Raw genomic sequence first — 288358 nt, 5'->3', positions numbered from 1 at the left:
TAGGTCTTACAACTCTGAATCAGAGAAAATGTATTCTATTCTATTCCCCAGGCCATCAGGATGCTCAATTACTATGCAACACTAACCCATCTACATTCATTGCACACAAATCCACATTGTCTATTTGCCAACACAATGAACCCGTACATTTGCATAATCACCTAAATGGACAAATCTCGGAAACTACTCGATCAATATCAACAATGTTGGAGTGGTTTTGGGGGTTATTCGGGATGCTGAATCCATTTATGATACTCAAGAGTTTCGGAATTGCAATATTTACTGGAATTTACCAAATTTCAACTCATTTTGGTGAAATTTTGGTGCATTTTCACTCAATTAGAAAGTTTTAGAGGACACTGAAATGATTACATTTGGACAGCACAGACATTATGTATTCACAATATCTCTACTGACCCCAAATAGTTCCTATGGTAATGTCATATTGTCATAGTACAGTAGATAGGCAGGTGTATAAAGATCTGCGTTGTCAAGACAAATACTCCGATGTGAAGGGCATCCGCTCCTTTATTTACTACCTGTAACGTCACAGCAAATTGGAAAAACACTAAAACTGTGTTCCTTAATACAATAACATAGCTTAATAAAACAGAAATAACTAAAGAAAGGTATTTATATTACTCAAGCATATAGGCCACAACATAATATGCGCTTCCTCCTACTGCATATAGTAGATAATTACTTGTTTTGGATTGTAAGTCTTCCTGAAACTTCTCACTCAGAAAGAGGCTACCGTGTTCAGAACTCTGAATCCACATCATCAAACTCCTCATCATCAAACTCCTCCCCACTGTCTTCATCTTCCTCTGAATTTACTTTAATGTCATCTTCTTTTTGCTGCGAGTGTGTCAGTGAGTTGCAACATGTGCTGTCATTGCCTTTGCAGAAGCAGTAGTTGGCGTCAAGCTTTGTCAGACGAGGTAGCTTTAGTGACATGACCCCACCACCAGGAGTGGCTCCTCCAGGGAACAGAATACCTGCAGGATTCTGCACAAACTGAGTGGCCATGGCATGAGTCGTGAGGCAACCGTTTGGTGTGAAGATCACAAGATCAAAATGGTCACCCCAACTGTGGATGGGGCCAATCTGCCTCTCCTAGCCAACTGTGCGCAGATACTTCTCTGGGTCCTCTGAAGCATATTTGGCAGCTGACTTCCAGACCCATATGACTTCATCGTAGGTGGTGACAATGCCATGCTCGTTAAGATTCTTGACCAGCTCTGCGCTACCATATTTATTGTGGAGTCTTACGGCAAGTCCTTTGCGACATACTAGCGTCATGTCCAAGGGGTGTACTTGTACATCAAGCTGCCTCACGCTACGGAAACAGGAGATAGGCTCCTGCCCCATGTGCCGTTACGGCTCGAGAACCATTGGTTCTCAAAGGCAACTTCTTACGGCAAGCCCCAGGGTTGTCTGATTCCAGCTCCCACTGATGTGCTGCTGGATGCACTGAGCGAGTGTAAGTGATGGTTTGGTCACTTTTCCTTCCTTTGATACCAGACAGGAGACAAACTTCAAAAGGGATGGACTTGTGGCTTGTATGATCTTGTCATGCTGGAAGCTGCCATGGTCATATTCACGGTGCAAGGGAATATTCTGCACCTCAGCTTGCACTCTCTTCACAAGTGTGACCGATCGTATGTTACTCCTTCTGCGTTGTGTTAAATGTCGATGCCCAGAGGGAGTTTCGAACCCAGGTCTCCCACGCCGTGGGTGACAACATAGACCGCTGCACTAAGAGGTGAATTCACTCCTGGGTACCGTATCTATGTGTCTATTAATCCTGTTATGGGGAAGTGAGTTTAACTCGCAGCCCGCTTACTGCCACAGTCACTTCACAACACACGTTCATCGTGACTGTGGATATTACACACAGACCTCCATTACACAAGCTTGGTGATAACTTCATCAGCGGCAGTGGTTTTATCTCGTTTTACCAGTTTGAGTGACTTACTCATGGAATGTCTAAATCCAACAATAGTCTGGCACCCTTCTACCCTCATGACAGCTACAGCATCACCATAAAAGCCACACAAGTATCTGCTTACTGCAGAGAGGTGCCCGGAGTTGGCTACATATATATCATGTAACGGCACGGTGGTGTAGTGGTTAACACTGTCGCCTCACAGCAAGAAGGTCCAGGGTTCGATTCCCGCTTGGGGACCAGGTTTCCATGATGCCAGTTACCCAGGTGGGGTATCTCCCAGGCCTTTCTGTGTGGAGTTTGCATGTTCTCCCCGTGCTCGCAAGGGTTCCCCCCCGATAAGATAAACCCAATGGAAAAACATGCACAACAACAAGATCGCTAACGCTGTGGCGTCCTTGACGAAGACGGACAGGAGCACTTGGATTGGTCCCCTGCGCCTGTCTCCCGGCTGCCCTTGGGGGGGAAGGATGACGGGATGGGTTAATCGCAGAGAAGAATCGCATACATGCATCGCATGCATGCCGATTAATGACCTCTGAGCAGGTCCTAAATTATTAATTATTATTATAACTCTGACAAATGTTTTTGAAGGATGGCATTCCTGGTATCTCTGCATTGTTTCACTGGCTTCCATCTATCAGGGTGTTTGATGTCTTTGGGTTCACAAATGATACCACAAAACAGACATTGTTTAGAACAGTGGTTCTCAAACTGTGGTACGCGTACCACTAGTGGTACTTGGTGGTACTGCTGGTGGTACTTGAAAACATTTACAAAAAAGCAAACATTTTTTTTTTTTTTTTTGCAGTCAGGCCACTGAACTTAGAAGCAGGCCAGGCCAGTGTTTCTGGTTGCGGCGGCGCGATAGTTAGATAACCTAAGTGGGGAACAACCAGGAGATCACTGTGACAGAGAGTAATGCAGTCTAAACAGTCATAAATCTTTAATTCAACTTCAGCCCTGATCATAACCATTTATCTTTTTTGATTTTTTGTAATGTCAGATAAAGAATGAAATACTCCCACTTTTCTGAAAAGAGTTGGTGTTAAATCTGACATTACAAAAAAATCCATCAAAATCTGTGTTGCTGCTAATCATTGACACATGCCTAGCCTGTAATAATCCCCCCCAGAAAAATGTACTTTGCATTTGATATATTGAAAATACTTTACTTTTTGTGTTTTTTTTAACAATAATTTGTGATGCCATCACACAAACTGGCATTTAAAGGGTAAACATTCAAAAATGTATTGAATATGTGTTTTCTTTTCTTTTTTACAATAATTTGTGATGCCCATCACAAACACTGGCATTTAAAGGGTAACAATTCAAGAATTCCTGCACCAGAATGCAGGAAATTAAGTTTTTGTTACAAAATAATTGTGTGTGTGTGTGTGTGTGTGTGTGTGTGTGTGTGTGTGTGTGTGTGTGTGTGTGTGTGTGTGTGTGTGTGTGTGTGTGTGTGTGTGTGTGTGTGTGTGTGTGTGTGTGTGTGTGTGTGTGTGTGTGTGTGTGTGTGTGTGTGTGTGTGTGTGTGTGTGTGTGTGTGTGTGTGTGTGTGTGTGTGTGTGTGTGTGTGTGTGTGTGTGTGTGTGTGTGTGTGTGTGTGTGTGTGTGTGTGTGTGTGTGTGTGTGTGTGTGTGTGTGTGTGTGTGTGTGTGTGTGTGTGTGTGTGAGTGAGTGAGTGAGTGAGTGAGTGAGTGAGTGAGTGAGTGAGTGAGTGAGTGAGTGAGTGAGTGAGTGAGTGAGTGAGTGAGTGAGTGAGTGAGTGAGTGAGTGAGTGAGTGAGTGAGTGAGTGAGTGAGTGAGTGAGTGAGTGAGTGAGTGAGTGAGTGAGTGAGTGAGTGAGTGAGTGAGAGAATGACGGACAATTGCTTGCTGTGTGAGAGAGAGAGAGAGAATTAAGTACATTTGCTGAAATACAGTTGTTCTTAATTTTCTCACTTGCTATGTGAGAATGTTAGTTATTATGTTCTCAATGCCCCTTGCATTGTATGAGTTGTGTGGAAGCGTTTGCTAGTTCTAGTGCTATCCCTTTGTACATTGTGGCTGTGTCTGACAAAAGTTAACAATAAATTAGGAATACATTTGCCTCCTGCGTGAACTGTGCATAGCTGAATAGACTGTATTTTAACGCCGGTCATATGGTGGTACTTGGAGAGCCAGCTACCCTCTCAGGTGGTACTTGGTGTAAAAAGTTTGAGAACCACTGGTTTAGAAAACTCAAAGGCATGAGAACGAGACATACGTTTCCCTAGCTGAGCTGAGCTTGCGTTTGGTTGCATTTCTAGACTTAGAGGTATATGAGCTATAACATGATTTGTGACAAACTACAGAGGCTGACACACCAAGGGTAGCAATGATGTTCGATAAAGTCTCAGTTGTAGCTGAATCGTCAAGCTCTTCACTCCTCTGAAGCAAAGCTCTAATGCCTTTTGGTCCAGATGTCTTGAAGTCATTGTCCTTGCCGTCACAGGGCTCGAATAGGCATTTCTTCCTTGACAATGTCAATCTGAAATTAACAAAAGAAGATGCACTATTTGTATCCTCCGTCTCTCCACTACCACACACTCTACATTACAGAGCAATATGGATAGTTTGGATACATTGCCAGGATGTACATTTCGGACGGGCTGTATACTATTCCAATGAAAACATGTATTTCCCATGTTATTGGTATCCTACATGAACTTGACTGGTATTTGCATTACCTTTTGGGTCTCTTTCTCTGCCTCAGTGCCTCAGATCTTCTATCACACAATTCTACATTAAGGAGAGCAAAAGTACCATATGAATACTCTATAAACATTTTCCGATATTGTTTGAAGAGGTGTGTTTTTAGTCGACTGTGGAAAATTGGCTGGGTTGCAGCAGGTTTGTAGCAGTGCATTGAGGTTTGTAGCAGTGCATTGCAGTAGTCGAGGCAAGACATGACTGTGGAGTTGGGTGGCTTCTTTTGTCAGGAAGGGGCAGATCCTTCTCATGTTGCTCAGGAAGAATCTGCAGGTTCTGGTTGTTGAGGCGGTGTGAGCAGTGAAGTTCAGCCAGTCATCAAGGACTACACCTAGGTTCTTGGTGGGAGGCTGACAGGGTGCCTCGTCATGATACTTTGTAGGACAGTGGTCATTGAAGTAGGATGACAGCCATGCCAGCTTAGAACCTACAACTCCCATTCCTGCAAGGGATGTGAGGAGGATTTGATGGTTGACTGTTAGAAGAAAACTAAGCTCACAGTTCACTGCGATATGTACAAAGACAACACTGTATAACAAAGCAATACGTTTGGTAAGAAATTATTACTTTCCCAAGATTATCAGAGAGAATGCTGGAAATTCGAGAATATTATTCTCTGCTATTTACCAGCTATACACAACACTGCCTATACCCCTGATGTGAACACAGATAATGTCTGAAAACCCTTTATAAAACATTCATGGAATGTAACTCCACCTCTTGTATTGCCCCTATATCTACAGCATTTGTAAGCAGATGTTTCACAAGTCATGTCCTACAGATTATAAATACATCTCTTCAAACAGGCATCTTCTCAGATGCATTTAAAACAAATAACTGTACATCTCTGATTAACCAAATTATGCTGCAGCTATTAACTCCATTAATGCCTGTCATAAAGCAACACATACATGAAAGTAAAGTTATTAAAGTTAAATGAGGACAAACCTGAAACACTATAGTCATCCCTATATGACAAAAAGAGAAATTCTGCTGAATAATATTATGGGGAAACTTACTCCTTGCTTACAAGTGTTGGTTATCATAGACTCAGGTCTACTGTAAGCTTTAAGTCCCACATTAACAAGGTGACAAAAACATAATTCTTCCACCTTAGAAACAAAGCTAAAGTACAACCATTTATAAATCAAAGGGATGCTGAAAAACTGATCCATGCCTTTATTCCAAGCCGACTGAAGAAAATACTTCAGCTTATTCAACTCTCAGCTAGGCTATTACTGTAACTAGAACCAAGAGGAGAGAGGACATTAGTCCAGTGTTAGCTACCAGTGTTAGCTACCCTGCACTGGCTTCCGGTAACATTTAGAATTTATTTGAAGGTCCTCCTCCTTATGTACAAAGCCCTAAATGGAACCAGACCAAGCTATATTGGCAATTTTCTTGTCAACTACATGCCCCCAAGAACACTACGATCATCTACTTCTATCATCTTGTATTTTTATTTTTACAATTTTTTATTATCATAATCAAAAGTGTTACCCAAACCAAATGTATGTTTCAGGTGCTTCATGTTACTTTATTGATTACCTAAATAACCATTTAAATAAAACATTACCCCTACTCCCCCCACCCACCCAATTATACATACATAATATATATTATGTTGTTCAAGTGGGGAGTGGGACCATGATAACTTTCCGTTTTTGGAAAGTAACGTGTCTGCTTGTGGTTGAGAGACAACAGGAGCATCTGCACTAAGGGTCTCATTCTCATCAGAGGAGGACGCCTCATAATCAGGGTCTCAGACACATTCTCTCCTATGTCACTTTCACCGTCAAATATCTGTGACAAAACTTCACTGGCAGAAAACCTTTTCTTCAAGGTAATTTTCAAATTAGAGTTTAGAAGGCTGCTATGCAAGCTATGTTCAAGTTCAAGTTCAAGTTTCTTTATTATTTGTCATACAGAAATACAGAATACTTTGCATGTAATGTTTCTTTCTGTTTCGCTCCTGAGAGTGCTAGATAATAATAAGATAGTATAAATAAGTATAATAAGTAAAAAATAGAAAGTCAAGAAGTCAAGTAAACGCAAGTGTAAACAATTTTTCAGTATACCTCTATATACAGTATGTACATCTGGTACAAAAATGGTGAGGTATAGCTTAGCTTGTGGTGCCACCGTTGTGGTGGTGAGGTGCAAGAGATGTGCAAGTCCCTTACCAATAATAAATATAAAGTGTAAAAGTGTAAAGTGTGATAAAGTGGGTGCTGCTACAGTGTGTTGTTTATTTAAAGTGAGTGTGGGTGTGTTGCTGGCCTGTTATTGTTCATTGTTCAAACATTGTTCATTGAGCATCCTGATGGCCTGGGGATAGAAGCTCCTTCTGAGTCTCTCTGTGCTTGCCATGAGACTCCAGTATCGCTTGCCTGACCGCAGCAGTTCAAAGAGGCAGTTGTTTGGGTGGCTGGAGTCTTTGATTATTCTCTTAGCCTTGCCCATGCACCGCTTGTTGTAAATGCCTTGGAGAGTGGGAAGCCCCCCTCCAATTGTGCGTTCGGCTGAACGGGCCACTCTCTGTAGTCTGCTGCGGTCTTGTGCAGTGCTATTCCCAAACCAGGAGGTGATATTGCCAGTCAGGATGCTCTCTATTGTGCATGAGTAGAAGTTCTTGAGGATCTTCTGACTCACGTTGAACTTCCTTAAGCGCCTAAGGAAGTAGAGGCGTTGTCGTGCCTTCTTGATAACACTGTCAATGTGTGTGGTCCATGTCAAGTCCTCGGATATGTGGACTCCGAGGTACTTAAAACTGTTCACTCTCTCAACCGGTGCTCCATCGATGCTGAGGGGGCTGTAGTCCCTGACCCCCAACCTCCTAAAGTCCACAATCATCTCCTTTGTTTTGCTGACGTTCAGGGAGAGGCTGTTCTCTTGACACCATCCCGCTAGAACCTTAACCTCCTCCACGTAGGCCCTCTCGTCGTTTGCTCCTCCCCCATGTTGCGTAAAGTTTAGGTAGTCAAAAATCACAAATAACAATAAAAATACAGTCCGGGATATACATTCTAAAATATATACATTCTAAAATATACAGCCAAAAAATATACAGTAAAATGTACAGTAATAAATGTAGACATTTATTTTTTTAATCTACTTTTTCTCCTTATTTTTCTATTTTTCTCCCATCCCAATTTCGCCTCGCCAATTCTCCCTTCAATTCTCCCCTCCCCTGTCTCGAATGTTGCTAGACTATGCCTCCCACTGGTCGGCTGCAGTGAGGACCAAGCCTTGCATCACGTGTCCCCTCCGGTACACGAGGAGGCAGCTGTTGCATCTTTTCACCTGAACAGTGCGATCTCTCAGTGGCGAGGAGTAATGCGTGGGAGGCTCACGCTGCCCCCGATACTTCCTGATTCTGCTGTACAGGCGCACCAACCGACCTGTAGGAGTCGCTGTCCACAATGTCCAATCCCCACCCACCGGCTTTCCCACCCTCTAACACTTGCCAATTGTGTTAGTGTGACGACTGGCCAAGCCGGTAGCAACGCCGAGAGCTGGGCTCGATACCAGCATATCCTGCGTTAGTGGCGAGCGCCTTGCCCACTGCGCCACTCAGCCGCCAATGTAGATTTTTTTTATAAAAATGTTTAAGTGTATATGTAAAAATAAGAAGTCAAAAGTCCAGGAAGATTACCAGAGTTTGTACTGTCACTCTGTGGTGGTGAGGCAGTGAGGCACAGTGATGCGTTGTATACTCTGATGGCTATTGGAATTAAGGACTTCATGTGCCGTTCAGTGTTGCATCTAGGGAGTCTTAGTCTAACACTGAACATGCTCCTTCTATCAGCCAAGTGTGTGTATAGCATGTGGGAGGGGTTGTCCATGATGGCGTGGAGCTTAGCAAGGCTCTTCCTCTCTGACAGAGGAAGAGTCTAGCTCCACTCACACCATGATACTGGCCTTCCTGACCAGCTTATTTGTATATAAGGTACATGTACATTACAGTGAACTGCTTGGTTCTGTATGAGCCCCCTGAGATTGTGCTTCAGACAGTAAAAAAGTAAAAAGAATAAAGACCAAACACCATACAACATATACAATATACAAACTAAAGTATAAAATGCAAATAATGAGGTACAAGATGCAAACTTTTTTTTTAAATGAGGTAGAGATGTAGTGCAAATCTTTTTAGTAATAAATAGATACACATAGTGTTAAAAAGAGTTTAAAGTGTCTAAAGTGAATGTTAAAGGTGAGTGTTTAAAGTGAGTGTGTGCATGTGGATTTGTGTGCAATGAATGTAGATGACTGGGTTAGTGTCGCATAGTAATTGAGCATCCTGATGGCCTGGGGAATAGAATAGAATACATTTTCTCTGATTCAGAGTTGTAAACCTACATATGAATGAAACTTTTCAGATACACAGATACACCAACACAACACTAACTCAACACTCCCCCCCCCCCCACTCCCCCCTAAGCTGTAGCCCTATTTTCAGAAATTTCGCCTACAGGTACATGCCTAAGTAAATGGAAGATTGCGCCACTTCTACAAGGGCAATTAGCATGTTCTTGGTATCTAGGAACATCTAGGGACCTGGGGGTATGTATTCCCAGTGTCAGAAATATTGTGTCTGTTACTACTACTACTCCATGAGCTCATTCACCACCTTATTGAGATCAAGTGTACAAAAAAATCTAAGCAAATTAATAAAGGGAAGATGATTAAATGGAAGGATTTGTAGATACAGTAATAAATGATAATCGATTTTAATTATAAATTCATATTTGACCTTGAACTTGACCTTATTGTGGCCAAATCATACATCTATGGATAGGGAAAAGGTTCCTCTTTCCAATGGCAGGGTTAAATCTGGATTTAGTCATTTCCTCACGGTTTTACGATAAAAGAGATATAATTAGATAAAAAAATATACACTTTGACTGCTGTTTTGATAGGGTTATGGTCTTTACTCTTGGCAAAAATAAAAAATTAATAAAACATTAAAACCTCTTAACATCCAAGGGCCCACATGTGGGCCCTCATGAGGACGATTCGCGACGCGCCACTTTGCCGACCTCTAGCGGCTCGGGTGTGCATTTCTTTTAAAATAGTTGCCTGTCAATTGCCCTTTCAGGTGACAAAATCCGCTCAGCGGTTCTCAGCGGCACACTAACTAAAGATTGGCCTTGTTTCGACTGTCCTAACTAAAGATTGGCCTTGTTTCGACTGTCCTAACTAAGTTCACAATCACACATTTGAAACTAAGCTGTATGATATTTTTTAAATAACGATGTGAATTATATTATTTCCACGGCATGCAAACTGTGCCCATGTTTTTTTTTTAGACACCAAAATACTGTTGCAGTGTTCTATTATTACATTATAGAATAGAATAGAATAGAATAGAATAGAAATCCGTTAATAATCCAGAGGGAAATTGGGCACTACAGATCGCTCACATTGAACATCAATAAACATTTAGGTAGTCAATAGGACTAAAATAGGAATAAGAATATAATATTAAAAATAAGAATAAAATAGAATAAAGAATAAAGTACGGTCCAGGATATATATTCTGGTATGTATATACATTCTAAAATCTTAAATATACAACTACAACTATCCAGCCAAAAATATACATTAAAATGTACAGTAATAAGTGTGAAAATGTAAAGTGAAAAGTTTTATTATTGCACATTACATCTCATTACCTAAAGACAGATTACAGCTCAGTCTTTTGACATGGTGTGCTCTAAAAAGAGAAAGGTAATTTGACATGGTGTGCTCTAAAAAGAGAAAGGTAATTTGACATGGTGTGCTCTAAAAAGAGAAAGGTAATTTGACATGGTGTGCTCTAAAAAGAGAAAGGTAATTTGACATGGTGTGCTCTAAAAAGAGAAAGGTAATTTGACATGGTGTGCTCTAAAAAGAGAAAGGTAATTTGACATGGTGTGCTCTAAAACGAGAAAAGTAGTTTCACATGGCATGCTGTAAAAAGAAAAAAGTAGTTTCACATGGCGTGCTCTAACATGAGAAAAATAGACGGTGAAAACAGAGCCTTTCTGAATGGACAGACTCTTATGTTTATTCTTCCCATGGACAATTCAGTAGCAGAATGTCTCATGTTCTGGGACATTGGCGGTTATTAAAAGTTCAATATGAAGCTCCCCTAAGAGACAAAGCACTAATCTTTTGAGCAAACACACCCACTCAAATCGTGAAAAGAAACAAAGTATTCTGCCGTCCCGCCCCAAGCTTGGCAAATACAAGCTTACAAGAAAAGGTCCCTTCTTGAAGCACAACTTAAGTTGTTCATATTCATCCCGCTCAAGAAAATCAAGATAAATGGAGGACATTTTACTAAAAAGTACATCCGTCATTGTAGACAGGACGGTAAAACAACAAATTAACCTCATTCTCAATTCCACCTATAGCTTGCACACCAAACACAGCCTGTCCTCCTCTGGGGTGGCATTAAACCCACTATTTGGGGGTTTCCAAATTGTGACAAACTGTTTTGGATCACGTCGACCTCCTGAGAGTATAATGTGTGTAATTCAAACAGCAAGTATTCTCTCTCTCCCCAAACAGAAGAAATAAGACTCCTCTTGGTGGATTTCTTGACGGCTGAATGCGAGCCGTCCTTGGGTCTCAAACACTACACAGAGAGCAGTAGAAGCTAGAAAAGTGTGCGTTCCTCTGCATGCCTGCTGTTTACAATGCATAATGTGGGAGTGTTTCGTCGTTAAGAATCTCATTCTAGCCTCTATTGTGATGCACATCCACATTCATGCCTGGGGAGATGGGTGGGGGGCGATGGAGGGGTGGGGGAGGTGGGGCGTGGGGGAGGTGGCCTAGGGGCCTGATAAAGAGGCCCTGAAAGGCCAAGTCCAGGTTATTATCTCTTCCTCTGGCAGTCAGTCTGAGATACTGTAGAGTTTCTACTGAGCTGCTGTTTTTGGTTTGTGTATTTCCACGATGGCTGGTGTCCTGTGTTCACAGCCTCGGAAGGGGCCCTTCCACATCTACGGAGGGTTCGCATGCAACTCGCTCATGGCCGGTAAGGTTTTCTTTGAAGTTCTTGAGAAGTACAATTATTTGTTTGCATTTTGTACTTTTAGTTTTGCATTTGGTCTTTATTCTTTTAACTTTTTTTTACTGTATGAAGCACAATCTCAGGAGGCTCATACAGCATTTCACTGTAGGCCTAATGTACATGTTCCTTATAAGGAATATGTACATTAGGCCTACAGTGAAATGCTGTATGAGCCTCTTGAGATTGTGCACATATTATGTGAAAAAATAAAACAACTTGAAACTATTTACAAGCATACAGACACAAATACATCACAGATGATCTGATTTGAACAGAAATGTGGAAAATAAGTTGTGAGCACACACTACATGCAGGTAGAATATGTAATGCCGTCAAAAACACTTGGTCTGTGTGTGTATTGTGTGGCAGGGAATGGACCATGCTCTGCCAAAATAGATCATGGTGAAATTCATAGTATAGTAAGTTACTAAATTCCAACAAAGTGCACTAGATGATGCTGTTTGACTGTATTACAGATTCTACCTTTTAAGTTTGAGTTCTACATTTCCTTACAGCCTGAAACAACTGTCTTCTACTATCATCATGCACTCTTCCACTAATTAATCTTCCATGTCCATATTACTACCTGCTATACCAGGGGTCAGGAACCTTTTTGACTGGGAGAGCCATAAAAGCCAAATATTTCTAAATATATTTCATTGAGAGCCATATGGTATTTTTAACGTATAATAAATTAAATATGTCTTACTTTTAATGCGACTTCTGGTGCTGCATGGTTTTGCTGATGGCCTTGTAATCTGGTTCATACGTGGTGAGGTTGAGCTTCATGCAGGCGTTGAGGCTTCCATCAGTTAAACGTGAGCGTAGGTTGGTCTTAATGTTCCTCATATGCGAGAATGACTGCCCACATGCATATGTAGAGCCAAACATGGTCAATACGGCGATACTCACGCTGCATTGTGTGGTATGTCACAGGAAGCTCGTTCCAAGTTTTAAGAATCAGCTGGTCTTCAGGTTGAAGATCTTTTATTTCTGTCCACTTGTGTTCCCTCGCCAGCTCTGCTCGCTATATCTTCAGCTACAGATACTATTAGCTGTATCTTCAAAACTAATTTCTGTTTACTTTAAAATGACACAGTATTTTTAAGAAATGTCACAAGTATATATTTTTTTTTTTTTTTTTAAACATTTTTTTTTTTTTTTTTTTTACTCAAAAATTTTTGGGAGCCATATGCTCTCACCAGAAGAGCCATATATGGCTCGCGAGCCATAGGTTCCCGACCCCTGTGCTATACTGTCTCTACTACTATGCACTCAACACTGCAGCACCCAAGTTTCAACACTGTTTGATGAACATTGTGTTACTCGGCTGAAAGAGTTGTACCCTTCCTGCTGACTTGTCGTACAGAACCTGTAAATCAGCTTAGGATAAAAAGCGTTCAGCTAATGACTAAATATAAAAATGTAAACAAGCTCCATGGTTTCTAGTCTTGTCTTAAGCATTAGGGGGGGGGTGAAAGGATGGGACCCTCACACCAGATACACAGGTTTTTGTAAAACAGGAAGGGAGGGAAAGAGTATGTGTCTGTGTTTGCCCTGGAGGGGGGGAGGGGTTGGTCACCAGAATCCACAACACTCTCTTGTGTCCTTCAGATTCCTGCTCAGACAGAACTCCTCTCCACGACGCCGCCTACCAGGGGCGCCTCCTCAACCTGACGACCCTGGTCTCACAGGTACAGAGAGAAGGATCCCCTTTAACCCTTTCACTACCACACTACCAAAGGGTTAACCCTTTCACTGTGACAATACAGAAGGTTAACCCTTTCACTGCCACGCGACAAAGGGTTAACCCTTTCCACAACCACACTACAGACGGTTAACCATTTCACTACCACACTACAGGAGGTTAACCTTCTGTAGTGTGGTTGTGGAAAGGGTTAACTCTGAATATACGCATATGAGCAAGTAGGCGGTGTGATCAAAGGTGCAGAAGAGGGTTTGTATGCTCTATCAGTTATATTATAACATTACAACAAATGTGGTTACAATAAACACTAGAATCTAAATATAAGTATAAAGTATACAGTATATATACACAGGTGCAGTATACATAAGGTAATGGATGAAATGGCCGGTATGTCCGGATTCCTCAAGGTCTCTAGTTTCATATGATACCTATATCTTCACACACTCGTCTTCTGAGGGTTCAAATCTAATAAATGGTTTTGTAAATGTTAAATGATATGATCAATTATATGTTAATTGATATGATGAATAATGATACATCAGTTTTATTATATTATACATCAGGTCTGTTTTAATTATATAGTTTATACTGCCTATTTTTACTTTTCTACTGTACTATAATTTGTATTGCCTGTATTGTATTTACGTCTTTCAACTATTACCCTGCCCATACCCCCTCCCCCATGCTGCTATGATGCTTGAATTTCCCCAGAGGATCAATAAAGGAATATCTTATCTTATGTACAACAACACTTATATCTATATCTGTATATATCCCATACCTACTCTTTAATAGTTATACCACTGGCCATTATGGCTTACTACCATACTATATAATTTATACCTGTATCACTGTACATAATTATACTGTACATGCGTAATTTTAGCATATATTACTCGGTAGCTTGTTATATATATCACATTTAATCACTTGTATGTACATTGGATATTGTTAATGCACTTTACTGTTACATTTGCATTCTGGTTAGATGACAACTTATTTTCATTGTACTGTACTCGTGCTATGTGATGACAATACATTTGAATCTAATCTAATTTAATTTCAAACCTATTTAAACTCGAAAGGCAACTGAGGTTTCCCTCATTTACAGTCACGTCGAGTGTACATACAGCAAGCCAAAAAAATGCATATAAAATAACTAGGGCTGTCAGTTTATCGCGTTAATTAGATTAATTAATTATACAGCAAATTATCACGTTATGAAAATTAACTCAAAATTAATTACAAACAAATATATATTTTTTTATAATATATATTTTTTTAATCTCATTCATTACATAAGAACGTAGAATACACATTTACAGACTTTTTTTTTTAATATGGTCTATTTGCATGTTCTTGGTATCTGATTCTAGGGACATCTATGGATCTCAGGGAATGTATTCCCAGTGTCAGAAATACTGTGTCTGTTACTATAGGCTTGAGTAAATTGTAATGAACCAAATGAGAATATCAATAAATTTGTTTTATCTTTGACTGTGAATAACACCATGCTAAAATTGACCAGACCTGAAAAATCTAAGCAAATTAATAGATGGAAGATGATTAAACAGAAGGTTTTGTAGATACAGTACTGAATTCTGCCATCCGGACACATGCAATTTGAAATATGATTATAGAATATAGAATATCAGGCATAAAATGGTTATGCGATTAAAATGCGATTAATTAGATTAATTAATTACAAATCCTGTAATTAATTAGATTAATTTTTTTAATCGCCTGACAGCACTAAAAATAACAATAAGACAAGTAAGGATAACAATCCATTAAAACATGGACAACTTGATTGACAAAGGTTGGAGATCAGGGTTTTAAACTCTGCAACAGAGGGGAGAATCTCAAGCTTTTTTTTATCCACTTTTTCTCCCATTTTCTATTTTTCTCCCATCCCAATTTTCATATCGTCCAATTCAACCCTCCCCCGTCTCGAACGCTGTTTCTTGCCTCCCACAAGCCGGCTGCAATGTGGACTAAGTCATACATAGCACGAGTCCCCTCCGACACTCGAGGTAACAGCAGTCGCATCTTTTCACCTGCGCTGCGCGATCTTTCAGCGTCAGGGGTCTGCGCTTTGGAGGGGCGCCGCCCCCATCGCTTCCTGATTCTACTGCGCAGGCGCACCAACCGACCTGTAGGAGTCGCTGTCCACAACGCCCGATCCCCACCCATCAGTTTCCCACCCCCTAATACTGCCAATGTGTATTAGTGCGGACGACCAGCTAAACTGAAAGCAAGAGAATCTCAAGCTTTAAGTACTGTTGGAGTTCTTTCCATGAGCTAGACGGGCATCATAGTACTGTACATGAACCACTCAGGTGAACTCCCAAGACAATCCTGCGGTGAAATACAGATGATGGCCTGTTCTCGATAACATCCTCACACATCATGTCCTCCGTCTCCCCTCCTCCAGGGTTTCCAGGTGGACACGCTAACGCTAGACAGAGTCTCCCCGCTCCACGAGGCCTGCCTGGGGGGGCGCTCTGCGTGTGCCAGGTTTCTGCTGGCCAACGGTGCAAGTGTAAGGAGGAGCTCCCTTTTCACCTTCTATCATCTATTTCTTATGTGGAATCGGGTGGAGATCGATTTGAATGAAAATAATGCTGCTAAATAATATGATTTAGTCCAGGATTCCATAAACGGTCTATACTGAAGGTAGGGTGACCATATATGTATGGTCAATCTTTTGTGGAGAATCATACAGCTCAGCCAATAAACGGACCTTCCCACCACACGTTCTCCCTGCAGGTAGAGACGGTGACGACAGATGGCGCCACGCCGCTGTTCTACGCCTGCAGCAGTGGGAGCGCTGCGTGTGTCCGGCTGCTCCTTCAGCACAGCAGCAACATCCACACCACACACCACCTGGCGTCGCCCGTCCACGAGGCTGCGAAGAAAGGTGTGTGTCTGCCTGTCTGTCTGTCATGGGAAAATATCAAGATCGTCATCAACGTGTACAATTTTGCCCATGGCAATCCAATTAGTTACAAATATCGAGAGGGAGACAGACAGCTAATAACGGAAAGACAATTACGGTAGAATAAAATAAAAGCTAGAATGAGATAAAATGGAATATAAACTAAATTATAATCGTCACAACAAAGAATCACGATAGTTAAAGGGATAGTTAAAAATGTTTGAACCCTAGCCCTATTTTTCTTTTTTTACTTTGTAATGATGTTCTTCATACTAGCTCTGCTCTGGATATGTTAGCCGCAAACCAATGCAAAGTCAATGGGGCTGAGCTCCTGTCTGTACCACCTTTACATAACCCTTTCACTGCCACACTTCTTCTTCTTTCGTGTAACGTCAGAGGTCCAACTCTGTATCTTGTAGCCATGCCCTTAACTCTGGTCCCACATCAAAGAGGCTGGCTTCCGAGGGTGGTCTGTATAGGGGGCAGATGGTCAGGATGTGCTCAACAGTCTGCTTAGGGTCTCCACACTCACATGCAGCGCTGTCTGCCAGGCCCCACTTCTTTAATGATGCTTTGAAGCGACCAACCCCAGATCTTACACGGTTCAGCAGAACCCATTGCCGGCGTGGAAGATCGTGTCCTGTGGTACCATCTCCTGGATCCCACATGTAGTGGTGGATACGGGTTGGCCCAGCACTCTCCCACTCTCTCTTCCAGGCTGCCGCCAGCCATCCATTTCTGGATAGGTCCTCAGTGGTGGAACGGAGCATCTCTTTTGCCACCTTGTTGTAGGGGTGGCGGGACTTGAGTCTGCTCATAGGTGCTGTTGTTGTTGTGGTGTTACACGACAGAAGGTTAACCCTTTACTATCACACAACCGACGGTCGGTGAAAGGGTTAAGCTGACTGAAAGCTCACTGAAATCTACTCTGTGCACTGTGGAGTAAATGTCAGTTAGCTTCACTCAACTTGTACTACTACTAATAATAATAACTTTATTTATTATTTGTATAGCACCTTTCATACATACAAGAGTTGCAGCTCAAAGTGGTTCACAGCAGTAAAAAAAAAATACTCATAAAATGAGCACAAAATTGCTGGATCAAGAGCAATGCATAAGGGCGGCTAGGTGGTGCAGTGGGCAAGGCGCTCACCACCAATGCAGGAGACTCTGGGTTCGAGCCCAGCTCTCCGCATTGCTATCAGCTTGGCTGGTCGTTCATACTAATACAATTGGCAGTATTAGGGGGTGGGAAGCTGGTGGGTGGGGATCGGACGTTGTGGACAGCGACTCCTACAGGTCGGTTGGTGCACCTGCACAGCAGAATCAGGAAGCGACGGGGGCGGCATGCCCTCCAAACGCAGACCCCCGACGCTGAGAGATCGCGCTGTGCAGGTGAAAAGATGCGACTGCTGCTTCCTCGAGTACCGGAGGGAACACGTGATGTAAGGCTTAGTCCACATTGCAGCCGGCTTGTGGGAGGCATGGCCTAACAACGTTCGAGACAAGGGAGGGTAGAATTGGACGATATGAAATTGGGACGAAAAAAAAAAAATTAAAATGGGAGACAAAAGTAGATAAAAAAAAAGAGCAATGCATAAAGTGCAGACATATAAAACGAGCATAAAATAGATAGCAGCAAAATAGACAAGGACAAGTACTGACAGGGGCTTGACCCCATTGAGTTTGCATTAGTTTGTGACTGTAGTTGGAGCTAGTATGAGGGACATCTTGGATTGTGCAGAGAAAGGAGAAAGTAGTTTGCTTGGGGTGTTTCTGTTTCAGGGAATTTCACGGAACAGTATTTCAAAAGGAAATATCCTAATTCATTCATTAAATTCCACTGCATTCCACACATAGGCTCTATTTGTGCCGCCCAGGTAGATTAAGACCCGTCCAGGTGGAAAAGAAGACCTGCGATTGTCATTTCATAATAAAGCACACACAGACCAGCACAGACCTTCAATTTCAGAAGCTAGCTATTCAGCCCTGCATTGACATTGAGGAATGGGAGGGGCTGCGTTTCAGACCCTCTCTCTCTCTCTCTCTCTCTCTCTCTCTCTCTCTCTCTCTCTCTCTCTCTCTCTCTCTCTCTCTCTCTCTCTCTCTCTCTCTCTTTCCCTCTCTTTCCCTCTCTCTCTCTCTCTCTCTCTCTCACTCTGTACGTTCAATGATTTTAAGTAGCCAAATGTTACAGTATAAAAACACAAACTGGATAGTTGATGATAATAAATATTTCAAAGGTCTGCCTATGATTGAAATATCAGTGCAACGTGGTTACATGAGGCTCTGCTTCATGAGACATAAATATGTTGTTTTGATGTTGCCTTTCTTTGAAGCCCAGATCCAGAATTATATATATATTTTCATCATATACTGTAGGTTACCATAAAACATGCTTATATACTGGCATACATTCTTGAAAAGTTAGATGGAAAAGAAACAGCAAATACAATGCATACACATATATATACCTGTTATGTGTTAGTCCCTATCTAGAGCTCAAATCAACTAGAGCAGGGGTGGGCAACTTTGTATATGGTGAGGGCCACAAAATGTCCACAATCAATCTGGGGGGCCGCATTGTTTATCGGCAGTCCCGCCAGTAGTACCCCATCACTCAAATAGCCCTAATAGTCACAAGGTATATAAACAATTGTAATTTGTTGTAACTTTGTTTTTATTCCATTTCAAATGCATTTAGTAATGCAATTTCAACTTTATGAATTTATAAACAGCTGAATTTAAAAGTATTGCTGTGTAACCCCAAATATATACAAAAATGATCAATTATAATTAAGGCTTCTAATAAAATAAATGTATGAACTTAAAGCCCACTGCTCAACAAACACAAAGCAGCATTCCTGCTGCATTTCACTACAACAGTAAATCAAAAGTGCAATAATAAATGATTTTGTTAAATGTATAAACTTTTATCCTGCTACTAAACAAAACATTATAACACTGAAATGCATGTTATGGATATGAAGCACTCAGGAATGTTTTGTTTAGTAGCAGGATAAAAGTGTATACATTTAACAAAATCATTTATTATTGCACTTTTGATTTACTGTTGTAGTGAAATGCAGCAGGAATGCTGCTTTGTGTTTGTGTTATTAGTGTTATCTGAACACTACAAAAGTAAACAAGTAAAGTGCAAGTAAAGTAAAGTGCAATACTACATGCCTCCCATTGACCCTTTATCAAACTGGCATGACATTCACCCTCGCCCCACAGTGGGTCAATAATGGTTATAATAATAATAATAATAATAATAATAATGGTCCCCTCTCTACACCTCTCCATCATCTCCCCCCCCCCTCTCTACACCTCTTCATCATCTCTTCCCCCCTCTCTACACCTCTTCATCATCTCCTTCCCCCCCCCCTCTACACCTCTTCATCATCTCCTCCCCCCCTGTCTTTAATGAGACACTTGTGGTCTCTCTTGTTGGCGCACAATAGCAGGAATGTCAACTTCAATGTTTGTGCATGCAATCTGCATCAGATGAAATAATGTTTCATCCGACAGCCTGTTTCTCTCCTTTGACTTGATGTGCTTCATGTTTGAGAAATTGCTCTCAAAACATACTGGCCATAGAGAGGGCAAAGTCCCTGAGGAGTGGGAAGCGGGGCTCAGGTAGCAGTTTCCAAAACGAAATTCCCCTCTCATTTCTCTTTGCTTGAAAAAAAGGATCTGACTGTAGCTCGCACAGTTCAAGCTGCAACGGTGGGGGCTGCTCTGACACCGTAGCGGTGAGGGGGCCGGCAAACAGCGCTATCCGTGACTGCATGCCGTTGAAATCTTCAAACCGATCATTGAATTGCATTTGCAGTGTTTCAATGTCGTAATTTGACTACACTCGACTCGCATTGGTCATTATTAGTGACCCACAATAGATGGAAATTATGTTAGCGAACTTACCTGATGTATAATGCAGTGCAGCATTGGACACTCAACGCCACTCTGCCTTAGGCTATGGTTAGACTAGTGTATTCCTGGCGTTTTTTTATACGTTTTTGACTACGTTTGATGTCCTATCTACACAGAAATGCGTTTTTTGGCGTTTTTTTGTGGATACGGCTGAAACGCAAAATTGTGTTTGCGTTTGGAGATACGCAAAAAAAACGAATCGACAACAGCGTGTAGTCAGCACGCTAGCCGTTGTTGCGAAAACGCCCATGCGCAGTAGATACCATCGCGTGCCCTTCCGGTGACAACAGTGTGTGTGTTTGGGACATAGCTCATTAGCTCCGTGTCCCAAATAGCTTCAGCTACCATGTGTTGTCAAGTTATTGTTATAAGGACCCCAGTCCAAGCTACAACAGTCTGCATTCCCTTAACAATTGTTTGTATTGAGCCGTATTGTATTGTACCCATATGCAATATGTTAAATAAAGTTTACATCCATTCATTCTGCTAACATTACCGATTGCATGAGCAGCTGGCTAACGTGAGCTATCAGGATTCAGACCCTGTTAGCTCAGAGCTCCTCTTTCAACTTAACCATTAAACAAAATGGCCCAGTCATCTATTCACCTTTGTTTAATACACACAGCGTTGTCTCTAATGTTATCTAACTACTGATAGCTCGCGATATCATCAGTTTTGGTGCTGGCTAAGTAGCGTGAGCTAACGTTAGCTTCTAGCCACAATGCTATATTGTTATAATGGCATACTCCATTGACGTTAGCATGCAGCTAACAATGCTACCGATAGTTTTTTAGACTAAACTATCCGCTCTTGGTGGTCACTTGTGTTGATGTTAGTTTTGTTTCATCAACAAATGACAGGCAGAACACACAGTGAATGTATCTGTTTTGTTTATTGCACTTTTATTAGGCTTTGCTGAAAAAGAATTGCTGCATTGAGTAAATAGGCAAGATGGTGGCGCGGCATAGGCGCCAGTGGCGAATCCTTGTGGAAGCCAACGGAAGCCATGCCTCCCTATAAATTTCATATCAAATTATGAAATATGAAAAAAAAAAAAAAAAAAAATTAAAATATAATTTTTTTTTAATATAGTTTACATTCATTTTCATCTGTGCATCTGTGTTTTTTTTTTTTTTTTTTTTAATGTCTCCCTCTTCTCCTTCTCACTCCCTCTAACACACTGTCAGACTGTGCTCACTACTGCAGCTAGTATAGGAGAGAAGCAGTGGGTAGGTCTCTTTCTCCAGGCTTCCAGCATTATAGAGTGAGTCCAAACTCCAAATCCGATCCTAGCCAATCAGATTCGAGCTGACTGCCACTGGCCACACCCTAAAAGTTTAAAACGGAGCTGGGAGGAAGACGTTCAGCATAATATTCCACCTGGAGGCGGGGCAGGTGCCATATTTTCCCCTCTGCACTCTGAACATTGTATTAACCCGTAACTGTTCCCACGGGCCGAATATTGCCCCGATCCTCGCGAGATTAAATCCACGGGGACCTCTCGGCGTGCCGAAGCTTTTCCTAAATCACTTCCATCATCGAAAACGAGGGGAAAAGGTCGGCTCGCGACCCTGAAAATGTCGCGTGATTTTAAAAATGCTGTATTAAGTGAGCCTATTATGGGATCCACGCGAGCTTTCTATCGTGGAAACATCTGGGCGTCCCGCAACTTTTACTGATTCACATGTAGCCCCTAAAATGCTTAGAAAAGGAAAACAGAAAGCGTGGAATAAACTCGCTAAAACGGAAAAGTGTCCCACGGGCGCGCCGTGATTCCGATCCGCGTGAAACTATTCACGGCCATAGAGGAGACCGTGGGACACCTTTTTGCAACCGAATATGTGTCTCGAATTTGCTCCCACGCGGCGCGCAAAATCGCGCAAGGAAAAATCGGACCAAAAATTAACCAATGCTCCAGCAGTATTAATGACCCTGATGTAAACAAGACAAACGTCTTTCTCTGGTCTGCATCCCCTTATACAATTGTGTGTGAATGAATGAAAACTTTATTAACAGATTGCAGAATGGGTACAGTACAGTACAGCTCAATACATACAATTGTTAAGGGGATGCAGACCAGAGAAAGACTTTCGTCTTGTTTACATCAGGGTCCCCCATTTTCAATTCATCGTAAATGTGTATTGAGCCGTACTGTATTGTACCCATTCTGCAATCTGTTAAATAAATAAAAATAACGTTTACATGGTGACTGCTTGACTTAAAAAAAAAAAAAAAAAAAAAAATATTAATAAAAATATTGAATAATTTTTTTTTTAATAATTTTTTTTTGGCTTCCCCTGTTATTTTACCCACGCGACGCCACTGATAGGCGCCTGCCTTATTGACATTATTTTCTTTGCTGGAGCTTCCAGGAAGTGTATTGGCACATTCGTTCTGATTGGTTGAAATTGCCTTCATGTTTGCCACCTACTGCCACCTACTGCTTTGGCAGTGTACTACATCAGTGTGCTCGGGTGACAAAACGAAAAAAAAACGAAAGTGTGACTCGAGGCGCACGACGTCGCGGCGATACGCATATGAAAACAATACGAAGATGATAGAAGCCCGGCGAATCCTGTGCGTTTTCCTTTCATTGCCGGTGCTCCATCGGTAACAACAGCCGACAGTTTATCAAAACCCCCATATTGCTGCACGGCACTTTCAACAGCGTTTCATATGTCCACACTAGGGCTGACCCCTATTAGTCAAATAGTCGACTAATCGATCGAAAGGAGCCATAGTCGACTGCCAACTCTTCTTAGTCGAATACAATACAAAAAAATAAAAAAATACATTTTATTTTATTTTTTATTTTATTTTAAATATTGGCCTGGGGCCGCATGGAACGTCGGTGAGGGCCGCATGCGGCCCGCGGGCCGCCAGTTGCCCCTCCCTGAACTAGAGGATGAAAACAGTTTCCTTTGGCGGTGGGCCATCTTTCCTTTGGTTTCCTTTTTGGTGGTGTGGCCATTTGTGTTTATATTTGGATTATGGATTGGGCCTTTAAAGTAAGGGAATTGTGTACTTTGTGTGCCATCACTGGTAAACTGGCACAGAGACCCATTTCACTGACTGAAATACATGTATGTTTCCTCCTCAGGCCACAGAGAATGTCTGGAGCTGTTACTGACCCACGGAGCTCACATTGACCTGGAACTGCCGGTGGTGGGCACCCCTCTGTACTCCGCCTGCCTGGCCCAGGCCAAAGACTGTGTCCAGACGCTCCTGCTCTCAGGTTAGAATGAACAATGTTGCAGACTAATCTTAACCCTTTCACTACCACACTACAGAAGGTTAACCCTTTCACTACCACATTACAGACGGTTAACCGTCTGTAGTGTGGTAGTGAAAGGGTTAACCTTCTGTAGTGTGGTAGTGAAAGGGTTAACCGTCTGTAGTGTGGTAGTGAAAGGGTTAACCGTCTGCAGTGTGGTAGTGAAAGGGTTAACCGTCTGTAGTGGGGTAGTGAAAGGGTTAACCTTCTGCAGTGTGGTAGTGAAAGGGTTAACCCTTTGCCGTGTGGTAGTGAAAGGGTTAACCCTTTGCCGTGTGGCAGTGGAAGTGTTAACCTTCTGTATTGTCGCAGTGAACTTGCCAATGCGCGACCCCCACTGTCACCTACCCACGACCCCACTTTGGGTCACAACCTGTAGTTTGAGAAACGCTGATCTAGAGTGAATGTTACCAGTTTCTTTCCACCTCTGTATCGGAAGTCGTTGAAGTTGCGTTATAACCCAGATTGCAATGAGCAGCTCCCAATGACGTCCCGAAGCCAATGCAGTACCTCTCCCCTTGTTCCATATTGTTTCATCTCTTGATCAAAGTGTAACCCATGAATAGTGAATGAGTTCACCTGACTGAGTTTTGAGCAGCGATGACTGCTCAGTAGCTTAACCTGACCACCATGCACACAGTTTATTTTACTACCACTACTTACTGTTATTGAACAACACACACACACACACACACACACACACACACACACACACACACACGAACACACGCACTCTGCACTGCACCATAACCCTTTCACTACCACACTACAGAAGGTTAACCCTTTCACTACCACACTACAGACCGTCTGTAGTGTGGTAGTGAAAGGGTTAACCTTATGTAGTGTGGTAGTGAAAGGGTTAACCCTTTGTCATGTGGCAGTGAAAGGGTTAACATTCTGTATTGTCGCAGTGAAAGGGTTAACCTTTTGGTAGCGTGGCAGTGAAAGGGTTAACATGCACATACACTATAGGTTTACTTTCTGTAAATAATTGACTATTTTATTTTTTATCTTACCTCATTTTATATTTGATTTGATTTGATTTGATCTTACTTGATGCTCTCTTAATTGTGCACTGTTGAGCTCGAAAGACACAAAAACATCATTACCGGCAAATGCCCCTGTATTGTTGGTGTATTTGACTAATAAAGAACCTGAACTCGAACGTACAGGAGCAGACGTGCGTCTGGGACGCGGGCAGGACAGCCCTCTCCACGCGGCGGTGCGAGGGGGAGGAGTCGGCACGGCGGAGCTTCTGATGGACTACGGTGCTGATGGGAGTTGTAGGAACGCGGAGGGAAAGACGCCCCTGGACGTGGCGCCGCCCAACAGCAGGACGAGAACGGCTCTGCTGACGAGAGGTGTGTTTGTTCATATAGATATAATATAAAGGCTAGGTGACTCACCTGCGCTGCTGGCCAATGGATACTTGACGTTGCCACATGGTGGCCATCTTGCCACAGGCAGCACGCCCACTCATAACATGAATGTCTATGGTGCATGTACTATTGAAATAACCATAGCTTGCTCAATTTTCAATAGATCTTCGTTTGTTATAAACGTCAGAGATGTAGTTATCATACTGCATACTTATAATGGACTTTCATATGAAAATGATTTCAACATGTCCAAGCATCCTGAATCATAGCCACATTAATAATGTTTGTAAATCGGTTGAAAATTGAGCAAGCTATGGATATTTCAATCGTACATGCACCATAGTCATTCATGTTATGAGTGGGCGTGCTGCCTGTGACAAGATGGCCGCCGGTGAACTACGCTGAAGACTCCGCCTTGCACCATCTAGTTATATATATCTATGTGTTTGTTGGTATGAAGACGCGTGTGTGCCAAGGAACACGGCGACATTATGGGATGTGCGCTTACCATCTTCTCCAGAGTCGGACAAGAAGGATAGATACCAATTTCCTCTCTGTGCGTTCAGTAGAAAGTATACAGCCTGACTGATATCGGCCTATCACATCTGTATTGGCCAATATTATAATAATAATAATTATTATTTGTTTCGCACCTTTCATACCAGAATTGCAGCTGAAAGTGCTTCACAGCAGTAAGAAAGAGACAGGCGTCTGCTTGGGCGGCCTGCCCAGCTAGATTAAGACCCATTTACAAGCTGCCTCTCTGCCCCTCTCTCTCTCCAGGTCCCTGCTCTCTGTCTCAGCTGTGTCGTTTCTCTGTACGTCGCTGCCTGGGAAGGAGCCGCCTCCACGGAGTCTCTGGCCTGCCGCTGCCGCGCGCCCTCCAGAGCTTCCTCCTCTCCCAGTGACATCATGGTGACATCACGCTGCCGCGCGCCCTCCAGAGCTTCCTCCTCTCCCAGTGACATCATGGTGACATCACGCTGCCCCGCGCCCTCCAGAGCTTCCTCCTCTCCCAGTGACATCATGGTGACATCACGCTGCCGCGCGCCCTCCAGAGCTTCCTCCTCTCCCAGTGACATCATGGTGACATCACGCTGCCCCGCGCCCTCCAGAGCTTCCTCCTCTCCCAGTGACATCATGGTGACATCACGCTGCCCCGCGCCCTCCAGAGCGTCCTCCTCTCCCAGTGACATCATGGTGACATCACGCTGCCCCGCGCCCTCCAGAGCTTCCTCCTCTCCCAGTGACATCATGGTGACATCACGCTGCCCCGCGCCCTCCAGAGCTTCCTCCTCTCCCAGTGACATCATGGTGACATCACGCTGCCGCGCGCCCTCCAGAGCTTCCTCCTCTCCCAGTGACATCATGGTGACATCACGCTGCCCCGCGCCCTCCAGAGCTTCCTCCTCTCCCAGTGACATCATGGTGACATCACGCTGCCCCGCGCCCTCCAGAGCTTCCTCCTCTCCCAGTGACATCATGGTGACATCATGGTGACATCACGCTGCCTCGTGCCCTCAACAACTTCCTCTACCGATGACATCACTGTGACATCACAGTGCGCCGTGTCCAACATGGCCTCCTCTGTTTTTAACAGGAACAGAGTAGCTGCTTTCAGTGTTTTTAACTTTGTTTTTACGAGTTCCTATTGGAACTGGATTTGGTTTCCCGCCCCTACGTGCGGTCATAGAAAACCAAAGGGACATCTATCAGGATGACCGTGAGGAGAATTGTAGGGCAAAATAACTGAGAGGGCATACATACCCTCATCTTGCACCTTGTTGCCCATATGCACATGGCCAGAGTTAATTATATTGTATATTGTTTACACTGCCTTTTTATTCTATTTTTACTTCTCCACAATTTTTTTTTATTCGTTTTTTGACCAATAAAACATTTCGTTTTTCTTTTCACACAATTCCAAAATGTTTGATATTCTAGTCTTTGTGGAAACAGCAGAGAGAAAGAGCCTCAAGTCATAAAGAAAGATAAACCGTGTGAATCAACCCTGGGTCTGTTACATGTCCAGATAGTGAATGTCGTCTATTAAACCGTCCCGGCCGGCAGGAGATCCAGTTACACAAACACACTGTGATGTGTAGATAGCGGTGCTATTAAATAGGAGGTAAGTAATAGGAATATAGAAGGGGACATGACATGATATCTATCTCATTTGTCACAAGAGCCGGGAGCTCTTCCAGCCCGTTCAAAGAACGCTTGCACCAGTGTTTTGGTTCTTCAGTGATATTGGAGGCAGAACATTTTGGCATTTGTATACTAAGTAAGCATGCTAGTGGAGCGTGAATATATAAACCTGACAAGTGATTTCAGGGTGATTTGAAAGGACATATCAAAGCAGGTCGGCCTTTTAAAATGTGGACTGCTATCTTTTTTAAAGGCATCCTTTGACATTTTAAATCGTAGTCGATTATCGTTCATACCAGACACAGGGCGACAGTGGCTCAGGAGGTAGAGTGGTCGCCTGGCAATCGGAAGGTTCCTGGTTCAATTACTGCTCCTCCTGGGCAGCTTGTCGAAGTGTCCTTGAGCAAGACACTTAACCTAACTGCTCCCAATGAGCAGGTTGGCACCTTGCATGGTTGAATGTGAGGAGCGCTTTGGATAAAAGCTGCTATATAAATGCACCATTTACCATTTACACTTGTCACATTGGGGTTGGAGGTTCTACAGTTGGAAGAAAGTAGCGAGGGACAGGAGGTGCAAAGGGCTAACAGAAAGAGAGGTGTGGCTCTAGGGCAGGGGTTCTCAAACTTTTTAATACCATGACCCCATTTTATTTAGGATTTCTTTTGGCGACCCCACACTTAATGTATCGCGTAATTTCAATGTGGAATTAAGGAATATCAAATTAAAAGCACACGTTGTTGAACTTGAACATGCATATTTATTAGAACATTTAATTACAGCACTATGTTATCAATACACATTTATAAAACGAGGCATATTTCGCCAAAATATGTTGCCAGAACATAAAAAAAAATATTTGTGATTTTGCTTTTTATTTTTGACTTGCCACTCACTGTCACCTACCCACTACCCCACTTTGGGTCATGACCCGTAGTTTGAGAACCGCTGCTCTAGGGTGATGTCTTGCTTGTGCACAGGGTGTGGCTCTCTAGGGCAGGGGTGGGCAATTATTTTTCCCGGGGGGCCGAATGAGCAACTGAAAATATGTTGGGGGGCCGGGCCAAAATTCCAAACTCAATTATGCATAATATACATTTTATTTCTATATAAAAAGCAGTAAATGGCATTGGTTTGACCCCTGGTAAGAGTGTATGTTATTATTTGGCAATTAAAAGGTGAGGTTAGCTTTCAAAAATATAATTTATTCAAATAGAATTTATTTCCAAAATGATAAACAAAATGTGAAACATTAATAACAAAGGGCATTTTGAGTTTCATATACTATTGAAACAAGGATTTTCTTAGCTTTCTAAAGACATCACATCATCTTATAGCAAAAATAAACAAGACATGTCACTGAACTGTGTAAAGAAAAGTGTCCCAGTTTTGTAGCCTTTTTTACTTTACATGCCTATATTAAACATTTAATGTTTTCAGAACTGTGCAAAAAAAAGAAAAAAAAATATCAAGTGTCCCATTTCACTTGTTATATTTCCACATTTTAGTGTTCTTCAGTTCTTTTTTTTCATTCAGTGTGCGAAATCCAGTCTCTGTTGAGCTTTAACAAGTCCATCAAAGTCAGGTTGCATGTCTGAGGTGGAGATGCGAAGCACAGCTGCCAGATGTTCATCAGTGAGAGAGGATCTGTACCTGGACTTGGTAAACGTCATGACTGAGAATGTCTGTTCACATATGTAGGTGGATCCAAAGAGAACCAACATCTTCTGAGCATGTCTCCTAAGCGTATACTGTGCGTGTGAACGTTGACATGAAAAAAAACGTAAAAAAAAAAAAAAAAAAAAATATTAAAAAAATATAATTTTTTTAATTTTTTTTAATTTTTTTTTTGTTATCATGTAATCTTTCGCGGGCCGGTCAGAATCATCCCGCGGGCCGGATCCGGCCCGCGGGCCGTAAAATGCCCAGGTCTGCTCTAGGGTGATGTCTTGCTTGTGCACAAGGTGTGGCTCTAGGTCTAGGGTGGTGTCTTGCTTGTGTTCATATTCTATTCTAAATTGAATTAGAAAAGGTCACCACCAATGCCCGCTCTTAACTGGGAGATATTTTGCATCTTATAAGTTCCTTGCAAGCCACACTGTGCGACACAAATTGAATAATCTTGGGTACGACCATCAATCTGATGCATGTACACTGTGCGATGAGAGTCGTAGGCTACGACGCAGACTACGTAGCGTCATAATAAAGCGTAGCATCATCATAAAGCGTTATCCTGTGTGTCATCAGTGTGCGTCAACCTGACGAGTTGTAAACAAGACGGTCGTGATACGAAGAAGAAGCAGACTGTGAACATGCCAATGTCCAGGAAGCGAACACTTGCCATAGTGGCTTTTATGTGCCTAGAGAGGCCGGCTATATTTAAAAAAAAAAGAGAAAGAGAACAAAGTCGTGGCTAGGGAAAAGAGGCCAACTGGGAATGCCAGTCCTGCAAATGGAACTTGAGGTAAGTAACGTTATTAACGTCAGCATGCTAACGCTACATGTGTCGTAGCCTCCTAATGAATGTTGAGCTTGTTATCACTGCTAGCTTGTGTTGTTCCCAATGCACTCATTAATGTCTGCCTGTTGTACTTCTAGATACTAACGTCAGCATGCTAACGCTACATGTGTCGTACCCTCCTAATGAATGTTGAGCTTGTTTACCTCACTGCTAGCTTGTGTTGTTCTCAATGCACTCATTAAAGTCTGCCTGTTGTACTTCTAGACAGATGATCGAAGTGGATTCAGAAGTCTACTCCGCATGGATGTGGAACAGTTCGATCATCTGCTACAGCTGGTGGCTCCTTATATCTCCAAAGCAGACACCCAGATGAGGAGAGCGATCACTGCCAGAGAGAGACTGTCCATCACACTGCGATACTTAGCAACAGGTAATAATCAGGGGTTGTAGTGGAGGGTAAACCCAAGTGAACTCAGGCTACAGTGTATCCGCGGTGACCAGAATGTAACTATAGAATGTGTCAGTCTAATAGTTCTGATATGCTGCAGTTTGGCACATTTATTTGTTGACGCGCATACATAAATGATATTCTACAATCATTCTCCATGCTGACAGGAGAGTCGTTCACTTCCCTGAGCTTCCAGTACCGTATTGGACAGAGCACTGTTGGTGTGATTGTCAAGGAGACATGCAAGGTGTTGCACCAGGTCCTGAAGAAGGATCACCTGACGGTAAGATCCATTTAGAAGCAGCTAGAATGTAACATATGGGACAATCATACCTAGATCAGATAAATATTGATAGATTCATGTCACTGTTCTGATGCAGTCTGTCTGTCTGTTTGTGTAGACACCGACTACAGAGGCTGAGTGGAGAGCAGTGGCCAGTGGCTTCCAGGAGAATTGGCAATTCCCTCACTGTCTCGGAGCCATAGATGGAAAACACATCACCATCCGCCCACCAGGCAACAGTGGGAGCACCTTCAGGAACTACAAGTCTCGTTTCTCTGTGGTCCTGATGGCTGTTGTAGACGCCAATTATCGTTTCCTCTATGCGAATATTGGAACCCAGGGCAGAGTGTCTGATGGAGGTGTTTATGCCCACTGTGACCTGAAAAAGGCATTGGACAGCAACCAGTTAAATGTCCCGCCAGCCCAAAGTCTGCCAGGTACAGATGTAGTCACCCCTTTCATGTTCATTGCAGACGAGGCTTTTCCGCTCCACACACACCTGATGAAGCCATACCCCTTCAGACAGCTTGACCATGACCAGCGTGTCTACAACTACAGACTGTCAAGAGCGAGGCGTGTTGTAGAGAATGCGTTTGGCATACTTGCCAACAAATGGCGAGTCTTTCTCACCATCATTCCCCTAGAACCAGATACAGTGTCCCAGATAACCCTGGCTGCTCTCTCCCTGCACAACTACCTACGAGCCCAGGCCACAGACACCTACATCCCCCCTGCTCTGGTCGACACGGAGGATGAGGACCACCACATCATCCCTGGGAGCTGGCGCAGTGATGCCGCCCTGGCATCAGTGCCTGCTAGCAGGGATCGGAATGCCAACAGAACTGCAAAGGAGCAGCGCGACACACTGAAACAATACTTTGTCTCACCATCAGGTTCTGTGCATTGGCAGGAAGACATGTTGTAATGTCCTTTTGTACTTTTTTGGTTATAAAGATGGTGTTTGAACACTAGGCCTATAGCCTAACTGTTGGGCCTAAAATCATTATACATGTCCTAAAAGAAAATAACATATGCCTAGGCCTACTAGTCCTCTGTAGGGCCTATCGAGTTCAAATGTAGGCCTACATGTTAAGCTACGTAAATATCCACACGTTAAATACGATAACCATATAGGTAGGCCTACAGGCTAACCTTGTTATTCTGTTTTATTTAAAGGCACATAGGGACATGCATGACATACAGGTATATAGTACTGTTACATTTGTGACATATACGATATGCAAATATACACTGTTGATGATATGATATAATGTTAATAGACTAGTGTCTCATTCTCCATTGCTACTTTACTGTTTGTTGGATACCATTCCCCCACATAGAGACGAATGTTGGTTTTTGCCTCTACACTATATATAATATAATAATTATCTCCTATCAGGTTGGTTCTGTCCACCTGTCTATCTCTGTCGGCAGCTAACCTCACAAACTACAGGGCAGTTTTATGACAAGTATATAAGTTAAAGGGGAACTATCTTATAAATGGCCTTTTTGAGTGTTTAGCATTGTTTCCTAGCTATGTGAACTTATATTAATATGATCTATGTCTCAAAATTCTCATATTGGCGCATTCTTCCAATTCTCCTCTCACAATATTCACCCTCACTGAACTGAGTCGTTTGAAAATGTGCCTATATGTGATGTCATATAGTCACTGCTGCATGTTAATGTTCAGGCGAACATCACGCTGCGCCGTGGTTTAGGAGCCCAGGTCAAAACAGCTCGAGATCTTGAGGTAGAAAAATGCTGTTTTTGAGGACTTGATTAGAAATACAAAACAATGAATAAAAAAAATATATATATTACAGAGGTGTTCCATAGACTCACAGGAATTGTGTAAAAGTGCCCAAATAGTGAAAGAAATAGTAAAATAGTTCCCCTTTAATTAATTTCCATCATTGTCCATTGAAATGCATATTCAGTATGAAGTTACAGCTTTTGATTCAGGGCTGACCAGACGTGTGCACCAATCAAGGGGGGGGGGTCACCTCATCGCCCAGCCGAAGGGCATTGTCTCCGATTAGTACAACGTTGGGGAGAATTAAGAGGGGAGAATGCAAGGGAACAAACAACACACATAGAGTTAGAGTAAACAAAAACAACAGCTCACCAACAACATATTTCCATACATAAAATAAACTCCACATAAACTGATGAAAGTCACCACTGAGATACATAAATTAATGAGGACCCTGATTCCTGGGAGGAATGGACAACAGGGACAGTGGTCACTAGCTTACTTGTAGATGTTCTTGGATGGAAGTAAGACTGCTGGACCTTGACCCTGAAGTTCTACAAAATTGAAATATCAATCTAACACGGGTCATTGATAATCCCGATACAAGTGGTAATGGTGTCTCCCAATTAATCATTTTCTTTGTCTTTATTATAACTGCTTTATTATTCATTTCATTCTATTTCCTTGTTTGTCTGAGAAATGTAAATAAATGAAACTGGAATGGTTTATCAAAGTAATTATTTTTTTATTTGAATATCAAGTGCTTCAAGATATCAAAAAAATTAAGAAATTACAGTATTTCTATACAGTATATACAAATACAGTATACGCTCTGCTCCCCCTTTTGATCACAAAAAAAGAATGTAAAATAAGGTGTTTCAGAATGTAAGAAGGTGCTTCAAGATATCAAATTTTTTTAGAAATTACAGTATATGAACTTACTGTTCACTGCTCAACAGGGGCTAGAAAACTTCAAATAAAGTGCAAAGTATAAGGAAAATAAAACTGTTACTATAAAAAAAAGAGATTCCTGAGCCCGGCAGCCGCGAACCCCAACCACGGAGGACCCGGTGTCCGGCACCCCCGCGGGCCAAAGCATCACGCCTCTTTAATGCCTCGACCCGCAGAGACCCCGAACCACGCCCCCCCCCAGTCAGAGCCCACGGCCGCCAGACCCAGAAAATATACATCATTAAAATTACAAGAAAAAACAAGTGGACAATGGCACTACCACACTACCAGTTGTACTGATTATCAGAAATCATATTCAGCCTGCGTATCTGAATTTTCACTGAGCATCCCCATGTAGCTACTAGACGGTTGAGAACTGGGAGTGGGAGGAGGCTGGTGGTAGGGTTGAAAGGTTTGCGTTTGCCGCTGGTGTGGTGTGTTGTGTGGGAAGGTGTGATACATCGGCTGTGATGCAGGACCCTGCATCTGTTGACGTATTGACATGCTTCTGTCCTGAGCTTCATAAATCATCCTCATGATGGACCGCCTTGCTCGCATTTTTTCAACAGGATCTGTTACGTGATGCATCTCACTGCCCACCTGTTTACCAAAAATTACATCTTCATCATCATCTTTGTTGTCTGAAACTACTTGCTTGAGGAGGTCAAGTTTCTCTTTCTCAAGGTTCAGCCCTCTCTCCCATGGCTTGCTCCTTTGCCGGACCACTTTTGCCTGACCACCCGGTGTGGGTGTGGGTGAGGGTGTGGATGTACGGCTACGGTACACGTTGGACACTTGGGTTGGTGGGTCCTGTGCTGATGATTCTGACGCCGCTGATTCCCCAAGGTCATCACTCTCTGGATCTTGTTCAGCAGTGTCAGCACAGCTGTCCGTCACTGGCATTGAATCATCTAGCTGGATGAAGGACATAGGATCAGAATAATCTTTATTGACCAAGTATACACACAATGATTATGCAGGTGACACCATTTGTGAACTGTAGTACACAGTACAAGGTGATAATTAAGCAATAAACCACGAGAGGCAGTGGGTTACAGGGTATTTTACAAAGGCTAGGGGGGTACAGTATATAGTTTGTAGATATATGGAAAATATATAGTTTGGTATAAAATTCCAAATAGAATGGGTTACAGAGAAACGTTCATCCAGTTGATTTTAAACGTGTAATTAAAAGAGAAATTTAAGAAGTCAAGGCCACCAGACTATAGTATTCATTATTAAGAAATAAACGGTCTTTACAACTTTAGTGGTATGTACAGTAAGTACGTTATTATTGTCAATTTCCAAATATACACATACCTCCAGGGTGCTGTAGGACTGACGAGGCAATACATGATGCTTGAGGAAGTCCAGGTACTTCAGTATCCATGTCTGTCGCTGGGTTGGGTCTTTTGTCCCACTTCCACTCGGTTTGGGATGCAATAGCTTCCCGTATTGGGTGCGCAGGGACGCTGCATGAGTTACCACCTCTTCGGCTGTGAAGCGCAATAACAACAGTGTGTGTGTGTGCTAGCTAGCTAGCTAGCCAGCCGCTAGCTAGCTAGCTAGCCACTAACGTTAAACTCACCCGGGAGCTGCAATTCCTCCGCTATTTCCTTCCATTCTTTGTCCTTCTGTACGCGGTCATGGTAACAGCTGGAGGACACATCATACAGACATGGCTTCTGTTGCCACAACTCAACAAGCCTCTCCTCTTTGATACGACTCCACACAATTGGCGTCCGTTTGCGGGGCGGCATATTCGATTTGTACAGTCACTGTCTCACATAAACGCACATGTGCGGTCGCACTGATCACACGTCATGCAGTCGCACTGATCACACGTCATCATGCTGCATTTCTATTGGTTGGTAGCTGACGCTGATCGTAGAATATCAAGCACTGTCAGATATGTGTCGCAGGCATCTTTGATCGCAAGACTTGCACGTCGGTCATCTTTGAACCTCTCTCACTGTGCGACGTACGACCTGCGTCTTGGAGCCACGATTTCGCCCACGACCACAGATTATGCCACGATTGGTCATCTTTCGTCTGGGACGGCCGAAAATCGCCCAGTTAAGAGCGGGCTTAGACACTTGATGAAAGTAGTCTCAGGGAGTCAGGTGTAATGGAACGCTTCCCTTCACTCCTTAAGTCTACACTTTGTCCCCGTCATGAATGGAGCAAGGCGCTGCTCTGCCTGCGGTTACAAGCTGGCTCAAGCCTGTAACAAAAAGGGAGACACAGGCACAATTTGAGAAGTAACAAAAAGGAATTTATTTAAATAGGACTATAAAAAAGTACAAAACTTGTCAGCCAATATGGATGAGTATCAGTGTGTAAGCAGTGCATGGATGAGAGTGTATGTGCAGCATGAATGTTGTAAGTGTAAAAACAAAGGTAGACGTCCATGCAAACAAAAATAAGCAAACAGGTGGAGAGACAGGCAGGCGGCAGCCCAGTCTAAAGGAAGCCTGCATGTATAAAGGCCTGGGACACACCGGCCCAATGTGTGCCCCTATTGCTCTGATGACCCTCCCCAGCTCTGCTCTGCCAGCTCCACCCATAGATATATATAACTAGATGGTGCAAGGCAGAGTCTCCAGCGTAGTTCACCGGCGGCCATCTTGTCACAGGCAGCACGCCAACTCATAATATGAATGTCTATGGGTACTATTGAAAATAATACTATTGAAATAATCATAGCTTGCAAATTTAACCAATTTACAAACGGTTTAGTTTATTTAAAACGTTGTTAACGTGGCTATGATTCAGGATGCTTGGACATGTTGAAATTATTTTCATTTGAAAGTCCATTATAAGTATGCAGTATGACAGGGGTCGGCAATTAGGTTTGGCCACGGGCCAGATTTTCCCCAAGCCGTTGCTTGGCGGGCCAGGATAAAAAACAATGGCTAATTTAATATACTGATATTGAAAAAAGACAAACGTTTTTCTCTGGTCTGCATCCCCTTAACAATTGTGTGTATTGCGCCGTACTGTATTGTACCCATTCTGCAATCTGTTAAATAAAGTTTTCATTCATTCATTCATGAACAGCAGATCAGTTGTTGCAGATCACCGCGGCGGGTGATGGACAGCAGCTCAGAATGCATGAAAACACGACTCCATACCTTGTTTGTTGTTCAGTCCTCCAATCATGAAACATGTAAAATATCCACTCGCTGCCCTCCAATTCCAGATTGGTGTTGAATGCAGCTACTTTATCTGCCAACTTGAACACAGCTGTCATCATTGCCTCGCTATTGTTGTTGTCGCCACATATTATGCAGAGAGGACGTCGGCTCGGCACGCAAGAATCACCGACCTGTTGCGATAAACCCGTATTTTAAGTATGGCTCGCATCTCGAACGCGGAAGTGAAAGTGCGTTAGGGACATATACACGCGGCCCGGTGGGACTATTCCATTGGTTCTCCCAGTCCACGTGACCATTTCTAGCATTTCAATTGGCTATAGTGACAGGCATGCTTTTGATGACTACCGGTAGATAGATACAGCTTCACAATAAAAGACACCCTGGCGTCCCGAGTAAAATAACTATCATTCTCAAAATAATCTGACGGGCCAGAAATGATTGCTGGCGGGCCAATGTCGGCCCGCGGGCCGCCTATTGCCGATCCCTGCAGTATGATGACTACATCTCTCACGTTCATAACAAACCAAACCGTTTGAAAATCGGTTGGAAATTGAGCAAGCTATGGTTATTTCAATAGTACATGCACCATAGACATGAGTGAGTATGTGAGTATGCCTGTGGCAAGATGGTCGCCATGTGGCAACGTCGGTCTCCATTGGCCAGCAGCGCAGGTGAGTCATCTAGCCTTTATATATGTGTAACGGTTGTCACATTGTCACCTTAAACTTTGATGCCCCGAGGGAGTTTCGAACCTAGGTCTCCCACGCCGCGGGCAACAGCACAGACCGCTATACCAAGAAGTGAACTCACTGCTTTGTAACGTGTCTATGTGTCTTTTGAGGATGAGAGTTAGTTTAACCCATAGCACCGCTACTCACCCCAGCCCTTCGTGGCTGCGCTTCACAATACCATCCGTTACACTCACCCTCCTTAAACTCACTCCACTCCACCCAAGGCATCCGGGTCACGGCACCATTGTAACGGTTGGCACATCGTCACCTTAAACTTCGATGCCCGAGGTAGTTTCGAACCCGGGTCTCCCACGCCGCGGGCAACAGCACAGACCGCTATACCAAGAAGTGAACTCACTGCTTTGTAACGTGTCTATGTGTCTTTTGAGGATGAGAGTGAGTTTAACCCATAGCACCGCTACTCACCCCAGCCCTTCGTGGCTGCGCTTCACAATACCATCCGTTATATATTATGTCTATGGCTCCACCCACCAATCCTGTGAAACAAGCAAACAGTGTGGGGGACAGTCGTCCTTCAACTTTGGAATTTCTGTATGACAGCGGTGCACACTCAAGCCTTTAACCACCGGTTACTGGAACCGGGATGTTCTCAATTTGTAAACAATAACGGCATACCTGAGAATTCACCACGTCCAATCCTACTTCTGCAGCTGTGACTGGTCTCTTAAATCATTTGCAAGTATTTGTATTTCCCTTTTAAAAGCAAGTTCTGACGGCACAATATCTTTTTTCAAACCTTTATTTAAACTCGAAAGGCAACCGAGGTTTCCCTCATTTACAGCCACGTCAAGTGTACATACAGAAATAGGTATAAATAAAGCATATCAAATCACACAGCATATACAATCATAACAATAGGACAACAAGACAAGGGTAGACAAAAGCAAAGATAACAAATCAATTAAAACATGTACATTGTACAACTTGGAGGTCAAGGTCTTAAACAGAGGGAACAGAGAATCTCAAGCTTTAAGGACTGTTGGAGATAGGGTGACCAGGTGTCCCCCTTTTGGTTGTACTGTCCCACCATTTGACCAAATGTCCCGCGTCCCTCATATTGAGAGGATGTCCCTCTTTTCGAAGCCAAAAAAAACATGCGTCTAAAAGCCCCTCCCTACAGTAAACGTAGCAACCCGCCTCTTGTCCACACACATTGCTCTGATTGGTTATAGTACTTTAGCGTGCTGCTTGCCTGCTTGTGACGTGACTGAGACTGAGTCGTGACGCTACCTCATATCGCAAATCTGATTGGTCAAAAAAAACACAACAACATTACAAGCGAACTAGTTCAAGATGGAAAGCAGTAAAAAGAAACGGACCTGCAGTTACAACCAAGACTGGCAAACGACACATGACTGGGTGAGGCAGATGGCAATCCGCAGCAGGCTTTCTGTGTTTTGTGTCATAGTTCGTTTTCAATTGCGCATGGAGGAGAATACAACTTGAAGCGCCACAGTGGACGTGAGTCTCACTTGAAAGTGGCTCACCAAAAAGAAACATCCAGATCTATGGATATGTTTCTTCTTAAACCAAACAATGATAGCCAGACGGACAAGGTCACTGCAGCTGAGATAACAAGTGTCTATCACACAGTACAACACTCCCATTCATACAGGTCAGCCGACTGTGGTAACCTTTAACCTTTGATTTAAATCTATTCGGTGAAGACCATGGCAGTTATTCTAATATAGAAACACAATTTATTTGTATTATTATTTTTGTATTATACTACACTGTTTTCCCTAGTTCTGTGTTAACAGGGAATATCAAACACAAGACATTCCTGTCAAGTGATGACGTTTGAATATTTAAAACAGATGTTAGGTGGTATTTAATTTGTATTTATTTTGATTTAACCTTTAACCTTTGATTTAAATCTATTCAGTGAAGACCATGGCAGTTATTCTAATAAAAATTGTTACATTATCTATCTGTAAGTAAGTAAGTAAGTAAGTCCCACTTTGTCCCACCAAAATCGTACTGTTGTCCCACTTTGTCCCACCAAAATCTTACTGTTGTCCCACTTTTGGACTTTTTGCATCTGGTCACCCTAGTTGGAGATCATTCCACAAGTTAGGGGCTACCTTGTTCCGAGCAAACTCAGGGGACCTTAGAGACCAGCCAGTCACTAGAATGGGTTCCATTGGTTGCAAAAACCATTCCAATAATGTTGTAGTATAAGGAGGTAGCTTACCAATAAGGGCCATTAGGGTGGGAATCACCATGCAGTTTCATCACGATACGATATAGATTCTTTGGACAACGATAAGATATTTGCCGATATCACAAAGTCTGCCACGATACAATACGATTCAGGTGCCTGCGATCGATATGAGACGATATTATATGCCCCCCCCCCTTTCCCCACTAATGGACTCTGCTGTTTTCTCTATGCCTCTGATCAGGGTTAGCTTACCTTAGTTAGCGTAAGCAGCTAACGTAACGTTAGTTTAAGTCTTTAACACAACGTGGGCATAAAGGAATGGCGAGGATGCAAAGCATGTTAGATGCATTTGACCCGTTACGAAAAGAAAAAAAAGCAGGGACTTATTTCGGGTTGCAAAATAGGCGCACTCTGTAGACCATCTGCTGTAACGTCTACACACACGGGCGGATACGAGACTCGCCACAGGATTTTCAAAATTAGTGTATCGATATTAACCGACATTTTTTAAGTTGCATCGATCCTATTGGATCATTAATAATTAAATTGATAAATCTGAGGGCAGAGTGATGGACTCAGTCCGAGGATTTAAGGGTTGAGGCCACAGCATGCTTATAGATTACATCACCGTAGTCCAAGACTGATAAGAAAACTGCTTCGACAACTCTCTTCCCACTAATCAAAGGAATGCTGGTTCTGTTTCTCTATAGGAAGCCAATTTTCCGTTGCAACTTGGAGGCAAGGTTGTCCACTTGGAATATATAAATGTATCATCGAGCCACACACCAAGATATTTATATTCAGTGACTCTCGGCTGTCTGCTGTCATCTTGTAACTAAGAGATTCACTGGGAATTTGTTTCTCTTAATGTATAGGTATATCGACTACAATACAAGGTTTACTCAGGCATCTAGAATCGCCCTTGTGCATTCAAACGGTCTATTGTCTGCCCTCACAATTTATATGAATGGACAACAGTGGAAATGTATTGAAATAAAATACCATTTGAAAAACATTCAATAATTCAGGTCCTTGGTCATATAGGACCTGAATTCTTGAATGTTTTTCAAATGGTATTTTATTTCAATACATTTCCACATTGCACAAGCCTATGTGCAAAGTTTCATCCAAATCACTCTCACTCACTCACACACACACACACACACACACACACACACACACACACACACACACACACACACACACACACACACACACACACACACACACACACACACACACACACACACACACACACACACACACACACAGAGTGATGAAGAAACATGTTACACAAATATTGGATGGTGTTGACGTTGGGGACAGCATAGATAATGACAATCAATGGCACTTGAATTTCCGGAGAGAGAATTCATGGTTACAGGTTGCCAATTAAAGTGTTGTACTTGTTTGCCTAGTACACTGTTTTCCCAGCTTGTTGTTGTGGTGTGTGTATGTGTGTGTCTGTGTGTGTGCGCACACGTGCGTGTGTGCGTGTGTGTGTGTACAATATAAATGGAAAGGAAAATCAGACCATTAATTACACTTCATCCACAGAGAACACATTCTTGTATAGAACAGCCGCAGGCGACAAAGCAAGGACACTGAAGCAACGAAACCTAGCCAACATTATAATTACTTTTCAGCGTTGTACATTTACACCCAAGCACCCCCCCCCACCCCCTCTGTATTCTAGCAATGCATTATTGTAGTTCTCGTCAACACCACATAAAACCACATTGTCATCACAAATGCTGATTAATAGTGTCCATATATATATATTACATTATATATATAATACAAAAACTCCTCCCTGGTGAGATGTACAGATAAGGTGCTTACAGTGTTTTTTCCTCCTCGGTCCCCTCGCAGCAGATTAGGTAACAGAGTCTAACGGCTGTCATGGACGTCCGCCCGCCTGCCTCCTCATGATACAGTCATTACAACATATCTGGTTTGCAACCCAGGCTGCATGCATCACCTTCAGTAACTGTCTAATCATCATTTATGTACATGGAGAAAAAACAACAACATAACTGTCTCTCACTAGTCTTTTTGGGCAAAATGATGATGATGATGATGATGATATCCAAAAAAGCAAAGCAGATTCTCCAGACCTTCCACATCCTGGTGTCTAATTGGCCTGTGTTACTGACACATCTTGGCATGGCATGTTCTACTGGGCCAGAGAACCCACACAAGTAGAACCCACCTGTCATTCTTTTTATATATAGAATATACAAGGACAGTATTCTCACATTACCCTCCACAAGAAAATTTATTTATAATGACCACCCATTAACAATTACTTTATTCTGGAACATAAAACACAAATAGGAACATATATATTTTGTGTATATATATATATATACAAAATATATATGTCTTCAGCCATGTTGAATAACTTTTTTTTAGATTTACACATGTTTTATAGCAATAATAATAATAATAATAATAATAATAATAATAATAATAATAATAATAATAATAATAATAATAATAATAATAATCTTTATTTATATAGCACCTTTCATACATAGAATGCAGCTCAAAGTGCTTAACAGAGCAAAAAAATAATAATAGAAATATTGCGGTGGATTTCACACATGGGTTGGCTGTATTTCACACATCACCATAATGACGGATCACAAGTTGCTCAGGATTACGCTGCATGACGGCTAGGAGACACATCAAGAATGTAAGTATCCGAACGGGGCTTAAACAAGATTCCAAATGCACCCAATGTGCAAATGGGGACGAAGGGACATTTATGCACATGTATTGGGACTGCTCACCAGTTAAGGCATTCTGGAAAGATGTGACCCAACAAATATCAAAACTCGTATCTTGGAATATACCTGTACACCCCTCGGTATTATTATTGAATGATGTTTTTGAGTTTGCAGTGAATCCACAGCTAAAGAGATTGGTTTTATCGGGTATCACAGTAGCCAAAAAGCTGATCGCATCACGCTGGTTTCAACCGGAAAAAATGTGCCGTAAAGTTTGGTTTCTTACATATCTCGATGTAATTTACCATGAAATATCTACAGCAAGAATTCTGGGTCTCAATGAATCCAAAATGTCAATGTGGTTAGAAGTGGTGGAGAGAATAAAAGCTAGCTTATAATGGTAGTGTCTGGTTAGGTGCAAGGGATAGTGGAGGTACTTCTCAAGGTGGGGTCCGGGAGGGGGGGGTTCGAGCTGAGCATATGTGTGTAGGTTTTTTTAGATAACAGGTATTAGGGGTATATCTTATATAAGACAACTAACTAAAATGTGATCTCATTGGATGTGCCCTGACAATTAATGCTTGTATATCTTATCGTGTGTTGTCATGTTTGTTTATATGTTTGTTTAAAAAATTATAAAAAAATAAAATACAAGAATGTAAGTATCCTACTTTTCAGTTTTTAGCACGTTATTGTAAATCATTCCTCAGTGTAAAACTTGTAGATATTGAATAATGAATAAAGAGGTGCAGGATAGAGAGGTTGCTGTGTATGAATGTCCGTTCTATATATCGCAAACTTTCATTCATTTGATCTCGCTCCGAGAGACAGCCCCTTCTCAATCTAGCACCAATTCCTCCTCACGCACTGAGAGAGAGGTGTGTGTGTGTGTGTGTGTGTGTGTGTGTGTGTGTGTGTGTGTGTGTGTGTGTGTGTGTGTGGGGGGCTATGCTAAACTACAGGTAATCTCTCAGTGGTGTGCGTGCGTCCCTACTTTTCGTAGCTCTATTTCTGCAGACCCCTCTCTGATTGGCTGAGCCCATTTCTGCAGACCCTTCTCTGATTGGTTGAGCCCATTTCTGCAGACCCCTCTCTGATTGGCCGAGCGTGCACATGCGCATGAGCCGCGACAAGCTCCTCTAGCTTCGAAACTCCGTTAAGCTCCAGAGAGAGAGGCTGAAACACAGTTCTTGGCCGACGGATGGGAGCCAAATCCCGGATCCGAGTTTTCTGATGAATACCCTAACATGGAGGTCGCGAACGCAATTTATACGCATGGAAGTATTGATTACGCCATAACGAATCATTAAAAAAATATACCGTTAACTGGAATATGTTGTGTGTGCCTTTACACATATGTTGGATTATGTAATTGGTTTTGTTATGGTTTGTAACCGACCTCAAACGCAACGGCACAGACAGGAAGTTCAGAGTTAGCCAAATGCTAGGGCGTATTTATTTACAGAGTCAAAAGATGGAATAGGTACAGTAATCAAACAAACGGGGAGACTGCCTCCGGCAGAGTCATCAGCCGCTCTGCAGAATCCTCCTGGCGACAGTGGTGGGAATTTGGCATATGATGTTGTAGCGGCTCTGCAGATACTCCCAACTCTTCCTCGAGGTGGGAAACGGAGGAAGAGAGAGGTATCAGTGTTTTCCCCAACACACAATTAGCAGAGTCAGTGCAAACAAAAGATGTCTTCAGTGCTTCTTCTATAACACACAATCCGGCTGAGTCCAGTGCAAACAAAATTATATCTTCAGTGCTTCTTCAATAACACACAATCAGAATTATCCAGAGCAAACAAAATGATCTCTTCAGTGTTTCTTCAATAACACACAATCAGAACTATCCAGAGAAAACAAAATGATATCTTCTGTGTTTCTTCAATAACACACAATCCAAATGATCCAGAGGGGTTTTGTTCCACTCACCCAAGTGCAACGCGTAACGGGTAACAAGGCGCAGCTCCAAACAGTTCTCCACAGAAAGGTCCTGGAGAGAATATAGACCAGGAAACAGCAACGGGAAAAAAGCAGGCAAAGCAGTTGTATTCCAGAACGACCCGACAACGATAGCAAGAAGGTCTGTGTATATAAAGCCTTCAGGGGCGCTAATTACAAACTGTGACAGCTGCGTGATGAGATCGATACTTGCTCCAAAAGCGCGTGGCGGGGAATGCACCAATCAACACGGCACCTTAAAGGAACGGAGCGCGTGGCAGGGAATGCATCAATCAACATAGTACCTTAAAGGAACGGAGCGTGTGGCAGGGAACGGACCAAACCTCACAGTACCCCCCCCTCCACGGGAGCCACCCGGCGACCAGCTCGACCCGGCTCGCCCGGATGGGCACGATGGAAGTCGATGATCAGGCCGGGATCCACGATGAGCTGGCGGGAGACCCTGCTCCGTTCCTCCGGGCCGTACCCCTCCCAGTCCACCAGGTACTGGAACCCCCGACCCCGCCGTCGAACTCCCATCAACCGGCGGACCTGCCACTGGGGGTGACCGTCCACCATCTCGGGAGGAGGTGGTTCCGGAGCAGGAGGCATCAGGGGACTGAGAGAGACAGGCTTAACCCAGGACACATGGAAAACGAGGTGAATGTGCATGGACGCAGGAAGCTTAAGACTCACCGCCGCCGGACTGAGTACCTTCAGAACCTCAAAAGGACCGACGAACCAGGGGTTAAGCTTCTTGGCCGAGGACCGAAGTGGAAGGTCCCTTGCGGAAAGCCACACCCTCTGCCCAGGGTGGTACGTCAGCGCAGGGACCCGGCGCCGGTCAGCCCCACGACTGGCGCACTCCGATGACCGGAGCAGCGCAGTCCTGGTGATCTCCCAGACCCGACGGCACCGGTTGAGGTGGTCCTGTACGGAGGGAACTGCCACCTCCGACTCCTGTGCAGGGAAAAGAGGGGGTTGGTAGCCCAGGGATACCTCAAAGGGTGAGAGGCCGGTGGCGGAACTGACCATGGAGTTGATGGAGTACTCGACCCAGGGAAGGAAACGGCTCCAAGAAGCGGGTTTCTCAGCAGCCACACACCGAAGAGCAGACTCCACACTCTGGTTCATCCTCTCCGTTTGTCCGTTAGTCTGGGGATGATAACCAGAGGAAAGACTGACCGTTGCCCCCAATCCCTTGCAAAAAGCCCGCCATACCTGGGAAGTGAACTGGGGCCCCCGGTCCGAGACGACGTCCTGGGGAAAACCATGGAGGCGGAACACGTGGCGTGTCAGGAGGTCCGCCGTCTCGGCCGCCGAGGGAAGCTTGGGAAGGGCCACGAGGTGAACCCCCTTGTGTTCCCCTGGGAAGAAGGAAGACCCGTGACGAAGTCCAACGCCACATGGGACCAAGGACGGCTCGGAATGGGAAGCGGCTGCAATAGCCCGGAGGGTGCCTGGTGGGAGGCCTTGCGGCGGGCGCAGACTGCGCAGGCCAGTACGAACTCCTTGACGTCGTTCCTCATGGTGGGCCACCAGAATCGACGAGCCAGGAAGGAGAACGTGCGATGAACGCCCGGGTGGCAGGCGAACCGGCTGGTATGGCCCCACTGGAGGACCCGGGACCGGACCGAGTCGGGGACGAAGAGACGATGAACCGGTACATTGCCTGGAGCGCGATGGAAGCGTAGGGCACGCCTTACCACCCCCTCGATGCCCAAGGTGACTACTCCTACCACCCTGGCCTCTGGGAGGATGGGAGTCGGGTCCTCAGTGGTTGGAGCCCCTTTGGAGTGTAACCGGGACAGGGAGTCGGCCTTCGTGTTGCGGGAACCAGGGCGAAACGTCAGCGAGAAGTCGAACCGACTGAGGAAGCTGGCCCATCTTGCCTGCCGGCCATTGAGGCGCTTGGAAGCACGGATGTACGTCAGGTTCTTGTGGTCCGTCCAAATGGTAAATGGCTCCTCGGCCCCTTCTAGCCAATGACGCCACTCCTCCAAGGCAGCCACAACCGCCAGCAGCTCCCGATTGCCGATGTCATAGTTCCTCTCGGCAGGGAGGAAACGACGCAAGTAGAAGGCGCACGGATGTACCTTCTGGTCCGTTGCCGACCGCTGGGATAAGATAGCTCCTAGTCCAGTATCCGAGGCGTCCACCTCTACGATGAACTGTCTCTTGGGGTCTGGATGGAGCGAGATCGGGGCGGAAGTGAACCTCTTCTTGAGGGAGCGGAACGCAGCACACGCCGCTGGGGACCAGTCGAACGGCAGGGCGGGAGAGGTCAGCCTGGTAAGCGGTTCCGCCACTTGACGGTAGTTCCGGATGAATCTTCGGTAGAAGTTGGCGAACCCGAGGAAGCTCTGTAACTCCTTCCGAGAGGTAGGTTCCGGCCACTCCTCCACGGCCCGGATCTTGCGAGGGTCAGCTCGGGTCAAGCCTCTCTCCACGATGAAGCCCAGGTAATCGACGGAGTCGGAGTGGAATCGACACTTCTCTGCCTTGACGAAGAGCCGATTGTGGAGGAGGCGCTCCAGCACACGGCGGACATGCTGGATGTGTTACTCGAGGGTCTTGGAGAAAATGAGGATGTCGTCTAGGTATACTACCACAAACTCCTCCAGCATGTCACGAAGGACGTCGTTCATGAACGCCTGGAATACCGCCGGAGCGTTGGTGAGGCCGAACGGCATTACCAGGTACTCGTAGTGGCCCCTGGGAGTCTTTTTTTTTGTATTTTATTTTTTTATTATTTTTTAAACAAACACATAAACAAACATGACAACACACAATAGGATATACAAATACACATATGCTCCAGCTCGTACCCCCCTCTCCCGGACCCCCCATTGGATAATCCAACCATTATAATTTGTTCCTAACCAGACACTACCATTATATGCTGGCTTTTATTCTCTCCACCACTTCTAACCACATTGCCATTTTGGATTCATTGAGACCCAAAATTCTAGCTGTTGATATTTCTTGATAAATCACATCGAGATATGTAAGAATCCAGACCTTACGGCACATTTTTTCCGGTTGAAACCATCGTGATGCTATCAGCTTTTTAGCCACTGTGATACCGGATAAAACCAATCTCTTTAGTTGTGGAGGTACTGCATGCTCAAAGACATCATTCAGCAGTAATACAGCGGGGTGTACAGGTATATCCAGAGTTAAGAGATTTGACAATTGCTGGGTCACTTCTTTCCAAAATATCTTAACTGGTGGGCAGTCCCAGTACATGTGCATAAATGTCCCTTCGTCCCCATTTGTACATAAGGAGCATTTGGAGTCTTGTTTAAGACCCATTTTGTTCAGTCTTATAGGAGTTAAGTATGTCCTGTGAATATAGTTAAGATTGATTTGTTGATGGTCCGGGTTCCTTGATGCAAGGCGTACATTTGCCCAGGCTTCTTGCCAGTCAAAGTCTATCTCCAGGTCTGGTATATCCCTCCTCCAGACTGAGTCTAGATGTAGGGTTTCATACGAGGCCGTTAGTAATTGATGATAAAAATCTGAAACAAAACCTCTCGATGTCTCTCTTTCATAGAAGAATTTGTGGTATCTGTGGTGTACAATTGGTATCCTTAATGGAACACCGTGAGCCTTCAAACATGCCAATAACTGTGCGTAAAAATAATATGAGGACTTGGTGAGATACATTTTTTTGCATATCTCATCAAAACTACAAAAACCCTGTTTGTTGAAAACGTCTCCTAATGTGTGTATGCCTTGCTTTTCCCATCTAGGGAATCTTATAGGTTGTTTTCCAATCAAGAGTGCATTGTTATTGAATAAGGGAGTATGATTATGCCATTTATGTGAGATAGAGTCTTTTTTTTGTGTTTCACGGCATATCCGGATTGCATGAGTGATTATGGGGCCAAATTTCCGTTCGCATTGCTTAATTGATAATTTGGTGTACACTATGTCCTTCAGCCTATGTGGAGCTACTATATTTTCTTCTAAATTTCTCCAGGATACTGATGCTTGGGGATCAAACCATGTTGTCAGTGGTCTTAAAGTGTATGCCTTAAAATAGTGGTGGAAATCTGGAAATGCCATACCACCGTCTGCTTTGTTTCTCTGTGCGGTGGATCTTTTTATACGTGGTGGTTTGTTATTCCAAATACATTTGTATGTGGAGGAGTGTAATTCTTTCCAGTAACCCTTTGGAGGGGGTAACGGTAGCATTGAGCTGAAGAAGTTGATTCTAGGTAGGACGTCCATCTTAATTATTGATATCCGTGCTTGTACTGAGTTTTTAAGTTTTGACCACCTGACAAGGTCGTATTTGATTTTGTTTTGGATTTTTATGTAATTGTGCTTCACCGTTTGGCTTATGGTAGGGAATATTTCAACTCCCAAACATCTAAAGTGTTTTACCATCGGTATCTCTTCTAGGAGGGTTATATTTCTTTTTGCAGGGGCGTTAAGTGGGAGGAAGGCCGACTTCGGCCAATTTATCCTAAATCCCGATAAATCTCCAAAGTCCTCAATCAACTTGAGAAGATGAGGCAATGCGGTGTTGGGGTTTTGCATGAACAGTATTACGTCGTCCGCATATAAACTAATTTTGTGTTGTGTGCCCTTGATTACGATTGGTTCTATGGATTGGGATTGTCTTATATATTGTGCTAAAGGCTCTAATGATAGATCGAATAGTCCGGGACTAAGGGGGCAACCCTGTCTGGAAGACCGTGATACTGGAAAGATTTCGGAGGTGATTGTACCTGTTGTAATCATGGCCGATGGGTCTTTGTATAATACTTTAATCATATCAATGAATCCTTTTCCTAACCCCATCCTTTCTAACACTGCCCATAGATACGACCATTCCAACCTGTCAAAAGCTTTCATTGCATCCAGGGACAGCATCGCCTTAGGTGTGTTGTCTTCCTTGTTAGCATCTAGTATGTGTAGTAATCGTCTTATGTTATCAGTGATCAGGCGGCCTCTTATGAAGCCTGTTTGGTCCGGATGAATTAAAGACGTCATATGCTTTTGTAGTCTGATGGCTAATACCTTAGAGTACAGTTTGATATCGGTTCCGAGGAGGCTTAAAGGTCTGTAACTACCGCACTCGGTGGGGTCTTTGTCTTTTTTGAGGAGGACTGTTATGAGTGCAATATTGTCATTCTTATGGAAGTTCCCCTCCTTGACTGAGTATAAAATCATATTTAGTAATAAGGGTCCAATTATGTCCCAACAAGAGAGGTACATTTCTGGTGGGATACCGTCTCTTCCAGGGGCCCTTCCACTTTGCATTTCAGATATGGCCTCCCTAAGTTCATCTAGTGTGATCGGTGTTTCTAACTGTTTAGCGTCATCCTCTGAAAGTTTAGGGAGGTTAATTTGATTAAGATATGTGTCCATCTTGTTTTGATCGAAGGTCGTTTCTGATTTGTATAAGTTGGAGTAGAATTCTTTGAATGTCGTGTTTATTTCTTTGGGTTCTGTAACAAGTCCTTGTTGTGCTCTAATGGTAGTTATATCTGCAAATTTTGCGTTGACTCTTAGTCGCATAGCTAATAGGTGACTTGGTTTGGAACCTTGGGAGTACTGCTGTTGTCTTGTGCTACGTATTTGCAATTCAGATTGTTGTCTGTATATGGCGTTAATCTCTTTTTTTAGTATATTGACTTGATTTTCCAGTTGAACCGAGTTGTTGTATTGCAAAGAATTAAATAACGTTGAGTAAAGTGTTTCCAGTTCAGCCAGTTTTGAGCATCGATTCTTGCGTATTTGGGAGGAAAAGCTATCAGTGAAATCCTTGATCATTCCCTTTGTCGACATCCATAATATTCTGGGGTCCTGCACCGAATTCACATTTATCCGTAGGAATACCGTAAGAGCTTCTTTGATTTGTGTAATGAATTCCTTGTTATTAAGCAGCATCGTGTGAAATCGCCATCTTGGGGCTCGGGATGATAGTATACCAAATGTTCCTTTTAAGAGTAAATAACAGTGATCAGACAATGCATTGGGTATCATTTCCACATCGTAGTTATCAAATAGTCTCGGGGTTGTGAAAACGTAATCTATTCTGGATAATGTATTATGTCTCGCAGATCGACAAGAGTACTTCCGGGTCATGGGGTTGAGTGAACGTCATAAGTCATTTACACCTGTAATCTTCGACCAATCCTTTAATGCATTAGATGCATTTTTTTGTTCATTGGAAAAGGAGGGGTTTGATTTGTCCATCCTTGGGTTCCAAATGGCATTAAAATCTGCACCGATTATAAATGAGTATTCGGGAAGGTCTAACATTGCTCTGGTGAGTGTAGTGAAGAAACTAACTTCGTATAAATTTGGGGCGTATACCGCTACCAACGCTATTTTTCTGTTCTTATGTAAAATCTTAGCTATAGTTATCCGACCATCTGCATCAGACCATACTCCCTTCAATTCAATATTCAACTTCCGTCTAACGACTATGGCTACTCCCCGAGTTCTCGTTCCAAAGGAAGAGTGACTGATGTTATGATATGTGTTGTCCGCTAACATATCTATGTCTTTCTCTAAAATGTGCATTTCGCTTAGCAGAGCTATGTCCACCTGTTCTTTTTTCATCAGTGTGAGCACGCTTTTTCGTTTGTGTTGTTTATTTATTCCACCAGTGTTCCATATCATTATGTTCAAACTAGCCATAATCTATACATGTTGTTGTATGGTTGTTGGTAATGCAATATTTTTTTTGACGCTTCTATTGAGGCTAATGTGGGCAGGTCTCTAAATGGCTGGAATAAGGGGGGGGTGAACGGAGGGGGGAGGGGGTGAAGTACATAAAACAAAATAACCCTAACGTCTTGCACAGACGGGTTACACATAAAACACATATGGCCCATCCCTAATGGATGGGCTAAAATGATTAACAAAGCATACAAACAATAACCCAAGGCCACTCCATTCAAACCCATTAGCCCAAGGGTCTGGGTGAGTAGCCCAACGTTAACCGCATTTCCCTAGCCAAAGATGAGGGAAAATATAATATAATAATATGAGAGAGAGAGAGAGAGAGAGAGAGAGAGAGAGAGAGAGAGAGAGAGAGAGAGAGAGAGAGAGAGAGAATCAAACATTGACCTGGGAGTCTTGAAGGCGGTCTTCCACTCATCGCCCTCTCGGATACGGACTAGATGGTAGGCACTCCGGAGGTCCAGCTTGGTAAAGACGGTAGCCTGGGTGAGAGGCTCGAAGGTGGAGTTCATGAGAGGAAGAGGGTACTTGTTCTTAATGGTGATCTCGTTGAGCTGACGATAGTCGATGCAGGGTCGAAGGTCTCCGTCCTTCTTCCCAACAAAGAAGAAACCGGCCGCCACAGGAGAGGAGGAAGGCCGAATGAGTCCTGCTTCCACGGACTCAGAGATATATTGATCCATCGCTGCCTTCTCAGGGACGGTCAGACTGTAGAGGCGGCTGCCGGGAAGGGGAGCCCCTGAGCGGAGGTCGATGGCACAGTCGTAAGGCCAGTGAGGCGGAAGGGCCTGAGCCCTGGACTTACTGAAAACCTCCTTGAGGTCGTGGTACTCGGGGGGTATGGTCGAGAGGTCCGGAGGCGTCTCACAAACGGATCTCCTGGGCGAGGGACAGGACGCCGCCTGAAGACACTGGGCATGACAGGAGGAGCTCCACCCCATGATGGTACCGGAGGACCAGGCGATGTGGGGCTCGTGCAGTGCGAGCCAGGGCCGGCCCAGGACTACTGGGACAAGAGGGGATCTGGTGATAAAAAACTGGAGTCTCTCAACGTGGTTACCAGCAATGGTGAGCAGGACAGGACAGGTGCGTTGAGTGATGTCAGCCAGGCGGTGTTGGTCCAATGCGAACACCTCCAATGGCCTCACGAGGTCCTCTAGTGGAATGTTGGCCCGGGTAACAAACTCGAAGTCTAGGAAACTCTCGTCAGCACCCGAGTCAATGAGTGCCTCCACCGTGGCCCGTTGGTCCGCCCAGGCCAGGGTGACGCTCATCAGACGGCTAGGTGGTGCACGGCTCTGGGAACGAGAAAAACGGCTCACCAGGATCTCCCGGGGTCCCGGCGAGCCTGGTCTTTTGGCCGGGTGGGGCAGTTGGCGATACGGTGTCCATCCCGACCGCAGTAGAGGCAAAGGCCGGACCTGAACCTCGCCTCCCGTTCAGCTTGGCTAAGATGTGAACGTCCCAGCTGCATGGGTTCCTCCCCGGGCACCGAATGGGAGGGGAAGGAACCACCAGTCGTGTTGGGAGCAGGGCGGACCGCAGTACCGTCACGAGTACGGGGTCTCGTACGAGTCTCTGGAGGTCCCTGTCGGGTTCTCTCACGTCTTCTCTCCTGGAGGCGTCCGTCGATGCGAATGGCGAGGCTGAATAGGTCCTCGAGGGACTCAGGTTCCTCACGGTCGCGAGCTGGTCCCTGACAGCGTCGTTGAGCCCCCTCATGAAGGTGAGACAAAGCGCTTGATCGTTCCAACCGCTCTCCGTTGCCGCCAGTCTGAACTCCAGCACGTAGTCGGTGACCCCGCCACTGCCCTGCCGGAAGGTGCCCAACCGGGCTCCAGGGTCCTGGCCACGGGCTGGGTGGTGGAAAACCCTGCGGAGCTCAGCCACGAAGTCTGGGTAGGAAAAACAGAAATCAGCCCCCATTGCCCAGGAGGCAGTGACCCACTGGGCTGCCCGGCCTGAGAGCAAGTTAGTCATGTAAGCCACTCGGGCTCCCCTTGAAGTGAATCGGCTGGGTTGATGACGAAAAACCAACTCACATTGCATGATGAATGTGGCACAATCCTCGAAGTTACCATCGAACAACCGTGGTTCGGAGAGACGGGGCTCCCGAGGTGCGGGATCGGGAGGCGCGGGGCCTGCCAGGGCTGCGGGTGATGCTCCGGCCGAGGCTCCTGAAGTAGGTGGGGTTACAAGCAAGGTGTTAACGGCTTCACTCAGCGCTTGTAATTGGTGGAGAATATTAGTCTGCTGATTACCCTGGGCTGTCTGCTGGCTAGCCAGAGAGCCAAGGGACTCCTGAATAGGCAGGACCTGGTCTCGGAGCTCCTGTACAGCAGCCGCAGCCGCACCTAGCTGTAGGCTGTGGTCGTTGGTTAACTCAATCTGGACCGCCAACGCTGTTCTGACCCTGTCTGTGTCGGCTGAGGTCGTCATGGTCGGGTCGTAATGTTATGGTTTGTAACCGACCTCAAACGCAACGGCACAGACAGGAAGTTCAGAGTTAGCCAAATGCTAGGGCGTATTTATTTACAGAGTCAAAAGATGGAATAGGTACAGTAATCAAACAAACAGGGAGACTGCCTCCGGCAGAGTCATCAGCCGCTCTGCAGAATCCTCCTGGCGACAGTGGTGGGAATTTGGCATATGATGTTGTAGCGGCTCTGCAGATACTCCCAACTCTTCCTCGAGGTGGGAAACGAAGAAAGAGAGAGGTATCAGTGTTTTCCCCAACACACAATTAGCAGAGTCAGTGCAAACAAAAGATGTCTTCAGTGCTTCTTCTATAACACACAATCCGGCTGAGTCCAGTGCAAACAAAATTATATCTTCAGTGCTTCTTCAATAACACACAATCAGAATTATCCAGAGCAAACAAAATGATCTCTTCAGTGTTTCTTCAATAACACACAATCAGAACTATCCAGAGAAAACAAAATGATATCTTCTGTGTTTCTTCAATAACACACAATCCAAATGATCCAGAGGGGTTTTGTTCCACTCACCCAAGTGCAACGCGTAACGGGTAACAAGGCGCAGCTCCAAACAGTTCTCCACAGAAAGGTCCTGGAGAGAATATAGACCAGGAAACAGCAACGGGAAAAAAGCAGGCAAAGCAGTTGTATTCCAGAAAGACCCGACAACGATAGCAAGAAGGTCTGTGTATATAAAGCCTTTAGGGGCGCTAATTACAAACTGTGACAGCTGCGTGATGAGATCGATACTTGCTCCAAAAGCGTGTGGCGGGGAATGCACCAATCAACACGGCACCTTAAAGGAACGGAGCGTGTGGCAGGGAATGCATCAATCAACATAGTACCTTAAAGGAACGGAGCGTGTGGCAGGGAACGGACCAAACCTCACAGGTTTGTCATTAAAAACCAATAATAATTGCTCGCATCGCCGGCTTCGCTGACCAGAGCTCTCTCAGATTCAAAGTTTTAATTGCAGCCTGGAACATACATGTTTCGGAACCAATGTGTAACTAGACAGTTACAATATAACATTTATATTAATTAACCCAGTTAATGCCTTAAGAGTAAGAGTCTGGTGGTCAATGTCACCTCGGATTGCTACGGAAATGTTGTGTCTTACTAATAATAACTAATTCCTTGGTCAATAGAAGTCTCTGTGATACTTTCTGAATATGATTTGGGAACATCAAATGGGCAGGGTTATAATAGAAGAAAGACAGTGTAAACAATATAATTAACTCTGAATATAATAATGAGGAAAAATGAGGATACACAACAAGGTGCATGAGATGAGGTTATATGTAGAACATGGTACAGTTACAGTAAGTGGGGAGTGCGTCATGGTACATTTACAGTAAGTGGGGAGTGTAAACACTAAACAGTGATCTAAACAGTTCCTGACAGCTGGGCTGTGTTGAACTTGTCACGTGAAATAACGTTATGTGAATAAACCGCGAAATACCATAACGTGTTATAATAATATAATGTTATATAACGTTACAATGTACAGTTTCTGACAGCTGGCTGTGTTGTGAAATGTGCATAACGTTATGAATAAACCGCGAAGTCACGTGAAATAACGTTATACGCGAATCTGGTAGTACATTTCTTTTTATCTTCTTGATATGATAACATTACATCCGCCTTTTACCGCATGACAAGCTAAACCAATCAGAGAGGGGCTTCGCACAACCAATCAGAGAGGGGCTTCGCTCAAATGGGCTCAACCAATCAGAGAGGGGTCTGCAGAAATGGAGCTACGGAAAGTAGAGACGCGGTGTGCGTGGGCTGACATCCGGCCATTTGCGGAAATTATATTTTCGGAAGGGGGAGGGGGGGACTTCAATTCAATTCTCCACGCAAAAAAAGAGTTCTGCACGTGCGTTCCATTAGTGGTTAAAGTAAGGTAGCATGTGTTCGGTACACAGTGCGTACTGAACCGAAGGTCCCGTACTGAAACGGTTCGGTATGGACATGTGTAACGTTACACCCAGCTACTATTTGTATCTTTATTCTTAAAAAAATAATTACTGTATGAAGCACAATCTTAGGCGGTTCATACAGAACCAAGCATTTCACTGTAATGTACATATATACCTTTTATGTGACAAATAAAACAAAACTTGAAACTTGAGAAAAACCACAGATCGGAACCTTTTAGACGGAGGTTATCTTCGTGGTGGTGCTCTGTCGTCTCGCAGAGGGCTGGTAGTAGCACAGGAGCTGCTGGTTGAACTGCTTCCGGAAGCTGTTGCTCATCAGGTAGAGGGCGAAGGGGTTGACGCAGGAGTTGGCGAAGGCGAGGACGCGCGCGCAGATGCTGGCGATGAAGTGCGCGAGGGACGTGTCCACCTGCCCGTAGTGGTAGGAGCGGTAGAGGTAGATCACGTGACTGGGGAGCCAGCAGACGGCGAACAGCCCCACGAACACCAGCACCATCTTGGCCAGACGCTTCCTGGACTCCACCTGAGGAGAAGGAGGGGGAGTAGGGATAGTAAACCCACGAAGATCCCTTACAAAAAGGGATCAGGGTATTTGGTATCAAGGGTAGGGCTGTCGCGGTATGACATTTTCTCACTGCGGTTGTGTGTGTGGCTAATCACCCGGGATGCGGTGGTACCGCATTTCTATTAAATAATAATAATTGCGTGTTCGATCCCAGCTCTCCACATTGTTTTCAGTTTGGCTGGTCGTCCGTACTAATACAATTGGCAGTATTAGAGGGTGGGAAAGCTGATGGGTGGGTCCTGGGCGTTGTAAACAGAAAAATACCCCTACAGTTCAGTCGGGGCGCCTGCTCAGCGAAGGAAGGATCTGGAGGGAGGTAGTGTGACCTTCCACACGTTACACTCTCCCAGTGAGAATCTGAGCTGCCAGGCAGCGTGTATGTGTGATGGCCACTAAAGTGGTATCACGTTAGTGTAATTGATTAGTGATGTGTCACAATGTTTTGAGAGTGCTTATATTGTATTTTCCCTGTTAAACCCAGGTAGTGTCATTATATTGGTTGTCACCTAAAAACAACAATATAACTTTGGTCAATAGGTGGCAGTATAGGACTGGTGTTAAACTACTTCGCCTTTTGAAGCCGTAGCTTCGCTGTCTAGGGCGCACATGACGAGGGCACTCTCATAATTCAGAGATGCCTCGTTGAAAGAACATCACGTCTGACTTCTCTATTTCTTCTAACCAACATTAACCTGTTTTATAGGTGGGTAATACTTTACAAAGCACACAGAAATGTTGTTAATTGTAGACTAAATGTCTAGAGCCCACTGAGTTTATGTTTGGGTCGAGTTTAAGAGTTTAAGACATTGAGGAAAGAATTGTTTGAAGAAGTTGACCGTCATGAAATGGCGTCGATCCTCGTGTAACACATTGGTCGTTAAGTGTTGGGGTATTACATCTCCATTTGGTGAGGAGGTTTATGTTTTGAAATACATACTGTTTGGGTTGAATTGCTGTTTAGTAAATGTATATTGTGTACAAGTGTTAAAGACTGTTAGAGGGAAATTACATTAGCTCACACTAGCTGGACGTTAGCAAGACACTTGGTGGTTAGCTTGGTCCCTCGTGCGCTCTCTCTCTTTCTCTCTCTCTCTCTCTCTCTCTCTCTCTCTCTCTCTCTCTCTCTCTCTCTCTCCTTCATGTAGTTGTAGATATACTAATGGTTACGATGTATTGTCACGGTTACTGTTATACTGTATGCAAGTCCTAGTTATGCTTAGAGCATAGATACATAACAAATGCACTTTCGATGCAAGTTAATAAATGACCCAACCAAACTTGGGAGTTAAATACAAACGAGAGTGACACAGAGATACAAGGTGTTTCTTTGGAATGTATGTTGGATCAGACGGTGTGTAGATCTGATGTAGATTGAGATGAGACAGATGAGACTGCTCCATCCCAAATAGCAATGTTTAGACTGAGAGGAGACAGATGAGACTGCTCCCTCCCAATAGGTCTAGAATAATAGTGACACAGAAGTACAAGGTGTTTCTGTGTACTATATTGGGGATATGACTGATGATAGACTGATGATAGTGAATGCTTAATAGATATTGATTGGTGATTTAAGGAATTGTTTGACAGACAATGAGAATGACAGTGTTGTTAAAAGAAGACATACGATGGTCTCTTCCAACATGCCTAGACATGCCTAGATAGAGGTTAACAGGAGAATGTTTCCCTTCTCACGTGCTTATACTTAAGACGCCAAATATGTATAAAGACATAAGTAATTACAATGTACAGTATATAATACTGGATAACTACATTTAAAAGGACAATGCTGTTGAAATGTATAATGCCAAATGATGATGACAAATGTTGTTGAAATAAAGATTGTAGTAGTTTTTCCAAACAACTGTTTAAAATTGTACTGTACAACACGGACTCAGAATGGCGAATTTGACGGAGGTAAATTGCAACATTACATTCATAGTTAACTCAAAGAAACTGTCCTTATTTGATCTCCTGGAGAGGGGGCAAATGAGAATAGCAGCTGAGTGGATTACCACATACTGACATTCCTACCATAGGCGGCTGTTTAGAATCCCCAAGATCAAATAGACTTCTTGGAACCAAGATTTAGAGATACAAATAGATCAGAGGAAGCCTTGTGTTTAGGGGAGGGTGGAGACACATAGGTGTTTTGCACCAGACCCCTGAGAACAAAGCAAGACGGAACTAGCTCAGATTAGAGACTACCCTTTTAGAAAACGTTCTGCAGCTGTTGAACACCCCCTATTTTAGAAACTGCTAGAAAACAATCCTAATAAGGAATTCCGGCCTGTCGCTATTCAAGGGTGGGTAGCCTATGAACAGACAGGGCTACTGGTCTTCCAATAAGGGAGCTCGGTAACGCTCAGAACGACCCGCCCCCATGACGTAATGTTGGGGGCGGAGACCTAGACTTTAAGATGGTGTGCTCTGAGGGAGAGCGACACAACCCCCACGAACGACAGACAGCAAACAACAGCCAATCTACACTCTTCCTCCACTCGACAAAGAAGACAGCGGCGACGCCCCGGAGCAGACGAGAGATAACAACGGAAGAACGAGAACAGACGTCGAGCCCATAGATATTGAATATTTAGACTGAATCCTACGAATCCTCCGGCATAGTGGTTGCAGCTCGTAGTTTTCATTGCTTTTACTCTTCAAATCGTTGATTTGTATTGATTGAAATCCTTTTCATTAAACACGGATTCTTCAAAATATCAAACTGCTCAGACCTCCCTTTCTCAAGCCGTCGTAACCACCGGTGGCCGCCGCCGCAGCAAACCATTACCTGGTTTGCTTGTTTGTTTTTATAGTACTTCAGGGCTTTAAAGGTTTTGGAATCACAACGCAGAGCAGATTAGTATTAGGTTCTGATTTCTATCAGAACAATAAGCCAGAAAAGTACTACATTTGGTGTCGCGACCCCAGAACGAGAAGCGGCCGTGAAACGAGAATTTTTTTTCTTCATTCGTCAACCTCAACAAACAACAACGTCGACCGGAGCTGCACCAGTTTCGATCCTGGAAGTAGGTGAGTGATGACGAGAAATGTGGTCGTTCAGTTCGACCGTTCAAGAGTAGAACCTCATATAGATATATATATGAAGAAGCACTAGAAACCACTCGTATTGGGATATATGAGTAACGTTGAGAGCCTCGTATAGAATAAACTATACGAAGGAGGGGAGGCATACGACTGTTGTTACAGCATGATCAAAGCGTTGGACTGCAGTGGGTGCATTGTTTATTGAATCGTAAACATGATGTACCTGGAGTGGCAAAGTCCGATCGGGCGCATTTTGGGTAGTGAAAACACCTATTTCATAATGACCTAGAAGGTGGAGCGCAGATGAGGTAGCTATTTTTTTACATATCGAAGCAATGTGGGAATCGTGTCTATGCTGAGTTTGTGGGTCAGAGTCTGCGCTAGGTAACTGACTCAACGGCACCAGCGGGGATTCTGGCCCGTAGGCAAAGTATGGGGTCGTTAACACACGAGTTCGACATTTTTGGATCATGTAAATCAGAATGAATAGGAGCGAATTAGATCAGTGTAATAATAGGGGACATGTTATGCGATTACAGGAAGGAAACGACACGATTAATATGAGCGAGGGCTAGCTGGTGAAGACGAGGTTGTAACGTGGTTTTCTGGGATAAGCGTGGAGAACGTCAATTCGACGGGACGTGGTATCTGCAGTGACTATCGACCGAATTAAATGAAGAATTATGCCCGCTTTAGGACATATTCAAATGGATCAAGATGGCGAGGGGGTTGTCGGCAATTTGAGTTTGCGGATTAAAATAACCCGAAAGTCAAAGGCGATCCTATTTAATACGTACACACCAGACATATTATGAGACTTGTGCGCTGTAATAAAGGGCGAACAATGGTGCTTGATGACATTTCGGTTGAAAGACTGATTTAGTACTTGGTAGCGATTCGGTTGAAAGACTGTTGTAAACTTAAACATTCGGTATAGTTAATGTGTACGATTGCACTTGGTCTCGTTTTTATTAGTCGCGCGGAAGTTATTGAATAAAGTGAAACGGGATGTGAAAACTGCCGCGCGGACGTTCGGGGGACAATAATAGATAAATCTGAATGGATGTTTGTGTTTTTATTTGTGGTTAGGGGTGGCAGTGATATGTATGTTTGGATGATGGCTTAGTCTCGCTTTTTTATAAACACACAGAAGGTATTAAGAATTGTGAAGATACAATGTGACCTTGTAAAGGTGTATTATTAGATTGTGAATGTGAGGCTAGTTAAATTAGTGTGTGAGAATGCGTAAATAGAAGTGTGTTGCATAACAAAAGGACTTATGGTTGTGTTATACGTTGGTTAATAAAATATGGATTAAATCTGTACACTGGCGCTTATGTTGTGATTAAGAACTATTTTTAACGTTATGCCAGTGTGAGCGCCACGTCCATTGTGCCACCGGACCATGAAGCGGGGGCGCGTGCATACTCGTCGTGGCTCGTGCTACAAGTGGAAGCGCGTTCTCGACAGAGACTCGTGTGCGGCAGGGCGCGTGCGTGTCGTGGCACGCAAGGCGGTGTGTGACCAAGCGGCTGTGCTGGGTACATACTGTTTGGCTGAATGAATGAAATGATGTGGTTAACTCGTCGGGGCTCGTTAAGATATTGGAAAATACTGCATGGTGTGGAGACGATGGTTCAGTGCAACTGAAATTGTCTATAAATATTGAATGAAATGTATGAGATGCAGTGTTGGCCGGTGTTGATACGAGTGATGTGTGTATGAGACGTTCGCACATGCGCATTGATGAAATATTGGGATGTGTGTGGTGTGGATGGTGGACGGGAGGAAGAGAGTGTGATGTGGTTAAAAGTACACTAGTTGGCGCCAGAGTCTGGGCAAGGGGACCATTGTGGGGGAATTATATTGTCAGAGGCGATGTGGGTGGAACTGCACTAGGGGGCGATGGAGGCAAAGTTAAGACTCTCGTCCAAAGCTAATGTGGGTAGTTAAGCGGCTGCAGAGTGTGTCGCTCTTTTGGAAACCACGCCGTCTCTCTCTCCCCCCCTCCCTCTCTCCCTCTCTCTCCCTCTCCACACCTCCTTCCTTTCCCTCCCTCCCTCTCTCCCTTTCTCTCCCTCTTTCCCTCTCCCTCTCTCCTTCCCTCACTCCCTTCTCTCTCCTTCCCTCCCTCCTCTCTCTCTTCCTCTCTCTCCCTCTCTCCCTCCCTCTCTCTCTCCTTCTCTCTCTCCTTCCCTATCTTCCCTCCTCCCTCTCTCCTTCCCTCTCTCCCTTCCTCCCTCTCTCCCCCTCTTTCCCTCCCTTTCTCTCTCCCTCCTTCTTTCCTTCCCTCCCTCCCTCTCTCCCTCTCTCTCCCTCTTTCCCTCTCCCTCTCTCCTTCCCTCACTCCCTTCTCTTTCCTTCCCTCCCTCCTCTCTCTCTCCTTTCTCTCTCCTCTCACTCTCCTCTCTCTCTCTCTCTCTCTCTCTCTCTCTCTCTCTTCCTCTCCCCCTCTCTCTCTCTCCCCCTCCACGGGAGGCATTTGGGCGGTTGCAATGTATGACGTATTGTATGATGTATTTTACGGTTAGGAACGGGTCTGTTTGGGACCACATGCCCCCCCCCCCCTTCTCCATTGCTTTCTCTCTCTCTCCCTCTTTTCTCCCTCTTTCCCTTTGCTCTTTCCTTTCTGCTCTCTCTCCCTTCCCTCTCCCCCCCCTCCCCCCCTCCATTGCCTCTCTCTCTCCCTCTTTCCTCCCTCTTTCCTTTCTGATCTCTCCCTTTCCCTTCTACCCCCCCCCCCTTTTCCATTGCTTCCCTTACTCTCCCTCTTTCCCTTTCTCTTCTGCCCCCCCCCTTCTCTCTCCCTCTTTCCTCCCTTTTTACCTTTCCTTTCTGATCTCTCCCTTTCCCTTCTACCCCCCCCCCTTTTTCCATTGCTTCCCTTACTCTCCCTCTTTCCCTTTCTCTTCTGCCCCCCCCCTTCTCCATTGCTTTCCTTTCTGCTCTCTCTCCCTTCCCTCTCCCCCCCCCCTCCATTGCTTCCTCTCTCTCTCCCTTTTTCCTTCTACCCCCCCCTCCCTTTCCCTTCTGCTCCCTTCTACCCCCCCCCCTCCATTGCATCCTCTCTCTCTCCCTTTTCCCTTCTGCTCCCTTCTACCCCCCCCCCTCCTCGCTCTCTCCATTTTCCCTTCTGCTCCCTTCTACCCTCCCCCTCCATTGTTTCCTCTATTTCTCCCTCTTTCTCTTTCCCTTCTACCCCCCCCTTTACATTGCTTCCTCTTTCTCTCCCTCTTTCCCTTTCTCTTCTGCCCCGCCCCCCCCTCCATTGCTCTCCCTCTTTCCCTTTTTCCCTTCTGCTCCCTTCTACCCCCATCCATTGCTTTCTCTCTCTCTCCCTCTTTCCTCCCTCTTTCCCTTTCTTTTCTGCTCTCTCTCCCTTCTACCCCCCCCCCCTGCATTGCTTCCCTCTTTTCCCTTCTACCCCCCCTCTCCATCCTTTACCTCACTCCCTGAACCCTTCTCTCTCTCTCCCCCCTCTTCCTTCTTAAACCGGCCTAGAGTTACATGTTTTCCCACTGGCCCGGTCCTCTCTTGACCGGTCGGCGGTCTCGTCACGGCCTCTCTCTCCTGCCCACCAAGGGGTGCCGGTGTGTCCTGGTATTGTGTTTAAGTTGGGGCCTTCGTGTCAGTGGGCTGTGGAGTGTGTAGTTATAAAGCTATGTTGTTATTTGTGGGGATTGCAGGACATATTAGGACACGCGCCGGTGAAGGAGGAACGAGGAGGAGGACGGGACACTCGACATGGTTCCTGGTTTGAGTGAAAATAGTAGGCGGGTGCTTCTGGGGTGTGCTGTGGCGATGGTTTGGTTGTGTGTGTTGGCCAGCGTGATACTGTATGGTCCATTTCAGCGGCCTGAACTGCCAGAGGTGGTGGTAGTGGGTAAACGATCGCTGCCAGACCATCGCGGTAATCTGTTTTTAGGGATGGCGAGAACAGTGGCAAAGATGGCTAATAGATCAGATTGCTATGTGTGCGGCTTGTCCCCACAAGCGGCCGACGCGGGCCTTCCTCTGATTGCGCACCCCATAACGAAGTGTCATGCCAACGTGTTAAGGGATTCGCCTGCCCCTCACCTGTGCGACGGGGTGGGACATGATAGAATTGAGAAGTATTTGGGCCGGGGGTCAGGTGGAAATAAATTTGTAGGGTATGGAGCACTGAGAGACAGTAGCCCCATTCCGGTAGCGTATAGGGCGGCTGGGTTTGAGATGTGCGTGGAGGGGAAATCCGATGGTAAAAGCGTGGGGTATTTGGACGGCTGCTTGGGAGATAGTGGGGTCTGGGGTAAGGATTCAGAGGCGCCGGCCCCTAGTGGGGCGTTTTGGATTTGTGGTGAGTTTGCGTACGCCGCGTTACCAATTAACTGGAGGGGAAAGTGTGCGTTGGGGTATTTAGTACCAGCTATGAGGGTATCGGACGTTTTGCCAGCGCTTCCCAAGTCAAGGAGAAGGAGGGATGCGGACCACTTTTTCAGGGTGGCATTTCCCTGGTATGGGGCGTATGCAAACATGGAAGAACTGGACCATTTAGCTAGGGTATTTGAAGATATGGCAGTTACGACGGCGAGGGGCTTGAGCCTGGAGGCTCAGGAGCTACGGTCCTTACGACTGATGGAGCTACAAACAAGAACAGCTATGGACTTCCTGTTGGCGAGTTCAGGAGGCACGTGTGCATTAATTGGTCAGGAATGCTGCACATTTGTCCCAGCAAATGATGAAGGTGGCTTGCCAGCGGTTATAGAGCATTTAAGGAACATTACTAGAGATATGCAGGTCCCGCGGGAGGACTCGTGGGAGGACTGGGGTCATGATCAACTGGGCTATATAGGATGGTCTGTTGTTAAATATCTGCTGTGTGCTGTGGTAATGTTTGCGGTTGTAGTTGTTTGTGTGAATGTGATCAAAGTATGTGTAACGTATGTGTTCAGGACTCTCGGCGCGGCTGGTTCTGCGACTGAGAAGCCACACTGCTCGGCTGCACCTGCGTATACTATGTTGATAGTGAGGGATGGCACGGAGGGTGGCAGGGTGGGTGTGGGCGTTCCGTTAAAGCCGAGATGCCCGGCATACGCGCTGGCAACTATTCTCTGATCTGGGTGGTGGACATTCAGGGTTGGGGAGTGGGAGGGCCGGGGCGTGCGTAAGGGTGTGGGGCGGGGGACGTGCCTGGACGGACATACATTACCGTTGGCTGGATGAATGTGTATGCAATGTTGTTTTTTCCATAGTAGGTACGTGTGACGTGACTGTGTAATGTGGAGCTGTGTGCCCGGAGTTCGGTGTTGGGTCTGGTCGGCTGTGCATGGCCGTCCGGCAGGGCGCTGGACTCTGGGGATGTTAGCCTGAATGACATGATAAGTTGCTGGGATGCTGACTGCTTTGTACCTGTGGTGAGGTGTGTTCAAACCGCTGTGGAGGGTCTGTTATGGTCTCTTCAGAAAACAGGGTTGGCACCTCGCGGCGTGCGTGGCGCGGTGTCCGAAGCATTCTTTAGATTATCTCTGGGGGACATGAGTCTGGGTGACGAGTGTCCCCTGGGGGGAGTGGTACTGAATAATGGAAAAGAATGTGAATGAATGGATGTAACTATACTAATCAAGATGTTTTTGTTTTCCGAGGAATATCAGAATTGGAGTGGAATCAAGCGGAAATAAAGGAGAGCCGAAATTCGACAAAAAATAGGAACCCAGTGTGTTGACGGAGATCGAACGAGAAGAAAAACAGGGAGTAGAAACTGGCGGTATCACACACATGTATCAATTACAAATGTCTCGTGTTTAAGAGTGTATGAGGAAAGTAAAAAGATACTCATACAGTGAATGAAAATAACCTCTCAGGAATTTGATTATATAGACAGAGTAAAGTACAAGTCCAGTTGATAAATTAACAAGAACTGTTGTCATTGTGTGCTCTGATCTCCAGCAGTTCGATTGGACACGCGGAACACCACAAATCAGGTAAGAATAGGAATTTCAGGCGAAAAAGGGACAGAAGAGAATAGGAAGGGCCCACAGTGCCACTATTGGTTGTCCGAGTAGGAGTCAGTCACAAAGAGCATAGACACCTACATTTAGATAGGGATTACAGAAGATACTTTTCTGCCTGTGCCATTGTTACAAGATAAAAAAGATAAGGGAAACTTTAGGAAAATGGGGAGAAAGAGCGCATATAAGAAAATGAAAGCCGCAACCCAATCAGATAAGTCGACCCTAATTGGATGGATGGAAGAGAGTCCAGTACAGATTATTGCCGACGAACACGACCATACAAAAGGTAACGAATATTACTTGGAAAAAGCAATTTATGTATCAAAAAGATGGAATACTTGCAGGCGTTTCCATTTAGCAGTCCAGATCTGGAACTATGGACTGACGGCTCTTGCTATCGAGTTGGCGAGGGACTAAAAGCAGGCTACTCCGTGATAAGGTCACAGGGCGAAGGGTTTGTGGTGGAAAAGGCCGAAGCATTATCACAACCCTGTTCAGCCCAGTTAGCAGAATTGGTCGCACTGACGGAAGCATGTAACATGGCAGAGGGCAGAACTGTAAATATTCATACCGACTCGGCCTATGCACATGGAACAGCGTTCTTATTTGGCACAGTATGGAAAGGGCGAGGTTTTAAGAAAGCTGATGGAAGTGCCATAAAACATTGTAGTCAGATTAAACGTTTGTTAGAAGCAATTATGAAACCAAAGCAGATTGCGATAATCAAGTGTGCTGCTCACCAGTCAGACGAGTCCAAAATAACTCGAGGGAACAAAAGAGCAGATGAAGCTGCCAAGGAAGTGACAGGTGCCGACAGGGCAGGTAAGGTTTTGGTTATCACACACAGAGTTGAGTTAGAGGACAAGATAACCTACAAGGATGTTTTGACTTTCCAGGAGGAGGCTAGTCAGGTAGAACGGAACCTCTGGATAACCAGGGGAGCTTGTCAGGATGATTCAGGTTTGTGGCGCGACATCAGTGGATTTGTGGTGGCTCCTGCTGGCCTGGTCGGACAGCTGATCCACACGGCTCACGACTTTTGCCATGCGCATCGGGGAGAGGTAAGGAGAAAAATCAGAGAATATGGCTTTTGGGCGCCAGATTTAAACAGTCAAATAGATCATGTGATAAAGAGATGTGTAGTATGTTTGAAGAACAATATACGTAAGGGGATTAGTGTGTCACCAGGACATATCCCCACGCCCAATGGCCCAATGCGAGACCTTGTAATTGATTACATTGACATGATTAAACCAATTAATCAGAAGAGATATATTCTTGTCGTTGTCTGTCGTTTTTCAAGGTGGGTGGAGGCGTGCGCCACCCGGCACAAGGATGCAGCATCGGTGGCTAAGTTCTTATGCCAAGAGGTATGTCCCCGTTTTGGGCTAATGGACAGAATCTCCTCAGACAATGGAAAATAATTCGTTGACAAGACTGTACGTTTAATACTCCAACATTTAGGCATAAAACAGCGATTGGGGGCCGTTTATCATCCGCAGAGCCAGGGGTTGGTGGAACGCATGAACGGGACACTAAAAAACAAGTTGGTAAAGATCTGTCAACACACAGGATTGAATTGGCTAAACGCTCTCCTTTTAGCGTTAATGGCATGCCGGTCAAGCGAAATTCGCGGACTGCGTTTGACACCACACGAAATGATGTTAAGTCGCTGCATGGTAGTACCAGGTTTGCGCGCGACAGGCAAAGGTCCAAGTTTGGACATCCTGGACAACGATATGCGTGAGTACGTAAAATACATGTCAAAGATACACAAAAATATTCTGGATCATGTCTCCAGTAGACAGGAGCATGAAACCGGGGAAGAGGTGAATAGGCAGACTACACCTCAAATCATACAGGGCGACTACATTTATGTTAAAGTATTTAGACGTAAGTGTTTGGCGCGAGACGGGCAGGGCCATACAAAGTCGTCCGAGCCACCGAGAGGGCTTTACAGATTCAAGGATCACCGATGTGGTTCCACATTTCTCATTGTGTAAAATCAATAGATACGGGCCAAGAATGGGAACCTGAACCACGGGACATTGACAATGAAACCGGGGCGTCGCAACCGTTACACGAAGGCGAAGTGGAAGCGGCGGACGATGAAATTGGGGTGGCGCAAACCCCAAACGAAGGGGAAGATGCGAATGATTATGGCGAGCCAGACCGAGGGGACCATGATTGGCCACAAGTAGAGGATGAGGGGTTTTTACAGGAGCCAGACAGAGGAGAGGATTATGAATTGGAACATAATAATTTCTCCTCTGTGGATTTGGAGAGTGTACCAGAAGGACCGGAGGAACCAGTGCTTAGCACAAGCCCGGAACGAGATACTCGACCACAACGAGTCATTAAGAAACCTCAAAGGTACACATAGGCGAAAGAAGGGATAGTGTAACTGATAGGCTATGGAGAGAGCGTGTATATATTTTTTGATTTTTCATTATTGAGCTCTCTCCTTTTTAGAAATGTTTAGAAAATGAATGTAATGTAATAATCTTTTCTTTCAGAGTGGTTCGCACAAAATAGACATGTTTGGTTAAGAAACACATAAGTATAGTCTAAACCTGGTAATTGGTACGATGCCCTTTTTGTATAAAAGGACGGACCTAGACGGAAGTGAAATTGGAATAACTGATACATTGTGTATAATCTGCAAATAACTGGAAATTGTTAAACGGTGTGAGTGAATTGAGAACTGTGTAAACATCAACTGATTCATAGTTGTTCATTTGGTAAGGGAGCTAATGTGGGTGTTGAAAGCAATTGATACTAACAAATATGAAATATGAGCTAGAAGGATGCTGGAAATATTTGGTTCTTGGGTGATTTGGCTAAACAGTAAAAAGGTTAAGGTATTTGTAACAGTTTGGTTGAAAAAAGACTAACAAGTATATTGGGGATCATTAATCCCCAAACCGGGGAAACTGTAGTAGTTTTTCCAAACAACTGTTTAAAATTGTACTGTACAACACAGACTCAGAATGGTGAATTTGACGGAGGTAAATTGCAACATTACATTCATAGTTAACTCAAAGAAACTGTCCTTATTTGATCTCCTGGAGAGGGGGCAAATGAGAATAGCAGCTGAGTGGATTACCACATACTGACATTCCTACCATAGGCGGCTGTTTAGAATCCCCAAGATCAAATAGACTTCTTGGAACCAAGATTTAGAGATACAAATAGATCAGAGGAAGCCTTGTGTTTAGGGGAGGGTGGAGACACGTAGGTGTTTTGCACCAGACCCCTGAGAACAAAGCAAGACGGAACTAGCTCAGATTAGAAACTACCCTTTTAGAAACCGTTCTGCAGCTGTTGAACACCCCCTATTTTAGAAACTGCTAGAAAACAATCCTAATAAGGAATTCCGGCCTGTCGCTATTCAAGGGTGGGTAGCCTATGAACAGACAGGGCTACTGGTCTTCCAATAAGGGAGCTCGGTAACGCTCAGAACGACCCGCCCCCATGACGTAATGTTGGGGGCGGAGACCTAGACTTTAAGATGGTGTGCTCTGAGGGAGAGCGACACAACCCCCACGAACGACAGACAGCAAACAACAGCCAATCTACACTCTTCCTCCACTCGACAAAGAAGACAGCGGCGACGCCCGGAGCAGACGAGAGATAACAACGGAAGAACGAGAACAGACGTCGAGCCCATAGATATTGAATATTTAGACTGAATCCTACGAATCCTCCGGCATAGTGGTTGCAGCTCGTAGTTTTCATTGCTTTTACTCTTCAAATCGTTGATTTGTATTGATTGAAATCCTTTTCATTAAACACGGATTCTTCAAAATATCAAACTGCTCAGACCTCCCTTTCTCAAGCCATCGGAACCACCGGTGGCCGCCGCCGCAGCAAACCTGGTTTGCTTGTTTGTTTTTATAGTACTTCAGGGCTTTAAAGGTTTTGGAATCACAACGCAGAGCAGATTAGTATTAGGTTCTGATTTCTATCAGAACAATAAGCCAGAAAAGTACTACAAGATAATTCAGAGATGCCTCGTTGAAAGAACATCACGTCTGACTTCTCTATTTCTTCCAATCAACATTAACCTGTTTTATAGGTAAATATATCTCTGCTACCAGGTGCCATATTCTGATACCTGTAACATATGCCTTCTACAACGCTGTTCCGTTTTACGCGTTGCCGTTTTGCACTCTGATTGGCCGCTGCTAGCACGCCCCCCACGTTGCCCTACACTAGCACACGCCCCTCACTACGCCCGCTAAACGCTCGCTATGAGTGACGCGCGAACAGCTGTTTACGCCGTGCTACGACTTGACACTTTCGACCCACTTCAATGACAGAGCTCTCATATTTGCGAATGCATAAACTATATCTTAAATTATGGCTATGTGTCTAATATGGCCGTCGCTTATCAATGACTTGTTTTGTTCACATCAGGGTGAACGCTGTTGCGTGCCACCACCCACTTCAATGACAGAGCTGAGCTCTCATATTTGCGAATGCATAAACTATATCTTAAATTATGGCTATGTGTCTAATATGGCCGTCGCGCATCAATGACTTGTTTTGTTTACATCAGGGTGAACGCTGTTGCGTGCCACCACCCACTTCAATGACAGAGCTCTCATATTTCACCACCCACTTCAATGACAGAGCTCTCATATTTGCGAATGCATAAACTATATCTTAAATTATGGCTATGTGTCTAATATGGCCGTCGCGCATCAATGACTTGTTTTGTTTACATCAGGGTGAACGCTGTTGCGTGCCACTACCCACTTCAATGACAGAGCTCTCATATTTTTGCGAATGCATAACTCTTAAACAAGACGAAAGTGAAAGTCAAGTCGTAGCACGGCGCGCGTCACTCATAGGGTTTAGCGGGCATAGCGAGGGGGGCGTGCTAGCGCAGGGCAGCGAGGGGGCGTGCTAGCAGTGGCCAATCAGAGCGCAAAACGGCAACGCGGAAACGGAACAGCGTTGTAGAAGGCATACACGCTGCCAGGCTGGCTGCCGGCTGGCTGCGCATGTGTCGGAGGATAGCATGTGATAGTCTCCGGCCTCCCGGACCAACAGTGGGGTGCGCAACAACCAGGAAGGGAGTTGGGAATTGGCATAACGACTAACAGTGGGATGGGAGAAAAATCGGAAAAAAAGGAGGGAAAAAAAATAGTAAAAAAATAAAAATAATAATAATAATTTCTTTTTTTATATACCTGTATATATATTTTGTATTATTAAGACATGCAAGTTTACCCGCGATTGTGATTAGAAAACAATTCTAAGGTCGTAGGAGTCCCGAAACTATTTTAAACATGTTTGATAATCTATCTTTTTGTCCATCAACGTTCTGAAATGTGATAACAGTAGTAGGGTGTTGCCTGCTCCTTGTGGGATATATGCCCTTCTCCTTACTTAAAACTAACGTTATTATAACACTATTTTAACGTTAGTGAATTTGAATACACATACATAGCTAGTTAAATATCACAACTTGTGTCATCATTGTTCATCATTGGGGAAAACTAAGTGCTGCCTCTCTCCGCCACACTCGGGACCACATCAACGTTATAGAGGGCTAGCCTATAGCTAAGGACTGGGTGTTTATTTCCGTTTGCAGCTCTCTATTCTTCATGTTAGTGACTAACGTTAGTGATATCATTTGCCGTCATATTGGATGGCCACCATTTAGCATTTTGTGAAAAACACTTAAAATGCTACTCCTACAGATTATCCCCAATCTGCACGAAACGTGGTACGCATAATCTGTAGACAAATGTCTACACAGGTATGACTTTTGTTTTTGATTTTCCAATGCATTCGCTTTTGACAGCCAATTGAATTTGGTGACAAAGCCACCAAACAGGAAGTTGAGTCATGTCTCAGAAATGCTTTAACACATTGGGTGTGTTTGCACAATAAACTGTTCAAGATCCTCTTCTTATTTAAACACATATGATTATTCATATTTCACAGTTTTTGTTCTTCATGTTTCATTGACGACCAGGAGGCAGAAATGTAGTTCTCAATTCCATTTCATTTAATTTGTTTTTCCCTTTACAGGTTCTCTAGGCAGAGCAGCAGCGAGGCATGGCTTCTATTCTAACAAACAAAACTGTCACTACTCCCGAAGGATCAAACACACCCTTTTACAGGTGGCACGCGTCCCTAATTAGCGTTGGAGCGTGTGGCCTAGGCCTGCGCTCAACTGACTTCCCACTGGGGGCAAAAAATGGTGCGTTACAGAATATAGCCTATAATGCAATCTAATTCTAAACAATATGATAAACAATTTAACGTGAATCTCCATTTAGGCTATTATAAAACATATTTATGCCAATTCGATTACACACCTTTTGCTACAATAATAAATTATATTTCAAGCATTTCAAGCTGTTCAAATTATATTACTATCAAAAAGTCACAACAGGGTGCCATGCAGTATGCCCATCTTTACCACTCTCTGCCAGAGCTGTAAGCCTATGGAGTGGCTCACCTTCTTTGCAGGGCTATAACTTTTTAAATATTATAGCTATATCGACATTACTATGGCCCATTCAACATCGGCTATCTATCGTTCCGGATGTGGGAACGTTATATTTTTCCATTCATACATTGTCGTGTTAGTACCGTCGAGAATATAAGTATGTTTTTAGACTGTATAGCAGTCATTCCTAGAACGCGCGCTATAGGCCCCGACGCGTATTATACATTATCGATTGGCGTTTCGTCCCTATACACACTATATTAAAAATGTCAAATGCATATGATCGCTATACATTATGCTCCATCATGCGTGAAGGAAAGGGGGGGGGGGGGGTCATTTATGATTCCTTGATTGTCACTAACGGCTTTCTTTAGTAAGACACCATACGTTGATCGGACAGATTGCAATGAAATAAATGGACACTCGAGCTGGAAATAACGTTAGATTCCTCTTACCTCTGGCCGATCCAATTATTTGATGTCGATCTGCTAGATCCATTTTCCGTTTGTATGACGCAATAAACGCCGAAAGCATATTAATTCTTGCGTCTCAAAAGCGATCCAATGCACTCGAGGTGTGTATATTGATAGTGTATAGTGTATCTCTGGCAGAGCTTTTTCCCTGATGCACCGAGCGTCACTTCCGATTTAGAGTGTAACTCGCCCGAAATCCACCAGGCGGTGGTATTGAGGCGTTGCAATATCAGACAGGGTCCAGCTGGCTCCCGGAGGCTTCCTAGATGAATTATGAATGCCAATAGCGAATAAAATAAATAACGATCATAAAAACGAGTTTACTCGTTGTTGACACTCAACGCATGGCGGCCAATAACGAGTATACTAGTTATTGGCAATTAATGTGTTAATGTATCAAAACTACATCTGGCAGACTGTTTAGGGACCCTCACGTGATCTCTGTCACCAAGTGGCATGTTGACAACTCGTGCACTCTAGCGCCACCAATGTGTCAAAGTTGGAGTCGCGTTTATGCCTGTAACTTTTTAACAGTATGTCAGATTAAAAAATATATTGGATTCCCTGGCTCATGCAGAGTTCAAAACACTCCATGGTTTAATTATTATTCTTATTTTTGGATTGCAGCATGCAAGGTAAACTCTTGGTCTTGCACAATTGCACCGAATTTTGAGTGGGGAGAGCTGGATTTCTTTTTTAAATGTCACACATTTTCTAAACTGCCATCCCTCTTCAAATCTTCCCCACTCATATACATATTATATATAAAACGTTCACATGACTCTTTGGATAAAAAAATAAAAAAAAATAAACTAGGCTCTGATGTATATTTTTCACCCTGTGACACGTTGAACGACGACTGGGGGGAGTGGAACCACGCTCTAACTTGAAGCAGAAAATTACCGAATCAATGTTGTGTTTGTAATTCGTCACCGCATATTACACTTCAAAATGTCCGCGTGATTGTCTGTATTCTGAAGCTGCAAATAGTTAAGCCATGCTATGTATACTTTTCTCCCTATTCCAATGTAAATTACGACACCCCCCTCTCACTCAACCAAGAGGAAGCAAGCAACTGTGAACGTGCAAATGTGGGAAGGCTGAGATGCCACAGGGTCGAATCATTTCAACAGATGAGGCTTAGGCCTTGTCCAGACTAAAACGATTTTGATCGTTTTCGTTTTGTTTTCATTTAAAAAAAGGTTTCCGTAAAAACGAAACCGTCTCAAGATAATAAGTGCGTGCCACAATTGACAAAATAAATGTCTTTCCTGTTTTTAGACGTCGCTCTTTTATTTTGAAAACCCCCGACCGGAAGTGTTATAGTGTCTGTTGCTAGCAGCTTAACTTGTGTCTGCCGGTTCTGTGCTTTTTCGAGCTAATGTAACATTTTCCAAAGGAGAGGAGAGAAAGACCGCGGCTCACATGTAGCTCAAACTACCTGTTGGAATAAATTAATTGATTGATGTTTCTTGTCCCTGTGTGTGTCCAGTCATTTCGACTAGCAAACGTTGTCATAACGTTACCTCAGGATACCACTGTCTATTGTATTTAGTTGGTTAGCTATTTAGCTAATGTGGATAGCATTTTGAATAGCATCAATGCTAGCTGGCTGGCTACAGCTTTATTTACTAAATTATGGAGGCTTTTTAATCGTCAAGGTAAGAGAGGATTTGTCATGATCAACTGAAGGCGTATGTTATGGAACAATATGTGCTTGGGTTTTCAGAAAAAGGCCAGCTGTCTCTAATCCTTTCAATCTCACCATTGTTACACTCTACCGCCCTCCAGGTCCGCTCGATCACTTCACAGATGAGCTGGACATGCTTCTAAGTGCCTTACCGGAAGATGGTACCCCTCTCCTTCTATTGGGCGACTTCAACCTGCCTGACTCATCTCAGTCAGTCATAGTAGTCTCCCTCCTACAATCATTTGACCTGACTCCCACTGCCATGCCTACCACCCACAAAGCAGGCAACTCCTTGGATCTCATATTTTCCCGTAACTCCAGCATCATTAACACCACGGTAACTCCCCTACATGTATCTGACCATTCCTTCATATCCTTCTCACTAACTCTCATGCTTAACTGAAAGGTCTTCACCCCAACTCAAACTGTCTCACTCAGACGCAACCTGCCCTCCCTATCCCCCTCCACCCTCTCCTCTGACATACTATCCGCTCTACCTTTGAGTGACACCTTCTCTGCTCTCTCCACAGAGATGGCAACCTCCACCCTCCTCTCAGCCCTTGCAACCTCCTTCGACAAGCTCTGTCCCCTCGTTGAGAAACCTGCCCGCCATTCCCCACCCAGTCCATGGCTGACAGATCCAGTGAGAGAACAAAGACAGGTCCTGAGAGCAGCTGAAAGGAAGTATAGAAAGTCACGCCTCACTGCTGACATCGACACATATCACAACCTCTTGTTAAGATTCTCCAAAACCATTACTAATGCCAAAGCTTCTTTCTTTCACCATAGGATCGAGGCCTCTGCCAAGAATCTTCGCAAACTGCATGCTACCATGTCCTCCCTCCTCACTCCCCCCCCCACCCCCCCCCCTCCCTCATCTTTCTCTGCCGAAGACTTTGCGATCTTCTTTGAGGAAAAAGTGGATAACATCCGCAGCTCCTTCTCCCAACCCCCACCCATTCCAAATGCTGAATCGAGAACCTCATCCTTCACTCTGTCATCTTTCTCTCCCATTACAGAAGCCGAGACCCTGACACTGGTAACGTCGAACCGTCCGACTACATGCCAGCTGGACCGGCTACCCTCCCCACTCCTCCAGACCATAGCACCAGACATCCTCCCATTCCTAACTGCAACCATCAACTCCTCACTCAACTCGGGGGTGGTCCCCACCTCCCTAAAACAAGCCAGAGTCACGCCCCTCATAAAAAAAACATCCCTGAACCCTACCGTCATAGGCAACTACCGTCCTGTCTCTCTTCTCTCCTTCCTTTCTAAAACACTTGAACGTGCTGTATCCAACCAACTTACTGCCTATCTCTTACAGAATTACCTCCTAGACCCTAATCAGTCAGACTTCAGGACTGGTCACTCCACAGAGACAGCCCTCATTGCGGTCACAGAGGCACTTCACTTAGCAAAAGCGAAAGGCCTCTCCTCTGTCCTGATTCTCCTAGATCTATCTGCAGCCTTCGACACAGTCAACCACCAAATCCTCCTCGCGGCCCTCGCAGGAATGGGAGTGGCTGGCTCTGCGCTGACATGACTGTCATCATACCTCAATGACCGCTCCTACCAAGTGTCATGGAGAGGGACCCTGTCGGCCACCCGCCCCCAGCGACAACCAGAACCTGCCGATTCCTCCTGAGCAACGTCAGAAGGATCCGCCCCTTCCTGACAAAAGAAGCCACCCAACTCCTCGTCCAATCAACAGTCATCTCCCGCCTCGACTACTGCAACGCACTGCTCGCTGGCCTCCCGGCCACTGCCACTAAGCCTCTTCAACTCATTCAGAACACAGCGGCCCGCCTGATCTCAAACCTACCGAAGTCGGCCCATGTCACCCCACTTCTTAGGGACCTGCACTGGCTCCCCATTGCTGCACGAATCCGCTTCAAGGCCCTCGACCTAGCATACCGTGCAGCAAAGGGAACCGCTCCCGCCTACCTCCGGTCAATGGTCTCTAACTACACACCCTCAAGACCCCTACGCTCTGCATCTTCTGGCCGCCTCAGACCTACTCCTATCCAAGCTCCGGGAGGGTCATCAAAGAGAAGTCGCCTATTCTCAGTCCTTGCCCCACAATGGTGGAATGAACTACCCACCCCAGTTAGGACAGCCGAAACACGTCCAATCTTTCGCCGTCGACTAAAGAGGCACTTCTTCAACCATTATCAAAAAAAAAAAAAAAAAAAAACACTAACCCTAACTAACCATACTGTCATGCACTTGTCCTAATAAACTAACCTACACTGTAGCACTCAACACTTTGATGAACATTGTTACTCAGCTGATAGAGTTGTGCCCTTCCTGATGGCTTGTCATACAGAACTTGTAAGTCGCTTTGGATAAAAGCGTCAGCTAAATGACTAAATGTAAATGTATGTGACGCTAATCTCTAGTTAGTATCATGTATTGCATCACAGTAGCCTCCCAATCAAGCTCAATAGCTGTGTGTGCGCCTCGGTCGGGAGTGTGTGTACTGTAAGCACAGCAGAGCCCCGCTCCGCTTCAGACAGATAGAGAGAGCACAGCATATGTAAAGCTGTAAAAGCCTGATCAAGCTCAATAGCTTCTGTAACACGAATGCAACTACTCTGTACATGCCATTGTTGTTGTGATGTTTTCACACGCGGGGTAAGGGAGAGGTGGGCTATCGCGTCATCGGTTCAGGAGAAGACGTGTTTCGCTTGTAAAGATGGTGATGCAATAATATTGTGTGTTCTGACTAGGGCTGTCCCCGACTAAGGATTTGGGTAGTCGACTTTGATTGGCCGAAATTTGCCGATAGTAATTATTATTATTATTATTATTATTTTGGGCTGTGGCGGGGTGCTTACTGTCTGAAGGAGTCGACTGAAGGCTCCTTATCCTCTGTGAAAGCATGCAATTGATCCACTGATGGATACATATTTTTTTTTTTTTTTTTTTTTTGGTCTTTTTCCCCCTCCATTTTTCCGCCGATTTTCTCCCATCCCAATGTTAGTCGTATGCCAATTCCCAGTCCCTTCCTGGTCGCTGCGCATCTACCCCCCACAGTCAGATCATCTGGGAGAGTGGAGGCTACCACGTGCTTCCTCCGACACACGTCCAGCCAATCACCGCTTCTTTTCACCTGGCAGCGCGGATTCTCATTGAGAGGGCGTAGCGTGTGGGAGGACCACACTATCCCCCTCACGTCCAATCCGCGCTTAGCAGGCGCCCCGACCGAACTGTAGGAGTCGCTGTTTACAACGACCCGGACCCACCCCGCCAGCTTCTCCCACCCTCTGATACAGCCAATCGTATCAGTGCAGACGGCCAGCCAAGCTGGTGACAACCCCGGAGCTGTGAGCTGGATTCGAACAGGCAAATCCAACTCAGCTCCGGGGCTGGTGACGAACGCAATCTCCGCTCGACCACCTAACCGCCTCTGATGGATACATCTTGATATTTGTCTAGTCTAGTGTGTTCATTAGATGGGTGAAATCCTCTTTCAGTGCCTTCAGTGTTTTCTTAGGCAGTTAGCCTCGCTGGTATGCGCACCATTAGCGTTAGCCACGCTTCTAGGCCTCTTTGCTTTTGGAAAGAATGATTGCTCCCGATGAGCAGGTTGGCACCTTGCATTCTCCGTGTGTGAGTGAATGTGTGAGTGAATGGGTAAAATGTGAGTACCAAATTGTAAAGCGCTTTGGATAAAAGCACTATATATAAAAAAAAAAGCAGCCAATGATAAAAAAAATATGGTAGCACTTTATAATAACACCCTGTTATAATACATTTATAAGGTATTTGTAGATAATGAACTAATCATGAACAAACCATTTATATACATTCATAAATTATTATTAAATCATTTATAACTATATTTGTATACCATTTACAAAGTATTTATAACGCATTAGTGGATAATGAACTAATCATGAACAAACCATTTATATACATTCATAAATTATTATTAAATCATTTATAACTATATTTGTATAACATTTACAGATTAGTTCTACATTATTTATAACTCATTATCAACATTGTTTGTACTTGATTTGTTCATCATTAAATAATGTTGTTTAATGTGTAGTAACACATTTGTAGATGCTTTGAAAAATGGATATGAAAAAACGACTATAGTGTATCTCCATTTATTTTTCATGTTCAACAAATGATTTGTTAAGACATTCATAAAACATCTATAAATCATTTGCAGATGCTATCGTGGGGGCCAATCTAAAGTGAAGCCTATTCATCATTAACAAGTGTCTAATACAGTTAATTATTTGTTTACTTTTTCATCACATGTTACAAATGTTTTAGGCAGCTTTCGGATACACCCTTCTTTGTGACATCAAACAGTGACAGAATTAGGACTAAAGATAAATGCAATTTTATTAACATATTAAATATATGTGCATGCCATATAGTGTAACATCGGGGGGCACTAGGACCCAGGAGTACCCTGGCCAGGTATTGAAGAGTATCTAGAGAGGAAGTCTCACGCGAGCGAGACTTGACGTCACGTGTGTTGCCGTCTGTTTGAATGGAAGCACAAGTTATCCGTGCTGCGTCTATACTTTCGCTTTTAATAAGGTATGAGCAGGTTAAACACCTTTTTTTGTTGGTAAATCTATTCCATCATTTCCGACCTACAAACAACTCTTATATGTTGTGTGCAGGGGCGTAGCTGGGGGGGGGGGGGGGTAGCTTAGGATGATTCCAAGGGCCCAGCACTGGGGGGGGGGGGGGGGGCAATTTTTTTTTTTTTTTTTTTTTTTTTTTTTACTATACATCACTCAGGTGTATTATTGATGCTCTCATTGATACTATGTTTGTTTCTGAAGTGTGTGTGAGTGAGATATATAGAGAGAGAGGGGGGGCTTTGGTAGACTATTGCATTGGTCCATTCATTGAAGATGAACGCAATGCGACATCCTTTACTAGGCTCACCCACCAACAGTGCAGGTGCTGAACTGCTGATCCGTATGTATAGGTAAAAACCATAGTATGCGTTTTCATCAATAAAAAAATGGCAAAAAAAATCTACACCCCTGGTTGTGTGCTCAGTGCTCAGTATGTATGTGATGACACACAAGAGTAATAATTATTTGTGTCGTGTTATCATCACTGAGCACACTGAGCACACAAATATAACGTTAGCGGCCACCACATCTACACGAATGTCTACACAAAATATAAGAGTTGTTTGTAGGTCGGAAATGATGGAATAGATTTACCAACAAAAAAAGGTGTTTAACCTGCTCATACCGTATTAAAAGCGAAAGTATAGACGCAGCACGGATAACTTGTGCTTTCATTCAAACAGACGGCAACACACGTGACGTCAAGTCTCGCTCACGTGCTCTCTAGATACTCTTCAATACCTGGCCAGGGTACTCCTGGGTCCTAGTGCCCCCCGATGTTACACTATATGTCATGCACATGTATTTTATATGTTAATACAATTGCATTTATCTTTAGTCCTAATTCTGTCACTGTTTGATGTCACAAAGAAGGGTGTATCCGAAAGCTGCCTACAACATTTGTAACATGTGATGAAAAAGTAAACAAATAATTAACTGTATTAGACACTTGTTAATGATGAATAGGCTTCACTTTAGATTGGCCCCCACGATAGCATCTGCAAATGATTTATAGATGTTTTATGAATGTCTTAACAAATCATTTGTTGAACATGAAAAATAAATGGAGATACACCATAGTCGTTTTTTCATATCCATTTTTCAAAGCATCTACAAATGTGTTACTACACATTAAACAACATTATTTAATGATGAACAAATCAAGTACAAACAATGTTGATAATGAGTTATAAATAATGTAGAACTAATCTGTAAATGTTATATAAATATAGTTATAAATGATTTAATAATCATTTATGAATGTATATAAATGGTTTGTTCATGATTAGTTCATTATCTACAAATACCTTATACACACTAAAAACAGATTGGTCAGATTTTTGACCCAATTCACTGGTCAAAAAGGGCCCGACCAGTGTGTGGGTTAATTTGACCCAATATTATTGGTTATTTCATTTGACCCATAACTTGGGTCAAATAAACGAATACTAACGACCCATTTTAAGGGTCAAAATAACCCAACCGCCAAGTTGATTTGACCCCATATTGGGTTTTACCAACAACCCATTTTAAGGGTCAAAATAACCCAACCTCCAAGTTGATTTGACCCCATATTGGGTTATACCAACGACCCATTTTAAGGGTCAAAATAACCCAACTTCCAAGTTGATTCGACCCCATATTGGGTTATACCAACGACCCATTTTATGGGTCAAAATAACCCAACTTCCAAGTTGATTTGACCCCATATTGGGTTATACCAACGACCCATTTTAAGGGTCAAAATAACCCAATTTCCAAGTTGATTTGACCCCATATTGGGTTATACAAACGACCCATTTTAAGGGTCAAAATAACCCAACCTCCTAGTTGATTTGACCCCGTATTGGGTTATACAAACGACCCATTTTAAGGCTCAAAATAGTTGCTTTGACTGAATCTTGGGTTACATCAAAAGGGTCAAATAGACCCTATTCACAGCAGCCATCTTGTGAGCCAGCTTGACAACGATTGACCAACAGATGGACACAGCAACATGATTAGTTACACATGTGTCAGTCTGGTTCACAGGATGTAGGTTTACCCTGCTGTGTCAAGATGGCTGCTGTGAAAAGGGCCTATTAACACAACTGCTATAGTTAGTACACTACATTAGGTTGGCACAGATGCTTGATTGAAAGGTATAACAGTCTAAATGTGCTGAAATCAATGAAAAGAACAGACCAAGGCGTAGAATACATTTAACTTCAAAATTTATTACACTTGTTGCATATACATGTCATGGCGTGTGGACATCAAAAAGTGCTTTCATGTCAAACTGATTTCCTGTTTAAATAATAAATAATAAATAATACATATCGGTATCTGGTTTTGTACTGCTTTACTGCCCTGTTGGAACACTCCCCCAGATATTGATAGATCAAAACACATATATACTAAGGCTGTCAAAGTTAACGCGGTATTAACATGTTATCGCCCGATTCTATTAACGCCACTATTTTTTTTAACTCACGATTAACTTTTAAGATTTTTTTTTACTAGACTATCAGGTGTATTATTGATGCTCTCATTGATACTATGTTTGTTTCTGAAGTGTGTGTGTGTGTGTGTGTGTGTGTGTGTGTGTGTGTGTGTGTGTGTGTGTGTGTGTGTGTGTGTGTGTGTGTGTGTGTGTGTGTGTGTGTGTGTGTGTGTGTGCAGGGAGCGAAATTAACTTTTTGACTCACCGGCCAGTGGCGGGTAGATGGGAAGAGTCTACCCGCCAAGCATATTTCTTACCTGCCAAATTTTTTTTGATTAAAAAAAAAATATATATATATTTTATATAAAAATTTTTTTTTTAAATAAAATATATATTATATAATCATACTTGTAGTTGTATTATCTGCGAGACATCGCCACCACGCAATAAGTCAAAATGCTTGCTATCTGCAAACAGCTCCACTGTGTGTATACTTGAGTAGCCTCCAGCTCCAGCAAGGATTCTCCGGCCCTGCAGCTAGACCCTATATTCAGCTAGACCCTACATTCAGCATGCAAGGATTCTCCGGCGATGCAGCTGGACCTATTTATAACGTTACCGTTCTTTTGTCAAATCACATTCAACATGCCCTCAGCTAGAATACGCATTCAATCAATGTTATAAGACATTGATATCAGGAGCTATCTGTAGCTACTGCTAGCCCGGTAGATAACGTTAAGACAATTTAGTTTACTGGGACATATGGATCAACGTGAGCTAGCTAAGCTAGCTAACGAGGGACCGGAGGTATTATGCACTCGAGTAGACTATTGCTGGAGCATTTGTTGATATCAGCAGCTATCAGTAGCTAGCCAGCTAGATACCGTTAGACAATGCCTCGTCATGTATTAAACTAAAAGTGAATAGTTGACTGGGTCATTGTTTAAACAGTAACGTTAGCTCTTGGAGGTCCGATATAGACTAGAGCAGATGAAGTAAACAAGCCAAATGATAGCTTCCGATTGGTCATTTGATTTCTTGCTCATGAAACCAGTCACGTCACTCTACTGTGATTGGACCTAGTGCGATGTGGGACTTGTAGTTTTTTAACGATCTCGCGGCGGAGAAAAAAAAGACGAGCGGCTATAATCTGTACTCGCACAAGAGTATCGTTATGAAGTTATGAACTACACGTCTACACGCCACACGGCGGGCAGCCCTCTAAGTGTCATGCGCCAAAGGTAAAAACAGCCCGCCCCTGGCGGGCGGCGGGCTTTAGTTTCGGTCCCTGTGTGTGTGTGTGAAATATAGAGAGAGAGAGGGGGGTGAGAGAGAAGGGAAGGGGCAAGAGAGAAAGAGAGCTGGGAGAGTGTGTGTGAGAGAGAGAGGGGGGGTGTGTGCGATTACTCAGCCCTTGTGTGGGTGAATGTAACAAGTTCCTAACATTTTCTTTCCCCTATTATTTCATGTACACTTTATTCATTGTTTTAATGAATTTTCTTTCTTTTAAGTTATTTTGTGCATCACTCTGTTTTGAATTTGATGCAAATTTGCAATGCATGAGGGTCATCCTTTTGTGTTAAATGACTGCATAACGAAAGCATTTGTTGACTCGCATGTTGATAAGAGAGTATTAAAACTTGGAACTTGAAAAAGATCCGTTTAAGGTAGAAAAATTTGATTAATTTGTGATTAATCGCGAGTTAACTATGGACAATCATGCGATTAATCGTGTTAAATATTTTAATCGATTGACAGCACTAATATATACATATAGAAATACGGGACTTAGCGTCTACCCATCTCCCTCCTCCTCCATCTCTTCCCCCACCTTCCCTCCTGCTACTTCACCTATTCCACCTCCTCCTCATTTGTACGTTTTGCGTTACGTACGGCTGTCCTTAAGAATGCTACATGCTTGGACTCTGGTCCCTCAATATTATATATAACGTGCTGGAGAAACTCCCATGCATGAACACACTGCCTGGGGTACTTTATGTCAAATACATAAAATGCTTTAAAACACGTATCAACTGCCCCGAGCATTGTGCTTTCAGGGTGTGCCCGACCTGCATAGATCACGAATGCCTGAGCACAACATGTGTGTGCGATTACTCAGCCCTTGTGTGGGTGAATGTAACAAGTTCCTAATGTTTTCTTTCCCCTATTATTTCATGTACACTTTATTCATTGTTTTAATGAATTTTCTTTCTTTTAAGTTATTTTGTGCATCACTCTGTTTTGAATTTGATGCAAATTTGCAATGCATGAGGGTCATCCTTTTGTGTTAAATGACTGCATAACGAAAGCATTTGTTGACTCGCATGTTGATAAGAGAGTATTAAAACTTGGAACTTGAAAAAGATCCGTTTAAGGTAAACATTTTTTATTAATTTGTGATTAATCGCGAGTTAACTATGGACAATCATGCGATTAATCGTATTAAATATTTTAATCGATTGACAGCACTAATATATACATATAGAAATACGGGACTTAGCGTCTACCCATCTCCCTCCTCCTCCATCTCTTCCCCCACCTTCCCTCCTGCTACTTCACCTATTCCACCTCCTCCTCATTTGTACGTTTTGCGTTACATACGGCTGTCCTTAAGAATGCTACATGCTTGGACTCTGGTCCCTCAATATTATATATAACGTGCTGGAGAAACTCCCATGCATGAACACACTGCCTGGGGTACTTTATGTCAAATACATAAAATGCTTTAAAACACGTATCAACTGCCCCGAGCATTGTGCTTTCAGGGTGTGCCCGACCTGCATAGATCACGAATGCCTGAGCACAACATGTGTGTGGTTCTCCCAGCACCAAAACTGAGGGAGAGGGTCTTGCCTGCTGGAGGTACTCCACCATATTTGTCCCAACCTAAAATAAGCAAAGAAAGAATGTTAAATACAGGTGAATCTTGGGTTGACAGTAGCCCCTTTCGTGACTGCGGTTTGCAAGCCTGGGGCTTTTGTGACCGCAGTCACTTGCTGGTGTGCCGCGACGAGTTTAAAAAAGAACTACCAAGCGTGATCGGGGGGCTGGGGGTCGGTCAAAAATATATCAGATATGAATTTCAAAGATACCCAGCGTACAATATGGGTTTAACACAGCTTTACAGTGGGGTCTGGAAGCTCGGAGTTGCTAATAAACAGTTTAAAACATTGTTCGAAAGCGAGTGGTACTTACAGAGCGAGCCGTGTATTTCCGCCATTGGTGTCACCGCACATGCGCACCAGCATTTCACCAGGCATTTGGCTGCCTGGTGCGCATGCGCGGTGACACCAATGCGCGGTGACACCAATTTCCTAAGCAACTCCGAGCTTCCAGACCCCACTGTAAAGCTGTGTTAAACCCATATTGTACGCTGGGTATCTTTGAAATTCATATCTGATATATTTTTGACCGACCCCCAGCCCCCCGATCACGCTTGGTAGTTCTTTTTTAAACTCGTCGCGGCACACCAGCAAGTGACTGCGGTCACAAAAGCCCCAGGCTTGCAAACCGCAGTCACGAAAGGGGCTAGGTTGACAGAAAATCATAAGCAAGATAACAGGTTTATACCAACTACACTGAAAAAAAAAGTTTGTTGGATTTACTTGATTTGAATGTGTACATTGGTTCCACATGATCAGAATATGTCCAACTGACATACTTTTCCTCGTTCTCCTTACTTACTTATTGCTTGTGAACCCAACATATTGCATTCACATTAAGATTACTTAAAATAAACATGTTGATTCAACATATTTGTCGTTACAGTAAACACAATTTAATTGTGTAATGTTAACATATTTTAATGATGTTCAACACTAACTCCAACTTGATTTCTTAATGTAAATCTAACTTGATTTGTTCAAAACCCAACTTGATTTCTTAATGTAAATCTAACTTGATTTGTTCAAAACACAACTTGATTTCTTAATGTAAATCTAACTTGATTTGTTCAAAACACAACTTGATTTCTTAATGTAAATCTAACTTGATTTGTTCAAAACAGAACTTGATTTCTTAATGTAAATCTAACTTGATTTGTTCAAGTTAACACAACTTGATTTCTTAAAGTGAATCTAACTTGATTTGTTCAAGTTCATACAATCTTACATGTTTTCGCATTGACAAAGAGTCAGAGTTATGTACCAAAAATGTTTAACATTTTATTGACCATGAGGTAGGTGAACAACAGCAGTGGCTATAGTCAATATATAATAATAGATAGTCAATGTTTCTAAAACTGTTCGGGACAGTTGACTATCAAAGTTGAAATACAAAATACAACAAGTAAACCCTGCATCGACAGCATATAAATACTGCTGGGAATGTAACAGAAACTATCAAGTAGGTCCAAGCTTAAGAGTCAGAGTTATGTACCAAAAATGTTTAACATTTTATTGACCATGAGGTAGGTGAACAACAGCAGTGGCTATATATAGTCAATATATAATAATAGATAGTCAATGTTTCTAAAACTGTTCGGGACAGTTGACTATCAAAGTTGAAAAACAAAATACAACAAGTAAACCCTGCATCGACAGCATATAAATACTGCTGGGAATGTAACAGAAACTATCAAGTAGGTCCAAGCTTTTGCATCACTACGATTAAGGCATCACAACACATTAAAACACATTTTGCTGGTTAGTGTTTGTCCTTGTATTTAAAGATATATCCATTAATTATGAATTGATAGCACTAGTACATTTCCATAATGTTTTGAATTGTTAGTGTTTTAATTCTCTTTTAATTTAGTTGTTTAAGAACTCCTGGTAAGTTAGTGTGATAGAAATGTGTTTGTATTTTGCGTGTATGTGTCTTGGTGTGATAAAAATGTGTGTGTATGTTGCATGTATGTGTCTTGGTGTTATACAAATGTGTGTGTATGTTGTGTGTATGTGTCTTGGTGTGTTTGAAGCTCTGCAATGTAGTTTTGGGAACAAAAACATGATGTAACTGAGGGGTACAATTCCCTGACTGTATTGAGAGTATGGTATTATTAAACCACTACTTAGTTATGTACTTTAATTACTGGCCATACAGTACATGATATATCTGGTGAACACCCACACAAGAATACGGCTGTGAGGTTTTTGTCCATTGCTCACTTACTCGCTCTGTTCCTTTAAGCCTACTCGCTCTGTTTCCATTAGTTTTCTGTTAATCATTGCATTCCCCTATTCACACGCTTCTTCCCATAGACGTCGTTGATTGGTGCTCCCCCAACCACACGCTTGTCAATCACATCCCTCAGCTGTCACTGCTTGTCAATTAAGCTTTCCCTGATTATTTATACCCCGTTTCCCCATTCAAGTTTTGTTGGATCGTTTTGATATTTGAGTTGCATTCGCCGTTCCTGCCTTGCCTGCTGTTTTTTCCCTGTGCTTTGCCTCCAGGATATTCAAGAAGCATTCCTCTTGGACACCCTTTCCCCGTGGCGACGCGCTCGCTCCGTTCTGTTCCAACGCTCTTTACGCACAGCGCCTGGGTGAGTTTTTATGACTGTCTTTGATCTTATTCCGTTTTTCGTGTGTTTATATAACACTGAAGATTTCCTGCTTTTTATCAGACAGTCACTCACCCAGCGTTTAGCCCTTTTTTGGATTGTTTCATTGGGATAATATTTTGGCCTAACATCGCCCACTGTGTGTTTACACACCGAAGATATTATCACTTGGATTTGTATTTTGGGACTTCGCTCACAGTGTTTATTTTGCACCGAAGATTTCTATCACGTGGGATTGTGTTTGGAACGTTACTCACAGTGTGTATATACACCGAAGATTCAGTCACTTGGATAACTCTGTTTTTGGGTACAAGTCACCTCTCCTGTCACCTGCTCTGTTCCAACTGCACTCTGAGCTAACTCGCTCCCTCTCTCCCTCTCGGTCCCGCAACCACCTCGGAGATTCTGCCGAGAGAAGTCTGCAGAGCGGCTCTGACGTCATCGTCTGCTTCCCCAGACTACCATCCCGGGAGAAGCTGCAGAGCAGCAACATTCATCCTTGCTTGTATTCCAGTCTTTGTTTGAACTCTACCAAGTATATGCTGTTTATTTAGTGTAAATAAACAAGCCCTTGTTTTTGGCAACTCTGAATCCTACTCTCTTGTGTCGTTGCGTTTGGGGTCGGTGTCAAACCATAACATTACGATCCAACCAAAATGACGACCCCAGCCGACACAGAGAGGGTCAGAACCGCACTAGCTAATCAGATTGAGTTGACCAAGGATCACAGTCACCAACTAGAGAGGGCTGCGGCTGCGGTGCAGGATCTCAGGGAACAAGTCCAGCCTATTCAAGGGTCACTGGCCGCTCTGCAGGACAACAATCTGGTATTCTCGTTCAGCTTCACTCGCTGAGCGACACCGTTAACGCTTTACTCCCCTCACTTCCTTCAGGAGCATTCCCCGCAGCCCCAGCAGTTCCCACGTACCCCGATCCCGCACCTCGGGAACCCCGTCTCTCCGTCCCACGGCTGTTCGACGGCAATCCCGAGGAGTGTGCCACATTCATCATGCAATGTGAGTTGGTTTTCCGTCATCAACCAAGCCGATTTACTTCTAGAGGGTCCCAAGTGGCCTATATGACAAACTTGCTTTCAGGCCGGGCTGCCCAGTGGGTCACTTCCTCCTGGGCAATGGATGCAGATTTTGTTTTCTCCTATCCAGACTTCGTGGCGGAGCTCCGCAGAGTGTTCCACCATCCAGCCCGTGGTCTGGACCCTGGAGCCCGGTTGGGGACCTTCCGACAGGGGAGCGGCGGGGTGACTGACTACGTCCTGGAGTTTCGACTGGCAGCGGTGGAGAGTGGATGGAACGACCCTGCACTTTGCCTAACCTTCCTGAGGGGGCTCAGTGACGCGGTCAGGAACCAGCTCGCTACCCGGGAGGTGCCCGACTCCCTCGAGGACCTGTTTAGCCTCGTCATCCGCATCGACGGACACCTCCAGGAAAGAAGGCGCGAGAGGACCCGACTGTTACCTCCTGAGGTACCCCGGATTCCCCGGACGCATGACGTCACTCCTGGACGCCCTGCCCTCAACACGACTGGTGGTAGCGGATCCTCCCGTTCGGTTCGCGAGGAGGAACCCATGCAGCTGGGACGCTCTCATCTGAGCCAGGCTGAACGTGAGGCAAGGCTCAGGTCCGGTCTCTGCCTCTACTGCGGAAGGGAGGGACACCGAATCGCCAACTGCCCCACCCGGCCAAAAGATCAGGCTCGCCGAGACCCCGGGAAATCCTGGTGAGCCGTTTTTCCCATTCCCAGAGCCGCGCACCACCTGGCCATCTGATGAGCGTCACCCTGGCCTGGGGGGACCAACGAGCCACGGTGGAGGCCCTCATCGACTCTGGGGCAGACGAGAATTTCCTCGACTTCGAGTTTGCTACCCGAGCCAACATTCCACTTGAGGACCTTGTGAGGCCCTTGGAGATCTTTGTGTTGGACCAACACCGCCTGGCCGACATCTCTCAACGCACCGGCCCAGTCGTGCTGACCATCGCTGGGAACCACGTCGAGAGAATCCAGTTCCTCATCACCCGATCCCCCCTTGTCCCGGTGGTCCTGGGTAGGCCCTGGCTCGCGCTGCACGAGCCCCACATCGCCTGGTCCTCCGGTACCATCAAGGGTTGGAGCTCCTCCTGTCACGCCCTGTGTCTGCAGGCGGCGTCCTGTCCCCCGCCCCGGAGGTCCGCTGGTGAGTCGCCTCCGGACCTCTCTTCCATACCTCCCGAGTACCACGACCTCTTGGAGGTTTTTAGTAAATCCAGGGCTCAGGCCCTTCCACCTCACCGCCCCTACGACTGCGCCATCGACCTCCGCCAAGGGGCTCCCCTTCCCGGCAGCCGCCTTTACAGTCTGACCGTTCCGGAGAAGAAGGCGATGGATCTGTACATCTCTGAGTCATTGGAAGCAGGACTCATTCGGCCTTCCTCCTCCCCGGTGGCGGCCGGTTTCTTCTTTGTTGGGAAGAAGGATGGGGACCTGCGACCCTGCATCGACTATCGCCAGCTCAACGATATCACCATCAAGAACAAGTACCCTCTACCTCTCATGAACTCCACCTTCGAGCCACTGACCCAGGCTACCGTCTTCACCAAGCTGGACCTCCGGAGTGCCTACCATCTTGTCCGTATCCGTGAGGGCGATGAATGGAAGACCGCCTTCAAGACCCCCAGGGGCCACTACGAGTACCTAGTGATGCCGTTCGGCCTCACCAACGCCCCGGCGGTATTCCAGGCACTCATGAACGACGTCCTTCGTGACATGCTGGAGGTGTTCGTGGTGGTGTACCTGGACGACATCCTCATCTTCTCCAGGACCCTCGAGGAACACATCCAGCATGTCCGCCGTGTGCTGGAGCGCCTCCTCCACAATCGGCTCTTCGTCAAGGCGGAGAAGTGCCGTTTCCACTCCGACTCCGTCGACTACCTGGGCTTCATCGTTGAGAAGGGCTTGACCCGAGCGGATCCTCGCAAGATCCAAGCTGTGGAGGATTGGCCTGAACCCACCACTCGGAAGGAGTTACAGAGTTTCCTCGGGTTCGCCATCTTCTACCGAAGGTTCATCCGGAACTACAGTCAAGTGGCGGAGCCACTTACCAGACTGACCTCTCCCGCTCTGCCGTTCGACTGGTCCCCAGCGGCATGTGCTGCGTTCCGCTCCCTCAAGAAGAGGTTCACTTCCGCCCCTATCCTGCTCCACCCTGACCCCAAGAGACAGTTCATTGTAGAGGTGGACGCCTCGGATACTGGACTGGGCGCTGTCTTATCCCAACGTTCGCTTTCGGACCAGAAGGTACATCCTTGCGCCTTCTACTCGCGTCGGTTCCTCCCTGCCGAGAGGAACTACGACACCGGCAATCGGGAGCTGCTGGCGGTCGTGGCTGCGTTGGAGGAGTGGCGTCATTGGCTAGAGGGGGCCGAGGAGCCTTTTACCATCTGGACGGACCACAAGAACCTGACGTTCATCCGCGCTTCCAGGCGCCTCAACGGTCGGCAGGCGAGATGGGCCAGCTTCCTCAGTCGGTTCGACTTCTCGCTGACCTTCCGCCCCGGTTCCCGCAACACGAAGGCCGACTCCCTGTCCCGGTTACACTCCAAGGGGGCTCCACCCTCTGAGGACCCGACTCCCATCCTCCCGGAGGCCCGAGTGGTTGGAGCCATCACCTTGGGCATCGAGGGTGTGGTTAGACATGCCCTACGCTTCCAGCGTGCTCCAAGCAACGTTCCGATTCATCGTCTCTTCGTCCCCGACTCTGTCCGGTCCCGGGTGCTGCTTTGGGGCCATACCAGCCGGTTCGCCTGCCACCCGGGCGTCCATCGCACGTTCTCCTTCCTGGCTCGTTGTTTCTGGTGGCCCACCATGCGGAACGACGTCAAGGAGTTCGTATTGGCCTGCGCGGTCTGTGCCCGCAGCAAGGCCTCGCACCAGGCACCCTCCGGGCTCTTACAGCCACTTCCCGTTCCAAGCCGTCCTTGGTCACATGTGGCGCTAGACTTCGTCACCGGTCTTCCCTCCTCCCAGGGGAACACTTGCCTTCTGACCGTGGTGGATCGATTCAGCAAGGGGGTTCACCTCGTGGCCCTTTCCAAGCTTCCCTCGGCGGCCGAGACGGCGCACCTCCTGACTCACCACGTGTTCCGCCTTCATGGGTTTCCCCAGGACATCATCTCTGACCGGGGGCCCCAGTTCACCTCCCAGGTATGGCGGGCCTTTTGCAAGGGATTGGGGGCGACGGTCAGTCTTTCCTCTGGTTATCATCCCCAGACTAACGGACAGACGGAGAGGATGAACCAGAGCGTGGAGTCTGCTCTTCGGTGTGTGGCAGCCGAGAGACCGGCATCCTGGAGCCGTTTCCTTCCCTGGGTTGAGTACTCCATCAATTCAATGGTCAGTTCCGCCACCGGCCTCTCACCATTTGAGGTTTCCCTGGGCTACCAGCCCCCTCTTTTCCCCGCACAGGAGGCGGAAGTGGCAGTTCCCTCCGTGCAGGACCACCTCGACCGCTGCCGACGAGTTTGGGAGATCACCAGGACCGCGCTGCTCCGGACATCTGAGCGTGCCTGTCGTGGGGCCGACCGGCGTCGGGTTCCTGCGCCGACTTACCGCCCTGGGCAGAGGGTGTGGCTCTCCGCAAAAGACCTCCCGCTTCGATCCTCGGCCAAGAAGCTCAACCCCCGTTTCGTCGGACCTTTCGAGGTCCTGAAGGTACTCAGTCCGGCGGCCCTACGCCTGAAACTTCCTGCGTCCATGCACATTCACCCCGTGTTCCATGTCTCCCGGGTTAAGCCCGTCTCCCTCAGTCCCCTGATGCCTCCAGCTCCTGATCCTCCGCCTCCCGTGTTGGTGGATGGTCACCCCCAGTGGCAGGTCCGCCGGTTGATGGGCGTTCGTCGGCGGGGCCGGGGGTTCCAATACCTGGTGGACTGGGAGGGTTACGGCCCTGAGGAGCGTAGCTGGGTCTCCCGGCAGCTCATCGTGGATCCCGGCTTGATCACTGACTTCCATCGTGCCCATCCTGACGAGCCGGGTCGGCCTGGTCGCCGGGTGGCTCCCATGGAGGGGGGGGTACTGTGAGGTTGTTGTCCATTGCTCACTTACTCGCTCTGTTCCTTTAAGCCTACTCGCTCTGTTTCCATTCGTTTTCTGTTAATCATTGCATTCCCCTATTCACACGCTTCTTCCCATAGACGTCGTTGATTGGTGCTCCCCCAACCACACGCTTGTCAATCACATCCCTCAGCTGTCACTGCTTGTCAATTAAGCTTTCCCTGATTATTTATACCCCGTTTCCCCATTCAAGTTTTGTTGGATCGTTTTGATATTTGAGTTGCATTCGCCGTTCCTGCCTTGCCTGCTGTTTTTTCCCTGTGCTTTGCCTCCAGGATATTCAAGAAGCATTCCTCTTGGACACCCTTTCCCCGTGGCGACGCGCTCGCTCCGTTCTGTTCCAACGCTCTTTACGCACAGCGCCTGGGTGAGTTTTTATGACTGTCTTTGATCCTATTCCGTTTTTCGTGTGTTTATATAACACTGAAGATTTCCTGCTTTTTATCAGACAGTCACTCATCCAGCGTTTAGCCCTTTTTTGGATTGTTTCATTGGGATAATATTTTGGCCTAACATCGCCCACTGTGTGTTTACACACCGAAGATATTATCACTTGGATTTGTATTTTGGGACTTCGCTCACAGTGTTTATTTTGCACCGAAGATTTCTATCACGTGGGATTGTGTTTGGAACGTTACTCACAGTGTGTATATACACCGAAGATTCAGTCACTTGGATAACTCTGTTTTTGGGTACAAGTCACCTCTCCTGTCACCTGCTCTGTTCCAACTGCACTCTGAGCTAACTCGCTCCCTCTCTCCCTCTCGGTCCCGCAACCACCTCGGAGATTCTGCCGAGAGAAGTCTGCAGAGCGGCTCTGACGTCATCGTCTGCTTCCCCAGACTACCATCCCGGGAGAAGCTGCAGAGCAGCAACATTCATCCTTGCTTGTATTCCAGTCTTTGTTTGAACTCTACCAAGTCTATGCTGTTTATTTAGTGTAAATAAACAAGCCCTTGTTTTTGGCAACTCTGAATCCTACTCTCTTGTGTCGTTGCGTTTGGGGTCGGTGTCAAACCATAACAACGGCAATGACAAAGAAAGTTCTAGTTAGAGGTATTTATTATTATTAGAGCAGCAACGGTAGGTTACAGATTGAGAATTATAATTGCGCTTGTAAGGCGAAGAACACTTAAAGTAGGTCAAGAGCGTAAGTCCATGAGAATAGTAAGATGGGTATAACTGACGCCACCTGTAGCATAGCAATTACATAAGGCACACTCGTAGTCAGCTGGAGACACTGGGGGGTTCCCTCCGGTTGTAAGCCGGCAGGGGTAGAGGAATGTTCGGGTGCAAAGTCTGGGTCAACGAGGAATAAAGAAGCTCCAGCTACAGGAGTCGACACATGTACTCCCCTTGATCGGCAGACAAAGCAACAGCTATAATCCAAGTATGCTCGACAGCATGGATGAAAGCTAGCCAGCCTCTGGTCCTAGAGGCGGGCTCGAGGGTGCTCCTCACAGGGGTAGATCCCACACGATAGTGGGGTAGACGGTTCTCTGCTCCAGCAGTCCCGGTACCAAAGCAATATAATCCAACCAGAAAATGGTTCTGCATTCGCCGGTGTAGATTCTCCTGTGCACTATCCTTCACATTTAACTAGGTCGAACTTGACGTTATTTCACTAAACTCTGACACTTTTACTATCCTATTCGCACATGTTATAAGTGCTCTATTTAGACGCAAGGTTGCTCACTTCACTTGGTCGTTGACTCGTGGTGAAGGCTTTACTAGTAATGAACGAACTGATACATTGAACGAAGTGCTGCTGTTTCCACCTGCGCCGTATTTATACGTAAGGTGAATTATCTAGTGCCAACCTCAGTTCTGTCTCGTATTACTGCGCAAACCTGGACATGTTGAGACATGCCTTGGCGTTGCCTTTGAACTTGCCATTGGGGGTATGGTCGTTGGCGCCTAGGGGTCGCTGTCCAATAGGAGAACGAATATTATGGTCTGGTTTGTACCCAGGTAAAGGGATATTCCGTGTATATATACAAAGAATATACAAGGGATATCAAACGATATACAAATATTATACAAGGGATCTCAAGCAGTAAATATATATATTCGGTTTAATCTGACCCTTTGTAACAGCCGCCTCCTAATTAGTCCGCACCTAATTAGATAAAGCAAAGACAGATTAATAGTCCTGTCAACTACTCAATGTCTGTTGTGGGGATTAGGGCAATTCACAAAGTCAGTGGGTCATGATCGTCATCAAGGGAGTCAGGGAGCCTTGGCAACTCTATCAGCCTCGCCACGGGTCGGGTGTGGCGGTGAGGCAGGTCGGCCCTCCTGGGTATACTGGGCTGTGCTTGGCTGTGTCTCCACATCCTCCGTCTGTTCCTCTTGTTTGGTCTGTACCCCGTCTGAGGAGGGGCCGGTTCCGGCCGCCCCATCAAGAAGTCGGTTGGGGTGCTGGGTTCGAGGTCAGCTACGTCGCTTGGAGCGCAGCTGAGGGGGGTGGAGTTCGGAACTCCCTCTTCTTGGGCCCGCGGTTCTCTCACAGGCCTCTCGTCTAATGTCAATAGCCTCTCAACGGGCTGTACGAGAGAGTGGCCGGTGTCGCTCACCTTTGTGTGCAGGCAGCATGTAGACGTGGGTTGACTGTCAAGTCCGTAGAGGGGGCCCTGGAGCGTCCACCCCAGTCGGGTCTGAACCGCGACTGGGCATCCTTTGGGTCCGATGTGGGCCGCCTCAATTGGGAGAATGAGGTCCGCGTGGTCGGAGCCTATGAGCAGGGTCGGTGTGGCGCCGTCGATGAGCGGTATAGGTAGTCTGCGTAGGTGCTCGTACTTCGCCATCAGCTGTGGGATGGGGTAGGTGTACTGTGACAGGCCTATGTCGTGGCTGGTGAAGACGTTGGTGATGCTATACTGCTTCTCGGCTGGTCCACCGATGCTATCTTGAAGGAGACATTTTCACCCTTTATGGTCTTCTGGTCTCTTCTTATGGTACGGATTGTCATTGTTCCTTTGGCACCCCGCAGACCCAACTGGGCTGCGGCGGAAGCGAGGAGGAGAGTCTTTTCAGACCCATCGTCTAGGACGGCGTAAGTGTCCAGGACCTTGTCCTCGTAGCTCAGGAGCACTCTGACCACTTTGATGAGCACTCGGGGGGTCCCGCTATGCTGGTCTATGTGGAGCACTCCTGTTGGTGGGTTGCCTTGGATCTTCTGCTGGTGGGCCGACTCGCGGTCGTCCGAGTAGCACCGTGACTCCCAGTGTCTGCTGTAGCAGTCAGGACACCAGGGGACGGTCCTATGGATCTTCGGTAGTGGTGCCACCGCCTCGGCCTGATACATCACCGTGACGGGCCCACTTTGGTTTCCTGGCGGACGCTTGTTGATGTCGTGCAGGACCTCCAAGTGGGCGCCGTCACACTTGCTGCATTTCTTCTTTAAACGGCACTCAGCTGCCATATGGCTGCACGCGCAGCGGAAGCAGCGGCGGTTGGCTTTGATCCACTGACTCACCTCGTCCGTGGTCAGCTTCTTGAAAGTGTCACATTGATACAGCCGATGTTCCTGTTCACAGTACTGGCATTCAATCTTCCACTCCCCTTTGGTCGGGGGGTTGCTGTGGTTCTCGTGCTGCGGCACTGACTCGGCCTGGTGCATAACAGTCACTGACCGGTGGTTATCATTAGATCTCCGAGGTCCATCTCTTGGGCTTGGTCCACTCCACACGAACGTATCCAGTCGTAGGCTGCTGACTTCTCTCGCGAGGAAGTCGGCCAGGTCTAGGAGGGATGGCTCGGGACCGTCGGGATCACGGTGGTCTCTCTGCCGCCGAAAGCGCTCTTGGCGGGCTGGCGGGAGCTTCTCTAGTATTCGTTCCACATTAGAGTTAGCAAGGTTACGTAAGGTATCCCCTTTTCCTTTTGGGACCCCAGCATCCCTACCAGGGATTGTACCTTGATAGAGAGGTCATCCAATGCTCTATTGTCTTTGGCTGGGGGGAGACGATCAATATTCCTTATTTCTTGTATCACGTAGTCCCATATGCGTCCATAACGCTGGTCGAGGGCCACTAGAGCCGCGGAGTATGGGGTGCTTGAGTTGGAGTATGCCAGCGCTATATTATGCGCTCTGGGCACCTTGAGATGCTTGAGGAGGATGGCATATTTGTACGACTCATCAGGGACGTCGGACATCATAGTCTCTAAGCACATCCGTAATTCCGTGTACTGTGCTCTGTCCTCGTGCGTAAAGTCTGGGAACGTCGGTGTGCCAAGGTACGATGCCATGGATGGCTGGCACATCGGTGAGCGTTGGGGAAGAGGCCTCCTGGGCGAGTCTCCCCGTACGTGTTGTCGTGGGTTGGTACTTGGTGGGTACCAGGGGCCGGGTACCCAGGTGCTGTTCCTCGGTGCTGACTGTACGTCAAACTCACCCGTGAGTTGGGTCGGGGGTTTGTAGTGCAGTGACTCGGGGCTGACGTCGGGGCTGTACTGGGCCTCCTGGTCCAGAGTACGTTGCTGCTGGTCGGGGCTGTACTGGGCCTCCTGGTCCAGAGTACGTTGCTGCCGGTGGGCTTGACATTCCTCCTCTTCCTCTTCCTCTTCTAGGGCCTGGAGTCTTCTAGTCAGTCTCTCGGCGACGTAGGCCGGTTCTTCCCGGTGGCTGGGTCTCGTATGGACCGGTCGGGGAGGGGGGTCGGAGACGTAGACAGGATCCTCTTGTTGGCCGGGTCCCGGGTCGCTTCGTCGGGTAGGGGAAGGTGCCCTAGACCCTTGTCGTGATGATCTCCGGGAGCTCCGTGCGGAGCGAGGGGGTGTCGCCATGGCAATCAATTGTTCTATCATCTGCGCCTGCAGCCGGTCGCGCTCTGCTTTGCGCTGGGCATGGGCGGCGTCGCGCTCTGCATTGGCGGCGTCGCGCTGTGCTTCGCGCTGGGTATTGGCGGTGTCGCGCTGTGCATTGGCGGCGTCGCGCTGTGCATTGGCGCTGGCATGGGCGGCGTCGCGCTGTGCATTGGCGGCGGCGCGCTGTGCATCGGCGCTGGCATGGGCGGCGTCGCGCTGTGCATTGGCGGCGGCGCGCTGTGCATCGGCGCGGCCTCTTTCAATGTTCTCTTCCGTCTGAAGGCGTCTGGTCTCCAGTCTTATGCGGTCGTCTTCACTCCTTTGTTGCGCCTGGAAGCGATCTCGCTCGGTTGCAGCGTGTTCGCGCTCACTAAGGGCTTGCGCTTGGAGTTGCGCGTGAAGGCGCTCTCGTTGGTCTGCAGCTTGTTCGCGCTCGCTCGTCTGTTGAGCCTGAAGGCGTTCTCTTTCCATGGTAGAGTGTTCGCGCTCACTAAGCGTCTGTGCTTGAAGTCGATCGCGTTCAGTGGAGGCTGCCAGGGTGGCGATGAATGCCTGCGCCAGCATCTGGTCCGCTTCGCTGGGGGATGACACTGACGGAGGTGATTGGCTTCTGACAGGGCTTGTTGGAGATCTGTTTTCCTGGCGCGCTCCGAGGTCCATCTCCTGGGCGCGCTTCTCTTCTCTTGGTTGTGTGTCGGGTTCTGTCCCCGGAGCGCTTTCTTTATCCTGGAGCTCTCCGGGGACTCTCCCGGTGACGTTGTCTGGAGGTATAGTCTGGTCATGTCTCACCTGGTCCCCCCCGTGAGCTGAGTCAGTTTGGTCTGAATCCACTGGGGTCTCTACTGGTCGGGTCGCTTGGTCGATAGGATTTGACATGCTTTGACTATCCGCTTTATCCGCATTTAACGTCTGTTTAAAGCTAGGTATTAGACTGACAGCGTAGTCCTCCCGATAGGGAGGTGGCTGACGTTTGCGCTGCGGGCGTTCTCGCTTGGGAGAGCCGCTTGGGGAGTGTTCACCGCTGGCCATGGTTAATATCAATATTATATTAGATATTACACTGATACCCTCCGGCTCGAAGGACCAATTGTAACTGAGGGGTACAATTCCCTGACTGTATTGAGAGTATGGTATTATTAAACCACTACTTAGTTATGTACTTTAATTACTGGCCATACAGTACATGATATATCTGGTGAACACCCACACAAGAATACGGCAATGACAAAGAAAGTTCTAGTTAGAGGTATTTATTATTATTAGAGCAGCAACGGTAGGTTACAGATTGAGAATTATAATTGCGCTTGTAAGGCGAAGAACACTTAAAGTAGGTCAAGAGCGTAAGTCCATGAGAATAGTAAGATGGGTATAACTGACGCCACCTGTAGCATAGCAATTACATAAGGCACACTCGTAGTCAGCTGGAGACACTGGGGGGTTCCCTCCGGTTGTAAGCCGGCAGGGGTAGAGGAATGTTCGGGTGCAAAGTCTGGGTCAACGAGGAATAAAGAAGCTCCAGCTACGGGAGTCGACACATGTACTCCCCTTGATCGGCAGACAAAGCAACAGCTATAATCCAAGTATGCTCGACAGCATGGATGAAAGCTAGCCAGCCTCTGGTCCTAGAGGCGGGCTCGAGGGTGCTCCTCACAGGGGTAGATCCCACACGATAGTGGGGTAGACGGTTCTCTGCTCCAGCAGTCCCGGTACCAAAGCAATATAATCCAACCAGAAAATGGTTCTGCATTCGCCGGTGTAGATTCTCCTGTGCACTATCCTTCACATTTAACTAGGTCGAACTTGACGTTATTTCACTAAACTCTGACACTTTTACTATCCTATTCGCACATGTTATAAGTGCTCTATTTAGACGCAAGGTTGCTCACTTTACTTGGTCGTTGACTCGTGGTGAAGGCTTTACTAGTAATGAACGAACTGATACATTGAACGAAGTACTGCTGTTTCCACCTGCACCGTATTTATACGTAAGGTGAATTATCTAGTGCCAACCTCAGTTCTGTCTCGTATTACTGCGCAAACCTGGACATGTTGAGACATGCCTTGGCGTTGCCTTTGAACTTGCCATTGGGGGTATGGTCGTTGGCGCCTAGGGGTTGCTGTCCAATAGGAGAACGAATATTATGGTCTGGTTTGTACCCAGGTAAAGGGATATTCCGTGTATATATACAAAGAATATACAAGGGATATCAAACGATATACAAATATTATACAAGGGATCTCAAGCAGTAAATATATATATTCGGTTTAATCTGACCCTTTGTAACACATGACCTGTAGTATAATGTTTCAGTGGTTCTCTATAAAGTGCATATGCTCACTGTAAAAGGCAAATACAAAATACTGTGAACTGTTACCACAAACAAATAAAAATAAGGGAAAAAAAACTACTGTTGATATACATCTGGTGTAAGATTAAGTAATGGATGAAGAGAAATACAAAATACAACAAGTAAACCCTGCATCAACAGCATATAGTCAATGTTTCTAAAACTGTTCGGGACAGTTGACTATCAAAGTTGAAATACAAAATACAACAAGTAAACCCTGCATCGACAGCATATAAATACTGCTGGGAATGTAACAGAAACTATCAAGTAGGTCCAAGCTTTTGCATCATTACGATTAAGGCATCATACCACATTAAAACACATTTTGCTGGTTAGTGTTTGTCCTTGTATTTAAAGATATATCCATTAATTATGAATTGATAGCACTAGTACATTTCCATAATGTTTTGAATTGGTTAGTGCAGTAGATATTTCTATTATAATTATAGATCAGAGCTTTAATAATGTAACTAATGGACTTGATTTGTCACTCATGTGCTCAGTGATGCACAGTGATCAGACTATATATGCATCACTGTGCCTCACTGCATCACTGAGCACAGAGTGACGGTTACCATCTTCCTGGACTTTTACTTTTAAAACAACATTGTCAATATTACACTTATAAACTTAATGTAGATCTCTATTTTTTACTGTATTTATATTAGCATGTACATACATTACATAGGAAATGTGAATCCCGGACCGTATTTTATTTTATTCTTTATTCTTAGGCAATTTTTTGTTCTTATTTGTGATTTGTTTTGTCTACCTAAATGTTTACTGTGAACAATTTGTAGTGCCAAATTTCCCTCGGGATGATTAAAGTATTTCTATTCTATTCTATTTATGTTACAGGGTTAGGTGCTGGGAATGTAACAGAAACTATCAAGTAGGTCCAAGCTTTTGCATCACTACAGATTAAGGCATTCTTTAACAGCATAAACAGGATTTAAAAGGCAAATACAAAATACTGTGAACTGTTACCACAAACAAATGAAAATAAGGAAAAACAACTACTGTTGATACACATCTGGTGTAAGATTAAGTAATGGATGAAGAGAAATACAAAATACAACAAGTAACTTGAACTTACTTGAACAACAAGTAAACCCTGCATCGACAGCATAGGTAAATACTTCACCTACAAACATAATACTGTTCTGACAGCACAACAGTATTGGTGTAATGAAGAGATTTGCTGAAAAATAGAAAAACTTTAAGTGCGTATGTTTATAAAAAGCAATGAAATAAATTATGTAATAACAACAGACGGTGAGGTGGTGCAGGTTTGATTGAGACATTTTGATAGCAGGTGATCTTAAAGGAAAACTCAAACATTTTGGGAAATTAGCTTATTTAACATCTTCCCTCGAGTTAGACAAGAAGATATATACCTTTTTCGTCTCTCTGCATGCATTGGGCTTAGGGAACGCCTGGACCGTTAGCCTAGCTTAGCTTCATCACTGGAAGTGGGGCAGACATTTACATTTAGTCATTTAGCTGACGCTTTTATCCAAAGCGACTTACAAGTTCTGTACGACAAGCCATCAGGAAGGGCACAACTCTATCAGCTGAGCAACAATGTTCATCAAAGTGTTGAGTGCTACAGTGTAGGTTAGTTTATTAGGACAAGTGCATGACAGTACGGTTAGTTAGGGTTAGATTTTTTTTTTTATTGTTTAACTAGGCTAGACATCTATGTAGAATACACTCTCTTGTAAAATGCAGATTTGATCAATTTCACTAAATTCAGGCAATCCCCCTTCTGCTCTGTGGGCCACTATCATTCCCTTCCTATAGGTTATGCCATTGGTTGTCACACACTGTGCAAGTTGAACCTCAGTCGTGTCAGGGAACTTTTGCCTGATGACTTGTGCTATTTCCTCTTTGAGTAAGTCTACTGGTAGTGTTGTGAAGGATCAGATTAAACCGAATATATATATTTATTTATGGATATATATTTAATAGTATTTGTATATCGTTTGATATCCCCTGTATATTCCTTGTACAATATGCACTGAATATCCCTTTAGTCTACTAACAGCCCATAATAGTTTCATTCTACCATTGGACGAGAACCTGGCGCCAGCAGCCATACCCCTAGGTTCAAGTTCAATCGTGCCGACCAACATGTCGTGGCAAGCCCGGTTCCGCGTAGGAATACGTCTGGCGAAATACGAATGGTACTATTTGTTCACAGCGCATATATATATGGCGCAAGTAAAGTAGAACTTCCTTTTTAGTCCATTAGTTCTTTACCCTCCAACTAAGTAACAGACGCAAAGCCTCACCCACGACGCACGTGTGGTGCAGTAAGGCCTACTTGGCCTCAGAATAGGCATTGAGATATCGTGTGGATTAATAGTTGAATTGTCATAGTTTGGCACTATACCGTCGAGTTGGACGTATTTCTATTAAGCTAATAATAGTCTATTATGTATGGTGCATCGTTCGGTTAGAGTTATAAAGTGAGCAGTACCCCCATCGTTCCTGACGTTATCTGGAGTCTTAACCAGGCTGGGTAGACCACGTGTGGTGCTTGCATCCGAGGAGCTCCGGGCCAGGACGAGTGGACCTGTACATTGGATTACTTTACCCGGACGACGGCGAGCCTTCCACGGCTTGGATTATCTACATGCTTTGGGTGCTTTGATTATTCCATGGATAACGGCCAACACTGCTGAGTGTTGGAACTACCCCCCGGAGAGGAGTCCAGGTGAGACGGCGCTCTACCCCGAGTGAGGTCGCCTCACGTCTCTTCATCTGTGGACCGGCAGCTACCGTCCACCAGAGGGTCCAGCTGTATTCATCTGCGGACCGAGGTTCTGTGGGCATCGTGTTCAGGACTCTGAATTCTCCCAAGAAATCGTCGGCCAGATGGGATACCGCCAGCGGCTCTTCTAACCCCCCCCCCCTACTGTCTTACAACCAGCGGGACCCCCCCCCCCCCCTTAGTGTATCCAGCTATAATCATTTAAGTACCATCGCTATAGTTCCCTAAAGAACCAGGTTGTATATTTGCTCCCTGCGTAACCAGAGATTGGACATTCAATGTTGATTTACCTACGAATACTCATTTGCCATACAAGTGCATTTCAAATCATAAATGTCATTAAGTGAACGTTGTATATACCCTTTGCTATATAAAATATTCGATTTATACATTTGTGTGGACTTCGTTTCATCAGGTGGGAAAGTGTTCATCATATCTATATCATGTACTGGATGGCCAGAAGTACAAGAGGTAGTGGTTTAATGATACCATACTTATCAATACAGTCAGGGAATTGTACCCCTCAGTTACAATTGGTCCTTCGAGCCGGAGGGTAACTAGTGTAATATTAATATAGTGTTATTAATATTAAAATGGCCTATGATGAACACTCCACGAAACGGTCCTCCTAACGTAGAACGCCTGCAGCGCAGACGACAGCCACCTCAGTACTTAGAGGATTACGCTGTCAGTCAACTACCTAGCCTTCGACAAACGGTAAACGCGGTAAAAGTAGAAAGTAAAATTATGTCTGACCTTAACGACCAGGTTTCCCCGACCACAGAGGCCCTAGTGGGTTCTAATGTAACTGACCAAGCTCACGGTGGGGACCAGGAGGGAGCTGACATGCCTTTACCCCCCGCCAATACCGAAGAAGTAGTTCCCGACCAGCCCCGGGAGGAAGACAACCCTACAGAGAGAGAACTCTGCACGGAAGAAGAGGAGGAGAGCGCCGAGGAAATAGAGCTCCAGGACTCCCCAACGAGTACACCCAGGAGCGGCTCACCCAGGAGCGGCTCACCTCCACAACCGTCTTCCCCCAGCGAAGCGGAGAGGATGCTACAACAGGCGTTCCTCGTCAGCCTGACAGCCTCTACCGAACGCGATCGACTTCAGGGTGAACGCGATCGACTTCAGGGTGAACGCGATCGACTCCTGACACAGCAACGGAGCGAAGAAGAGCGCATACGCCTGGAGATGAGACGCCTTCAGACGGAAGAGAATATGGCAAGAGACCGGGCCGACGCCCAGCGCGCCGCTGCCGGTGCCCAAAGAGAAGCAGATCTCACCAAGCGCGAAGTCAAGCGCGACAAGTTACAAGCGCAGCTAATGGAGCAGCTGATCCTCAAGGCAACACCCTCTCCCTCCGCCAGGGGTTCAGGGAACTCGTCGAGACAACAGTCAAGGGCAGCGTCTCCTAACCGAGCAAGCGACCCTGAACTTGACCAACAGACCAAGCCTATACCCCCCGCAGACCCCCTTCCCAGACCGGTCCAAGCGAGACCCAGCTACAAGGAAGGAGCGGCATACACTGCGGAGAAGCTAAATAAACGATTACAGGATCTAGAGGACCTGATAGAAGAAGAAGAGGGAGAGGAGGAGAACCAAGCCCGACGACAGCACAGTACTCCACCGGACCAGGAGGTCCAGTACAGCCCAGGCTATACCCCCGCGGCGCTGCGCTACAGACCCCCGACTCTATTCACGGGTGAGCACGACGCACGACCAGCCCCGAGGAATAGCACCTGGACCAGCGGGCCATGGTACCCTGTCGGTACCAGCCCACAGAGAGGCGCAAGAGGAGACTCGCCTAGGAGGTCTCTCCCCCAACGCTCGCCGATGTATCAGCCATCCACGGCGTCATACATTGCCACGCTGTCGTTTCCAGACTTCACCTATGAGAATCGAGCACAGTACATGGAGCTCCGGATGTGCTTAGAGACAATGATGGTGGATGTCGCTGATGAACGCCACAAGTATGCAATATTACTGAAGCACCTGAAAGTACCGCGAGCGCACAATATAGCGCTAGCCTATGCCACCTCTACGACCCCATACACCGCGGCCCTAGCAGCGCTGGACCAGAGATATGGACGTATATGGGATTACGTAATCCAAGAGATAAGGCATATTGATCGCCTACCCCCAGCAACAGACAATCGCTCATTAGACGACCTGTCAATCAAAGTGCAGTCCCTGGTAGGGATGCTGGGAGCGCAACGGGAAAAGGGCATGCACGAGCTATACGCCAACTCTAACGTCGAGAGGATTCTAGAGAAGCTGCCACCCGCAAGACAAGAGCGTTTTAGGCGGCAGAGAGACTACCGGGATCCTAACGGCCCCGAACCATCCCTCCTTGATCTAGCCGACTTCCTGGCGAGAGAAGTCAGCAGTGTACGACTGGATACGTTCGGGCGGAGCACGCCAAGCTCCAGAGAGGGACCCAGGAGAATAAATGATGGAAGAAGATCGGTGACTGTCATGCACCAATCAGAGTCAGTACCGAGCAGTAAGAGCCACAGTACCCCCTCGAGAAAAGAGAAGTGGAAGATGGTGTGCCCCTACTGTGAGAAAGAACACTGGCTGTCACAATGTGACCTGTTCACAAAGATGAATGCAGAAGAAGTGAGTCAATGGATAAAGTCCAACAGGCGCTGTTACCGATGTGCGCGCAGTCACATGGCAGCCGAATGCCGCCTAAAGAAAAGGTGCAGTCGGTGCGACGGAGCCCATCTAGATATACTACACGACAGTAACAGAAGACGGCCTTCACCTGCACCATCGAGCGGCACCAAGGCAAGTGTCATGTACATTGACCCCGCCAGCAGCAGCGGCGCCCAAGTGCTCTTAAAGGTAGTCCGTGTGACATTGAGCTACCAAGATAAAGTCATGGACACTTACGCCGTCCTTGATGACGGGTCAGAGAAGACCCTTCTGCTCGCGTCCGCTGCGGCCCAGCTGGGACTGCCGGGGAGCGAGAACCAAATGACGATTCGGACAATAAGAAGAGATTTAAAGACGATAAAGGGCGAGAATGTCTCCTTCACTATCGCAGCAAGCGGGCAGCCAGAGCGACGGTATAAGATTACAAATGCTTTCACCAGCCAAGAAATAGGACTATCGCAGTACACCTACCCCATCGCCAAGCTGATGGATAAATATGTGCACCTGCGTCAACTACCTATCCCGCTCATAGACGGCGCCACCCCGATCCTGCTGATAGGCTCCGACCATGCAGAACTTATAGTCCCGATTGACCGGGTCCATACAGGACCCCGAGGCTGTCCTGCAGCAGTCGAGACCCGCCTAGGGTGGACACTACAAGGCCCCCTCGCTAAATCTCTCAACCGAACAGCAGCCACTAGCTGCCTCCACTCCAGAACAACAGAAGAAGACACCACTCTCCTGCAGCATGTCGAGAGGCTATGGACACTAGAGACAATGCCCTTTAAGAACGAAAAGAAAGATATTCGTTCTAAAGAAGACATTTACGCCATCAACCTACTCGAGCAAGGGACAAAGAGAGTCACAGCCGGCGGAGTAATGAGATACGCAACTCCACTCCTGAGGCGAGAGGGAATGCCCACCTTTCACGCAAAGAAAGACGCCACGGAGCGCTATCTATTGAACACAGAGCGGCGCCTAGCCAAAGACCCCGCTCAAGAGAGTGTGTACCGCGCTGAGATTGAGAAGCTAATCACAGCGGGACACGTGACAAAGATTGACATTAAAGAGGCCGATCAGACGACCGAATCATGGTACGTGCCGCATCACAAGGTCCACCACAACGGCAAGGATCGCATTGTGTTTAACTGCAGCTACCAGATCGGATCCCAAAATCTGAATAAAGAGCTCTTGCCCGGCCCCACACTCGGCCCCTCCCTACTGGGCGTGCTACTGCGCTTCCGCCAAGACAAGGTGGCTATCAGCGGGGATATCAAAGGGATGTTCCTGCAGGTGAGACTAGTGGAGGAGGACAAGCCCCTGCTGCGGTTCCTATGGAGAGAGAGGATCGGAGATGAGAACCCAGCCATCTACCAGTGGGAAGTACTCCCCTTCGGAACCACATGCAGCCCGTGCTGTGCTACATTTGCACTACAAAAACACGTCGCAGAGGACCCAGCAGCAGATGAAGAGGTCCGACACAGTGTGAAGAACAGTTTCTACGTGGACAACTGTTTACAAAGCGTTTCGACTCAAGAAGAAGCCGAGGCTCTCCTAATCAAGCTACGCACCTCCCTGATCAAAGGCGGCTTTGATCTCAGGCAGTGGGCCAGCAGTGACCCGCACGTATTGCGCAGCCTCTCCCCCGCGGACAAGGCTGCCAGCAGCGAGACCTGGATGGCGACCATCCCAGGAGAAGCCCAAGAAATGACACTAGGACTAGTCTGGCGCTTCAAAACAGACTCGCTCCACTATAGACACAAACCCCTGACTCCAGAGCAGGGAAGGTCGACGGCGACACCGACCACCAGACGGAGTGTGTACAGAACACTCGCCAGACAATATGACCCGTTGGGATGTATTCTACCTTACACCACCAGGGCAAAGATGATTGTACGAGCACTATGGGACAAGGACCAGGGCTGGGACGACCCAATACCCGCACACCTTGCCTCCACATGGAGAGAGTGGGAGACGGAACTCCGCTCACTCCCAGGCGTCAATATACGCCGCAGCTACTTCCCATCCACAGTGAGGCCAGAGACATGCAAGATTGATCTACACGTCTTCAGAGACGCCTCCGAAGTAGCCTATGGATCGGTGGCCTACTTGCGTGCCCAAGAGAAGGGAGGAAAGATACACACTGCTTTCATCCTGGCTCGCTCAAGAATAGCCCCACGAAAGCAACAATCTATCCCGCGTCTAGAGCTCTGCGCAGCCCTAGCAGGAGCGCATCTAGCCACGTTAATCCAACGTGAACTCACCATTCCGGTGCACAGAACAATCTTGTGGTCAGATTCCACGACAGTACTCACATGGATCAAGTCTGATTCATGCAGATACAAAGTCTTCGTGGGAGTCAGAGTCACCGAGATTCAAGAGTTAACAGAAGCAGCGAGCTGGCGGTATGTGGACACCAAACACAACCCAGCTGACGTCATCACCCGGGGAATGTCCCTGGATGACCTCACCCGTCGCAACATCTACAGTGACGGACCAGAATTCCTCAAGCTCCCGGAAGAAGAGTGGCCTACGCCCACCCCACGGGAAGCAAGTAAAGAGGAGGCTGAGAACAAGAAACCTATGTTCTGTGGACTGAGCACAGTCGCCTCCACAGACCCCAACATAGATGACTGCATTACCCTACAGAGTGCGCAACTAAAGACATTCCTGTGGCACCACCCAGATAGTCAGTCCACCACTGACATTTCAGCAGCTGACTACGAAGAAGCAGAACTTCTTCTACTACAACGAGCCCAGAGAGACTCGTTCCCCGATGAGCTAGACTGTCTACAGGGAGGAAAGCCCGTCCCATCAGACAGCAGACTGCTCCACCTGGCACCCGAGAGTGACGCCCATAATCTCATCAGAGTGGGTGGTCGCCTGCGGAGAGCCCCCGATCTACCGGATGACATTAAGTACCCGATAGTCTTGAACAGCCGACACAAGGTCACCGAGCTGATCATAAAGAAATACGACGAGGATGTGCACCACGCAGGAGCCGAGAGAGTCTTTGCGGAGATCAGACGTCGCTATTGGATACTTCAAGGAAGAGAAGCGGTGCGACGCTTCCAGCGAACCTGTCTAGACTGCCGAAAGTGGCGCGCGCAGCCCAGCATACCACGGATGGCTGACCTACCCCCCTGTCGCCTCCGACTCGGCGACAAGCCATTCCACTCCACAGGCATGGACTGTTTTGGCCCGTTGTATATAAAGAGAGGAAGAGGAACCGAGAAGCGGTGGGGTATTGTATTCAAATGCATGACCACCAGAGCGATCCATATCGAACTCCTTCCGACCATGAGCACAGACTCATTCCTTATGGCCTTCCGAAGATTCACATCACGGAAAGGAAAACCGTCTACATTGTTGTCTGACCACGGGACAAACTTCAAAGGCGGAGAAAGAGAGCTGAGAGAGAGCTTCCAAGCTATGGGCCCAGAACTTAAGACCCACCTCGCTCCATCCCAGATTGACTTCCAGTTTAATCCCCCGAACGCACCCCACTTCGGTGGAACCTGGGAACGAGAAGTACGTTCTATAAAGACAGCCCTGTACGCCGTGCTTGGGGCCCAGACTGTGGCGGAGGAAGTCTTAATGACAGTCCTCACGGAGATCGAGGGAGTATTGAACTCCAAGCCCCTCGGTTACGTCTCCAGTGATGTAGCAGATGTCGACCCAGTCACCCCCAACACACTCTTAATGGGGCGGCTGGACCCCGCGCTACCCCAGACAATGTACAGGCCTGAAGAAGCAAACGGCCGAAGAATGTGGAGGTACAGTCAAGTGCTAGCTGACAAGTTTTGGAGCAGCTTCCTACTCCACTACCTACCGTCTCTACAGACCCGCCAGAAGTGGGTAAAAGAGAGAGACAATTTGACAGAAGGAACAGTCGTCATGATTATCGACCAGTCACTACCCAGAGCTATGTGGCCGGCTGGCCGCGTAAGCAAAGTGATCACCGGTGCCGATGGCAAGGTCCGAGCAGCTGAAGTGCTCGTCCAAGGGCGAACTTACACACGACCCGTGGCGAGGCTAATAGAACTGCCCCGACTCCCAGACACTATCGATGATGACCATGACCCCATGACTTTGTGAGTTGACTGACCCTTACAGCGGACCTTGAGTGGTAGACAGTGCGGTTAATCTGTCTCTGCTTAGCTAATTAGGTGGGACTAATTAGGGGGCGGCTGTTGTGAAGGATCAGATTAAACCGAATATATATATTTATTTATGGATATATATTTAATAGTATTTGTATATCGTTTGATATCCCCTGTATATTCCTTGTACAATATGCACTGAATATCCCTTTAGTCTACTAACAGCCCATAATAGTTTCATTCTACCATTGGACGAGAACCTGGCGCCAGCAGCCATACCCCTAGGTTCAAGTTCAATCGTGCCGACCAACATGTCGTGGCAAGCCCGGTTCCGCGTAGGAATACGTCTGGCGAAATACGAATGGTACTATTTGTTCACAGCGCATATATATATGGCGCAAGTAAAGTAGAACTTCCTTTTTAGTCCATTAGTTCTTTACCCTCCAACTAAGTAACAGACGCAAAGCCTCACCCACGACGCACGTGTGGTGCAGTAAGGCCTACTTGGCCTCAGAATAGGCATTGAGATATCGTGTGGATTAATAGTTGAATTGTCATAGTTTGGCACTATACCGTCGAGTTGGACGTATTTCTATTAAGCTAATAATAGTAATAATTATGTATGGTGCATCGTTCGGTTAGAGTTATAAAGTGAGCAGTACCCCCATCGTTCCTGACGTTATCTGGAGTCTTAACCAGGCTGGGCAGACCACGTGTGGTGCTTGCATCCGAGGAGCTCCGGGCCAGGACGAGTGGACCTGTACATTGGATTACTTTACCCGGACGACGGCGAGCCTTCCACGGCTTGGATTATCTACATGCTTTGGGTGCTTTGATTATTCCATGGATAACGGCCAACACTGCTGAGTGTTGGAACTACCCCCCGGAGAGGAGTCCAGGTGAGACGGCGCTCTACCCCGAGTGAGGTCGCCTCACGTCTCTTCATCTGTGGACCGGCAGCTACCGTCCACCAGAGGGTCCAGCTGTATTCATCTGCGGACCGAGGTTCTGTGGGCATCGTGTTCAGGACTCTGAATTCTCCCAAGAAATCGTCGGCCAGATGGGATACCGCCAGCGGCTCTTCTAACCCCCCCCCCTACTGTCTTACAACCAGCGGGACCCCCCCCCCCCTTAGTGTATCCAGCTATAATCATTTAAGTACCATCGCTATAGTTCCCTAAAGAACCAGGTTGTATATTTGCTCCCTGCGTAACCAGAGATTGGACATTCAATGTTGATTTACCTACGAATACTCATTTGCCATACAAGTGCATTTCAAATCATAAATGTCATTAAGTGAACGTTGTATATACCCTTTGCTATATAAAATATTCGATTTATACATTTGTGTGGACTTCGTTTCATCAGGTGGGAAAGTGTTCATCATATCTATATCATGTACTGGATGGCCAGAAGTTAAAGTACAAGAGGTAGTGGTTTAATGATACCATACTTATCAATACAGTCAGGGAATTGTACCCCTCAGTTACAGGTAGAGTGGATACAGCTGAGACCTCTAGCTTAGGCTTGCTCAGACATGGAGAGCTCAGATGGTAAGCGATCATCATCTGATGCTTTGAGGCTAAAGAGAGGGGCACATTCTTGAAACAGCTTGTGTGTCTGATAACCTGTTTAAAAAAGCTATGCTTAGTGTAACTGAGGGGTACAATTCCCTGACTGTATGGTTAGATATGATACTTACTACCACTACCTCTTGTACTTTAGACTCTGGCCACCCAGTACTAGGTATGAATATGTTGAACACTCCCACCTGATAAACGGATCCAACACAAATGTACCAAATCGAAAGTTTGAGTTTTAATACATAGCAAAAGGTATGTACAACGATCACTTAATTACATTTATGATTTGAAATAGTATGCACTTTTATGGCAAATGAGTATTCGTAGGTAGATCAATATCGAATGTCCAATCTCTGATTGCGCAGGAAGCAAATATACAACCTGGAATATTTAGGGAACAATAGCGATGATACTTGAATGATTATATAGCTGGATACACTAGGGGAAGGTTCCGACTGCTTGTAGGACAGCTGGAGGGGGGGGGGGGGGTTAGAGAGTCACTGGCTGGATCCCGTCTGGCCGAGGGTATCTTGGGAGAGTCCACAGTTGTGCGACACGGTGCCCAACGATCCTCGATCCACAGATGAATGCAGTTGGACCCTCTGTGGCCGGCGTCCTCCGGTCCACGACGGAGAGACGTGAGGCGACCTCACTGTGCAGAGCGCCGTCTCACCTGTCGTCCTCTCCGGGGGGGGTATTTCCAACACACCGCAGTGTTGGCCTTTATCCATAGAATAATCAAAGTACTCAAAGCATAATCCAAGCCGGGGAAGGCTAGCCGTCGTCGGTAGAATAATCCAATATACAGGTCCACTCGCTCTTTGGCCTGGAGCTCCTCGGGTGCAGCTTCACGTGGGGTCAACCACCCTGGATAAGCGTCCAGCTGATGCCCGAAACGATGGGGGTGCTGATTACTATAGAACTCTTACTGCACGAGGCACTATATATGAATAGACTATTATTAGCTTAATAGAATACGTCCAACTCGACGATATAGTGCCAAATATGACTATTCAAATATTAATATACACGATGTCTCAATGCCGATACTGGGCCGAATTGGCCTTACTGCCCACACGTGGTTCGCGGGGAGGCTTTTGCGTCTGTCACTCTGTTGGAGGGTAAGGAACTGGACTAAAAGAAAGTTCTACTTTAATAGCGCAGTATATATACGCACTATGAACAAATAGTACCATTAGTGGTGCGGTAGACATATTCCTACGCGGAACTAGGACTTGTCCATACATGTTGAGCGGTACGATTGAACTTGGTCTGAGGGGTATGGCGACCTGGCACCAAGGTCTCGTCCAATGGTAGAATGGAGACTATTATGGGATGTTCAGTAGACTAGAAGGGATATTCAATGCATATTGTACAAGGAATATACAAGGGATATCAGGGGATATACAAATACAATTAAATATATATATATAAATAAATATATATATTCGGTTTAATCTGATCCTTCAGAACAGCCGCCCCCTAATTGGTCCCAACCTAATTAGTTAAGCAGAGACAGATTAACCGCACTGTCTACCACTCAAGGGTTCGCTGTAAGGGTCAGTCAACTCACAAAGTCATAGGGTCATGGTCATCATCGATTGTGTCTGGGAGTCGGGGCAGTTCTATGAGCCTCGCCACAGGACGGGTGTAAGTGCGCCCTTGGACGAGTACTTCAGCTGCTCGGACCTTGCCATCGGCACCGGTGATCACTTTGCTTACGCGGCCAGCCGGCCACATAGCTCTGGGTAGTGACTGGTCAATAATCATGACGACTGTTCCTTCCGTCAAATTGTCTCTCTCTTTTACCCACTTCAGGCGGGTCTGTACAGACGGTAGGTAGTGCATTAGGAAACTGCTCCAAAACTTGTCGGCTAATACTTGGCTGTACCTCCACATTCGTCGGCCGTTCGCTTCTTCAGGCCGGTACATTGTCTGGGGTAACGCGGGATCTAGCCGCCCCATCAGGAGGGTGTTGGGGGTGACTGGGTCGACATCTGCTACATCACTGGAGACGTAACCGAGGGGCTTTGAGTTCAATACTCCCTCAATCTCCGTGAGGACTGTCATTAGGACTTCTTCCGCCACAGTCTGGGCCCCAAGTACTGCGTACAGGGCTGTCTTTATAGAACGTACTTCTCGTTCCCAAGTTCCACCGAAGTGGGGTGCGTTTGGGGGGTTGAATTGGAAGTCAATCTGGGCTGGAGCGAGGTGGGTCTTAAGTTCTGGGCCCATAGCTTGGAAGCTCTCCCTCAGCTCTCTTTCTCCGCCTTTGAAGTTTGTCCCGTGATCGGACAATAATGTAGACGGTTTTCCTTTCCGTGATGTGAATCTTCGGAAGGCCATAAGGAATGAGTCTGTGCTCATGGTCGGAAGGAGCTCGATATGTATCGCTCTGGTGGTCATGCATTTGAATACAATACCCCACCGCTTCTCGGTGCCTCTTCCTTTCTTTATGTGCAGCGGGCCAAAACAGTCCATGCCTGTTGAGTGGAATGGCTTGTCGCCGAGTCGGAGGCGACATGGAGGTAGGTCAGCCATCCGTGGTATGCTGGGCTGCGCGCGCCACTTTCGGCAGTCTAGACAGGTTCGCTGGAAGCGTCGCACCGCCTCTCTTCCTTGAAGTATCCAGTAACGACGTCTGATCTCCGCGAAGACTCTCTCTGCTCCTGCGTGGTGTACATCCTCGTCGTATTTCTTTATAATCAGCTCTGTGACCTTGTGTCGGCTGTTCAATACGATCGGGTACTTAATGTCATCCGGTAAATTGGGGGCTCTCCGCAGGCGACCACCCACTCTGATGAGGGTATGTGTGTCACTCTCGGGGGCCAGATGAATCAATCTGCTGTCTGATGGGACGGGCTTTCCTCCCTGTAGACAGTCTAGTTCATCGGGGAACGAGTCTCTCTGGGCTCGTTGCAGTAGAAGCAGTTCTGCTTCCTCGTAGTCAGCTGCTGACATATCAGCGGGGGACTGAATCTCTGGGTGGTGCCGCAGGAATGTCCGTTGCTGCGCACTCTCTATGGTAATGCAATCGTCTATGTTGGGGTCTGCGGAGACAACAGTGCTCAATCCACAGAACATAGGTTTCTTATTCTCAGCCTCCTCGTCACTTGCTTCCCTCGGGGTGGGCGTGGGCCAATCTCCTTCCGGGAGCTTGAGGAATGCTGGTCCGTCACTGTAGATGTTACGACGGGTTAAGTCATCTAGGGACATTCCCCGGGTGATGACGTCAGCTGGGTTGTGTTTTGTATCAACATAGCGCCAGTTTGCTTCTCCGGTTAACTCTCCGGTTAACTCTTGAATCTCAGTGACTCTGACTCCCACGAAGACTTTGTATTTGCATGAATCCGATTTGATCCAGGCGAGTACTGTTGTGGAATCTGACCACAGGATTGTTCTATGCACCGGAATGGTGAGCTCACGTTGGATGAGTGTGGCTAGATGCGCTCCTGCGAGGGCTGCGCAGAGCTCTAGACGTGGGATAGACTGTTGCTTGCGTGGGGCTATTCTCGAGCGGGCGAGGATGAATGCTGTGTAGATCTCTCCCCCCTCTTCTTGGGCCCGCAAGTAGGCTACTGATCCGTAGGCGACCTCGGAGGCGTCACTGAAGACGTGTATATCCATTTTACATGTCGCTGGCCTCACCGTGGGTGGGAAGTAGCTTCGGCGTATATTAACGCCTGGGAGTGAGTGGAGTTCCATCTCCCACTCTCTCCAGGTGGATGCAAGGTGTGCGGGAATGGGGTCGTCCCAGCCCTGGTCCTTGTCCCACAATGCTCGTACAATCATCTTTGCCCTGGTGGTGTACGGTAGTATACATCCTAACGGGTCATATTGTCGGGCGAGTGTTCTGTACACACTCCGTCTGGTGGTCGGTATTGCCGTCGACCTTCCCTGCTCCGTGGTCAGGGGTTTGTGTCTATAGTGGAGCGAATCTGTTTTGAAGCGCCACACTAGTCCTAGTGTCATCTCTTGGGCTTCTCCTGGGATTGTGGCCATCCAGGTCTCGCTGCTCGCTGCCTTGTCCTCGGAGGAGAGGCTGCGCAGTACGTGCGGATCGCTGCTGGCCCACTGCCTGAGATCAAAGCCGCCTTTGATCAGAGAGGCGCGGAGTTTAAGTAGGAGAGCCTCGGCTTCTTCCTGGGTCGAAACGCTTTGTAGACAGTTATCTACGTAGAAGCTGTTCTTCACACTGTGTCGGACCTCTTCGTCCGCTGCTGGGTCCTCTGCGACATGTCTCTGTAGTGCAAATGTAGCACAGCATGGGCTGCATGTAGTTCCGAAAGGGAGGACTTCCCATTGGTAGATGGCTGGGTGCTCATCTCCTGGCCTCTCTCTCCATAGGAACCGCAACAGGGGCTTGTCCTCCTCTACTAATCTCACCTGCAGGAACATCCCTTTGATATCCCCGCTGATAGCCACCTTGTCCTGGCGGAAGCGGAGTAGTACGCCTAGTAGGGAGGGGCCGAGTGTAGGACCGGGCAATAGCTCTTTATTCAGATTTTGGGATCCGATCTGGTAGCTGCAGTTAAACACGATGCGGTCTTTGCCGTTGTGATGAACCTTGTGGTGGGGCACGTACCACGATTCAGTCGTCTGGTCGGCCTCTTTAATGTCAATCTTTGTGACGTGTCCCACTGTGATGAGCTTCTCAATCTCAGCGCGGTATACACTTTCTTGGCCGGGGTCCTTGGCTAAGCGCCGCTCTGTGTTTAGTAGGTACCGCTCTGTGGCGTCTTTCTTTGCGTGAAAGGTAGGCATCCCTTCCCGCCGCAGGAGTGGCGTAGCGTATCTCAACACGCCGCTGACTGGGACTCTCTTTGTTCCCGTCTCGAGGAGGTTAATGGCGTAGATGTCGTCTTTAGAGCGAATGTCTTTCTTTTCGTTCTTAAAGGGCATTTGTTCTAAGGTCCATAGCCTCTCTACATGCTGCAGGAGTGCGGTGTCTCCCTCTGTGACTCGGGAGTGGAGACAGCTAGTGGCTGTGGTTCGGTTGAGAGATTTGGCGAGTGGGCCTTGGAGAGTCCATCCTAGGCGGGTCTCGACTGCTGCAGGACAGCCTCTGGGTCCGGTATGAACCCGGTCTATCGGGACAATGAGGTCTGCATGGTCGGAGCCTATCAACAGTGTCGGGGTAGCACCGTCTATGAGTGGGATCGGTAGCTTGCGTAGATGTACATATTTCTCCATCAGCTTGGCTACGGGGTATGTGTACCGCGACAGTCCTATTTCTTGGCTGGTGAAAGCGTCTGTAATCCTGTACCGTCGCTCGGGCTGGCCGCTTGCTGCGATAGAGAATGAGACATTCTCGCCCTTTATCGTTTTCAAATCTCTTCTTATTGTCCGAATTGTCATTTGGTTTTCGCTCCCCCGCAGCCCTAGCTGGGCCGCAGCGGACGCGAGCAGAAGGGTCTTCTCTGACCCGTCATCAAGGACGGCGTAAGTGTCCATGACTTTATTCTGGTAGCTCAATGTCACACGGACTACCTTTAAGAGCACTCTGGCTCCGCTGCTGCTGGCGGGGTCGATGTACATGACGCTTGCTTTGCTGCTTGATGGTGCGGGTGGAGGCCGCCGTCTGTTACTGTCGTGGAGTATGTCCAGATGGGCTCCATCGCACCGACTGCACTTTTTCTTTAAGCGGCATTCGGCTGCCATGTGTGATCGCGCACAGCGAAAACAGCGTCTGTTGGACTTTATCCATTGACTCGCTTCCTCCGCATTCATCTTGGGGAATGAGTCACATTGTGACAGCCAGTGTTCTTTCTCACAGTAGGGGCACACTATCTTCCACTTCTCCTTTCTTGAGGGGGTACTGTGGCTCCTACTGCTTGGCACTGACTCCGATTGGTGCATGACAGTCACCGATCTTCTTCCATCATTTAGTCTCCTGGTTCCTTCTCTGGAGCCAGGGGTGCTCCGTCCGAATGTATCTAGCCGTAAGCTGCTGACTTCTCTCGCCAGGAAGTCGGCTAGATCGAGGAGGTTCGGTTCGGGGCCATTAGGGTCTCGGTGGTCTCTCTGCCGCCTAAAGCGCTCCTGTCGGGCGGGCGGTAGCTTCTCCAAGATCCTCTCTACATTTGAGTTGGCGTATAGTTCATGCCTACCCTTTTCCCTCTGCGCTCCCAGCATCCCTACCAGGGACTGCACTCTGATGGACAGGTCGTCCAGTGCTCGATTGTCTGTTGCTGGGGGTAGGCGGTCGATGTGCCTGATCTCCTGGATCACGTAATCCCATATACGTCCATATCTCTGGTCCAACTCTACCAGCGCTGCGGTGTATGGGGTCGTGGAAGTGGCGTAGGCGAGCGCCACTTCCGCCTTTGATCAGAGAGGCGCGGAGTTTAAGTAGGAGAGCCTCGGCTTCTTCCTGGGTCGAAACGCTTTGTAGACAGTTATCTACGTAGAAGCTGTTCTTCACACTGTGTCGGACCTCTTCGTCCGCTGCTGGGTCCTCTGCGACATGTCTCTGTAGTGCAAATGTAGCACAGCATGGGCTGCATGTAGTTCCGAAAGGGAGGACTTCCCATTGGTAGATGGCTGGGTGCTCATCTCCTGGCCTCTCTCTCCATAGGAACCGCAACAGGGGCTTGTCCTCCTCTACTAATCTCACCTGCAGGAACATCCCTTTGATATCCCCGCTGATAGCCACCTTGTCCTGGCGGAAGCGGAGTAGTACGCCTAGTAGGGAGGGGCCGAGTGTAGGACCGGGCAATAGCTCTTTATTCAGATTTTGGGATCCGATCTGGTAGCTGCAGTTAAACACGATGCGGTCTTTGCCGTTGTGATGAACCTTGTGGTGGGGCACGTACCACGATTCAGTCGTCTGGTCGGCCTCTTTAATGTCAATCTTTGTGACGTGTCCCACTGTGATGAGCTTCTCAATCTCAGCGCGGTATACACTTTCTTGGGCGGGGTCCTTGGCTAAGCGCCGCTCTGTGTTTAGTAGGTACCGCTCTGTGGCGTCTTTCTTTGCGTGAAAGGTAGGCATCCCTTCCCGCCGCAGGAGTGGCGTGGCGTATCTCAACACGCCGCTGACTGGGACTCTCTTTGTTCCCGTCTCGAGGAGGTTAATGGCGTAGATGTCGTCTTTAGAGCGAATGTCTTTCTTTTCGTTCTTAAAGGGCATTTGTTCTAAGGTCCATAGCCTCTCTACATGCTGCAGGAGTGCGGTGTCTCCCTCTGTGACTCGGGAGTGGAGACAGCTAGTGGCTGTGGTTCGGTTGAGAGATTTGGCGAGTGGGCCTTGGAGAGTCCATCCTAGGCGGGTCTCGACTGCTGCAGGACAGCCTCTGGGTCCGGTATGAACCCGGTCTATCGGGACAATGAGGTCTGCATGGTCGGAGCCTATCAACAGTGTCGGGGTAGCACCGTCTATGAGTGGGATCGGTAGCTTGCGTAGATGTACATATTTCTCCATCAGCTTGGCTACGGGGTATGTGTACCGCGACAGTCCTATTTCTTGGCTGGTGAAAGCGTCTGTAATCCTGTACCGTCGCTCGGGCTGGCCGCTTGCTGCGATAGAGAATGAGACATTCTCGCCCTTTATCGTTTTCAAATCTCTTCTTATTGTCCGAATTGTCATTTGGTTTTCGCTCCCCCGCAGCCCTAGCTGGGCCGCAGCGGACGCGAGCAGAAGGGTCTTCTCTGACCCGTCATCAAGGACGGCGTAAGTGTCCATGACTTTATTCTGGTAGCTCAATGTCACACGGACTACCTTTAAGAGCACTCTGGCTCCGCTGCTGCTGGCGGGGTCGATGTACATGACGCTTGCTTTGCTGCTTGATGGTGCGGGTGGAGGCCGCCGTCTGTTACTGTCGTGGAGTATGTCCAGATGGGCTCCATCGCACCGACTGCACTTTTTCTTTAAGCGGCATTCGGCTGCCATGTGTGATCGCGCACAGCGAAAACAGCGTCTGTTGGACTTTATCCATTGACTCGCTTCCTCCGCATTCATCTTGGGGAATGAGTCACATTGTGACAGCCAGTGTTCTTTCTCACAGTAGGGGCACACTATCTTCCACTTCTCCTTTCTTGAGGGGGTACTGTGGCTCCTACTGCTTGGCACTGACTCCGATTGGTGCATGACAGTCACCGATCTTCTTCCATCATTTAGTCTCCTGGTTCCTTCTCTGGAGCCAGGGGTGCTCCGTCCGAATGTATCTAGCCGTACGCTGCTGACTTCTCTCGCCAGGAAGTCGGCTAGATCGAGGAGGTTCGGTTCGGGGCCATTAGGGTCTCGGTGGTCTCTCTGCCGCCTAAAGCGCTCCTGTCGGGCGGGCGGTAGCTTCTCCAAGATCCTCTCTACATTTGAGTTGGCGTATAGTTCATGCCTACCCTTTTCCCTCTGCGCTCCCAGCATCCCTACCAGGGACTGCACTCTGATGGACAGGTCGTCCAGTGCTCGATTGTCTGTTGCTGGGGGTAGGCGGTCGATGTGCCTGATCTCCTGGATCACGTAATCCCATATACGTCCATATCTCTGGTCCAACTCTACCAGCGCTGCGGTGTATGGGGTCGTGGAAGTGGCGTAGGCGAGCGCTATGTTGTGCGCGCGGGGTACCTTTAAATGCTTCAGTAGTATCGCGTATTTATGGCGTTCATCAATGACATCCACCAACATTGTCTCCAGACACATGCGGAGCTCCGTATACTGGGCCCGGTTCTCCTGGGTGAAGTCTGGTACCATAGGTGTGCCAATGTATGACGCGGATTGTTGATACATTGGCGAGCATTGGGGGAGAGGCCTCCTAGGCGAGTCTCCTCCTGCTCCTTGGCGTGGGCTGGTACCGGCTGTGTACCATGGCCCGCTGGGCCAGGTGCTGTTCCTCGGTGCGGGTCGTGCGTCGTGCTCACCCGTGAATAGCGTCGGGGGTCTGTAGCGCAGCTCCGCGGGGGTATAGCCTGGGCTGTACTGGACCTCCTGGTCCGGTAGAGTACTGTGCTGTCGTCGGGCGTGGTTCTCCTCCTCTTCCTCTTCGTCTTCCGTTAGGTCATCCAGGGCTTGTAGTCTCTGATTTAGCCTCTCCGCAGTGTATGCTGCTCCTTCCCGGTGGCTGGGTCTCGCTTGGACCGGTTGGGGAAGGGGGTCTGCGGGGGGTATAAACCTCGTCTGTTCAGGGTCGCTTACTCGGCTAGGGGATGCCGCCCTGGAGTGATGTCTAGACGAGTTCCTGGAGCCTCTGGTGGAGGGAGGGGGTGTTGTCCTTCTGATCAGCTGTTCTATTAGTTGCGCTTGTGCTCTGTCGCGCTCGGCTTCGCGCTTGGTGAGATCCGATTCTCTCTGGGCACCGGTGGCGGCGCGCTGGGCGTCGGCCCGGTCTCTTGCCATATTCTCTTCCATCTGAATGCGTCTTATTTCCAGGCGTATGTGCTCTTCTTCGCTCCGTTGCTGTATCTGCAATCGATCGCGTTCACCCTGGAGTCTATCGCGTTCAGTAGAGGCTTTCAGGCTGACGAGGAATGCCTGCTGTAGTGTCCTCTCTGCCTCGCTGGGAGAAGACGGTTGTATAGGGGAGCCGTCCCTTGGGGTACTCCGTGCGGAGTCTTGGAGCTCTATCTCCACGGTGCTCTCCTCATCTTCTTCCGTGCCGAGTTCTCTCTCGGTAGTGTTGTCTTCCTCCCGGGACTCGTCGGGGACTACTTCTTCGGTATTGGCGGGGTGTAAAGTCATGTCTGGTTCCCCCTGGTCCCCACCGTGAGCTTGGTCAGTTACATTAGAACCCATAGGGGCCTCTATGGTCGGGGTAGCCTGGTCGTTAGGGTTAGACATAATTTTACTTTCTAGTTTTACCGCGTTTACTGTTGGTAGAAGACTAGGTTGTTGACTGACAGCGTAAGCCTCTAGGTACTGAGGGAGCTGTCGTTTGCGCCGCGGGCGTTGTTGGTTAGGAGGATCGTTTCGTGGAGTGTTCATCATAGGCCATTTTAATATTAATAACACTATATTAATATTACACTGATTACCATCCGGCTCGAAGGACCAATTGTAACTGAGGGGTACAATTCCCTGACTGTATGGTTAGATATGATACTTACTACCACTACCTCTTGTACTTTAGACTCTGGCCACCCAGTACTAGGTATGAATATGTTGAACACTCCCACCTGATAAACGGATCCAACACAAATGTACCAAATCGAAAGTTTGAGTTTTAATACATAGCAAAAGGTATGTACAACGATCACTTAATTATATTTATGATTTGAAATAGTATGCACTTTTATGGCAAATGAGTATTCGTAGGTAGATCAATATCGAATGTCCAATCTCTGATTGCGCAGGAAGCAAATATACAACCTGGAATATTTAGGGAACAATAGCGATGATACTTGAATGATTATATAGCTGGATACACTAGGGGAAGGTTCCGACTGCTTGTAGGACAGCTGGAGGGGGGGGGGGGGGTTAGAGAGTCACTGGCTGGATCCCGTCTGGCCGAGGGTATCTTGGGAGAGTCCACAGTTGTGCGACACGGTGCCCAACGATCCTCGATCCACAGATGAATGCAGTTGGACCCTCTGTGGCCGGCGTCCTCCGGTCCACGACGGAGAGACGTGAGGCGACCTCACTGTGCAGAGCGCCGTCTCACCTGTCGTCCTCTCCGGGGGGGGGTATTTCCAACACACCGCAGTGTTGGCCTTTATCCATAGAATAATCAAAGTACTCAAAGCATAATCCAAGCCGGGGAAGGCTAGCCGTCGTCGGTAGAATAATCCAATATACAGGTCCACTCGCTCTTTGGCCTGGAGCTCCTCGGGTGCAGCTTCACGTGGGGTCAACCACCCTGGATAAGCGTCCAGCTGATGCCCGAAACGATGGGGGTGCTGATTACTATAGAACTCTTACCACACGAGGCACTATATATGAATAGACTATTATTAGCTTAATAGAATACGTCCAACTCGACGATATAGTGCCAAATATGACTATTCAAATATTAATATACACGATGTCTCAATGCCGATACTGGGCCGAATTGGCCTTACTGCCCACACGTGGTTCGCGGGGAGGCTTTTGCGTCTGTCACTCTGTTGGAGGGTAAGGAACTGGACTAAAAGAAAGTTCTACTTTAATAGCGCAGTATATATACGCACTATGAACAAATAGTACCATTAGTGGTGCGGTAGACATATTCCTACGCGGAACTAGGACTTGTCCATACATGTTGAGCGGTACGATTGAACTTGGTCTGAGGGGTATGGCGACCTGGCACCAAGGTCTCGTCCAATGGTAGAATGGAGACTATTATGGGATGTTCAGTAGACTAGAAGGGATATTCAATGCATATTGTACAAGGAATATACAAGGGATATCAGGGGATATACAAATACAATTAAATATATATATATAAATAAATATATATATTCGGTTTAATCTGATCCTTCAGAACACTTAGCCTCAAATCGCATTGTCCACTGTCCGACAAGTGGACCAAACAGCCTAAACATCTGGGGGTAGTGCTCCAGATAATGGTGTTTTGGTAGCAGCCTGATGGCAGGGAACAACTCCTGGTATCTCTGCCTGTGCTCTAGGATTTTTCTTTCTAAAAAAGCCAGCGAGTCATCACTATGTACAGGGGCAACTACAAGCTCAGTGATGTCCTTCAGATCCATAAGAACAAGCCATGCAGGCTCATCTTCAGGTACAAGTGAACCAACCAAAAAAGGTAAGAACCGGAGCAAACTCCAATTTTCATAAGCGTTTCCTCCCACTGTTTTTCTGCTGGAGAAACTTTGTGACACTACATGAGGTTTGTTTGTCCTGTCGGCCCATTTGTAGGGAAACTTCAGAATGGCGCTGTTCAGATCAGCCAATGTGAAAAGCTTTCTGGATATAAGCACTCTTAAGCAATGAGCTAGCTCTGCAGGGATTATACCCTCCAAAAGGTCATGGGCAAGATCAGGTGGATAGCCAAAGATGACGTGACGCCAAATCCTCCCCCCTGACCGACCTTTCCATCACAGTCGAGAATGCAGCTGTGACCGCGTCCCCGACCGCCAAGAACCTTGGTGTTGTCCTCGACGACCAGTTGAACTTCTCTGCTCACATCGCAGCGACAACCAGAACCTGCCGATTCCTCCTGAGCAACGTCAGAAGGATACGCCCCTTCCTGACAAAAGAAGCCACCCAACTCCTCGTCCAATCAACAGTCATCTCCCGCCTCGACTACTGCAACGCACTGCTCGCTGGCCTCCCGGCCACTGCCACTAAGCCTCTTCAACTCATTCAGAACGCAGCGGCCCGCCTGATCTCAAACCTACCGAAGTCGGCCCATGTCACCCCACTTCTTAGGGACCTGCACTGGCTCCCCATTGCTGCACGAATCCGCTTCAAGGCCCTCGACCTAGCATACCGTGCGGCAAAGGGAACTGCTCCCGCCTACCTCTGGTCAATGGTCTCTAACTACACACCCTCAAGACCCCTACGCTCTGCATCTTCTGGCCGCCTCAGACCTACTCCTATCCAAGCTCCGGGAGGGTCATCAAAGAGAAGTCGCCTATTCTCAGTCCTTGCCCCACAATGGTGGAATGAACTACCCACCCCAGTTAGGACAGCCGAAACACGTCCAATCTTTCGCCGTCGACTAAAGACGCACTTCTTCAACCATTATCTGAATTAAAAAAAAAAAAAAAAAAAATCTAACCCTAACTAACCATACTGTCATGCACTTGTCCTAATAAACTAACCTACACTGTAGCACTCAACACTTTGATGAACATTGTTACTCAGCTGATAGAGTTGTGGTCTTCCTGATGGCTTGTCGTACAGAACTTGTAAGTCGCTTTGGATAAAAGCGTCAGCTAAATGACTAAATGTAAATGTAAATGTAAATGTAGTATTCCCCTGAAAAACTCTCCAAAAATCCAGCGACACTGTGTGCTCCTAGGTTGTCAGCCACTACACTGAATATTGTACCTTTAACTGACTCACCCAACAGTGGGACATAAACACCCAGCTCCTCCAAAGTTTTCAGATCTTGTAGAAGCGGTTCAAAGATTTTTGCATAACCATAGATTTTAACATCATCGGTTTTGCACAAAACTGACAAGTAGATCGATGTTAACGAGGAATGAGAACCCGGAGGCAAGTTAGCCAACACCCAATAAACACCACAAAGCTTCTTTCGCGAGGTGCCAAGGGGGTTACAGGTTTCAAAGTCATCCACATACAAATTTAGGATGATAGTTGGCTTTTCTCCAGCAAGGAAACTATTACCCTTAAATAGGGAACCATCTCTTGAGGACTTGTACTGATATGTGCCTTCCTGTCTTTGATGGCACTCAACAACGTTATCAATGATATCCCTTCGACCCAACAGTTGCTGCAGGGACTTCAATAATGGGACATATTGGAAACTGCGCTTGTTTTTACGATCTAGAATGTATTCCACTGGCTCTACAACACTGAAGTTCTCCTTGTAATACTGCTTACGCAGATGTGCTGTACTTAGGGGGCCACCTTTTTGTATGGACCTTTGCACAGGATTACCAGAATAAATTGCATTAACAGTTTCTCTAATTGTACATTCATCAACAGTGAGGTTTTTCTGATGAAAGATGTCACTCACAATGTCACAAGATAATGGAACAGGTGCAGAAGAAATCAAATGATGGAGTTCCCCTAAAAACACATCAAGAGCAGTGCTTGGTACATGGACCAAATGCTCCAACTTCAGCAAAGCAGCTGCAAATCCTTGCTCTATGACCTCCTGCAAGTCCTCAGTATGAGAATGACTACTTGAAGGAATGGCAGTATCTGACTGCTCTACACACTCCTGACTATTTGCCTCCAATTCATTCAGAGATGCTATCGTAGTTACAATCACTCCAGGTTTAAAATCAACCAATGTGTGATGGCAGTGTTTTCTGTTTTTGTGTGACTTAAATGTGCCAGAAATGTTTGTTTTAAAGTCACAGCCTAAAAACATACAATCAACCGTCTCACTTCTTTTGAGATGTGCATTTATATGACAAAAATAATCCTTCTCTGATGCTAAATCCCTGCAAGCACAAAGGCTGCAACTGAATATTGCCTTCTCTTTCCGAGTAACCCCAGTGGAATGGGTTTTATTGTGGTGGACAATAAGGGCATTCCACGTCTTAAATGTACATGGGCAGTGCAGGTACGTACATGGAAAGGGATAACTACTTCCAAATCGTGGATGCCTTAACCTGTAGTGATGCAAAAGCTTGAACCTACTTGATACAGTTTCTGTGCACCCCTTACATCTCCACATTCCCAGCACCTAACCCTGTGACATAAATCAAGACCATCATTAGTTACATCATTAAAGCTCTGATCACTAGGCCTAATTATAATAAAAAGGTCTACTGCACTAACAATTCAAAACATTATGGAAATGTACTATCAATTCATAAATAATGGATATATCTTTAAATACAAGGACAAACACTAACCAGCTAAATGTGTTTTAATGTGTTATGATGCTGTTAAAGAATGCCTTAATAGTGATGCAAAAGCTTGGGACTTACTTGATAATTTTTGTTACGTTCCCAGCACCTGTAACATAAATCAAGACCATCATTAGTTACATTATTAAAGCTCTGATCTCTAGGCCTAATTATAATAAAAATGTCTACTGCACTAACAATTCAAAACATTATGGAAATGTACTAGTGCTATCAATTCATAAATAATGGATATATCTTTAAATACAAGGACAAACACTAACCAGCTAAATGTGTTTTAATGTGTTATGATGCTGTTAAAGAATGCCTTAATAGTGATGCAAAAGCTTGGGACTTACTTGATAATTTCTGTTACATTCCCAGCACCTGTAACATAAATCAAGACCATCATTAGTTACATTATTAAAGCTCTGATCTCTAGGCCTAATTATAATAAAAAGGTCTACTGCACTAACAATTCAAAACATTATGGAAATGTACTAGTGCTATCAATTCATAAATAATGGATATATCTTTAAATACAAGGACAAACACTAACCAGCTAAATGTGTTTTAATGTGTTATGATGCTGTTAAAGAATGCCTTAATAGTGATGCAAAAGCTTGGGACTTACTTGATAATTTCTGTTACGTTCCCAGCACCTGTAACATAAATCAAGACCATCATTAGTTACATTATTAAAGCTCTGGTCTCTAGGCCTAATTATAATAAAAAGGTCTACTGCACTAACAATTCAAAACATTATGGAAATGTACTAGTGCTATCAATTCATAAATAATGGATATATCTTTAAATACAAGGACAAACACTAACCAGCTAAATGTGTTTTAATGTGTTATGATGCTGTTAAAGAATGCCTTAATAGTGATGCAAAAGCTTGGGACCTACTTGATAATTTCTGTTACATTCCCAGCACCTGTAACATAAATCAAGACCATCATTAGTTACATTATTAAAGCTCTGATCTCTAGGCCTAATTATAATAAAAAGGTCTACTGCACTAACAATTCAAAACATTATGGAAATGTACTAGTGCTATCAATTCATAAATAATGGATATATCTTTAAATACAAGGACAAACACTAACCAGCTAAATGTGTTTTAATGTGTTATGATGCTGTTAAAGAATGCCTTAATAGTGATGCAAAAGCTTGGGACCTACTTGATAATTTCTGTTACATTCCCAGCACCTGTAACATAAATCAAGACCATCATTAGTTACATTATTAAAGCTCTGATCTCTAGGCCTAATTATAATAAAAAGGTCTACTGCACTAACAATTCAAAACATTATGGAAATGTACTAGTGCTATCAATTCATAAATAATGGATATAACTTTAAATACAAGGAGACAATTTGACCATAGACACCATGAACCTGAAACAAACAATAATTTCACTGATCACTGCAGTGTTGAGCTTATTTCTATTCATCAATGGGACTTCATTTAGCTAGCTAGTAGTTAGACAATATAACACAGCTAAGTAACGTTAGGGCCCAGTCACACATTCACAAAATTATTGTGACCGGGCCCCTAATTAACCATAGCTAACGTTAGCTAGCTTAGAGCACTAACTAACGTTAGCTAGCTTGTCTATAGCTAACGTTAGCTAGCTTGTCTATAGCTAACGTTAGCTAGCTACCCAGCTATAAGCATACCTTAGGCTTAGAGGGACTAACTAACATTAGCTAGCTTGTCTATAGCTAACGTTAGCTAGCTACCCAGCTATAAGCATACCTTAGGCTTAGAGGACTAACTAACGTTAGCTAGCTTGTCTATAGCTAACGTTAGCTAGCTTGTCTATTCTAGCTAACACAAGCTGTACGTTAGACAATATAACACAGTGAGCAAGTAACGTTAGGACCCCAGGCAGTCACACATTCACAAAATTATTGCGGGAAGAAATGCGCCTCCCATTCTATTTTTCGCACATGTGTGACCAGGCCCTAATTAACCATAGCTAACGTTAGCTAGCTTAGAGCACTAACTAACGTTAGCTAGCTTGTCTATAGCTAACGTTAGCTAGCTACCCAGCTATAAGCATATAGAGGCACTAACTAACGTTAGCTAGCTTGTCTATAGCTAACGTTAGCTAGCTACCCAGCTCATACCTTAGAGGTAGCTAACGTTAGCTAGCTTGTCTATAGCTAACGCGAGCTGTCCAAACATTTTATGCTGTGTAGCTAGCCAGTGGCTAACCCAACGCTTGTCTGATAGACAGACTAATAGAGGAAATGTCGCCCAGTGCCCACTTGAACACCAACATAAATCAATTTGATGAACTTACTTTCAATTCGGGAGTTCTTTCTCAAAAGACGAATTTTCAGTTCTTCTCTCAGAGTCCATCAGACTTTCTGGCGGTCGAATACTATTTCCGGTATACTATTTCCGGTTGGTGACTCTACTCAATTTAACTGAGTTGTCAGTTTTCAATCAACGCGAGAGAAACCAGTAAATTCAACATTCTCCATAAACAACGGAAGTTTTACTTGATTAAAACATGATCACAAAAGGATTATAAATTAATTAGTTGAATGCACTAACTGTATTCGTGTAAATTCAAAGACCTGCTCTTTCCCGTTTTTTCAGTGTATACAAGGGAGCCAAATTAAATCAAGTTCGTTTTTTTCTCATGCCAATGGAACGTGCAATGACATTTTGGAGGGCTCAAAACAGTGGTTTTAACTCGTCTTTGTAAATGAGGGAAACCTCAATGCCTTTCGAGTTTAAATAGAGGTTATGGGGGCCATAGCCTGATCAGGCTACAGATGTCTTCGTCAACCTTATAGCCTGACAACTTTGGTGCACCAACATCCTTCTTAGGCTACATAGCAACATTTCCCCAATTCATAACATGAAATTGTACTTACAGGCTTGAGGTCAACGAAGGCTGACCTGGCCTCTTCGCTGGAGTGCCGACTACATTTTTTGTTGAGCCTATATACCGTCTGTGGGAACATGTCGGGTAGCAGCCTGAGGGCCAGTTCCCCTTTGGCATCTGTAGGTGAACAACAGAAAGTGTCAGAATGTTGTGGCCGGCACTCAATTGGTAATAATTTAAGACCTTTTCAAACAAACAAACAAACAAACAAACAAATAAAACGACTGGAAAAAAAGATAACCAGAGTATTATTATCACAATTCATCAACTGAAATTGGCAAAAGCTACAACAAATGCAGATCTACAACCTGGAAGAAAAGCCATTTCCTATTTCGCAACTCAAGAGAAGGAATCGCTAACTTACCCAGTGTCATGTCATCGACAGGAAGGGGGAGTTTCCCATCTTGTCTCGCCAGCTGCAGGACTTTCTCTGCATATTCCGTCACCCATGTCTCAAACAACTTTGGTGCAGCCTCGCCATGCAGCACCAAGAAGTCCTGCGATATCTAAAAAAGATTTAGTTTGAAAGAAATTAGTGCTGTCAGGCGATTAAAAAAAATCTAATTAATTACAGGATTTGTAATTAATTAATCTAATTAACGTGATAAACTGACAGCCCTAAAATAAATGTTATGTGACAGCTGATATTTTAAAGGCTAGTTCAACTCATTTAGATAAGTAGATGGGGAAATTAGGGTCAGGTTAAAAACTACCATTATGAATTATCATTGTAGATGCAATATGTTACAGTAGATCCATACCATGCCTGGGCTGGTGAGGCGAGGGTACTCCGTAATGACCTCTTCTATGTCCTTGGAGTGATTTCCCCGAATCCACTTGGCTCTGTAGAGGACGGTGTCCTTCATGTACTCCTGAACTTGAGTGAAGGGCTCCAGGTTATGCTTCAGCCACTCCCTTTGCTGCTGGGCCCTTTCTTCTGGCAGGGTCGATTCTATAGAAACATATATACAACACATTGTAAATTAACTATCTAAAAATGATCTCCGATTTCGTAACCCATTTTCACCAGTAGGACTTAGCACATTATTACAATCAGATCCTTTCCCTCCAGTCAGGCGCCCCGGCTGACCAGAGGGAGGTGCTATTGCCCAGCATTGTTGCATGTTTTGGTGAGGGGTTCAACAAGGTATATTAAACGAGGTAAAGTCAGAAATCAGCCATTTTTGCTCCATGGAGCCCCCCTTGAGGATTCATGTGCAGTAAGCTCCCCCTGGTGAAGAATATAGTTACCCCCTGGGGACACAGGAAAACATGGCCCTTTTTGCCGACCCCAGGTATTACCTGGTATGTATGCCCTGGGTGGCTCGTTGGCTTCAGGCATTCGCTGTCTGGACCCAGAACCCCGCCTCTTTCGGACATTCCGAAGCCTTTCTTCAATGAATCCAGTAGCTGGATAGTAGAAAGGTTTGCCATTCTTCATTCCCTTCCGGCCTTTGATGCACCATATGTCCTGGAAACGATAAGACAAGATAGAACTCTGTCACCCTTTGCAATGTTATGCTTAAATTATGGAAAAAGTCCTGTACCTGAAACAAAGAGCAGGGAGGGGGGGGGGGGGGATAAAATGCATCAACCTTGTACCTGGAGTACAATCAAATTGGATCTGATTGATTTTCGTGCAGGAATGGAAAGTTTTGTATTGTAAAATGCCATACATTTTTTACAGCTATTTACAAACACAACACAAAATACTATACTTTATACTTATAGCACATGCATCATCCTGGTCTCTTTTGAAAGATTACATTCTGAAGTTTCTGATACAATAAAGAAAACTCACTTTTAGTGCTACTGAAATAGAGCAACATAGGTCTGAACTTGAGTTGTAGAAAAACGTGTTACTCAACGGGTTAACATTGGGTGTCCCTGTATGTGATGCGAGAGAAAAATGACTCCTTATTTTCTACTAATATTACTACTCATCAAATGTTCCATTTCTCTATGAACTAGGCTGGAGGAAGAAAACTTACATAGCCACGGTCTGATCCATCGTTTAATGATGGGAATGTCCGCACCAAGGATTCTGCCAGGGCCTCTTTTATGTCCATGGTTGGCCTGTAAACATAGATCGAAACATTTCACCAGTTCTGGTATAACATAAAGCACAAATATAATGACTTGCTATAGATCAGAATGATAGGATACAAAAATAAATAAAAAAACAAAAAATATATATAATAATAATAATAATAATAATAATAATAATAATAATAATAATAATAATAATAATAATAATAATAATAATAATAATAATAATAATAAATAAAATCAATATTAATTAATAAAACAATTTAATAATAATAATAATTATTAATTAAATAATTAAATACATATGATTTATTATTTATTATTATATTATAAATAATTAAATAAATATTATTTATTATTTATTATTATATTATAAATAAATAAAAAAAATAAAAATAAAAAAAGCTATAGGCCTACAAGCCAAATTACATTATGAAACTCTCATTTGGGGGTCATTTTTAGTAGACGCTTTAGCTCTAAATGAGTCAAGTTATGCCTCCTAATCAACTCTAGACTTGACGTACCTCTCTCCAAACTTTTGGATCAGCAAATCCACCAGTATTTTGACCATGGCAATTCTTTTCTTTCCGAAGATGGAATCACCTTTATCCAGGCTCTCCAGAATTTGCCCGCCATTGGGAGCGGCAGAAAGAGCCGCTACGATATCCTGCAGAGACATGACAGAAACATGACAGCTGTTAAGGATGTGCTGTAGTACCATCAACCAATTTAACTCTGGCAGCATACAGATTTCTTCCTTGTGATGTACTAGCGGCATGTCTATGCGGTGTAGCCTACACATCTGAAGTTGTTGCCTCATGCCAAAAACACAGGGGATAGGCGGGAGCCTAGGCTGAGAACCCGTTCAAGGACTTCAGATTTCGGACGTGTCACAAATCAAGGGTCAACATTTGATATTTAAAAACATTACCCTAGTCAAATATTAGCTAAATAAAATACTGACAAGAGTATAGATGAGTTAGTTTAAGTATTGAAGTTCTGAGATATGTACTAGCTCCAAGTGCTTCCAGATCCATCCATGCTTCTTGAACAACTTACAAATAGTGGAACCGGTCGTAGAATCACAATCTGGTCTGCTGCCCTCGATTCCTCTACGGTGGAGACCTCCTGGCTTGATCCAGAAGCTGCAGATTCCTCCATGGGGGATATGGTAGCAACAAGGCTTGTTGCAGGTGGCTCAGCATTCGAAGCCTTTTGCAGCAAAGAAAGGTTATCAGCTTAGAGGCATTTTAGGTTAAAGTGAGTTGTTGTGTACAGATACAAAGTCAGCAGTGTCGTTTTCCATTTAACCGATTGACACCCAAGATGGCCAATAGCCTACACACATGGAAACATTTAAATACTGGTGAAGATTTATTTTGTCATAGGGTTTAAAGTGGTTAGTGTTTAGTTGTAGAACCATTTTAATTAAACACATTCTTACTTACAACAATTAATGTCATCTCAGTAGTCCAAGGAGTTTCCCCATCCCAGCAGTCCAACAATGTATCTCAGTCATCGAAGAGTTGTAGCAGAGTATGGCAGTCCACAGCATGAAACTAAAGACTAACTATTCAAAATATGTTCGGAATATATACTGTTCACTGTGTTTCTAGTAACTCAAGGCAGTGTTTCTTTCCTGATTTTTTCCTCACTATTTACAAGTGGCAGTGGCCACTCAGATGGCCATTCACAGTCTAAAAACGTCTATAGCGCAGAGAGATGAATACAGTGTCAACATCTCTGTATGACTGGACTGCATGTAGTGGGTGATGATCAAGCAGCTCTTTCACATCGATAGCCAACAAATCTTTGGTTTGGATCACACTGTAAGCAAAGAAATGCTTCTCAAACCCCATTGTCTCCCACCTCTGAACAACTAGCTTTACAGATGGCTCTAAAACCAAAATGGCCTTTGAAGGCCTATAGCCTAGGCCTATAGCCTTCAAAATGAGCCAGAAAGGTAGTATACCCTGGACCAATTTCTGTGTTGTGGCTTAACACAGACCCACACATGAAACTGTAGCATTGCATTATCTGATGTCGATAAGCCATGGTTTTGCTAATGTTGCGGAAGTTGCAAGTGACATGACTGACTAGTTTGAAGAATCCATGTCTTGCCTCAAAGCACATTACCCACAAATGGATCAATGGTCCAAGTGTTCGAATTGCTTTTGGATAATGAAGCATGAAATGGTGTTTTGGGCGCAAATGCAGAGCAAATAGATCCAGGAAAAGAGAGTGATGCTCTTCAATGATTTTACTCAGGTACTGTGTTGCTGCATGAGTAACAGATGGAGAGAAGATGATCTCCATGCACATTAATAGGAGTAGGAGAAGTTCCCATTCCTTATTGTCTGTAGGGATAAGGTCACCGATCATTACTGGAAGTAACCTTAGTAGACACCACGTCTGAGCTGCAGACTGATGCAGAGGGCTTCCAAGGTTCTTTAAATCATTCTTACTTATTACAGAGGGCTTGTTTCCCACATCACAAAAGCCATAATCAAAGCTGGTGATACGATAGTTTAGCTTATCTAGTGAGATAAGCTTTTGTTCTATGAGTGCATTTAACACAAGTTTAAATTCGTATGGCTCTACCCCTTCGAGGATGTCATGCATTATGTCCAGTGCCATATTGTCTGTAACATGATAAAAAGACAGACTGTTGAGGACACTGTCTCTTTTAAGGCCTGTCTGAGAGGGGTTGTCTGTCCGTAAATCCTCTGCGTGAGTATTCACATCTCGGGACAGCGTATCGTCTACCTGTGTCTGTACTTTCAAGACATCTCTGTGTATTTTGCATATACGGCACACATGGTTCCCCGAAAAACTCTCTATGTAACCAAGTATTGCGTTCAATCCTAAATTGTCTCCCACTACCTGAACAACGGCGAATTTGACAACGCCTTGGAAGCTAGGCGTGTTAACAGTTATGCCATCCCTCTCAAGACATTTTAGTTCTTCCACAATAGGGCGCAACACTGCATCAATGCCATAGGTTTTTGCATCATCTGATTTATAGACTGCCAACAAGAAGTGTGACTGCAAATTGGATAGGATGTCTGGTGGCAAACTCTTCAAGATAAAATATATAAATCCTAACTTGTGAACCCCAGTCTTTGACCCGAGGGGGTTCACAGTTTCACAATCATCATTGTATAACAGCAATGGGATTGACACCTCTTTCAAAAAGAGTGGATGATTTTTACAGAAATCTCCATCAAATATATCCTGAAGAGCATCACTCTCTCTCTGTTGCCATTCCATCATGGCCTGTAAAACACCAGGAAGCTCCAGTATCTTGACCAGAAGACGCTTTAGTGGAATACGCTGAAAGGTATCAGTCAGAGCAACTTGTCGAACGGTGCCAGTGGCAGAGTCTCTCCGCTGTACAAAGGTTTGGTTATCTGAGAAACACTCCTCAATTGGCTGGATGAAGTTCCCAGAGTTAGTAAAATACCTAATCTGTTTATAGTCTGTCTCCAGACCCTCGAAAGGGTTAGCTGCATCTAAAAAGTCCTGCCTGAGCTCCTCTACCTGTGGGTTTTGATCATGCCCAAACTGACTGAAAAGCGACATGGTCTTTGTTTGTAGTCTGCTCACTAAATCTCCAATTAAACTTGAGGTTTGCTGAACCACAACATTTATATTTGTAAAGGTCTGGGAAATAAGTGGATGAAGCGTTTATATTGTGTGCTACTCGTAAATGTGAAAAGAGAGACTTGGCATCACCAGGAATTAGCCTTTTGCATTTAAAGCATGTATACGCCATCTGCCTTGATGTTAGAACACTTAGTGATCACTTACAAATTCTCTGTAAAGTTTTGAAAACTTGAGCCTGAGGCCTATTTTGGGGATGAGGTTTCCGGATTGTTTCGCCATCTAAAAGGTGAAACGCCTCCTCATCGATATCTTGATCTGAAAGACAAAGACAGAAAACAAAAATACTTTTACAGTAATTTCAGTGCCATCCAGTGGCAGCTAACTCCAACACAAGACCAGGCTGGCAGGACCAGAGAACCAAGATGAAGAACAGAATAATGTGTGTGTGCCTGCATGTGTGTTGAAACCCTATACAATACTGCTTTGTCATGGAAACATTTTCATGGTCAAGAAAGTAAAAATTCTCACCTTTAAAACTGTCTGTGAGCTCTGGCAATTGCCACTCAATAAGCTTTTCTGCGACAAAGCTGTCCATCAAGACTGGCCTGAAACAAAAGAGAAAGCAATGTGGAAATGAACACATCTGCAATTAATTAATGCCTCATGCCCAAGTACTCAGCCACGTGTGAACGATAGGCCAAGTATACTTGCTGACATAGCAGCCTAGAATATTTAGCACTGATTTCATGTGTAAAAAGCCTCACCACATGTCTGGCTTCCGCAGTCTACTGCTTAATTTAGTATAGGATGTTGTAAATTGATGCCCGAATCGTGGGACATTAGAGAGATGATGGAAATGTAGACCTCAAAATGGCGCAAAATGGCGCTAAATCTCAGTATGTAGCTAGCTAGCGAACCAGCTATGTCACCGCATTGAGAGGACAACAGCTTTATTACACACATATGGTTAATAAAGATATCAATCATATAACGTTACACAGCTATAGATAGTCTCCAGTTAATCTGGTATCATTACAACCCAAAACACGGTAAAATTAGCAATAACAGTAACGTTACTAGTACTGGCTAACTAGGCCTAGCTACTAGCCAGAACCTTTGTAATACTCATAGACTTGGTCACTTTCGGTAGCATGCTTGAACGGTAATGATTTATGTGTTGTGTCGTGTCGTGTGGCTTATTTATTAATAGAGGTTACCACATATTTTTACAAGGTTAGAGATGAACCGATTATAGAAATGAGTAGCTAAGTTGCAACTTGCGGTCAGGGGTGCAGTGGTAATATGGGAACTGGTAACACGCCACGCACGCGCGTGCGCGCGCGGGGGTACGTGCATGCGCACAGAACAGATTTTTTTTTTAATAAATAGCGAAGCTGAAAAAGGTAGCTGGATGTAGCCTTCAATATATAAAGAAATTATATTGTCAACAGATATGGTTAAAAGACAATGACACTGTCACTAATGGCCTCTATGGATGGAATGGCATTCCATGGCAATCACAGACACAGCCCATCGTTCACACCAAACTTGATGAGGGGGCAGGGAATCAGGGATTCAATGTGGAACGCTCTACCCAAAGCTGTAAAGGAATGTGAATCACTACCCACTTTCAAAAACACTCAAAAAACAACTACGGGAGACTTCAATTCGAAACTGGCCCCTACAAATGTCCTAACCCAGTTGTACAGTAAATTACCAAGTATGGCTTTGTCAGTATTCCAATGTACTGAATGATTGTATTATTATTCTTCCAATGTGATTGCGTGGCAAATACATTTCTTTGTAAGAATATATCTGCATTTTGTCAGTACAAGATTAATCAGTGATCACATTGAATTAAAACATGATTATTTCCAGTGCCACGATTATTTATTTCAAGAGAAACAAACAGGCAAATAGCCTACCTTAGTCAATCTGGACAAAAACATTAGGCCCTATAGACTAGAAAAAAAAGAAAATCTGTTTTAAATGCGGTTACTTGCCTTGTTGTGGAGTGGCAGGACAGCTGTCTCTGTCGTGGGGGGCGCAGGCGTTGGAGGTCGTGCAGACGGTGCAGGTATAGCGAAACTAAGTTTGCTTTGGATAAGCTGATTCTTCTGAAGCTGCAACTTTCTTCTCTTGGGGAGCGGCAGTGGCATCGTTGGTTAAGGTAACAGGTTGCGTTTGCAGGTAGGAACATGATACTGTTGTCAAATGATCTGTTTATATCTGTTTGTATTTGCGGGCGGGGGCGTGGTTGAAGACACGCTTTTGTTATGGGTGGCCGGGTACTTAGCGCACAACAAATGGATAGAGCGCATTTTTGTGTGCGCGTACACGCGAGTACACATCCGTGCGCGATCGCGCGTACTTCTGCCTCAGTGATCTAGTAACACGGCGTGTAACCGCGTGTGTGCACGACTGCACCCCTGCTTGCGGTGGATAGCTAGCTGATGACGTGACAGATAGCTGTGAAGAGCTAGCTAATTTAGTTCCACAACGTTCACAGTGCATGGTTAACACGACGCAATAGGTACAATGGATGGGTTGAGATATAAATACTGTGCTAACGAAACGAGATCTTACCTTGAGTCAGTGAAGTCTTTTCCGTGATCGTGAAGAGGGTTTGTTGGACCGTGTTGACTGTGAACGTGGGACCGTGTTGACAGGGACGCGGGAAGGGGGGGTGCGGGGGGTGCTGCAGCACCCCCTCTCAATTATTGCAAAAAAATATATATATATAATTTTTTTTTATTTTTAATTTTTTTTATGGCAGTATTTATATATTTGTATATACTGTAACTGTATAACTGTAACACTGTATATTATAAGTTTATCCTGCTCAAAGCACGTCACCATTTTAATATTGTGTGTATTGAGCCGTACTGTATTGTAGCCATTCTCCAATCTGTTAAATAAAGTTTTCATTCATTCATTACACTACTGTATGTACACAATCATACGTGTAAAACCGAGTAGATTTTCGAGTGATGACAGACTGTCACAGACTGATTGAATGACAGGTGAAACAACTAATTGTATTCACCTCCTGTCTCCCGCCCTTCCCACGCGCCACGAACCACTGAGCTGTGCAGTCAGTCGATTTGAGCTAGTAGTCAGACTTTGCTAGCACAGAATGTCTCACTCGCAGAAAAGAAAAATATCAGTTTCGAAACGTCCCGCCGGTCCCAGTGACAGTCCCACTAAATCTGATAAACGTCAGAGAGAGACAGAGACGACAGGTTCAGCCTCAGCATCAGGTATTGAAGAGTTAACTGAGTCTGTTCCCCTATACCCCCCCTCGGGCGCCAGGGGCTTCCACTGAGGGGTGATGCAAATAGGGATGGGGTGTTATGGCAGCTCATGATGGAAAGAGTGCGCACCGAGTCTGATCCCGAGTTGAAGAATTGGCTCCAAAAGAGAGACAACTGGATGTCCAACAACATCCAAAACGAAATTTTACAGCTGCTTGCCCATGATATTCAGCGACAAATTAGAGGCAAAGCATCCAAAAGCCCAATCTTTGGCTTGAGCGCTGACGGAACCACTGATGTGACTCACTGGAAAAGAACAATTCTCGTGTAATATACAGTTAGCCGATGACAACTTGGAAGCTCAGAACTTCTTTTGGGGTTTTTACAATGCCCGGCCCAGACACAACAGCCGAGACGCTGTTTTTTTGTATAAAATACTTTTACGCCTCGACCTGCCCATGGAGAGGCTGATAGGATACTGTTTTGACGGGGCCAGCAACATGTCTGGGGGGTACAGGCTAGACCAGGGGTTCCCAAACGTTTCAGTCCGCGACCCAAAAAAAACGGTGTCAGAGAGCCGCGACCCCCACTATTATAGGAGGTAAAAAAAAATATTTTAAATGGAAATGTATGGTTGAAACATGCAAACGTTCAAACGCACACACACTAATAAGCATTGGAGGCTTTTAACCAGGGCCGGACTGGGGAAATCATTCAGGCCAGGAAATATAGCCCCAGTCAGGCCACTTTTTAAGCAGGGGGTCTGGTCCCCCACCAGGAATTTCTATGTTACAAAGACTTAATTTCCTGCATTCTGGTGCAGGCATTTTTTTTATTTGTACCCTTTAAATGCCAGTGTTTGTGATGGCATCACAACTTATTGTTAAAAAACAGGCTAGCATATGTATGATTAGCAACAACACAGATTTTTATGGATTTTCAGTTTTTTGTAATTGATAAATACAATATTTTATTCAACTTCAGCCCTGATCATAACACCACATATTCATTTTATAATTCTAACCCTTTAAATGCCAGTGTGTGTGATGGCATATATTTGCAATATATCAAATGCAAAGTACAAAAACAATTTTTATTTATTTTTTTTTTTTCATCTGGCGACCCCCCAGCACCCCCTGCCGTTTTATAGTTCCCGCGTGCCTGCGTGTTGACTGTGAACATGACCGTCTGACTGACTGGAACAAAAGGGGTGTACGATAGTTCCCAGTGGGGGAGGGGTGTAGCTTTGCAGATCCCGGCGGAACCACCCAGCTCTCTGACCCAACACATGGGTTATGTCTCAGAAAATTGACCCATAATTATTATAACTCACAAATTGGGTCAAAATTGGGTCAAAATTAAATCTCAATAACCCAAATAATGGTTATGCTCAGAGAATTAACCCATAATTTTAACCCAACACGATTAACCAAGAAATTGGGTTATAGAATTGACCCATCTGTTTTTAGTGTGTAAATGTATTATAACAGGGTGTTATTATAAAGTATTACCAAAAATATATATATATATATTAGAATCTTTATTTTAATTTTTCAGGCGTCTTCAGAATTGCGCACTCTGAAAGCTGGTATCAGAAAGTACCGTCTTCAGGCTGCCAGAACGCAGTTCCGTGTGGCTGAAAGGTGCAAACTAGGGATGTCCCGATCCAATTTTTTGCTCCCGATCCGATCCCGATCATGTGATTTTGAGTATCTACCGATACCGATCTTTCCCGATCAGATAAAAAAAATACTATTTTTTTTTCTCCCATCCCAATTTCTCACATTACATTCACCCTGAATGTTGACGTTATCCAGGTGAAAAGTTAACTTCATTCAAGCGAGGCATTGCAACCGGAGTAATCTAAGAACTCCGCCTCCAACCTGCTGCTTCATGAGAGCAATGGCGCCATTGTCTGTAAAAAGCAGGTGACTGCAAGTTCTGCAACTAGTGGATGTCCCTCATCCTTGACATAAATCATTTGATGTATTTTTCAAGTCAAGAGTTTTATTTGTCACGGCATACAAGTATACAATGAAATGCGGATGTATAATTAAATCAAAGGAAATGCATTTGTTTTGGCAAAATTCTTCTGCTCTGTGTGACAATAAATAAATTAATGATGATATGCATTTTAAAAACAAAACTAAGGCCTCAGTATGAGTTTAAGACGTGAACATTGTCATGTTTGTTGAATTAAAAAAAAGTTCCTGATTTTTTATTTATTTTTTGATCCCGATCTTCTGAAAATCACGTGATCGGATCGGGACATCCCTAGTGCAAACGATCAAATACTTTGCCTAAAACGACCAAAATCGTTTTAGTCTGGACATGGCCTTAGCTCAGTTGGCAGCGTGTCAAGCTCCAAAACATTAGGTCCAGAGTTTGAATCACGCCCCTTACTATTACGCCCTGTGCACTTCATCCATTTTTTACCTGGACCGTTTCTCTCAACACAATCAAGCCTGCTTCAAGTTACATCGTTTGCCAGACCAGCACAGGTGTAATTAATAACATTAATCAAGGGTTTCATTACATTACTCTGCTTTCTCAAGATGGCTGCTGTAAAGAATAAAAACGATTGCTATTTCACCACAGACAATGTTTAATTTTATCTTTATTTTTTACCTTACATATGAAGTTAATTTCAGTTTCAGACCATTTCAGTGATTTTTTTGCTCTCAGGTTGTGCATAGACTAGAGACCCCAGTTTGAGGAATAGTTAAGTTAAGTAAGCATTTGAGAATCTCCTGATTCTGTAGCGTGAGGCAGCTTGATGTACAAATACACCCCCTGGACATGTCACACCCCCAATCCAACCAAAGCAGGGTACCATGTTTAACAGTCTTTGGTATGACTCGGCTGGGGATCGAACTCACAACCTCCCAATCTCAGGGTGGACACTCTCACCACAATGCCACTAATAGTACCTGCCACTTGAGTAATAGTAGCACAAAACATTTAGCATCAATTTGACCATGAGGGGGCACTGCAATTAGCAATAGAAATATTAGCAACAACAAGACCAATACATTCGCTTGTGAAAGACAATTTAATTTGGCCAACAGGAAGTTTGGTCATATCTCAGAAATGCTTTAAAGTATCAAAACCATATTTGCAGACTGGTTAGGGAACCTCCCGTGATCTCTGTCAACAAGTCACATGTTGACAGCTTGAGCACTCTAGCACCACCAACGGGTCGAAGTTGGCATGCACGCAACTTTTGACCCTTAAGTCTGATTTTGAAAAACAAGGTCCCGTTGAATTCCTTGGCTCAAGCCAGATTCACCGCCCTCAATGATGTCATTTTCCTGTGAAAAACACTTAAAATGCTACTCCTCCTACATATTTTCACAAATCTGCATGTACAAAGGTATGCCTAATCTAAAAAATCGAATAATTATTATTATTATTTTGGGCTGTGGGGGGGGTGCTTACTGTCTGAAGGAGTCGACTGAAGGCTCCTTGTCCTCTGCGAAAGCATGCAATTGGTCCACTGATGGATACATCTTGATATTTGTCTAGTCTAGTGTGTTCATTAGATCGGTGAAATCCTCTTTCAGTGCCTTCAGTGTTTTCTTAGGCAGTTAGCCTCGCTGGTATGCGCGCCATTAGCGTTAGCCACGCTTCTAGGCCTCTTTGCTTTTGGAAAGAATGATTGCTCCCGATGAGCAGGTTGGCACCTTGCATTCTCCGTGTGTGAGTGAATGTGTGAGTGAGTGGGTAAAATGTGAGTAACAAATTGTAAAGCGCTTTGGATAAAAGCGCTATATAAAAAAAAGCAGCCGATGATAAAAAAAAAAAAATTATAATCTTTTTATTTTTTTGCATTCGACTAAGAGGTTGGCAGTCGACTACGGCTCCTTTTGATCCATTAGTCGACTATTCGACTAATCGGGGTCAGCCCTAGTTCTGACACAAAACAAATTTCGGTATCAACAGACAATAAATAACTATCTTATCTTATCTTATCGTGGTTTAAATGGGATAATACCATGTCGTACAGATGATTTTCCCCCTTGTTTTTCCTCAAATGTAAAGACATAGATCTCATTTAATTATACTGAACTCTGTTAATATTAGTTGTCAGACTGATTGAATAAGTGGAAGCATATAAACCCTCAACCTTGAGAAACCGGTTGTTAAAAGACCATAGGCAAAGATTCTGCAATAACATAGACAAACTCCAACAAACATTAGCTTTTAACTGTATGAAATTTGACGCACCTACAATCGGTGCTTGGATCAAGAATATGGCACAATGTATGTCAATGGAGAGAATAACATATACCTTCAAAAACAAATGAGAGGTTTCAGAGGGAATCTGGAAACCATTTAATGAATACACAAAAAGTGATATAGGAGGGCTTCCTTCTATAGGAGGAAAACTCAGGACGGGATGCTTCAAGAATCAAATAGTGGTGGACCCCGGAAGAGGATGGAGGCACGCGGTTAATAAGTAACTTTTGACTTATGTATGTTCTATTTTGTTAGAGGTACCATTGAATGTATAGACCACTGCACTTCCGTGTTACATTGAGCTCATGGAGGAGAGAGCGGGGGGAGCAAATGAATGAATGTGGATGAGAGCCTTGATGTAAGTGGTTGTAGCTACGGCTGTGGGGGTGCTGGAGACATGATCCAATATACTTGTATACGCCAGAGTGTCCTGAACACGGCGCGACCAATTCCAAATCGATCGGAACTTTCTCGGCCGAGTATAATAGTCCCTTTTTCAGCACCTACGCATGCGCAGCACATACACATGCGCAGATTGCCAAAGGAGTCTGAATGGCGAGCGAGCCGAGGGGGGAAGCTTGTGGTGGGAATGTCTATTCGATCATGTCTCCAGCACCCCCACAGCCGTAGCTACAACCACTTACATCAAGGCTCTCATCCACATTCATTTATTTGCTCCCCCAGCTCTGGTGGTCTATATGTATTATTTTGATATGATCATACTAACTGTGGATTTAAAAACTTGCAATGTAAATGACGGCAATGTAACTATGACCATTACCATGACCACCTACAACAACCAATGCACGGACAGAACAATCCACATAATGCGTGACCCTACCCACCCTGCCCACGGACTGTTTAGCCCCCACCCACCCTGCCCACGGACTGTTTACCCCCCTCCCTTCAGGCAGGAGGCTGCACAGCATCCAGGCAAGAACCACCAGGCTGAAGAATAGCTTCTTCGCGGATGCTGTGAGACGACTGAACAGTTCATCGCAGCTCATCACTGCCATGCCGCTGCACCGTGGCTTCTTCGCGGATGCTGTGAGACGACTGAACAGTTCATCGCAGCTCATCACTGCCATGCCGCTGCACCGTGGCACTTTATGGCATCTCTTTTAATCAGTGAATCATATTAGTCTTATTGAATTAAATCAGTTTTGACTGAATTAGACTAGGTTTTTTTTGTATCTACTTTTTCTCCCATTTTTCTATTTTTCTCCCATCCCAATTTCGTATTGTCCAATTATACACTCCCCTGTCTCGAACGCTGTTAGGCCATGCCTCCCACAGGTCGGCTACAATGTGGACCAAGCCTTGCATCACGTGTCCCCTCCGGTACACGAGGAGGCAGCCGTTGCATCTTTTCACCTGAACAGCGCGATCTCTCAGCGGCGAGGGTCTGCGTGGGAGGGACACGCCGCCCTCTTTGCTTCCTGATTCTGCTGCGCAGGCGCACCAACCGACCTGTAGGAGTCGCTGTCCACAACGTCCGATCCCCACCCACCAGCTTCCCACCCCCTAATACTGCCAATTGTATTAGTATGAACGACCAGCCAAGCTGGTAGCAATGCAGAGAGCTGGGCTAAAACCCAGCATCTCCCGCATTAGTGGCGAGCGCCTTGCCCTCTGCGCCACTTAGCCGCCCAGACTAGGTTTTTAGTTTTCCATTCAATCATTTCATTTTTTCTATTGAATGATTCGTTTTTACTGGATTTTTATTGAATCAGTTTGTATGTCTGTCATGAGGATCAGTATTTATTTTAGTATTTATTCTAGTTGATCGAGTATCAAACGGCTCTATAACCTGAGTGCTGTATCTCGTGCTGCCATGCCAATGGAAAAATTACAATAAACATAACTTTGACTTTGACATGTGTACAGTGAAAAACCTATACAAATAATGTTTAAAAACAAACCTGTCTTTTCATATGGAAGTGGCCCTCTACGGGCATGTCCACCGTGCTCCGTAACAAGCTGCGTGTGATGAAGCAGTAATAAACGGATATGATGACGAGGGGGATGACGTAGAAGATGAGGAAGAAGGCCATGGAGTGGATCTTAGGGTGCAGTTCCCCGGCGTGAGGGTAGGGGGCGCACGTCACAAAGGTCTCGTTGGTCTGGCTGACGTGGAAGGCGTGCAGGTCGGAGAAGACGGCTTCGGGGATGGCCAGGGTCATGGAGAAGAGCCAGATGGCTGCTGCTCGGAAACAAACACTGACCATGTCGCTGGACCTCTGGAGGTCCATGGGTTTGACGATCGCTTTGTACCTGAACAGAGAGGGGAAAGAATGTTGGACCATAAATGAGAATGTATACCTTGGATTGACATAAAGAGTCAGCACTATCATTTAGTGGGTATAGTCTTATCATATCATTAAGTGTGTATAGACTTATCATATCATTAAGTGGGTATAGACTTATCATATGATTAAGTGTGTATAGACTTATCATATCATTAAGTGGGTATAGACTTATCATATAATTAAGTGTGTATAGTCTTATCATATCATTAAGTGGGTATAGACGTATCATATAATTAAGTGGGTATAGACTTATCATATGATTAAGTGGTATATGATAAGTATAATTGGTGTAATTACCAGAGCATCAAAGAAAACCAGTGTCCATTTTACCCATGTGTCCAGAAGACAATAATTAATGGGTCTCATTCTCCAACGGACTTACGACAAAAAGGGCTTTCTCTTAGGGCCATTTGAGATCTTTTTGGGCAAGACATGAATATAGACGATGGGTCTCATTCCCGAACGAATTTACGACCAAAATGTTCCTCTTAGGCAGATTTCTGCCCATTTAAGACATATTATGGCTGGTAGCGCGAGTCCCCACATTTTCCTGAGATCAGATTTGAGCGTGGCTTAGAGCAGATTTTAGAGTGCTGAGGAGCACACTTATGATTGATTGACTAATTGAAAATTGTATTAACTTAACAGACTGTGTTCTCATAGTGATTCCTTCATGTTAACGCTACAGGCCTCCTTGGAATTAATTACTTAATCATAATTAAAATAAATGACAATATTTGTACGATAAGAAATTACGCATTTGATGTCAGAAAAATAAATAATATGGATTAATCTGATCACAGGGCAGCTGCTTAACCATATCTGAACCAGCTATTTTGGACAAGCAAAACTGTACATTGGATTATTGACAAAACCATACTTGGTCATTTACTGTACATTGGAGGGGGTTGATATAGCTATAAACCTGCTTTCCTTCGAATATATCATTAATCAATTAAACTTATATTGAAATACACTATATAGCCTATACACCAACACTGAAATGACAGTGGATAAATAAATAAATAAGAACTAAAGCTAATCGCATGGAAATAGACTGCATTAATATTCCATAACAAGTCTTGTGTGGGCCAGTATGGCCTACGTGTCTAATGAACAGTATAGGCTTAATATATTCTAGTTACTTGTTTCATTAGGATTTAGTAGATACTATATATGCTCTGCCTCTGCCCTACGTACAGTATAAGTAGTTCAAGTTCAAGTTTCTTTATTAGTTGTACTTGTCATACAGAAGTACAGAATACTTTTATACAAAATGCTTCTTTCTGTTACGCTCCAGAGACTGTGCTAGACAAAAATAGATAAGTATAAAATTAAATAAAATAAGTATAGCAAGTAAAAAAATAGAAGTCACGTACGTAGACGCAAGTGTTCAGTATGTACATATGTATACAATATACTAATATACAATATACTATATAGTGCAAAGCAGAAATGGGATGAGGTACAATTTAGGTACAATTTACAGTAAGGTGTAATGAGGTATGGGTTGTAGTGCAAATTCTTTACCAATAAATATAAAGTGTGTTTAGGTGTTCTAAAGTGTGTAAAGTGGGTGCTGCAGTGAGTTGTTTGTTTAAAGTGAGTGTGTGCGTGTGGATGTGTGTGCTGTGAGTGCATTTGATGGTTGTTACATAGTGTTATTGTTCGTTGAGCATCCTGATGGCCTGGGGATAGAAGCTTCTTCTGAGTCTTTTTGTGCTTGCCATGAGACTCCGGTATCGCTTGCCTGACCGCAGCAGTTCAAAGAGGCAGTTGTTTGGGTGGAAGACTGTACAGACTGTACCTATACTGTACATAGGGCAGAGCATATAGTATCTACTAAATCCTAATGCAACAAGTCATTAATGGAATAATAAGCCTATACTGCGTTCATTCATTACGCCATAGGCATTAATGGAATAATAAGCCTAAGCCTAAGAATAATAAGCCTATACTGCGTTCATTCATTACTCCGTAGGCTACAGTATACTGTGTGTGTGTGTGTGTGTGTGTGTGTGTGTGTGTGTGTGTGTGCGCGCGCTGCGGCAGGTGTACCACGAGCTGTACTATATATGATGACAATACATTAATCTAATCTCATTTCGATGGGTCGTGCAAGACTCGCAAGGCACTTCCGCATCCATTTTCACACAGCTGCGTCATTACTTTGCCTTATAAGGGGCTCTGGAGGTGTTGTTTTGTATGCAAATGACCTGAACGGGAACGCGCTTTTGAGTTTAAGACATAATGCCATTCTCCAAGCAGATATCAGATCATATCACAGGTGCGACCGTTTGAGCCACTTAAGACATATTACCAGCACGTTCGGGACTCAGAGTGAATTTGTCATTGATTCTGTCTCAGTCGGTTCCAAGATAAGTCTTCCAAGAGAACTCTTTGAAACATTTTGGAGAATGAGACCCAATATATTATAATATAATATTAATTATATGTTTTATTGGGACGGTTGTCCCAAAATCGTCCGGAAAAGGTCTCAAATGGCCCTAAGAGAAAGCCCTTTTTGTCGTAAGTCCTTGGTGAATGAGACCCAATGAATGTTTCTCACAGTCACCTCAAATGTTATGTATTGACTTTGTGAAAGATCACACCCTGACTTAAAGGTGGGGTAGACAATTACATTTTTGGTAATATTTGGTGAAATTCTCTTTACATTCCAACAGCTACCAATTAATGAAACGCACTGAGATCATAATCCAGTGTCTGTCCGTCCTGTAAATCAGACATTCCACAATCTCATGGTGGCCTCAAACAACCAAATAGAAGTGTTTTGGTGATGAAGTGGTGATCCCAGGGCATATATACAGTATATATAAAGACTAGATGGAGTCTCCTGCGTAGTTAACCGGCGGCCATCTTGCTACAGTTAACTACTGCTTTAAGGCGAGTGATCTGCACAAACAAAAATACTCTTAACTCGCTGAAATCTTGACGGATTTACAAACGGTTAGGTTTATTACAAACGTTATTAAAGTGGCTATGATTCTTGCTTGGAAGAATTTTTATCATTTCTTTTCATAATCATTTTCAAATGAAAGTCCATTATAAGTATGCAGTATGATAACTACATCTCTGACGTTTTTAACAAACCAAACGGTTGAAAATGTCAATAGTACCTGCACTATAGACATTCATGTTATGAGTGGGCGTGCTACCCTGTGGCAACGTCGGTCTCCGTTGGCCAGCAGCGCGGGTGAGTCATCTAGTCTTTATATATATCTATGATCCCGGGGTTCCCGGGGGTGCGTCACAAAACTAACACCACCATCCTGTTCCTTGTCGAAAAGTAGACCGTTGTACAGCAAAACTGCCTGCCACTGCCTGCTGTCATTATTCGTTTTTAAATCCATCTTGAACCTACGCCAATAGATATGATGTTTTATCTCTACGCCTGTACCACTGTGAATCTGCAGATAAGCTTTGTTGTGTGAGCACAGCACACTGCACCGGGCTTGGCAAGTGATGCAGAGCTTACTCTATATTCAGCTGGACATTTAAGCTCATATAAGCTCATTTCTTTACCCTTAGCTCTGTATGATAGAATGTACTATAATGCTGTATATACCATATATATGTATATTTATTCACACCGCATATACCTATCCTCACCTGTCTGTACTTATACCTGCACATAGTCCCTTACTATATCTGTACATATCCTACTCTTACTAGTCACACTGGGTCTCATTCCCCAATATTTCCCAAAGACTTCTCTTGGAAGACTTATCTTGATAATGACTGAGACAGAATCAACGACAAGTTCACTCTGAGTCCCCAACGCGTGGGGAAGATGTCTTAAGTGGCTCAAACGATCACAGCTGAGATACCGGCGATGAGGAATGTCACCATTCTGAAACATGAATGTGCGTTCCTGTCTAGGTCATTTGCATACAAAACAATGCCTCCAGAGCTCCTTATAAGGCAGGCTCTGTGCCGTGTGCAAATGAAATCGAGAAAAGTCGAGAGTTTAGACACACCTGTCCAGCTCATTAAATGCAACTAATGATGCAACCATGTGAAAATGGTGGCGGAAGCGCTTTGCGACCGATCAAAATGAGATTAGATTAATGTATTGTCATCATTATACAGAATACTACTCGTGACCACCTGCCGCAGCGCGCACCCCCCCCCCCCCCCCCACACACACACACGCTTGCAGTACTGTATAGTCTACGTGTGTAATGAATGAACGCAGTAGGCTTATATTATTCTAATGACTTGTTTTATTAGGAGATCGCAGATACTGCGCTGCATAGTACAGTCCACCAGTCCGCTGCCCGACTCTGGCGGCCTTAATATGTGTACTGTACTTACTGTACGTATAGGGCAGAGCATATATATAGTATCTACTCAATCATAATGAAACAAGTAATTAGAATAATTTAAGCCTACTGTTCATTCATTAGAATGAATTTCAATAGTGTATTTCAATATCTGTTTTATTGATTAATGATATATTTGAAGGAATGCAAGTTATAGCTATATCAAACAAATGTCTGTCCCATTGTACCAATCATGGGATATATTGCATGTTGGCTATAACCTGCATTCTTTCAAATGTATAATTAATCAATAAAACAGATATGTAACAAATAAGAAATACAAATTCCACAGAAGGCATTAAATAATAATTATTTTCAATCATTTCACAATAATTGCATAATTGTGTTTGAATATCTGAGTAATTAAAGTAATTATACATTTGTCCAAAATAGCTGGTTCAGATATGGTTAATCCAGCTGCCCTGTGATCAGATGAATCCATATAATTTATTTTTCCGACATCCGCGTAATTTCTTATTGTACAAATATTGTCATATTTATCTTAATTATGATTAACCATTTGGTAAATTTTTCTCACGGTATTTCTTTTATTCGCTATTGCCATTCATAATTCAGCGGGGCACCTTGTGCATGCTGTACTGAATGTGTCTGAGCTGGCAGACGGTCTTATACCGCCCTCTAACACCTTCGGCCATTATTGCACCCCTTTAGAAACGGGTTTGTTTCTTTTCTCTACTGAGCTGCGGTGTGGGGGCAGGTCCTAAACACTCCGGCAAAACACACGCTTGTAGGGATGGTTTGGACTACTGACCCCGCCCGCCCGTTGAAGTGCAATGCCCAACAACGTCGGAGACAGGATCGCTGTGGATAACTGGAATGGCGATGAGATAATTGGATTCTTTTTTTTGCATTACATCAGAGACCAGGGCCCTCATTCATCAACGTGGACGTAGAAAATGTTCTATTTCCACACGTAAGCACAGAATTTAGAATGAGTGTACGCACGGAAATATTGGGATCCATCAACCGTGCGTACACAGGTCCTATGCTCGTGTTGATAAATACCACTTTGTTCTACCGTCAATGCTCGTGCATGATTATCCATATATGGTCATGAAACACCCCCCTTGGGATGTGAAATAATGGACTGACCCGAGCGGAACTCTGAGAAACTCCACGGGAGATTATTCACTGAGGCGCTGTCGAACCAAGAAGACACAACGCGTGTTATGGGATAAATAAAAGGCTGACTTGTACACGGTGATGTCAGATATCAACGGCTCCCTAAGACCATTGCTGCAATTCTGCCTGGACAGCTCAAAACACTAATAAAGACCGTTCGTTGACCACTGTTTGGCGTTGGTTGTGTGTCATTATAACCATGCTGTAATATGAATGCCTTTATTAGTTGTGTTCGATTGGCTATAATATGATTTTTAGAGGCATCTATTTTGTTGTCGGTATTACCGACAACAAAATAGATGCCTCTAAAAATCATATACTATTAGGTAGCCTATATGAATTACATATCAATCAATCAATCAATCAATCAAATGTATTTGTATAGCACGTTTAAACATGACGCTTGTCAACCAAAGTGCTTCACATGGCTAAGCTAAGTACAAAGAAAAGTATAAAATAAACAGAGAAATAAAATAAAATCAACGGATAGACAAAGGAAAAACAGAACAACACGTCAACAAGTACGGCAAGAGTCAAAGTGAGTCAGGGAAGGCCAGGCGATATAGGTGGGTTTTGAGTTTTGATTTAAAAGACTCGATGGAGGGGGCAGATTTGATGGACATGGGGATGCTGTTCCAGAGGTCAGGGCCTGCGACCGCAAAAGCACGTCCCCCCCTAGACTTGAAGTTGGACCTACGAGTGGTTAGGAGACCCTTATCAGCCGATCTGAGGGCCCTGGCGTTGGTATAGGGGGTGAGGAGGTCTGCTAGGTAAGCAGGGGCTTTACCATTTAGGGCTTTGTACACCATTAAGAGGACCTTGAAGTCTATTCTAAAGCGCACCGGGAGCCAGTGGAGGGAGGCAAGTACAGGGGTGATGTGAGCTCTCTTCCGGGTACCTGTGAGCAGTCTAGCGGCAGCGTTTTGGGGGAGTTGTAGACGGGCTATGGTGGATTTATTTAGCCCCAGGTACAGGGAGTTACAGTAGTCTAAGCGTGAGGATATGAAGGCGTGAATTATTCTTTCCAGGTCTGAGGGGGAGAGAATGGCCTTGATCTTGGCTATGGACCGGAGCTGGAAAAAGCATCCCTTCACCACCGAGTTTACCTGCCTATTGAAGGAAAACTCGGGGTCAAAGAGCACGCCCAGGTTTTTAACAAAGGGCTTGACTAGGGGAGACAGGTTACCCAGGCCCAGACATATAATAGCAGCCATAGCCTACAATATGCAACAGTAACTTGCGCATATATAACACACAGCCCTGCGAAGCCTGCATACAGTAAACTAACTTGACAGACGTCTACACGTACGGTGATGTCGGATATGATATCTATTAACCATTGCTGCCTGGGCAGCGCAAACACTAATAAAGACCGTGCTGGAATATGACTGCCTTTTTCCGTTTTGTTTGATTAATACCCAGGGATTAAAGTTCTCCTCAATTTTATTCCAAATCGCGACGGATTTTCCGTCAATTCTCTACCTGCTGCATATGATTTCTAGAAGCATACACTCTATTTTGATGTCAGTATTGGGTAGCCTATATAAACACTAATACGAGAGCATATACAAGAACAATGAATATCACTGCCATGTATGATGTAGCCTGCCTTTCAATACATGAACTTGAATTCCATCATGTCTGTGTGCTGAGCTCAGTGAAGTTTCAACGGAGCGAGGTAATCTATTCTAATCAACAAATTGAAGTAGAAAGCATTCCGTTGTGGCCAATCTTATTTGGAAACATGACACAAAATAATAGTATGTCGCTTTTTATTTGAAACAATATTTAATCGCGTTTGGAGGTGCGTTCTGCTTCTGCCCCCCGTGCCAAACAAGCAAGCCAACCTCTTGTTCCCGCATGAGCCCGTTATAATTACACACTACTGTCGCTATTTTACAATGAACTATAATGAATTACGGGTCATACAGAAGTTGAACACGCCAGTGTTGAAACTAATGCACGGAAGCTTATTTCCGCCTTGAAACTAATGCAGAACTGAGGAGCGCTTATGCTGTAGTAACGATGTTCTACCACTGGGCGTCAGCTAAGTGTGCTCCGAGCTGTGCGTAAATATAAGCACAGAGTCAAGTTCAAGTTGAAATTGATGAATCCCACTCTTTGCTTAGAAATGATCGTACGCACAGGTTAAGCACAAATCTGTGCGTAAGACACGTTGATGAATGAGGGCCCAGGTATGGACACTATATATGAAAGCTTGCGCCGGTCTAAACCACATTGCATGCGTGCACGAGGAAGGATAATAATAATGATCTAGCGTTGATTTCAGGAAGATCCGATAATCAGGCGAAAAATAACAACGTGTTTATTGAATTACAAAAAAGCGCTGTTTTCGTGTCTTTTCCCTGGAATTACTCAGAAGCAACCAAACTATATTCATATTCAAAACGGTATAAAACGGAAATTTACGGATGAAAAAATAATCAGTTTTTTGCACGTTGACCAGAAGCAACTCACTGAGATTCAACGGCGTTATTAGACCCATAGATATACTATAAAATATAGGTTTAGCTGGCGGCCGGGTAGCGCAGCGGACTAATGCCCCTTTTCCACTGCATGGTACCTACTCGACTCTACTCTACTCGGCCTTTTCGGTTTTCCATTGCCAAAATACCTGGTACCAGGTACTTTTTTGGGTACTTTTTTAGTCCCTGCTCTGTCAAGGTTCCAAGCGGGTAGAAGTGGTACCAGAAAGTGACGTGAAACACTGCAGACCGGGGAGCTCCAGTAGCTCACCACGTACCGCGAGTGCTATTTCAGCGCCGTGGACAACCGTGCTCGTCACGGATCTGGGGCTGAGCGCGTTCGAATCCCGGACGGCAGCCGTGCCTTTCCCAGAGTGTCTTCCCCCCCATCTGAACCCTTTCAGCCTGCTTCTGTCGGTCGAACTTGACCAAGTATGAATGCGAAGAAAAAGCGATAAACGCTAAAAAGAACCAGCTGACTGGTCAAAGTTTTAAAAAGAAACACTGCAGACCACTGATTGGTCAGAAGAGAGAAGCGTCACACGTTGGAGCGTCTGCACAAAAACAGAAAGCCGCCATCTTTAATGCCTCGCGTAGGATTTCATTATGTTTGCAGCAGGAACAAGTGCAATAAACAAAAAAGGATACATTCACTGTGTATTCTGCCTCATTTATTGATGAAACAAAACCAACATCAACACAATTTACCACAGAGCGGAGAATTTACTCTCACAAAAAGATCGCTTAGTGATTTGTTAGCTTATGTGATTGCGTTTTACCGTTAGCATTTGGCTAGCGTACATAGCGTGATCAATATAACTCGCTATTGGTTGTTTGTACTAGTAACGTTAATGCTAGTAGAATAGACACAACGTGAGGTAATCATCATCATCCATTTTAAACCGGTTATTACCTAATGCTAACGTTAACGTTAGTAGAATAGACATGAGAGGTAGCGTTAACGTTAGCAGAATAGACACGAGAGGTAGCGTTAACGTTAGCAGAATAGAGACGAGAGGTAGCGTTAACACATTGACGACCAGCATGTAGCGCCGATTTATAGGCCAGAGGACAGAGGTTTGTTTACAAACCGATGGACTTTCTAACAGCTATATATATAATTTATAGTATTGCTATCTGTCCATTCTCATTGTCACTTGAGTGCATAAACCGTGCCTTCATAATGGCTTAAAGAAAATAAAAATCCATCGGTTGGTTGTCATTTTATAGCGCAGTGAATATAAGGTTTATCGCAGTTTTCGCCTCGGTTTTTTTCTGGGGAGCTAGATAATAGGCTAAAGGCTAGTCACGTTATATCAAACGCCATTTCTGCTGTATATATACGAATGAAATAAAACAAACTGTGTAGCATCCGGACTATTACAGAGCATCTATGGATGAAATGGGGGCGGCGGGGAACGCCGATCAGTATTATTGATTAGCAATACAGTGTGCGTTCAATAGCCATTTTCACTGATCGATCACGTTACGTTTTAAAACAATGTCCAATCCAGCTGTAATTTGGGTGAATAGTATCCTACCGTCAGGCCATGTGATCGCCGGCAGCATTTCGTCATTAGTCATCGGAATCTGGTAGATCGATATGTCCATTGGCTAATCATAAATCCCATTATTCCAGGCTGAAATATGCGTTCGGTAACGGGATCAAAGATGGAGGGTCTTCGTTTGGAACCGAGGCTCATATGAAACGCCCACAGACAGTGAAAAGATTTTTTTTTCAATCGCCCTCAATGATACTGCAGTGGAGCGATGGCGCCCCTAAGCGGATCTGGCCGGTATTGCATGTTTCGAAAATCAAATATGTGGGTAGGTCCTGCAAGTCGATCGCGGACGTTAATAGCGGTATTAATATGGAATAAAACAATAACAACTCGCCACGAGTTAACTCGTGTCTCTGGTCCTCAACGGGTGGAATCGAATCACGAGTTAACTCGTGCTTGGGCGGCAAAGTGTTAACGTTAGCAGAATAGACACGAGAGGTAGCGTTAACGTTAGCGGAATAGACACACCAAGAGTCTGGTTAATGTTGTTATTGATTGATTGATTGATTGAAAACTGTGTTTACTCTGGCTTGCTCACGGAGCTCGCTGTACGCCAGCGGCCCCGCCTCCCCACACAGAGACAAACGGAGTACTACCTGCAGTGGAAAAGGAACGAAGTACCAGGTATCTAAAGCGAGTAGAGTAGACTAGGGTAGAGTCGAGTAGTCGGTAGAGTCTAATGGAAAAGCGTCTGTCTTAGGGCTGACCCCTATTAGTAGATTAGTCGACTAATCGGTCGAAAGGAGCCGTAGACGACTGGCCGACCTCTTAGTCGAATATATATATATAAAAATAATAATAATAATAATAATATTTATAATATTTATTTATTTTTATTTATTTTTTAATCATTCTTTCCAAAAGAAAAGAGGCCTAGAAGCGTGGCTAACGCTAATGGCACGCATACCAGACGCTAACTGCCTACGAAAACAGGCACAGAGGCACTGAGGATTTCACCCATCTAATGAACACACTAGACTAGACAAATATCAAGATGTATCCATCAGTGGACCAATTGCATGCTTTTGCAGAGGACAAGAAGCCTTCAGTCGACTCCTTCAGACATTAAGCACCCCCCACAGCCCAAATGGAATGATACAATTTATTTTAATTTTTTTTAAGTATTTTTTTTTTTAAATATTATACTTTTTTTTTTTTATTATTTTTATTATTATTATTCGACCAATAGTCGACTAACGGCAAATTTTGGCCAATCATAGTCGACCATCCAAATCCTTAGTCGGGGACAGCCCTAGTCTGTCTACCACCGCTAAGACACTGGTATCGAATCTAGCTGTCAGCGGTGCCTCCAGTTTGGCCGGTCGGCATACTGACACAATTGGCGGTGTCAGCGGGAGGGAAGCCGGTGGGTGGTAATCTGGTCGTTGTAAACAGCGACTCCTACAGGTCGGTCAGGGCATCTGCACAGCGAGGAAGGGATCTGAATGAGGTAGTGTGCCCTCCCACGCGCTACACTCACCCAATGAGAGTCCTCGCTGCCAGGTGAAAAGAGGCTGCTGGCTGTCTCCTATGTATCGGAGGAAGCATGTGACAGACTTCAGGGCTCCCTAGACCGGCAAGTAGGGGGCAAATGCGCACAACGACCAGGAAGGGGAGGGAGGAATTGGCATAACGATTAAATTGGGATGGGAGGAAAATACAAGAAAAATAGGAGGAGAAAAGGTGGATTAAAAATATATATATAGGTTTAGCTCTACAAACTACAGTACAACTACGTTTACATGGGGTTAATGGACGGCAAGGAAGGGGTCACATCCCGGAAGGGGCGTGGCACTCAATGTGTTAAGTAATTAATTCCAAGGAGGCCTGTAGGGTTGACATGAAGGAATCACTATGATTCCTCCCAAATAAAGCCAACCTGTTAATCTGTAGACCGTTTTCGCCCTAAAGGTACATGCCTAAGTAAATGGAAGATTGCTCCACTTCTGCAAGGTCAATTTGCATGTTCTTGGTATCTAGGAACATCTAGGGACCTGGGGGTATGTATTTCCAGTGTCAGAAATATTGTGTCTGTTACTAGGCTGAGTAAATTGTAATGAACACATTAATTATGATTAATTATGATTTATGATTTTGATGATGATGATCAAAGATTTATACAGGTAGGAGAAAATGCTCACTGAGCTCATTCACCACCTTATTGAGATCATGTGTACAAAATATCTAAGCAAATGAACTGCGGGAAGATGATTAAACAGAAGGATTTGTAGATACAGTAATTAATGATAATCGACTTTAATTATAAATTCATATTTGACCTTGAACTTGACCTTGACCTTATTATGGCCAAATCATACATCTATGGATAGGGAAAATAGGAGGAGGGGTTGGGGGGGGGGGAACACTGTACAACTGTACAAGCAAAACTGTACATTGGAATATTGACAACCATACTAGGTAATTTACTGTACATTGGAGGGGGTTGGGTTAGGACATTTACAGGGGACAGTTTCGAATTGCAGTCTCCCGTAGGTGCTCTTTGAGAGTGGTTTTGAAAGTCGGTAGTGATTCACATTCCTTTACAGCTTTGGGTAGGGCGTTCCACATTGATGTGGCATAATTGCGAAACGTGTTTAGTCCCTTGTTTGAGCCGAATCTGGGTTTAACATGATTTGTGGAGCTCCCTCTGGTGTTGTGATCGTGGTATTCACTGACCTTTGGGAAGTATTTTGACATGTACATGGGTACCTTGGTCGTGTAGTGTATCTTGTAAACCAGGCCCATTGCAAGTTGCTGTACTCTGTCGTCTACTCTAAGCCATCCTAGGTTGTCAAAGTGGGCAGGGGTGAGGTGGGTTCTAGGAGTAAGGTCAAGCAGTAGTCTGACCAGTTTATTTTGAGATGTTTGTAATTTTGTTTTTAGCGCCTTTGAGGTGCTTTGGTACCATGATGTGCAAGCATAGTCGTAGTACCCTTGAATGAGTGCTCCTGCCAGAGTCTTCAGGGTATTCTTGTTTACCAGAGCGGAGATCCGGTACAAGAATCGAGTTCGTTGGTTGACTTTTTTTATTACATTGGATGCCATTTTGTCACAGGAAAGATTAGCCTCTAGGATGGAACCCAGGTAGGTAATTTCACCTTTCCTTGTCACAATATTGTCACCCACTGTAACTGAGAAGCCGTCGGTCTTGCTGAGTTTGTTATTTGAACCGAAGAGAATGGACTCTGTTTTGCCCATGTGTAATGATAGTTTGTTATCAGCGAGCCATATGCAGATTTTGCCTAGTTCCGAGCTGAGGGTTTTTTCAACCTGTAACGTGTTCTTGTCAGAGACCAGCAGGGCTGAGTCGTCCACAAACAGGAACAAGTTGCAGTCACAAGCTGACGACATGTCATTTGCATAAATTAGGAACAGTAGCGGTCCTAGTATGCTTCCTTGTGGAACACCACAGCTCACTGGGAGGGGGGGGATAGGGTACCGTTTACCTCCACCATCTGTTCCCTCCCCTCAAGGTAGGATTGCATCCAGCTCACTGATAGACTATCAAAACCAATTGCTTTTAGCTTGTCAATCAGAATGGAGTGATTGACAGTGTCGAAGGCCTTTTGTAGGTCCAGCATGACCATGCCGCAGTAATTGCCCGCGTCCACCTCTTGTTTGATGTGGTCGTTCAAATAGAGAAGGCATGTGTCAGTGGAGTGGGATGTTCTGAAGCCAGATTGGAATTCGTAGATTAGATTTTTTTCCGCTAGGTACTTTTCGACCTGTTCGTAGAAAATTTTGTCCATGACTTTCGAGATGGAGGTAAGAATAGAAACAGGACGGTAGTTGCCTGGGTCTAATTTGCTGCCCTTTTTGTGCAGAGGGGTTACCCTCACAATTTTGAAGTCCTTGGGGACGTGTCCCTGTTTTATGGAGAGGTTTATTATGTGTGTGATGACTGGGTCTATGGCGGCTGCTGAGTCTCTGAGGAATTTGGAGGGGATGTTGTCATGGCCAGTGGCCTTGTTAGGTTGGAGGGCGCTCAGTTTTTAGAGTACCTCATCTGTTGTTACCATTTCCAGCTTGAAGTCGTCCTTGCGGACCCCTAGGTTTTTGTAGTAAGCTACTATGTGTTCTACCCCATAATGCCCTGAGTGGGAGGGTAGTTTGTTTACCAGTGTTGTGGCTATGTTTGTGAAGAAAATGTTTAAGTAATTGGATCCAGCTTGTCTGTGATGAGCGTGTTGTCCGTCTTTATGTTTATGTTTGAGAATCTGGTTTTAAGTTTTTTACTGCAGCCTAGTTGATTATTGAGTAGATTCCAAAGTTCACATGGTTTGTTTTTGTTTTCCTCAGTTTTGTCATTGATGAAATTCTTTTTTGCAGTTTTGATCATGGAGTTTATGTCGTTTCTTAGTCTGTTTCTTTCCAGTTTGAGTTCAGTCACATGGGCTTGGAGTTCACTGCTCGTGCTTTTGGTAACCTTTGACTGACTTTTACGAAAAAAAATGTGTCTCTGGTTTTCATAGCGGCCAGTATTTCGGAGTGCATCCACGGCTCAGCGCGATTTTTTACCCTGGTGGTTCTTAGGGGGGCCATGTCGTTTAGTATTGTTGAAAATTTGGTTTTGAAACCAAGCCATGTTTCTTCAACCAGTGTACCATTGAGTTCATCTGACCAGTCCAGACTCTCCAGTTCAAGGTTAAAGGCCTCGCTAGAGTAGGTTTTGAGGTCTCTAGATGTGACTGTTTTGTGACAGCCAGCCTTTTGTTTTAGCTTTTTGCGGGTACAGAATATCATATAATGATCACTTAACCTGCATGCTATAACCCCTTTATTGGAGATCTTGGACTTGTCGGAGGTCAGAATGAGGTCAATGGTAGTCTGAGTTGATTCACATACACGTGTGGGTTGGGTGATTAGCTGGCTGAGGCCGTGCAGATCACAAAACCTACTGAATGACTTGAAGACGGGTGCATCTTTTCGTTGCATATCCGTGTTCCAGTCTCCAATAAGAATTTTGTCTACATCCTCAACTCCAGCTAAACACCCGTCAAGTGTATCATAAAAGCCACTATGATCTGGCGGTCTGTAGATTGAGCCAATCAGTAGGGATTTCGCCCTTTCGAATAGGATTCCCACCCATACAGTTTCAATTGATTCATGATTCAGGTCAGTTCTGTTGATGAATTTGGTGTCTTTGTGTATGTACATACAGACACCACCTCCATGTTTGTTCCTATCATTCCTGATTATTGAGTAGTTCTCAATCTCTATCTCTGGATTAGATTGAGTAGTACTAATTTGTATACATTGTATACCCAGTAAGGCTGTCCCCGAACCCTGTTTTTAGGGTTCGAACGTTCGCCAGGCTTTTTCGAACGGATGTTCGAACGTTAGTTTTTTAATTAATTAATTGTATTATTATAGATCCTATGGAGGGCGGCATTGCATAGTCTATCGGTGAAAAACATTTTGTTTACAGTGGTGGCTGTTCATGTAAACATGTAATTAAACAAAGCACTCACTCAAACAAAATAAAGGGAAAAGACAGCAGTCAAACATAATATCATATAATAATGCACTCACTTTTTGTCCCCGGCCCGGTAGAACATCGCCGTATGAATTGGAATAACCGAAGCTTTCTGGTCTGGCGGGCTTGAAATTTCCATAAATGTGTATCCAATCCATAAATCCATTTAGTTAGATCCAGTATTGACTGAATGTATCTGTGATTATTATAGATTTTCGACAACAACCATTAGCACTGCAGTCATTTGAATTTCCTGGTTGACTCTCCCACTCCCGGACGTGATGTCACACGAAAGCCAGCCGCACTCACCCAATAGACTATTCTATTCTAAACAGCGCCTCCTCACCTCGACTCAACCCCGCACGCTTCCTTTTTTCTTTTTTTTGCCGAACGTTCTAACCCATTAATTAAAATCCGAATGCCAGCGTGACAAACGGCTCAGCCTTAATAACAAAGGGCTCAGCCTTAATACCCAGTTTAACCACCTGTACATTGCATATTCGTTGTACTGTACTTGTGCTGTATAATGACAATACATTTGAATCTAATCTAATCTAATTTCTCTGAAATTGCCTATACCCCACCTTTAAGTAGGAGAAGACATGCAACACAGAGCCTTTCGCCAACAGAGTGCAGTGTGTGATGCATACAGATGTGTTTGCAGCCCCTGATGATTCACAGTGTATTGACGTTCCTCTTTGAACCCTCTGTGGTTTCAAAAAGAGCCTTTCGCCAACAGAGTGCAGTGTGTGATGCATACAGATGTGTTTGCAGCCCCTGATGATTCATAGTGTATTGACGTTCCTCTTTGAACCCTCTGTGGTTTCAAAAAGCACGTCGGGGGGAATTGATGTGACGATGATCATGATGGGTTGTTGCCAATATTCGGAGATCAGTAGATGGAAACTGATGGCTTAATATGTCATCCAAGCGTAAGATGGTGGTCTCTCAGACAATTGCAATTCCATTTCGATTTAGAAAACCTTTACAGAACACCCCCCCCGCGCACCAATCTCCCTTTGTGTTCTGTTGTGTTTTCTGACGACTAATATATTGATTGTGTATTGAGCTGTTTGGTGTCGTGTCCCTTGTGTTCTTTTTGTTTGTTGTTTGTTTGTTGTTATGCTATATATGTAGTGTACACATCAGAAGACTCTTTGCTCAGGCATTTAAATTAGATATCAGGGAGGCCAACTCTTCAAATGTTAAGACACAGATTATCAGTATTTTGGCTGCACTCTTTTATTCTGCCTATTTTTATGGCATTTCTTCTTTTTTATATTTTTTGTGTGCGCATGTTCTCCTACTGGTCGGTACAAGGGAACCCTGAAGTCATCCGCACGCTTCCTCCGACACTCGCGGCGACAGCCAGTGACTCTTTTTTTCACCTGGCAGCGAGGACTCTCATTGGTGAAGCGTAACGCGTGGGAGGTCACGCTGCCTTCATCAAGTCCACGTTGACGGCTATTCCATCTCCCCGTCTCTCGAAGTCCGTAACCTGGGCGTCACCCTTGACTCCACACTTTCATTTCACTCCCACATCAAATCCATCACCAAGTCTGCCTTCTACCACCTCAGGAACATCTCCCGTCTCCGACCCTCACTCTCAGACTCTGTGGCTGAGACCCTGATCCACTCATTCGTCACCTCCCGGTTGGACTGCTGTAATGGAGTCCTGTTCGGGGTACCCAGCAAAGCCCTGGACAGGCTCCAGTATATTCAGAACTCAGCTGCCAGGGTTCTCACTCACACCAAGCCCTGGCAGCACATCACCCCCACCCTCATCCATCTCCACTGGCTTCCAGTCAAGTTCCGCATCACCTTCAAACTCCTGCTCCTCACCTACAAATCCCTCCATGCCCTCGCCCCCCGGTACCTGTCTGATCTCCTCCACCAGTACACTCCATCCCGGAACCTACGATCCTCTGATCTAGGTCTCCTCTCCATCCCTCGCACCAGGTTACGGACTTTTGGGGACAGAGCCTTCAGCGTGACGTCCCCTACCCTCTGGAACTCTCTCCCCCCCGAAATCCGCAACGCCCCAACCCTGGACACCTTCAAATCCGCTCTAAAAACACACCTCTTCACCAAGGCTTTTCCCCATCAGTTAGTTTAGATTAGATTAGGTCCATTATCCCTTACCTTCCCTCATCCCCTCTTCCCCCCCCCCTATTTTTCCTTGCCCTATTTTTTGTCCTGATTGTGAAGCGACCTTGGGTTCTATGAAAGGCGCTATATACATTTTATCTATTATTATTATTATTATTATTATTATTAAGTCCTGCCTCCGCTGAGCAAGCGCCCAGACCTGACCTGTAGGCGTCACTGTCCACAACGCCAGATTCCCACCCATGACTTCCCTCCCCCTAACTCAGCCAAACGAGTTAGTATGACGATCAGCCCAAGCCAAGGCAATGCTGACTCCGGGAGTCGAGACCGCAGCCTCTTGCATTGGTGACGAGCGCAATCTCCGCTCCGCTAAGGTCAGTGAATACCACAACCACTACACCAGAGGAAGCTCAACAAATCATGTTAAACCCAGATTCGGCTCAAACAAGGGACTAAACACGTTTCGCAATTATGCCACATCAATGTGGAACGCCCTACCCAAAGCTGTAAAGGAATGTGAATCCCTACTGTAACTGAGGGGTACAATTCCCTGACTGTATTAATAAGTATGGTATCATTAAACCACTACTGTCTTATGTACATTACTACTGGCCATACAGTACACAGGTATATGATATGAACACCTCCACAATGACACGGTTCCACAACAATATTGGTTAGAATAATATTTATTATTATAGCAACGGTAGGTTACAGAATGATAACTATGAATTGCGCTTGTAAGGCGAAGAATGTGCTTGAGTGAGTCAAGAGCGTAAGTCCATTATAATAGTACGCAGGAGATAATAAATACCACCTGTATCAATAGGAATTATATCTATGGTACACTAGTAGGGCAGCGGGAGATACTAGTAGGGTCCCTCCGGTTGTAGGCCAGCAGGGGGAGGAAATGTTCGAATGCAAACTCTGGATCAACGGGGAATCAATAAGCTCCAGCTACGGGAGTCGGTACATTACTCCCTTGATCGGCAGACGAAAGCAGCAGCTGTAATCCAAGTATGCGTGCAGCATAGGTGAAAGCCGGCCAGCCTCTCCCAGAGACGGGCTCAAGTGATGTTCCTCACGGGTAAATCCCACACAGTAGTGGGTGTAGACGATTCTCCTCCGCTCCGACAGCCACAGGACCAAAGCAATAATCCAGCTGGAAAGGGCTCTGCATTCACCGGTGTAGATTCTCCGGTGCGCGGTACTTCACATTAACTAGGTCGAACTTGACGTTATTCCACTAAGCTCTGACACTTTACTATCCTATTCGCACGCGGTTATAAGTGCTCTATTTAGATGCACGGTTGCTCACTTCACTTGGTCGTTGACTCGTGATGAAGGCTTTAACGTTTGAGGGTAACACGTTTCTAGGTTAACTTGACTTTAGGCTAAGTGCTGCTGTATCCACCTGCGACGTATTTATACGTACGGTGAATAATCTAGTACCAGCCTTATTCCTGTCTCGTATTCTTGCGCAGAACCGGGCATGTCCAGGCAAGCCTTGGCGGTGACTTTGAACTAGACATTGGGGGTATGGCTGTGGCGCCTAGTGGATCGCTTCCAATAGGAGAACGAAATATTATGGTCTGTACTAGGTAAAAGGGATATTCCGTGTATATGTACAAAGAATACACAAGGGATATCAGACGATATACAAATATTATGCAATATATATCAAGTAGTAAATATATATATTCGGTTTAATCTGATCCTTCGTAACAGCCGCCTTCTAATTAGTCCCACCTAATTAGATAAGCAGAGACAGATTAACCGCACTGTCAGACAGACTGAGGTCCAAACGACACAGAACCACATTGCCCAGCATATTGTTGGCCAATGTGCAATCGATAGGAAACAAATTGGACGACATCAGAGCAAGGATCCAATTCCAGAGGGACATTCGGGATTGTAACGTCCTCTGTTTCACAGAAACTTGGCTGAGTCCAGATGTCCCGAACCACGCAATAGAACCGGCAGACCATTTCTTCGTTCTCCGCAAAGACCGGACGGCAGAAGAGTCATTAAAGAAGAAAGGAGGCGGCATTGCCTTCATGATAAACAAGGAGTGGTGCGATGTAGGCAACACAAAGGAAATGTCTAACCACTGCTCCCCAGACCTGGAGTTTATCACGATAAAATGTCGACCCTTCTTCCTCCCAAGAGAGTTAACGTCCATCATCCTCATCGGAGTGTACATTCCACCACACGCGAACACTGGGGTCGCACTTTCAAAACTTCACGACGAGGTAAACAAACTCCAAGCAGCTAATGTTGACGCTGCCATTTTGGTCTTGGGGGATTTCAACAGCGCGCGTCTTAAAACGGTGCTGCCGAATTTCTATCAGCATGTGACCTGTCCCACCAGAGGCGAGAACATATTAGACCATGTATACTCGCAATTTAAGAATGGGTACAAGTCACAGGCTCTTAGTCCATTCGGTAAAAGCGATCACGCCGCCATCTTTCTTTTGCCGAAGTACAGACAGAGTCTCAAGCGAACGCCGGTGGTCTCGCGAGAGGTTAAGCGTTGGGCCGTGACGTCAGTGGAGTCACTCCAAGCAGTGCTGGGAAGCACAGAATGGAGTGTATTCCGTGATAACACAGCCAATATTAACGAATACACCGAAACGGTGATTGACTATGTCTGTACTCAGGTAGAAGTAATAATCCCCTCCACCAAAATTAATATCTACCCAAATCAAAAGCCCTGGGTAGACAAATCTGTCCGTGAGGCTCTGAAAGTGCGCACATCAGCATACAACACCGGGCTGGTGACAGGCAACATGGAAGAACACAAGATGGCAAGATACAACGTCAGGAGAGCAGTAATAGAGGCAAAACGGCGTTACAGGGATAAAGTTGAACTTCAGTTTGAACAGGCTGACTCTAGAGGCATGTGGCAGGGCCTCAGAACAATGACAGACTACAAAGGAACCCCCCTCAAACTGAACAGTGACATCTCCTTAGCAAATGATCTCAACTCCTTCTATGCGAGGTTTGAGGCTGTGAATAACAACACCAGCCTACAAACCACGGCAATGGGGGGGGGGGGGTCTGCTGATGGAGACTCAGTGTTCAGGGTAACAGAGCATGAGGTGAGACGGATCTTTAAAAAAGTGGATATCAGGAAGGCAGCAGGACCGGACGGCATCCCCGGCCGCGTCCTAAAAGTCTGTGCCGACCAACTGGCCCCGGTATTCACTGACATCTTCAACCTGTCCTTGGAACAGGCCGTCATCCCCACCTGTCTGAAGAAGTCCACCATCATCCCTGTACCCAAAAAATCTACGCCCGCTTGCCTCAACGACTACCGCCCTGTAGCCCTCACCTCCATAGCCATGAAGTGCTTTGAGAAGCTAGTGAAGGGCTACATCTGTTCCTCCCTCCCCATCAACCTGGACCCTCTGCAATTTGCATATCGCCCCAACAGGTCCACGGAGGACGCCATAGCCCATGTGCTGCACACAGCAGCATCACATCTGGACAAGAGGCAGGGGAACTATGTGAGAATGCTGTTCATCGACTACAGCTCAGCATTCAATACCATAGTCCCCTCCAAACTCATAGCCAAGCTCAGGGACCTGGGCTTGAACTATGACCTGTGCCAGTGGGTCCTGGACTTCCTGACGGGCAGACCCCAGGTGGTAAGAGCCGGCAACTGCACCTCCTCATCCATCACGCTCAACATAGGGGCCCCCCAGGGCTGTGTTCTGAGCCCCCTCCTCTACTCCCTGTACACACATGACTGCGTAGCACAGCGGAACAACAACACCATCATCAAATTTGCTGATGACACAGTAGTGGTGGGCCTGATCTCTGCCAACGACGAAAGGGCCTACCTGGAAGAGGTAGAGAACCTGTCACAGTGGTGTCAGGAGAACTGCCTCTCCCTGAACGTCAGCAAAACAAAAGAGATGATTGTGGACTTCAGGAGGTCGGGGGTCAAGGACTACAGCCCCCTCAGCATCGACGGGGCACCAGTTGAGAGAGTGAACAGTTTCAAGTACCTCGGAGCCCACATATCCGAGGACTTGACATGGACCACACACATTGACAGTGTTGTGAAGAAGGCACGACAACGCCTCTACTTCCTCAGGCGCCTAAGGAAGTTCCAAGTCAGTCAGAAGATCCTTAGGAACTTCTACTCATGTACAATAGAGAGCATCCTGACCGGCAACATCACCTCCTGGTTTGGGAATAGCACTGCACAAGACCGTAGCAGACTACAAAGAGTGACACGCTCAGCCGAACGCACAATTAGAGGGGGGCTTCCCACCCTCCAGAACATTTACAACAAGCGGTGCAAGGGGAAGGCTAAGAGAATTATTAAGGACTCGAGCCACCCGAACAACTGCCTCTTTGAACTGCTGCCGTCAGGCAGGCGATACCGGAGTCTTATGGCGAGCACAGAAAGACTCAGAAGGAGCTTCTATCCCCAGGCCATCAGGCTGCTAAACGAACAATAATCGCTAAACGAACAATAATCACTATGCAACAACCATCAAATGCACACAGCACACACACCCACACGCACACACTCACTCAAACAACAACACACTGCAGCACCCACTCTCCACACTTTAGATCACACAAACACACTTACACTTTATATTTATTGATAAAGGATTTGCACTACAACTCGTACACCTACTGTGAATTGTACCTAAACTGCACCTCGTCCATTTATGCCTTGCACTATATAGTATTGTATATTAGTACACTGCACAGTATTGTATATTGTATGGTAACTACGTCTACGAACATTGTACATATGTCTAAACTGAACACTGTGACCTCTTTTTTTACTTCTAATTTTTACTATGTTTTTATTTCATACTTACCTTGTCATGCACAGTCTCTGGAGCGCAACAGTAAGAAGCATTTTGTACAAAAGTATTCTGTACTTCTGTATGACAACTATTAAAGAAACTTGAACTTGAAACTTGAAACTTGAACTGTCCACTACTCAATGTCCGTTGTGAGGGTAGGGCAGTTCACAAAGTCGGGGGGTCATGGTCGTCATCGAGAGAGTCGGGGAGCCTTGGCAACTCTATCAGCCTCGCCACGGGCCGGGTGTATGTCCGCCCCTGGACGAGCACTTCTGCCGCTCTGACCTTTCCGTCGGCACCAGTGATCACTTTGCTTACGCGGCCGGCCGGCCACGCAGCTCGGGGTAGTGACTGGTCTATGATCATGACGACTGGACGGGATGAAGGGGGGCTTAGGAGGAAGCGGGCCTGAGACTGCTTTGATCTGTGCTTGGCTGTGCCTCCTCCTCCTCCGTCTGTTTCTCTTGTTTGCTCTGTACCCCGTCTGAGGAGGGGCCGGTTCCGGCCGCCCCGTCAAGGAGTCGCTTGGGGTGCTAGGTTCGAGGTCAGCTACGTCTGGAGCGCAGCTGAGGGGGGTGGAGTTCCGAACTCCCTCTTGTGCCCACGGTTCTCTCACAGGCCTCTCGCTTAATGTCAATAGCCTCTCAACGGGCTGTACGAGGGAGTGGCCGGTGTCGCTCGCCTTTGTGTGTGGCCGCGTGTCGACGTGGGTTGACTGTCAAGTCCGTAGAGGGGGCCCTGGAGCGTTCACCCCAGTCGGGTCTGAACCGCGACTGGGCATCCTTTGGGTCCGATGTGGGCCGCCTCAATTGGGAGAATGAGGTCCGCGTGGTCGGAGCCGATGAGCAGGGTCGGTGTGGCGCCGTCGATAAGCGGTATAGGTAGTTGACGTAGGTGCACATACTTCGCCATCAGCTGTGGGATGGGGTAGGTGTACTGTGATAGGCCTATGTCGTGGCTGGTGAAGACGTTGGTTATACTATACTGCTTCTCGGGCTGGTCCACCGCTGCTATCTTGAAGGAGACCTTCTCACCCTTTATGGTCTTCTGGTCCCTTCTGATGGTGCGTATTGTCATGGTACCTTTGGCACCCCGCAGGCCCAACTGGGCTGCGGCGGAAGCGAGGAGGAGAGTCTTTTCAGACCCATCGTCCAGGACGGCGTAAGTGTCCAGGACCTTGTCCTCGTAGCTCAGGAGCACTCTGACCACTTTGATGAGCACTCGGGGGGTCCCGCTATGCTGGTCAATGTGGAGCACTCCTGTTGGTCGGTTGCTTTGGGTCTTCTGGAGGGCCCCGCACCGTGCTGCGCGGTAAGTGGCGCCCGCCTGGGCCGCCTCACGCCACTGTTCAACTTGGGCGGGTTCAGTGTCTTATATTCGGCGCACTGTGCCATCCAGTGTCCGCCGTCGCAGTAGGTACAGTAGGGGGCGGTCTGGTGGCTCTTCGGTACTGGTGCCACCGCCTCGGCATGGTACATTACCGCGACGGGCCCACTCTGTTGTCCTGGCTGACGCCTGTTGATGTCATGCAGGACCTCTAAGTGGGCGCCACCGCACCTGCTGCACTTCTTCTTCAAGCGGCACTCAGCTGCCATATGGCTGCGCGCGCAGCGGAAGCAGCGGCGGTGGTCCTTGATCCAATGACTCACCTCGTCCGTGGTCAGCTTCCCGAAAGTGTCGCATTGATACAGCCGATGTTCCCCTTCACAGTACTGGCATTCAATCTTCCACTCCTCTTTCGTCGAGGGGGTGTTGTGGTTCTTGTGCGGCGGTACTGATTCGGCTTGGTGCATAATGGTCACCGACCGGCGGTTATCATTTGATCCCCGAGGTCCATCTCTGGGGCTTGGTCCACTCCACACGAACGTGTCCAGTCGTAAGCTGCTGACCTCCCTGGTGAGGAACTCAGACAGGTCTAGGAGGGATGCCTCTGGGCCGTTGGGGTCGCGGTGGTCTCTCTGCCGCCTGAAGCGCTCTTGTCGGGCGGGAGGGAGCTTCTCTAATATCCTCTCTACATTAGAGTTAGCGTACAGTTCATAGATCCCCTTTTCCCTTTGGGACCCCAGCATCCCTACCAGGGACTGTACCTTGATAGAGAGGTCATCTAATGCTCTGTTGTCTCTGGCTGGGGGGAGACGGTCAATGTCTCTTATCTCCTGTATCACGTAGTCCCATATGCGTCCATAACGTTGGTCGAGGGCTACTAGAGCCGCGGTGTATGGGGTAGTAGAGTTGGAATATGCCAGCGCTATATTGTGCGCTCTGGGCACCTTCAGGTGCTTGAGTAGGATAGCATACTTGTACGTTTCATCCGGTACATCGGACATCATTGTCTCTAAACACATTCGTAGCTCTGTGTACTGTGCTCTGTTCTCGTGTGTGAAGTCCGGGAACGTCGGTGTGCCAAGGTACGATGCCATGGATGGCTGGCACATCGGTGAGCGTTGGGGGAGAGGCCTCCTGGGCGAGTCTCCCCGTGCGTGTCGTCTTGGGCTGGTACTTGGTGGGTACCGAAGGTCGGGTACCCAGGTGCTGTTCCTCGGTGCTGACGGTGCGTCAAACTCACCCGTGAGTTGAGTCGGGGGTTTGTAGCGCAGTGCCTCGGGGCTGACGTCTGAGCTGTACTGGGCCTCCTGGTCCAGAGTACGTTGCTGCTGGTCGGGGCTGTACTGGGCCTCCTGGTCCAGAGTGCGTTGCTGCTGGTCGGCTTGACATTCCTCCTCTTCCTCTTCCTCTGCTAGGTCCTGGAGTCTTCTGTTCAGTCTCTCGGCGTGGTCCGGTTCTTCCCGGTTGCTGGGTCTCGTATGGACCGGCCGGGGAGGGGGTTCGGAGACGTGGACAGGATCCTCCTGTTGGCGGGGTCCCGGGTCGCTTGGTCGGGTAGGGGAATGCGTCCTAGACCCTTGTCGTGATGATCTCCGGGAGCTCCGTGCGGAGTGAGGGGGTGTCGCCATGGCAATCAATTTGTCCATCAGCTGCGCCTGTAGCCGGTCGCGCTCTGCCTCGCGCTGGGCATGGGCGGCTTTGCGCACTGCTTCGCGCTGTGCATTGGCGCGGCTTCTTTCAATGTTCTCTTCCGTCTGAAGGCGTCTGGTCTCCAGTCTTATGCGGTCGTCTTCACTCCTTTGTTGCGCCTGGAAGCGCTCTCGCTCGGTTGCAGAATGTTCGCGTTCACTGAGGGCTTGCGCTTGGAGTTGCGCGTGAAGGCGCTCTCGTTGGTCTGCAGCTCATTCGCGCTCGGTGGAGGCTGCCAGGGTGGCGATGAGTGCCTGCGCCAGCATCTTGTCCGCTTCGCTGGGGGAAGACACAGGCGGAGGTGATCGGCTTCTGGCAGTGCTCGTTGGAGATCCGTTCTCCTGTCGCGCTCCGAGGAGATCCATCTCCTGGGTGTGCGTCTCTTCTGGTAGTGGGTCGGGTTCCGTCCCTGGAGGGCTTTCTTTATCCTGGAGCTCTCCGGGGACTACCTCGTTGGCATCGGCGGGGGGTAAAGTCATGTCAGGTCCCTCCTGGTCCCCCCCATGAGCTTGGTCAGTTACGTTAGAACCCACTAGGGTCTCTACTGGCGGGGTCGCCTGGTCGGTAGGGTTTGACATACTTTGACTATCCGCTTTATTTATTTTATCCGTATTTAACTTCTTTATAAAGCTAGGTATTAGACTGACAGCGTAGTCCTCTAGGAGTCTAGGTAACGAGGTGGCTGCCATCTGCGCTCCGGGCGATCTAACTTAGGAGAACCGTTTGTGGAGTGTTCATCATCGGCCATGTTAATATTAATATTATATTAATATTACGCTAATTACCCTCCGGCTCGAAGGACCAATTGTAACTGAGGGGTACAATTCCCTGACTGTATTAATAAGTATGGTATCATTAAACCACTACTGTCTTATGTACATTACTACTGGCCATACAGTACACAGGTATATGATATGAACACCTCCACAATGACACGGTTCCACAACAATATTGGTTAGAATAATATTTATTATTATAGCAACGGTAGGTTACAGAATGATAACTATGAATTGCGCTTGTAAGGCGAAGAATGTGCGTGAGTAAGTCAAGAGCGTAAGTCCATTATAATAGTACGCAGGAGATAATAAATACCACCTGTATCAATAGGAATTATATCTATGGTACACTAGTAGGGCAGCGGGAGATACTAGTAGGGTCCCTCCGGTTGTAGGCCAGCAGGGGGAGGAAATGTTCGAATGCAAACTCTGGATCAACGGGGAATCAATAAGCTCCAGCTACGGGAGTCGGTACATTACTCCCTTGATCGGCAGACGAAAGCAGCAGCTGTAATCCAAGTATGCGTGCAGCATAGGTGAAAGCCGGCCAGCCTCTCCCAGAGACGGGCTCGAGTGATGTTCCTCACGGGTAAATCCCACACAGTAGTGGGTGTAGACGATTCTCCTCCGCTCCGACAGCCACAGGACCAAAGCAATAATCCAGCTGGAAAGGGCTCTGCATTCACCGGTGTAGATTCTCCTGTGCGCGGTACTTCACATTAACTAGGTCGAACTTGACGTTATTCCACTAAGCTCTGACACTTTACTATCCTATTCGCACGCGGTTATAAGTGCTCTATTTAGATGCACGGTTGCTCACTTCACTTGGTCGTTGACTCGTGATGAAGGCTTTAACGTTTGAGGGTAACACGTTTCTAGGTTAACTTGACTTTAGGCTAAGTGCTGCTGTATCCACCTGCGACGTATTTATACGTACGGTGAATAATCTAGTACCAGCCTTATTCCTGTCTCGTATTCTTGCGCAGAACCGGGCATGTCCAGGCAAGCCTTGGCGGTGACTTTGAACTAGACATTGGGGGTATGGCTGTGGCGCCTAGTGGATCGCTTCCAATAGGAGAACGAAATATTATGGTCTGTACTAGGTAAAAGGGATATTCCGTGTATATGTACAAAGAATACACAAGGGATATCAGACGATATACAAATATTATGCAATATATATCAAGTAGTAAATATATATATTCGGTTTAATCTGATCCTTCGTAACACCTACCCACATTCAAAACCGCTCTTAAAGAGCACCTACGGGAGGCTGCAATTCGAAACTGGCCACCGTAAATGCCCTAAACCCCCACCACCTCCTAATAGACAGTCTCCTCCCCACCGCATGTATATTCCCTCCCCGCCGTATGTATATTTCTCTCCCACCCACCCACCCCCTCCTAATGTACAGTCCCATCCCCATCATATGTATATACTCTGTCAGGATCTAGGGGTAACAGTACTGTATATTTGAATACCGTTTATGTCACAAATGTATCAGTACTAAATGTAAATGTATGTTGTGTATGTCATAAATGTCTATATGAATTGAAAATGGGGGACCCTGATGGAAACAAGACAAACGTATTTCTCAGGTCTGCATCCTCTTAACAATTGTGTGTATTGAGCCGTACTGTATTGTACCCATTCTGCAATCTGTTAAATAAAGTTTTCATTCATTCATTCATTCATTCATTCATTCATTCATTCATTCACGCCACCTGACCGCCCTTTTTTATGGCAATTCTATGCTAATTATATCTTACTACCTCTTATGCACTGTGCCGCCTATAGACTCATTACATCAACAGTGTGATTATTGTTGTCATAATCACGGCGAGAGCCTTCCTCACCCCTCCTCCTTCCACACCCTTATATGGGCAAAATCCGACCCCAGCATTCCCACGCTGCCAGAGGGACATCAATGTGAGGGATTCCCTCATCAAACAACCCCTACATCAGCCCACGGATCCTGTTCTCCCTGGTCGCAGTGTTAACCTAACAACCTAGGTACGACGACGCACACTAGCCTAGCTACTAGGGCTGTCTTAAATACTTCGAAGCTTCGTTCGATGGGCATGGGATTCGAATATGAAAAATTCGATTATAAAAAAAAAAAAAAAAAAAAAAATATATATATATATATATATATATATATATATATATAATATATGATTATTATTATTATTAATCAACTCTGCCTCTCTTTGTTAACTACAACAAGCAATGCTGTTTGTTATTTAAGATGAGGTCGGACTCTGCACTGACAGATTTGTGTTCATTGTGCTGCTTTTATAAAGCCTCAAATGACGGCTTACAATATTTCATGAAAGCTAAGTGTTTTGTTTGTCTAAGATTTAAAAAGGTTTAAATTTTACAGCACTGACAAAGTTGAACAAAGTGCTGTACAAGTCCCACAACACAAAAAAAAAATATATATATATTTTTTATTACATTTTTTATTTAATTTTTTATTTTTTATCCACTATTTCTCCCATTTTCTATATTTTCTCCCATCCCAATTTCGTATCATCCAATTCAACCCTCCCCTGTCACGGACGCTGTTTCTTGCCTCCCACAAGCCGGCTGCAATGTGGACTAAGTCATACATAGCACAAGTCCCCTCCGGTAACAGCAGTCGCATATTTTCACCTGCGCAGCTCGATCTCTCAGTGGCGAGGAGTAACGCGTGGGAGGCTCACGCTGCCCCCGACACTTCCTGATTCTACTGCGCAGGCGCACCAACCGACCTGTAGGAGTCGCTGTCCACAACGCCCGATTCCCACCCATCAGTTTCCCACCCCCTAATACGGCCAATGTGTATTAGTACGGACGACCAGCTAAACTGAAAGCAAATGTGGAGCGCTGGGCTCGAACTGACGAGCCCAGCGTCTCCAGCATTTTGTGGCGAGCGCCACGTAGCCGCCCTTATTTTATTTATTTTTTATCTCGAAGCTTCGAATTGAAATCGAATCTCGGGCCCGAAGCTTCGAATTCCAAAAAAATATTCGAAGGTCAGCCCTACTAGCTACTCCTTGTTGCCTGCCTTGTCCTAATATTTGTTCTCCCTGTGCCCAGGACCACCGCTCCCGAGCTGCGCCGTCTCCCGAGACACCACCTGCCTGGACGCTCCTGTGCTGCACGAGGAGTGCACCTGCTCGCGTCTCTTTGCACATTCCTGTACTATCATACCTGTCTGCTTGGTGCCTACATTAAAACCAACCTAAAACGCTCCATTCTCTCTCCTCCTGTGTTCTGCTATTGGGCTCCGCCACTGCTGCCCTAACAGAACACTGCGATCAAATGATGAGTCCAGCATCACAGGATTCCAGAGAATGGAGAGAGTTCCAGAGAGAGTTCCAGACCACCGTCAACGGACAAGCCACTCTGGTAAACCAACACACACGCTCACTAGAGGAGACCACTGCCCAACTTCGCACTCTCACGCTCAGCTCTGCGGAGCGAGACAACCAATGTAACCGCTTTAATGCATACATCTCTGCCCAGCCAACCCCACCTGGACGAGCTAATTGATTTAGCCAGAGAACTGGACACGCGTCTTCGCGAGCGCCGCCGCGAAAAGGCTAGCGGCACCCGCCCTCCGTTGTCCAATTCATCTCGCTCTCCTCCCCCCAGGCGCGCTGCTCTCATCGAGCACAACCCCTCTGAACCAATGGAACTTGACCGGTCTCACCTTCATCCCAACGAACGCCTCGACAGGCTCAAAACGGGGGCATGTATTTACTGCGGTCAGCTCGGTCACTTCCTCGATTCATGCCCGCTTCGCCCAAACGGCGGGGCTCGACAGTAATGCTGGGCGCATGTTCGAGCCTAAATTATGTACCCAGCTCCGGTCCCAATATGCAATTCAGTGCCACGCTGTGTTGGAATGGCCAGTCGCTTCCCCTGTCCGCGCTGGTTGATTCAGGCGCTGATGAAAACCTCATTGACGCTGGCGTCGTGTCCCGCTTCCGTATTGCTACCGACACTTTGCCTATCTCCGCGATGCCCACGGTCTAAATGGGAGGCTACTCTCACGGATAACTCGCCACACCAAACCACTCCGCCTGCTGCTCTCAGGGAATCACAACGAGGTTATTCGTTTTCACGTTACTAATTCCCCCCATAATCCTGTACTCGGCATGCCCTGGTTGAAGTTACACAACCCAGTGATAAACTGGCCAACTGGTTAGTTTGTGAGCTGGAGCGCTCACTGCCACGCTACCTGCCTACAGTCTGCTCGGCCACCACTGGAGGTCGCTGGTTCTCATGTTCCCAACGAACCCATTGACCTTTCCGCTATCCCTCCAATTTATCATGATCTGGAGGCTGTTTTTAGTAAACAGCATGCTCTCTCCTTGCCACCCCATCGCCTGTACAACTGTGTCATTGACCTGCTCCCGGGAGCCCCGCTCCCCGCTAGTCACCTGTTCAATCTCTCGCGCCCGGAGAGGGAGTCCATGGAGAAATACGTCCACGAGTCCCTGGCCTCGGGCATTATCACCCCCTCCTCCTCTCCTGTCAGTGCTGGTTTCTTTTTTGTTTCCAAGAAGGATGGCTCCCTTCGCCCCTGTATTGACTACCGTGGCCTCAACAACATCACGGTCAAGAACAAGTAACACTGCTTTTGAACCCCTGCAAGGTGCCACCATTTTTACGAAGCTGGACCTCAGAAATGCCTATCACCTCGTCCGTGTCCGGGAGGGGGACGAATGGAAGACAGCCTTTAAGACCCCGCTCGGTCACTTCGAGTACAACGTAATGCCCTTTGGGCTGACCAACGCCCCTGCTGTCTTCCAGGCCCTTGTCAATGACGTTCTCCGTGATGTTCTTAACCGCTCTGTTTTTGTTTATTTGGATGATATTCTGATTTTCCCCGCTCTATGGAAGAGCACGTCCAGCATGTCCGCCGGGTCCTCCAACGCCTGCTGGAGAACAAGTTGTTCGTCAAGGCGGAGAAGTGTGAGTTCCACGTCTCCTCCATCGGGTTCCTCGGCTACATAATAGAGGGCGGCCAGATCCGGGTGGACCGCGAGAAAATCAAGGCAGTGTCAGACTGGCCCAGACCCACCAACGTCAAGCAGCTCCAACGCTTCCTGGGATTTGCTAACTTCTATCTGCGTTTCATCAGGGACTACAGCCGGGTCGCTGCACCCCTCACCCAACTCACTTCGCCCTCCGTGCCCTTCGTCTGGTCCGCTAACGTGGACTCCACCTTCTCCGAGCTGCGTAGGCGCTTCACCTCCACGCCCATCCTCGTCCAGCCGGACACGTCCCGCCAGTTCGTGGTGGAGGTGGACGCCTCGAGTACCGGGGTGGGGGCGGTCCTCTCCCAGCGCTCCGCTCTCGACCAGAGACTACACCCCTGCACCTTCTTCTCTCGCCGCCTGACCCCGGCGGAAGTCAACTATGATATTGGGCACCTGGAGCTCCTGGCAGTCAAGCTGGCCTTGAAGGAATGGAGGCACTGGCTGGAGGGCTCAGAGATCCCCTTCCTGGTCTGGACGGACCATAAGAACCTCGCCTACATCCAGACGGCCAAGCGCCTGAACTCCCGCCAGGCCCGCTGGGCGCTGTTCTTCACCTTGACCTACAGGCCAGGCTCCAAGAACATTAAGCCGGACGCCCTCTCCCGGCAGTTTGTCCCCGAAGGGGGCCCCTCACACCCTAACACCATCCTCCCCTCCTCCTGCTTGGTGGCTTCCGCCACCTGAGAGATCCAGTCCGTCGTCCAAGAGGCCCAGTGCGCCCAGCCTGATCCAGGTAATGGCCCACCTAACCGGCTTTTTGTCCCCAACGCTTGTCCGCTCCCAGGTGCTCCAGTGGATCCACGCCTCCCGGTTCGCCTGTCATCCTGGGGTCGACCGTACCCTGTCCCTACTGAAGCGGCACTTCTGGTGGGTCTCCATGAGGGAAGACACCCGCGCCTTCGTCCTTGCCTGCACCGTCTGTGCTCGTGGGAAGGCTTCCCACCGACCACCTGCCGGGCTCCTCCGTCCACTGCCTGTTCCTGGCCGGCCCTGGTCACACGTCGCCCTGGACTTCGTCACCGGTCTGCCTCCCTCACACGGTAACACAGTCATTCTCATCATTGTCGATCGGTTCTCGAAGGCCGTTCACTTTGTCGCTCTCCCCAAACTTCCCTCTGCTTCAGAGACGGACCTGATGGTGCTCCACGTCTTCCGCCTCCACGGAATCCCGGTGGACATCGTCTCCAACAGAGGGCCTCAGTTCATCTCCCAGGTCTGGAAGGCCTTCTGCCTAGCCCTGGGGGCCACGGTCAACCTCTCCTCCGGATACCACCCGCAGACCAATGGCCAGTCGGAGCGGGTCAACCAGGACCTGGGGTCCGCCCTCTGCTGCGTCATGACCCGGGACCCCTCTGGCTGGAGCGCCTTCCTGCCATGGATTGAGTACGCGCACAACTCCTTGTCCTCCGCTGCCACAGGTCAGTCTCCCTTCGAGTCTTCTCTGGGCTACCAGCCTCCACTGTTTCCTACCCAGGAGGAGGAGATCTCAGTTCCCTCGGTGCAGGCGCACCTTCACCGCTGCAGGAGGATATGGGAGGACACCAGGGCTGCGCTGCTCCGCTCCGCTGACCAGAATCGCCGCTTTGCCGACCGCCACCGGACCCCGACTATCAACCAGGTCAGATGGTTTGGCTCTCGTCTCGGGACCTGCCTCTAAAATCAGTTTCCCGGAAACTCACCCCCCGTTTTGTTGGCCCTTACAAAATTCTGTCTGTCATTAACCCCTCAGTCGTCAGACTCCAGCTTCCCTCCCATATGCGCATTCACCCCTCATTCCATGTCTCCCAGCTGAAGTCGGTGGTCTCCAGTCCCCTGTCTCCCCCAGCTCCGGAACCTCCCCCAGCTCCAGTCCATATCCTCTGCCTTTCCCCCTGACTCCGCCCCCTCTAACCCCGACGACTATGCCCTCCTCCTCAACTCTACTCTCTCTGACTCCCTTGACTCACTGGCACCCCTGAAAACCATCACTGTCTCATTCACCACCTCCTCCACCTGGTACACTCCGGAACTCCGCTCTATGAAGCAGACTGGCCGTCAACTTGAACGCCTCTATAAAAAAAAACACCTCACCATCCACGCCGACCTCCACAAACAGCACGTCTCCTCCTACCGTGATGCACTTCAAGCTGCCAAATCTGCCCACTACTCCACCATCATCAACAGCAGCAACCGCAACCCCCGGACCCTCTTCTCCACTGTCAAGAAACTCCTACAACCCCCGGACAATAACTCACTCTCCTTCCCTGACCTCTGCAACTCGTTTCTCCTCTCCTTCAATAACAAAATATCTCAAATCAACAGCTCACTGACTGCCCCAGTTAATAACTCCCCCACCCTCGCCCCCCCACTATAATTTCCCCCCCACCTGACTCCATCCCTCCCACCCCTTTTACTGCCTTCGCCCCAGTCGACTCCTCCTTCATCATGGACCTCATGACCACCTCCAAGACCACTACCTTCTCCCTTGACCCCCTCCCCACTACTCTCACCAAAGCCTGCCTCCCTGCTCTCATCCCCCACCTCACCGCCCTTTTCAACCAGTCACTATCCCTAGGCCATGTCCCCTCCCCTATAAACTCGCCGCTGTCACCCGTCCTCAAAAAACCCACTCTCGACCCATCCAACCTCTCCAACTACCGCCCCATATCTAATCTCCCTTTTTTCTCCAAAGCACTCGAACGCATTGCTGCCTCCCAACTCCACTCCAATCTCCAGTCCAACACCCTCTACGAACCCCTTCAGTCTGGCTTCCGTCCTGCTCACAGCACCGAAACTGCACTGGTTAAAGTCATCAACGACCTCCTCATCTCCGCTGATTCCGGTGCCCTCAACATTCTGATCCTACTCGATCTCAGTGCAACCTTTGACACAGTGTGTCACTCCATCCTCCTCCAAAGGCTGCACCAACAGCCATTGATTCCCCAAGGGGATCAATAAAGGAATATCTTATCTTATCTTAACTGGGTGTTGAGGGCACAGCACTTGACTGGTTCTCCTCCTACCTCACAGACAGACACCAATTCATCTCCCTCTCCGGCCACACCTCTTCCCCCTCCCCAGTCACACAGGGGGTCCCCCAAGGCTCAGTCCTTGGCCCCCTGCTCTTCATCTGCTACATTCTCCCCCTTGGTCACATCATCCGTAAATACACCCTCAACTTCCACTGCTACGTTGATGACACCCAAATCTACATCAGTACACAATCCCCCCACAGCCCACCCCTCAGTCACATCGAATCCTGCATTACCAAACTCCAAACCTGGGTGACTCACAACTTTCTCAAATTGAACAGTGACAAGACGGAACTTCTCATTATTGTCACCAAAACCACCCTCACCAGATCCGGACCCATCACACTCACCATCAATGACTCCACCATCACCCCCTCCCCCCTAGTCCGAAACCTTGGTGTCCTCCTCCCCATCCTCTCATTTGACCCCCACGTCCGCTCCATTGTAAAAATATCATACTTTCACCTCCGCAACATTGCTAAAATCCGTCACTGCCATAGGCGGCGGATGGGCTTAAGGTCTATGTAGGCTGTACTGGGAACGGCCCTTGCGCGCAGTGCGAAAAAAATTTGACCTTTTATTTTTGGTTTCACGCAAACTGTCCAGGTTCTGATTTCATATACACACACACTACTAGGCTATACTACAGCGAGCCCCACTCATTTATATATAGTTCAAATTAAGTGTTCAAATGAAGGCATCCAATAATATATGAACCATTGTCTTACCTTAATGCAGATAAATGCGACGTTTCGTCTTTGTGAGAATTGAATCACAAGTTGCAATGAAGTGAACGTTTTTCGTAATTTAGATCTCATCATGCTTTGAAAACAATGTACATACAGTAGCTCTAAAAAGTTTCCACAATTTGATGAACTCGGACTCTCATCATGTCCTCTTAGAGCAAGCCCTTGTTTGCCAAGATAAAACAACATACAGCCTCAGGTGATCGCTAGTTATGCCTCTCCTCGCTTCTCTACAAAGCGATCGGCGGGCTGAAATTCAGAACACAGATGTTTGCTTTACTCTGCCTGCGGGATCAGATTCAGGATGATCATGTGAATGATGTGATTGGCCACATTATTTAACCTGAGCCTATGCGTGATTGGTTACTGCCTGTATACCTGGAATGTTAAACGCTGCCACAGATTGACACCTTCGTCGTTGACACCTCGGCCAGCGAGCCGGCTGCCAGCACAAGACACACACTAGCCAGCAGCCTGCGCATATATATTATATACATTTCAAGATTCCGAGCATAATATTCTGGGTAGGCATAGCCGCCCCTAGCCTTAATATACGCGCCGCCTATGGTCACTGCCTCTCCCCCCCTGCTGCTGAATCCCTCATACACGCCTTCATCTCCTCCCGCCTGGACTATTGCAACTCCCTCCTCACTGGCATCACCTCCCGCTCCCTCCATAAACTGCAAATGGTCCAAAACTCAGCCGCCCGCCTCCTCACTAACGCCCGGTCCCGTGAACACATCACTCCTGTCCTCCACTCTCTCCATTGGCTCCCGATCAAACACAGCATAAACTTTAAAACACTACTTCCGGTTACGCTACAACATGTAGCACACGCATTTTGCAATTGCTCCGCTCCCACTAACGCTAATTTCGTTTAAAAACATTATTTGGACAGTAAAGAAAGAGAATAGACCACATCGTATGTATTGTTAAGACCCTCTACTAACCATATCAAAAGACAATATGGTTAAAGGTGGAAAGAAGGCAGAGAAAATAACTACGGCAACTTCAACGGCGCAGGACGTAAAAAAACGAGATAGACGCGTCCTAACCGTCGCTGGTTCTGAGCCGACGGCGACAAGCTCCGAGGAGGAGAAGGAAGAGGACAACGTACCGGGATCATCGATTACGGTCCCCGAAAGAGAGTCAATAGAGACCAACATAAAAGAAGGTACAGATTCAAGCTCCGTGAGAGGGAGAGCAGCACAGATTTATGGATTCCAACGTCACTGCATCTATCTACCATATGCCGTCAACTGAAGTAAGCAGAAATCCACCCGATTTCAACACATTGTCTAACCTGATGGTAGAACAGTCTAACCTGATGAAAGAACAGTTAGAACAGTCTAACCAGATGAAAGAACAGTTGGTAGAACAGTCTAACCTGATGAAAGAACAGATGGTAGAACAGTCTAACCTGATGAAAGAACAGATGGTAGAACAGTCTAACCTGCAGATTACACACATCAAGGCGCTCGAGGCAAACGTCGAGGCTAAATTCGATCGCATCGAGGCTAAATTCGATCACATCGATGAGAAATTAGAAGAAGTCAAGAAAGCGTTCGATGCACAGTCAGAGCGAATCACGACAGTGGAGATTTCGGTGACAGAAAACACAAAAGCAGTCAAGGCGAACGAAGGTATCATGACAGAGATGGGAGAAGAGATGGAAAAAGTTAAAGATGAATACCGGAGGGAAATAAAATTGCTTAAAAACGAAGTGATGGAGAGGCAACTAGAAACCCATCGTTACCACAGGCGGAATAACATCCGCATTGTGGGGCTTGATGAATCAGTGAACTGCGATGACATCAACTTTCCAAACGAGTTATCAACGATTTTGAATAACTCCGATCCAAACAAAGTGCCAGAAGTGGAACAAGTTTACAGAATTGGTTCCCAGGGGCAAAATATCAACGGGCCGAGAGTCATCATTGTCACTCTGCGGAAAACTACAACAAGGGATGAAATCATCAAATATGCTCGCAACCAACGTGGGAAGCTGAAGTATGGTGATAAACCAATATTTATCTACGAAGATTTGAGCAGAGAGGCCATCATCCGACGTCAACCATACAAAGTTGTGATGCAAAAGCTGTACACAGCCGGCCACAAGCCAAGGCTAGCATATCCGGCGCTGTTATCATTCTTGGACAATAACGGCCGCAGGTCAGGTCCATTTACACCCTTTGATGCTGAGGATTTCCTGATTCAAAATGCAGCAAATAACCCAAAGCATGACGGAAATGCCGGAATCAGTTAAGCCTCTCTCTAAATATATACCAGTGTTGGAATGACTTTATTGTGTTCATCAATGAGGTCATTCCACCAGTGTTGGAATAACATTGCTGTGTTCATCAAAGTAGCAAACGATATGCAAGTCGTCTATAACAATGTGTACTGTGTATAATACGATTCATAATACATTATAATTTCAGTCTCTGGTCTCTGAGGGGACAAATAAATATCAATGCAAAAAGATCTATCTGGAATATTCTGGGTTTATCGCTCAAATGCCCTGGGTCTCTTAGATCATTCTGGAATGTAAAATAGTCTAGGCACTAGTATATTCTACAACCTTCTAGAATATAAGGCACCATGACAACGAAGCATACAACTCTAACAATAACATTCGGTGTGCATACACATAGCATATATAAATTAAATGAAGTGCAATCAGCCCTTAATAATACTTTAAAATTATCCACACATAAACGTATGGGCACAGCAAGGTTATTCTAACAATTTAAGTAATCACTCCATTAAAGGCACATTGAAGCGCTAAAAGGCGCTGCTTTTCTATCTTATCTAATCAGTTAAATCGGTTCTAGTGGCTTCTCCACGTTGATAATTATTTATCTCTTATTCCTTATCTATATCTTTCCATTGATTTTTATTTTATTAAATTTTTTCTTCTCATCACCCTATATTTTTTAAATATAATTTAACTTACATTGTTCTTTTCCAATGTTCTTCACATTAAGGTGTCAATATTACTATATATTTTTTAAATATATTGTAACTTACATTATTCTTTTCCAATGTTCTTCACATTAAGTGTCAATACTGATCTACAATCTTTTCCTTTTTTTTTTTTTTTTCCCTCACACGTTGGTGGAGGGTTCAAAGGAATATGTCGATAAAGGTTTATTCTCTTTTTATTTTATTTTTTATTTTTATCTTTAGGTTATTTATCACAATACTTCATTACAGTAAGGGAAGGTGCAAGACCAAAAGCGACATTCTATTGCAATAGAATGGAAATGTTAGATCCTATGGCAATGAGCATAGGAAAATTAGGATTACAATGCTCAGGTTGGGCAATCCGGTGGACCATGGGAGAAAGTCAATCGCGGAGGATGTGTTCTTGGAACACAGGCATGTTCGACTTTCTGGGAGAGGGGAAAATAGGGGATTTTTATTTGTATATATATATGTTTTTAAGCTCAGCTCTCAACGGGACCTCATTAATTGGATGTGCATCTATTGTAGCTTCATACTCCAGAAACATTACCAAAAACTACACGAAAACATGCATAGACTATGGCTAGTTTGAATATAATGGTATGGAACACCGGTGGGATAAACAAACAACACAAGCGCAAAAGCGTGCTTACACTGATGAAAAAAGAACATGTGGACGTGGCACTATTAAGCGAAACGCACATTTTAGAGGGAGACATAAATACGTTAGCGGATAACATATACCATAATATTGGTCACTCTTCTTTTGCTACGAGAACTAGAGGGGTAGCCATAGTCGTCAGACGCAAATTAAATATCGAATTGAAAGGGGTATGGTCGGATGCTGAGGGGCGCATAACTATAGCTAGGATTATACACAATAACAGGAAAATTGCATTGGCAGCGGTATATGCCCCGAATTTGTACGAAGTGGGTTTCTTCACTTCACTAACAGGAGAAATGTTAAACCATCCCGAGTACTCATACATAATAGGTGCGGATTTTAATGCCATTTGGAACCCAAGGATGGACAAAACTTACCTTTCCTTCTCCAGCGAACAAAAGAATTCATCTAAAGCATTAAAAGATTGGTTGAAATCAACAGGAGTAACTGATTTATGGCGTTCACTTAACCCCATGACCCGCAAGTACTCCTGTCGTTCGGCGAGACACAACACACTATCCAGAATTGATTACGTCTTTGCATCCCCGAGAATATTTGATAAATACGAAGTGGAAATGACTCCCAATGCGCTATCAGATCACTGCTACTTAATCCTGAAAGCAACATTTGGTACATTATCTACCCGGGCCCCAAGATGGCGTTTTAATTCGATGCTGCTTAACAACAAGGAATTCATTACACAAATTAAAGAAGCTCTCACAGTATTCCTACAAGTTAATGCTAACTCGGTGCAAGATCCCAGAATATTATGGATGTCGGTAAAGAGTATGATCAAGGATTTCTCGGATAGATTTACCTCCATATTGCGCAAAAATCAAAACACAAAACTGTCTGAAATGGAAACGCTTTACTCAACGCTTTTTAATTCTTTAAAATACAACAACTCTACTAGACTAGATAACCAAGTTAACATTCTAAAGACCGAGATCAAAGCAATGTACAGACAAAAATCGGAATTGCAAATACGCAGCACTAGACAACAGCAGTACTTCCAAGGTTCTAAACCTAGTCACCTATTAGCCATGCGACTAAGAATTAATGCAAAATTTGCAGATATAACTGCCATTAGGAAACAACAAGCTCTAGTAACAGAACCCAAAATAATAAACGATACATTCAAAGAATTCTACTCCGATTTATATAACTCAGAAACGACCTTTGATCAAGACAAATTAGACACATATCTTAATCAAATTACTCTCCCTAAACTTACAGATGAAGACGCTAAACAGTTAGAAGTACCGATCACATTAGAAGAACTCAAGAAGGCCATATCCGGAATGAAAAACGGCAAAGCTCCGGGAATTGACGGTATCCCATCAGAAATGTACATTTCTTGCTGGGACATATTTGGACCCTTATTACTAAATATGATCTTATACTCAGTCAAAGAGGGAAGCTTCATCGAACACCAAAATACCGCACTCATTTCAGTTCTTCACAAAAAAGACAAAGACCCCACTGAATGCGGTAGTTACCGTCCTTTAAGCCTCCTCGGAACCGATATCAAACTGTACTCTAAGATATTAGCCATCAGATTGCAAAAGCATATGACGTCTTTAGTTCATACGGACCAAACAGGCTTCATAAAAGGTCGCCTGATCAATGATAACATAAGGCGAATACTGCACGTACTAGATACAGACAAAGAGGACATCACACCTAAGGCGATACTATCCCTGGATGCTATGAAAGCATTTGACAGGTTGGAATGGTCGTTTCTATGGGCAGTATTGGAAAGGATGGGGTTAGGAAAAGGTTTCATTGATATGATTAAAGTACTATACAAGGACCCATCGGCCATGATTACAACAGGCACAATCATCTCCAAAATCTTTCCGGTATCACGCTCTGCCAGACAGGGTTGCCCTCTTAGTCCCGGACTATTCAATTTATCATTAGAGCCTTTAGCACAATATATAAGACAATCCCAATCCATAGAACCAATCGTAATCAAGGGCACACAACAAAAAATTAGTTTATATGCGGACGACGTAATATTGTTCATGCAAAACCCCAACACCACATTGCCTCATCTGCTCAAGTTGATTGAGAACTTTGGTGATTTATCGGGATTTAAGATAAATTGGCCGAAGTCGGCTTTCCTTCCACTTAACACCCCTGCAAAAAAAGATATAACCCTCCCAGGTGCGATACCGATGGTAAAACATTTCAGATGCTTGGGAGTGGAAATATTCCCCACCATAAGACAAACGGTGAAGCACAATTACACAAAAATACAGAACAAAATCAAGGACGACCTGGACAGGTGGGCAAAACTTAAAAACTCAGTACAGGCAAGGGTATCAATAGTTAAGATGGATGTATTACCAAGAATCAATTTCTTCAGCTCAATGCTTCCGTTACCTCCTCCAGAGGGCTACTGGAAAAGATTACAAACCTCCACATACAAATTTATTTGGAATAACAAACCACCTCGCATAAAAAGATCCACCGCACAGAGAAGTAAAGCAGACGGTGGCATGGCAGTCCCAGATTTTTTACAATATTTTAATGCCTTCACATTAAGACCATTGAAGAAGATATGGTTTGACCCCGAGGCTTTGGTATCTTGGAGAAAATTAGAAGAAAACATAGTAGCCCCACAGAGATTGAAAGACATAGCATACACTAAACTTTCAATCAAGCATTGTGAGCGAGAATTTGGCCCAATAATAACCCATGCAATCAGGACATGGCGGGAAACTCAAAGGAAATTTCCTAACAATCAAGTATGGCATAATCACACTCCCATATTCAATAACAATGCTCTCTTAATGGGAAAACGACCTATAAGATTCCCTGTATGGGAAGAAAGAGGCATACACTCATTAGGGGATATTTTTAATAACAAGGGCCTCTGTAGTTATGTCGAAATATGCATGAAGTTTAACCTCACCGAGTCCACATGGCTTTTTTACATACAGTTACGACTTTGTATGAGATCTCACGGTGTTCCATTACACATACCAATTGAACACCACAGATACCACAAATTTTTCTATGACAGAGATACATTGGGAGGTTTTGTATCAGGTTTTTATTCACAATTACTAACGTCCTCGTACGAAACCCTTCAACTAGACAATGTCTGGAGGAGGGATATACCAGACCTGGAAAATGACTTTGATTGGCAAGGAGCCTGGGCAAATGTCCGACTTACATCAAGGAACCCGGATCATCAACAAATCAATCTGAACTATATTCACAGGACATACTTGACTCCTATAAGGCTGTGCAAAATGGGGCTTATACAAGACTCCAAATGCTCCCAATGTACAAATGGGGACGAAGGAACATTTATGCACATGTATTGGGACTGCCCACCAGTTAAGGCATTCTGGGAAGATGTGTCCCAACAATTATCAATACTCGTATTTTGGAATATACCTGTACACCCCGCGGTATTGCTATTGAATGATGTTTTTGAGTTTGCAGTGAACCCACAACTAAAAAGATTGGTTTTATCGGGTATCACAGTAGCTAAAAAACTGATTGCATCACGTTGGTTTCAACCGGAAAAAATGTGCCGGAAAGTGTGGTTTCTTACATATCTTGATGTGATATATCAAGAAATATCAACAGCAAGAATTCTAGGGCTCAATGAATCCAAATTGTTAATGTGGTTAGAAGTGGTGGAGAGAATAAAAGCTAGCCTATAATGGTGATGTCTGGTTAGGAGTGAGGGATAATGGAGGTACTATCCAAGAGGGGGTCCGGGAGAGGGGGATTTGAGCTGGAGCATATGTGTGTAGGGTTTTAGAAAATAGGTATTCGGGGTATATTATATACTAACATTTATATAATTGTAACTACGCTGGATATACACGGTATACGGTTAAAATGTTATTATTGACTATTTTTGTTTTATCCTGTTTCTGTACTTGCATATATTTTAACCACCTTTACTGAAAGTTTCATTATACATTGTGTGTTGAGTACTGACTTTTAATAAGTTTTGTTTTGCAATAATAAAAAAAATTAAAAAAAAAAAAAAAAAAACACTACTCCTCACCTTCAAAGCCCTCCACAGCCTGGCCCCCCCCTACCTGACTGATCTCCTTCTTCCCTACCGCCCCACCCATTCCCTCCGGTCCTCCTCCACTGCCTCCCTCACTGTCCCGACATCTAAACTAAAAAACTTTGGTGATCGGGCCTTCTCTCGCACTGCACCCCGACTCTGGAACTCCCTCCCTCAGTCCATCAGAGACTCCCCTACACTCTCCACCTTCAAAGCTCGCCTCAAAACCCACCTGTTCTCCCTTGCCTTCAACCCCCCCCACCCATAACCCCCCCCCCCCTCCAACCTGATTGATGTCTGTCTCCTGCCGCTCTGTCTTTTTGTGCTATCTCATGCTGTCTTCCCTGTTCCCCCCATGGTCTCATGTTCCTTTTGTTTTTGTTTCTTTGTTTTTGTTTCTTTGTTTTTGTTTCTTTGTTTTTACTTTGCTCCCGACTACTGTCAGCGACTTCGGGTCATTGAGAAGCGCTATATAAATTAAATTAATTATTATTATTATTATTATTATGGTCCCCAAAATGAATGGAAGCGAATGAGGAGCCTGACACCTGGGAGGAATGAGGGTGTTGCAGCCTTGGGGATGTTTTAAAAATATAATTTAATATATAATATAATATAATAATTTGTGCTTCTGTGACAACCCTCTCCCACATTGTCTTGTCTTCCTCTGCTCTGGCTGGCAGAGCAGAGCTGGGGAAGGCTCGTCAGCTAATTGGGGCACACCTGGGCCGGGGTGTCCCAGGCGCCTGTAGCTGTTCCGCAACCGTTGCTATTTCCGGGGTAGGCCTGATTGGCCCCGACAGGCACGTGACCCGCCGCGGCCACGCCCCGCGGCAGCCTCAGGACGCGGCAACGAGGCTGCTGTGGTTCACAGGCGCCACATCGCAGTCATCAGTCATAATAATCGCGCCGCAGTCGGCAGTCATGCAATCATTTATCATTTAACATTTGAAAGGCATACATTGTTGTATGAAATAAAATAGTATAGAGACATATGTACAGCGTCGCGCCGCAGTCGGCAGTCATGCAATCATTTATCATTTAACATTTGAAAGGCATACATTGTTGTATGAAATAAAATAGTATAGAGACATATGTACAGCGTCGTGCCGCAGTCGGCAGTCATGCAATCATTTATCATTTAACATTTGAAAGGCATACATTGTTGTATGAAATAAAATAGCGGGGAGAATATGCTCACGCGAGCGGTATCGCTGAGCTCTGGTGACGGTCTTATTGGGGCTTATGCCGAGAACAGCAGTAACACAACATTGCAACTGTTGTGTTACTGCTTTCTGACCGAATTAGTCATTCATTTGTAGCTATAAAGACATATTCATAATCCAACATATGTGTAAAGAAACAACATATTCCGATTGGAAGGACTCCCAGCTCCTTCCTGCTCGCGTCTCACAGGGCTGAGCTGTGCACGGCTTTAGTCTCACTCGAGTGAGGAGGAGCGGAACTTCGGAAGACCGCTGGTTCTCCAACATACAGCGGTGTGCTCTTCAGAATGTACCGGGAGAAACGTTTACTGTACCCCGCAGACATAATAAGCATATAAGCAGTGCTTACTAACGTTATTAGTTACGTTATTTCTGACCGAATTAGTCATTCATTTGTCTAGCACAGTCTCTAACAGTGTAACAGTAAGAAGCATTTTGGATAAAAGTATTCTTTACTTCTGTATGACAACAATGTATGCCTTTCAAATGTTAAATGATACACAGCGAAATCTACGGTCTCGCCTCTCATCCTGCTTTCGCCAACGGCAGCGATGTGAAAGGCGAAGCGAACTCCAGCAGTAGCGCGCTTGCTGCTGGGGCTGCCGCGGGGCGTGGCCGCGGCGGGTCACGTGCCTGTCGGGGCCAATCAGGCCTACCCCGGAAATAGCAACGGTTGCGGAACAGCTACAGGTGTCCCAGGCAGGATATCAGAGAGAGGCTGCCTCTGATCTCTGTCTCTCTCCTCCAGGCTGGTCATGGCATTTTGGGTTTTGTTTGTTTGGTTTGGTTGGTTTGTTTGTTTCTCATCTTCTCACTTACACGCACCACACACTGATTCATTCATGCACTCACTACATTACTGATAATACTGATCCACTCATTCTTTAACTACTTTTGTACATAGTTTAATAGCTTAATTAAATTACTTTTCTTTAAAAACCTTAAGTACTTGTGTGGTCTCCCTTGTTTTTGTCTGTACCTTGAGCTTGGTTCATGACAAAATGGGGGCTCGGCCTTTTGGTGGACCTTTTTTGTTTAATTGATTAGTTTGTTGGCTTTTGGCTTAGTTTGTAGTGGTGGAATCTGATTTTGGACTTTCTTGGTAAGTAACACTTCGGAAAGTTTATTCCATACCACATTTTTGTTATACATTTGTTCATTAGTTAGTAATTGCATGTTTGTTTTTACATGTAAGTTGTTTGGGAGATGCATACAAGTAATTGGTTTGTTTGTTTGATTTGATTTGTTTGTTTGATGGGTTTGGAGGAGAGCAGCTTGGTCAGTAATTGGACCCTGAGTGAGAGTGTGGTGAATCCTCTCCTCTGTGGACATGCAGCGTGTGGTGAGTATGACTTCTTGAGTGCTATTTAATCTGTTTAAAAGTGGTAGTGAGTAGCCCTGGTTAGGTAGGCGCCGAGTGGGCCAGCTGTACTGTATCAGTACTTCCAACAGTCCACTAAATTTATTATTTTTCCTTTTTTGTTTTGAACTGGAGTCTGTAAGGTGGAGACTTCGGTCTCTGTCGAGGGTAAAGAAAGAAGACGGTTAGGTTTAGATTAGTGATATTGGTAGGGAACCAGGGTTGCTCAAAAATACAACTATCATTGTATATGGTTAGGGATTGGCACTCGGAAAGTCTTGCTCACCATGTTTTCGGTTTGTTTTCTATATAAGTAGTGATTAGTGCTTTAAATATGGCGTCCATTGTGAAAGACTTTATACACATTCCTTCAATCGAGTTATTGAACCAGTGTACAAGGGAACACCTGCAAAAAATTGCTGAGCACTTTGAGATTGAGGTGACTGATAAACGTTTGAAGGAAGATGTGAGAGTATTGTTGAGAGACACATTGGTGGGGAGGGAGATTTTGTTTGATATAGATAAACCTGTCATTTCACCTACAGTGACCCCTGTAGCTTTGACCTTTGAACAGCAAAAGGAGTTGTTAACTCTTAAATTGGAACATGAGGAAAGGAGTATGGAACATGAGGAAAGAATGGAAAGAATTAAAGCCCAATCACAATTAGAGATGGAAACCATTAAATTGAAGCAGATAATTGAGGGGAAAATGTCCTCCGGGGTCACTGGTCAGGAGGAAAATACATTTAATGTGGGATCTAACCGGCAACTGCTTCCCCAGTTCACAGAAAAGGATCCGGACCTGTTTTTTTCTTTGTTTGAGCGGGTGGCAAATGCAAGAAAGTGGTCTGATGAGGAGTGCACTTTGTTGTTGCAGTGTGTCCCCACAGGTAAGGCACAAGAGGCTTATGCTTCTTTGACTCTAGCAGACAGTAAAATATATGCGACAGTTAAAACTATAGTGTTGCGTGCATATGAGTTGGTCCCCGAAGCATATCGGCAACGTTTTAGGAATTGGGAAAAAAGTGAGCACCAGACTCATGTTGATTTTGTCCGTGATCTGGTGGTACAGTTTACTCGATGGTGTTCTGCGTCAGATGTTGGAACTTTTCAGGAACTGTCAGATTTAGTAATACTAGAGCAAATAAAAAACCGTGTGCCATATAGTATTGCTACTTACTTGAATGAACGAAAGGTAAAAACTCTGCAGGAAGCGGCAATATTGGCTGATGAATATAGTCTAATTCATAAACGTACATTTGCCGAAGCAGGTAGTAGTGTGCAGCAGAATAGATTTTCTCCACGCACAGACAGACGTTTTGGGTCAAATGTGGAATCGGCTTATTCTAGGCCTAATAATGGTTCTGGGAAGGAAAATGACAATAGTACGAATTGTCATTACTGTCAGCGTGAAGGGCATTGGAAGAATGAGTGCCCTAGTCGTAGAGCAAAGGCGGAATTCTCAAATGAAAATGGCCAGGTGAGACCTGTCGCGTTGGCTGCACCTGCTCGTATTGGTAGCAAGGCTGATGCCATTGATGCAGTTAGGTGGCATACAAGACCTGCGACAGTAACAGCTACAATATCAGACATTGAAAGCGGTTATTCTCCTTATATTACGGAGGGTCATGTTTCGTTGGTGGGGAGTGATTCCTTTGTACCTGTTAAAATCCTGCGCGATACCGGTGCGTTGGATTCATTTATTGTGGGATCAGCGTTGCCTTTTTCACCCAAATCATATACAAGTTTCTTTAATAGTTGTCATACAGAAGTACAGAATACTTTCATACAAAATGCTTCTTACTGTTACGCTCCAGAGACTGTGCTAGACAAGATAGTATCAAATAACATAGTATAGCATGTAATTTAGAAGTAGAAAAGTAGAAAAAGAGGTCACAGTGTTCAGTATGGACATATGTACAATGTTCGATGCAGGATAGACGTAACTGAGTTACCATATAATATACAATACTATGCAGTGTACTAATGTACAGTACTATATAGTGCAAAGCAGAAATGGGATGAGGTACAATTTAGGTACAATTTACAGTAAGGTGTACGAGTTGTAGTGCAATCCTTCATCAATAAATATAAAGTGTGGGGAGTGGGTGCTACAGTGTGTTTGTTTAAAGTGAGTGTGTGCTATAAAGTGTGTGGGGTGGGTGCTACAGTGTGTTTGTTTAAAGTGAGTGTGTGCGTGTGGATGTGTGTGCTATGTGCGTTTGATGGTTGTTGTTGTGTAGTGTTCATTGTTCGTTTAGCAGCCTGATGGCCTGGGGATAGAAGCTTCTTCTGAGTCTTTCTGTGCTCGCCTTGAGACTCCGGTATCGCTTGCCTGACCGCAGCAGTTCAAAGAGGCAGTTGTTCGGGTGACTGGAGTCTTTAATGATTCTCTTAGCCTTGCCCCTGCAACGCTTGTTGTAAATGTTCTGGAGGGTGGGGAGCCCCCCTCCAATTGTGCGTTCGGCTGAACGTGTCACTCTTTGTAGTCTGCTTCGGTCTTGTGCAGTGCTATTCCCAAACCAGGAGGTGATGTTGCCAGTCAGGATGCTCTCTATTGTACATGAGTAGAAGTTCTTAAGGATCTTCTGACTGACTTGGAACTTCCTTAGGCGCCTGAGGAAGTAGAGGCGTTGTCGTGCCTTCTTCACAACACTGTCAATGTGTGTGGTCCATGTCAAGTCCTCGGATATGTAGGCTCCGAGGTACTTAAAGCTGTTGACTCTCTCAACCGGTGCCCCGTCGATGCTGAGGGGGCTGTAGTCCTTGACCCCCGACCTCCTGAAGTCCACAATCATCTCCTTTGTTTTGCTGACGTTCAGGGAGAGGCTGTTTTCCTGGCACCATCCCGCCAGGACCTTGACCTCTTCCAGGTAGGCCCTCTCGTCGTTGGCAGAGATCAGGCCCACCACCACTGTGTCGTCAGCAAATTTGATGATTGTATTGCTACTCCGCTGAGCCACACAGTCGTGTGTGTACAGGGAGTAGAGGAGGGGACTCAGAACACAGCCCTGGGGGGCCCCTATGTTGAGGGTGATGGATAAGGAGGTGCAGTTGCCTGCTCTCACCACCTGGGGTCTGCCCGTCAGGAAGTCCAGGACCCACTGGCAGAGGTCATAGTTCAAGCCCAGGTCCTTGAGCTTGGCTATGAGTATGGAGGGGACTATGGTATTGAATGCCGAGCTGTAGTCGATGAATAGCATTCTCACATAGTTCCCCTGCCTCTTGTCCAGGTGTGATGCTGCTGTGTGCAGCACATGGGCTATGGCGTCCTCCGTGGACCTGTTGGGGCGGTATGCAAATTGCAGGGGGTCCATGTTGATGGGGAGGTGTAGATGTAGCCCTTTACTAGCTTCTCAAAGCACTTCATGGCTATGGAGGTGAGAGCTACAGGGCGGTAGTCGTTGAGGCAAGCAGGCTTGGATTTTTTGGGTACAGGGATAATAGTGGACTTCTTCAGGCAGGTGGGGATGACAGCCTGTTCTAAGGACAGGTTAAATATGTCAGTGAATGTACGGGAATGTCGTGATGTACGGGTTCGTGGGATGGGGTTACAAGTTGTGTCGGCTCCCCTTCATAACCTCATGTTCTCCTCAGATCTGGTACAGGGGGTGGTGTCCATGGGAGTTCGGCCCTCGTTGCCTGTTGACGGAGTGGCAGTGATTTTAGGTAATGACTTGGTTGGTAAGCGTGACGTGCCACCTTCATTAGTGGGTACTTCGGCACCGCTGGTGGGAGAGCCACATAAGAATGAGTGTAACCCAGACGTGTTGCCACCCTGTGCAGTAACACGAGAGTATGTTACTTTTCCTGTGCCCGCTGTCCCGTTGTCTGTTTCCCTCAGCCACAACCAAGAAGTCTCCGCCCTCAAGACTTCCCTCAGCCAATCGGAGGGCAAGCTGACTGAGCTGCAAGGACAGCTGGATAACCTGCAGAAGGATGTGAAAACTGAGATTGATCGTCTCCAGCGGCAGCAAGCTGTTGTTGACCTGGCTCAGACAGGTGTTGGCAGCACCACAGTTTGAGAGGCCTTTCATATTGCAGGTTGATGCCAGTTAGGTAGGCGCCGGAGCAGTGTTGCTGTGGGCTGGTGATGATGTGGGGGTGGAAAGGCCGGTAGGGTTGTTCTTATGTCATATCAGTTAAATTATTCAGTCGTTGAGAAGGGTGCTTTAGCGTTGATTTGGGGATTGCAACAGTTTGATGAGTATGTTGGTTCTGGGACACCTTTGGTGGTGTACACTGATCACAATCTCCTAATTTTTTTTGCGCTCTTTCAAAAACCCCAATCAACATTTGATGAGATGGGCATTATTTTTGCAGCCATATCAGTTGGATGTTCGCCATTTTTGGAGGCACTGAGAACGTGATTGCTGACACTCTCTCGCGCCTTCTAGTTAATGTGGTTATGTAATTTTTTGTTGTGTTGTCTATCTGTGTTGTTGCTGTCCCTCTGTGCTTCTCTCTCTTAAAAATGCTCCTAGGATCCAAGGTTGCGGAGGAGTGAAGTGCGGTAGGGATGGTGGAACTTTTGGATGCGCAACGGGAATGACATGATTAAAAACGGGTGCTGGTGGGATGGTGTTGTAGGAAGGAAATTCTTTTTGCAATTTTTTAACACTTTAAGTGGCGAAAACGCTTTTAGGCGTCCTTCCCCGCCATGCTCAAGTTGCCGAGGACGCCGTAACTCGTCTTTGATATCAATATTTCAAAAATCTGTGATCGGAATCATATTTTCCATCCGCAGCCTTCACACACTGTTCTGAGCTCCTCTCAATCCTCTAGCGGTTCAAGAGCGCCATCTGGTGGCCGATCGGCAGAAGCGCCAAACAGGAAGTGATGTGGATGAAGTGCTGATCACCCATATTACTTCCGGCCACTCTCTATAGCTCCCGCGACTCCATCTTGACACAATACATAGCGATCCGTTGCCAATAACTCGATAAACAACATGATTTGGACGTATATACCATTATACAACCTGGAAATGGACCGGGTATTTTTACATCCCATAATGGAAAACTGTCTACCCCACGCTGATCGCCCAACGGCCCGCGGAGACTGGGGTGAGTTTTAGCGTGTAATATTTCCGTGTTCGATACTAACTGATCTGATGAACATATGACCCACATTAGATGAATGGCATAACGCTGCCCACGGAATTATAAACGCCCCCTCGCCCATCCGGTCAACATCAGATGACGTGTAGTAACTTCCAGAAGTACTTCCAGTTGGAATTTTTTATATCGCGCTGATTGCTATCAAACTGTATTTCATCATCAATATAATGCATTTGGGGCTATAAATCACGTTCTGGAGAAAGCTGCAGAAAGAGATGAAAACATACTTATACTTTAGACTATATTTTAGTATGAATATGTGAATGAAAAAGTTTAACGTTGCTACACCATGAACAATACATATAGGACCTTGAATGGGCCCTAATAATGGCAATCTAGCAATAGAATTTAAAAAGTTATAGCCCTGCAAAGAAGGGGAACTTCTCCATGTTAAATAGAGCTGGCAGCGGATAGTATATCATGAATTTAGCCTTAGGCAATCAAAGTGTTAAAAGTAAAATTGTTGTTGTTTTTTTGGAAGATTTACATTTTTGTTAGTATTGATTTGGTGTAATAGGTACATATCTGCCCATTCTAGTTTAACCCCTCTTCTCTTAACACTTTCAGTGCCACTCACGAGATTTCTCTGGTTTTTTTATAGGTGGTTGCATGCCACTCACGAGATTTCTCGGAATTATTATTATTATTATTTTTTTTTTGCGATCTGAAAAATTATTGCATCACCCGAGCCTACCCGAGTATAGCCGAGGGACGCCGGCGATCACTGTGGAAAAAAGCGCCCCCCTGTCGTCTCCCAGATGACATAAGTGATTTTGGAATGGACTCAATGAAAATGAATGGGGAAAAAAATCCGGTACTCCACATTTTCCAGTTCACTGATCCAGCCGGGGTTACTAGAGTTCATTCTGGAGCCTCAGATCCCCGCGGATCATGGAGTTCTACTGTATCGCGTTGGATCCATACATGTATCGATTTTTTCGAATGGTGATCAGGAATTGGAATATACCAGTTGGATACCATCTGATGTCAGGTAAGGACTCTATGTTATCAGTGGTAGGATAATCAGAGTAAGTTTGATGAAGTTATAAGCTGTTTTGTGAAATGTCTTCTTTCGGTTTCACTGTAAAAGTCCGTGAGGAAATCAACGGAGCGATTATCAGTGCGCGGCCGTAATGTGCGTGCGTGCACGTATAATATTGATCATCTAGCGTTTATTTGAAAACGATTCATAAAAAGGCCGACGAATATCAACGTTGTGGAATATTCCACTAAAAGACGATTTTCATAGAATGCTCCAGAATGAGCTGTTTTTTATATCAAAACGGGGGCTTTTCTAACTGCTCTGAAACGGCAACGACGCGATAAAAAAACAATCTGCCTTCACAGCACTGACTGGAAAATAGTCTTTGATAATGCGATGGGCAGATTAGACACATAGCCATAATTTAAAACATAGATTAGGCGATATTAACGTTAACATTGGCACCGATGGTGGCATTCAAGCGGTAAAACGGAAAACCAGGCGTGGCGCTGAAAGTGTTAAAGGGCTTCTCTGGCGCACCGGGGTTGCTGAGTCTGGGGCTGAGTGGCTGGATGAGGAGTTGGCGGGCATGTTTTTGCTACCACGTTGTTCAACTGTCACTTTGTTTTTATTAAAAATGTTTGTTGATATGTTGGTTGTATACCATGTCAGGTTGGAGAACAGTGACCCTAGGGTCCCTGTCTTATGGGGGGAGGTGTGACGACCCTCTCCCACATTGTCTTGTCTTCCTCTGCTCTGGCTGGCAGAGCAGAGCTGGGGAAGGCTCGTCAGCTAATTGGGGCACACCTGGGCCGGGGTGTCCCAGGCAGGATATCAGAGAGAGGCTGCCTCTGATCTCTGTCTCTCTCCTCCAGGCTGGTCATGGCATTTTGTGTTTTGTTTGTTTGGTTTGGTTGGTTTGTTTGTTTCTCATCTTCTCACTTACACGCACCACACACTGATTCATTCATGCACTCACTACATTACTGATAATACTGATCCACTCATTCTTTAACAACTTTTGTACATAGTTTAATAGCTTAATTAAATTACTTTTCTTTAAAAACCTTAAGTACTTGTGTGGTCTCCCTTGTTTTTGTCTGTACCTTGAGCTTGGTTCATGACACTTCACCAAGAAATTTGGTCAGCAGCCGCCACTGCGGTATATGTTGTTTTTTTGTGTGTTTTTTGTAACACTCCAAAAATAAATAATCATAAGATATATAGCCTAAAAATAATCCAACTTTTCAGTTATTCTCAAGGACATGGTCATGCAAAAACTGAAAGAATGAGGCGGTTTGACATCAGGCACATTATTTTGACAGTGACCGGTTAGAGCTAGGAGAGATTTTGGTACAGCAAGAGGGGCATTGTTGATTTAAATATGCTTTTCATTTATTTGGTAAAAAAAAAAGTTTACAGCGGTTTGTTTGGCACACAAAGACCGAACGGACTGAAAAATATAGGCAACATTTGTCAAAGTATTAACTTACATTAAAGGGGAACTATTTTACTATTCCTAGCACTATTTGGGCAACTTTAAACAATTCCTGTCAGTCTATTGAAGACATCTGTACGTTTAAAAAAAAAATAAAATGCATTGGTTTATATTTCTAATCAAGTACTCAAACCCATCATTTTTCAGCCACAAGAAATCAGGCTGTTATGGCCTGGCTCCGCCCATAAGCACTTTGAGTGACAGTCAGTCGAGAGAGAGAGAGAGAGAGGGGGTGTAGACAGACAGACAGACAGACACCCTATGTCTATACGTTGTGTTAGTTTGCTGCTACTATGAGAGAGAGAGAGAGAGAGAGAGAGAGAGAGAGAGAGAGAGAGAGAGAGAGAGAGAGAGAGAGAGAGAGAGAGAGAGAGAGAGAGAGAGAGAGAGAGAGAGAGAGAGAGAGAGAGAGAGAGAGAGAGAGAGAGAGAGAGAGAGAGAGAGAGAGAGAGAGAGACACAGACAGACAGACAGACAGACAGACAGACACCCTATGTCTATACGTTGTGTTAGTTTGCTGCTGCTATGAGAGAGAGAGAGAGAGAGAGAGAGAGAGAGAGAGAGAGAGAGAGAGAGAGAGAGAGAGAGAGAGAGAGAGAGAGAGAGAGAGAGAGAGAGAGAGAGAGAGAAAAAAAAGTGTAAACACTCTGCGTGTCCTCCCGGGAGAGGGAGCCGGGAGGACACGCAGAGTGTTTACAGTTCTCTCTCTCTCGGTTCGGGAGCATGAGCTGTCTGTGGCGCAGCGCGGTGGTGGACTTGAGCCGGGAGGACACGCAGAGTGTTTACAGTTCTCTCTCTCTCGGTTCGGGAGCATGAGCTGTCTGTGGCGCAGCGCGGTGGTGGACTTCCTCGAGAGGGAGAGGGAGACGCAGAGCGTTTACAGTTCTCTGCTTCTCTCGCTCGGCGGGCAGCTAGAGGGGGCGGGTGTTATTATGCAAATGCACCATATGACGTCCCATATAGGCAAATTTTCAGATGACTCACTTGAGGGAGGGACATTATTGTGAGGGGAGAATTGGAAGAATGCGCCAAATCGAGAATTAGAGACATAGATTCTATTACTATAAGTCCACATAGCTAGAAAATAACCCTAAACACAGGAAAAGGTCATTTATAAGATAGTTCCCCTTTAACAAACAAAATAATTCTATTTTTGTGGCCACATTATAGACAAAGGCCACCAACATAAAGTATTGATTGATTGATTGATTGAAAATTGTATTAACAGATTGCAGAATGGGTACAATACAGTACAGCTCAATACACACAATTGTTAAGGGGATGCACAGAGGATGCACAGAGTATGCATATGTTCAACCAGCACTAGACTTTCTTATCAAAAAGGAAAAGTCACTGTTATTTAAAATAAATAAATCATGTGTACTAAATATATATTAACTTTTTAATTTTAAAAATGTTTTTTTATGTGACGTCACACCAGGAAGTAAATAGTCAACAGTAACACACAGCGTTGGAACCTGGAGAAGCCCTGATGATATAATATAAACGAACAGCCAATAAACGTGAAGTTATCTTTGAACCTCTGTTGTCAAGCCTCGTCAATATACCCCCCCTTCCCCACTAATGGAACTGGTGTCGTGGAGTCACTTCGCTGTGAGCGTTTCCACAGTTAGCTTGCAGCTAATGTTTGTTAGCTTGCTGCTAACGTAACGTTAGCCTAGCTTGCGGCTAACGTTATAACCGAACAATACACACATGCCCCCAACCGTGGAGGTCGTACCGAACGGTTTACGGTTTGAATGCGAACAGTTCCACCCCTACTAGACACTGTCTGTCCCTCAGCGATATAAGGGTTAAGCGGGGTTTCCCCCCGCCACACGGGAGTGGAGCCCCAATAGCAATAGCATTAGCATTAGTGGTGTGCGCCATGATACTGGGAAAGACACTTACTAACGTTGCTTGTTGTGTGCATTCAACCGAGTACAAAGCCCCCCGCACTGCACATGTGCCGCCTGGTCGTCTCACAGGACAATGGGCGACAGTGGCAGTACCAACGCCACAAGATGCCATCGCCGGCCCTACCTTAGCACAGCCCAGTTCGACTACTGAGTGCCGTGCGACGTTCACCAGTCCACTGCCACGGGAATCTGAAGAAAATCCAGCGTAGGGCCGATATCCCATCTGGACGCGCTGGGGAAATTCCGGCGGTAGTCCGACATTAGCTTAGTTTCTCTTTTCTCTTCATATTACTTCCACTGATTGATGGTGCATTTAGCAAGAATCACACATGAAAAAGCATTTTGATCAAAACCCACACCACCGAGACTGACAAAAAGCAGCTCCATGGTGGCCCACCCACTGGGTGTGAAACCCCCCTGTGACGCTCGATCTGCCCCGTCATTTCCCCCCGGAAATGTAGGGAGCATTTAAACTGACAGATTGCACGATTGCAGATTGCACCTTGCACGAGCAGAGCTCGCCTGCCGCTCGGCAGAGAGAAACTCCCTCCTGGCTGACCACATAAACACCGTTATGGGTAGGCCTGCCGCGATAAGCAATAAATCGATGAATCGGCGTGATCATTAAAATGAATGCAATGATTTTGACGGGCGCGATTAATTGCTATTTGCGCGTTTGTTTTAATGAGGCGGAACCAGTACCCCTTGTCAGTCACTCCGTGTGGGACTGGGGAGGCGGGCCGCTGGCATTACTAGAGCACAGCACGGGAGCTCCTGTGAGCACATAGCTTAAAGGGGTTATGCACTGCTATTCCTAGCACTATTTGGGCAACTTTACACAATTCCTGTTAGTCTATTGAAGACATTTGTAATTTTTTTTTCCAAAAAATTCATTGTTTTATATTTCTAATCAAGTACTCGAAACCATCATTTTTCAGCCTCGAGAAATCAGGCTGTTATGGCCCCGCCCATAAGCACTTTGAGTGACAGTCAGACCACAGGCTGCACTGGTAGAGGGAGGGAGGGAGAGGGGGGAAGAGAGAGAGAGTTCAGTTCAGTTCAGAGTTTTTATTTGCCACATGGAATAATACAATCATAGTTTCTTCATTAAAAAATCATAAATAGTCATTCCATGGACAAAAGGAGCAGGAAGAAGAATAAATCTTATAGTTATATAGTTACCTGCCCCTTATTCCTAAACTAACATGTATTTTCTTAATGGTCGGCGTATAACCATATATTTACACAAATAATCATTTATACCATGAGAGAGAGAGAGAGAGAGAGAGAGAGAGAGAGAGAGAGAGAGGAGAGAGAGAGAGAGAGAAGGGGACATTAACGTGTGTTGTCGGGCCCTATAAATAAATTTGATTTGATTTGATTTAAGCCCCTCCCTCTCTCTTCCTTTTTTTCTTTCTATCACTCTCCCGTTCGGAGGTGTGTGTGTGTCGCGCGGACCTCCGTGCAGCAGGTCCCCCCCCCCCAAGTGCCCCCTCTCTCTCCCTCCCTCCCTCTCTCTTCTTCTTTTTCTTTCTATCACTCTCCCGTTCGGAGGTGTGTGTGTTTCGCGCGGACCTCCGTGCAGCAGGTCCCCCCCCCCCCCCCCCCCAAGTGCCCCCTCTCTCTCCCTCCCTCCCTCTCTCTTCTTTTTTTTCTTTCTATCACTCTCCCGTTCGGAGGTGTGTGTGTTTCGCGCGGACCTCCGTGTGGCAGGTCCCCCCCCCCCCCCCCCAAGTGCCCCCTCTCTCTCCCTCCCTCCCTCTCTCTTCTTTTTTTTCTTTCTATCACTCTCCCGTTCGGAGGTGTGTGTGTGTCGCGCGGACCCCCCCCCCCCCCCAAGTGCCCCCTCTCTCTCCCTCTCTCTTCCTTTCTCTCGGCTCCCTCTCGGCTCTCTCTTCCTCTCGCCCCGCAGCTTCACTCGCTGTCTAGTCTAGGTAGAATGGGGGCGGGCATCTATCCACAGCGCCCTGTGACGTGCACCAGGTCGTCAAATCAACATGACCTGATTTACTAGAGGCAAATAGGGGATGGGCTGTAACTGAGGAATTCGCCAATATAGTATTTAGGCCCAAAAACACATTGATACGAACTCCTATTACTATAATACAATGCTAGAGACTGAAAAATGACATTTATAATGCATGGCACCTTTAACTACATTTCTCAATAGTGTCCCAATAGTGTCCCAATAGCTAAACATTGCTACCTACAATACAAGTGCATTGGTTTAGTGCACTTCCGGTTGCCACTGAGCGGAAATGTTTGTGCGGACCTGTTCTCCCAAACTGGTAAGCAAATGACTGTTTTTACGTTATTTTCATTTTTACGTTACTATTATTATTATTATTATTTTTTTTAAACATTGATCTTAACTGATCACTATGACTTTATTGCTTTTATCGTTATATATGCCTATAATTGTGTACAGCACTTTGAGCTACATGACATGTATGAAAGGTGCTTTATAAATGCTTACTTACTTACTTACTCATTATAACGTCTGTAAGAAAACAAACGAAGTAAAGTTCTTTGTAGTGTAGCTATTTTTAGACCCAAGTAGTTACTCGCTACTGCCCGGAGAAACTGGACTGCTAAATAAAGATTAAAGATCTAGCGTTGATGCTATTCAATATTAGCTAAATAGCTAACAAACTAAATACAATGTATAGAATAGCTGCCTACAACACACAATAACATTAATACAATTACATGCATCATTGTTTACAATGAACGGGTGGGGCTAGTCAAAGAACTGGACACGGGGACAAGTTAAACATGAATTAATTTATTATAACAGGTAGTTTCGAGTCGTGCCTAAGTACGCACCACAGGGCTATTATATACGGCTTTGACGCTTTCTCCTCATCGTTGATTGCCTGTAGTAGCTGCATATAATGTTAGTAGCTAACGTTAAAACTAACCTAAAGTTAGTTGTTCACCAACAATCTCAACATTTGTTTTATCATTAGCTCAAAAACACAGAACCGGACGAGACAAGTTGTCCGCTCAATACGTTGTGCTAGGATAATAACAACAATACTTCCGCTCCGGACCGGTCGGTGGGTTTCAAAATAAAAGTCTAAAACACCGGAAAAGACGTTTATTTTGTACAGCGTTTTCCTCCACGATCATAATCATGTGATCAATCGATCTGGATTATTTTTGCCCATCCCTAGTGTTGTGAAGGGCCAGATTAAACTGAATATATATATGTATCGTTTGATATACTTTGTATATTATTTATATATATACATGGAATATCCCTTTACCTGCGTTCAGACCAGAGTAATATTCGCTCTCCTATTGGACAGCGCCCCCAGGCGCCAGCGCGCAAGCCCCCAACGGCAAGTTCAAAGACAACTGCAGGCATGTCAGAACATGCCCAGAGTCAGCGTAGTAATACGAGACAAGGACTGAGGTTGGGACTAGATATTCACTTAAGTATATATATTGGCGCAGGTGTAAACAGCAGTACCGTACCTTACCCACCTTCACCACGAGTCAACGTGCAGTGAAGTGAGCAACCTTGCGTCTAAATAGAGCATTGAGAACCGCGTGCGAATAGAATGTTAAAGTGTCAGAGTTTAATGAAGTAACGTTGAGTTCGACTTAATCTAATGTGAAGTAAATAGTCGATCATTTATTGTATATCGTGCGGCCACAGTTCTTCCGTGTGTAGCATTACCCATCGGTTCGTCGTGTCTTTAGCTAGTGCACTTAACCAGGCTGTGTGGCCTAAATACGTCGCCCACACCCGAGGAGTCCTAGGCGGAGAACCGTTGGACATGTACACAGGAGAATCGGCGCCGGCGATTGCAGAACCATTCCTGGTTGGATTATATTGCTTTGGGACGTGACTACCGGAGAAGAGCATCGTTGATTTCCACTATCGTTTGGGATTCAACCTCGTGAGGATTACAACTCGGGCCTGCCTCGTGGACGGGGCTGGCTAGCTGTCATCAATGCTGTCGAGCATTTTGGATTACAACTATTGCTTTTGCTGCTGATCAAGGGAGTTTACAAGAACCGACTCCTGTACCTGGAGTCTCTTTATTCCCCATTGAATCAGACGGAGTACCCAAACATTCCTCTACCCTCCAGGCCTTACACCCCGGAGGGAACCCATTGTCTCCAGTTGGTACCAGTGTTGCCCTATATAATTGCTACTATACAACAGGTGGCGTCAGCTTAGACCCATCGTAGGATTCCTGCTATTCTTAGTGACTTATGCTCTTGACTGACTTTACGTATATTCTTCGCCATACAAGCGCGACCCTAATTCTCATTCTGTAACCTAACGTTGCCTAATAATAATAAATTACCCTCCAATAGTATTTCTGTGTCAATGCCGTGTTCTTGTGGGTGTTCACCATCTATATTTGATGTACTGTCTGGCCAGTAATTAAAGTACATAACTAGCAGTGGTTTAATCTATCACAATCTTTAATACAGTCAGGGTTTTGTAACCCCTCAGTTACAATTGGTCCTTCGAGCCGGAGGGTATCAGTGTAATATTTAATATAATATTAATATTAGACATGGCCAGCGGTGAACACTCCCCAAGCGGCTCCCCTAAGCTAGAACGCCTGCAGCGCAAACGTCAGCCACCTCCATATCTGGAGGAATTCGCTTTCGTTCTACCCCCTAGCTTATCTAAACAGACGTTAAATACGGATAAAGCGGATAGTCGAAGCATGTCCAATCCTATCGACTTGGCGACCCTGCCAGTAGAGACCCCAGTGGGTTCAAACAAAACTGACTCACGGGGGGGACCAGGTGGGACATGACATGACTATACCTCCAGACAGCGTCACCGGGATAGACCCCGGAGCGCTCCAGGATAAAGAAAGCGCTCCAGGGATAGAACCCGACACACAACCAAGTGAAGAGAACCGCGCCCAGGAGATAGACCTCGGAGCGCGCCAGGAGAACAGATCTCCAACAAGCCCTGTCAGCACCCGATCACCTCCGTCAGTGTCATCCCCCAGCGAGGCGGACCAGAGACTGGCGCAAGCCTTGATCGCCACACTGACAGCCTCCACCGAAAGAGACCGACTTCAGGGTGAACGCGACCGGCTTCAAGCAAAGACGCTTAGTGAGCGCGAACACTCTGCCACGGAAAGAGAGCGCCTCCACGCGCAACTCCAAGCGCAAGCCCTTAGTGAGCGCGAACACTCTGCCGTGGAACGAGAGCGCCTCCGGGCGCAACAATTAAGTGAGCGCGAACACTCTGCCATGGAACGAGAGCGCCTCCAGGCTCAACAGATGAGCGAGCGCGAACAACGAGAGCGCCTCCAGGCGCAACAATTAAGCGAGCGCGAACACTCTGCAGCGGAACGAGAGCGCCTTCACGCGCAACTCCAAGCGCAAGCCCTTAGTGAGCGCGAACACTCTGCAACCGAACGAGAGCGCCTCCGGGCGCAACAAAGGAGTGAGGACGACCGCATAAGACTGGAGGAGAGGCGCCTTCAGACGGAAGAGAACATCGAACGAGACCGCGCCAATGCACAGCGCGACGCCGCCAATGCCCAGCGCAAAGCAGAGCGCGACCGGCTGCAGGCGCAGATGATAGAACAATTGATTGCCAGGGCGACACCCCCTCTCTCCGCAGGAGCTCCCAGAGATCATCACGACAAGGGTCTAGGGCACCTTCCCCTACCCGACAAAGCGACCCGGGACCCGGCCAACAGGAGGAACCTGTCTACGTCTCCGACCCCCCTCCCCGACCGGTCCATACGAGACCCAGCCAACGGGAAGAACCGGCCTACGTCGCCGAGAGACTGACTAGAAGACTCCAGGACCTAGAAGAGGAAGAGGAAGAGGAAGAATGTCAAGCCCACCAGCAGCAACGTACTCTGGACCAGGAGGCCCAGTACAGCCCCGACTTCAGCCCCGAGTCACTGCACTACAAACCCCCGACCCAACTCACGGGTGAGTTTGACGTACAGTCAGCACCGAGGAACAGCACCTGGGGACCCGGCCTCTGGTACCCACCAAGTACTAACCCACGACCACACGTACGGGGAGACTCGCCCAGGAGGCCTCTTCCCCTACGCTCACCGACGTGCCAGCCATCCATGGCATCGTACCTTGGCACACTGACGTTCCCAGACTTTACGCGCGAGGACAGAGCACAGTACACGGAATTACGCATGTGTTTGGAGACTATGATGTCCGACGTCCCCGACGAGTCGTACAAATATGCCATCCTCCTCAAGCATCTCAAGGTGCCCAGAGCGCATAACATAGCGCTGGCATATTCCAACTCAAACACCCCATACTCCGCGGCTCTAGTGGCCCTCGACCAGCGTTATGGACGCATATGGGATTACGTGATCCAAGAAATACGGGATATCGACCGCCTCCCCCCAGCCAAAGACAATAGAGCACTGGATGACCTCTCTATCAAGGTACAATCCCTAGTAGGGATGCTGGGGTCCCAAAAGGAGAAGGGGAGATATGAACTGTATGCAAATTCTAATGTGGAGCGAATACTGGAGAAGCTCCCTCCAGCCCGCCAAGAGCGTTTTCGGCGGCAGAGAGACCACCGTGATCCCGACGGCCCCGAGCCATGCCTCCTAGACCTGGCCGCTTTCCTCGCAAGGGAAGTTAGCAGCCTACGACTGGACACATTCGTGTGGAGTGGATCTAGCCCAAGAGATGGACCTCGGAGGTCCAACGATAACCGCCGGTCAGTGACCGTTATGCACCAGGCCGAGTCAGTGCCGCAGCACAAGAACCACAGCACCCCCCAGACCAAGGGGAAGTGGAAGATTGTATGCCAGTACTGTGAAAAGGAACATTGGCTGTCTCAATGTGACACTTTCAAGAAGCTGACCACTGACGAGGTGAGTCAGTGGATCAAAGCCAACCGCCGCTGCTTCCGCTGCGCGCGCAGCCATATGGCAGCTGAGTGCCGCTTAAAGAAAAGATGCAGCAAGTGCGACGGCGCCCACTTGGAGGTCCTACACGACAGCAACAAGAAGAAACCCGTACCCCCAAGCAGCTCGAGAGTGAACGTCATGTACATAGACCCTGCGAAGAGCGGGAGCTCCCTAGTGCTCTTGAAGGTGGTCCGAGTGATCTTAAGCTACGAGGACAAGGTCATGGACACTTACGCCGTCCTAGACGATGGGTCAGAAAAGACTCTCCTCCTCGCATCCGCCGCAGCCCGGCTGGGTCTGCGGGGGAGCGAAGAAACAATGACAATCCGTACCATTAGAAGAGACCTGAAGACCATAAAGGGTGAAAATGTCTCCTTCACGATAGCAGCGGTCGGGCAGCCCGAGAAGCAGTATAGCATCACTAACGCCTTCACCAGCCACGACATAGGCCTGTCACAGTACACCTACCCCATCCCAAAGCTGATGGAAAAATACGTGCACCTACGTCAACTACCTATACCGCTCATCGACGACGCCACCCCGACACTGCTCATAGGATCCGACCACGCACACCTCATCGTCCCAACGGACCGGGTCCTCATCGGGCCCAGAGGATGTCCAGCAGCGGTCGAGACCCGCCTGGGTTGGACACTACAAGGCCCCCTCTCCGGGTCTCCCAACCGACCGACAGCCACTCGCTGCCTCCACTCGAGGATAAACGAAGAAGACACCACCCTCTTACAGCACGTCGAGAGGCTATGGACATTAGACGCGATGCCCTTTAAGAATGAAAAGAAACTCGTTCGCTCAAAGGAAGACACTTATGCCATAACCCTCCTCGAGCAGAGGACAAAGAGAGTCGAGGTCAATGGAGTGATGAGATACGCAACTCCACTCTTGAGGCGAGAGGGTATGCCCACCCTCCGCGCCTCAAAAGAAGCGACAGAGCGATATCTACTGAACACCGAGCGGCGTCTAGCCAAAGACCCCACTCAAGCCACTGTGTACCGCGCTGAGATCGACAAGCTGATCACAGCGGGACACATAAAGAAAATTGACATTCAAGAGGCCGACCAGACGATCGAATCTTGGTACGTGCCCCACCATAAGGTCCACCACAACGGCAAGGATCGCATTGTATTCAACTGCAGCTACCAGATTGGACTACAGAATCTGAATAAAGAACTCTTGCCCTGCCCAACACTCGGCCCCTCTCTCCTCGGCGTACTACTACGTTTCCGCCAAGACAAGGTGGCCATCAGCGGCGACATCAAAGGGATGTTCCTGCAGGTGAGACTAGTGGAGGAGGACAAGCCCTTGCTGCGGTTCCTATGGAGAGAGAGGATCAAAGATGAGCAACCATCCATCTACCAATGGGAGGTCCTCCCCTTCGGAACCACATGCAGCCCATGCTGTGCTACGTTCGCACTGCAAAAACATGTGACAGAAGACCCTGAAGCTGACGAGGAGGTCAGACAAAGTGTAGAGAGGAGTTTCTACGTGGACAACTGTCTGCAAAGCGTCTCGACGCCAGAAGAAGCCGAAGCCCTCCTACTCAAGCTCCGCGCCTCACTGATCAAAGGCGGCTTTGATCTCCGGCAGTGGGCCAGCAGTGACCCTCAAGTACTTCGCAGCCTCTCCCCAGAGACAAAGGCAGCAAGCAGCGAGACCTGGATGGCGACCATCCCAGGTGAAGCACAGGAAATGACATTGGGCCTAGTCTGGCGCTTCAAAACAGACTCGCTCCATTACAAATACACACCCCTGACCACGGAGCAGGGAAGGTCGACCCCTCTACCGACCACCAGACGGAGCGTATACAGAACACTCGCAAGGCAATACGACCCGCTGGGGTGTATCCTACCTTACACCACTCGGGCGAAAATGATTGTATGAGAGCTGTGGGACAAGGAACAGGGCTGGGACGACCCCATACCCGACCACCTCGCTTCCACCTGGAGAGAGTGGGAGAGAGAACTCAACACTTTCCAAAATGTGAACATAAGCCGAAGCTACTTCCCACCCACAGTGCGGCTGGAGACGTGCCAGATGGACCTGCACGTCTTCAGCGACGCCTCAGAAGTGGCCTACGGTTCGGTGGCTTACTTGCGGGCCCGAGAGGAGGGAGGAGAAATACACACAGCCTTCATCCTGGCTCGCTCAAGGATAGCCCCCCGCAAGCAACAATCGATCCCGCGTCTAGAGCTCTGCGCAGCTCTGGTAGTCGCGCAACTCGCCACGTTAATCCAACGTGAACCTACCATCCCGGTGCAAAGAACAATCTTGTGGTCAGACTCCATGACCGTACTCACATGGATCCAGTCCGATTCTTGTAGATACAAGGTCTTCGTGGGAGTCAGAATCACAGAGATCCAAGACCTAGTAGGATCAGCGTGCTGGAGGTACATGGACACGAAACAGAACCCAGCCGATGTCATCACACGGGGGATGTCCCTAGATGACCTCACACGTCACAATATCTACAGTGACGGTCCTGAGTTCCTCAAGCTCCCGGAGGAAGAGTGGCCTACCCCCAACCCTTGGGAGGCTAGTCAAGAAGAGGCAGAGATCAAGAAATCTATGTTCTGTGGGTTGACGCACACCCCAGTCCCCACTGACCCTAACATAGATGACTGCCTCACCTTTGAGAGTGCGCAGCTAAAGACATTCCTGTGGCACCACCCTGAGGTTCCCCCCACTACCGACATTAACGCAGCTAACTACGAAGAGGCAGAACTCCTTCTGCTACAGCGAGCCCAAAGAGACTCGTTCCCCGACGAGCTAGACTGCCTGCAGGGAACAAAGCCAGTCCCGTCAGACAGCAGACTGCTCCACTTGGCCCCCGAGCGCGACACCCATGGCCTCATCAGGGTGGGTGGTCGTCTGAGACGGGCCCCGGACTTAACGGATGACGTCAAGTTTCCTATAGTCCTCAACAGCCGACACAAGGTCACTGAGCTCATCATAAAGAAATACGACGAGGATGTGCACCACGCTGGGGCAGAGAGAGTCTTCGCTGAGATCCGACGTCGCTATTGGATACTGAACGGAAGAGAAGCAGTACGTCGCTTCCAGCGGACTCGACCAGACTGTCGCCAGTGGCGAGCACAGCCCAGTATACCCAGGATGGCCGACCTGCCTCACCGTCACACCCGACCCGTGGCGAGGCTGATAGAGTTGCAGAGGCTCCCTGACTCCCCTGATGACGACCATGACCCACTGACTTTGTAGATTGCCCTACTCCCCACAACAGACATTGAGCAGTTGACTGGACTATTAATCTGTCTTCCTTTAACTAATTAGGTGCGGACTAATTAGGAGGCGGCTGTTGTGAAGGGCCAGATTAAACTGAATATATATATGTATCGTTTGATATACTTTGTATATTATTTATATATATACACGGAATATCCCTTTACCTGCGTTCAGACCAGAGTAATATTCGCTCTCCTATTGGACAGCGCCCCCAGGCGCCAGCGCGCAAGCCCCCAACGGCAAGTTCAAAGACAACTGCAGGCATGTCAGAACATGCCCAGAGTCAGCGTAGTAATACGAGACAAGGACTGAGGTTGGGACTAGATATTCACTTAAGTATATATATTGGCGCAGGTGTAAACAGCAGTACCGTACCTTACCCACCTTCACCACGAGTCAACGTGCAGTGAAGTGAGCAACCTTGCGTCTAAATAGAGCATTGAGAACCGCGTGCGAATAGAATGTTAAAGTGTCAGAGTTTAATGAAGTAACGTTGAGTTCGACTTAATCTAATGTGAAGTAAATAGTCGATCATTTATTGTATATCGTGCGGCCACAGTTCTTCCGTGTGTAGCATTACCCATCGGTTCGTCGTGTCTTTAGCTAGTGCACTTAACCAGGCTGTGTGGCCTAAATACGTCGCCCACAACCGAGGAGTCCTAGGCGGAGAACCGTTGGACATGTACACAGGAGAATCGGCGCCGGCGATTGCAGAACCATTCCTGGTTGGATTATATTGCTTTGGGACGTGACTACCGGAGAAGAGCATCGTTGATTTCCACTATCGTTTGGGATTCAACCTCGTGAGGATTACAACTCGGGCCTGCCTCGTGGACGGGGCTGGCTAGCTGTCATCAATGCTGTCAAGCATTTTGGATTACAACTATTGCTTTTGCTGCTGATCAAGGGAGTTTACAAGAACCGACTCCTGTACCTGGAGTCTCTTTATTCCCCATTGAATCAGACGGAGTACCCGAACATTCCTCTACCCTCCAGGCCTTACACCCCGGAGGGAACCCATTGTCTCCAGTTGGTACCAGTGTTGCCCTATATAATTGCTACTATACAACAGGTGGCGTCAGCTTAGACCCATCGTAGGATTCCTGCTATTCTTAGTGACTTATGCTCTTGACTGACTTTACGTATATTCTTCGCCATACAAGCGCGACCCTAATTCTCATTCTGTAACCTAACGTTGCCTAATAATAATAAATTACCCTCCAATAGTATTTCTGTGTCAATGCCGTGTTCTTGTGGGTGTTCACCATCTATATTTGATGTACTGTCTGGCCAGTAATTAAAGTACATAACTAGCAGTGGTTTAATCTATCACAATCTTTAATACAGTCAGGGTTTTGTAACCCCTCAGTTACACCTAGTTTATCCTGTGCTGAAGTCTCCATTCCAATAGAGATAGTATATATTTTGGTGTTTATTTGGAACACTGCCTTTTTATTTATTACGTTTCCACAGTTTTTTCCTCATACTTTATTAACATTTTGTACATGGTACCGCAAGGTACATTAATAATACATGTACATGTTAAAAGGATGACACAAAAAGCCAGACAGAGGGCTTGTTTCCAGTTTCAGTTTGTTTTATAATAAACAATCAAACTGAGCATTTTTTTATTTAGGATATTTAAAATGTCTTCCAATGTTAAATAAAGGTTTATTGCACTTTGAAACGGTTTCCTTGCATTATTATGCTATTATTATATTTAAAAAAAAAAGTTAATGGGCGCGCTGGTCCCTAAGATAGCCAGTTCAAACCAGATAGTTTGAGACGCCCGGGACCAGGCGCTGATATAGAAGGATAGGGAACAGACTTTTACATTATGCCCATTCAATGGGCTGTAACTGTCCCATTGAAAGAACGGTCTCTGCTTGGCCGGGGCTCGTAGCTGCGGTCCCGATAACAGCGCTAGGTTCGTAAAACCTGAGAACGGTGTTGGGTGAATTTCAAATAAGACAAGCCCCAACCCATCGTCTCTCCCCCCTTTTTGGGTAAAAGGAGGGAGACCAGGTCCCCCGCAAGGGCCCTTGACACTGGATTTATACACAGAACCTGAGAGAAAAACGTTGTTACCTCCACTCTCTTCGATAGGGGGAAGACGCTAGTTTATCCCGCAGAGACCTCTTTTGACAGCATGAGATGGGATCTTAACTACGCAGGCCCCAATTCACGGGCATACCCCTCGGGCCAATTAGAAACTGGAACCCTGTGACGTCGTTATGGCAGGGACCCACCCCCACTCTTTCGAGTCGGCGGGCATGGGAACCCCCCCCCCCCCTCTGTCAGTCCAACCTGACAGAGCGGAATCCCACGTACGCACGTCATTACGCTGGTGTGTACAGGGAGTCCTCTTAGTGATGAGAGCGCCTGTCTCAGGCTAAATGCCTCATTTCACCAATTTGATATAACACACCCAAGAAAAAGGGTTTGTATCCCCCCCCCCCCCCCAACAACCTCACGTAAAGTGAAAAACATACGAGGTGAAAAGGAGTAGTGTCTTTAGCCCTGTGTTGATTTATAAGTGAAAGCATACGCGAAGCATATGTTCGCTTCATCGCTTGAAAAGCCGAACCGACAGCCAGCCACCATCCGTGGGCTCTGGGTCTACGTTTGTTTAAAAAACGTGTCCACGCGAGTTCCACGGCTCCATTTCATAAGACAAGAATTGCTGCCTGCTTACTTTTACTTATCAGGAAAAGATAGCAGAGCCCTCATCGTCACTTTGTTTTGAGACATACACAAAACACATTAGTGAAATGACTGCACGTACGCCCCACAGCCATACATTTTTTTGAATCCCTACCCACCTTCAAAACCGCTCTCAAAGAGCACCTATTGGCCTACTGCAATTCGAAACTGGCCCCCATAAATGTCTGAACCATGTACAGTTTCCTGAGGGGCGGGGCTAGGGGGTGGCTACTTGGGCTCAAGCCCCGAATGTTTTCTGAAAAGCCCCGAATCTATTTTAAAAAAAAAGAAAAAAAAATTATTTATTTTTTGACAATTCATCATTGTTACATGAAAATATGTTTGCACCAGATTTAGCAGAAGCTAATTTCCATCTGTGGTCTATCCAGCTGCTAACTGTATTTGAGTGAGTTAAGTCTTAGTGTTATGGTAGACTCAGACCTAAGCTTTAAATCACAATCAACAAGTTGACAAAAACTTAATTCTTCCACCTTAGAAACATAGCTAAAGTACAGCCATTTATAAATCAAAAGGACGCTGAAAACCAGATCCATGCTCCTCACCGGCCTCCCGAAAAAATACGATGATAACTATTTTATTGCAATGCACTATTGCATTATTTTATTCTATTTTACTAACTATTTTATTGCACTGCACTATTTTACTTTGTATCAGTGATAATCAAACCGTAAACAAAGACGCATATTAACACTTTCAAGGTGGTGGTATAAGTAAAAAAATTGTGGTGTCGAAATAAAATAAATCCGTGCCCGCTATCGCGGGCACCTATCTGGGCTAAGCCCCGGATCTCCTACAATCCTAAATCCGCCCCTGGTTTCCTCCCCCTCGTATGTATATATTTTCTGTTAGGATCTCTGTTTAACAGTATTGTATATTTGCATACCTTGTATGTCACAAATGTAACAGTACTGTATATCTGTATGTCATGTGTCATAAATGTCATGATATATATCTATGTTGTGTATGTCATAAATGTCATTATGAATTGAAAATGGGGGACCTGATGTAAACAAGATGAAAGTCTTTCTCTGGTCTGCATCCCCTTGCATTGTACCCATTCTGCAATCTGTTAATAACGTTTTCAATCAATCAATCTGATATTATTAATAATAAATAGCTATTTTCTTTACCATTTCAATGTTCTATTTAATGTACAGTATGTAATATTAATGTAAATAGGAATGCAATTGAATTAATGAAATGAGATGAATGAATAGTAGGCCTATAGGCACCATGTCCTATGATGGAAAAAGTGACAAGACAGTTCCTTGAACTTGGCAAAATAAATTGCTAAAGTTATAATTTATCCTAAGTTTAAAATGTCAAGGTTTGTTTTATTTGTCACATATAATGTACATTACAGTGAAATGCTTGGTTCTGAGCCCCTGAGATTGTGCTTCATACAGTAAAACAAAGTAAAAAGAATAAAGACCATACAAAATATACAAACTAAAGTACAAACTAAAGTATATGGCCTACAAAATCAGAATTGTATATTATTATTTATCATATTATTATGATTATTATTATTAGCCTATTATTATTATTATTATTATTATTATTATTATTATTATTATTATTATTATTATTATTATTATTATTATTATTATTATTATTATTATTATTATTATTATTTTAAAATCATTGCAAGGACAGTATTATTTATTGAACATAATATACTTAATGTCATTTATTAGGTCAATTTAAAGGATTTTAGTGTCTGTAAATGTATAAGTGACACCACTTTTTGTATAGAATGAATTACCTACCGGTCAGCGGAGAGCGCGGTCAGCGTGAACACGGACACCCCCACGGAGGTGAGCTGGATGAACGGGATGAGTTTGCATCCAACGCGACCGAAGAGCCACTGGTCCACGAGGTACCGGCTGGCGTCCACCGGGGCGCACGTGACGAGCAGCAGCAGGTCGCCGAGCGCGAGCCCCGACATGAGCAGGTTCGGCACCGTGCGCGTGGACTTCACGGTGAAACAGATCCTCATCAGTGTCACGTTTCCCACGAGTCCGATGACGATCATCACTCCATAGATAGCGGCGATCCCGATGCCCGGCAGCCAGATGTATGGCACCTGCATGAGGACTCCGGTGTGATTATTATTCCCTCCAGATCCCCTCGACACATTGATTAATAAATGGATCTCCTCGGGATCCAAAACGAAGGAATCCTCCAAAGACATGGTAAAAAGAAACGATCCAGATCTTTAATTAAAGTCCGTTTTAGAAGACGCAGCCTTGGCTTTCAAAACATATATCAAGTTCTTACAAATGTATTTGAGTATTTCCTCAACTTCTTTTTGTTTGCCTCCATTCCAGCAGCTCATCTGGCACGTTTAATGTCGACTGGCTTTTTAAACTGGTACTCTGGTCGCCTGCTGCCTGCGTGCGTCACTTGCGTTCAGAGGACAACAGAGCCGGTTGTTGGGAAGGTTACTTTGAAAATGTAATCCGTTACGAAACTAATCAATAACGTAATGTAATTTCGTGGTTTTCTGTTACCTTGCCTTGCCTCCACCGACCATGGCTATTGTATCCATATAATCTCACAATCAAAATCGGTGCCATTATTTCTCCATTCACACATGCATGTTTAAAAAAATAAAGAAAAAGTAATCCTATACAAATAATAAAAGTTTTAGACGAGCAATGTCAAACAATAACTCACTCACATCATCTATGCTGATTTTTGACGAGAAGATAAAGACACCAGTGTGGACTTTGAAGGATCTTTTTCGAAATTAATGAATGAGGCTACAAGCCTTTCCTTCTGTGAAAATGAAACAGAATATCAGTCATTTTATAATTGTTGTTTCTCGAAATCATTCTGGAAAGATATAGTACTTTACTGATATTCAAGTGTCTCAGCACAAAAAAAACATTTAGGTGATTCTTAAATAATTTATTTTGCCTTTTAATACAAAAAATACAAAAAATATTAAAACGTTGTTTAACTTATAATTAGATTAGCCTAGCAGCTTTTCATATTTCTTCCAAACATAACTTAAGCAAGGTTCCTCGAACCTAAATCGAATTTATTTCCATATAATACAGTCCTCTTGGTTATATATGCACAGGCACTGCACTACCAGCCCTTCTCGAGCTCTGTGCCAAAGGACAACGTTGGATTGGGGTGTCTACTGTCTCGTGAGCTCTGTGCCAATAAAGACAACAAGCTCTTCACTACTAACGAGCAAGCAAGAGGTAAGGTTAAGTTATTGATAGCTCATTTAAGCTCTGTGCCAATAAAGACAACGAGCTCTTCACTACTAACGAGCAGGCAAGAGGTAAGTGTTACGTCTGGTACTCTAGCGAGTGCCAGCACTTTAACTAGTGTTCTAACTATTGCGACAGTGTCGTGTTATTCTGTTGAGTTTCACGTTACGGCATATGGCCGTACATGACGTAGACGTTGATGTTCTGACTTACGTTACAATGCATGTGTCTTCAGTTCAGTAAACACCGACATGCTGAAACTACGTGTTGTCTGATTCTTTTAACATAACATTGGCGACGAGAGATGGCTGAATTTTCTATCCCACCCCCTCCACCCTTCCTACCGCTGCCCGGTGAGCCGCCCGTCCTGTGGGCGCGTTGGATTTCCTCGTTCGAGACGTATATCCTGGCTACCGGTTTGGAATTGTCCGCGGTGAGGAAACGTGCATTACTACAGCACTGTTTAGGCGTGGAGGGACAGCGTGTGTGTGAAACACTCGGCACATTAGACAGTGACACATATACGTCAGTGGTGGCGCTCCTAAAGGGACATTTCACCACTCCACAGACTGCACTCCTCTGTCGAGTTGTGTTCCGACGGAGGCATCAACGTACTGGCGAGTCAATAACGCAGTACGTCGCGGACCTACGGGGCTTGGCTAGCTCATGAAAATTCGGGGCATTACAGGATGAAATGGTGAGAGACCAACTCATATTGAACACTGACAGTGATAAAATCAGGGAAAGACTACTGTTGGAAAATGACAAGCTGACATTAGCAGTAGCTATTAGACTAGCAGTGCAGGTGGAATCTGCTATGAACTGTGCAGCTAGTTTGTCTACCTCCCCCAGCCCCAACACACACGTGCCAGTAGAGGCTGCGAGCACGCTCAGCTCAAGGGTGTCCCTCCTCAATGTGAGTGCAGACGACGGCGGGGACAATATACTGTTAGCCTCGCAGTCACGTGACCGCTCACGCCAGCCGTGCGGGAATTGTGGCTCCCTTTCACACAACTCCAGAGCCCAGACCTGCCCTGCCCGTGGCAAAGCCTGTTCCAACTGCGGGAGGCTAAACCACTTCCACAAGGTCTGCAGGACAGCCCCAGCTAGCGCTTCCAAGCCACCGACCACTATCATCCATAATGTCAGCTCAGGACGAGTGCCATTCAAAACATGCTCATTGGTGGTTGGTGACATCACACTGCCCCTCCTCCTTGACACTGGAGCCACAGTGTCTCTATTGAATTGGGCGACATACTCTCAATTCTTCCCACAAACCACTGGGCCCGCCCACCACCACCCTGCGAGGCTACGCCGACTCCAAGATTGACATCGTTGGCTCCCTCCAGCTGCCGGTGAGGTACGGAGAAAAGACACTGCCTGCCTTCAATTTCAACATCGCACGCCGAGGGACAAACCTCCTCGGCCTCGACCTTTTCAGTGGCCTCGGTTTCTCTCTGCTGGACACCACAGGCTCAGAGATCCACACCGTCACCGCTGTCTCCTGGCAGCATGGCCTGCACTGTTCAATGGCGTGGGCTGCCTCCAGGTCTTCGCTCGCCAGCCCCTGCTAGTCCAAAAAGTGACTCCGGTCATCCAGCCCCTTCGCCGCTCCCCCCTGGCTCTCCGTGAGAGCATCGCCACCGAGTTACAGAAGATGCTGGACGACGACATCATCGAACAGGTGAACACGTCACCCTGGATCTCCAACTTGGTGGTAGCAAAGAAGAAGTTAGGGGGGCTGCGACTCTACGTGGACATGAGAGCGGTAAACAAGGCCATCGTCCCTGATAAATACCCCCTGCCAACCACAGAGGAGCTCACCGCCCAGTTCCACGGGTCCAAGGTGTTCTCTAAGCTGGACCTTCGTCAGGGGTACCTCCAGGTGCCACTACACCCAGAGAGCCGCAACCTCACTGCGTTCATCACCCACAGGGGGGTCTTCCGTTACAAACGCATGGCTTTTGGCTTAAGCTCCGCCCCCAGCTGCTTCAAAAAGATCATGGCCTCCGTCTTCGCCGGGATCCCCGGGGTGGCCATATACCTCGATAACATCGTGGTGCACGGGGCCAATGCCGAGAGTCACCACGCGAGCCTCCACAGTGTCTTAAGTGCGATGGCGAAGCACCACCTCACACTCAACGGCGAGAAGTGTGTCTTTGCCACCACGACCATTGACTTTGTTGGGTTCCGCCTCTCGGCTGACGGCATGTACCCTCTCCAGTCAAACACAGAGGCCATACACAGTGTCCCAGAGCCTCTTTCCTGGGCATGACGGTGTACTACCTCCGCTTCCTGCCACACTACTCCGACACAACTGCACCGCTGCGGAAGCTGTTGAAGCAGGACGAGCCCTGGCTCTGGACGCCTGCCTGCTTGAATGCTGTGCGCCTCCTCAAGTCCCAGCTCACCTCATCACCAGTCCTGGCGTTTTTCGACTTAGACAGCACCACCCTCGTCACGTGTGATGCCTCCGCCGCAGCCGTTGGCGCGGTACTGTCACAGCTGCATGGGGGTGTGGAGAGGCTGGTCGCTTTCGCTTCACGGGCCCTTAGCCCCACAGAACAGAGGTACTCAGTGGGGGAGCGAGAGGCCCTGGCCTGCATCTGGGCATGTGAGCGCTGGCATATGTACCTCTACGGCCGCTCATTCACGCTTAGGACGGACCACCAGGCTCTCACTACCCTCCTCGCCACGTCAGGCACTGGCCACAAACCGCTCCGCCTCCACCGCTGGGCTGACCGCCTGCAGCAGTACATCTTCGGTTTGCAGTTCACACCGGGCCGGGACAACGTAGTAGCTGACCTACTGTCATGCGCCATCCCCAGTCCCCCCACGGCCCCGCCCTCGACTCCCGATAGGGATCAGGCTGAGCATGACCTGGTCCAGCTCCTCCACACTCCCCTCCAAGAGACAGTGTCTCTGCAGGAGCTCCAGGACGCCTCGTCTGCTGACCCTGTCCTCTCTGCGCTCTCAACCTACATCAGGCAGGGTTGGCCGGCGAGGACACCTGACGAGCTGCTTCCCTATAGCAGACTCCGGGACGAGTTGTCATGCTGGAACGACTCCTGCGTCGCTCGGGCGCGTGTCCTTGCTATGGCGCACAAGGGCCACTTGGGCATAGTCAGGCTCAAACAGCGGTGTCGTGACTTGGTGTGGTGGCCAGGCATCGACAGGGAAATCGAGACCCTGGTCAAGGACTGTACTGCCTGTCTTCTGAGCGGGAAGACCAGGGCCCCAGCCCCTCCCCCCCCCCCCCATGCAGCCATTGGACTGGCCGTCCCAACCCTGGGAGCACCTGCAGCTCGACGTTTGTGGTGAACTGCACGGGGTACCGCATCACCAGCATTTCCTCGTTGTGGTCTACGAGCTCCACTCCAAGTGGCTTGAGGTGGCGCCCGTGGGCTCGGTCACAGCCGGGGTGCTGATTGAGATTCTCGAGTCCCTGTTCACACGCTGGGGCCTGCCCAAGAGGATCACGACAGACAATGGCCCCCAAATGATCTCCCACGAACTGGCCTCCTACCTTGGGGGTAAGGGGATACGTCATATCCGCACGTCGTTCTACAACCCGGCTGCGAACGGGGGGGTGGAACGGCTGAACCAATCCCTGAAGAATGGCATCAGGGCCCACCTGGCACAAGGGTGCACATTCATCAACGGTCTCCAACAGACGCTCCTGCACTACAGGGCTACTCAACACGCCACCACAGGTGTCTCCCCAGCCTCCCCATGCTAGGGCGCGAGTTTCAGCTGCCCCTTGACAGACTGCGCCCTACTCCGGCTCAGGCTCCAGCCCACCCGCTTCAAGCCACAATCAACACACGCCAGCGCCGGATGAAGGACCGTTTCGACAGGACCCGACATGCGAGACCACCTACCATCGCCGTCTCAGACTGGGTCAGGATTCGGCGACCGGTCATTCTGGTCTGACCCGGTCCAGGTCAGACAGCAGCTTGGCCTGGCCTCATTCAGGCTGGCTGATGGCACGCGTTGGCATGCTGGCCGACTGCGCAGGGTGCAGGCTCCCGCTGCCCCGGGACAGGGTGTGCCCGCGGCTATAGCTCTGCAGGACAGACGATTCAATGATGTTGCAGCCCCAGCACCCGTGGCTATAGCTCTGCAGGACAGACAATTTGATGATGTTGCAGCCCCAGCACCCGCGGCTCAGCCTGAGGCTGCGGGACCTCCGCCGTTGGCTGTTGCAGTGCCCGGGCCCCGCCCACTCCGAGCGCGCAACAGGCCTGCACACCTGAATGATTTTGAGACTGAGTACCACTCCTAGGTTGAGTGAAGGGGGGGAAATGTTACGTCTGGTACTCTAGCGAGTGCCAGCACTTTAACTAGTGTTCTAACTATTGCGACAGTGACAGTGACGTTGATGTTCTGACTTACGTTACAATGCATGTGTCTTCAGTTCAGTAAACACCGACATGCTGAAACTACGTGTGGTCTGATTCTTCCAACATAACAGTAAGGTTAAGTTATCGATAGCTCATTTAAATATTTATGTATATTGTAGTTATTGAGGTCCTCGACGAAAACTACAAAGCTCTGTGCCAAAGGACAACGTTGGATTTGGAGTGTCTACTGTCTTGTGAGCTCTGAAAACATATGGACTACTAGCATAGATGTTGGCCAAAAACACCTCCCCATGCAGGGGGCGGCTAAGTGGTGCAGTGGGTAAGGCGCTCGCCACCAATGCAGGAGAGGCTGGGTTTGAGCCCACCTCTCGGCATTGCTTGTTAAACATTTGTGCAATGTCAATAATTATATTGATAATAATAATAATACTTTTAATGAGTTCAAAATTGAACCCCAAACCCCACAAAGCGGTTCCTTGAAGAACCTTTCTGAGGGGTTCCTCGAGGAACCTCTCCTGCAGGGGTTCCCAGTGGCAATGGTGAGGAACTCCAAAAGGTTCCTCGAGGCCAGGGGCGGACTGGGACACAAATTCAGCCCGGGATACAGACACACCAGCCCACACACCGGCCCACACAACGGCCGTTATGAAACACTCGTCCAGTATTAAACAACCCAAGGCTGTGGCTAAGGAGTCAACATCAGGGAGACCAAATCTACACCCCGCCCCTAGATGTGCACTCGTGCACAGTGCACAGTGCACACACACACACACACACATATACCGTTACTTCCTGTCATTGGCATACATTCTTTTTTTTTTACTAACATCTTAGTGCCTCATTAGCCTAGGGATACATGAAGTATTAACTACACCATAATAATATTGAGGTTTTGATCCATAGAAAGGTCTGTGCTACACAATTTCAGTTAGATTAGATTTATTGTCCTTTAATTTTGCATTCATGACATTAGTTGCTTGCCGTTTAATCAACATCGAAAGACCCCCCACTTCCTCCCAGACACCCATTCCAAGAGCCTGTTCGCTTTCCAGGTCTCTCTCTCTCTGTCTGTGTGTCTCTCTCTCTCAACAGCTTGGAATGATGGAATCATTCATGATAAATTAACTTTGACTTGAATGAATGCCCACAATACAGATTGACAAACGTTTCATTATGCACTATACAACTAAGGTTAATAAGTTATAATTAAGATATCAATTGTATAAGATTTATTTAGATATTTCTTGATAAATCACATCGAGATATGTAAGAATCCAGACCTTCCGGCACATTTTTTCCGGTTGAAACCATCGTGATGCTATCAGCTTTTTAGCCACTGTGATACCAGATAAATCCAATCTCTTTAGCTGTGGAGGTACTGCACACTCAAAAACATCATTCAGCAGTAATACAGAGGGGTGTACAGGTATATTCAGAGTTAAGAGATTTGATAATTGCTGGGTCACTTCTTTCCAGAATATCTTAACTGGTGGGCAGTCCCAGTACATGTGCATAAATGTCCCCTCGTCCCCATTTGTACATAAGGAGCATTTGGAGTCTTGTTTAAGACCCATTCTGTTCAGTCTTATAGGAGTCAAGTATGTCCTGTGAATATAGTTAAGATTGATTTGTTGATGGTCCGGGTTCCTTGATGTAAGTCGAACATTTGCCCAGGCTTCTTGCCAATCAAAATCTTTTTCCAGGTCTGGTATATCCCTCCTCCAGACTGAGTCTAGGGGGAGGGTTTCATACGAGGACGTTAGTAGTTGATGATAAAAATCTGAAACAAAACCTCTCGATGTCTCTCTTTCATAGAAGAATTTGTGGTATCTGTGGTGTACAATTGGTATCCTTAATGGAACACCGTGAGCCTTCAAACATAACAATAACAAAAATAATATGTGGATTCGGTGAGATAATTTTTTTGCGTATTTCATCATAACTACAGAAACCCTGTTTGTTGAAAACATCTCCTAATGAGTGTATGCCTTGCTTTTCCCATCTAGGGAATCTTATAGGTCGTTTTCCAATCAAGAGTGCATTGTTATTGAATAAGGGAGTATGAGATTATGCCATTTACGCTTGCATTTCTCTAGTTTTCGTTTGGGCTTCGGGAAAGGTATGAAATATACTCCTCCATCCAGTCTTTCAGGGTACCTGGTGTCCGAATTACAGGTACCCCACGCACAGCGTTTCACCATCGGATATTAGGTAGATAATAACATATAAACTGAACTCTTACACAGTGGTTTTGATCACAGCCGTCTGGTTTGATGCAGCCCACAAATGGCTTTTCTACTGTTGACCAAGTTTTCTGCAGCAACGTTTTTCCTGTGATATGATTGGACAAATTCTATTTTGGGGCGTGGTTTAGCGACAGGTCTATTGGTAGCCCGATTGAAATGTCCCAAGTGGGCAGAGAGGGTCAGCCTCCTTCTGCTTTCTTGACGAAAATATGCGATCCACTACTGAAAGTGACCAGCTAATTAGATCCATATCGAGTTTATTTGAGTAGAGTCCGACAAACGGCACGAAGCACAGAGCGCTGAGAGTAGCAGATAGCAGGTAGCAGAGGGGGAGAGGAGCGAGAGGAGGATGTGACTGTTCTCGAGGAGAGGGAGGGACATAGTGTACTAGGAAGGTTTAAAATCGTGGCCCTAAACTTACTATAGATGAGCAGAGAATTTTCAACTCATGCTAAGGATCATCAGAGTTATCCACCTAGAAGTATGTTGTTATTGTCGTGACATCTCACTTATTTCACTATTTATATTTTACAACATATTTTATATTTAGTATAAAATTTGTAAATTTAGTAAGTAACTGTTGACAGAATCAGGCTATAGGGCGACAATAATGCGGTCAAGAGGCATGGGTTCTATCTTGAGCCTTAACTGGTGTTGTTTATTTATTCACATGGCAGAGCAGTAACACATGAGTTCTTCTTGTGAGAGGTAGGTGGGGGAAGAGAAAGAATGGTAGGAGACATCTCTATTTATACTCGCCACCTGGTGGTGTCCCTGAGTGGCTCCGCCTAGAGCACCCTCTAGTGGAAACAGTTATATATGCAGTTAGACAGTTACTAACAATCCTACCTAGAACCTCTGACTCCAACACTCCCACTTAGGTTTGTATTAGCATACTGGGTAACTTCTTCGAAAGACATTTTACAAAGGAAATAATATACTCCAAAAACATCAAAAGAATATGGCAGTCAATATCTACACACCAAACATGGCCTCTGCAAATCTCTTCAATTTCAATTTGGAAGCAGGTTCCGTCATAGCGTCTGCTACCATGTCGTCCGTTGGACAATACATCAGTGTCATCCTTTCTTCTCTGATGACAGATCTGATGAAATGGTAGTTTATATCGACATGTTTAAATCTCTGTCGGCACACAGGGTTTCTAGCAATCGCAATGGTTCCCTGGTTGTCCTCGTAAACAACAGTCTTCTTATATACATAGGTATCCATCCCTTCGAGCAGTTGTTCCAGATAAATACACTCCTGTATGGTCATAGCTAGAGCCATATATTCGGCTTCACAAGTTGATAGAGCCACGGTGGGCTGCTTCTTTGTTTTCCACGAAACCAGTGAGCTATCTGCGTTCAAACTCACACAATATCCTGTGGTTTTGATTTGATTTGATATTTTTTATTTTCGTGTCTTACATACAGATGTATGCCCAGCCCATATGGGCTTACAAGACACATAACAATAAGTATATAATAATATACTTTACCAATTACTTAACAAATGACATAGACCAAGATGGCCATAAAAAAAGAAAAATACAAGAAAATACAATAAAACGTAATATAACACAAGCTGTACTCAATGTAAATAAACAGAAAAACAGAAAAACAAGGTGAATTCAAATACAATTATATAGGATACAGTGTGTTTTGTCTCAGGTGCCATGCCTTCTCCAAAAATCCTGCAAAACCGAAGATGTCCTCCACAAAAAAAAAAACTCAACATACAGCTCTCAGACTGCCAAAACAAATCTGGGTTTGCAATTTGATTTTTTTCAAATAAAGCCCTCCTCAAAGTGGTGTACAAAGGGCAATAAAAAACAAAATGATATTCATCCTCCACCACTCCCAGATCACACAGAACACACAGCCGCTCCTCCTCAGGTTTACCCTGGAATCTACCCACTTCCACAGCCAATGGCAGGGTGCCAGACCTCAACTGGGCACACAGAGACCTCCGTCTTCTCTTTAAGTTTAACATTACATAAGGTTCAGTAAAATACTCATTTTTAATTGCAATATATTTTCTAAGTTTAGGTTTTTTCAAAATCTCCACCTTCCACTTATCCTGATGGATTGTTGATAATTTTGTTTTAATTATGTGAACCTTACACTGAAAATTGTTCATAAAAATCATACTCAAGTCAGTAGAAGAAAAAATCATAGACATCTCTCTTGACCAGGGATGACCGTGTGCTCTGTCCCAATTAAAAATCTTTTTAGTCACCCTGCCATTTGGCAGCTGGACCAGGCGGTTCCATAACCTCACCATTTCACCCTTTTGCTTGACCAAGCAAGAATCCCACCCCATGTCCCCTTCTATAGCCCCTTTTGGTGTGTATTTATGGACTCCTAAAAAGTATCTTATGGCCCGGTTCTGGATCGCATTACATTCAGGAGCATCATCAAAACCCCATACTCCAGCAGCATAAAACAAAACAGAACCCACCATTGAATCAAATAATTGTGTATATGTTGAAAACCCAAGGTCAGTGCACACTTTCATTTTACTCAACACGCCCCCTAGCGCCCTTCCTGCTGACTCAGACATTATTTTCCTTCCTTCTATGAAGCACATGTACTCATTAAAGGTAAAACCAAGATATTTATAAGAATGTGTGTAAATCAGAGGCGTTGGTCCAAATTGAAACTTATGACTACTCTGCTGTTCGTGTTTTTTCCTAAAGTGCATAATCTGTGTTTTTTCACTGTTAATCGCAAGTCTCCATTTCATGCACCAAGAACTCATAATATTCAACATGTTTTGTAAATTTGCTTCATTTTCTGCAAACAAAACAATATCATCAGCGTACAATAAAATACTTAGGATTATATTATCTATTGGAATACCAAGATTGGCTTGCTTGATTTCTTGCGCCAGGTCATTAACATAAAGGGCGAATAAAGTAGGAGAAAGCACATCTCCCTGTTTTACACCGAATGGTGTGGGGAACCAGCCGGTGGTACTCCTTCTATCTGTGGTGTCAGCTGCCCAGTCTGCATCACTGTAGGCTTTAAGTCCTAGACCCTCGCTGCTCTTTCTGAAACACAGTTGTCTGTCTGCTGTACCTTTAAGATAACGAAAGACATGTTTTGCTGTGATCCAATGCTCCTCTGTGGGGTCAGCGAAATGCTGTGACAGTTTACTCACTTCAAAACATCGGTCAGGGCGGGTACATGTTGTTAAATAAATGAGGCTACCCACAGCTTCTCTGTACATTTTTACATCTGTCAGTTTCTGAGCATCCTCCTGATAGTCTAGTTTTTGATCACATGGTGTTTCCCTTGATCTACATTCTTGCATGTCGAAACGTTTCAGGATCTTTTCCACATATCTCTTCTGGGATATTTTTACACAATTGGCAGACTGTTCAAAGTCCATACCTAGAAAATGCTTTAACCTCCCAAGGTCTTTCATTTTGAATCTGGTGGAGAGCATCTCTTTCACCTGTGCTAGGCTTCTGGTGTTGTCTGCCGCTATGATCAAATCATCCACCCAAATGACGATGATCACTTTTCCTGACTCCTTTGACTCCCTCGAGTAAACACAGGGGTCTACTGGGTTCTGTAGGAAGATCTTTGATAAGGCATGTATGAAGCATCTCGTTCCAATTTCGCCCAGACTGTTTCAGGCCGTAAATGGATTTTTCCAGCTTACACACTAGCTTCTCTCCTTTCCTTTCGTAACCCTCAGGTTGTTCCATGTATATCTCCCTATCTATGGGTGCGTGCAGATAGGCTGTTTTCACATCCATCTGATGTAAAATTAAATTGTCCTCAGCTGCTTTCTGCACCACTACCCTTATACTGGTCAGATTGGCTGTGGGGGAGAATGTTTCATCGTAGTCTATCCTCTCCCTCTGACTGTAACCCTTAGCTACAAACCTCGCTTTGTACTTATCGTGGCCTTCAATACCCTCCTTGATTGAATACACCCATTTTCCTCCCACTGTCTGTCTGCCCTCTGGTAACTTGGTTAGAGTGAAGGTGTGGTTGTCCTCTAGGGCCCTCATCTCCTCATCCATTGCTCTCTCCCATTTACTTGATTCAGGGGACACTATGGCTTCTTTAAAGGTCTGAGGTACCCCACTAACTACCCTGTAGCAGTAATCAACGGTGGTGGGTGTACTGTCCTCCTCGTCACTCCCTTTCCGAGCATAGTCTGTCAGATACTTTGGGGGTCTGTGTTCCCTCGAGGGATACCTCCCACTGCTTGGGGCACTTGACGTCACCCTCGGGTGCTCCTCGTCATCGCCCTCTGGGGGTGGCTGACTGTCTGCCTGCACGACCGTGCTAAGTACACTGGGCTGATGTGTCTCTGTTTCTACACACCTTACTCTGGAGTCCAGCTCTGGCTCCTCTGTCTGTGTCTCGGCTGTGTGTCTCCATATGTGTGTACAAGTTGAAGTTGATTTAAATATTGTTAAATGATTGTGCATATTGTATTGTGTGAGATGATGACTGAATAAACTACTACTACTACTACTACTACTACTACTACTACTACTACTACTACTACTACTACTACTACTACTACTTGTCATAATCACGGCGAGAGCCTTCCTCACCCCTTCTCCTTCCACACCATCACGGCGAGAGCCTTCCTCACCCCTCGCCCTTCCGTACCCTTATATGGGCAGCATCCGACCCCTGCATTCCCACGCTGTCGGAGGGAGATCAATCAACACGGCTGTGAGAGATTCCCTCATCATCAGACCTCTACTTCAACACACGGATCCTGCTCTCCCTCGTCGCAGTGTTAACCTATCTACCTAGGCACGTCGCACCCTTGGTACTCTGTCCTTGTTTCATACCTTGTCCTAATCTTTGCTCTCCCTGTGCCCAGGACCACCGCTCCCGAAGACACCACCCGCCTGGACGCTCCTGCGCAGGACGAGGAGTGCACCTGCTCGTGTCTACTTGCACATTCCTATACCTGTTGCACATTCCTGTACCTGTAAACCTGTCTGCTTGGGGGTGAACATTAAAACCAACCTAAAATGCTCCATTCTCTCTCCTCCTGTGTTCTGCTATTGGGCTCCGCCAACCCCTGCCCTAACACTACTAAGGTTATGTGTAGAGAGAGAGAGAGCGAGAGAGAGAGAGAGAGAGAGAGATAGTGTGTTTGTGTGTGTGTGTGTGTGTGTGTGTGTGTGTGTGTATGTTAGAAAGAGAGAGAGAGAGAAAGAGAAGTGTGTTGGTACATTTCCCCATCAACCCTCTCTTTTTGTTCCTCTGGAACAACAACAAAAAAAGCTACATAAAACATCAATAATCAAAATGGAATATTTCACGTGTTTTACCTGCAACATAGTGCGTCTATCATTAATTCGTCTCACAGAGTGCAGCCAGTCCTGCTGATTGTGCTGATAATAGTTAATCACACAGACCTTGATCCATTTGGCTTCTCCAGGGTGTGTTGATTCCTAACATTAGTATATTCCGTGGCTCCCGGGCAGAACATAGTCACGAACTTTAAGAATTGTACATCCAGAAAGTTCAAATGTAAATTGGAATGATCAAGAAGGCTGTTTTCCAACAGCTTAAGCATAACTAGGCTCATCTGGAGTACGAGAAAACTCAGAATATATGGTTTGCTAAAAATTATTTCCATACTGTCAATTATGTGAACTATAACCTGCCCAAGAGGAAAAGCTCTTTAAAAAAAGTTTTTTTGGATAAGATACATAGTGGATAGTAGAATAGAATAGAAATACTTTTATTATCCCGTGGGAAATTAGACACTGCAAATCGCTCACATTTAAACATTTAGACAGGACAGGTCACAATTTAGAATGATAACACAAATCAAATCAAGTTGCCTAGGATAAGAGAGCTCTGTGCTTAGTGATGCAGTGAGGCACAGTGATGCATTATATAGTCTGATGGCTGTTGGAGATCTTGATTCAACTCGGAAATACTGAACAATTCTATACGAGAAAGAAACATTATTAGATAAATACGTAATTTTCAATTGTCTCATCAAATGAGTGGAAAACAATACTTTGTTAGTGTGTATATTTGTAGGTACATTATAATATATACAAGTGCCAATGTGTGTAGGTCCTATATGTGTACATATGCATGTATGTATATGAAGGTGTGTGTGTGTGTGTGTGTGTGTGTGTGTGTGTGTGTGTGTGTGTGTGTGTGTGTGTGTGTGTGTGTGTGTGTGAGGTTTTGCCCGCTGCTCACTACCTTTTCTCTGTTTCTTTAAGCCTATACTGTTTATTTCCCTTCTATACTGTTTATTTTCCCTTCTCACTCACTCTCTCTAGCCCCCACCCTCTCGTTCCTTACCCTTAGTGGCCACACCTGTTCGATATTCTATTATCTCTCGCACCTGTGGTGGCAGGCTAATTAGTCCCCCTGTGGGCTTTAAATACCAGGGCGCTTCCCCTCGTTTTGGCGTGGGGTCGTGTTGTAAACTTGCCGAGTCATATTCTCTAAACATCTAGACTCTTTCGGGAGATCCTCTGTCTGCCTATGCTGTTCCATTCTCCGGCGTCGAGATGTTTGCTCCAGCCTTCGCCAGCTGTCGCCGTTGCCTGTGGGGGAGACTGGTCTGCGCTCCCTGTACTTCCACGGGAGGCACCCCAGCGTTCCACTGCAGACCCCCGCGCAGCTGTTCGTCCTGACGCACATCCAGACCAGCGCAGACGCTCTCCAGTCCTCAGCGCGCAACGCGCATCTTCCAAGGACGCTCGAGCTTGGCACGCTCTCCAGACCAGCGCGCAACGCGCATCTTCCAAGAACCCTCGAGCTTGGCACGCTCTCCAGACCAGCGCGCAACGCGCATCTTCCAAGGACGCTCGAGCTTGGCTCGCTCTCCAGACCAGCGCGCAACGCGCATCTTCCAAGGACGCTCGAGCTTGGCACGCTCTCCAGACCAGCGCGCAACGCGCATCTTCCAAGAACCCTCGAGCTTGGCACGCTCTCCAGACCAGCACGCAACGCGCATCTTCTAGACCTTCGTGCTTGGCACACTCCTCCTCGCAGACGCACCCCGACGCGTCTCTCGGTTCCGGTGCGCACTCAAGCAGTGGCGCACCACTCTGTTCCCCGGCTCCGACAGTCGGCTACCCGGTGACGACACCTTCGCCACCGCCGCCTGTTCCAGCACCACTCTGTTCCCCGGCTCCGACAGTCGGCTACCCGGTGACGACACCTTCGCCACCGCCGCCTGTTCCAGCACCACTCTGTCCTCGGCTCGGACTGCCGGCTCCCCGGTGGCGATACCCTCGCCACCGCCATCGCCACCGCCGCCTGTTCCAGCACCACTCTGTCCTCGGCTCGGACAGCCGGCGCCCCGGTGGCGACGCTCCCGCCCCGCTGCCTGTTCCTGCACCACTCTGTCCTCGGCTCGGACAGCCGGCACCCCGCAGCTGCTGTCCCTGTACCTTTACGCATACGCCTGGGTGAGTTTTGATTGTGATGTCACTCACTCAGCGTAATGCCCCTTGCCCTCGTCCCGCTGCTGTTCCCCAGCGTATTGCCTCTGTTTTTGGTTCTCACTTAGAATAGTATTTTTGGACTTTACATCTCCCCCTGTGTGTTTGTCACACGAAGATATTATTACTTTGTTCACTTTGTTATTTGGACTGTTCTGCACCTGCTCTGTTTTTTCCCTTTGTGCATTAACTATCTCCTCTGTCCTGCAGAGCGGCCCAGATGATTTCCACCAGTCCTCCCCTTTTCCTCCCTGTTCCCCAGCCCGCCTCCGCGGGCCTCAGTCCCCTCTGTCTCTAGTTCTCCCCTTCTAGTTCCACCTAGTTCCTGGTCCCAAGTTCTCCCCTTCTAGTTCCACCTAGTTCCTGGTCCCAAGTTCTCCCCTTCTAGTTCCACCTAGTTCCTAGTCCCTAGTCCTCTATCCCTAGTTCTCCTAGTCCCTAGTCCTCTATCCCTTGTTCTCCTAGTCCCTAGTCCTCTATCCCTAGTTCTCCTAGTCCCTAGTCCTCTATCCCTAGTTCTCCTAGTCCCTAGTCCTCTATCCCTAGTTCTCCTAGTCCCTAGTCCTCTATCCCTAGTTCTCCTAGTCCCTAGTCCTCTATCCCTAGTTCTCCTAGTCCCTAGTCCTCTATCCCTAGCTCTCCTAGTCCCTAGTCCTCTCTCCCTAGTTCTCCTTGTCCCTGGTTTACCTAGTCTCTAGTTCCTCTGTCCCAAGGCGTTCCCTTAACCTTCCCTTAGGCGTTCCCTTACCTTCCCATAGTGTTCCCTTTTCCTGCCCGCCTCTTAAAGGCACCTTTCCTTCCCCTCATATTATATTCCTGTATTTGTGATTCTCCCTTAAAGGGACAGTGCCCTTTTCCCTGTTTTTCCCTGTTGTTCAATAAATATCTGTTTCTTGGCAAACCATCATACCTGTCTTGTGTTGTGCGATTGGGGTCGGTTACAAACCATAACAGTGTGTGTGTGTGTGTGTCTGTGTGTGTGTCTGTGTGTGTGTCTGTGTGTCTGTGTATATGCAGGTACATACATGATTTGTGTGTTTCAACAATTATGTGTTGAATGTCTTGGAATATTAGTCACTGCACATCAAAATAAAACTCATAAAAATATAGATTGTGGCTGAGGCATCTTTTAGCCATAATATACAGTGCTGCTACATAATACCCAACCACTAACCTTTCTAGATAATTTTACTAACCATTCACAGAAACTGAAATACTAACCTTTTCTCAATAACTGAGATACACACATTTTCTCAATATTGTAGCGACCCTGAGTTTGGGGGTCATTGGTCAGCCGAGCTGTCACTCAGCACTCCGCCATCTTGGGCTTGCACTGACACTATTGATCGCTTAAGCCGCGGGGTGACAGAGGCTGGAGTGCAGGGGCTGGCCTCGGCTAAAGGTATAAGAGGGTGTGGCACTCAGCGTGCTCTCTCTCTCTGGTTAGTTAACAGCAGTATGGGAAGTTCAGAGGCAGTTGTTGGGTACGATGAGAGGTGATGCACCCAGGTTGTACACTGTAAACCAGAGACTGTAATAAACATTAGAACTAACCCCCCTGAGTCGCTGAGTCGTCAATAACGGAGAACGTTACAATATCATGAATCCAATTACTCTCCGCTCGCCCACATCTCTGTAGAATGGCGAGCTAACAAAGTATTTATACAGGAGAGTAGACAAAACAAGTGGAGCAGACATACATAATACGCACAGCGATATCTGGAATGATCAAATACAATTTATTTGTAAGGCTCGACAACACACGTTAATGTCCCCATGAGCCGGACACGTCTTCTTCAAGAAGAAACATCACAATAAATCAAGAACAAAACAAAAACACCATGAAGTCCAAAATAAAATGTAAAATAAATAAATGAGTAAATGAATACAACACTCCCAGACATACCCCATGCGAAGGTAAGGAAAAACTCACTAAAAACCTAGCAATAGGAAAAAAGCACAACAGGCAATGTGGAGGGGAGAAACCTTAGAAGGGGGGATCTCCCTTCTTAGATGTCGGTGATAGTAGTGTTGCTATAAAACAGGTGAAACAGTTGGTAAGCATGTACATATACGTGTAATGAAACACAAATAAGTAGATGCAATAGAAACTGGGGTACATAAGAACATTTTGAAAAATTGAAAATAGAGCTGATGACAGATCCATTTGAGGTATGGGGGCGGCGTAGAGAGGATCACATCCTCCCGGCCATCATCACCGGACGTCCACCACTCCGGTCATCACCACGAGACAGCCACTTACAGGGAGACAGGGACAGGCGTTAGACAGTTTGCGTGTGTAACGGATATGTGCCGCGATAGTGTGACTACGGCACATAGAAGTGTGTAAAACTCACTCCCCAGAGGCAGATAAACCGAGCGCTTAGGGGGGAATTCCCTTCTTGGCGCAGCGGTTTGCTATACTGGCCCCGGAGCAGACGCTCGGGGTTCGACTCCCACTCGAGGCATGGTCGAAGTTTCGTGACGGGTACTAGGACGTACCCGTTATACTGGTGCCGTGACCCGGATGCCTTGGGTGGTGTGAGTTTAGGGGGGGTGAATGTAACGGATATGTGCCGCGATAGTGTGACTACGGCACATAGAAGTGTGTAAAACTCACTCCCCAGAGGCAGATAAACCGAGCGCTTAGGGGGGAATTCCCTTCTTGGCGCAGCGGTTTGCTATACTGGCCCCGGAGCAGACGCTCGGGGTTCGACTCCCACTCGAGGCATGGTCGAAGTTTCGTGACGGGTACTAGGACGTACCCGTTATACGTGTTTGTGATGGGCGGACATAGCAATAGATACATGTAGTAAGCATATATGTGAATACAATAGATACATGTAGACGTAGTAAGCATATGTGAATAGAATAGAAGTACTTAACCCAGCAATGAACTAGAACAGGCATGGTTTAGACATTGTAGGTCGGACAGAAGACGGTATGAAGCTGATCCATGACCTCAATGGTGCACATAACCAATGTGGGGGTAGAACAGTCACTGCAATCTTGGCCATCACCCCGAGACATCCACCACCTTGGCCAAAAATATCAGACAACCACTAAGAGAGATGGGGAGATGGGGACAGGGGTTATAGAGTTCCCATGTTTGTAGTGGGCCGAGTTGGAGCAAAAAATACATGTAGTGGGCATATATATGCATACAGGGTTACAATAGAATCAAAGTATATAAGAGAATTGTGAAATTAAGTAATGGATAGAACTAAGAACTACTGCAAGCATATGTTAACAGGATGAGATACAAGACAATGGCTCAGGGCCATAGCCACGGGGGGCAGGAGAAACCACAAGGCAGAGCAGGTAAGGTTCAACGCTGCAGGTCAGACAGAAGGCGCTATGAAACTGTTCCATGGGACCGGTGGTGCTCATGTCCAGTATGAGGTAGAAGATCACTGGAATGTCTATATCGATAAATTCACTCAGCGACAGAGACAGGGGTTAAGAAATGCTCCAATGTCTGCAGAAAAGCAGACATGGAAGCAGATAACAGACATCCTAAAACTAAACTAGACAGATTAAGCTAAGGGTCAGTCCCCGACCAGGTGAGATCAGGGTAGGTTAAAGGAGAGAGAAAATATGGGTCTTAACCGTTTCCCGGCCAACAACGGACATGTCAGTGTTTCGGATCCAACGCTAGAGGGCCAACCAGGTTGTTTTGGCTTTTATTCCATTGTAATATCCTACTCAATGTCACCGAGTGGCACTGCAGAAGTACCCTACTCTTTGAATTATAAAAAGTGCATTACCGGCCAGATCCTCGTAGGCGCGCTGTCTCGATAATGCAGTGTTCCCTGTGGCAGAAGTTTGTTATGTAGTACGTACGTAGTATTTTGTATGTAGGTAGGTGTAGTAATAAGACTCAGGAAGCAGGTTACTCTTTTAGCCTTTTAGTCAAGCAGGTTAGCATGGTAGGTTACAGCAGGGTACATTCTGTCCTATTCTCCTGCGTGTTCACTTCTTCTGCACACTTCAGCTGTAGGCATAACAGGGCATTGTATCAACTACACCCCATAGTGGAGACTCCTGGGAAGTACATCTTCAACATGCATTACAGAACACAACATCTCCCTTTTCTGTAATAGAATGTTACTTGCTACTCAGCATTATGCAAATTTAGAACTTTTGCTTTTTCCACTTTCTTAAGTAAACTGAACCAACAGTCAGTATCATAAAACGAGTAACTCAAGGTAATCATTAAACAAAGGGAGCACAGGTTATTCAATCATTATCAAGATATAATTATATATGCTCAACCAATTTTACTCTTAGTTCTCACTCAGTGTGCAACAAAGTCCTGATGCCAACTAGGTTTGTTTCTTGCACGCGACTGTGCTGGAGTGTGACCGCTGAGCGCTGTCAGGGCGTGAATATTAAAGGCAACCAACTTGTGTTCGGCTTTTCTCTGATTGGCCGCGCCCCCCCGCCCCCACGCGCAGGCAAGCGCAGCCGTCCCACGTCCCAAATGAAATCCAAAGAGCAAGCGCGGCAGCGCGGGCAACCAACTTCTGTAGTGTTGGGCTGCTGTTCCAACGCACTTGTGTTGGGCTGCGGTAGCAGTGGAGCGCTGCTGACTGATTATTATGTTTCGCGTTTTTAACAACCAACGGTAGATTCACTCGTCACTGTACATGTATAAACAAAGCCCATACAGTTATGAAATAATAAACACTGTTAGGACTCGCAATAATAAACACTGTTACGACTATATATATATATATATATATATATATATATATATATATATATATATATAGGTACTAAATACCTATATGTCCCTATGCCATAAATGTCATGTATGTTGTGTATGTCATAAATGTCTATATGAATTGAAAATGGGGGACCCTGATGTAAACAAGACAAACGTCTTTCTCAGGTCTGCATCCCCTTAACAATTGTATGTATTGAGCCGTACTGTATTGTACCCATTCTGCAATCTGTTAAATAAAGTTTTCATTCATTCATTCATTCATTCACTATCTGACTCTTAATAATAAACACTAGTGTTAGGACTATCTGACTCTTACTAATAAACACTGTGTTAGGACTATAAACACTGTTAGGACTATCTGACTCTTAATAATAAACACTGTTACAGTGTTAGGACTATCTCGAGTCACGCGTCACTACTGTAACTAGAAACTCTGGGTGTCACTGTACATCAGTAACGTTATTTCGCGTTTTTAACGTCAGCGGGGCGATGCAGTGGTTTGTCGCCGGCTTCCGTGCACCGCCGCCGGCTCTACTCGGTCCAGCTCCAGCAGCAGCGGCCGTTCCTCCGTTGTAGAACGAAGCCCTTCAATGACCGCGCTCTCATATTTTGCGAATGCATAAACTATGTCTTAAATTATGGCTATGTGTCTAATATGGCTGTCACTTATCAATGACTTCGCGACAGCCATATTAGACACATAGCCATAATTTAAGTTATAGTTTATGCATTCGCAAATATGAGAGCTCTGTCATTGAAGTGGGTGGTGGCAGTGTAACAACGTTCACCCTGATGTAAAGTAGCGATTTTTATTGTTTTGTCATGACAACCCAATTACATAATCCAACATATGTGTAAAGAAGTTCAAGTTCTCAAGTTCTTTAATAGTTGTCATACAGAAGTACAGAATACTTTCATACAAAATGCTTCTTACTGTTACGCTCCAGAGACTGTGCTAGACAAGATAGTATCAAATAACATAATAACATAATATAGCATGAATTTAGAAGAAGAAAATGAGGTCACAGTGTTCGGTATAGACATATGTACAATGTTCTGAGTTACCATATAATATACAATACACAATACTATGCAGTGTACTAATGTACAGTACTATCTAGTGCAAAGCAGAAATGGGATGAGGTACAATTTTAGGTACAATTTACAGTAAGGTGTACGAGTTGTAGTGCAATCCTTCATCCATAAATATAAAGTGTGGGGAGTGGGTGCTACAGTGTGTTTGTTTAAAGTGGGTGTGTGCTATAAAGTGTGTGGAGTGGGTGCTACAGTGTGTTTGTTTAAAGTGAGTGTGTGCGTGTGGATGTGTGTGCTATGTGTGTTTGGTGGTTGTTGTTGTGTAGTGTTCATTCATTGTTCGTTTAGCAGCCTGATGGCCTGGGGATAGAAGCTACTTCTGAGTCTTTCTGTGCTCGCCTTGAGACTCCTGTATCGCTTGCCTGACGGCAGCAGTTCAAAGAGGCAGTTGTTCGGGTGGCTCGAGTCCTTAATAATTCTCTTAGCCTTCCCCTTGCAACGCTTGTAGTAAATGTTCTGGAGGGTGGGGAGCCCCCCTCCAATTGTGCGTTCGGCTGAACGTGTCACTCTTTGTAGTCTGCTTTGGTCTTTTGCAGTGCTATTCCCAAACCAGGAGGTGATGTTGCCGGTCAAGATGCTCTCTATTGTACATGAGTAGAAGTTCTTAAGGATCTTCTGGCTGACTTGGAACTTCCTTAGGCGCCTGAGGAAGTAGAGGCGTTCCAGTTAACGGTATATTTTTTAATGATTCATTACGGTATAAATTAGGTTAACTGGAGCTGTGGAGGCTCCTTGCTGAGGAGCCAGCGGGGCAATGCGGTTGTTCATTCACCGGCTTCCGTGCGCCGCCCGCGGCTTGACTCGGTTCAGCGTTCACCCTGATGTAAAGTAGCGATTTTTATTGTTTTGTCATGACAACCCAATTACATAATCCAACATATGTGTAAAGAAACAACATATTCCAGTTAACGGTATATTTTTTAATGATTCATTACGGTATAAATTAGGTTAACTGGAGCTGTGGAGGCTCCTTGCTGAAGAGCCAGCGGGGCAATGCGGTTGTTCATTCACCGGCTTCCGTGCGCCGCCCGCGGCTTGACTCGGTTCAGCGTTCACCCTGATGTAAAGTAGCGATTTTTATTGTTTTGTCATGAAAACCCAATTACATAATCCAACATATGTGTAAAGAAACAACATATTCCAGTTAACGGTATATTTTTTAATGATTCATTACGGTATAAATTAGGTTAACTGGAGCTGTGGAAACTATTATCTTAAATTATGGCTATGTGTCTAATATGGCTGTCTCAAACACAAGGACCTGGGGGAGCCTCATGCGCATGCGCGGCTCTCTGCCGCGACTCTCTTGTCTCTCTTGCCGCAAGGCCGCGTGCTAGTGGATTGATTGATTGGCCGTGTGGCCAATCAGAGAAACGCTGAACGAAAAGCTGAACACAAGTTGGTTGCCTTTAATATTCACGCGTCAGGGCAGGGCGGATCCCTAAGTCAGGCTCATCTGGAGTGTTCGAAGTGTGAGCCAGACAGGATGCGTTCCATTTATTTCCATCACTGAGCAGAAAGGTGCTTTTGCCAATCTTCTTTTTAACTGTCATTGGTGCACTGTATCTCGGGTGTGCTTTGGGGACGTGATGTGGTATTCTAATCCTGACTCTCTCCCCCTCCCGAAAAACAGGTGCACGAGCGCCACGCTTAGCATCTGTGTAGCGCTTCATTTTGGCTTGCTTGTTTTGGACCGTTTCTCTCACAGTCTCGTCCTGTGCACTCACAGTAGGCTGCAAGGGCAGTACGTCCAGTTTGGTGCACATTTTACGACCGTAAAGCAGTTCATGTGGTGAAACGCCAGTGGTGGTAATCACTTCAGGGCAGGTAGAGCAAGCAGCCCCAAACTCAGTCACCGACCGGGCACTGAGTGTAGCAGTGATGTATGCTACTATCTCGGTCTCCACATCCATAGCCGAGTCAGTAGAAGCAGTAATAGTAGAGCAGTAGTAGTAGCAGTAGTATCCGCAGCAGCAGTAGTAGCAGTAGTAGTAGTAGTATCCGTAGTAGCAGTAGTATCCGCAGCAGCAGTAGTAGCAGTAGTAGTATCAGTAGTAACGGCGTCCCTGCAGTCCCGGCGCCATGGGCGGGCATTAGGGGGCCGGGCCCGCCCACTGAGTCAGCTGTGCCCACCCTGGTAAAAAAAAAAAAAAAAAAAAATGCAATCAAAGTCAACTATCCAAATCCTTAGTCCGGGACAGCCCTAGTGGGCACTGATGTCAACAACAACACTACTGAAGCTAGCACGGCACTCTGTGAGAATTCGTTTTCTACCCTCAAGAACGTCTTTACAGAACATCGCCTTAGTATGCTTCATCGACGCAACTAAGGCCAATTTAATTCAGTTGGCATTTGAGAAGGACTGTGGTGGAATTCTCTGTTCAAAACTGTCCAATTATTATGGAAATCTGCTATGTTAAAGTGTTGGGCAGATTCACCATTAGGATAATCTCTGGTCAGGGCCGATACTGGGGGGGTCTGTCTTTCTGGGGAACCACAGGTGGGCAAACAGGAAACCTTTTAGATTTAAATACAGGCTTAAAATGACCAAACTTCCCCCTTGCCGGTAAACATTCGAACAAAAGTCTTTTTGGAGCCCCAGGCCAAATGGTTGGAAGTAGCTGGGGGAGGATGAGGCAAGCGTCCGAGATTCTATTTCAACCATTGATAAAATCTTCCTTGAATAAATTTACATACAGTTGTCACAATACAGTGGGGGCAATAGGCCGTTTGGTCATTTAGGACAGGGGTTCTCAACCTTTCTGCTGCCAAGGCACCCCTGTGTTCAATAAAATATTCCAGGGCACCCCTACATACGATAAAGACTTTTCCGGTCCTGTCTTTTTTGCTACAATGATGACAAAGGTGCTTGCTTTCAAAATAATGTTTATTTAAGAAACCGGGAAACACATTCGTGTGTATATGCCTATATAATGAATTATTAACAGGTGTTTCAGATCTAAATGGCTTAGTACGGTTGACATTACACTGCTTGTAGTAGTAAATCAAAGAGCATATTTCTTTAAATAAAATTACAGAAAATTATCACTAAAGTGCTATCTGTTGCAGCTGCACACTTTTCCATAAAAATAGCATATTTGGATAAGTGTGACCATTTCTCAAACTGAAAATCATGTATTTTTTTTAAATACAGAAAAGGATCACTAAAGTGCTATCTGTTGCAGCTGCACTGTTCTCCATAAAAATTGCATATTTGGATAAGTTTGACCATTTCTCAAAAACAGAAAATCATGTATTTTTTTTAAATACAGAAAAGGATCACCAAGTTACCATTTCTCAAAAAATTAAATAAAATAAATACAGAAAATAAGCACTCGTTCACTCAGTGGAAATTTCTAGCTCAATGCAAGGTCCGCTGCTGCTGGCTAATAATACGGTCAATACGTGGGGAGATCTTTGACAAGGCAACACGCATGTCATCCTCAAGGCTCAACTTGGCCCTATATTTTGTTTTCAGAGCTGTCATGGATGAAAAGCCAGCTTCACACAGATATGTGGTGCTGAATGGTATCAACACCTTAACTGCTGCATCATGAGATACTTGGTACTCAGCACCACACTCTGAAACTAGCTCTCCAGGTGGTATCAGATGAGATTTCAATGAGTTCTTCCAAGAGTTTGGATGGAGATGTGTCAGGAAGCTTTGTCTCAATGTTGTCTGTAAAGGTTTTTTCTATCCAGAGTAACTTGGTGATCCTTTTCTGTGTTTTATTAAATAATGATTTTCAGATTTTGAGAAATGTATCTTATCCAAATATGGTATTTTCATGGAAAACAGTGCAGCTGCAACAGATAGAACTTTAGTGATAATTTTCTGTAATCCAAAAAGAATAAAAAAATAAATAATTTTTTATTTTTTTTTAAATCTCAAGGCACCCCTGGCAGCTCTCTGCGGCACCTAGGGTGCCGCGGACCCCTGTTGAGAACCGCTGATTTAGGACATCTAGCAAAAGCTCATTCTCTAAACAGACTCCCCGGCCTGGTGCCAACACCCAGCTTTTGTCTATATTCAAAAACCGGTTTTCCCAACATAGAGGTGACTAGCCGGCCCTATAATGGGGGGGAAAACTCCTCTGGTTCACAAAGAACATGGAGGAAAATACATTTGGACAAAAACAGAGTTAAAGTAATATTAGACATTTATACTGTACCACTGCCAGTCAATAACAGAATAATATAGATCGGTTTAAACCTGTCAGTTTAAGATTAAGTAGAAAGTTTATGGCCAGTTGGACACTGAATTAGATAACAAGGTGGGTTAGAATAAGGGCAAACTAACTTCAAAAATATGCAGTAACTAACTATAGGATCAGTAATAACTGTAAAACCATAACATAGAATATAGATTCTCTTGTATCTGGTTAAAGAGGAAATATGTTTGTGTTTCAGAATGAGATGAAACAATGTGGTCTCTAGGTTAAAGAGTCTTGGTAAATCATGGGGGAACATATTATTAATGAAAGCTAAATAGAAACTGTTTGTAGCTATTTAATTTAAGCCAGAAAAACTGTTTTGAAGACTTAAATCCCCAGTATATTAAGACTATTTTTACCTAGTTTTTAAAACAGTCAAACGAGAACTATTGGGCTTAAGGGCCACCTCCTTTTCAAATACTCTGTGAATGCTCGCGATTGGGTGGAAATCCTATGCGTGAGGTCACTTGGTGACGTCACGCCCAGGGTTTCTCGCTCATGGATAAAATGGGGGGGTAGAAGGACACACAAAAACGGAACCAACACAGGAACACACCCACCTTTTCACACAGAGGACGGCACGAGCAGAGGAGAACACGGAGAACAAGCTTTTGGAACGAGAACAGAATCTTTTGTTGTCAGCCAGACAACAAAGAACATCAACAACTCAACAACTAACATTCTTTAATCTACTTTCTTAGTCTAATATTGAGGGCAAGCGGCATAGTGCTTCCGGTACCTTAATATTATAGCATATTCATTTTAATTGAACCAGAACCATTGTGATTTCACATATTAACTTTGAATTAAAAACAGATGCTGGTACAATTTCTCCTCTTTTTCTCCTGCATAGAAACAAGGCCAGAGTTATGGTCTTTTGAAAGTACAAGGGCTTTTAGGACGGACAATTCACAACGCAGAGTGCTGGTTCTGATCTCATCAGAACAGAACATAGACCCTTGGTGACTTCAAAGTGGTGCCGCGACCCTTGTCCTGATGCGCCAGGAATTTTTTTCTGACTCTCGGCTAATCGGTGCCTGGGAGACTCATCACGACAGTCTCCTGCGAATCTACAAGGAGATCAGGTGAGTGAATACGGGGCTGTGATGAATGAAAGTACGAGGCGTTCAGGTCGAACGGGGGTTGCATTGGAAATGTATGACTCAATAGTCTTGCTGAGGACGCCCGCCGGGGCTCCGTGTCTGTCGCGGGGTTCTTGGTGGGCGCAATGATTATAATGGGGATTCGTAACGTTCGTTTATCATATTGGGAGCATCGATTTGAAGCGGGAGGTTCAAGGCATTCCGCTTCAATAGAAGGGGACGTGCCGCACTGGATAAATAGCGTTTGATCACTGCTAAATTATCTATGTGATGGGTAGGTACGTTAGTGTGCAGCTCTGGATATGACTGGCCCCGGCTAGCTCAGTCAATCGCGGGTCGTCTTCCAGAGAGTGCAGTGATGAGTTGTGTTTTTCGTGTTCTGTAAACGGTGAGTGGGCCTTGATGTGTGCGATTGCAGGGATAACGCTGTGCCTTTGTTTACTGGCGCCTCTCAAGCGACAGGGAGCAGGGGTATAGGACGTCGGCAAGAACGCGGATGGAGTTTCCAGATTTCAGTCCAACACCGTTGCAGGCCGCGGGAAAGGGTGGTTATGTTAGAGGGTGCTAATATGGTATAGCTCGTTGCGAGTCGCGGAGATCCCAGATGGTGGGAATAGGCGGACGGCGGCTGAGTTTTGGGTGAGCATGCAATTAGCTTAGAGGTTCGTTCGGTCTAGCCGATACCCGGTGTTTCTACGGGCGGGGATTTTTTACTAAACGTAGCAGCTATCCTACCATAATCTGGCCGTGTTAGAGCTTGGTTAGGGGGATCGAATTGCCTGACTGGCCCTGAGAAAGCGAGTTCCAAACAAGGCAATATTCGGTACATATCCTGAGAGGACATGCTCGCCTGGACGCCCAATTCCACTGTCTCGGCCCGCGACGACAAATCTAAAAAGCGCTTAGTAACAATATTCGTTTCAATATGCTGTTTGTAATGCAGAACAGTATTGCGTTTATAGTAGGGATGCTCGATATTGGCTTTTTTACCGATACCGATATTCCGATATTGTCCAACTCTTAATTTCCGATACCGATATCAACCGATATCAACCGATACCGATATATGCAGGGTTTCCCACCCCAAAAAACGGAATAATTTCAGGTAACTAATAATTTCACTGGATATATATATAACAAATATTGTTATTGTTTTTTTCTTTTTTTAAACCGATACCGATATTTTCCGATTTTTTTTCACATTTTACTGCCGTTTTCGCCGATAATATCGGTCGGCCGATAATATCGGACATCCCTAGTTTATAGTATAATGATGCACTTAAGCGCGGTAAGAATGAGCGCGCAGATACTATTGAAAAAAGTAAAGATGTATGATGAATGTTACTTAAAGCTAGGGAAACGAGGGCTAAGGCCGAGCTATCGACTGACTAAGAGCTCAAGATAGTTTTGGAAACGGAGAACAACGGACACTTTGAACCAGGAGTCGGTCTAGCTATACAGGTATGAGAAGTGTTTAAATGAGCGCTTATATTATATTATAGGGTTAACGGTGGTCTGGGCGTCGTGGTTTCGAGTATATGAAGTCGATTGGAAATATCATGGGGCTACGGGGATGGGTACGGTACTTAAACATTTTCAAATTCGGCACGTTTAAGGTAATTGTTTAATGTAATAAGGAATCAACTGGGGCGGATGTTTGACCCGGAAGTCGTCCTGGGCACTGCTAAAACAATGGCGGTGGGGTCAAGCTAGTGTTTGAGATGGCCTATGTGTGTTGTAATATTTTAATTTTTTTTATTAAATCTGTACACTGGCGTTTTGAGGGGATTAGAGTTCTGTTGTAGGGTGGAGCGGTGCTGCGCTACCATTGCGATGTGTCGGCCCGCGAGGAAAAACGGGACAATATGCCGTTGGGGACGTTATTACGGTGTCGTGGTTGAAGCTAAGCTAATGCTAACTAGCCGCGCTAACGGAGCTAATGTTGCTAAGTGGTCGCCGGTTGATGACGTCATAGGGGTGAGTGGAGTGTGTGGACGTGCTGGCTACCTGTGCTGAGCTAGAGCTAACGGAGCTAATATGCTAAGCTACCTGTGCTAACGACATAGCATGACGAGACTCTCGGGATATCTCGCGATAAAGCGGCCATCTTGAGTAGGGGCGCCGGACGTCCATTTTTGAGGGAAAGGTGGTGTTTGTTTAGGAATGCAGTAGGGGGCGCCAGAGGCCAGGTTAAGTTTCCATTCAAAGCTGCTTTCGGTTTTAGGGTTGGACTCACACACGGGAGGTTTTTCTTTTAATGTACTGACGTTAGAGTTAAGGTTAGTTTGATAGTGAGGTTAAATTGTTAAGCAGTAGTAGTGGTTGATAATGTTGTAGAGTCTGGTATCTCCCTCTCTCTCCATCTCTCTCTCTCTTCTCTCTTTCTCTCTCCCTCTTCCCCTCTCCCTTCTTCCATTCCCTCTCCCCCCCTCACCGCCTCCCCTCCCTCCCTTTCTCTCCCGCCCGCCCTCCCTCCCTCTCCTTCCCTCTCTCTCCCTCTCTTTCTCTCTCTCTTTCTCTCTCTCTTTCTCTCTCCCTCTCTCTCTCTCTCTCTCTCTCCCGCCCTCCCTCCCCCTCTCTCCCTCCCGCCCTCCCTCCCCCTCTTTCCCCCCCCTCTCTCTCTCTCTCTATCCCTCCCTCTCTCTCCCTCTCTCTCTCTCTCCTGCCCTCCCTCCCCCTCTCTCCCCACCTCTTTCTCTCTCTCTCTCTCTTTCTCTACCTTGTCATGTTGGGATCTAGGGTGACTTACTATTGGTGGTTCGGTTATGTATATTGTTGTTATTATTTTGATATTGATGAATGGTATTTTAAGCTTGACTATATGAGTGTATATTTACTAGAGCTTGTGAGACAGAGCTTTTGAGGAAACCACCTTTAGGGGTTCTCTTAGGTGAAGCGGCCGAAATACCACTCTGAACTTGCTCGTGGGGACTCCGTTTCTTCTGCACCTCACGCCTGCACAGGACCGGAGGTCGACCCAGATGTTGGTTTAGGGGATGGGGCAGGCATTAGTAGGTTGGGAGTATTGCGTTTGAAGCGTAGGGCGTTGTGATAGGAGGAGTGGAGGTGTAGTTTAAGTACAGTTGGGGTGGCACAGGTGGGCATTAGGGAAGTGCGATGTGGTTGTGGTGCGCTCACTCTTATTCCCCTCTTCTCCTTCTCACGCTCCCTCGTTATTGAGTTGGTTAGGTGGGCCTAGTGACTCATGCAGGTTAGGTGTGCAGCTGGGTTAGACTGGGTTAAGTGTGCGAGTTTACAATGGTACGAGCTCTCTACGCTCTCTCTTTCTCTCCTGCTTGACTTGGGGGTGACCTTGTTTAATTGTTTATTGTTATTTTCTGTAGGTTTCTAGTGCAGGTTATTGTTATCTTCTGTAGGTTTCTAGTGCAGGTTATTGTTATCTTCTGCAGGTTTCTAGTGCAGGTTATTGTTATTTTCTGTAGGTTTCTAGTGCTGGTGGTGGTAATGGCCAGCGTCAGGGCAATGCTGTCGTGGCAGCGGCGATGGGGCCATGCTTTATGGCTCACTCAGGGTCTCCGGCCATCTTCCGGTCCCTTGATTTAACGGAGAAGTGAGGCGATAAGGACCGTATGATGTGGTCCCTGGGTGGCGGCCGGTCGTGTTGGACCAGTGGCGCTACGCTTTGGTTGGCATGGCGCTCGTGCTTCTTCCTTTGCGTTTGGACGAACTCTGGCTGGTGTGATGGAGACTCCGTGTCAGTGTCTTGTGTGTTGCGTTCATGATGGTGGGCCGTAAGTCGGAGCGTGCTTTGGGGTTAGGTTTGGGACTCTCTATGCAGATGGACCTGCGTATGAGGGGTCGCTCTGCTCGGCTGCACCTGCGATGGCGATGTTGGTGGAAGAACAAGGCGTATGATGGAGGGGACGTGCCAGGGTTGTTATGCATGGTGGTTCGGTGGTAGGATTTTCGCCTGCCACGGTTGTATGTGTGTGCAATTTTTTAAGCAGTAATTTCTTTCTCATTTCAACGGGAGTACCAGCTCCCAACTCCCCTACTGAGGACCGCGGACGTCGTGGCGTGCGGTGGTAGACAGCTGTGTCGTAGCTCGCTGTCTAACTACGCGCATTAACGTGGAGGCGTCATGTGTGCGCTGCGTCGTAGCTCGCTGCCACACGGCGCGCATTAAGTCATATTATGTGTGGATATTTAGGTGTGGGTGCTTGCTGTTGTTAATTTGAATCTGAGGTGCTGTGTGGTTGAAGGTTGTGTGAATTTTGAATATCCTTGTGTGGGGAGCCCGGGGTTTCGCTTTCCAGGTTGCAAACTGGGGGGGATGCCTTGGGCTGCGAATGGCGGACCAGTGGGGTATCATTGGTCTGCAGGGATTTCAATATGGGAATAGTGTCTGCACCTGTAGTTTAATGAACAGGTTGTGGGACACTGTTCCAAGCCACAGGGATTCTGTGATATAAATCACTGAAAATGTATTTAGATTCCTCGTGAGTTGAAAGCGTGTTGTTTTAACACCTAAGGTTAAGGTGTTGAAACGGGGGGAATGAGTATGAATTATGAATAAATTATGCGAATACTGTGATGTAAAAAGCGATATATGAGAGGAATACAATGTTAGACTTTCTCAGATAGAAATAAATACAGCTACACATAGAAGGAAATGTTAGAATTACATATACACATAGTCATTTGAAGAACAATAAGAGTTAAAATATTTTATGAGAAAGGAATTACAAAAAAAAGAGGAAGAAGACATTTTAAGCAACTAAATTACCATATCCAGCACAAGTGTTTAGAAATGATAGGCTGTGAATAACAAATTTCTGATTGATCAACAGACGGAAGAGGCTGATGCGAAATAGTGTTCCCCAGAGTCATGTGATGCAGATACACGACACAGGGATTGGAAGGTCCAGTTTTCCGATGAAGACAACAGACAGAACACAGCTAAGGCCGTGTCGTTAAAATTCAAAAGAAGATTTCACTAACACTCTCTAAAGTGATATTAGTATAGAGGAGGCCCGACATTCCATGCTTAAAGATAATGATGGATTGTGAATAGGAAATGCCCCTGCTAAATTAAGTGTATGTTTTTTTCTTTCTTTCTTCACAGCTGCTCGAGGGCGGACAGAAGCAGTGCTGACGATTCCAAACTCCAACGAGGGAACAATTGACTGTTAAAAGTCTGGGTGTAGTATCACTAAGCGTTTTGTCAATTCCGGTCTGCACCAAATAACTCTGCCAGTATGAGTGATTTTTAACTCAAGGTTGTAAAAATAGGGTGAAATACAGAGAAACTTGCTTTCCAAACGGTAACATTTGAGTGTATGAGAGCGAGTGTGAATGATTGATATAGAGCAGATTCACCAACTTTGATAGGAGCAATTAGAAAAAAAGAAGAAAAAAAGATAACGAAAATGAGAGTTGACAATTAGTCTATTTCATTAACCCATAGTATAATAAATAGAAGCAATATAAAAATGGCCAACAGTAGTCAGGCCAATGGTGGGGGCATGCCGATAACTTCTGCAGACATTTCATTGACCAAATTGAGAAGTGACGTTAACCTGATTGATTTGAATATGACTGATTCCCCTCATGAGACGAGCGTGACGGAGGGACTGGAAATAATGTCTTTAACTCCAACACAGGGGGTCTTTGGGGAGAGAGAACCAGAGACAACTGTATTACCCAAGCCGATCCACGCTGGAGTGTCCATTGCAGGTGACTGCAATTTACAGACCACCAGTGTCCCTTGCCCAGGTTCCCCCCACCCCCAACATCAACACCAAACTGAGAGGCGTGGCCAGGGGACGAGGAGCCAGTCAGCAAGGGTCAGGGTGGTGTGAAGGTCGTGCGGAAATCTCGGACATACATCTAGGGACTGTGACCAAGAATATCGACCCCGAGGAGGAGAGTATCGTCCTCAACCCAGAGGAGGAGGTCCGCGATGGAATAACAGACGAAGAGGCGGACACGGGCAAAACCAGGGTCGGTATCAAGAACAGTGTCCACAGCCCGCAAGTCCCCCCGGTCCAGAACCCCCTCAGCACCAGAGTCAAGATAAGAGGCGGGGCCCGGAGATGGGAAGTCAGACCGCCAGCGCTGAGATGGGGGGAGAGGCGTCGACCTATAGACAACAGAGAGCGTTTATAGCAGCGTTCGAACGACATGAGGCAGTTCGAAGGCTGGAGCAAGAACTGGCGAGAAAGAATGTACTGCTAGATGGTACAGTGATTGAGGTCATGCTTCGGGCGTCGGAGTTAGGCCGCCGTGATCAAGCAATGCCCTGTGCCCCGTTGCCCAGACAGGGAGCGGGGCCTCGACAGGGTGCTGAGAGCCTCGGGCGGGGTAGGTTTCCAGACCCCTCCCGATAGCAGGCTCAAAGGACGGTGGCTGAATGAGAAAGGCATGTGGTTTTCTCCCCAGAACAGGCTCAAGGGGGGCGAGACCAGGAAGGGACTGTCAGAGGTGAGAGCCATGGAGGTAATGGCAGAGAGCAAGGACAGACACTGGGCCCGATGAACCCAGGGCCATCCGATTACAGGCGGGGGGCCCACAGGGTCCCACAACCGAGGAAACAAGGACAGGTTTGCTGGATCTGTGGACTGATAGGTCATTTTCAAAGGTCATGTCTGCAGAGGCCGCCGGCCGAATAAAGAATATAGATAGGTATTAAAAATAAAAATGATAAATAAAAAAAATATATACTACTGATTAGAATAAAAAAAATATATAGAGGGGTTAGGTGATTAGGTTATGAGTGGAAGTTACTAAAATGGATGTGCGACTAACATGGAGTGATGAAGTAACTGACTGATGCATGGGCTACTCGTACTAACAAGAACATCAAATCAAATATTCCCAGTAGGGAAATGTACCAATCATGGATTTTCCTTTTTGCTACAGTGTTTCTGATCAACTCTTGCTGTGGCAGTAAGGAAAACATAAGAGAGAATGGTATGGTGGACGATTTTGATGTCTCCCACCTGTGCAGCCTGGCCAAGCTGCACAGATGGGAGAGAGAGAAAAATTGTCACCGCAATGGCTTTTGTGGTCATGTGGGCTCTGAACTAGGTTAAACAGTTAATATTAGATATTTAATATTAGACAGTGAAATTATGTGACACTGCGTCTGCTAGTGATCAGTACTAATTATCCATGCTTGATCAATAATCAGTTTGGTCAAAGGGTGGACTGCATGATTATGAAATTAAGAAGACCTATAGTCTTTCCTAGGTTTTAAGATATTGATAGACTAACATCAAGAATCATGAATAATAGATATAGGCGTTTATTTTTATTTCTGCTTATTTTTCTTTCCTAGTGTTTTACAAGCAATTCCTGCCTTAGGCCGGAAGTTTTCATTTTGTTTATTCTTTTGATTTTTTCATTTTGTTTCTTAGTATATACGGGGGTGGTTACGCCCCTAGATGATAGGTTAATTTTGTTTCTAGAAGTGAGTTGAAAAAGTGATGCTCACCAATTTTGTTTATTGTTTTAAACTTTCAATTGTTGTTTTGGGATGTTTTTCTTTTGTTTCTTTTCTCAATTTTTTTCTTAGGAACCTGACAGGCTGGGAGGAATCTCGACACGGCAGGGCTGGTAGTATATGTCCATATAGTGGGCTGAGAACAATGTGAATGGACTAGAGCTGGTTCATGGTTTTGTTCTCCGCCCATTAAGAATCCAGGTCTAGGATCTGGGGGTTGTGTCGCGATTGGAGGAGTGTTGGAAAACATGATTCTCTGTACATTGATAAGCTCAGTAGGTTTTGGTCGCCATTGGCCAAATAGCCTTTGTGTAGGGTGTGGACATGTGAAATTGATAATTGGCTTGTGGGGGACTCTGACGGCTTGTTAGAGGCTGGCGGAGCGTGTGAAAGTTGTGTTTAAAGCGGACTGTGATTTGTTGCCGTGCGTGTAGGACTACTGGAGGGGGGGTCTCGTCAGTACTGGCTGTCCGGGCCCCGAGGCAGCTGTCCAGAAACAGAGGTATGATGTTTAGAATGTTATTCCACATCAAAGGGTGGTGGGGATATACTGTTTTGACAGCATAATATAATGAGAGCCATGTGAATTTTTCTGAATTTTGAATATTAACGATCTAGAAGCCATGGAATATATAGATAAATGATTTGGAAAAGAAAAGAAAGTTGTCAAACTCAGACCAGTAAAGAGTGTCTGAGGGAGGAAAAATATGGATTCTCAATCAATTGTTGTGATAGAAGTAACCTGCGTTGTCCACCGAAGCGATATATACTCACTGCAGGATACGAATGGGAGATTGGGGAGTCAGCAGTCATCAGAGTGTGGTACGAGGAAGACCAAGGACTCCATCGGTACTGTTGATCCAGGACACTGGCTAGTGTCTACCCAGCGGTTCCATGGGGAACCACAACACTGCGGGTACCAAGAGATCCAGGAGAAGCCTAACTCTCAAGCGTTGAGAGTTCCGGCCAACGCAGTGACCGAATCTTGAGGCTTCGGAGGGGAACGAGAGAGGCCAAACGACAGGCAATCTACGAGGAGACAGGCTGCAAGGCCTCATCAACTGCTCCGGCTGTCAACAGACAGGCTGCAAGGTCTTAGCAATTGACCGGGTGTCATCAAGCGAAGGGGTGGAGCCCCTATCGCCCCTATCAACGACCAGGCGGAGGGTGGGGAGAATCAAACCTCTTCCACTATTCCGAGGGTCGACGGGGGTTGAGTCAGCGACGACTGTAGGAGACAACACAACCTCCTCAACAGCCGTGCCAGCGCCAGAGGGGAGGTCTCATCACCCCACCTGAGATAGACGCAACTGACATCCGAGGGAAGAGCTCCTGGTTCAACTGAACAGGCCATACAGCAGGGGGTCATGCCCCGATTTGAGTGACAGCACGAGGCACGAGGCCTCGACAGAAGAAGGGGAGGGATCGGAAGTCAACTGGCTTTCTGATTCTACCTCCCTGTTTTGAAGCCAAGAGTTGGTGGTAGCTTTAAGAGTGAGATCAGCAGTCTTGATCTGCACCGTCTCTGAGAAATGAGGAGGGGGTGGCCAGGTCAATCCAGAAAACATTGACCCCCCTCTCCCTGTTCCAAGTCAGAATTTGACACCCCCAAGGGAAACCAGTGGAAATTGATCCTTGTACGAAAAATAGCGTCAAAGACTGCACACAGTGAATGAAAATGGACTAAAAATAAAGATGTTTGAGTGGTTATAATTATACATAAGAAAGAGATGTAGAAAAAGAATGTTTTTTTGGTTTTTTATGTGATTTTGCTAAGGTTAAAAGGTTATGGTATCTGTACGGTGTACGAACAGTTTGATTGAGAGAATATTAACAGATATGTGGGGATATATAATCCCCAACGGGGGACTGTGGTGGAATTCTCTGTTCAAAACTGTCCAATTATTATGGAAATCTGCTATGTTAAAGTGTTGGGCAGATTCACCATTAGGATAATCTCTGGTCAGGGCCGATACTGGGGGGGTCTGTCTTTCTGGGGAACCACAGGTGGGCAAACAGGAAACCTTTTAGATTTAAATACAGGCTTAAAATGACCAAACTTCCCCCTTGCCGGTAAACATTCGAACAAAAGGCTTTTTGGAGCCCCCAGCCAAATGGTTGGAAGTAGCTGGGGGAGGATGAGGCAAGCGTCCGAGATTCTATTTCAACCATTGATAAAATCTTCCTTGAATAGATTTACATACAGTTGTCACAATACAGTGGGGGCAATAGGCCGTTTGGTCATTTAGGACATCTAGCAAAAGCTCATTCTCTAAACAGACTCCCCGGCCTAGTGCCAACACCCAGCTTTTGTCTATATTCAAAAACCGGTTTTCCCAACATAGAGGTGACTAGCCGGCCCTATAATGGGGGGGGGAAAACTCCTCTGGTTCACAAAGAACATGGAGGAAAATACATTTGGACAAAAACAGAGTTAAAGTAATATTAGACATTTATACTCTACCAGACAATAACAGAATAATATAGATTAAGTAGAAAGTTTATGGCCAGTTGGACACTGAATTAGATAACAAGGTGGGTTAGAATAAGGGCAAACTAACTTCAAAAATATGCAGTAACTAACTATAGGATCAGTAATAACTGTAAAACCATAACATAGAATATAGATTCTCTTGTATCTGGTTAAAGAGGAAATATGTTTGTGTTTCAGAATGAGATGAAACAATGTGGTCTCTGTGGTGTTATCATAGTTTAGACCATCTATGTGGGCCGGGTCTATTGGTATGACGAACAGGAAGTAAGGTGGGTGCCCGGCCAATAGGAATGGGGCTGGGGACTATGTATAGGAGGGGAGTTCAAGGTAACGGGAGAGTTAACTGACGTGATTGCGATGGTAAATAAATTACCAGATCAGTTCACAGTTGTGGTCTCACGTTATTCCAAGAATACGCGACATGGTGTCAGAAGTGCTGTGAAACAGATCAAACGGTCTACCTCGGAGGTGGAATAAAGAGGCTTCATGAGTGACAAGGAGGAGAAAGAGCAGCCAGGTAGAAGCGGAGGTAGCATCATGGCTAACGTACCTGCGGCTACTTTCAACATCCAACCGCCTGAGCCCTTTGATTTCTCCAAGCCGCTCGAGTGGACTAAATGGATCAGGAGATTCGAGAGGTTCCGTCAGGCAAGCAATTTAACTGCAAACTCAGAAGAAAATCAGGTAAACACGTTGATTTACTGTATGGGAGATGAAGCGGATGATGTTTTGAGAGGCTTGAATCTCAGTGCTACAGACCAGCTGGAATACGGTAAAGTGCGAGATGGCTTTCAGTCTTTCTTTGTTGTGAAAAAGAACATTGTGTATGAACGTGCACGTTTTAACATGCGCAAGCAGGAAGCAAACGAGACTGTGGATGCATTTATTACTTCACTGTATGGATTAGCAGAGCACTGCAATTATGGGACGTTGCATGATGAGCTAATTAGGGACAGGATCGTAGTGGGACTGGCTAACACACATCTCTCAGAACGCATGCAGATGGAGAAAAATCTAGACCTGGAAAAAGCCATTAACATGGCTAGACAATCAGAAGAGATTAAAAAACAGCAACACACACTGAGGAGCGATGCCGGTTGTGTAAGACTCATGGATAGTGTTAGCTCTATGGACAGAGTGTTTAAAGGCAGGCAGCAGTATGACAAGCCTAGTTTCACCAAAAATAAGAGTTATGGAGCACACAGCAGCCAGAGTAAAAATCAAAACAGCTCACAGTGTTACAAATGTGGGGGCGGACCCCATCCTAAACACGAGTGCCCTGCAAATGAGGTCAGGTGCCATTCCTGTGGGAAAATGGGTCACTACCAGCGTGTGTGCCGTGCTGGTAAGGCTGTGCATGGTATTGAGGAAGAAGAGGAAAGGGGCTATTTTCTTGGCTCTGTGACATCTGAGCAAGAGGCATGGACTGCTGAGATAGGCATAATGGGGAAAAGCATCGTTTTCAAATTGGACACCGGAGCGGATGTTACGGCTGTGTCACAGACAATGTTTAACAGTATATTTTCCCATGCACAGCAGCCTCTTCTCCAGAAAGCAGAGAGACCCTTATTGGGTCCAGGACGGGTTCCGTTGGATGTGTCGGGTTTCGCCAGACTGCAGCTGAGAAAGGGAGCCAAACATACCACGGAGAAAGTCTATGTGGTCAAAAATCTGAGTACGCCATTGCTCGGGTTGCCAGCCATAATAGCCCTGGGCCTGCAAAGCTATGCAGTGGGCTGGGTATGGTACGTAGATCATATCACATTAAGATTACACCCAATGCTGTGCCGATTTCCTTGAAAACCCCCAGGAGAATTCCACTGCCGTTGGTGGGGAAGGTCAAGGAAGAGCTCCAACGCATGGAAAGGCTGGGTGTTATCAGCCGCGTGAAGGAGCCGACCGCCTGGTGCGCCGGCATGGTGGTCGTACCCAAGAAAGAGACAGAGAAGGTGCGTTTATGTGTGGACTTGACAGGCTTGAATGAGTATGTGTGCCGTGAAAAGTACATTTTACCGTCAGTAGAGCAGAATCTCGGGACACTTGCGGGAGCGAAGATATTCAGCAAATTGGATGCCAACATGGGCTTCTGGCAGATTCCACTCACGAAGGAATCAGCCAAGTACACCACGTTCATTACACCCTTTGGCCGATTCCACTTTAACCGTCTTCCATTTGGAATCGCCTCAGCACCTGAACACTTCCAGTGCATGATGGCGGAGGTCATAGAGGGGCTAGAAGGGGTGGTCTGCCACATTGATGATCTATTAGTGTGGGGGTGGGACCAGGAAGAGCATGATGCTCGACTCCATGCTGTGCTACAAAGAGTGGAAAAAGCTGGCCTCACCCTGAATGTGGACAAATGTGAGTTCTCCAAGAGTGAAATGCTTTTCCTGGGTCACATCATCACATCGGAGGGCATCCGCCCTGACCCGAGGAAGACAGAGGCCATCACAGAGTTGGCGGAGCCTACGAACGTTACTGAATTGAGGAGTTTTCTCGGCATGGTCAATCAGCTGGGAAAGTTCATCCCTCAGCTGGCCGAGACTGATAAGCCGCTTCGGGACCTCCTCTCAAAGAGAAATTGTTGGGTCTGGGACGTGGACCAGGCTATGGCGTTTGAAGCGCTGAAGAAGGCACTGTGTTCTGCTCCTGTGCTGGCTATGTATGACCCGAACAGAGACACTAAAGTGTCAGCTGATGCATCATCATATGGATTGGGAGGCGTTCTTCTCCAGAGAGAGGAGGAGGGATGGAAGCCTGTGGCGTATGCATCACGCTCGCTCAATCCAACTGAGCAGCGTTACGCGCAGGTAGAGAAGGAGGCGCTAGCCCTCACATGGGCCTGTGAAAGGTTCCGGGATTACCTCATAGGGAAACATTTCTGCCTGGAGACCGACCACAAACCCCTACTCAGTCTACTTGGAGCCCAAGCACTGGATCTGCTGCCGCCAAGAATCCAGCGCTTCAGAATGAGGCTCATGCGCTACTCATACTCCATTGTGCATGTACCAGGAAAGTCACTTTGGACAGCAGACATGCTGTCGCGTGCACCTGTGGAGTCACGTATGTCTGCAGGAGATAAAGAGCTGATGGAGAGCACCAACTTATACGTGGACTTTGTTCTCGAGAGTCTACCTGTCAGTGCCTCATACGTGGAAAACCTGAAAGAACAGCTGAAAGCTGACAGTGTTTGCTCACGTATTATAACACTGTGCACAGAAGGATGGCCAGCGCATGTAAAAGAGGAACCGCTGTTGAAAAACTACTGGCCAGAGCGAGATACACTCACAGTGGAAGATGGACTACTGTTGAAAGGAGCACGGCTTGTAATACCAGCAACAATGCAAAATGATGTGCTGGCCAAAATACATGAGGGACACCAAGGCGTGGTGAAATGTAAAGCGCGCGCGCATCAGTCCGTGTGGTGGCCAGGACTCGGGCAGCAAATAAATAGCATGGTACTCAACTGCAGGACATGTATACAAGAGCGCCATAACCACAGAGAGCCACTCATGGTGTCTGAACGCCCTGAAAGACCATGGCAGAAGTTGGGGGCAGATCTGTTTGTCTTGGGAAGCAAGACATACCTGCTCGTTGTCGACTACTTCTCCAGGTATGTTGAGATTGCACTATTATCTCACACCAGGTCCACCGACATCATCGTTCACCTCAGCTCAATCTTCGCCCGCCATGGCATTCCAGAGGTCCTGATGTCAGATAATGGGCCACAGTTTGCTGGACAGGCCTTCGCGTCCTTTGCAGCTACATATGGATTCAGGCATGTCACCAGCAGCCCGAGGTTTCCCCAAAGTAATGGCGAAGCGGAACGCGCAGTCCAGACAGTAAAAAATCTGCTGAAAAAGGCTGGAGATCCTTATCTGGCTCTACTCGCCTACAGAGCCACACCTCTCCAGAGTGGTTACAGCCCGGCTCAACTTCTCATGGGCCGACGTCTCCGCACCACTGTGCCGACCATTCCCTCCCAGCTGGTTCCTGCGCTGCCGGACTGCAGTGCGTTCGCTCGGAAGGAGGAGAAGAGAGGCGCGGCGGATGCTGAAACTTACAACAAACGTCACCGTGCCAAAGCTCTCAGTGACTTGTCACCAGGAGAACAAGTATGGGTCACTGACGCTGAAGAGTCTGGGACAGTGCTCCAGAAACACTCCACTCCAAGGTCATACTTGGTGGATCTACCTCAGGGGGTGGTGAGACGCAACCGCCTGCACCTGATACCTCTTCAGACATTTGAGCAGGACAGAGGTTCCCCACTACAGCACCAAACGCCAGAGCCAACTCTTGAGCAGGCTGAGCCAACTTCTGAGCAGGCTCCCATGTCACCGGGTGTGGTATCCCAAGCCGCACCTAAAGGGACTCTCACTCTCAAAACCCGGTCTGGGAGAACTGTAGTGAAACCTAATAGGCTTGACCTGTGAACTGGGGGGGGAAAGGGGATCTGAAATGGTTTAATAAAAAAAAAAAAAAAAAAAGGCACAAATGTATAAGACAAATTAAATGTATGTAAATATGGTATGTAGAATGTAAATGGTATAGTCTAGTATAAGGCACTATGAATAATAATGTTTGGTTAACAGGGTTAAACAGGGACAGACTTTTCTACACAAGAGGCAGAATAATCCTCTAAGGTTTGAGGAGACAAAGGCAGTCTACCCTTTTGTTCTCAAGAAAGGGGAGATGTGGTGTTATCATAGTTTAGACCATCTATGTGGGCCGGGTCTATTGGTATGACGAACAGGAAGTAAGGTGGGTGCCCGGCCAATAGGAATGGGGCTGGGGACTATGTATAGGAGGGGAGTTCAAGGTAACGGGAGAGTTAACTGACGTGATTGCGATGGTAAATAAATGACCAGATCAGTTCACAGTTGTGGTCTCACGTTATTCCAAGAATACGCGACAGTCTCTAGGTTAAAGAGTCTTGGTAAATCATGGGGGAACATATTATTAATGAAAGCTAAATATAAACTGTTTGTAGCTATTTAATTTAAGCCAGAAAAACTGTTTAAGACTTAAATCCCCAGTATATTAAGACTATTTTTACCTAGTTTTTAAAACAGTCAAACGAGAACTATTGGGCTTAAGGGCCACCTCCTTTTCAAATACTCTGTGAATGCTCGCGATTGGGTGGAAATCCTATGCGTGAGGTCACTTGGTGACGTCACGCCCAGGGTTTCTCGCTCATGGATAAAATGGGGAGGTAGAAGGACACACAAAAACGGAACCAACACAGGAACACACCCACCTTTTCACACAGAGGACGGCGCGAGCAGAGGAGAACACGGAGAACAAGCTTTTGGAACGAGAACAGAATCTTTTGTTGTCAGCCAGACAACAAAGAACATCAACAACTCAACAACTAACATTCTTTAATCTACTTTCTTAGTCTAATATTGAGGGCAAGCGGCATAGTGCTTCCGGTACCTTAATATTACAGCATGTTCATTTTAATTGAACCAGAACCATTGTGATTTCACATATTAACTTTTAATTAAAAACAGATGCTGGTACAATTTCTCCTCTTTTTCTCCTGCATAGCCGCCGTGAAACAAGGCCAGAGTTATGGTCTTTTGAAAGTACAAGGGCTTTTAGGACGGACAATTCACAACGCAGAGTGCTGGTTCTGATCTCATCAGAACAGAATATAGACCCTTGGTGACTTCAGGACTTAACAAAAAAGTTCAGAAATGAGTGGAGGGGCAGTGTTTTAAGAAGATTTCACTCTGTCCCCAAACACCGCTTGCCTCTCTACTTATGATGGTGAGTAGCCTGTGGAGGAATTTTGTTTGCTTTTTTATGCACCTTATTTTTGTCAGTTCAGTTCAGTTTGTCAGTGAATTCAGAAGTGTTGAATAAATGGAGACTTTTCAAAGATATAGAATAGAATAGAATAGAAATGTATTATCCTGAGGGAAATTTGACACTGCAAATCACTCAACATTAAACATTTAGACAGAACAAGTCACAAATAAGAATAACAAAACAAATGGCTTAAGAATAGAATAAAATGAAATAGAATAAGAATAGAATAAAAGATACAGTAAATAAATACAGTAGAAATATACTGAAGTCTACAGTAGGTTTAATATTGCACAGTGCTGTTTAAAAAGTAAGAGTCCAGGAAGATGGTAACTGTCACTCTGTGCTCAGTGATGCAGTGAGGCACAGTGATGCATTGTATAGTCTGATGGCTGTCGGAATGAAGGACTTCCTGTGCCGTTCAGTGCTGTATTTATGGAGTGTGAGCCTATAACATGCTCCTCCTGTCAGCCAAGTCTGTGTATAGTGGGTGGGAGGGGTTTTCCCTGATGGCCTGGAGCTTAGCAAGGTTCCTCCTCTCCGCCACCCTCGCTAGAGTCCAGCTCCACCGCAACCACGCTACTGGCCTTCTTGACCATCTTATCCAGCCTGTTTGTGTCCCCTGCTCTCAGTCCGCTGCCCAGCAGGTCTGTTATATATATATCTGTTCAGTCTGTTTTTGTATAAGTGAAAGTTCTTAAGATAGAGAGAAATTAGATTTTTCAATTGCCTCTCTGCTGTTTAGTTCAGCACCGTGGGCAGCGCCAAGCAAGCCACAGTGCCGCTGTCCCAGCTGAAACGTATAAAAGGGAACCTGTGTTGAAAAACCATTGTGCCCCCCCGAGAAAATTGTATGCCCCCCCACTAATTTGTTTCTGCAGCCTGGTCTGCGTGAAAGGCAAGCGGTGTAGCTTCTGGTGGACTGGCTTAATTGTAGGGTACATTTTTACACAATGCACAAAGCCTTTTGCACAGCCAAATGCCGTAGGAGCTGTGACAGTAGTAGCCATCACAGGAGCAGGTGTAGACGGCGTAGGAGCGGAGGAGGGGAGGACAGTAGTTCCACTAATGCAGAGGTGGAGTGCAGTCAACAGGTCCATTCCCAGTAGGGGAGTTCCTTTATCCACGACGTAAAATGTAGCAGGGACCGTGACATTGTCTCTTCTCACCTGAGCCTGTAAGCACCCCATGACAGGTATGCTAGCATTGGTGTACGACACCAGCCGAACAGTAGGTGCAGATAGGGTAGTTTCACTGAAGTATTTCTCATAAGTAGACAGTGGCATTATGGATACTGTTGAACCTGTGTCCACAACCAGTCTCAATTCTTGAGCCTGGGTAGTAGGTGTGTGTACATGCACATTGCATACAATCATTTCCACTGTACTCACTGAGTGTGTTTTAGCACGGCAGACACGAGCAAAATGTCCTGTTTTCTGGCATAATTTGCAAGTCACTTTAACTGCTGGACATTGTGAAGAGTTCGCCAGGTGGTTCCCCGAACCACATCGGTAGCAAGAGCGAGTGGAAGCAGAATCAGTAGCATCAGCAGGTTCAGCTGGACGGTAGCGCTGCCAGTCCCGTTTCTTGAAAGTATTCTGAGACCGCGGCATCACGGCCTGTACTGGAGCCGCACGCTTGGTACTCATAGCTTTAGCATGGAGTACAGCCGCTTCAAACTGCGTAGCTAGATTGATAGCCTTGTCCAGCATCAAACCTGGTTCAAGCAGTAGACGTTCCCTTATCCGGGCTAGCTACATGTTCAATCAACTGATCCCGGAGATTTTCCTCAGTTTTATTATCAAAGTCACATGTGGTAACTAGGTCACGTAAAGCAACAACGTATTGTGCAATGCTTTCATGCAGTGCTTGTGCACGCTTTCTGAACGTGTGTCGCTCGACTACTACGTTGATTCTTGGAGTAAAATGTGCATTCAACACTGCCACCGCGTCAGCCACGGAATCACCTGTATTTGGCAATGTGTAGAAAATCTGCTGACCCTCGGTACCAAGGCAATGTAGAAGGGTAGCTCTCTTCCGAGCCTCGGACCAACCGTTTCCAGTCGCATTTATTACCAGCATGTAATTCTCGAACATCTGGTGCCAAGTCTTAAACGGCATGGTAGGTTCTCCAGGGAAGGGTAAAAAAAAAAAACGTCGGAGAAGCTTGTAGATGTAGATTAGCCATTTCGCCTGCAGTAAAAACGTCCGTAAAAAAATTCCCCGGTTCAACTTCACTCGTCGCCAATTGTTATGTAGTACGTACGTAGTATTTTGTATGTAGGTAGGTGTAGTAATAAGACTCAGGAAGCAGGTTACTCTTTTAGCCTTTTAGTCAAGCAGGTTAGCATGGTAGGTTACAGCAGGGTACATTCTGTCCTATTCTCCTTCTGCATGTTCACTTCTTCTGCACACTTCAGCTGTAGGCATAACAGGGCATTGTATCAACTACGCCCCATAGTGGAGAATCTTGGGAAGTACATCTTCAACATGCATTACAGAACACAACATCTTGTTTTTTCTGGATCTTCAATGTAGTTTTCTGCTAACCTGAAGCTATGCCTGTAGCATGTAGCACGGAATACATTTTGGCACGCGGATTTCAGTGTGCAGTAAAGGAACATATGATCAGCCAATGGACATATCGATCTACCAGATGGCGATCGATAACTGGGAAATCCTTTTTGCAGTCCAACCGGTCACAGGTAAGATTGATTTAACGTTAATTTCAGCTTGGTCGGGCCTTGCTTTGATAGCCATCCACCCGGTCAGCGAATGAGGCTACTGAGGCTAATGCCGTTATTGGTCATCAATAATCAGAAACGATGTCCCCCACCCCCCCCCCCCTTTCATGCATTCATGGTGGACCATCATATCGATCATATGCAGTTTGACTTTTAACTCTAGCTTCTCTATAGCCGAAAAGCCATTGGATTTAACGTTACTAGCTTAGCGCCTTATATCTCGCCTTCCAGGAAATATACCAGCCCAAATCCCATATAACGCTTATATTCAAGACGCTATAAAATGGGAACGTATAGATGAAAAAAATAAATCTTTAAGCCATTTTGAAGGGACGGTTTATGGTCTCAATTGACAATGAGAATGGACAGATAGCAATACTATAAAGTATAGATTTAGCTCTACAAACAGCCTCACAAACTATGCAAGTCTGTTTTGAAATGCTGGCCGTCTAGAGTGATATTAGACGCCCCCAAATGGCCCCGAATGTGTTAAGCAAGTGTGGTAACATTGACTGTGTATTTCATAACTAATATGTGTGAATAATTAGAGAAGCATAATGCAAAAGCCAGGTGTACCTATTCAACAGCAGAATGGATTTTCAGTGCTAAAGTAAGGAGCTGATACTGGTGTTACAGAGACGACCACTCAACCCCCACTCGTGACTGAGTACTGTATGTTAATGTGGTGATAACACCCCACTGGGTGCAGAGGGCAGACCAGCCCAGACTTGTTAAGAGCAGAATGTATTTACAGGATGTTAGACATGGAAACTAATTCACAAACAAGATCTATTAATCAACTGTTTAGTATCAAAATGTAAGCAAAAGAGTAAAACTGTGATAATACTGGAAGAGTGTAATTCATAATACACTAGAGATATTTGGGTAAAATGTTTAAATAGGAGATGCCTCTGTGGAAGAACACCGCGGCCCAAAAGGAGGGGGGCCACCTGAAGACCCCCGCTGTTGATATACTGGAAGAAGACACCGACGAGGAAATCAGGGGGGGGCGGACCGCCTCCCAGAAGACAAATCTAATTGGACCAAAACGTACTACTGGACTGTTATTATTGGTGGATATTAGGGTATATAACAGAGAGCGCAGTGTTTGAGAGACAGGCCAGAAACCCCCAGGGGTTTCTGTGTCTCTCAACCGATCCACCCATCCAGAGACTACTGTGAGCTGATTGCATTTCATGTGAGTAAATACATGGGAAACACCATTTGTTGTTTAAGTTTAGTGTAATCCTTAATATCTGAAACCAGGTTTACTCATGTGTAATGCTCAGTAAGACTCTCTATTTCATTGATGTTAACATGACTACTGGTTTATGTACAGACTGGGTTTGATGTGCAAACCTTATTAATCCTTTGTACAACATGTGTTGATGTACTATGAAATAATCCTTGTATGTGAAAAGCAACCTTCTAATTCACTCTGAGCCCTTTGGCAAAATAAATCAGAATTGAGTTGAACTATAATTCCTTTTTGTCTGGCCTGCACAGTTTATTTCTCCACCCAGTAGAGAAAGACCATTGTATCATTATGACCTTCTTCCTTTTCCAGATAGCAACCTCATTGTACTGCAAATAACCTTAGATATTGATTGATAATATACAACACAAGGATTTAAAAGCTTCGACAGAGCAGGCGCCCCTGACGATGGCAGGTAATTTATTCCACAGGTAGGGAGCGCGGTAGGCAAAGGCTCTGTGGCCGGTGGATATCTTTTTAACCCTAGGAATCGATAGAAGCCCCGCATTTTGTGAGCACAGAGCACGAGCGGGTGAGTATCATGAGATGAGATCAGATAGATAGAGCGGTGTGAGCCCATTTACAATTTTGTAAATGAGGAGTAGCACTTTAAAGTCAGATCTGGCTTGAATAGGAAGCCAGTGTAGGGAGGACAAGACTGGTGTGATCTGATAACATTTTCTAGTTTTAGTTAGTATCCGTGCAGCCGCATTTTGCACGAGTTGAGGATTTTTGATGCTTGAATTATAGATATGATGTATAAAGACATCTGGATAATGACGTATACTTATGAGAAGGCTGTGAGTGTCCATATGTGTGTTGATTGATTGATTGAAAACTTTATTAACAGATTGCAGAATGGGTACAATACAGTACAGCCCAATACAACAACTGCTAAGAGGATGAAGACAACTACTTTCGTCTTGTTTACATAAGGGTCCTCCATTTTCAATTCATCAAGACATTTAGAGACATACAAATATACGGTACTATGTAAGAAAGAGAAACATTTTAATCAGAAGGGGAATAAAATGTACATTAGAGGGGGTTGGGGGAGTGGGGGGGTGATTTTGACATTTACCGGGGCCAGTTTCTAATTGCAGCCACCCGTAGGTGCTCTTTGAGAGCGGTTTTGAAGGAGGGTAGGGATTCACATTCCTTTAGGGCTGTGGGTAGGGCATTCCACATTATTGTGGCATAGTTGCGAAACGTGTTTAGTCCCTTGTTTGAGCCGAATCTGGATTGAACGTGATTTATGGAACTCCCTCTGGTGTTGTGGTCATGGACTTCACTGTACATGGGTATCTTTGTGGTGTAGTGTATCTTGTAGACCAGGCCCATTGCAAGTTGCTGTACTCTGTCGTCTACTCTAAGCCATCCTAAATTGTCAAAATGGGCAAGGGTGAGGTGGATTTTAGGAGTAAGGCCAAGCAGTAGCCTGACCAGTTTGTTCTGTGATGTTTGTAGCCTTGTTTTTAGGGCCTTTGAGATGCTTTGGTACCATGAGGTGCAAGCATAGTCGTAGAAACCTTGAATGAGTGCTCCTGTTAGAGTCTTCAAGGTATTCTTATTTACCAGAGAGGAGATCCTGTACAAAAATCTTGTTTGTTGATTGGTGTACAAGTTGAAGGTTATGTGTAGAGAGAGATAAAGCAAGAGAGGTAGTGTCACGATCGGAGCTCGAGTCTGCCAGATGAGGAGCAATCAGTGCGGCTGCAAGAGATCACCTCATCAAGCGTTCCCTACTTCAACTGGCAGATCCCGTCAACCGACGTCGCAGTGTTAAACTGCCTACCGAGGTACGACGACGCTACCTGAAGACCAGCTGTAACTACCCCTGTTTATGCTTTCCCTAACCTTCTGTTTCTTGTGCCCCAGGACTTCGCTCGAGCGCCCTTCCACCCTGACGTCTCGAGCCCCAGCGTCCTTCCACCCTGACGTCTCGAGCCAAGCAAAGAGGACTCCTGCTCGCTCTCAAGTGCACGACCTGTGTCCTCTCTCTCTCGCTGCCGACAGCTGCACTGAAGTGCACCTGCTCTCATTCTCCCCCCCCCCCTCAAGAACATTATAACCTCCGTGTTGTTCACATTCCTGTTTCACATTCCTGTTATACTCTGCTTGGTTGGGAAGAATAATTAAAGAACCCTAAAACCGCTCCATTCTCTCCTCCTGTGTTTTGCTATTGGGCTCCGCAAGAACCCCATCCTCACAGGTAGTGTGTTTGTGGATGTCTGTGTGTGTTAGAAAGAGAGAGAGAGAAAGAAAGAGAGAGAGAGAGAGAGAGAGAGAGAGAGAGAGAGAGAGAGAGAGAGAGAGAGAGAGAGAGAGAGAGAGAGAGAGAGACAAGTGTGTTGGTACATTTCCCAAATAAACCTCTGTAAATCACTGTCAACTTGCAAAGCATCAATAATGATAGATCTGACCTCAGCTAACCTAATTATTTATATTATTATTAATCTTAATTGGACACAGTGACTGTCCCTGGATCTGATGATCTGTGATGTGGGACACATGGCAAGCTCCATACATGACCCCTATGGAGGTTTCACCACATCTCATATAAATGCAAATAGACGGCTGCAAGTATGTTTTCACCAGAGAAGCATGACTGGGTCATCCTGAGCATGATATTCAGTTTAATTTGTTGGGGGTATTCAGTTGTATTCAATTGCAATTATTTTCAGACACTTTACACGCAGAGTGCATTAGTACTCTGCAGGTTTGTTCAAAAGACTGGGGTCAGGAGGACCCAGAAGTCAAGTCAAGTCAAATGTATTTGTGTAGCCCAAAATCACAACGAGTTGCCTCGATGGGCTTCACAGATCAACAAGTAACATCACAATTAGTGGTGGGACTCGATTAAAAATAGTAATCGAATTAATTCGAGACTTTATAGTTATTTAATCTAAATGAATCACATTTTAATTGCATATCAATATTTGATGCGAAAAGCAAAGATTTTCCATTCAAATAATTGAATCAATAATCAATGAATATACATTTTACATATGTTTAAGCAGCAAAATCCTGTATTAGCTACTACACAGACCAACAGATCAATGCAAGTTTTAACAAAGTGCAGCAATTTTAAGGAATAATATATATATAGCGCAAAGGACCTTTTGTAAACTCAAGCACTTTCGAGGTAAAAGTAAAACGCAGTACTTTCAAGTACGTTCCAGAACAGTTGACCATTGAAAAAAAACTCTTGATTGATCTAAATTTCTCTCTTTTTTATGAACAAACCAGACTAAGAAAAAAGGTAATTTGCTATTTATTATACTGTATACTTATAGCACATGCATGAGTCTGGTGTCCTTTGATAGGTAACATTCTTACACAATAAAGAAAATTTGTTTTACTTTGAATTCTTTCTGTAGTTAATTAACACTTTGATCGCCATGGTTAAATTCATAATTTACCATCCCTAGCCAGCTCTATTTGTCTATGGAGAAGTTCCCCTTCTTTGCAGGGCTATAACTTTTTAAATTCTATTGCTAAATTGACATTATTATGGCCCATTCAATGTCCTATATCCATTGTTCAGGGTGTAGCAACGTTATACTTTTTCATTCACATATTCATACTAAAATATGGTCAAATTTTTCATCATATTGCAACACCGTTTTTTGCGACGTTCACAGAAAGGTAGAGAAACTAACTGCGTTCTCTTTTATGGCAATAACGTTCAGGTTTGTGGGAGATAATCCCAAAAAATAAGAGAAATAAAAAAGTAAATCCAGAAGTCAGATGATTGACAGGGGCTGGTGTGAGCTGGGTAGGGTCGTTTTTCTAAATTTGAAAGCCCTGAGTCTCTTCCTTCAAAAGATAATACTCACTTTTGGATGTGCCACTTCCTCCTGTCAATATGCGCCGGTTTCCGACTCAATGCCCTGAGATTTCTATAATCTTATATTTCACTAATAACAGTTAAAATAATTGGTAAACAAACGTAATGCTGAAAATATACACTTTTACTGTATATCTCGGACTTAAGAGGTTAACCCTGTGAGGCCCAAATTAAAAAGACATTAGCAACTTCAGAGGCCAGAGGGTGGGACATATAAACACATTTACTATCAAATAGCATTGTGAGGCTGAACAACAGGACCAATTGACTATACATGTGCTTAAAGGGGAACTATCTTATAAATGGCCTTTTTCAGTGTTTACCATTGTTTCTTAGCTATGTGGACTTATAATAGGATCTATGTCTCTAATTCTCATATTGGCGCATTCTTCCAATTCTCCTCTCACAATATTCACCCTCACTGAACTGAGTCATCTGAAAATGTGCATATCTGTGATGTCAGAAATTTCTCAGCTGCATAATAATGTGGCAGTTGATGTGGCAGTTGGCACCAGGCCACACAGTGGTTGGAGCCCAGCCTCAAAACGGCTTAAGATCTTGAGGTAGAAAAATGCGGTTTTTGAGTACTTGATTAGAAATACAAAACAATGCATTAAATTTTTTTGAAAAAAACCTAGGTGTTCCATAGACTCACAGGAATTGTGTAAAAGTGCCCAAATAGTGAAAGAAATAGTAAAATAGTTCCCCTTTAACATTTTTTAAATAAACATTATTTTTTAAATGGCTAAAAGTGATTTTGTAATTTTGCAACCGTGGGTCTCACAGGGTACTTTTAACCCTGTGAGGCCCAAATAAAAAAGACATTAGCAACTTCAGAGGCCAGAGGGTGAGACCTATAAACACATGAAGGGTGCCGTGACTGAAAAAAAAGGTTGAGAAATGCTGGTATATGGTGTGGCTCTTTGTGGTACCACAGTCATTTTTGTGGCCACCCCTGGTCTAAAGTATAAGTATGTTTTTATCGTTTTCTGCAGCTTTCTCCAGAACTTGATTTATAGCCCCAAATGCATTATATTGATGATCAAATACAGTTTGGTAGCGATCGGTGCCAGATGAAAAATTTCAACTGGAGGTACTTCTAGAAGTTACTACGTATCATCTGATATTGACCGGATGGGCGGGGGGTCGTTTATAATTCTGTGGGCAACGTTATATCATTCATCTAGGGTGGGTCATATGATCATCAGATCAGTTAGTATAGAAGACGTTAGAAAATAACGTTGAAACTCACCGTATCTTCCTCGCGCCGTTGGACGATCAGCTTGGAGTAGACAGTTTTCGATTATGGGATGTTGATTTAGATCAGTGGTTCTCAAACTTTTTACACCAAGTACCACCTGAGAACGTAGCTGGCTCTCCAAGTACCACCATATGACCGGCGTTAAAATACAGTCTATTCAGCTATGCACAGTTCACGCAGGAGGCAAATGTATTCCTAATACCATTATTTATTGTTAACTTTTGTCAGACACAGCCACAATGTACAAAGGGATAGCACTAGAACTAGCAAACGCTTCCACACAACTCATACAATGCAAGGGGCATTGAGAACATAATAACTAACATTCTCAAATGTACTTAATTCTCTCTCTATCTCTCTCTCTCTCACACAGCAAGCAATTGTCCGTCATTCTCTCTCTCACACACTCACACACTCACACACACACACACACACACACACACACACACACACACACACACACACACACATTTACATTTACATTTAGTCATTTAGCTGACGCTTTTATCCAAAGCGACTTACAAGTTCTGTGCGACAAGACAGCAAGAAGGGTATAACTCTATCAGCTGAGTAACAATGTTCGTCAAAGTGTTGCGTGTTACAGTGTAGGTTAGTTTATTAGGACAAGTGCATGACAGGTTAGTCAGGGTTAGATTTTTTTATTTTATTTTTTTTTATCATTTCAGATAATGGTTGAAGAAGTGAGTCTTTAGTCGACGGCGAAAGATTGGACGGGATTCGGCTGTCCTAACTGGGATGGGTAGTTCATTCCACCATTGTGGGGCAAGGACTGAGAATAGGCGGCTTCTCTTTGATGACCCTCCGGGAGCTTGGATAGGAGTAGATCTGAGGCGGCCAGAAGATGCAGAGCGTAGGGGTCTTGAGGGTGTGTAGTTAGAGACCATTGACCGGAGGTAGGCGGGAGCGGTTCCCTTTGCCGCACGGTATGCTAGGTCGAGGGCCTTGAAGCGGATACGTGCAGCAATGGGGAGCCAGTGCAGGTCCCTAAGAAGTGGGGTGACATGGGCCGACTTCGGTAGGTTTGAGATCAGGCGGGCCGCTGCGTTTTGAATGAGTTGAAGAACTCACACACACACACACACACACACACACACACACACACACACACACACACACACACACACACACACACTTAATTTCCTGCATTCTGGTGCAGGAATTTTTACCCTTTAAATGCCAGTGTTTGTGATGGGCATCACAAATTATTGTAAAAAAGAAAAGAAAACACATATTCAATACATTTTTGAATGTTTACCCTTTAAATGCCAGTTTGTGTGATGGCATCACAAATTATTGTTAAAAAAAACACAAAAAAAGTAAAATATTTTCAATATATCAAATGCAAAGTACATTTTTCTGGGGGGGATTATTACAGGCTAGGCATGTGTCAATGATTAGCAGCAACACAGATTTTGATGGATTTTTTGTAATGTCAGATTTAACACCAACTCTTTTCACTTTTTTACTTCATTTTTTATCTGACATTACAAAATCTAAAAATAAATGGTTATGATCAGGGCTGAAGTTGAATTAAAGATTTATGACTGTTTAGACTGCATTAGTCAAGTCAAGTCAAGTCAAGAGTTTTATTTGTCACGGCATACGAGTATACAATGAAATGCGGGTGGTCTTGCCCGCAACGATGTGCAATACAGTGGTACAACATATAATAGAATCCAATACAAAAAACATTGTGCAATAACAGGTAACAGGTAACATGGTGTGACATCTCGGTATCTGTACATAGTTATTTACAGGGCATATAGGACATGCTAGGTAGCTTTGGTAGTGCAATACACTGTTACTGTTGCTAATACTAATTTAAAGTGGCCTTTCCTTTTGGCAATAAGTGTGGGTGTGTGCGGCATGAGTGTGTGCCCGCTCATGTTAAAGTGTTAAAGTGGCTGCTAGTGTGTGAGCGTGCACAGCGTGCGTGTCGTGTGTGTGCTCATGTGTGCTTATGTGTGGATAGTTCAGTGTTCTGTGGTACTCAATGTTCATTGTTCAAGACTCTGATGGCCTGGGGGAAGAAGCTGAGCCTAAGCCTCTCTGTCCTAGTAGCTGGGGTTCGCAGGCGTCTGCCTGACCTCAGCAGCTGAAACAGGCTGTTATTGGGGTGGTGGGGGTCTTTCATTATTCTGCAGGCTCTGGATTTGCACCTCTTGTTGTATAGAACCTGCAGGGGAGGTAGTGCAATACCCGTGGTACGCTCGGCTGAGCGCACCACTCTCTGTAGGGCCTTCTTGTCCTGTGCAGTGATGCCAGTAACGCGTTACTAAGTAACGCGTTATTGTAATCTGATTACTTTTCCCCGAAAATAGTAATCTAACGCGTTAATCTTTAAAAGCCAGTAATCTGATTGCAGTTACTTGTCCAAGTGGCTGTGCGTTACTATTTCGTTACTATCTCATCATAAATTCATAATGCAGGCGGAATGCAGTATTTTATTTTGTTTTCGACAGTCAAAAATACATTTTGAGCTGTTTTTCTTATTTGGGAGTGACGTCGTGTGGCAGTGAAAGGGTTAAATACACAATGTGTCCCGCAGCGTGACTGGACCCTCTGTCTGTGAGTGATTCTGCTTTGGTCCAATCACATTCCCCATCCACAGTCTGCGAATCAGAGGCAGAGTAGGGCGGGTCTTCACAGCACGTCATGTGACATATGCGCCAATCGTGTGACAGCAGGGCTCCGTCGTTACAGCCTCGTCTGCAGCACGGAGAATTCCACCCCAAAACGCTCGTCTAAACGTAGCCTCAGTCCAGTGGCGGCCCGTGGATGCTTCGCCACTAGGGGCGCTATACCAAACATTTTGCAAACATGTACAGTACCACGCAACCGACTCATGGCAAGACGTGAGCGATTCGACTCACGCTCACGGCAATGAATCGGCTCTTATGAACGAGTCGCTCAGCTGTTACTACAACAACACACAACCAGTCAAATAAAGTATAGTCTAATTCACAACTTGAAACACAATATATAAATAGAAAAGTTAGAAACAAAACTCGCTCCGTCTCCAAACACGCAGATCTCTCCCTCTCTCCTTCTCTCTCTCACACACAGCGCGACGTGGAATCAATTCGTTACACAATCAGACCTATTATATACCAAGAATAACTTCAGTATGAGTACAGGGCTGTACACATATTTTGCATATTGTTAAACGAGCCAAGGCTAGCTATTAAACTATCGATATGAATCGAAAATCTGGGACCCTGATGTAAACAAGACAAACGTCTTTCTCTGGTCTGCATCCCCTTAACAATTGTGTGTATTGAGCCGTACTGTATTGTACCCATTCTGCAATCTGTTAATAAAGTTCTCATTCATTCATTCATTCAAACATAGACGATATTGAACAAGCCATAATCCACGTATTTTCAATCCAAAAGCGAGAGAGAGAGAGACTCACTGTTTAGTTGACACGTCCAGGGCAGGAGGGCTTGCCTTGATAAAGTAGTGTATAATCCACTGTTGATGTATTCCAGACCACTGTCCACTGTGTCCAGACTGCATCCGCCATATAGCTTGTTAGCCAAGTGTTAGCTTGTTACCACACAACACAAGTACTTCATTCCTTTGTCCATTTCCGCTCGAACAGACTGCAAACTACCTGGCGTTCTATCGCCATGCTCTAAGACAAACTCTAACCATAACCAACTTTGAAAGAGTGCCTAAGCTTAACAGTCTAAAGAACTTGCAGTCACGGCACGCTCTGCTGCCTGCATCTCACAACAACACAACAACACAACTATCTCTCACCAACGGACCAACCTAGGAATAAGCTAGAATTGGAACATTAGAAATTGGATTCGGCCAATCAGAGATCGTCTCTGTGAAATTCTGCTACGGAAAAAAATACTAGCGTCGGCCAATCAGAGAGCGTCTCCGCGAAATGCGGCTACAGAAATTCTTGACGCTACTGGCTAGACCGCTTCAAATCGCGCCCGGATTCCAACATAATAGTCATATTTCAACGCACAACGCGTTATGCACTGATTGGCTGTGACGATACAGTGATCAAACTGTGACGCGCACTCAGAGCGCTATCGCGTCTAGCCCGGGCCGAGAAATACGAAAAAATAAAAAAAATAAAAAAAACGTCACTTCCTGCTCAGGAAAACGAGTGTTTTTTTATTTTAGATAATAACGTTATATTGTGCATTGGAAATACAAACATACTTAAAATGAGTAAATATTATTAATTTTAAACATGTTTATATTATTTATAGGGCTATAAAACAAAAAACTAAAAGGTTTTATTTTCTTCTTCTCTGATTTAACAGCAGGTGGGGCGGCGCCCGTGCGCCCCTAGTGGCAGAGCCGCCACTGCCTCAGTCACTACTTCACGTTTGTGTCAGCTAAGCCGGGTGAAAAAAACATTCATATGCGGAGGAAACAAAATACTGTCTACCGCTAAAAACAGCACATCCAATTGCATTGAAAGCATCTGGAATCACAACACTAGCCGACGCTTCGACTAGGTACAGGAGGACTCGGAGGCCAGCCAAACAGCAAAAGAGAGAGATTGTTTCTTTCCCTTTTGATTAATGTATATTTGATGGTGGCAGAGCAAAAGCTCTTATTTGCCAGATTTACAGTTAATTTACATGTTAAAGAGAGACTGATTGTATGTTTATAGAGAGACATTTATAAAAACAATTTAATAGTTACAGTTGATATAATTGAATAGTTCAGCCTGCATTTGTTAGATGTGATACACTGGTTTTGTAAAACCACTGGCTGGCTGCTCTAATGCTGTGAGCATCATAGACTGTTGCTTTACCATACTTGATGGTACAGAAGCTGAAGCACTAGTTTAACAATTTACGTTATGTGCAGAGAAACAAGTTAAAAACAATTTATGCACTTTCAATAAAGCGTTTAAAAAAAACTGTTGGGGGAACGACGACGACCTCGTAACCTAGTTACTTTCAAAGTAACGAAGTTACTCTGATAATCAAGTAATCAGTAAAGTAACTTGGATTACTTTTTAAAGGAGTAATCAGTAATCAGATTACTTTTACAAGTAATCTGTGGCATCACTGGTCCTGTGCCGTGCTGTTTCCATACCAGGCAGTGATGTTTCCGGTCAAGATGCTCTCTACAGCTCCTGAGTAGAAGGACTGGAGTATCTTCCCCGATACTCTGAACTTCCTTAACTGTCTCAGGTGGTAGAGGCGCTGTTTCGCCTTCTTTACTACTGTGTCTATGTGTGTTGACCATGTCAGATCCTCTGAGATGTGGACCCCCAGGTACTTAAAGCTGCTCACCCTGTTCACGGTAGCCCCGTTAATCATCAGTGGTGTGTGCGTCTCCTGCTGTCCTCTCCTATAATCCACGATCAGCTCCTTGGTTTTACCAATGTTCAGGAGCAGGCTGTTGTCCTGGCACCAGCGTTCCAGTACCTCAACCTCCTCCCGGTAGGCCTTCTCGTCGTTGTCCGAGATCAGCCCCACCACCACCGTGTCGTCTGCGAACTTCACTATGGAGTTGGAGCTGAACTTGGCCACACAATCGTGTGTGTATAGTGAGTACAGCAGGGGGCTTAGAACACAGCCCTCGGGGGACCCGATGCTCAGGGTGATGGTGTTGGAGGTCTGACCCCCCACCCTGACCGCCTGGGGTCTTTCACTCAGAAAGTCTAGTACCCATTACTTTCTGTCACAGTGATCTCCTGGTTGTTCCCCACTTAGGTTATCTAACTATCGCGCCACCGCAACCAGAAACACTGGCCTGGCCTGCTTCTAAGTTCAGTGGCCTGAACTTAAATGCTTTTTTGTAAATGTTTTCAAGTACCACCAGCAGTACCACCAAGTACCACTAGTGGTACGCGTACCACAGTTTGAGAACCACTGATTTAGATGAACCATCTCCAGGTTGTATAATACTATATACATCCAAATAACGTTGTTTATTGAGTTAGGGCGAGCGATTGATTATCCAGTGTGTTGAGATGGAGTCCGGCTAACGATCGCGAGTGCCCGGACGAAATATGGATGAGCACTTCCTGTTTGGCGCGTCACGTCCTGTTGGCCGATCTGCCGATCGGCCACCAGATGGCGCTCTTGAACCGTTAGACAGTTGAGTGGAGCTCACCAGTACATCTCATGTCTCCGGAGGAGAAATATGATTTCGATCACAGATTTTTTAAATATAATGAGCATGGCGAGCAAAGACGAGTTACGGCGTTCCCGGCGATTAAAGTGTTAATCAAAATTAATGTGATAAAGTCCCAGCCCTAATCACAATAAATCCACAATAAAAAAAACATGAAATCCACAATTTACAACACCCCCAGACTTTCCCCAATGAAGATAAGAAACAACTCCCTGTAACATAGCAATAGGGGGGGAAAAGGAAGAAACCTCAGATGGGCCATTCAAAGGGGATCCCCCATCACAGGGTGTCGGTGATATATGGGTGTTGCTATGGATGATAGATGGATGGATAATAGAACAAGCGAATAATTGGTATGTATATGCATACATACAGTGGTGCAGTCGTAATATGGGAACTGCCCAAACGCCACATGTTCCCTCGGTTGCGCACAGAACAGATGATTATTATGCATAAATGTTTTAGTTACAATTTCTTTAATTGAATTAACTTAAACTAGAAAAGTAAATACAAACTAAATTAACAATGTAACTTATAGTTAGTTTACAGAAGGACAGTTTCCTTCAGAGACTGAAGCACAACTTAATGTCTCATCCTTCCAGTCGGGACCACAGATCAAGCAACCCCCCACCAATTGGTACAGGGCTTGTATTTTGGTTTGGCTCTTCTCGTTGTTATGCTATCGGTATCCTATTATTATGCAAAGTCTAGGTGATAAGTGCCGGCCGGGTACTTGCCGCACGGCGCGACGAGTCCAGTGACAATTGTGAATGCATTTTTGTGTGCGCGCGTGCACATCCGCGCGCACCTGGACAAGAGGCAGGGGAACTATGTGAGAATGCTATTCATCGACTACAGCTCGGCATTCAATACCATAGTCCCCTCCATACTCATAGCCAAGCTCAGGGACCTGGGCTTGGGCTATGACCTCTGCCAGTGGGTCTTGGACTTCCTGACTGGCAGACCCCAGGTGGTGAGAGCAGGCAACTGCACCTCCTCATCCATCACCCTCAACATAGGGGCCCCCCAGGGCTGTGTTCTGAGTCCCCTCCTCTACTCCCTGTACACACACGACTGTGTGGCTCAGCGGAGTAGCAATACAATCATCAAATTTGCTGACGACACAGTGGTGGTGGGCCTGATCTCTGCCAACGACGAGAGGGCCTACCTGGAAGAGGTCAAGGTCCTGGTGGGATGGTGCCAGGAAAACAGCCTCTCCCTGAACGTCAGCAAAACAAAGGAGATGATTGTGGACTTCAGGAGGTCGGGGGTCAAGGACTACAGCCCCCTCAGCATCGACGGGGCACCGGTTGAGAGAGTCAACAGCTTTAAGTACCTCGGAGCCTACATATCCGAGGACTTGACATGGACCACACACATTGTGAAGAAGGCACGACAACGCCTCTACTTCCTCAGGCGCCTAAGGAAGTTCCAAGTCAGTCAGAAGATCCTTAAGAACTTCTACTCATGTACAATAGAGAGCATCTTGACCGGCAACATCACCTCCTGGTTTGGGAATAGCACTGCACAAGACCGAAGCAGACTACAAAGAGTGACACGTTCAGCCGAACGCACAATTGGAGGGGGGCTCCCCACCCTCCAGAACATTTACAACAAGCGTTGCAAGGGCAAGGCTAAGAGAATCATTAAAGACTCCAGTCACCCGAACAACTGCCTCTTTGAACTGCTGCGGTCAGGCAAGCGATACCGGAGTCTCAAGGCGAGCACAGAAAGACTCAGAAGAAGCTTCTATCCCCAGGCCATCAGGCTGCTAAACGAACAATGAATGAACACTACACAACAACAACCACCAAACGCACATAGCACACACATCCACACGCACACACTCACTTTAAACAAACACACTGTAGCACCCACTCCACACACTTTATAGCACACACCCACTTTAAACAAACACACTGTAGCACCCACTCCCCACACTTTATATTTATTGATGAAGGATTGCACTACAACTCGTACACCTTACTGTAAATTGTACCTAAAATTGTACCTCATCCCATTTCTGCTTTGCACTAGATAGTACTGTACATTAGTACACTGCATAGTATTGTATATTATATGGTAACTCAGAACATTGTACATATGTCTATACCGAACACTGTGACCTCATTTTTCTTCTTCTAAATTACATGCTATATTATGTTATTTGATACTATCTTGTCTAGCACAGTCTCTGGAGCGTAACAGTAAGAAGCATTTTGTATGAAAGTATTCTGTACTTCTGTATGACAACTATTAAAGAACTTGAACTTGAACTTCTGCCTCAGTGATCTACTACAACGGCGTGTAACCGCGTGTGTGCACGACTGCATCGCTGCATACATACATGCAAGCACCACAACAGGTGGATAACGCATACACACACACACACACACACACACACAACTGCCTCTTTGAACTGCTGCGGTCAGGCAAGCGATACCGGAGTCTTAAAGGGGAACTATCTTATAAATGGCCTTTTTGAGTGTTTAGCATTGTTTCCTAGCTATGTGAACTTATATTAATATGATCTATGTCTCAAAATTATCATATTGGCGCATTCTTCCAATTCTCCTCTCACAATATTCACCCTCACTGAACTGAGTCATTTGAAAATGTGATGATATGTGATGTCAGAAAGACACCGCTGCATGTTAATGTTCAGGCGAAGACGACGCTGCGCAGTGGTTTAGGAGCCCAGGCTCAAAACAGCTCGAGATCTTGAGGTAGAAAAATGCTGTTTTTGAGGACTTGATTAGAAATACAAAACAATGAATAAAAAATATATATATATATTACAGAAGTGTTCCATAGACTCACAGGAATTGTGTAAAAGTGCCCAAATAGTGAAAGAAATAGTAAAATAGTTCCCCTTTAAGGCGAGCACAGAAAGACTCAGAAGAAGCTTCTATCCCCAGGCCATCAGGCTGCTAAACGAACAATAAACACTATGCAACAACCATCAAATGCACACAGCACACACACCCACACGCACACACTCACTTAAACAAACAACACACTGCAGCACCCACTCTCCACACTTTAGATCACACAAACACACTTTATATTTATTGATAAAGGATTTGCACTACAACTCGTACACCTACTGTAAATTGTACCTAAATTGCACCTCATCCCATTTCTGCACTATATAGTATTGTATATTAGTACACTGCATAGTATTGTATATTATATGGTAACTCAGTTACGTCTATTCTGCATCGAACATTGTACATATGTCTATACTGAACACTGTGACCTCATTTTTTTACTTCTAATTTATATGTTATTTTATTTCATACTTATCTTGTCTTGCACAGTCTCTGGAGCGTAACAGTAAGAAGCATTTTGTATAAAAGTATTCTGTACTTCTGTATGACAACTATTAAAGAAACTTGAAACTTGAAACTTGAAACACACACAGGTTGCATGGTTGTCATGTTGAGTGGATGGTAAAATGTGAGGAACAAATTGTAAAGTGCTTTGGATAAAAGCGCTATATAAATGCAGCCATTTACAGGGAGAAGGAGAGAGAGAGAGAGAGAGAGGCTCAGCCCCTCCCATTCCTCACTGTTTGAGCTGGAGCATATCATAACTATCTCCATTAACTATTTAGCAAAAATTTAAATAACTTTTCCCAGAGTAGTGATTTCGCTACGAGCGACTCCAGCGTCAGTTTAGCTGTTCTGGGACCAGCTTAGTTGACATTAGCAGCTAACTTTAGTTTAGGTCAGTTAAGAACTGGGGTCGGTCGCTTTAAAGCAGCATTAACACATTGACGACCACGGCTTGCAGTGTAATATATGGCTGGAGGACAACGCTTTGTCAACAAACTAACAGCTATATATATACTTTATAGTATTGCTATCTGTCCATTCTCATTGTCACTTGAGTGCATAAACCGTGCCTTCATAATGGCTTAAAGAAAATAAAAATCCATCGGTTGGTTGTCATTTTATAGCGCCGTGAATATAAGGTTTATCGCAGTTTTCGCCTAGTCTTTTTTCTGGGGAGCTAGATAATAGGCTAAAGGCTAGTCATGTTATATCAAACGCCATTTCTGCTGTATATATACGAATGAAATAAAACAAACTGCGTAGCATCCGGACTATTACAGAGCATCTATGGATGAAATGGGGGCGGCGGGGCACGCCGATTACTATTATTGATTAGCAATACAGTGTGCGTTCAAGTAGCCATTTTCACTGATCGATCACGTTGCATTTTAAAACAATGTCCAATCCAGCTGTAATTTGGGGGAATAGTATCCTACCTTCAGCCCATTTAATCGCGGGCAGCATTTCGTCATTAGTCATCGGAATTTGGTAGATCAATATGTCCATTGGTTGATCATAAATCCCATTATTCCAGGCTGAAATCTGCGTTCGGTAACGGGATAAAAGATGGAGTATGTTCAGCTGGGATCGAGGCTCATATGAAACGCCCACAGACAGTAAAAAAAAATGTCAATCGCCCTCAATGATACTGCAGTGGAGCGATGGCGCCCCTAAGCGGATCTGGCCGGTATTGCATGTTTCGAAAATCAAATATGCGGGTAGGTCCTGCAAGTCGATCGGGGACGTTAATAGCGTTATTAATATGGAATAAAACAATAACAACTGGCTCTGGTCCACAACGCATGGCACCGAAACACGAGTTAACTCGTGGCTGGTCCCTATAGTGTTAAAGAAGTGGGGGCCTGGGGGGCGGAGCTAGGCGTTCATGGAGTGAGACGTGTTTCACGAGAGCTCCCTTCTATCGTGCAAAATACACTTTTCTCCCCATTAGTCTTTATTTTATTTTTATTTGTTATTTGTCTGCTTGTTGAGTCGTCGAGTTTCAACTACTTTCGTCGACTTTTTTCAACTTTCTGCGATGTCGGTAGAGACCAGATCCATGAGCACTCCAGCCGGCAAACTGCCACCGGATCTACCCTCGCCGTCGCCCGGTATCAGTGAGATAAGTGAAGCTGTTCTCTCGGTCATGACCAAACTCCATGCAGACTTTGAGGTACGCTTCGCTGAAACACAAAGAAAAGTGCAGGCGGAATTTTTTGATACCCTTCATCGAGAGATGACAGAGGAAATTAGGTTGGCGGTCGACCCGTTGAGAGAGAAGATGGAGTCGCTACATGCTGCCTCCACGGCTAATGCTAACGAACTAGCCACGCTAACGACAGAGGCCTCACTACATGGCGAGAGGCTGGCGTGTCTGGAGAGCTCCCTGCTGGCTAGGCAGGCTGAAGTTGCCAAACTACAGTCGGTAATTGTGGAAATGCAGTCCCGGGAGAGACGCTACAACATCAGGATTGTTGGTGTACCGGAGGGCAGTGAGGGAGGTCGTCTCTCGGAGACCATGCCGGAATTGTTGCAGAAAATACTGGGGAAAGATGTCCTCCCCAGCCCACCCATATGTGAGTCGGCCTACAGAGCGGGCAAGACCAGTCCTGGAGTGAACAAAGAGCCGAGGCCCATCATTGTCAAGCTAAACAGGCTACAACAGAGGGAGCTCATCATGCGGTCGGCCCGTGCCAGAAGGGGTAAACTAGGTCTCGGCGATCACAAAGTGGCCATTTTCGAAGACTTTACGCCGGAGGTTCAAGCACAGAGAGGCGAATACAAAGTAGTCATGGCCAGGCTATGGAAACTAGGCCTGAGGCCTACGCTATTCGCTCCCGCGAGATTATCTGTGCTGTGTAAGGGTGATGATCGTCGTTCATTTTGGTCGTTGGCTAAAGCGGAGGAATATCTCGGGGGGATGGCCGAAACTGTAGCTTGATAACTATGTCGGGTGAGTGACTTGGCGATGTGGGCCTAAATACATTGATAGGGCGGACTACTCACAAATGCTTGTTGTCATGCCCAGACAGGCTAACTGTCCACTGCCCATCCAAGCTAGCGGGGCATCCCAATGACTTCTGTTACTTGCTAATGCTGACCTCATGGTCGTATGTGTGTGTTGCCTCTATGAAAGCTAGCGAGCTAGCTGGACAATGTACATAACAGATTCTAGCGTGCTAGCTGGATTCATCACTAGCTTACGCGCTAGCCTCGGGCTAACTAGCAGGCTGTGTCTATGTCGTGTATTCTTAATGAATATCTACGGTTAATTGCAGCACAATGAGGTTGCTAACTGGATGGAGGAAAAGGAGAGCGACATAGAACCATGGTCCTCATCTGACTTAGTCAGATGAGAAATAACCGTGTATAGCCAGACAACAGGAACTATGGTCCAAACTCATTTATTTGCAGAGCGGCCAAGAGTGGATAATGCATTAGTTACATACAGGAATGTATTCAGCATAATACATGATTGTACAAAAGGATTGATGAGGTTAATCACAATAGCCCAGACACGGTGGCTCTCACATCAAGACAGTCTTGCACATTAATAGTATTCATGTTATGTATGAAATAGACCAATAGTACTCGTTGCCACCACATGGTAAACCTGGTCTAAGATAGACATCTTCCTCTAAGTTATCACAAACAGTGATTATTCATATACAGTTTACTTACGTAGCGGCAAAGCAGAACCATGGTCTGTGGAGATGGAGGCGCAGGACTCAGACCCCCTGGGGAACGGTCGTGGCAGGTCATGAGCTGGCCTGGCCTCTCTCTCACCAAATACATTGTTTTATACTCTGACTTCCCCCCAGTTTCCTTGCTTCCATACATGGCGTTTCTCCTTAGATGACCTTCTGGGGAGGCTGGTCAGCCCCCCCTGACTTCCTTGTTGGTGTCTTGTTCCAGTTTTCAACAGCGAGGATGTCTGATGACTTCAGACCTTTTAACATTCCCTTAATAGGGCTTGTGTAGCGGTTTTGCCTGAAGGCTCCTCAGGAATGTCACACAATACTGACGCTGTGCATCTTTCTTGCTCTATCACTCTGAGAGTCCATGTAATGCATGCTACAGTTCACTTATTAAAGCATTATTTTGAATTAACTATTAACACAGATATTTTCAGTTTTCAGGGTTGATCTAACAGTCTGTTCAAGTCAATATACCATATCTATCGCCCGCGCCGAGACATTCGAGACCCGTTAATGTTTACGTATTTTGGTTGTTGTTGCTGTTTAAGTAACATCGGTTTGCACAATTCAACGGTGATCGGGTCCTTAACTAACTTCTTGTATGCTTTAATTTTTTATATCCAGGCTGTTTTGAGCTTTGGGCTCCAGTAGTAGAAGGTCGGTTGAGTATATATATACAATATATGATAACAGGTTGTGTCAGGTATAGCTTATTACTATCCCCGGGTTAATGAAGGTGTTTAATTCTATTCTTATATAGGATTATGTCATTCCAGCCTTTGTGCCTGACCAGAGGGGCTGTTAAATGCGTGCACCTTGACCATAACCCTTTTTCCCTTTTCTTTTTATTGTTGCTGTTTAAATGACGTCTGTTTGCGCAATTTAACTGTGATCCGGTCCTGCCTTAGACTATCTTCTGGTATGCTTTATTTTTTATTTTTTTTATTTTCCTTTATCCATTTGTGCTATAACATTGCGACATTGATACGCAGATTCGGAGGTAGATAGTTACAGGGATGATGTTGAGTTATTATATAATAATGGCTATTTTTTCCCTTATAGTTGTCTCATGTTAGGGCCAAGGCTCACGGTGGTTTTCGACCGATAACTTTATTGAATTTAAAAAAAATTATTTGTGTTTATTGGACTAGTGGGGGTTTAATCAGGGGTTTATCTAGAGAGGGGGTCGGAGTGGAGAGCGTCTTATTGGATCCATGATTCCAGTGGGAAATGATAGGAAGATGACCATCCTTAGTGGATGGGGCATAGGGAGGGGATTGGAGAGTGGGTATAGGAGGGTTAATATTAGGACGGGTGGGTTAGGGTATAGAGTAGAAGGAGGGGGGGTTGTAACTGGGGTGGTATTTTTCTGTGTTTTCTGTACTGTTGTCCTATATGTGTGTAATTGTTCCTCCTCTGAACTCCTGGGATTGACCGTCTGGGCCCGCCTGGATCAGCGCCTCTGTCCTCAGCCTGGCTGCACTGGTATGTTCTCCACGCATTTAGACAAATTCGACCATGGCTAAATTGAATATTTTAATTTGGAACGCAGGGGGTCTTAACGCACCACACAAGCGTGCCAGTGTCCTTTGGTTATTGAAGAGAAGAAATATTGACATTGCTCTCCTTAGTGAGACGCATTTATTGGTGGGTGATGTGTCAAGCAGGGCCACCTCAGGGGGTGTGCGAGCAGTGCGGTCGCACAGGGCCTCGCGGGAAGGGGGGCCTCGCACAAAAAAAAAGAAAAAAAAAGAAAAAGAAAATATTTTTTATTTATTATCTTTTTTATTATTTTTTTAAATTTTTTTTAAATTTCTTGCGAGGTCCCCCTTCCCGCAAGGCCCTTTTTCATCACAGACCTAAAATCTAGTTTTGCTTATATGCTTATATATTTCACATTAGACACGTTTGTAGAATGTTCCTGGCTCTGCGGCTCTGCAGCAGACATACTCACTATTGGAGCTCTGGGGCTCTGCAGCAGACATACTATTGGTTTCAACGAAGGGAGGGGTTACATCATGTGTACGCCGGCGTGCGTCAGCTGCGTTTGACTATTTTGCGCATGCAGCTTTGGAGGTTATGCTTAGTTATGCCAGCCAAAACGAAGAGGACGGTCATTCGGCAGATGGACTGAAGATGAAAGTTGTTGCATGTTAGACAGTTCAGTCAGGCTTAGCTGAAGGCAGGGACAGCTAGTTAGCTTTAGCTACGTTATAATATCGAGTGCTAACGTGTGGTTCAGTCGGGATAGCCATGATGATGTCGGCTAGTAGCTAGCTTAGCTAAAGGCTAACTAGCGTTAGCTAACCTAGAGAGAGCGCGTGCAGCATTGTTATGCCAAGATGAAGAGGACGGTCATTCGGCAGATGAACTTCGTCAACTCCACGCGGTTGTCTCCATCCTCTTGGACGTTTGGTGAGTTTTTAATGCACTCTATTCTATTCCCGCCGTGGATATATCTCTCTCTCTCTCTCTCTCTCGGGAGCCAAACGGGCCGGCTAGCTGTTGTAGTAGCTAACGGTGTGTGGCCTGGTGTCAGTACCTGGCTACTCTATTTTTGAAGTTAGCCTATTTAGCTGATGTCGGCCATTGGCTCCTTGCTACTTTGTTTTCTCTGGTATAGACCCTCTTCTCTTTGGATTTAAGTGTTGATCTTTGTCCTTTTGGATCTATGTATATTCATGTTGCCTTTGTGAAGTTATCTTTTCCTTCTGTTTTGTTCTTCCATTAAAAGTTGAATATCCTTTAGGGGCTCATCTTTGCTTATCTCTCTCATACATGCTCTCTCTCTAACACACACACACACAGACATGCTCTCTCTCTCTAACACACAAACACACATGCTCTCTCTCTCTTTCTAACACACACAGACATGCTCTATATCTCTCTCTAACACACAAAATGACATGCTCTCTCTCTCTATATTTCTCTCTCTTTCTAACACACATATACATGCTCTCTCTCTAACACACACACAAACAGACATGCTCTCTCTCTATCTCTCTCTTTCTAACACACACAGACATGCTCTATCTATCTCTCTCTCTTCAATTCAAATGGGCTTTATTTCACATTCTTGTATTTCTCCCAGTAGGTATGGGAGTTTTGAGTTATTGTCGATGTTTTCAAAGTCTCTTTGGGTGTTTGTTTTGTGGGAATTTGTGGGAAGTATGTCTTGGTATAGTGGGCAGGTTGTTTCCACCTCATCTTGTGTGCAGTGGGTCTGTCTTCGCTTGGGAGCCAGGTATGCCTATGGCGGCCTTTCTCGATGGCTAGGCTGTGCTCGCTGAGTCTGTACCTAGTCAAGGATCTTCTTAGTATTGAGTCAGTCACAGTGCTCAGGTATTCTGCCACTGTGTACTCTCTGTTTAGGGCCAAATAGCATTTCAATTTGCTCTGGTTTTGGGTTGTTTCTTTCCAATGTCTCTCTCTCTCTCTCTCTCTCTCTCTCTCTGGCCTTGCTCTGGTGGAGGGTCAGGGGCATTGCCGGGTCTGTGCAGCGATAACACTGTATATTGACTGTAGAACGGGAGCTCTCTCTCGCTCTCTCTCTCTTGCTATATGTTGACTGTATCATGCCCAGCCTCTGGCAGCGCTATTATTTAAGAATATGTTGACTGTATGAAAGAAGAAAAAAAAATTATATATATATATTAAATTTTTTTACCTTTTAGGGGGTGGGGGGGGGGCCTCGCGTTTAAATTTCGCACAGGGCCTCGCATTTCTCCCAGGCGGCCCTGGTGTCAAGGCTAGCAAATCGACAATATCACATTATCTCCTCATCCTCAGCCGATGATAAGACAAAAGGAGTCGTCATAGTTACAAGACGTAACCTTGATATCAAAGTCCTGGATGTGTGGTCGGACACAGAGGGAAGGATTACTATAGCAAAAGTTGAGTTCTCTCATAGGAAGATGGCAATAATAGCATTGTATGCCCCTAACACATTTGATTCAGCGTTCTATAATACAATCACGAAGAATATGTTGGAACTTACTGGATACGCTCTCATTGTGGGTGGCGATTTTAATGCGTGCTGGGATGCGGAGATGGATAGGTCCGGGTCTTCTGAAACAAGCGACCAAAAACGGTCCTCTAAGGCCCTCAGGATGTGGGCCCAGGACACAGGGCTCGCAGACCTATGGCGCATATCCAATCCCACCCTCAAGGATTACTCTCACCTGTCAGCCAGACACAAAACATTCTCTCGAATAGACTATGCATTCGCGTCCCCTAATATGTTTGATAGTTTCGACGTCTCATTGGTTCCCCTGGCTCTCTCGGACCACAAGGGGATTTTCCTTATGGCAACCTTTGGCAGGCTCTCCACGAGAGCTCCCAGGTGGCGTTTTAACTCAACCTTATTGAAGAACGATGATTTCTGTTCTGAGTTCAGGAGTAAACTAGCTGAATTCTTGCAGATCAATGTTGGCACGGTCGAAGACCCCAGGGTCCTGTGGAACGCATTGAAAGGATTTATCAGGGGTCATGTCACACTTTTTGCCTCCAATTTGCGTAAATCCCGGTAAAAAAAACTAGAAGGACTGGAAACGTTATATGCGGACCTATACGCATCTTTGCAAACTAACTATAGTGAACGACTAAACACACAACGTAAGATAGTCAAGAAAGAAATAAACTCCATACTCAAACAACAGTCTGAGTTCTTGATACATAGGACAAGGCAAAATTACTACTTTCACAATTCCATACGCTCGAATGATCATTTCTCGGATATCCCTTCGATCAAGACGCGACAGGGTACAGTCACTACTGATTCGAAAAAGATCAACAACACTTTTAAAGAGTTTTACTCACAGTTATATAGCTCAGAGGTTAATTTCGATAACTCTAAATTTGAATCGTTCATTGGCGGGCTTGAGATACCCCACATTTCTGAGGAAGAGGCTAAAGAACTGGGGAAACCGATCACTCTTATGGAACTAAGGGATACGATTGCTGAAATGCAGAGGGGTAAGGCACCAGGCTGGGATGGTATTCCACCCGAGGTATATTTAGCTTTCTGGGACCAACTGGGTCCATTGATGCTCGATATGATCAATTACGCTATCGAACAAGGGGAGTTCTCAAGAGATGTCAACATGGCGTTGATTTCTTTACTTCTCAAGAAGGATAAAGATCCCAATGATTGTGGTAGCTATAGGCCCTTGAGTCTTCTCGGGGCCGATCTAAAAGTGTTTGCCAAGGTGCTGGCCCGCCGCCTGCAGAGATTTATGACGGTATTGGTACACTGCGATCAGACTGGTTTTATCCCGGGGCGCCTGTCTGCAGATAATCTTAGGAGGCTGTTGCATGTAGTCGATAACAGTAAAGACAATACAGCTCCATCCACAGTTCTGTCTTTGGATGCCATGAAGGCGTTTGACAGACTAGAGTGGTCATACCTGTGGAAGGTACTTGAGGTTATGGGTCTTGGAAAGAGTTTTATTCATATGATTAAAGTCCTGTATGCCTCGCCGTCGGCAATGATACTGACAGGCAAAAACTGTTCCACACTTTTCCCAGTCTCCAGATCTTCTAGACAGGGTTGTCCTCTGAGCCCAGGACTATTCGCGCTTTCCCTCGAACCATTGGCCCAATTTATTAGGCAATCGGAGGACATCGTCCCCATAATGATCAATAATACACCACACAAAATTGCTCTCTATGCGGATGACCTACTGATTTTTATAGACGACCCTTCCCGGTCGGCCACAAAATTACTGGGAATAATCAACGACTTTGGTAAATTGTCAGGCTTTAAGATTAACTGGAACAAATCAGCCTGCCTACCTCTTAATGAGCTGGCCAAGGTGGTGCGACTACATTTACATTTACATTTACATTTAGTCATTTAGCTGACGCTTTTATCCAAAGCGACTTACAAGTTCTGTACGACAAGCCATCAGGAAGGGCACAACTCTATCAGCTGAGCAACAATGTTCATCAAAGTGTTGAGTGCTACAGTGTAGGTTAGTTTATTAGGACAAGTGCATGACAGTACGGTTAGTTAGGGTTAGATTTTTATTTTTTTTCCTTTTTTTTAATTCAGATAATGGTTGAAGAAGTGCATCTTTAGTCGACGGCGAAAGATTGGACGTGATTCGGCTGTCCTAACTGGGGTGGGTAGTTCATTCCACCATTGTGGGGCAAGGACTGAGAATAGGCGACTTCTCTTTGATGACCCTCCCGGAGCTTGGATAGGAGTAGGTCTGAGGCGGCCAGAAGATGCAGAGCGTAGGGGTCTTGAGGGTGTGTAGTTAGAGACCATTGACCGGAGGTAGGCGGGAGCGGTTCCCTTTGCCGCACGGTATGCTAGGTCGAGGGCCTTGAAGCGGATTCGTGCAGCAATGGGGAGCCAGTGCAGGTCCCTAAGAAGTGGGGTGACATGGGCCGACTTCGGTAGGTTTGAGATCAGGCGGGCCGCTGCGTTCTGAATGAGTTGAAGAGGCTTAGTGGCAGTGGCCGGGAGGCCAGCGAGCAGTGCATTGCAGTAGTCGAGGCGGGAGATGACTGTTGATTGGACGAGGAGTTGGGTGGCTTCTTTTGTCAGGAAGGGGCGTATCCTTCTGACGTTGCTCAGGAGGAATCGGCAGGTTCTGGTCGTCGCTGCGATGTGAGCAGAGAAGTTCAACTGGTCGTCGAGGACAACACCAAGGTTCTTGGCGGTCGGGGACGCAGTCACAGCTGCATTCTCGACTGTGATTGAAAGGTCGGTTAGGGGGGAGGATTTGGCCGGCAGGTGGAGCAATTCTGTTTTGCTTAGGTTCAGTTTGAGGTGGTTGGACGTCATCCAGGCTGAGATGTCGGACAGACAGGCCGAGATCCGCACAGAGACGTGGATATCTGAGGGAGGGAAGGAGAGGAAGAGTTGAGTATCGTCGGCATAACAATGGTAGGAGAAGCCATGAGACGTGATAATGTTACCCAGTGATTTAGTGTAGAGGGAGAAGAGAAGGGGTCCTAAAACCGAGCCCTGGGGGACACCCGTCCGCAGGGGGCGGGTGGCCGACAGGGTCCCTCTCCATGACACTTGGTAGGAGCGGTCATTGAGGTATGATGACAGCCATGTCAGCGCAGAGCCAGCCACTCCCATTCCTGCGAGGGCCGCAAGGAGGATCTGGTGGTTGACTGTGTCGAAGGCTGCAGATAGATCTAGGAGAATCAGGACAGAGGAGAGGCCTTTCGCTTTTGCTAAGTGAAGTGCCTCTGTGACCGCAATGAGGGCTGTCTCTGTGGAGTGACCAGTCCTGAAGCCTGACTGATTAGGGTCTAGGAGGTCATTCTGTAAGAGATAAGTAGTAAGTTGGTTGGATACAGCACGTTCAAGTGTTTTAGAAAGGAAGGAGAGAAGAGAGACAGGACGGTAGTTGCCTATGACGGTAGGGTTCAGGGTTGGTTTTTTTATGAGCGGCGTGACTCTGGCTTGTTTTAGGGAGGTGGGGACCACCCCCGAGTTGAGTGAGGAGTTGATGGTTGCAGTTAGGAATGGGAGGATGTCTGGTGCTATGGTCTGGAGGAGTGGGGAGGGTAGCTGGTCCAGCTGGCAAGTAGTCGGACGGTTTGACGTTACCAGTGTCAGGGTCTCTGCTTCTGTAATGGGAGAGAAAGATGACAGAGTGAAGGATGAGGTTCTCGATTCAGCATTTGGAATGGGTGGGGGTTGGGAGAAGGAGCTGCGGATGTTCTCCACTTTTTCCTCAAAGAAGATCGCAAAGTCTTCGGCAGAGAAAGATGAGGGAGGGGGGGGTGGGGGGGGAGTGAGGAGGGAGGACATGGTAGCATGCAGTTTGCGAAGATTCTTGGCAGAGGCCTCGATCCTATGGTGGAAGAAAGAAGCTTTGGCATTAGTGATGGTTTTGGAGAATGTTAACAAGAGGTTGTGATATGTGTCGATGTCAGCAGTGAGGCGTGACTTTCTATACTTCCTTTCAGCTGCTCTCAGGACCTGTCTTTGTTCTCTCACTGGATCTGTCAGCCATGGACTGGGTGGGGAACGGCGGGCAGGTTTCTCAACGAGGGGACAGAGCTTGTCGAAGGAGGTTGCAAGGGCTGAAAGGAGGGTGGAGGTTGCCATCTCTGTGGAGAGAGCAGAGAAGGTGTCACTCAAAGGTAGAGCGGATAGTATGTCAGAGGAGAGGGTGGAGGGGGATAGGGAGGGCAGGTTGCGTCTGAGTGAGACTGTTTGAGTTGGGGTGAAGACCTTTCGGTTAAGCATGAGAGTTAGTGAGAAGGATATGAAGGAATGGTCAGATACATGTAGGGGAGTTACCGTGGTGTTAATGAGTTACGGGAAAATATGAGATCCAAGGAGTTGCCTGCTTTGTGGGTGGGAGGCATGGCAGTGGGAGTCAGGTCAAACGATTGTAGGAGGGAGACTACTATGACTGACTGAGATGAGTCAGGCAGGTTGAAGTCGCCCAGTAGAAGGAGAGGGGTACCATCTTCCGGTAAGGAGCTAAGAAGCATGTCCAGCTCATCTGTGAAGTGATCGAGTGTACCTGGAGGGCGGTAGAGTGTAACAATGGTGAGATTGAAAGGATTAGAGACAGATACTGCATGATATTCGAGAGAGGAGAGTGACAGTTCTGGGAGTGGTGTTACGTTTGTAGCCCATGAAGGAGATGTCATGAGGGCAGTGCCTCCACCCCGTCTGGAAGGTCGAGGTGTGTGAGTGAAGTTATAGTTTGTAGATAATGCTGCAGGTGTTGATGAGTTATTGGGGGTTATCCAGGTCTCAGTTAGAGCCAGGAGCTGCAGATTTATACTATGGGCGTAGGCAGTAATGAAGTCAGCTTTCTTGACTGCTGATTGACAATTCCATAAGCCTCCCCGTACTGTGACAGGTGTATTAGTGGCTACCAGCTGATATCCCCATAGTGGAACATTTTAAATACTTAGGCATAGAGATATTCCCCACGCTGAGTCAAACTACTAAGTACAACTTCACGGTACTAAAATACGCCAGGATCTAGACAGATGGTCGTCCCTTCCTAACTCCTTACAAGCCCGGGCTTCCATAATCAAAATGAACGTCCTGCCTAGGATACATTTTGTTAGCTCAATGCTCCCCCTGCCCCCTCCAATAGACCACTGGCGCAAGGTACAATCGATGGTATCTAAGTTTATCTGGAATAACAAACGCCCGAGAATCAAAAGAGCTACTACTCAATGTAGGAAACAAGATGGGGGCCTCGCAATCCCTGATTTTAAGCTTTATTTCTGGTCCTTTTCACTGAGACCTCTGATGTGCTGGCTAGACCCTGTAGATGCTGTATCTTGGCGCTCCTTAGAAGCGGCGGCGGTCTCACCGCTAAGATTGCAGGATGTGGTGTACTCCACTGTCCCTATTTCGAAATGCCGACTGAGGTATGGGCCGATCATAACTTACGTGATCCAAACGTGGCGTAATGTACAGAAGTCGTGTGGGGTTAAATGCCCATGGCACCTGGACTCTCCAATTTTGAATAACCAGCAATTACTTGTTGGGCACAAGCCGGTTAATATTCCTCAATGGCAAAGGAGGGGAGTTCATACTCTGGAGGATATTTATGATAAGAACGGCCTCCGTGCGTTTCAGGCCTTAAGAGAATTTTATGATCTTCCCGGCGAGTCCTTCTTTCTTTACCTTCAACTAAGGTCAGCGCTGAGGGCGCATGGCGTGCCGTGGGCTCAAGCTTTGCACCCACACCCCTTCCTCAGGCTCATAGTGGACAGGACGACCTCCAGAGGGTTTGTCTCAGACTTTTATACGCTCTTAATTCAATCCACGTATAAAAATGTATCATTGGATACAATCTGGCGTGTGGATATCCCAGAGTTGGACCCCGAGTTTGACTGGGATGATGTTTGGGCAAATGTGGCATTGTCTTCCCGCAACCCCAATCACCAGCAAATTAATTTTAATTATATTCATAGGACCTATCTTACACCTAGGAAGCTATTTGCTATGGGACTGATAACCGACTCTCTGTGCACTTTGTGCTCTCAAAAGGCCACTGGCACTTATATGCATATGTATTGGGATTGCCCACCAGTGGCCCGCTTCTGGAGGTCAATAACGGACAAACTTTCAGATCTGTGTGGCTTAACTATCCCATTCACAGCTGTTACGCTACTCCTGAACGATATAACAACACTACCCGCGTCCGTACAACTGAAAAGGGTTGTCCTAGCGGGCGTCACAGCAGCGAAGAAGCTAATAGCATTGATGTTGTGAAGGGCCAGATTAAACTGAATATATATATATATGTATCGTTTGATATACCTTGTATATTATTTATATATATACACGGAATATCCCTTTACCTGCGTACAGACCAGAGTAATATTCGCTCTCCTATTGGACAGCGGCCCCAGGCGCCAACGACCAAGCCCCCAACGGCAAGTTCAAAGGCAACTCCGGGCATGTCAGAACATGCCCAGAGTCTGCGTAGTAATACGAGACAAGAACTGAGGTTGGGACTAGATATTCACTTAAGTATAAATACACATAAGCACTTCGTTCAACTAGTTCAAACCCTTCACCACGAGTCAACGTGCAGTGAAGTGAGCAAACTTGCATCTAAATAGAGCATTGAGAACCGCGTGCGAATAGAATGTTAAAGTGTCAGAGTTTAATGCAGTAACGTTGAGTTCGACTTAATCTAATGTGAAGTAATAGTCGATCATTTATTGTATATCGTGCGGCCACAGTTCTTCCGTGGGTTGCATTACCCCTCGGTTCGTCGTGTCTTTAGCTAGTGCACTTATCCAGGCTGTGTGGCCTAAATACGTGCCCACACCCGAGGAGTCCTAGGCGAGAACCGTTGGACATGTACACAGGAGAATCGGCACCGGCGATTGCAGAACCATTCCTGGTTGGATTATATTGCTTTGGGACCGTGACCACCGGAGAAGAGCACCGTTGATTTCCACTGTCGTTTGGGATTTAACCTTGTGAGGATTACCACTCGGGCCTGCCTCTTGGAAGGGGCTGGCTAGCTGTCGTCAATGCTGTCGAGCATATTGGATTACAACTATTGCTTTTGTCTGCTGATCAAGGGAGTACAAGCACCGACTCCTGTACCTGGAGCCTCTTTATTCCTCGTTGACTCAGACGGAGTACCCGAACTTTCCTCTACCCATTGTCTCCAGTTGGTACCGGTGTTGCCCTATATAATTGCTACTGTACCACAGGTGGCGTCAGCTTAGACCCATCATAGTATTCCTACTATTCTGACTTATGCTCTTGACTGACTTTACGTATATTCTTCGCCATACAAGCGCGACCCTAATTCTCAATCTGTAACCCAACGTTGCCTAATAATAATAAATAACCCTCCAATAGAATTTCTGTGTCAATGCCGTGTTCTTGTGAGTGTTCACCATCAATATTTGATGTACTGTTTGGCCAGTAATTAAAGTACATAACTAGCAGTGGTTTAATATATCACAATCTTTAATACAGTCAGGGTTTTGTAACCCCTCAGTTACAATTGGTCCTTCGAGCCGGAGGGTATCAGTGTAATATTTAATATAATATTAATATTAACCATGGCCAGCGGTGAACACTCCCCAAGCGGCTCTCCCAAGCTAGAACACCCCCGCAGCGCAAACGTCAGCCACCTCCCTATCTGGAGGAATTCGCTGTCGTTCTACTCCCTAGCTTATCTAAACAGACGTTAAATACGGATAAAGCGGATAGTCAAAGCATGTCAAATCCTATCGACTTGGCGACCCTGCCAGTAGAGACCCCAGTGGGTTCAAACGAAACTGACTCAGCTCCCGGGGGGGACCAGGTGGGACATGACATGACTATACCTCCGGACAGCGCTCCAGGATAAAGAAAGCGCTCCAGGGATAGAACCCGACACACAACCAAGAGAAGAGAAGCGCGCCCAGGAGATGGATCTCGGGGCGCGCCAGGAGAACAGATCTCCAACGAGCCCTGTCAGCACCCGATCACCTCCGTCAGTGTCATCCCCCAGCGAGGCGGACCAGATACTGGCGCAAGCCTTGATCGCCACCCTGACAGCCTCCACCGAACGCGATCGGCTTCAAGCAAAGACGTTTAGTGAGCGCGAACACTCCGCCACGGAAAGAGAGCGCCTCCGGGCGCAACAATTAAGTGAGCGCGAACACTCTGCCATGGAACGAGAGCACCTCCAGGCTCAACAGATGAGCGAGCGCGAACAACGAGAGCGCCTCCAGGCGCAACAAGCAAGCGAGCGCGAACACTCTGCAGCGGAAAGAGAGCGCCTCCAGGCGCAACAATTAAGCGAGCGCGAACACTCTGCAGCGGAACGAGAGCGCCTTCATGCACAACTCCAAGCGCAAGCCCTTAGTGAACGCGAACACTCTGCAACTGAACGAGAGCGCTTCCAGGTGCAACAAAGGAGTGAAGACGACCGCATAAGACTGGAGGAGAGACGCCTTCAGACGGAAGAGAACATTGAACGAGATCGCGCCAATGCACAGCGCGACGCCGCCAATGCCCAGCGCGAAGCAGAGCGCGACCGGCTGCAGGCGCAGATGATAGAACAATTGATTGCCAGGGCGACACCCCCTCTCTCCGCACGGAGCTCCCGGAGATCATCACGACAAGGGTCTAGGGCACCTTCCCCTACCCGGCAAAGCGACACGGGACCCGGCCAACAGGAGGAACCTGTCTACGTCTCCGACCCCCCTCCCCGACCGGTCCATACGAGACCCAGCCACCGGGAAGAACCGGCCTACGTCGCCGAGAGACTGACTAGAAGACTCCAGGACCTAGAAGAGGAAGAGGAGGAATGTCAAGCCCACCAGCAGCAACATACTCTGGACCAGGAGGCCCAGTTCAGCCCCGACTTCAGCCCCGAGTCACTGCACTACAAACCCCCGACCCAACTCACGGGTGAGTTTGACGTACAGTCAGCACAGAGGAACAGCACCTGGGTACCCGGCCTCTGGTACCCACCAAGTACCAACCCACGACAACACGTACGGGGAGACTCGCCCAGGAGGCCTCTTCCCCTACGCTCACCAATGTGCCAGCCATCCATGGCATCGTACCTTGGCACACCGACGTTCCCAGACATTACGCGCGAGGACAGAGCACAGTACACGGAATTACGCATGTGCTTGGAGACTATGATGTCCGACGTCCCCGACGAGTCGTACAAATATGCCATCCTCCTCAAGCACCTAAAGATGCCCAGAGCGCATAACATAGCGCTGGTATATTCCAACTCAAGTACGCCATACTCCGCGGCTCTAGTGGCCCTCGACCAGCGTTATGGACGCATATGGGACTACGTGATACAAGAAATAAGAGATATCGACCGCCTCCCCCCAGCCAAAGACAATAGAGCACTGGATGACCT

At 45.8% G+C, this 288358-nt stretch overlaps 3 protein-coding genes across 3 annotated transcripts; 2 read left to right on the top strand and 1 right to left on the bottom strand.

The window, feature by feature from the left end:
* Window positions 1-11626: 11626 nt before the first annotated feature.
* LOC311228725 (ankyrin repeat and SOCS box protein 11-like) lies at window positions 11627-25884 on the top strand (the record flags this gene model as incomplete). Its single annotated transcript, XM_084314664.1, has 7 exons — window positions 11627-11708; window positions 13359-13438; window positions 15887-15994; window positions 16222-16372; window positions 23424-23558; window positions 24770-24958; window positions 25760-25884. 7 exons carry the CDS (start codon window positions 11627-11629, stop codon window positions 25882-25884), a joined length of 870 nt encoding a protein of 289 aa, XP_084170790.1.
* A 3628-nt stretch (window positions 25885-29512) lies between these two features.
* Window positions 29513-31282, top strand: LOC311228766 (uncharacterized protein). The gene is made up of 4 exons (XM_084314707.1): window positions 29513-29588; window positions 29850-30015; window positions 30201-30316; window positions 30435-31282. Exons 1-4 carry the CDS (start codon window positions 29562-29564, stop codon window positions 31239-31241), a joined length of 1116 nt encoding a protein of 371 aa, XP_084170833.1. The 5' UTR covers window positions 29513-29561; the 3' UTR covers window positions 31242-31282.
* A 23830-nt stretch (window positions 31283-55112) lies between these two features.
* Window positions 55113-211108, bottom strand: LOC311229268 (gastrin-releasing peptide receptor-like; the record flags this gene model as incomplete). Its single annotated transcript, XM_084315333.1, has 3 exons — window positions 55113-55421; window positions 141454-141805; window positions 210786-211108. The coding sequence occupies 3 exons, from the start codon at window positions 211106-211108 to the stop codon at window positions 55113-55115; spliced, it is 984 nt and encodes a 327-aa protein (XP_084171459.1).
* Window positions 211109-288358: the final 77250 nt, after the last annotated feature.

Source organism: Notolepis coatsorum (genome assembly GCF_963971535.1).
Source record: "Notolepis coatsorum genome assembly, chromosome: 5".
Taxonomy (NCBI): Eukaryota; Metazoa; Chordata; class Actinopteri; order Aulopiformes; family Paralepididae; genus Notolepis; species Notolepis coatsorum.
This window is presented reverse-complemented; position numbering and strand designations above follow the sequence as displayed.

Coding starts and splice junctions, on each gene's coding strand:
- LOC311228766 (XM_084314707.1), top strand. CDS start 29,562: ATGCCAGTCCTGCAAATGGAACTTGAG. Junction 29,589..29,849: donor TCCTGCAAATGGAACTTGAG/GTAAGTAACGTT, acceptor TTGTACTTCTAG/ACAGATGATCGAAGTGGATT. Junction 30,317..30,434: donor TGAAGAAGGATCACCTGACG/GTAAGATCCATT, acceptor CTGTTTGTGTAG/ACACCGACTACAGAGGCTGA.